The following is a 288,358-nucleotide window of genomic DNA, read 5'->3' on the forward strand; positions in this document are numbered from 1 at the left end:
TCCCTTCATCCACGAGGTTTCATCAGCCTCGCACAACAACAACAGCCACAGCTAGAGACGGCCAACCAGCACGCTGTATCCAAGGGCAGGTTGCGATGGCAACTGGGAGCACGTGCTACGCTGGGGTGTCTGTTGCCGTCTCGTCACCGCATCCACTGCCTGAGGAGCAGCCAGCCAGTTCGCCGGCCCGCACGCCTGTTATTTCTTCCCCCCTCCCTCTCCTTCCTCCGTGTTCATGCACAGACACACATGTAGGGGGAGGAGTCCTAACTGAACCCCCCCTCCTCCTCCAACACTAATCCATGTGTGATGTTTTTCTCCTGCTTTGACTCCACCCTCGTCTCTTTCTTCTTTCCCTCCACTTCTCCCTTCCACTGTTGGAGGGAGGGAGATGGTGGGGTGGGGGGGGGGGGGGGGGGGGGGGGGGGGGGCTATCAAAACAACAACAAACAAACCGCATGGTGGTTGTTGTTTTTTAGGGGGGGGGTAAAGATGATCCTCCATGTGCATCCTTTCAGTGAGCTCCTGGCAGTCGGAGTCCAGCTGACAGTCCGGATGTGAGCTGGGAACGCCCAGCAATTCAAACGAGTAAATAAAAAAATAAATAAAAATAAACACTTTTTTTTCTTCTTAGATAAACAAATCTAAAAAAAAAACAACAACAAAAAAACTAAAGCTGCGTTTCAGAGTTAGTCAGCATCTCAGCGAATGGCTCCCTGAGTGGCCTCAGCTCATTTATCCGTCTTTTATATATATATATAGACGTCTTGTTGCTGGATGCATTGCAAAGTCGGACGCAATTATTGCACCGGCTTCACCTTATTCACCCTCTTGACGTCTCAACCAATCACTGCCACCCAAACCAAGATAGAAACACACACACACACGCGCATCAGTCAGTGCATTCACACGCGCTCCTGCAAGCACACGGGGACAAAGGATGAATAATGCAGAGGTGCTGTCTGAGTGAAAGTCGCCTCCCCTCTTTCCCTCGTTTTCACCTTCCCTAAGCAATAAGGAAGCAATGTTGCCATGGAGGCAATGAAGCCTCGGCGCGCTGGCAACCAATTGCAACCCTTCCTGTGTGAAATAGCTGACCAATGGCTAAGTCAGACTGATGCTGCTGCTGCCAGAGACGCCGGCATCCTATTGGCTCTCCGCTGCTCTTTGATTGAATTTCTGATCTTGTTTTTTTGGGGGGGGAAATATCTCAAGGAGTGCCACCTGTGTGTTGCCAAGTTGGAAAACACGCTGGAGTTATAAAAATGATCGCAGGGTGTGAGGAAAATTGTATTTTATTAGCAAAAGAGATCAAAATATAATAATTGTTTTTTTGGGTTTTTCTTTTTTTGGTTCTCTAGGTTAAAGTAAATTAAGGGGTATTTATTCAGGTTTGTTAACATCACTTATTGTATCAGCATGAGTCATTTTTATCCTCTATGTTGTCAGCTTTCCGTTTCGGTTTACCTTTGACAAAGTGCTGCGCCTCACCAGGTTCTGGCTGATTTATGACCAGTTCCTGGTTTAACTGTTGATGTGCCACAGCTCTGTGTAAGCACCCCCGCCCCTGCTGGACCCTACAACAGCACTGTGCTCGCAAGGGCTCCAGTAACAACCTGCTTTTATAAGAATATTGTCAACAGTCATGAAACAGTCTGAAAATTAAGCTTTACTGTACCTTTTTCTTTTTAATATCTATAGAATTTGGTTTAAGTATTTGGGAGGATACATTATGACAAAAATCAATTGACGGAGAGGGCAAAATATAAGGAAGTAAGAAAAGTTTGGGAAAATATTTCTTTTTTCCCCCAGATTTGACACTTTATAAACCATCCATCCTTTTCACTTCATCCATCTACTCATTTGTCCATCTTTCCCTCAGTTCATCTCTCCATTACGCCATTTGTCCACCAACCTGTCTGCCTCTCCTTACTTTTTTGAATCGTTTTTTTCTATTTTTATCCACCCCTCCTTCCAGTTTAGCCCAAAAAGTATTCTTACCCCAAGCAGTTTTAGATTTTAAAAATAAGTTTTTCATTCAACCAATGACTTTCTGATTCAAGTTTCTAAACATGGCTGGAATCTCACAAGCTTTTTCTAAAAATTGTTTTGTCTACATATAAAAAAAAAATGGTATATGGAAGATTATTTATGCCATCAGTAATCAGAGTAAAAGTCTTTATTGGTTTTCTAGAGATCAAGCGCTTCTTATAGTTGCTGTGTTGCTTTCTGCACGTTTCCTCTGGTCTTTTTGACATTTTATCTTTGCTGATGAGGCTCAAGTCAACCAGCTTGGAAGGGCTCATTGCCATCACCCTAATCTTTTGCTCCCTCCACAGATTGTCTTATCAGATTCAAGTCAAAACTCTAGCTTGGCCACTTGTAACACATTAAAAAAATGGTCAAATTAAGATTATTTTAAATTAAAAATTGTGTGGTATTTTAATAATTTTGACCTTGTCTGTGTTAAATAAAAATGGCCAAAAAGGACAGAGAACCCCGGAAATAATAGGGATTTTTGCCAAACAAAATAGGAAACCTGAACAATTTTTTATTTGAAATAGATACTAATAATAAAAAAAGCATAAATAAAATGTAGGTGGAAAATCAAATCTTTGGTGAAGCTTGACTTGATTGATCCCCACCCTGTTTCCCTAACACGGCTGCTTGTCCAACATGTGTTTGCAGCTAAAGTGATTAAGGCAATCTGGTGTTATTCCTCTCACAGACTAGTTAACAGCTCAGCTAGGTTCTTTACGCGGGGCTCGGATTTCCCACCCAAAATTAATCAGCGGAATCAGAGCGACTTTATCTTTAACCTTTGAGAAACCTAACCTACTGAATGGCTGTGTGCCAACAGAGCCGGGGACGCGTAAAGTCTGCGCGTCAGCCTTCTTGTTCCATTAGTCGCCCTCATCGGTGAGTTCGTCAGAATAACCCAAATCCCCTCTCTGAGTGGCCAAAGCCTCCCGCTTCATTAGAAAACATCTGCTCGTTGACGTCCTCCCACGCCTTTGTGCGCAGCCGCGTCTGCCAGGTAACCCCTTGGTGCGCTCGCCCTCTCCGGTTCGGCCGGAACCTGCGCGCAGGGGAGGCAGCAGAGGGGCATGTGAAGAGCTGATGCTGTGGTCAGAGTTGCGTTGGGTTCATCTAATGTGTTTCTCAGACACAAAGGCTCGCCCCGTTGCCACCGACACCCCGGTGCGCGCGTGGGTGTGTGGCAGAGGGGAGGGGAAGGGGGGGCAGGAAACGGGATTAGTGTCATCAGGATCTAAGCCTGAACAGATTGAGGGGAATAAAGTCCCCCGAAAGGACAGTAAGTGGTCAGTTTACACACACACACACACACACACACACACACACACACACACACACACACACACACACACACACACACACACACACACGTTAAAAAGGGAACACCGTTGTTGGCCACAGTCCATTACACGGCTGTGTTACGGAGCTTTGTGAAGGGCGACATCCTCCTCCTTCTGTCCTGATCTGGCAGAAGCTGCCCCACGTCATCGTGCTTAAAGTGCGTGTGACTAAAGTAAAAATGCTAAATTTTCACCTGATGGGGAAATCTAAAGGTATTTTGTAACGCATCCTTCACATGTCATTACCTAGATTGCTCATTCTCCTTGGTTTGCTGCTGGGATATATAGTCTCTATAGACGTGACATGTTTTTGGCAGATCATGTAAAATAATCTTGGCGTAAAGTAAAATTAACTTGCCCTTATCCCATCAGTGTGGATTAAGGATTTTTTTTTTTTGAGTTTGCGCTTGGATTTAACCACTCATTGTAGAAGGTCTGTAGAGTTTTCTTCATGTTAATGTTTTCACTTAAGAAAACATGAACGCGTCCCTAAAATGATGCCACTTAGTCTTTGTGCATTTACCCAACACCCGTTTATGTCACTTATGGCAAAGTTTCTGAAAGTAGGAAAAAGTCTTCTACCTAATTTGTGGTATCACTGTCTATTGTGTGTGTGTGGATTGCTTCAGGTCTGGTTGTGTTAAATCTGACAAAGCTCCCAGTCCCAAAGCCCTTAGGAGAAAGAAACACTTTAATACATGTGCTCACCAGTTCAAATGTGCTTTAATTAGGTTGTATTGATAACTTCTCCAGACGCTGTCTACTAAATTATGCAATCTTGCAGAGCCGCTTTAGCTGTACGAAAACAGAGGAAGACCAGTAATACTAAAATATATGCAAATAAAAATTTGCATATAAACATCACAGGTGCGTTGATGTCGCAGCCCTAAACCCGTTGAACAGCATAGCTGAGAATCTGAAAGGCTCCGCTCAATCAGCTAGAGAACTGTTGATAGATTTCACATCTGCCTTTCCCCCTATAAAAATCTGTCGGCTGTTTTGTTCTATGCGCACAAGAAATGTTCTCTCTGACCGACCTTTAAAAGGTAGCTACTGATTTATTATGCGTTGAATGCTGGAGCACCCCAGGGTGCCTCTGTTCTTCTCTCTTTATATGAATCGATGATTACTTTAAATAATCTACAGTCATATTCAATAAATTAGAATGTGCATTTCTGAGAGACTTGCCTGTCAGATTAGTAAGTAAGTAAGTAAGTATGTAAACTTTGCTTATATAGAACCTTTTACAGTGTAAAAGTGCCTTTTGAAACAACAACCTCTAAGCCAGTATTAAACATACTTCTGATTAAACACTTCAGTTCTGCATGAAACTGTATCCTTTTTTATTGGTTTGATGCAATATTATAATTTTAAATGCTGTGTTTTTATCTGCTGGAGGTGGGAAAAATTTATAATTAACAGAAATAAAGGCTTTAAAATATCATCAGTCTGTGTTAATCTATATAATATTTTCCTTAGTGAATTGAGTTACTCAAATAAATGAACTTTTCAATAATATTCCAATTTATTGAATTTGACAAAGTATGCAAAGGATACACTTTTTTAGCAATATTGCACTAAAGGACTACATAAGAAGAGCACTAATATTAGGTACTACATAGGAATTATGTGCAACGCTTTAAAAATGTTAAAACGAAACAAACAAATCATATTTATAGTCACAAATCACAAATTGTAATAATCAAAGGAGATATGGCTAAAGGAGGAAATAATTTCAAATCTCTAGGCACATAAATAGACAGTAAACTTGCTGTTTTGGAAAAATTACGTAACCTTAAGAAGTGCTTTGAACACCTCTACTGTGCTACACAGGCTTAGCAAGTAATGCGATACATTCTTGCATGCTATGGTCAGGTGAAAAGCAATTTATCTTTTAACATTATAATGCAGTATGGTGATCAAAACATCCAAAGGCAAAATAAATGATGATTGTGAATAAATAAGTCATGGTGGTGACATGGTTGTGGTTGTCCCCTAAACTCTGATTTCCTGCCAATACAAATGGCCTGCTAAATTGTATAACATAAGCAAATTGAACACTTAGAGTAGACAAAATTAATCTTTATTAAAACATTACATGACCTCTCATAATAGTGATGTTTTTATGACATTTCATGCTATTGTTCTTTGCTTTGCATATGTAAACCCGCATGCCTCCCACTACATTAGTCCACAAACTAAATGTTTTTAAAAATCACAAAGGTTAACCATCATTATTACTATTTAAAATAAGCCATGGTTATGTTACGTAAGGAACCATCCTCATTGTTTGCTACGTCAAAACTAATCGTGAAACATTTGCCTTTCGAAACGATAGCAGGTATTTCAAATGCTATTTTTTCTAAAGTCACATCTGTTGCGCTCTCTGATTTCCGAGTTGGCTAGTTTCAGATCTCATTACCTAGATAATATGACATACGTAGCTGCCATGTTGCCCAAAATTTCCACTTTTGATTATTTGACCAGCCATGGTTGATGTGTCCGTGCAGAAGCGCGAACCTGCTGCACAAGGGAATGCTTTCGTGCAACAAAGAAGACGGACCCGACGGAGTCAACCAGGACTGGTCATGCATGGTGTCTATTTAACATTATATTCCATTCAAAGTTTTGTATTTTTAATAAAGCTCTGTATTTGTGTTTTTTTTTCCAGTAATCCCGAAACTGGACAGGTTTAACATCAAAGCCAAAGCGGCATAACATTAAAGGCGGATCATTTGAATAATAAGAATAAGAATTCCTGTATTGCCCCGCAGTGGGAAAATTCTGGGAATTTGCTGTTCTATCTTTGAAGGTCTGGTCCAGTGTCATCATTTCCAGGTGGCCTATTAAATATGCCTATTCTGAAAAAACTGACTCCTCTTACTGTAAGGCGTTCGTAGTGTTAATCAAGGGAACAGCCCGGGGGAAGAAATCCATTGCTCAACAATGATGAGATGACGAGAACATCCCACACACTCCCCCCCCCCAATGCGTCTACTACGCATCACTCCTGGTTCCCAAGAACCACCCTGGTTTGGAACCTGAGATCGGTCCTCACATGTAGGCGCTGTTATGGGGAAGGCCGAGCAGAGACTCCAGGTCATGTGGCATCTCAAGAAGTACCACCTCCAGTTATTTAATCTGTCCTATGTTCAGCCGTCGCTGTGTGGCCTGGCTCACCGACAAAATAAGCAGGTCCAGACTGCAGCAGTCAGGACTGCAGAGAGAACCAATCAGGGCTGACCTTCCATCCATCCAGGAGTTGTACGCGCTGAAAACAAACGCTTTGGATCTACTTAATTCAGTAGTAGACGTTGGTTTGCGCGCAAATCTTTTGCTTTTCAACCGTCTATAATGTGTTAATCCAGATGGTTTGGTCACTTCACTTCAGCACGACTCAATCACTTCCCTCCAGAACTATTTGATCAATTAAAATTGAGGGTGATTGGAAACCTCACTAGTTTTGATCCTGCAACCTGTAGATTACTGAGGGTGCCTCCTTTGCCAGTGAACTGTCTGGTCTGACTCTAGGCCCCTGTGTTGTGTGAAATTCCTTCCTCTTGAAATATTCAGCACCTCTGACTTCTTTAGTTTTACATGTTGTGATGTTAGGTGTAGTGGCTTGGGGACGGGTGAGGAGATAATGCACAACCCACGAGAACCAACAGGGCACAGATTAATTCAGGAAATGAGTTTCTCTCATCGCATTAATTTATTATGTAATACCTACACAATATGATACATTCTCTAAGTACCTAAAACAATAATGCTGAATCAGCATGATATGCTTAGATAGTACCAATCGTCATCGTATCTACACAATATTATTAAGACATGAAACAACAGTGTTAAAGTAACTAAAGATGCTTAAGTAGAACCAACAGATGCCCGATTTCTTTCTTTTTTTCCAGTGTAGGATCAGAAAAGGTACAGCTAACATCTCTGCTGGTTTCATGCATTCTGGACACAAACCGTTACGCCCTTTACCTTCGGTTAGGCTCTTGGTGGTTCTAACCGCACCGGTGGTCCAGCCAAACCACTTCCTGTCTATATGCAGACTCGTCATTGTCCTGGATCAGACCAGGTGGTGTCATCTGACACCAGGAGCAAACTTCAGGAGTTTCCCTGACGGGTCGGCTGAGATGCGTTCATCTGTGCATCAAGAGTAAAGAGAAGTACACCCTGAGGGGGTCCTGGTTCTGATGCCTTTCTCCGAGAGAAGATGTTTCCCAGCATCACCTGCAGCTGCCCTTCAGTCAATAAGCTGGTGATTCACTGACCAGTGGAGGCTGGCGCTGTGAGCTGGGTGAGCTGCGGGTAGAGGAGGTCTGGTATTGAACGCTGAGCATGAAGTCCACAAACAGGATCCTGGCATTCCTCCGTGGGTGGTCCAGGTGGTGCAGGGTGAAGTGACGGCATACACTGCCACTCTTTTTGCCAGGTAAGCAAACTGCTGGGGGTCCAGCGGGGGGCATGGGATCTCCTTCAGATGTTTCAACACCTGTTGCTTAAGGAACTTCATGACCACAGATGTCAGGACCACGGGACTTTAGTCATTCATCCCCGTGATGGTTTCTTTTCTTGGGGACCAGGATCACGGTGGAGCAGATGAGGCAGGACACCTCCCACAGCTCCAGAGGCTTGTTTTAGATCTGTGTAAAAGTGGGTGCAGCACAGACTTTCAGGCAGAAAGGGGGGAATACCATTATATCACTTTCCTGGGCTTCTTATGATGAAAGAACCTATTCACATCTTCCTAAGGCGATACGACTCCTAAATAGATGATTAAATAAGAATGCTATGGACATCTGAGACGTAAAGGGATACTTGATCATTTTGAGGGTTCCAGTCTTTTACAGAAGAACTCAATTTTCAGTCCTATTCTGAGTGAACTAATTTACAATTTAGTTTTTCTTTTTTATTATTTACCTTGTTTTGTTGTGGTTCAGTCCACTTGTTATAATTTGACATAAATTATATTCAATATGTTTCTCTATATGATCTTTGGGAAACTAAAATAAAAAAAAAAGTATTTCCATTTAATAACATAAATATTGTCTCCTCTCTACCGCACATTCACTGCAGGAGAACCTGTGACCCTGCATGGACAAGCAGGAGTGGAAAATAGATCAAAGGATGGATGTATGAATAATAATAATTAAAAAAAATCTACTTTTATTTCTTTTTGAGTGCACTTTAAAACTTCCTAGGTCAAGGATTCATCTTCAGATTAGAAAAAAAAATTATTAGCAATTCATGACAGTTATTTGATTTTTGATTGCCAATGAAACTGGTCGAGGACATTAAGGTAAATTGCTGCACCACTAATCGTTACAAGCACTACCCGTTAAGTTTGAGATCACCCTTCAGGGAGGCATTTCAGATTTGTCACCAGTGTTTTCAAGGGGATAAATTACACTCTGGATCATTCTTAACACCAGAACATTTTCTTCAGCTATGTTCTCTGTAAAGATTGTATACTTAAATAATAAAGATATCTTTAATGTAATAGATTTTGTTGGTATCAAGAGACCTGGGGTATTGCCATCAAAAATAAAATGAAGCCTCGCAGCTCTTTTCTCCGTGACAGGGAGAATGCGTTCGGACACACGTTGATTATCGCAGCCAACAACAAAACATTCGTCTTTTTCCAGCAGCCATTGTACAGAGCATACGGCGGTGAAATCAACGGACCAGACGGGCTTCTCTTCTAAAAACGAAGTGGGAGGAGCTCCGCTTTGGTTGCTAGGTGACGGGTTGGGCTAGGCTGGGGTTGCTAGGTGAGGGGCAGTGCCCGGCCCTCCGATTGTGACGTAATAATCGGGAGGCTTTTGAAATGGCTCATTTTCCAGACACCAGCAAAACATTTCCTCATTGCCAAAAAAAAAACAGCTAGGTGTTTATTTTAGAACTTGGACTGTTTCTAGAAGCAGCAGAGACCCAAATGGAAGTACAAAAAAAAAAAAAATGCTAAAAGCAAATTTTGCATAATAGCCCCACTTTAATTGGCCAACGCAGGAGTAATGGAGTTCATCCTGTAACTGGCGGGTTGCCAGTTTGATCCCCTGCTCTGACCATCTCAGTCTTTGCGTCTTTGGGCAAAATACTTCACCTGCATTGCTTACTGGCAGTGGTCAGAAGGCCCGGTGGCACCGATGGCTGCCTCTCTTCTGTCAGTCTGCCCCAGGGCAACTGTGTCTACAATGTAACTCTTCAGCATTTGAATGCGTGCATGACTGACTGAAAGTGGAGTAAAGGTTTTTGTGTCGTCAGACTTCATAAATCGCTGTACAAGTACAGATCATTCACCGTTTAAATATTTCAGAGAAATGTCACTTAGCATTACTAAACATTTTCTCTTTGCTAAATGTCAGAATAATTAGAGGGAGGATCTTTTATTGGGTTATTTCCTTTCAGAAGCTTTCAGAAGAGACTAGGATAGCTATGCCTTTAAACAATGACGATGAGGTCACATTCTCGCATGGCAGCATTTTAGGGCACACCTAAAAACACACTGCATCCATGTGCTGCATGACGGCGATCTAAAAACTTCACACGATATATCAGGACCTCCACAAGGTGAGCACATTGTTCGTTGTGCACAGTGAAAGGAAACCTGGACCATCATGAAGTGAAAAGTCCCTCAGAGAAGAAGAAAAAAAAAACATGAACAGTGAGATTATGGTTTGTGAATGCACTCAGTGACAAAGATCCTAATTTTTTGAGATGTGTTGTGTAATTGGGTCGGATAAAACAAGAATGACAATGTCTTGCTAAACTGATCATGAATCATGAGGAAAGAGCAAAAAACACATTGCATCAAAAAAAGAGAGGCCTGCCTACTGACACGTTCGTTATAAAATAGTAGCACACAGTTTAAAAGACAGTTAAAAGAAATACTAAAGATGATACAGGTGCTGATCATATAATTAGAATCAGTAATTCCATTCAAAAACTTAAACTTATATTCATTCATTACACACAAACTGATACATTTGAAGTGCTTATTTCTTTTGATTTTGATGAGCATAACTGACAACTATAATGAAAATCCCAAATTCAGTATCTGAGAAAATTAGAATATTGTGAATAGGTCCAATATTGAAGACACCTGGTGCCACACTCTAATCAGCTAATTAACTCAAAACAAAAGACTGCTGACTTCACAGTTGTCCAACAGACGACCATTGACACCTTGCACAAGAAGGAAAAGACCCAAAAGGTCATTGCTAAAGAGGCTGGCAGTTCAGAGCTCTGTGTCCAAACACAATAATAGAGACGTTAAGGGAAGGAAAAGATGCGGTAGAACAAAAGTGTGCAAGCAATAGGGATGACCATTCAAAAAATGTGGTGGAGATTCACAAATAGTGGGCAGCAGCTGGAGTCAGGGTTCATGAACCACCACAGACGCATAAAAGACATGGTTTCAGCTGTCGCATTCCTTGTGTCGAGCCACTCTTGAACCAGAGACAACGTCAGAAGCATCTTGCCTGAGCTAAAGACAAAAAGGACTGGACTGCTGCTGAGTGATCCAAAGTTATGTTCTCTGATGAAAGTAAAATTTGTGTATACAGAAAACCCCTATTATTAGCTTAGCTGTAACTTTGTAAATCTCGTATTATATAATACCGTGTATTTTTCAGTGATGGTATCAAGGCGTTGGTTGTTTGTACCTGTAACACTTTACTGGTTTGTTTTGCTGTTCTTTTTATATCTCTCTTTGCAGGTGTAGAAGCAGACTCCAGGGATATTATGTTGCTCTCTTCTTTTCTGCTCCTCTATTTTTTTAAACCTTTTCTCCCTTTTAGCACTGCATCTCATCTTTTTCTCTTCTTTTTTTTCTCTTCCACTTTTCTGTTTTTGTGTCCATTGAACATGAAATAGTCCCAGAATAAAATCTAATCAAGCTTTATGCATATACATATCAAGCGGAGCACTATGGCGAAAGCAGCGAGGCTCCTCATGTGAAAGTAAAATCTGTTGGGCTCTCTTTGGCATCAAGACAACAATTTTTAATTGGACTTGGCACCTACACACAGTGCCAAAGCTACCAGCTACGGTGTCCCAGTTTTTAATTGACCAGCAATCTCGCCTGACCTTAAGCTTATAGAAAATCTATGGAGTATTGTGAAGAGGAAGGTGCGCTACGTCAGACCAAACAATGCAGAAGAACTGAAGGCAACAATCAGAGCAACACCTGAGCAGTGCTACAGACTGATGGACTCCATGCCACGCTGCATTGCTGCAGTAATCCAGGGAAAAGGAGCCCCAGCTAAGTATTGAGTGCTGTACATGCTCAGGCTTTCATGTTCATACTATTTAGTTGATTTCTGGAAATATTTTTTTGTTGTATTGCTCTTTAAGTAATATCCTATTTCTCTGAGATACTGAATTTGGGGTTTTCATCAGTTTTCAGTTATAATCATCAAAATAAAAAATAAATAATCACTTGAAATATATCAGTCTGAGTGTAATTTAATTTAAGGGTTTCACTTTTTATATGGAGTTACTGAAAAAATTACTTTTTCATGATATTATAATTATATGACAAGCACCTGTATACCTCTAAATTTAAAGGAAATCAAACAATATAAAAAGAGCCTCTTGTTCTTTTATTTAGTGAACTTAAATTTTCCAGTAATCCTAGCTGACTCAAAGCAGGTAACGTTCGGTCTAATTTAGTGCCAGATTATTGAAGGGGGAATCGATCATGTGTCTTTTAATATTGTGTATGCACATTAAATACCTGGTTTGAACTGCCGTTATTGGATTGTTTTTTTTTTATTTGAAAGAAAAAAGGATAAGGATAACAAAGCTTTGGTGTCCTTACAGCTTTTCATCGTCATTTTATAATCCAGAGGTAAAAAAAAAATAACAATCTAAATATGATCTTCATGAGATGCTTCCTCACAGGTGTGACTAGAACAGCACAGGACTTCAGGTTTACTGTCCTGTTACCTGTTGTCAACCAGCCGTTTTCATGCCCGCAGGCTGTTTGTGACACCAGACCTCTAGGGGGATTTTGACCAACAGTCCGCCTGCCTTTGATAAACAAAGGGCTCTGGCTTTAATGTTTTTTTTTTTGTTTTTTTTTTTTTTTAGGGCCACTCTTGCCCCTCCGCTTTTATCAGCTTAGCCTCGCAGATTTAATCAGACATCCTTGTTTGTGTCGTCCTGTGAATGTGTTTGTCTCAGAGTGCCAGAGACCCCCCCCCCCCACACGCCCTCCCCCCTCCGACCTCCTCTTTGTCTCGACATGGCAGTGTCACCCAGAGATGTTTATTATGAGGACGGGGGGGAGGAGGGAGGGAGGGGTCACCACAGCTGAGTAGATTAGTGTGTGTCGCTGAAGAGGGAGCGGGGGCCGTGGTATGTGAGGGTATCATTTGTAAGGGTCCTTCAGCTGTTGCTCTGGTGTTTTTTTTTTTTTTACTCATTATAGACGTATCCTGTGGGAAATGTGCATGACATGTCAGACAAATGGCACAATGTGTTTGTAAAGAAATATGGCCCCTTCCATAGCAGAGAAGCCATGCGTCATTAACCCCACCAGAAGGAGAATAACTCATGAATCTACGTTGCCTTGCGATTTTCTTTTTTTTTTTTTGATGCGATAAACACAAACTTTATGGCCCTGCATACAAAATACTATGTGTGGAAGAAAAATAAACATCAATGTACACCATCCCCTTTGTGACGGATGGTGGTGGCGGCGTCATGCTATTGGCTCGCTAGTCTTTAACGTTAACTTCAACTAAAACTCATAGAAATAAGTGGCTGTAATGTGACATAATTTGAAAAAAGGTAGCGTGTCAGTTGTTGTCTAATTGTCAAGACCGTTGGACGTTGTGGCGTAGTCATGCATTCTTTTCCTTTTTGAATTTAAAAGCATGTAATTTTTTATAATTGCAGGCCAGGCAGACAGGGTGTACAGCCACGGCGCCAGACAGGTAGCTGGTGGAAATCAACAGACCAGACACAGAGGTTCCAGTATAGATATTTAAAATACTTTATACAGCATAGAAATCTCTTGACACTCAAACCAATCCATTTAAAAAAATCTTACAAAAGACCCCCCAGCGTATCTGTAACAATCTCAGTTTCAAAAAGAAGAAGAAGAAGAAGAAAAAAAAAAAGAAAAGGAAAAAACAGTTACAAAGCCATAATTTCAAATGCTTTGACGTTACAATTCGATTCATGCAATTTTTCATCTGGACAAAAAAAAAAAAAAAGGAGATATTCTACAGTATTTCATAGTGAGGCAAAAAAGACCCTTGTGCCAGTGGAAGCCTTTTCCTTTTTGTAAAAAAATGCCATCTCCATAAACATTTAAAAAAAAAAAATAAATCCTGCTATACAGAGCAAGTCACGTGAAGGGAGCAGGGGCGTTTAAAGACTGCTATGTACAAGAACAACGTTCACATTACGCTCAAAGAGCTCTTGGCAAATACTCATCATTGCAGTAAAAACACTTAAGACTATTGCACGAACTACAGCATTAAGACAAAAGGAGGTGAATCACTTCTTTTGTGTAGATGTTAGGTGACACTAGTAGCACTTGTTCCCACTTTCAACCCCCCAGCGTTTTTCGGTGAGGTGGTTGAGTTTCATAAGGCTTCTGATGCTCCGTTTTACGTCACTGACTACAAACTGGCGCGTTTAGCTGTGGAATGATCCTTAAGTGTGAGTTTCCCTGTTGGTGAGCTAACACTTGTGTATAAAAAAGTGAGAAATGTCGTTTTTTTTTTATCATTGACGGGTGATGAGAGTTCATAAAAAAGTGAGCTTATGATTCTACTGTTGGTCCCTATGTTGTTATATTGTGTTAAATCTAAAGTCAGCACACTCGGACACACCCCACACAGACCTGTCACTACAGAATGCAGAAATGCACGGTTAATGCTGTGAGGTAAAAGATAGTCAGCACACTTATTTCCTACAGGTTTTGGTTTTTAGTAATAGTGCAGTGAGTTTAAAATTTTTTTTTTTTCCTCCCCCAGCCAGCATTCAGGCTACAGTGCGGGCTGACTGGAAGTCAGTGGCTATAGTACAGAGTTTCTACAGAGACAACAACATTTACACATGTACGGTGAGGGTTAGGGTTGAAAGTCGGGGTCCTGTTAGCTGGTGCGAATCAGTCTGCGGCTTGTTCTCAAACCAGACGAAAGCGTCATTACAAAAGAAGGTACCTCAAACCGGGTCTATATTACAGAGTTTTGTATGTATGTGTGTGTGTGTGTGTGTGTGTGTGTGTTTGGACGCATCAGTCGTCAAGGTCCGTATCACAAGACATCCCAAGTCCACTTCGTATCTAGGGCACAGCGGGGTTTAGTCATTGCTCAAGGATCCATTTCAAATCTCATCTTGTCAGTGTTGTCACATTTTTTTTTATTACATAACACAAATACTAAAAGGAGGTAAAATGTTAAATTCTCGCCCCTTCATCCATCGCTGTTTCACATTTTGATTAGGCATGGGCCGGATGCCGGATTCAGTTTCTGCACAGGCTTTAAACTTTTTGTCAAATTTTTTCCACGGTTCAAAGTCCCTTTAATCAGATACCGGAGAAAGTACCAGAGTTACTGGAGATTTCTCTCCCCCCACCACCCCTCCCCAACCTGTTGCTGAACCCTGCTGGTCAGTTGGGTAGAAGAAGGCAAATATACAATTCCTTGCTTATAAAAAAACGTACAAAATTCTGCAGTTTTGAAGAATTTGCTCTTGCATAAAAACAGAGTTATATGGAAAACATATTAAAATGGTTTTTAAATGCAAGGCAGCAATAGCTGATTTTTGAGGTGGTGAGAATCCTTTCACTTTCCTCTCCTAATTTGGTTTCTTGGTAGATTGACTTTTTCCAACCTCAGACTTGAACATTGTAACGCCTAATTTAAATTGCGTCCTTCATTAAGGCAGGCACTGCAAATATGACAGATTGACAGCAGTTTGGGTTTTGTTATGCAACTGTTTTAAAATGTTTTGTCAAGGTGGTGGTTGGTAAGAAAACATGCTATTTACTCAGGTTGGTAAAAAGTTTGAGAACCGCTGGTCTCTATCAAAATGACGGATTTATCAAATAGGCTTACTTTTGTGAGAGCGGTAATAATTGATGCTTTTATTTCACAAACAAAAGCAATAATATTATGTTTTTAACTTTTTTGTGTTAACACCTTTAAAATGCAGCATCTCCACTGAAGGGTTATGAGAATCCCATGCCGGCCCATGTCTAGTTTTCATACCGGAGTATGACAAGAAAAGTGGCTTATTTGGAATAAAGGGGGAGGTTCACAGTTCAAAAGGCCGCTCTGAAAGACCTCTCCAGCTTTTACAAACTGTTGAGAGGAGTCCATAAGTTCCTTTCATTTTCGTCTGAGTCCCTCAGCAGAGGGTCTTCAGCGCGCCCGAAGCACACATGAGAGTTTTCATCGGGTACGGAGGCGGGGACACGACTTCCTCGATGAATTGTTCCGGTCGGAACGTAAAAGGCTGCAGCGGCGCTTTCTTCTTCGGACACTTCCCCACGGAGGGGAGCTTGCTGCGATGCGTCGGGCTCTCGGGGTCGCTGCTCGCGCTGTTGGATGGAGGGCTGAACGCTGAGTTGGGGTTGATTAGACTAAAGGCGGATTTCAGGGGCATGAACGCGGAGCCTCCCGGCGGGCTTCCGACGCTGCTAGAGGGGCTTCCGCTTGTGTCGGAGGAACCGCACCCGTCCGATGACAAATTCTTCTTGGGCTGCGGGTTGGAAATCAGGACCGGGGGACTGGGGATGGTGGCCTTTTTTAAGTAAGAGGAGTCAGGCTGGAAGGCGGAGACGTGGCGCGGCGGCGACAGAGTGCCGTTGGTCAGCTTGTACCAGGGAGTGGAAGGCGTGTCTTCAATCTGCTCGGCTTTGGAGAGCGAGCCGAAGGAGTGCATGCCGATCGGCGACGGCGCCGGCGGAGCGGGGATGTTATGTTCTGGACTCGTGTTGACCGGCGGGAGGGTGGCCAAGCGCCTCCGCTGCTGTGGAGTGTTGGGGAAGAGGGGGTGAATCTCGAGGTACTCCATGGACGAGGAAGCGACCGTGCCGGGAGGTGCCAGAGGCGACTTACGGTGTCCTACCGCTAAGGCTCTTAGTAAACCTGAAGAGAGAAAAGGGTGTAACGTTAGTTTCCCAACGCGGCAACCTTCCACTTTTTGTTCCCCCCCCCTGATGATGCCGCAGAGACACATGAACAATAAACATTGTACACCTGGAGCAAGTCATAATTTGAGATTTATGGCCTGCGTGTCTAGGTAGCGCATGTCATGTCAATTATCTCACGGCCTGTGCTGAGCTAGTGTAAAGAACTGGCTGGGGATGAGGGTTTGCCCCTCAGTCACTACCAGCCCAGCCTGACTTGCTGGATCAAGAACAGCCTATGGGCTTACTCGGTGTTCCTTACAGAAAAGTAAAGACAGAAAGGAGCATATAAACTTTAGTGTTCACCCAGGTGCTATTGTGCTGCGAGCTCCCCTTCACGTGTCACACGCTGTTCCGAATTTGATTTCAGTGCAGCTTCGAGGAAAGTTACATACCTCAGTGCTCAGTCACTCATTCATTTTATGTCAGACACCAGAAGAGTGATTTACATGGAAACAAAGTGCCTGTGCATTTGCATAAAAAAAATGGCTGTAAGGTTTTCCCAGGGTGTTACTTTTCAGGTAGATGGATGGATGGATGGATGGATGGGTGGGTGGATGGAGGAAGGGATGGAGGGAGGGTTGCATGGATGGGGTTGTGGGAAACAAGCTGTTGCACATGAAGATGCATGCTCAGTCAACCTACCCTATGTGGAAAATAGAAAGAAATGATGCAATAAATATTTTTTACCCCCTAAATGTACATATACGGTATAAATATATACATTTATGCATGAAACAGTGCAAATCCTCACCTGTTTTGTGTTTCTTCTCCTTGTTCTGCCCCTTGCTCACAGCCAGGTAGACGGGCGTCTGTTTCGGGGGGATGGTGAGTTTGTCCACGTGCTTCCGCCACTGCGTTTGGAAGTACTCAGCTTGTTTCTTCTCTTCTTTCTTTTTCTCCTGCAGCTGCTTCTCCTGCAAAGACGCAAAGACGGTGCAAAAGACTCTCAAAACAGGCCGTGCAGGTTTGTCAATCACGACGAAATTCTTCCAAGAAACCACAGAGGGCAGCGCAGTTTAGAGCGCTTCCTCTGCATGACAGGTGTTAGCCGTGATATACGCTTTGCACTCACCCTGAACTCCTTAGAGAGTCTCTTCATTTTCTTGTTGAGGAGAAAGTAGACGGCGAGAGTGTGGCAGGCACGGTTGGTGAGGACGGCGCTCAGAACCTCGCTGTGCTTGTACCCCATCTTCTCCGTCATATGGAGCAAAACCGCCTGGTTTATCTCTTCGATGTGGATTCTTCGGACAAAGAGAGAACAGATTAGTAATCCTGTAACACTCCGCGTGTGAAGCGTACACAAAATTACTATAAAAAAAATCGGATATGTAAGTATTTTGAATGTACAAAGCATTGCAAATGCGTAAAAAAAACATTTACTCTCTGCATTTTGTTTCGTAACAGCCACAAACTAGAGATAATTTTATTGTGATTTTATGTGATTGACCAACAGAAAGTAGCACAAAATCTGCAAAATTTGTTGAGAAATGACTCAATCACTCAATCTATCATCCCAAAACGGAACGAGTGGCGCACTACTGCAAATCTATATATCTCCGCCTAAGCTTTTCTTCAGGACGACAGGGAAGCTGGTCTGAACTGGTAGACGGCTGGTGTGAAATTCAGGGCAATTCTGCTAAAGAAAAGCCTGTAAGAGATTGCGGGCGATCATGGCGCAGGTTCACCATTCAGTAGAACAAAAGCCCTAAACGTGCAGCCACAGCTACAAGGAATGACTGATGTGGAAGCATCTTCCATGTGTGAGAATGCCTATAGATCTGAACTGAATGGAGAAGTTTTAGCAAGACTTTGAAAATTGGTGCAACCCCCACTGTCCGATCTGACTGAACTTCGACTATTTCGCAAAGAAGAATAGCCAGAAATGTCAGTGTCTAGATGTGCAAAGCTGGTAGAAACTTGCCTCTATAATTGCATTGAAAGGTACAGTAGTTCCACAAACTACTAAATCTAAAACCCATCAAAATATTTTTTTTTCTTCCTACGCACATATTGCATTCGTCTGTGTCGGTCCATTACAACAAATCTCAATGAAAACACACAAAGGTGGGGTTGTTACGTAACGGAAGGTGGCGAGGCTTGCAAGGGCCCGCGCGTGTGCACGGGGAGTACCTGTTGCGGTAAGGGGCCCCTGTGTTCCTGTTGGCCAGCTGCAGCCAGGAGTCAGTCATCACTTGGTGTATATTTGGACGCCTGTGAGGGTCTGGCTCAAGGAGCTTCTTCAGCAGACAGATGGCAGCTGCGAGAAGAAAGAAGAGTAAATCACACCGTGCTGTCAGCGGCCCTCTGCCCTTATCTGTGAAGATAAGTGATAAGATTCCTGAAAGTTGAAACATGTCGCTACATGTCTAACCATCAATTTGTCTTGACATGACACTCAAAGCCAGAACTTGCTATACCAGTTCCACTCTTTGCTTATCTTCAAATACCACAAACCTCAGCTTCTCATTTACTTATATCTCATCCACAACCTCCACTGTGTTGCGTGGCTCAGCTTTAATCATCGCTGTATTAATAAGACCTCTCTGGAAGTAGGTTAAGCCAGTCCTTCCTTAGAAAAGTTAGCAGGTATTACTGCCGTGACATGCAGAGCGGTGAGCGTCACCGCATCCAGTGACGAGGTTCCGTCACCGGTTCCTCCATTATTATCCACCGCCCTCATTAAACTTTGTTTAAACCGTGTGTAATGAAACCACATCAACAAGTTGACATGCCTGCAACTTAACTGGAAATATTTTTCTGGCCACAATGCTGGGCGTGTGCAACCCCGGCTGGCTAATTATACTTATGAGAGCCGTTTTTTTTTTGTTTTTGTTTTTCTAAGGAAATCATGGCGTGGCAGCGAAAACAAGTTCTAAGGAATCCAATTGAACGAAAATAAAGGTTTATCTGACCACCACGTGCCTAAACTTGGCTCTTATCGTGCCTCAAACCGTCAACAAACAACAGTTTATGCAATCGGCGCACGCAGCACTTCAGTTGGATTCCTTACCGGTGGAAAGGGTAGGAGGTAGAGGGTTCATCTCTTTGTCCACCATCTTCTGATGCAGGGCTCGTAGGCTGAAGGGCTCCACGGTGAAAGGCAGTGACCCGGTCAGCATCGCGTACATATTGACACCACTGGGAGGCCAAAGGTGCACGTTCAGACGTTGCGGTCAACTTAAAACGGGCGATTTTGTGTTCTCGCATGAAATGAAAGTGAACTCACATGGACCAGACATCCACCTTCGGCCCGTATTTCTTCCTGGACAGCAGCTCGGGAGCGGCGTAGGCAGGACTGCCGCACTGGGTGCTGAAGGGGTCGGAGTATCCCAGTATGCCGGCGCAGTTACTGAGGCCGAAATCTAATAAGGGAGGGGTGGATGGAGAGAGTGTGGTGAGTGTCGTTCCTAGGCTTTGGCTGTTTATGCACCTCAGCTTTGCACAAACAGACAGAGGCAGCAGCTTAACGTCACAGCGAGAGCTTGTAAGCCTTTTACCGGGATGTTTAACTCGCCTTAACCCTTTACCTCATTAAGGGTCTGACTGCATACGGGGAGAATATTTACAGTGACGTCGCTAATAAATAGTCGCATAGTATTGATCAACTGTTCGTATCCTCTACAGACTTTGTTTTCTGATGACAAAAAAAACACATTTGAAAGTACATTACCTATGAGCTTTATGTTGTCCTGCTCATCCAGTAGGAGGTTTTCTATCTTCAGATCTCTGTGAGACGAAAAGGGAGAGAAGAGATGTTACTGTTGGCACAGTCAATGTTTGGGTAAGATCATAGTCTTGGTTGTTGTGCAAGTCTCAACTCTCTTGAGTAACTGACAACTTCTGTCTGAATTTAGACATTTTTTTTTAAGATGAAATAGCAATATCGTACGGTATATATATGTTAGAAATGAATGATAATATCCACTGTTTGGAGTATTGCCTGGTGCATGAATAAGCCAGCACTTTTAGTTTATTTAGATATCCTTGAATGAGAACCCCACAGTACTGTCTGACTTGACGCAGCGGGCTGTTTAATTGTCCTTTGCCATACCTGTGCACCACGCCGGCCCTGTGCAGGTGCTCGACGGCCAGCACCAGCTGGCGGATGTACTTCTGAGTCTCCCTCTCGTCCAGGTGCTTCTTCTCGTAAATGTGGTTCATGAGGTTCCCTCCGGGACACAGCTCCATCACCAGGTAGTAGCTGTTCTCTGTCTCCAGGATGTCCAGCAGCTGCGCGATGTTCGGGTGGCGAATCATCTCCTGGATGAGGCCCTCCCGCCGCAGGTTCTTTGTGACGTACGAGTCCTTCTTGGCCTTGCGCTTGTCGATTACCTTCACCGCCACCTGGAGAAAAAGCAGGGAGGAGGCCGGGGTAAGAGGATGAGAAAAGATATTCTTCTTGAAACCTTGGCAGCCGAGGGTTCGACTCTTAAACCCCGCGCCATATGTCGCGGAGAGTTGGGGAAAAGCACACTCCTGCATTAGCGTGTCTTTTAAGGTTGGATTTCGAGCAGAGTAACAGGTGACGAGGCTACTCGAACTTTACTGCGGCGTACATAACTCGGCAGTGACCTCTCCCAAACAGCTGCTCTGAGGGTGTGGAGTAACGCAGGGCCCTAAAGATGGAAGGGAATGTGAGCATGAGAGAGGTAGCTGAATAATAAAGAAGTAAAGGGGCCAGACAGAAGCTCTAAGAATGAGCATTCATAGAAAAGATCTACACAAATGCAAATGCAAAACAAAAAACAGTATTAAATGAAGCTAAATTTAAAGTTAAGTTGCACATCAGAAGAGAAAGACTGTCAAAAAGGGAAACATACAGTGAATTAGTTAGTAGATAAGGCACATAAAAATAAAATGTTCAAGTTGAATGTACCAGAAGGGAAAGGGTGTGTAAATAGTCCTTAGCATCTGGTCAAATTTAAGTGTTTTGATTTAAATTTAAAGTAAAAAAAAAAAAAAAAATGGCAGTTAGTTGGCAAAACCCTGTAAAATAATATGCCGTTACGTGACTGTACCCGGCAAAACACTCCCCGAGAGGTGAAAAAGTGTGCAAATAGTCATTAGTCATTCCTTTGGAGTCTAACGGAAGGTGATTTCATTGTGACAAACACTAAAAGGGACTAAAAGGCGTAACGCTCTGCCTTTCATTTCTCCTCTCAGAACGTTCTGTCGGACCATTACTGGAGAGACATCCTTGAAGATGTCCTCATAAATGGCATGTCCTCTGTTCAATGGCAGGCCCCTTGATGATAATCGCATTCAATAAAAATATTTCATCCTCTGCTTTACGCGTCTCCTTGCGTCCTGTCTAGACTGAGTTCAAGAACGTGGCTATATCGTACGTTACAAATCATCTCAAGGAGAGTCCGCAGACGTGGACCGGCATTGGCAAGCGGGACAAATCACCATATCCATTAGTGATGCGGTGCAACAGTGTCCTCTCCTTCCTTTCTGCCCTTTGGCTCGTTTTTTTTACAACCATCCTTCAGCTCATTTTTACGCTCTGATAATTGATTCCCCTCTAAAGGACCCTTTTTTTTTTTTTTTTACAGCCGCTAATCAAACCTCGTTGCACATGCCATGTGCCGGCACTTGCCGGTCATTGATTTGCGCTTTTGGGTGCGGGGAACGTATGGAGTGGGGTGGGGCGGTGTATTTACAGTAGTGCACACGAGGAGGGTGGGGTAGGGGTGTAGAGGGGGAAGGGAGCATGCTGCCAGGGGGCTTCTGGGGGATTCAGTTGTTTATCAGTCACCCCTCAGACAGAAGGGAGGGGGTCTTGCAGGGGGGTGTAGAAAGAAAAGTGGGTTACAGTGATCAAAAACACACCCATGTGACCTCTCCAACCCCCCTGACCCCGTCGTTTAGCCCTCTTCACTTTCACATTCTCGTGCCTACACCTACACCGTCTTTCAAGAGATGCTAGAAAAAGGCAACGTGTGAAACCTGATGAATTTCCTTTTGCCCCCCGGGAATACCATCTCTGCTTTAATAAACCCACTGCCCTGTCCTCCCTCCCTTCCTCCCTCAAAGCTCCTGTTGTAGGCCTTTATTCAAAACGAAGAGCTGTGCTTGGTTGCGAGATTACCACTGTTTGCATCATCCTAAACAAAGAGAGCGGGGCAAAAAGCGGGGAGAGGAGAGACGCCTCCTTCTCTCTCCAGAGCGACAGAGCGAGCGCTGGCGGGCAAACGAGGAGGGGTCAAGATAATCTAATTATATGTATTTTTCAACGAGCTAATATCATGTTGTATAATCCTGCAAACAGGTTTTACAAGTTGGTACAAGCAGAGAAAAGGAGGCGCTTGTCTTTCTAATATGCAAATTCTCCCCCTCCCCCCCCCCGGACATTTCAACCAAAAAAAAAAAAAAAGACGAAGAAGAAAAAAAGAAAAATCGGACGAGATAGAGACAAAGGCAACAACCGGCCAATGGTTGCCCATATCAAAGCCCTGCGCTTGCAGAATCCCAATGAGCCCCAGAGCCCATTTATCAACGAGCCGATTGCATATGCAAGTAGTGGCTCTGGCTCCTCATAGGCCAGGTGATTTTCTCCACCGTCCCTATCACAGCCATGCGCGCCTGCAGAAGGTGAGATCACCAACAGCAGCAGCAGCAGCAGCAGCAGACAAAGCAGTGCACAGGTTGTCATCCAACAATGCCTCGGGAAAGCAGATGCATTTCCATTCCCCTCTCTCCCTCTCTCTCTGTTTCTCTCTTTCACACACAAGCACGTTGGGTAAATATTGCCAGCGCTGTGCATGCACTGCACCTCGACAGCTGGCGGTGCGACATGAGCTCATTAACAAAGGGAGCTCACTGCAAACAGAACTAGACACTTTCTCTGAGGTAGAGCTGATTAGCTGAGGGGACCAGTGGTGGTGGCACTGGGCTGACCCTCATACGTTTCCCCCCCTCTAACCAAAACACTTGTCTCACGCACAAATATTAGCTACGTTTAAACACAGCTAAACTGCCATCCTCTGCCTCTATACAACAGCAAATGAAAAAAAAAGCCCTTCATTTTTTATTTTTTTTTATGACTTCCAATTTTCCAAATCCCCCCACGCCCCATCTTCATCACCCCTTTTGGGAACTTCATAGAGACGCCCATGGAGCTGCCAACTCAAAGGTAAAACTGGTAATGCTAATTAAAAATGAATCCATAAAAAGAAAACGTGAAAAAGTTTGACATTTATCATGGCTGGTATGCGGCGTAAAGGACTGCACTGACAAAGAGCCAAGGAAACCTGAAAGCTGAAGAAAGACAAATGTTCTTCAAAAGATTTATACTAACTGCCATATATATATATATATATATATATATATATATATATATATATATATATATATATATATATATATATATATATATACTGCAAAAAGGGAACTAAAAATGTCTTGAAATTAGTATATTTTCTTTGATTTGAGGAGCTAAATAAGACTATTTGCCAATGGAATGAGTATTGTTACCCCTAAAATAAGATAATTAGATATCCTGCACTTGAAATAAGATGATGGAGATGAATTGTTCCTATTTTAAGTGCAAAAATCTTATTCCATTGGCAAATAGTCTTATTTACCTGCTCAAGAAAATTTCACTTAAATCTAGTTCACTTTTTGCAGTATATATATATATATATATATATATATATATATATATATATATATATATATATATATATATATATATATATATATAAAACACAAAAAATTGCGTGCAATGTCGTGTTATTAAGTTTCCAGGAGTTCAGACAGCGCAGATTTCATCCAGCTGCATGCCTCACCTTTTCTCCCGTCAGAGTGTGGAGACCCTCTCTAACTTTGGCGAAAGACCCTTCTCCCAGCTTCCTCCCGATCAGGTAGGTCCCGACGCGCTTGGTGTGGTAAAAGTTCTTGAGCACGTCCGGAGCCGGGCTGCCCAGGGTGGCCGAGATGGTGCTCTCGTCGTCGGCGCTGTCCGAGGTCTCCCCGTCGTGCGTCCTGTTGTCTGTCCCCATGTTGTGGTCCGACACGGGCATCTCTGTCGCCTTGTCTGAGGAGGTGGGGAGGGCAAAAAGGAAAACTTCGCGCCTCGTCTCTCACCCACCTTTAAAAGCAGGTATTAAACGCTTAACGTCCCGCAAATTAGGCTCGCTGGACCTTGCGCCACCTGTTCATCCAAAAGCATCCAACCGGAGCGCTCAGCAGTTTCCGAGGCAGCTGTATCCGCTTAGATTATTTATGACATAAGGAGAATTAAATGAAAAGGCAACGTCTGTAATGGGAATCTGACGCAACGTGTCTTGTGTCCAGTCCGCTACATGAGAGTCGCGTTCAAATCGGGGGATCAGAGGCAGGCTGTGCGCGCGTCTCCTCTCTCTCCAGCGTCTCCTGAATGGTCTGCGCGTCATGCAGCAGGCAGCGTGTTTTTCAGTTTGAAGCGACTTTCCCGGTCCTGTGGGTGGGCGTTCCTCCAACCACCCCAGTGTGAGGGTGAGAGAAGATACACCGTGATGGGAGAGGGGGTACTTTCTCGTCCAATCAGCGCAGAGAGGGTGGAGCACGTGTGAGAACAAGAGGAGGACAACAACAAGTCTACCGGTACCACCGCCCCGCCGCTCCGCTGTGTGCGCTCACATTGTACATTGTGCGGGAACAAAGAATGCGTTTGTAGCGGCGATAAGTGACTCATTTGGACGTATAGGGTTTGGGAAATTCATTCTGACAGGCAGTTGGGGAGCCACACACACACAGACGCGCGGCTTTTTGATGGAGAAAATATCGTTTTTGTTTTTCAAATTGATCATAATAAATCTTATACCCCTTTAATACCAGTCTTATGACCTTTTATATACCCCCAATCTTATACAAGCATTAGTCAAGCTTGAGTGTTTTCTATGAAGCGGCAGACACACAGAGTAATTTCACCTTGTTTCTCATGAGGTTCACTGGCCTGATTAACAGTTTTTATCACCCGTAAGAGGACACGGACAGGGAGGGGCACCTCATCTTCTGCTTCAGCCAAAAATGTTTCCCGTGTCTTTATTTATTTATTTTTGATTCTACAGCATGGCGTGCATTTTTTGTTATTTAAATGACGCTTTCCTTTTTTTTTTTTTACTTTCATTTCATTTTAGTTTATTTTATGAGACTCATTGGCGTAGTTGAGCTTATTTTTTGGATCTCTAAAGAGAATGGTTTGAGCCACATGTTTTTACAAGACTGCTGGACCATGCTTTCCAGATATTGGACCACAGACGTAGTAAAAAAATGAAAAAAAGAAAGAAAGACATAAAGCATACAAGTAGGACATCTGTTGGAGACTTTTTGCACTACAATCAAACGCAGTGCAGGTTCATTCTTGCTGAAATTCAATCAATATCCATTTTGTAATTGTCTTGACACAGGAGCCTTAAGCACCGTATTGATTGAACCTGCGTTAGCCTTTAAAACAAAGCATTTGCTCTTTTCACAGGGTGAAATGTGTGCAAACTCCTGCACATGGCTTTTGTGCCCTGTTTAGCATTATAACTTACTCAAAAGATGAAGTAAACTAAATATTTTTTTTGTGAAGAAACATTAAAAACAGAGGCATCCATTTGGTAATTGAGAGTTAGGTGAAATTTACAGAATAAATGTAAATGCTTTCAGTGAAATACGTACATTGCCTCACACAATATTCCAATAAACTAAACTTGTAATGTAGAAAAGCTGAAGGAGTATGGTGACATAGGCCAGGCACGCTATGTTCTGTAATTTAACATTAATTTACTCCAATCAATTCCCTAACATTTTTACAACTGGTGTGTATTAATCAGTTTAATCCTTTCTATTAATTCTCAAATGTCAAGATACCACATTTTAAACACATATATTCATATTAGAATTATTTCCAGGAATAGCTAGTTTTGCTCTCACTAGAACCTGCTGATAGCAAATGAGAGATGCAAATAGAGGCCAACTGCTTTTCTGTAATCTGTTACATTTGATTTTAGACTGCATGAGAAACATACCAGTGATTTTTAAAAGTACCTTATGGAATGTTATCATGATATTAATGTTGTGTCTTTTCTGCTCCCATTACCAGACCCCAGGCTCTGTTAGATATCTGACCCAATCTAACTACAGTGAAAAATATTATATATATATATATATATATATATATATATATATATATATATATATATATATATATATATATATATATATATATATATATATCCATTGGACAGTGTTGTTTCTCTTTTAAGGCACCCGAACTCTGGAACTTGCTCCCCACTGACCTAAAATTAAAAACGGACATTAGCATTTTCTGGTCTAAATCAATAGCTTAAGTCTTGGCAGACCTGAGCACAAGGGAAAACAGTAATCACTCAAATTCTGTGCATATACAGCACCTTGCAAAATTCTTTATATATCTTGGGCTTTATTTATTTTACATTTTGGATCTTGAAACTGCAAACCTCGTATTCTACTGGGGTGGTATGGGATAAAACAAGACTTCGAGTCTTGTTTTATTTATTTATTTGAAACAAGAGTTTCATAGAAATAAAAATCCGAGAGGTGTATGTTATACAAATCACATCCAACCCCTTTACTCAGAGACGTCTAAAATAAAAACCAGTGTAATCTACCAGATATAATGTATATAAATACCAACACCAGTAAATACCAAAGAAGTGCATGGGTCTGAAGTGGAAGAAAAAGTCTCTCGGTGGTGTCTTTCTTTGCTCTACCCTGAAATAAAAACTAAGCTTAAATAACATTCAAGCTTGGGGACTGTTTTAAAAAAAAAAAGTTATAATTCTGTTTTTTCCCCGGGCACCGCAGTGTACAGGAGCACACTGCCACCTAGCGGACAACCCCTAGAACAACAGCATCGAATCCCATGATGCTTTGCCGTGCCCGCCGACCCAGCGCGAGGCTAACTGGCGTTAGCTACCGGGGAGCGGACATGTTGTACCGTCCTTTCCAGGAATAAACCCAGTTTCGATCGGGATTTCCGGGGTGAAGGGAGAAGCCAGGTGCATCTGGCAACCATGGAGGCCGTGAACGCCTTTAACCAGGAGGTAAGCTGCACGCTGGGGCCCGCCGAGAGTCCCGAAGTCACCGCGGCTGCTGGATGTGTCCACAGTGCTGCTGTGATGCTGGGGGTAGCTAGCCGAGGAGGTCGGGCCAGAGAGGGCCTGCTAGCCGTTGGACTTTTCACGCTGTTGCCGTAACTGGGTCGCTGTTAACGTCGCGCGTCGTCGACTGAAGCATTATTACATTGAATTGTTGGATTCCCCCGTCTGCTGGTGTTAGAAGCGACGCAGTAATGGCAGAAAACACAGTAAACATTGGTACCAGGATCCCCCTCCCGTGATGCTAACCTGTGGGAGTGAGTTGCTCCCAAACACTGCTGCCCGGACCAGAACCACTCGCGTAACACACTGAGCAGCCAACACCGCGACACAAAGGGTCTTGGTGGGTTTAAAGGCGTTTATTTTTAGTCGATTCGGAATGATAAATCCACGAGGCGTTTCTTAAAGGAGCAGACATGGCAGGCTTACTTTGAGGCCTTGCTCGTCATGTTGGAAGCCCATTCAGAGCACGCAGTGTGTCTGCCCGTGAGCCCCCCACGTTAACACGGCGATCGGTGCAGGAGTTCTCGTAGTAAACTGGTTATTGAGAGCCGAGGCGTCCACCAAGCTGTTTTTATGCTGCTTACAGCTCTTAGGGCGGCAGGCCTTCTCACATGAAGCAAGGCTGCTGCTGCAGAAACGCCAGAGCACGCCATGGTTACACGATGCAAACCCAACTTTCTGTTATGCGATGCTGAAAGTGTGGGTTTCACTTTTCACGCATCTCCTTCAAACATGAGTGAGTCTTAATGCTTCCAGACGATGTGTGAAAGTGGTTGCAACACACGGGGTGGGCAGTGTTTTATTGTTGTTGTTGTTGTTGTTTTTTTTTTTACAGTAAAATCATGATTTTTATTTATTTATTTTACAGTTACACATTGTTAGTTACCAAGAGATTCTCATGTAGTGAATTTATCCACTGTGAGATCAATTAAGTTCTATCTAATCTAAGCATATCACCCCCACCGTGGGGGAAAATACCACAATTTTACGACCAGACAGGCATAAAGTATAGTAGTCTCCCCGTTTTCTGCAGTCAGGTTCAGGGTTGCACTCCTCATTGGGTTTTTAACCTCTCTCAGGGTGAACCAGCTTAGCAGAAAGGGTGAGACGGGATAACTTTTACTCTGCGGTTTGTTTTGCGGGCTATGATTAGGCTTCAAGGTATGTCGGAAGTCTTTCAGAGTGGCGTTTTTTTTTTTAAAAAAAACTCAAAATGTTAATTTCTGTAATCCTACTGGTTTAAAGTTCTTTTAGTGGGATGCTACGGAATTTTTTTTTTTTTTTTGCGTAATCTTGTTTTTTTTCTAGCTGCGTGGAACACAGAGTAATGCCGCCCCACCCCTCCCCCACCTGTTGCTACACACTGCTAGGTTAGAAGAAAGCGGCTACATATGTCACCAAAAAAAACCCCAAAAGACTAATTTGGTTGTTCGGGATAAACCTGGATTGTCATGGTGTGGAAACAACAGGGCTTGAAATTGGGTGACGTAACAACCGCAATGCAATGTGGGATACCCGGGGATCGGGAGAACCGTCTACTGTTTGTATACCAAGCCGTCATCCACAACGCCGTCTTTATATTCTTTTCTTTTGCTTTTTAAAAAGTTTGTCACATTCATTGACGCAACGGCTTCTGGAAAAAGAACGGTGGATTGAGATTTATCATTTACCAACATGGAGTCAAAGCCAAGGCACTGTGAGGTGATGCTGTGTTGTTCACGTACCTCTGAAATGACGAGTTTTCTCTCTAAGGTGAACATTTCGGAGATCCTGGATCCACACAAAGCTGCCTTGTCCATGTGCCCTTTACAAAGACTTAACGTTTCTGAATACATCACCAGTATAAAAACTATCTCCATATTTATGAGATGGAAAGTAAGCACAGCTTCAGTAACAGAAGCTCAGAGAAAGGCGGTCCATTGCCTTCCTCTTTAGTATGGCCCATTTTTCACTTTGCATCTCTATCTCACAGCACAGCATCGGACTCGGGAATTTAAACAAAAGCCGTTGCCCCAGAAAATGGCCACTACGTCCCACAATGCATTGCAAAATCACGTGCCCTTTTGAGCCCCATAGGAAGACCATTCATTGCTCTCATTAAGCTGTTTTACATTTTTGAAGAAAACATCAAGATGCTGTGAAACGCTGGTAGTTAAATGTTTTCATGTCCTTGGCTAGCTTTGTTTTCACGATGTCTGCGCCAATCTTAACCTCTCAACAGATGAGCTATGTTAAGACCCCAGTAGCTCAGAAAAGTGGCTCATATTATTATTTTTTTGTAATGAAAGAGATAAAAGGTGTTTTTTAAACCTCAGCATTCACTTGGGTTACCCTGCTTTGTGTTGTTCTGATTTGAAACACTAGGTGTCATTATTGCTTATTGCTCCTTTAATACATTGCTTTTATATTACGTCTTACATTGAAGTTATAGTTATTGAAATAAATCAAAGAAAAGGAGAGTTGCACTATAACTTTGTTGTATCCTGTACAATGACCATAAAGGCTATTCTATTCTAAAATGTGTCTATAACTCCCTTAGTCTTAACTCCAGCTGAAAAGACAGCTAACAGTTAGCGTGATGCTAACTTGCATTGGAGAGCCCATAGGGATGCTAGCGCTATTAACATCTGATTTTTCTCCCAGATTCTTCTGACCTAAAACGACCTAAATGCCTCCCAGAAGTATCTTACGCAAATCAACACTTCATAAAAAACACAACACTCACTGACAAAAACAACAACAAAACAATTTTTTGTGTGTTTTCTTTCTGCGTGCATGTACTCGACATGCTATCAGGGTTTAGATCTTCCAACGGCGGCTCGTCGTTTTAGTCGGGTGAGCCGGCTGCAGGGAGGGTGTTGGTTGTTGGGCGTCTTTGTTACTGCAGCTGGAAGAAGAGTTGGGCAAATCTTAATGGTTCAGTTTGTGTCGATTTTTAGCCCAAAGAAGTATCATAGTATGATTCATTATTGTGTTGTGGCCCAGCTTTGACATCTCCAAAAATGCACAAGGGCCACAGATGCACTTTGGACGAGTAATTTACGCAGGCAAAAATAAATCCATTTCCCAGGTAAAGTCATTTATTTTGTGGTTTATTTCTCTTTTGCAAGCAAGCAAACAGACATTGACAAACATTTTCCTCCCTGCTTCTCTTGCTCTGGTTAAAAAAAAAAACATACGCCCACCCAGATGCATGCTGGTCCTACCACTGACAGCCTATTTACTTAATCCACCCAAATAGGGTGTTTTCAGCTGACGTCACGCTCACGTGACTACTCAGCGCGTCCGCCATATTGGGTGGCAGTCGTTTCGCACCGTTGACCTGCGTTGTATGACGCCTTAGGCAGTATTGGAAGTGAACAATGGGGAAAACGTGTTTAATTGTTGGTTGCACGGCCCGTGGAGGTGGAGATCAACGCTCTTTCTATCGCCTACCAGCCGTAATCGTGAATCTGTGTGAAAAAAAAAAACAGCTGTCTGAACAACGCCGTCACCTATGGCTGACACGGATATCCAGGTCCGATTTGGACTGTGTTAAGCTGGAATACGCCAGAGTCTGCGGTGCTCACTTTGTCACAGGTAATTAACTGTTAAGTATTTAAAACATGTAAGAAGAATATATTAATAATAGGGCTTGGGCGTTATGACGTATTACTTTCCGCGGCTGTCGTGTTGACTGCCTCCGCCGCCTCTACTGCCTATTACTACCGCATACTGTACTCCCTCTCTCAGCCGTGTTTTAATTTGATTAATTTCACCTTAACTTGATTTCAACCATGGTAAACCGTTGCTGTGTTGTGGGCTGTAACAGCGCAACACATGATCGCCATGGGAAAAACATAGAAACAGATTAATTTTCCACCGCTTTCCTGCCTGGAGGCGCAACCACGGAGAACAACTGTTAGCGATAACAAAGAGTCGTCGGCTCGCTTGGATCGCGGCTGTAAGTCGACCGAACATAACTTTCCACAGTATCCCGATGTCAATGAGAGTATGTTCTAAACGTTTGAAACACATAGCAGCAAGTTAAAAGTACATTACATGCGCGAGTGGTTGTTAGCGCTAACGGTTAGCATGTGCTAACCCGGCTGAGCGCAGCTTACCTTTGAACGAGTTATAGAGATAAAGAGATCGTCGGCTCGCTTGGATCGCGGCTGTAAGACCGAACACAACTTTCCACAGTATCCCGATGTCAATGAGAGTGTGTTCTAAACGTTTGAAACACATAGCAGCAAGTTAAAAGTACATTACATGCGTGAGTGGTTGTTAGCGCTAACGGTTAGCAGCTACTAAACTAGTATGGGCCAGAGCCCGTCTGAGCACAGCTTACCTTTGAACGAGTTACTGTGTTCCCACTGTTTGCTGGCTTTATGATCTGCAGCTCCTACCGGCGCCAATACGGTAAATACAACTTAATTTTGCACTGGTCATTGTTCTGCTTAAATAATTAAAGCCGCGAGCGGCGTCGATCGGCCCAGAGCCCGTCCGCCCTGCGGCGGGCAGCCACCGCAGAAGCATGCGACACATTTGCGTCGGATTGTTTACATTTTTACCATCTTATTAAAACTCACCCGTCCACGTTTGATGGCGATTTCCTTGATGTACATAACCAGATGTGAACTGGTTGTGAGCCTCTAGACCCTTGTAAGCTCTCATTTCCTCAAGAGTGTGCAGAGGGTTTTCACCGAACACCAGGTAATGCACTATGTCGCCGTGCTCTACATTTGGCCAATCATCTGGATTACGGCTAAACAAGGCACCGTGGAGGGCATAGGGGTCCATATGGTCGATCACGGAACATTTCCTCAGATATACGTCCTTATCTGGTCGCTCTAGCGTGCTGGCGTACTTATCCATTCGCGATACGATAATACGTGTAAGACAACTAGAGATAAGGAAGTGAACCACCCAATATGGCGGACCGGAAGTTGGCCAGTGACGTCAGTGAAAACCCCCTATTGCTCATAACTAACCAGAAGCAAAGAAAACTAAATAGCCAATACATAATCTCAAAACAGATATCAAACAATAAAGTAAAATAAATAACCTTAACTAGATTATACACAAAAAATAATTGGCTCCTACAGAATGTTTTCACAATCCTACAAATAAGAGATTTTCGGAGACAGATTTCTCTTGTAGGAATGTAAATTACATTTAGTTCCGCCACGTGTGCCTGTAAACCTTTTTACCCGTAAACATCTTGTTAGTTTGATATGACAACATGAAGGTTTGGAAAGCAGATGGAATTAAAATTGTTTATCTTTGCACCAGTTATCGTTGCTCTTTCTCCTGTTTTATGATTTGCTGTCGTCTTTGTCACTTTGTGCAGTTGTTCTCCTTGATGGACTCCAAGCCTCCTATATCTCGAGCTAAGATGATCTCCATCACCAAATCAGCCATAAAAGCTATGAAAGTAAGTTTTTTTCATGCATTGTGGTTTTTGTTATACTTGTTCCCTGTTTAAAGAATTAGGTTAGCATTTTATTTTAGCCTGGTTTAAGCTGAAAACACTCACCCGATCCTCTCTTTCTCTCTCAGCTCTACAAACACGTGGTCCAGATTGTGGAAAAGTTTATCAAAAAGGTAATGCAGACTTTGTTTAAACTATTTAGAGTATTTTTTTTTCCCTCAACGGTCATCCGTTAAGTGTTTTTCTCCATTGATTTCCCCCCCAGTGTAAGCCGGAGTATAAAGTGGCGGGCTTGTATGTGGTGGATTCCATTGTAAGGCAGTCCAGGCACCAGTTCGGACCGGACAAAGACGTGTTTGGGCCGAGGTTCACCAAAAATATCATAGGAACTTTCGAGAACCTTTGTCTCTGCCCCGTGGAGGACCGGGTATGAATGGAAAAATAGTTGAAATAGTGAAAGGCCGGGAACTTGCGGAACGGTCTCTGATTTCTTTTTGTGTTTGCTTGTAGAGCAAGATCGTGCGGGTGTTGAACCTGTGGCAGAAGAACGGCGTGTTTAAGATCGAGGTTATCCAGCCGCTCTTGGACATGGCTGCTGGCTCCGGCAGCGGTGCGGCTTCCATCACACACACAGAAGAGTCAGGTAATGTGTAAATCATCTTAAAATGAGACATTTATACACGTGGCGGATCAATATGTTGGTCAGCTTGATCTGAGTGAGCACGATCGCCTTTTAAAAACATATTTTTCTGTGGAACCCGCCTCGTCGTTCAGGATCCTCACCATCTCCAACCAAAGAGCCCGTCAGCGCAGTCACAGACATCTCCGCCCCGACACCCGCCCCTCCGCTGCAAAACGCCGACGCCTTAGCTGCCGTAGCGCAGCTCTTCCAGTCCTCGCAGGGCCAGCAGGTGTGTTTGCCTCGTTCGTTTGCTTTCGATGTCGCCGCTGTTTAAATATGTTTCTTAAAATCCACTTTGTATTTCTCAGCTTCAGCAGATGCTTCAGAACTTTCAGCAGCAGGTGGCGAAGCCCGAAAGCAACGCCGCCGAGCCTCCTCCGCCGACTGCTCACCCGCCGGTCCAAAGTGTGCCTAGTGGCCTGGCTGCAGTGGCTCTTCAGCCTCCTCTCCCCTCGCCACAGCCTCCTCCTCCAGCCCACCCTGGCCAGCAGGACCAGTCTGCCCAGCAAAAGGCAGCTTTTGACAGGGTGACCGCTTTTTCTTTTTTTTTTTTCATTTGTCGCTTTGAGTTTGTTAACCTGTAACTTCTTGTCAAGTATTTATACTCCTTGAGTGTTTTTAGTTTCTGTTAGCACTACAAACCTAAATCTAAGTCATTTCTGTTACAGACAGACACAAAGTAGTGGAGAATACATGGTTTTTCTTCCTCTTAAGTCTTTAGTACTGTTCCAGAGTCGTATATAGGGTGAATTCACCCTACGTTCTGCTCAGTAGTGCTTTCTGTGGTCTCAGTGTGTGTTCGCTTTTCAATCAACAAGATTTCTTCCAGAGTTGTTGTCCATTGATCCTTCTCTGGGGTTATTTCTCTTCCCCATTTCTTGGTGATGACTTCCTGCCGAGCAAATTTCAGCCACTTCATATCCTAATATTTTCTGCAGCTTCTTGCATCCAATTTCCCAAGATAGTTATTTCTTGACATTTCACATTAAAAGTTCCTCATCCTCACCAACATTTCTGTCGGCAGCGTCACCCAACCGCTCACTTTTCTTTCTCAGTGTATTAAAACAGCGACTAAAACTCCCTGTAAATTGGTGAGTTGGTGGATTAGTGATCCACATTTGGTGTCGCTGTTCAACTGACATATTTCTGTTAAGTTCTTCCTTGTGTTTCATCGTAGCATATTTAGCTGAATGCTTGTTGTTGATATTCAATCACTGACAAAATTCACTGGTTGCCCACATGTGGCTTTTTAAAACGTTTAAAAAATTCAAATCAGAAAAGTGCAATTTTTTTATTTTTTTATTTTTTTATTTTTTCAGGGTCATTTTTTTATGATGACCCTGAATAAAACCCAGAGCAATAAAATGCCTTGGAACTAATTAGTACGTGTCCCTGTGTGTAATTTAATCTCAGTGCGAATACGGGCGACCTGTGAAGACCTCTGATTTTTGCCAGGGCACATGATAAGTAAACAAAGGGCAACAAAACAAGACATCTATTATTCGCATTCTATTATCATCTCTGCTCCGTTTATAGAAGAGTGACGTGAAGAAAATCATTATTTCTAGCTAGCCATAAAAAGTCCCATCACCACTCTGAAACCAGGTGGTGGCAGCGTCATGCTGTGGGGTGTCTTGGGCAGGAACAAATTCATGCCACACTTTTCAGATTTCCCTTTTGGCAACTGTGTTTCCCCTTTCTTGCACATGAGAATAATTTCCTGCTTTATCTTTGTCTGTCAAAGGAAATCCCAAAACCTTTTGTGTGACAAAAAAGTTGAGAGAAAGAAGTTTTCTGACAACCTTTAGAGACTTGTTAGGAAAAGGTCTTGGTGACAGCCAAAAAAAAAAAAAAAATGCAAATATAAATGTACAACTTTATCATCTGTCTTTTAGAAACTGCTGGACCGTTTTGACTACGACGATGAACCAGAAGTCGTAGAAGAAAATAAAAAGGATGAAGCGACCTCACAGCCCCCCTTGTGAGTCCCCAGTCTCATTATGGGTAGTATCGCCTCAACCCGGTGTGGGAGGAATAATGATGCATTTGTCTTCTCACAGTATGCAACAGCCTCCAGCCTTCCCTCAGCACATGGAGCACTTTAATACACAGATGATGAACATCTCACAAGACCTCACGCAACAGGTAGGATGTTTGAAGCTGTGTATCATTGAAAACATCGAACGGTCGTTGCAGTTTCATTAATAATTTGAAGGGTGATTGTCAGTAAATTGAGATGGAAAACTTTTCTATTCTTTGTCGGACACGTTTGATTCACTTAAGAACCTTTGGTGCTGTTTAAATCCCCATCTGACGCGTGGGGATTTAAAGAATTATTTAAGTTGTCAGGAATATTTTTTACATTTAATATACATATATGTGATGTAGTGGTTAAATGTCATCTAAATATGTTTGTGTCAGTGTTGCTAAATGAATGCTCTGAAATTATAATCAATTTGCCAATTGTTCAACAAAAGAAAGGCCCTAATAATGTGTTTTAGGTGTGGTTTATGTCTCTGTTCTCCTGTGTTCAGATGGGTAACGCCACTAAATATGGGAATCTGGCACATGCCTTTAAAAAGATGAAAACAAATTGTAAATAAAAATCCTCGGGGTGGTCCATGGCATGGGCTTAAAAAAAGTTTCAATAAAATAAATTGAATAAATAATATATATATATTAGGGCTGGGCAACGATTAAAATATTTAATCGCGATTAATCGCACTGATTAATCGCGATTAATCGCGATTAATCGCATTGTATTTACAAACTCCAAGAATGAATTCAAAAGTAGTGTAAAGAGCACTTTTATTTTAATGTTCTGCTGCCATATGAACAAAAGTGTTGTAACATTTGTAGCACTTATCAGTAACACATATTTAGTGTAAAGCTCAACTTAAACATGTAAAACAAAAAATAGCAATATAATAAATTAAAGCTTATTGCCACTGACAGGGAATTCTCTTTATGGGGAAAAAATCTACCAAAAACAGGCAATTTCTGAGGTAACAGCAGGGAGCAGCATTACCATTTTATGTTCAATACCAAAGTTTAACTTGGCAGTGGTTCCAACTAACTTGTTTGTGTCATATTCCATGCTGGAAGAACTTTAAACTGAAATGCTTGCTAACTCGATATGCTTGCGTTACTTGCGTTTATTTGACGTTGACACGCGGTTTTTTGTTGTTGCTTTCTCGCGTGTATATAGTGAATGGCAGGGAAAAACAGGCAAAAACACATGGATACTTTGAAACGAGAAGCGACTTCACCGACGGCGTCGATGCAGACCCCCCCCCCCCCCCCCCCCCGCACCGCACCGCACCGCACAAAACTTGTTCCGGCCGCCAACTCACCGCCTCGCCTCGCCTAAGCTCGCTCGCGGTACCTGCGGGAAACACCGCCTTCCGCATGTCAGCTGTGTTTTTTCCGGCCAGCACCTTTCTTCCTCTTTGAATCTGAGGCTGGGCTGACAGCGAGGTTATTGGCGCATTATCGCCACCTACTGTTCTGATTCAAACCCCTACACCGCAGCAACAGACCTTCACAAAATAAAAGCATGTGACCAACATGCGTTAACGCGCGTTAAAGAAAATATCGCCGTTAATAGTCTAATGAGTTAACGCGAAATTAACGCGTTAACTTGCCCAGCCCTAATATATATATATATATATATATATATATATATATATATATATATATATATATATATATATATATAAAAATAGAAATAAAAAAAGTGCAAATGCATCACTCTGATGTGCAGCTACAAGGGTCAGTACTGCGTATTAATGACAGATTTCTTCCTCAGGTTCCTGTGCCTCCTAACGGCCAGCTGCATGCCGCTCTGGTTCTGCCAGGACAAAGCTTCCCCGTAGCCATGCCGACGATGGGTCACTCTCTTCCAGGGCAGCCCCTCCCCGGTCCAGCCGGGCATCCAGGCTTCCCAGGGGTGTACCCTCCTCAAAATGCTGCCAAGCCACAACAGGTAGACCTAATGTCACTGTGGAGTATTAAAAAAATAAACGGTCCTCAGGGAAGAGGAAGTGGTTAAAATAAAAAACGTAAAGCCGAGAAGCTCTCCAGCCATCAGAGGTCATTAACTGTAGTAGGAGCAGAGTTAATGTCTTTCTGTTGTTTAAGAACAGCTGTTGTTCAACGCTTCTTCCCTGATTTAAATAAAATGATTAGGGCTTTTATTTAAGTAAAGTGCTTTACTTATTGTGAACTATGGATATGTTCTTTGAGAATAAATGTACTTTTACATAACTTTATATACCTTCAGTGTTTTTAAACCTCATTACTTAAAATAACAAACTTTAAGTCTCCACTCCAAAAAGCAGACCCACCCGATGGTGTTGGTCTAAGTCCGGCCTGGTAGTGCTTTGGTACGGTGCATTCACTGACTGGGAAAAAAAACAGCTTTTGAGCATCAGGCTGATCCTGGTCAATCCAGATTAAAAAACACATTTCCAGTCAACATCTGATTTTTTTTATTTTTTTTATTTTTTATTTTTTTATTTTTTTTTGGTACCCCTGGCTTAGAAAATGTTCTGCAACCTATTTCTTTATGGAACATATTAATTGGGTAAAAAAAATGAAAGCTAATGCCTTGGCTTTTCATATAAATAAACAAATGTTTAATTGTGAATATAACTCTTATTTGGTTATATTTGCAATGTGTCTGTGTCTGATTGATCCGTGTTTTCACCAGGACTCCACAGTAGAGATTGACCATACATCAATGAGAGACGGCCGGCATGGTCGACGGTCCCATTCAGGCTCCAGGTAAAAAACGAATGCCAAGTTATTCTTGTTAAAAAGTCTTTTTGTTTTTTTGATAATCTGCTTAAAAGTTTTCTTCCTGGCAATAAAGGGTCCTTTGTTTCCCTCTCTGCAGATCTCCAAAGAGGAGAAGGTCTCGGTCCGGTTCTCGCTCACGGCGGTCCAGGCACAGGCGATCTCGCTCCCGCTCCAGAGACCGCCGTCACCGCTCACCACACTCTCGCTCACAGGAGCGCCGGGAGAGGGAGAAAGAAAGAGAGCGGCGGCAGAAAGGCCTTCCACCAGCCAAGAGCGAGACTCTGAGCAGTGAGTCGGCGTTTAGATGCAGGGAGGGGGGGGGTTATTTATCTGCACCGGGTGTCTGCATTTTATAATGAAAATATTAGATTTTTCTGCTCAGTTAAATTGTCTGACTTTGGAAATATTTCCAAACTCCCACCCTGTTCATATATGTTTCCTCTCTTCTTCTTCAGTTTGTAGTACAACACTGTGGGTGGGTCAGCTGGACAAGAGAACCCAGCAGCAGGATGTCGCCTCGTTGCTTGAGGAGTTTGGACAGATCGAATCTATTAATGTAAGCGGGTTCATTTGGATCAACTATATCTCAGCTTGAGACAACAACTGTTGTTTTGTCCTTGCAGTGTTTTAACTTATTGCCTATTTCAATGTTTTAAGTTAATGTCTAGACACTCAAAGGTCCTGCTTTGTGTTTTTTGAAGATCATAGAAGATTTTTTTAATTCATTTAATCAATTAAAAATAATTCTTACATTTAGGGGGGGAAGAAAACTACCGTGTTTTCAGACCATAGGGCACATCGGATTATAAAGTGCACTAAATATTGTGTGTAATATCACTCTGACTCATTTTAACATTGTACCGCATAAAATCGGTCAGTAAGCACAACTTTAATCATAAATATGGCGCACCACCATTTTAGAGAAAATTTAAGGATTTTAAGTGCGCCTTATGGTCAAAAAAAAAAAGGTACGTATCACAAATAAACACAGGTCATTATACTCTAAAATATATGAGTTAAAATTACTCAGTTGGTATTATCAGCAAGTCTATGCTAAACTTTGTAAATAAAATAGTAATTTTACAAATGTAGCGTTTCCTCGTGTGTTTGTTGACTTGTTTGGAGGCATTTTTTGTTTTTTTTAACCAGTGGAGGACATTATGTTATGTTTCATTTACAATCTCATTACATTACAATCTGAATTTCAGCGGATGCCATGTCTCAGTGGCAAAAGACTTCTTGAATTCATGATTGATTGGCTATAATTAAGGTGCTATGTATTCAAACCCAGTTCAACAGTAATATTTGGCCGATTGGATGAACTTCAACTGTCTTTCTGCCCTCACCTGAGATTTTAGTCAGTTAGATGCCAGTGGGGTCCTATTATGCATTAATATTGCACTGCCATGTTTTCATACGATTGCAGAGCCCCAATTTAAACATAAAAAAGTGCTCTATAAATAAAAAAAATTGTTGTCGAATGAATATATTATTGTTATGTGGCGTTTGTATTGTCAGGCAGCAAATCTTGAGGATAATCAAAATTCAATCAAATTCAAAGAGAGGAGGTCAGGGATGGCTATGTAAATCTGTGATGGGACAAGACAGATGATCCAATAAAAGAAACTGCATATGAATTACATCTCTGATGCATCTTGATTATTATTAGTTGGAGAAAATGTCTGCTGCCCCCCCCCCCCCTTTTTTAAGTTCTGAGTTCACCTTTATGCCTTTATGTTTGAGAAACGTTTCATTGTTGGTGTTTAACAAGATCTGCTCAGTCAGTTGGTTTGTCAGACGGGTAGTGCTCTGGTTTAAATGGATATTACACACATAATTGTTTCTTTTTCTATAATTTTTTTTTTCAGATGATTCCTCCACGTGGCTGTGCATACATTGTCATGATCCACAGGCAAGATGCGTTCAGAGCACTGCAGAAGCTCAGCAGAGGACCGTATAAAGTTAACCAGAAAGCAATTAAGGTGGGTCTTTTTTTTTTTTTAAGATATCTCTGTCTGGACATGTTAATAAAGATGAGTTCCAGTAAGAAATCAGAATTTAAACCAAATTATTTCTCACCAGATTGCTTGGGCTTTGAACAAAGGTATAAAGCCTGATTTCAAACAGTACTGGGATGTGGAGCTGGGCGTCACCTACATACCTTGGTCTAAAGTCCGAGAGGACCAGTTAGTGGAGCTGAAAGAGGGAGGAATGCTGGACATGGATACCTTATCACCAGGTAAACTATTGTTTGAAAGGCATTAATGTAGGAGAACCAACATCTAAACACATAGTTTATGAATGAAGTGACACTAAACTCTCCTACAAACATTAAGAAATTTAACAGGGTTTCTCTTATTTGATCTAATGTGACCGATGGGTAGACACACAAACTTGTCTTTCACAAACGTCTGTATACCTATTTTAATAGAGTAAATTAACAGCTAAGCATTTGTTAGATGTGGTTTGCTTTATTATTTAGTGATTTTTCTGTCACTGAATGACTGACTTTACAGACTGGAGTAGTTTGAGGAAGCCCGTGGACCAACCCGAGGAACCCACACACAACGGGCGTTCTGAGCAGCAGCAGCAGCCCGAGGAGACGCAGGTGTTGCCGATGGCCGCCGCCGCCGCTCCTCCTGTACAGGTAAACACAACAAGATATTTGAAGCTTTTAGTTTTTATTTTAGAGATGCTTTATGTTGATTGTAGTCAACGTCAGGGCAAGTAAGTGAGCAATACATCACAGTAAATTACTATTATATATATATATATATATATATATATATATATATATATATATATATATATATATATATATATATATATATATATATATATATATATATATTTATTAGGGCTGGGCAACGATTAAAATTTTTAATCGTGATTAATCGCATAATTTGCCCGATTAATCATGATTAATCGCATTGTATGCGCAAACTCCAAGAATGAATTCAAAAGTAGTAAAGAGCACTTTTATTTTAATGTTCTGCTGCCATATGGACAAAAGTGTTGTAACATTTGTAGCACTTATTTTATACTGGATATTTTCAACCCATCTATTGAATTTAGTGCACTAGTTGATCTTTTCTTCATCAGAGAACAGCAGCACTGCAGCCAAAATATGGCCTTTTTTGACCTGCTGTATATTAGCCAGTCCCTAAGCTTGATGTATCATGATACTGTTGACCTTTTGGGTTTTGTGGTTTTTATTTTATTATTACAATTAAATAATAATAATAATAACAATAATGTTATGTTCAGTGTTTTTTCGCTAATCCACCTCTTATATATTTCAATCCTTGTGTAATTTTGTCTGTGTTGTGTGCACCTGCCTGTTGCTTTAATCCTATAAATGTCCCCGTCGTGGGATAAAAAAAGGATTAGCTAATGTTATCTTATCTTAAATAACACTTTTTAATATATGTACTGGGTTCTTTCAAGGTCTTAATTACATTTTCTGTATGGGCTCCAGTAACATATGATAGATAATATCTACTTTGAAAGTTAACATGAACTGCTGCTGAAGATGACCACTGATCTACCTGGATGTTCCCTGGAGGACTGAAACGCCTCAGTCAGAGACGTCTGTGGGTCTGTCGGGGCAATGAGAGAAGTTTCGTCTCCTCTCTCCGTTTCTGTGGCTCGACGTTTCATGTTTTTTCACGTGCTTAGATAAATTTGTTGTGTTTCCACTGAAATGAACCGGCTTTTTACAAAACATACAGCTTGATTTCATTTACGGAATTAAAATAAAGCCAAACGTGCTACTTCCCCTGTTCATGTTTTTTCGCTGCTGCGGTCTCTCTTAGCTGTTTGTGTGTTAAGTTTGTGTGAGAGCTGAGTGGGCGGGCCAGGCTGAGCCTGCGTGCTGATTGGCTGACGCCGCTGAGCCATGTACGAGAGGGTAGAGGGAGCACCAGAGTGCTGCCGTGACAGCGCGCTGCAGTCAGCGCGCGTGCTGACTGACACTGACTGAAAGCATGTGAGCAACATGCGTTAATGCGCGATAAAATAAATATCGCCGTTAATAGTCTAATGAATTAACGCGAAATTAACGCGTTAACTTGCCCAGCCCTAATATATATATATATATATATATATATATATATATATATATATATATATATATATATATATATATATATATATATATATATATCGCCTTTTTGAGATTACTTAACTTTCACGTGACACGGTCCAACTTCATTTTTTATTTGCTCAGGTCCCTCCATTGCAGCAGCCAATGATTGGCATGGGTCCTCTCCAGCCTCCCATCTTTCCAGGTCACATGGGGATGCCGCCGCCCGGCTTCGCTCCAGGCATGCCCCCTCCTCCCTTCATCAGACCCGGCTTCAACCCGCTACAAATGCCCCCAGGTAGTGACTCGCCACAGCCGACATCTGACCTTAACCCAGTTGCTCTCTTTAAACCAGTGCTTCTCAAATAGTGGGGCGCGCCCCCTAAGGAGGCCGTGAAGGTATTGTAGGTATTTGTCCAGAAAATACAGGCCATCTAAATCATTCTAAATGTGACAACAGCACCCCCTGCTGTCTGGTCTGGACCTGAGGTCAGTAGCAAGATGAATACTATTAATAAACTCCTAAAAAAGTACAAAGGTTAATGTAACTGCCTTTATTAATAATGACTTGATATTATTTTGCCATATGAGTTTCACAGCTAGTTAAAAGTTGACTGCAGGTACGAGTCGGGCTAAAAGCCATTTATATTGTTACTCAATAGTTAAACAGTGGCAATGTTGAAACATTCTAGTTGTTGGAAACCATTGTTATGTTTTAAGTGAACCCATATGTTATACATTTTAAAAGGGATTCTGGGTGTTTTTCATAACGACAGCTTTAATGCATTACAACAATAGGTATCAAATGCTTTGATTTTCTATATTTGTTGTATTTATGTTATGTAGTTCCCCTTTTTTATAATTAAGTAATAATCAAAGTATCTCACAAAACCATGTGTGGGTGTCTAAGATATTTGGACATATATTTATGTTTGGTATAAATTTTAACTATACGGAGAAATTTTAATAAAAGGGAAAAATAGAACTGCAGATTGCACATTTTTGTTTAGAGTGAAAAATATTTCCGGAAATGTAGGTAAGAAACGCTAACGTCCCTTTTTCAATAACTGCCCCCCCAAAGAACTCCAAGCCGCAAGATCATCCACTATCCTTCTAATATATTTTAATAAGTTAGTAATGTTTCTACCTGCTATAAAGTCACTTTTTTTTTTTTTTTAGAGATGACTAAAAACAAGTTTAAACGTCAATGCATAGGCATTTTTAATATAAGGAACTGAATATTTAGGGTGTACTAAATTTTTGATGGTCGTTCATACACTCAAACACAGTTTGCCTTCAGAAAGCATGTGAATGACGAGCTGAGCAGCCTCCCTGGAGGTTTCTATGCCAAATGCAAAGTAATTTTATAGATTGTTTTTTTATCATCTGAATCAATTCAATTCAGTCATATAATCTATTTATAAAACTGACAATGAAGAATTTCAATAATTTTCACTTCTGTATCCCCAGGTTTTCCTCCCTCGGGACCTATGCCCCTTGGTCCCCCGCACCCTGCCCCAGGGGGAGTTGATGAACCTCCTCAAGACCCAGCAGGTGTCGGCGCCAAGAAAAATGATGAGGTCCTTGAGAATCCACACCTATTTAATAACCAAATGGGGCACATGGGTCAGTTTTACCCTCTTTTCATTAGTAAAATAAACAACTGTTTGAGCCACAACTACAAAGAAACTATAACTCTGACAATCTTAACTGTTTTTCCCAACAGGACCTCAAGGAGGTTTTCCGGGTGGGCCTCTAACTAATTCTACAGGCGGCCCCCCAGTTGGTCTTCTTGTAGGACATCCAGGTGGTCCTCTAGTTGGGCATCCAGGTGGCCCCCCAGTCGGGCATCCCGGTGGTCCCCCGGTTGGACATCCCGGTGGTCCTCCGATCGGGCATCCAGGTGGCCCCCAGGTCGGACATCCAGGTGGCCCCCAGGTCGGGCATCCAGGTGGCCCCCAGGTCGGACATCCCGGTGGCCCCCCTGTCGGGCATCCAGGTGGCCCCCAGGTCGGGCATCCAGGTGGCCCCCAGGTCGGACATCCAGGTGGCCCCCAGGTCGGACATCCCGGTGGCCCCCAGGTCGGACATCCCGGTGGCCCCCCTGTCGGACCTCCAAGAGGTCCTCCATCTGGACCTCCAGGTCCTGGTGGACACCCTGGAAACATCCAGCCCCCTTCTGGTGGTCTGCTAGGGTCCCGGCCTGGGATGCCCCTCCATCGCCCCCAGGGTCCACCACCATCTCAAATGCAGCGTTTCCCTCCACCCCATGGGCCAAGACCACCTCACCCCAACATGCCCCCTGGCCCCCCACAGATGATGCCCAGGGGGCCACACCCTCAGATGATGCGCCACGAGCAGCCGCAACCTAAAGGAGGATTTGGGATGGCGCCTCCACATAATATGAGAGGCCCCTTCCCTCGAGCGCACGGCCCACCCCCTCAAGGTCCAGATTCGTTTGTAAGATCAGGTGGTCCTAGGAGCTTCGAAGGGCAGGAGGAGATGGATGATAGGCCCCTCAGGGGAGACAGGCCTGGATTCAGGGATCGAGAACAGGAAAGGGACCGAGACTGGGATCGAGACAGAGATAGAGAGAGAGGCTTTGGCGGAGGAAGGCGTTTTGGCGATGGAGGTAGAGGTGGCGGTAGTGAAAAAATGGATGGGAGGGACAGGCTCGGGGGTTGGCAGGAGGATATGGGGAATCCCCGTGGGGGGGGATGGGAGAGAGACAGAGACCGCGATCGGGACAGAGATAGGCGGGACTGGAGGGAGAGGCGAGGCAGCCTTGATAGAGACAGAGAACGAGGGCGCGCCGACGATGGGGAGAGGGATCGGGGGAGAGTGGAGGGAGGAGAAAGAAGCAGGGGAGAAGGAGGGAGCCGGGACAAAGCCAGACCGGCCGAAGTCAAAGTAGACAAACCGAGGCGGACGGAGCGACGGGAGAGGACATCACGGTGGGACAAGGATGATCGACTGGCCGAGCTGGAAAACATGGACAAGTTCCGGAGCTCTAACAGCACAGAGCCATCCGGTGTCACTCCTCCCGTTACTGTGGAAACCAGGAAAGAGCAAAAGGAGGAACCCACTAAAAAGAAGGAGGAGTCGGAACATTTACCTGCAGAGACGACTCCGGCTGCTGAGACACCACAGCCCTCGAAGTCTAAAGAGCCGGCTCAGAGTGAGCCCACGGAAACAAAAGGAGAAGGAGAAGCCGCGGCATCGTAGACCTTCAGCCTGTGGCCGCTGCGAAGGGGAGAAACTCCGAAAAAAAACGTTTTGTCCACTGTAATAGTCTCAGTTCTAACTAGTTGACTGTTCATCAGATGATCATTAACAGTTCCTGGGCAGTAGTATCTGTTGAAAAATCACATTACAGCTATTCTGGCCTGTCATTTTGGTTTTTATTTTAAACAAAAGGTGAGATGTCTACCTTTTTTTTTTTTTTTTTTTTTTTTGGTCATAGTTTGTATGCAGACATTGGGGCAAATCATTTTCGTGTCCCACATTTATTCATACCTTCATGTCGTCACCTACAAGAAGGGGAGGACCTTTTGAACAACGTAAATTAGATCTGTTATATGGTCCCCTTTAAAACCTGCTACTCTGAAAACCGCCTAAATTGACTTTATTGTAATGGAGGCATCAATGTCTTCCATTTATCGCTCCTTATATTACATCGTTTATGTTTTTACCTCCAAAAGACAGGATCAAATGAACCTTAAAAAATAATTTGCTTAATGGATCTTTTTAAAAGGAAAAAAAAGTGTTTTGATTTCATTTCTTTTACTTTTAAGGCATGTTACCTTGCTGAAAACGTGATTATTCAGAGAAATACACGTTTAATATGGAGTTGCCTTTGACATATTCAGGGAGAATATAGTTTAATATCACATACATTTATCCGTGATTCAACCATGAAAAACAAAGGTTCCATTTGCAAACTAGAACCATGCGCCAAAAGCTGTTCAAAAAAATAAACTAAAAAAATGTATTTGCCTAAAATGATTTGGATACGTTTCAAATACTTTGGGGGTCAAATATTTTAAAAGTTAAGAGCGAGTTACAGTTTCACAGGACATGTTTAATTCCACTCGCCCTCTTAATTCGCTCTAAACGTTTGGTTCAGATCTGCTAAAAAGAGACTTAGGATATGTGGGGAATTTAAAACAAAAAATGTTTTCTACTCTATATTAAAAGACTCACGAAAATGAATTTTCAAATTACTTGCCCTTCATCCTGCCTGTCGGACTGACTTTATTATTATAATGTTCTGTGAATTATGCTTTAAGTGGTGGTTTTCCCATTTGTCCCCTTTCAGCACAATTCTCCGTCATGCTAAAAACCATTTTAGTCACATGAAAAATAAAAAAAACCCTGAACCTAGTAATGTTTTTTTTTTTTTTTTTTTTTTAAATGAAAAATCTTATTACAATTTTTTTTTTGAAGCCCAAAATCAGCAATCGGACAATTTTACACCGAATCGTGTAAAGCAGAAATTATGAAAAATGAAGGCCGCTGCCTAGGACACTGCTGTAAATATGCTTTTATCACTGATGACTTTTAAGGTTTAATGGTAATAGTTGTTAATAATCTGTTATTGGCGTATGTGAAACACATTGACACACAAAAAGAACCGCAGAAATCTGTTTGCTTTAACGTTTTTAGCTCCTATTGGTTTGAACATTGACAGCCGTTTCTATGACTTCAGTGTGAACGACGTGGACAAGAAATCGTCAACATTGTAGCCATAGGAGCTTGTTTTTAATAAACTATTTTTGTACCAAATGTTTTTTTTTTGCTTCTTTTACCCCGTGCCTAACTCTTGATTATATATTTGTTTTTGTTCACCTTTGTCAGGTGAACGCTGAAGTGTAAAAAAAAAAAAAAAAAAAAAAAAAAATCTGTAACCTGCCTGTGTAAGTTTTTGGAACCAAGTGAACAGCTGCTTACATGGTTAAACAGAACCACATGATCCTTCTATTAAAGTGAGGTCACATTAAAAAAAAAAAGACTAATTGGATGTTCAGCTCCACTGGTTTTCTTTCTGATGCTCACAAAAAATTTGGATCACATTTATGCTATTTGTTACACTAATTTAAAATGTTCTCTGGGTTATTTACAATACTGGAGTTGCAAATTTGTCTTTGCATAGTGTAAATATGAGCATCGGAAGGTGTAGCTCGGGATGACACACAATCTATGCCGTACGAAATTACTCATAGCCCTTCAAAATTTCCCTGTATTGTATGGTTCATTGTAATAGATGAATATGCGTTACTCTCGAATGTGACCCTGGCTATAGGAGGGTGAACGTCTGCCTCAGTCTCAAGCTATTTTTACCTTCCAGGTTTTCTTTTTTTATTTTTTTTTTTTATACCTGTTTTACATTTTGGCTGGATCAAGTCCATCAGCAGTTCCTATCCCTGGTCCTCTAGGTCCACTGATCTGCAAGTTTTGGGTGTCTCTCTCTAGCACGCTGTACTTCAATCAAGAACCACTTATCTTGGTGATATATGTATCTGGGACATACTCTGGCTTAGGGTACACACAATAAATGACAAGCAATAAAACAATGATAACAGGTAATAACACAGCAAACAATGTGTACAGGTTTTTTTTTGTTTTAAAGGAGTGGGTCATTAACAGGCTTCAGCAAAGCCAATGTTTAAAATAATTTGTTCAGGGCCTCTAAAAATATACAGGAAAGTGGGTCCTGATTATTCTAGCTATCACTAAATATGGCCAAAATATATATTTAGTAAGACTATAGATATGCACTCATGGTCAAATCTGCATGCCAGTGTTATACTAAAATGAGCAGTTATTCTTTCTACTGATATTTTTTAACGAGCCACGATTGACCTGCCACCCCTGACCGCCACTGTAGATTTCGACCAATCAAAACATCCCTTCTTTGATCGCACCTCTTTCCTATTGGTCACCTGCTGTATAAGACCGCCCATTACGTTCGGTGACGCAGCGCATATTCGTTCGGCTGCACCTTGAGCTCGACGGCGTCAGCTTGCTAGCTTGGTGAGGCACGAGTCGACAGTTGCAAAGATGGTGCTCAAAGCCGTGTGTGTGCTGAAAGGAGCCGGAGATACCACCGGGACAGTCTATTTCGAGCAGGAGGTAAGATGTGCTACGGTGCACAATAAAGGTGTCAGCCTCAAGGGAACAAAAAATATTTTAATGTGCGACTTCGTCGGGTGCTTTTAGCTTGGGGAAAGCTAAGCGAGCTAGCTTTCATTCACGGGGGAAGTTTTAAGTTTATTTTTATGAAGCCGGGCCCAGTCCGTTGTCAACCACCACGCTTACTTTAAATCGTAAATCAAAGACACTCGGGCATTATTTTAAAATTTGCATGTGTTACCGACGCTTGTTTCCCCGATGCAAATTAGCTTCCGAGTGAGCGTTGCAAAACAAAAGGTGCGAGTGCACATGTTAGGCGCTAGTTTACACTTTTGAGTCAGGGCTTCGCTTTATTGTCCAGGTAATATGGCCGAAATCAAAGGCGTCCGCTTCAAACCGCAACCCTTTGAACGTTTGCGGGCCCCTGGCCACGGTAATCATTAACGCCGTGGACGCCTGTTGCGTAAGTTCGACATTTTCAGACTCCCCCCACAGCCTGTCTGCGGGAGGTTCCTTCACCACTCCCCAGTTTGAAAGTCGTCTCACTACCATGCGTGGATCTGTACAGGGCCACATTAAAAGGCTGCTGTTTTCCCTTAACCAGAGTGCTGTAAGAGTAATGCAAACCGTTTATAGACTTTTACTTTTTTTTTTTTTTTTTTTTTTTGCTGACTCATTCCCCCCACTTCGCTCACAGGTCAGGTGGCCACGCGTGGCTGATCCGTTAAAAGTGCAAGTTAACCGTGTAATGACGTTTGCACCATATAGTTTTGACTGTGCAATCTACGTTGGTGAACTTGATGCGTTCATGTACAGCCGTGTGTATGTTGAGTAATTTTATTTAGAAATATGATCCAGATTTGAGTCATACTGGGGTAGCCTTGGTATTTATTTTTTTTAAATGTTTTGATTTTTGTTTGACTTTTTTTTTATTTTTTATTTTATTTTTTTACCCTTCTGTACAGTGACCTTGAGTGTCCAGAAAGTGGCCTTTTAAATAAAATGTATTTATTATCCTGTCATCCAGGACATGAAGATCTAATGTGCTTCAGCAGAAGTCCAGTAAGGACTGGTTTAAGATGGTTTGCACTTGCACCTGTTTTTAAATTAAAAATTGTTGGTAAATTTATTTGACGTTGAAGTGCAGGCCAGTAGATGACAGAAAATTGCCCTAAAAGCGCGTCCTGAATGTCCCCCTGTCAGACACATGTATGCCTGGGTGGTTTAAATCCTCCACAAGGGATTACTGCCAAATTAAAGGAAACATCCACTACTGCCTAATGTTTGTTCTGTAGGAAGTATTTCTGTTAAATCATGACTCAGTGCAGTTAGTTTGGAAAAACTCCCCCAGCAGTTGGTATAATGAACTAAATTTGACTGCAGTATCTTATTTTTTTTTTTAAAGCAATATAAAATATGCAATTGTCTCTGTGTGTCTGCGAATACAAACTGGAGCTGTTTGAGGTTAATTCGGCATTTTTGTCCCCATTTATGCTGGCTAATCCCAGAACGACTCGGCCCCTGTGAAGGTGACTGGAGAAATCAGTGGTCTCACACCTGGTGAGCATGGCTTTCACGTTCATGCTTTTGGAGACAACACGAATGGTGAGTGCCTATTTTATTTTTGGTCAGTTCTGCTCAAATGTTCAGATTTGCTTGCTGTAGGGTATTAAAAGCGAGCCGTGACCGTCTCATTTCCAGGCTGCATAAGTGCAGGGCCACACTACAATCCCTTTGGCAAGAACCACGGCGGCCCAACTGATGAAGAAAGGCAAGTTGATCAGAGGATGAGCTCCATAAAAATGTTTAGTGAAGGCTAAAAACCTAAAACTATTAAAGTTTTATATATAATGAACATGACAAACTGTTAAAGTTTTAATAAAATGGTAAAATCTTCCTGACAAGGACGGGTTTAAACATTCAACTTATCTCTTTGGCCCAGATACATTTAGTCTATTAAAAAAAAAAAGTGGTGCATGTGTGTACAAAGATGTGTAAGGTTCATTTAACTCTTGATCTATCAAAGGTCAGTTCATGACTGGTAAACACTAAAGCCCTACTTTGTCGATGAACGGGTGCAGCTTGTTGCTCATGGTGTAATTAAATCCTGGCTTTAAATGACCATGTCAGGTCAAAGCTAGGTTGTAGGTGTAGACTGTACACACAGACCTGGTGCGTTATGCCATGCATATCTGAATCAGGTTTTTTCTGTGGCTATGTAATGTTACTAAAATGTTAACATTTCTATTGTCTTTCTGTGTAGAAAATACCATACATTTCTGACTTGAAGTGGGATTGTGTCCTCCCTGTCAGAGCTTGGCAATTTAAGTTGTTCCCACATTTTGTAGGTGGTAAACTCATGACGTTTGCTATCAAACACCTGAATTGGACATTCTTTTAGTTCAATAAAACAGTCAAGAGTAAGAGCTAGTTTTATTATTTTAGGTGCAATCTAATTTGCTTTCCTCCTCCCATTAAGGCATGTTGGAGACTTGGGGAACGTGACTGCAGAAAACAATGTAGCAAAGATCAACATCTCTGACAGTCTTCTCAAGCTCTCAGGACCCAACTCTATTATTGGCAGAACTATGGTGGTAAGACATCTTCAGCTTTTATTTTTTATTTATTTTTTTACATAAACACTGACTTTTCCTTAAGTGACAGATTCTTGAACTTTGTATCGTTAGATCCACGAGAAGGTTGACGATCTTGGAAAAGGAGGAAACGAAGAGAGCTTGAAGACGGGTAACGCTGGTGCACGCCTGGCCTGTGGCGTCATTGGCATCACTCAGTAAATCTAGTCCAAGATGGCGCACTAAAGTCCCCCCCCCCCCACCCCAAGGCACTTAATGAGACCAACATAGCTACTTGATGTATCCTTGTTCCTTTCAGTACTCTGTGGGCCTTTTGACTAGTTTGCTAGTTTAGCCAATATCTGCCCTATCTGTTCTAAATCAAAGTTGTTTGACTGGAGCTTGTCTGTCAAGTGTCTTTTGGTCCAGAAGAATTGGTAACGCACAAATCATTTCTAAATGTATACTATTGCAGAGTAAAATATTTCTTCAGAGCCATGTCTGCTATCGTCTTTTCTGTGTTTTTGTAGAGGTCATGATCTATAGAAGTGATGCTTCTTTTTCACACACATGAAATCCAGTCTGTGACTATAGCATGTTTTCTGCCTGCTGTTATACATGATGGCAGCCCTGCTGTTAACAATGAAACTATAACTATATTTAAGGTAGAGGTGTAACACAATGAGCTAAGAACAGGCTTCACTTGTGACTTCAGACTAACTTAAAAAAAAAGAGTAAATAAACTAAAGAGCCTCGTTATGGTTAAGTTTACGCTTTACAATAAAACATTCAGGGCGCTATTTTCTTCATGGAAGCCCAATGAGTGCATTGGCAAAAAACTTAGTCTTATAAATGGTAAATTAGAATGGATCACCCTATCAATGGTTCCTGTTGCAGGGCATTTCTTGATGGGTAAAGTTTAATTTTTAACAAACTTTTATAATACTTAGATACTGGATTATATCCCTCCCCCGAAATATAGCTAAACACTCTTAACTGCATACACTACAACATCCTACCTGCTCTGCCACGCCACAGGGGGATGGCATGATGAGAGGATCTCTCAAATACAATCTGGTCTTTTTCTGAGGCCTTGCTACTAACATTTTAAGATGGCTTGCTTATTTCAGCTCTGATTAATTTCCAAAGTTTACAGTGAGAACTAGCTACAATGAACGGCCAACATCGAAGTTCACTGGATACATGAACACAAATGTGCAGCCGGCAAAAGGAACAAGCCGGGGTGGATTTAAGTATGGTATTCTCACTTAAACCAAACTAGGTCTAAATTCAGTAAAACTTGTAGCAAGCTTGATATGCAGAATATATATATTATATATTCCCATATGCAGTGTGTATGTGTGTGTGTGTATGTATATATATATATATATATATATATATATATATATATATATATATATATATATATATATATATATATATATATATATATTAATATTATTCATTCTGCATGGGGGAAAAAACATGGCATTGGTGATATTTAAGCCACATTTTCAACACTGTCGCTTCCTCTTTTATAACGTCCCTGCCACTCTTGGTTCCTGATTGTCACTAAAATCAGCATAGAGCTGGGAAAGTCAATGCTCGGGACTAAATGTGTTATGGACAGCATTGTTGTGATGTGTGGCCTGAGATATGACTTGCCAAATATTACATCTGGTTTCTTGTGATTTGTATTGCAATGACAAAATCCATTATGACACACTTACAAGCTAATTAGCAGGGGTTGTCTAGCCGGTGGTTGACTGTTCAACAGTGTTGCCAGTCATGGCTTGTCAGCTGTTGGGTTTAACTTAGTTTAAATGATTAATGGGTGGAGCGCCTTTTTATTTTCTCTGGATCTAGAGTAGTTCAAATAAAATTTGGCTTTCTAAGACAGGAAAAAAATCCACTCAGCCAGCTGAGCGGCAGTGCTGTTACTCTCTAAGAACCATTTTGGTTGGTGGTGGTGGAGGAGAAAATCTTATTTTACAAACTCTGACATCTTATTTAAACTAGCCAATTATAAATGGGCTAGTTTAAAAGTAGACAAACACCAGTGACCAGCTCAGGTCTAATTGATCAAACGAAATGGGCTTATTGTGAATGTTTTGTACATCTATAAACATCTGTCTTCTAAATGGCAGACCAAAACCCTCACAACATTCAAAAGCAACGCTTTACATGGTTCATTCAAGACCAAAATTAAGATCCACGCTTCCAAAAGCTGGACGTCTTTGACATGTCTGGTTGTAACGTAATGTCCTCTGAGCTTAAACGGCCAAGTATTGCTTATTAAGCGAACTGGATATTTTTGGCTTCATAAAGTTGCCACACATAGACATTGAAAAGTAACTTAATGTGATTAACCATCTCTAGATGACATTGTTTCATGAAGTTACTGTTTCAGAAAAAAGACAAAAACCTCAGTTCTATTTTGATATAGTTTAAGGCCTAAAGACCTTTAAAGTGAGGGACTTCCAGAGGGATTCTGACAAAATCTAGAGCGACTGTCACCTGCATTAAGCTTGTTTTTCCACTAGATGGCGGTGCTGACACTACACACTACAGCAAAAATCTTTCGTCTTGGGTGCGACGTGTGTGTTTGTGTATGTATATATATGCACACTACTTGTGTCGCACTGAAAATAAAAATACTATACTAAAAATCACTGCCACACCCATAACACATTTGATTTAATTTAAAATAGTCATGCTTAATATTCTGACACCATGGCAGCAAGAGGTATCAGGGGCAAACAAACTTTACACCCATCACTTCTTTCAGATAGCTGAACCGTCTGCTCTGACATTTGAGTTAGCACAGCAATGGTGTCTGCCTGTGGCTTCATATGGTTCGAAAAAGAAGGAACCTGTAATTGCAGGTTCGTCTGCTTTGGAGCAGATTACAGCTGAGTTGCTGTAGTTTTGGTATATGTTCAACCCTGGAACAGCAATATAGTTAACTGGGTTTTAGATTTAAGGACAAATACCCTAGATTTAAACCCAAATATTAAGATCAATAATCTTATTTGTAAAATGAAAACAGGTTTTTGCAAATCAGCGGATCTCTGATGGTGGCCTAATGGAAGGAACAAGTTTGTCATGGATTAAAGGGTTCCTCTCTGTGTGCTGGGTACCCCTGCAGTGATGGCGTTCCCTTGGTCAGGAACTCAGAATCAGGTCAAAACTGTGAGGGGGAAACAAGTGCATTTGTGTTGAAGGATGCAGCCAGCGAAGAAAAAAAAAAAGATGGACTGACTGCAAAAGCAGGTAAAAATAGCCCTGGAGTGACGGCAATGAATAATGGAGACTTCAAGCGCGGCTGGCAGTGAGGCAGAGAGAGCACGACAGGAGTCGACCCGAGCCTAACATAAAGCGTTGGGTTATAATGGAAATGTGCTGACGAGAATAAAACAAGAGGAACTGGTGGGAGAGTTTCCTCAACTGACTTGGATCTTCTAGATTTTCTAGGATGCCTTTATTGAAGATGTCAATTTTATCTTTGGTATTTTACATGAACATCTAGGAAAAAAGAAACCAATGTTGCTGTCCTTTTAATAGCTTTAATGTGAAGAAAGCTGAAGAAGCTGAGTTCGTGGAGGCCTTGGAGCACAAGTATCACCGAACGAAACAAAAAAATTAATGTGGCGAGGTTTGGTTCCTTCCTTCTGGGTTTTCAACCTGCCGTTTCATTTAAACATCCAACTGAGATGAACTGTAAGAACCGCGTTCCATGCTAAAAATAAGGTCCGCATTAATTAGACGTCATAGGCTGGAAGCGAAGGCGTTAAATCTCACAGAAACATGACTCAGAGTTTAGTATTCTTCCTCCTACACAGCTACAGCGTGTTATGTCAGCAGATGAAGGCGCCTCCCATCGGCATGCGTGTCTTTGTTTTCGTGCGCGGTGATGGTGAGATGTCGCAGGTTTTTATTTATTTTTTTGTATGCGTAGGGCTGCAGCACCAGGCCTCCATCGCTGGGAAGAACCAGCGCGGTCACATTTCTGGAGGCGACATCTAATTCTTCACACTCGATTCTCGAAGCGTTCTGGCCGGGATTCTGTTTTTCACGGGCCAGCCATGTCCGGAAATGAATACGGGCATCCACGGTGCACCGCAAAAGTAGTCATCCCAGACTATCAGAACCTTTCCACATATTGTTTTAGAACACAGAAGTTCAATGTCATTCTCAGGTTTTCACTTTCAAAACACAGCATTCCAATAAAATGCATCTCACTTTGTACTTAGTGTGGAAATGTTAAAGAGCTGAGGAGGCCTTATTGCTCCTGCGGTGGTGTTGGAGGCTTCTCCTCTTTGGCTTCTGCTTTCTCCTCTAAAGGTGAAAGCTCACCTTCCTGTTCACTGTCCACATCTACCCTTGTGGGAACACTGCAGAGAGCAGGATCTGTAGGTCAGGGGTGAGATGCCATAAATGGTACCCAGACTATGAGACATGGTTGGTTGGTAGACTGACTAATTAGAAGGCCCCCTTTGACCTCACCTTTGACCTCCTGAGCTGTGTCACATGAGATCTTTAAAGCGGAGCGCCCTGTACACCGAGCGCTCTCACATTTGACAGATAATGATGTTTTTTTTCTCGTATTCATTCGTGCTCTTTAGCTATTTAGTGGCCATGCAGTGAGAATAAGAACCAATAAGGTCCATTTTGGATATTAGACTGGTAAACAAGCTTGACTGCATGCTAGTGAGCCGGTTTAGCTTTCTGATTCAGGTGCATTGGGGCGAGGGACACGTCAAAAAAGATGCAGGACACTGGCCCTCGAGGGTTTTGAGTTTGAGACTGCTGGTTTGAATAAAAACCAATAAGGTCTGTTTTGGATATTACAGGACTGTCTCAGAAAATTAGAATATTGTGATATTTTCTGTAATGCAATTAAAAAACATGAAATGTCATACATTCTGGATTCATTACAAATCAACTGAAATATCGCAAGCCTTTTATTGTTTTAATATCGCTGATTATGCCGTACAGCTGAAGAAAACTCAAAAATCCTATCTCAAAATATTAGAATATTTCCTCAGACCAAGTAAAAAAAAAAATATAACAGCAAAACAAAATCAAACATTTGAAAATGTCCATTAATGCACTCAGTAGTTGGTTGGGAATCCTTTTGCACAGATTACTGCATCAATGCGGCGTGGCATGGAGGCAATCAGCCTGTGGCATTGCTGAGGTGTTATGGATGCCCAGGATGCTTCAATAGCGGCCTTTAGCTCATTTGCATTGTTGGCTCTGGTGTCTTTCAGCTTCTTCTTCACAATACCCCACAAATTCTCGATGGGGTTCAGGTCAGGGGAATTGGCAGGCCAATCAAGGACAGTAATGCCATGGTCAGCACACCAGTTACTGTGAGAATCTTATGTCGTCTCTTAACCACTACCATACTTGTGATTTAGTTTACTGAACCAAGCTGAGTGTTTTTCAAGGCTCAGGAAACCCTGCAGTGTTTCGAGTTAATTAGACGATTCAAGTGATTAGTTGAATAGCCTACTAGTATACTTTTTCACGATATTCTAATATTTTGAGATAGGATCTTTGGGTTTCTTCAGCTGTAAGCCATAATCAGCGATATTAAAACAATAAAAGGCTTGCGATATTTCAGTTGATTTGTAATGAATCCAGAATGTATGACATTTCATGTTTTTTAATTGCATTACAGAAAATAAAGAACTTTATCACAATATTCTAAGTTTCTGAGACAGTCCTGTATGTTGAGTAATATAAGTGAAAAGAAAACAGCATCACGTAGCCAAAGGAACCATAGTTGGGGCCCGGTGGTGGCAGCATCATGCTGGGGGGGGGGGCTTTTATTCCGTAGGGACAGGGAAGCTGGATGGAGCTAAACACAAGGCAGCTCTGGAGGAGCTGCATTTTTATAAGTTAAAAACATCTATAACTTTCATCCAGTTCACAAATTTGTGCGACCTGGTGGGGTTGAAGTAAAGTTTCTGATAGAACTGATTGTGTTTAGTTGGTTAAAAGCAATACAAAATGTGAAAACTTTCAAGGGGCGTAAATATTTTTTTTTTCCGAGCTCTGCAAGACCACACAGTCCACGCTGCATGAAGGCTGAACTAAAAAAGGTTTTCCAGGCTTAACTGACGCGCTTGCATTTCTTCTCTCATCCTCTGCCAGACTTTGAAAACTGGTTACCCGCCGTGACGACAACTCCAACCTTTACACTAGATGTTGGCCATAATTCTTTCAGTGAATGAAACAGGAGATTTCCTCAGTGTGTGGTCCAAAAGAGGGTTGGGGTTTTCGAACGCTGTGTCTGCATGACACTGGACCTCCGATGGTTCTGTGCCAAAGTGCTAGACGTTCTGAGCTTTGTCCCGTGAAGCCGCTGCGGTACAACCAAAAGGAAATCACATGTTCACGTTATTCGTAGAAACATCTTTTTAGACAACTATGGGTTTGTTTCCAAGGCATCGTTGTTTTAAATGATTTAAATCCTGCGTTGCTGGCAAGAATCTGAGATAATTCCTACAACTTCAACAGACCTGACAAAGAGGAAAGAACATTATGGAGAACTTGGTTTGTTTATCTCCTCTTATTAGGTTTCAGCCTGTATAAAGTGGTAATTCAGTTTACTTTTATCAAGTCAGATGACGTTATCAATCACTCACACCTAATGTTTAGAGCTTTTTTTTTTGTAGAGCCAAGTGCAGCACAAAATGCTTCCAGAGATTAAAAACAGAAGGATGCATAAAAAACCACCAGGGACACATGCTACAAATGAGCCAAGCAAGTGAAAAGGCAGAGAAAACTTCTACAAAACATATTAATAATAAGGCAACGAAGAGAAGAGATACATTATCAATCTTATTGGATGAAGAACGGAGGAAAGGCAATCATACATGTTAGCGAGGAACTAGAACAGGTTAAGTTCTTTTACGGTCCTTGTTGCTATAACTACATAGAGTGTAAAATAAGAGGCTACGATCATAACTAACAATGTCTCATGTTTATGAACTGTTTGAAAAGGTGTATTTTTGAATTCCTAATTCCTATGTATTAACACAATTTACTAATCTGACCATGTTTAAATAAATGTATAGTAATAATAATCTATTATTACTATTAAACTATTTGCATTTGTGTCCTGATTGAACACACATTCAGTTGCTGTGGCCCTAGAACCATGTGTGCCTTTTTAAATTGTAACTTCTAAAGAGTATCAAGTGGCCGTTATATAGTTGGAAACGCGAACCGGAAATTGCAACTTTTATACTGGAAATTCAGATTATGGTTAAAGATCTTATTATAAAATCTGTGCATCCATGATATTAATGTTTCCATAACACCCTAACATCTGCAAAAAATAAATAAATAAAAAAGGAACAAGAAGAGGAACAAGGAAAGGAACAAGAGGGGGCTTCTGCTTCTTTAATCCCACCCCTTTCTTCCAAAATTGATAATAAACAGTCTGAACACACACATCAAATGTACATGTAAATATACAAGTACACACTTTCACACACATTCACATTTACATATAAGCTATACATAGAGGTTCCTGTTTTTAACTTCTGAAAAACAATGTTTTTTGTAAACCGTGTAAAACATTTCAGTGCTGTTCAAAATGCATCTGCCTCCCCTATTTACAACCTACATCTGTATTGAACAAAGTTTTTTAGTATAATGAGGGAGCTGTTTTTTTTGTAAACACACACACGCACGCACGCACGCACGCACGCACGCACGCACGCACGCACACACACACACACACACACACACACACACACACACACACACACACACACATAAATATGTGTCTGTATATATATATATAATACCACTTGAAAATGTGACTATTCTATGAATATTGTTGATATTAAAATTAAGAAAGCAAGATTTGTGTGCTCAGTAGGACAGGTGTTATGAATCATCCCCACACCTATTTTTTATACGGTTATAGATGACAAATCATCTTTATACGTATTGTTCTTCTGTGCAGTTGTTTCACTATGGCAACATCACTGAAGCGTAGAATCGAGTTCAGAACAAACACTACATATAGCTCTTTGCAATAGTGAAACATTTTATGCAATTTGTCTCATTAAACTGAAAAAATACTTAATCCACCTAAGTGTGTGCTTCATGCAGAGACTGTCATATAGAAAGCAAAAGGTACAGTGGAAAAAGTGACACTATTTATTCTGAGGTGGTATTCATTGGAAAACAGCTGAGTAATTTTTTTTTTAATCTATGCATGTAAGGAATGGATCTGGGCCGGCTGACTTTGGTGTTTATATGTGACTCACTCTCTGAGCACGTACTACCTGATAATGATTCCAAGTGGGTAGTGATAAGACGTTACGTTTCTATTTGATGAACACGGTTTGCTCAAAAAAGAAAGAAAAACAAAACAGCAGTATGCGCCTTCATATGCCAATCTGTTTTCAGGAATATTGAAAGAAAAACATTTCAAATAAATACAAAATGAAATGTTTTGATGATTTAAAAGGCCTATACCATGTGAAAAACAACCTTTTTTGAGCTCTTAGCTATATTATGACGCTATTTCTTCATCAAAATCAAGACCAAAGTGGTGTTTTGCTTGATTCTTGCATGTCATGTAATCCTTGTGAATTACATGACATGCATCCCTGTCCTGGAACACGAGTGGCCATGATCGGGTATATCAGTCATTACCCTGCCTGGAAGTACCTACCTTGACCGCGCCACACCTCCACAGTAAACAACACGCCCAGCGCGGTGATGTGAGGCACACCGTAATCCTTTCTGCTCAAAGTTGAGATGAAGTGGCTCTTTTAGCACCTAATCTACACAGCGACAGCAACTGCTCTTAATGATACCATGCTGCTCTGGGGCGTCCCTTTCATGGGGAGAGGTGACATAATAGAGGCTAATATTTCCTACCAAATGAATACTCTGTAGTGCCAAAGGCAATATTTCATCTTATATATTTCTATAGCTGGCTTTGAACAGCTTTACAAAGCATGATGTAGAACCTTTTAATATATTATTTGCGGCATGAAAAACACAAAATGCATGAATTTCTAAACAATAGGTGCGGGGGACTTTGCAATAATCTTTGGAATACAGTGAAAAGGAAAATCTTTGATAAACTGGAGGTGTTTGGAGAGGAGTGTTGAAAAAGTTGAGATGAGAGTCTGCTCCTCCAAGTCTGAGGATGTGATTCTCGACTGAAAAAAAGTGATATAGTCCCTCTGGGCAGGGGGTCAGTGTGAACTTCAAGCAGAGGAGATTAAGAATCTAGATGATTTGCTTACGAATCCACAATCGGATGGGATGGGAGATGGGCAGACGGATTGAGGCTTTGTAAGGACCACTGGAAATTTGTACTTGTTATGTAGCTATTTGTTTATTTATTCATTCATATTTTCATGCATACAGTCTCCAGGTTCTGTGAATTGTTTTCAACAAATGTAAAAAGGACTTAAAGAACCATGAAACATAACAAAAAAAAAAAAAAAACAGTGTTTATCAAGTGGAACAAAAGTAGCTTACTGCTAAATTCAGCTCAGAATGACTCTTGTTTTGCGTTTAAATTCTCACCGGCTTCAAACGCAGCGTTTGGTCCAGGCAGACTGATCAGCAGCTACGCTTTGACTGTTTTTCTTCTACAAACACGCTGCGGTTTGTGTTGGTGTGTGTTCACTTTAAAAACTTTCATACGCGTGTGTTAAATGTGCTGCACAGGTGTGAAGTGTTCTGCAGTTCACGGCCAAATAAGAGCACGCAGCGCTTTTTGTCGAACCGAGTCGGATGATTTAACAGATGAAAGAAGAGAAGAAACAGTGAGCGAAGAGGAAGGAATCTCTCCTCAAACATCCTTTTAAAGAGAAGAAAAACTTTACAGTTCAGATTCCCCCAAAGGGCCTTTCTTCCAGCTCTTTTATCTCACTGACAAATAATGGATGGACTCAGGACTCTGACGGCCATGCTCTATGAGAAGATAATGGCAATTACTTTCCTAACATGAACATATTTAGCATATATTTAGTCTTTGAAATGTCTAACCTCAGATCATGTGCTGTACTCCATATTTTGTTGTATTATTATTGTAATTGACAAAGATTTTTCTAAAGAAAACTAAGTTTCATGGGTAGAGTCTGCATTTGCTTATCCTCTCCACGAATATTTTGAATTCTAACACTTGAAGAAACTAAAAATAACGTTTTTCATAATCTCCTACTACAGTAACAAACCTATTTATTGGTCTGTGGACTGTGATGGTAATGTGAAAAAGTAGCTTTTTGTTGTTTTTTGTATGTTAACCAGTTCTGTGTTAATTTGGCCATGTGTTTTTAAATATTATTTGTTAAAATAATCAACCATTTTCAGTTTTTTTTTCTCATTCAGTTATCTTCTGGCCTACATTATATACTTTGTCCACCACAAGTAATGGCTACTCAGAGACATTCATTTCCTCTGCTATGAGGCTGAATAACATGTACAATCTTGACCTTGATGTAAAACAAAGATAACCAAGGTTGTAAATCACAAATTAAGATTAGCCAGTTCAATGGCTGACAACAACGACTAGGCTAAAAGATCTGAGCAAGTAGGATACCATAAATAAATTCAAGAACAGACATCTATTAGCCTAGAAAAGTTCACAAATCCATTTCTCAGTGAACCACGCTGACAGTCGTTTTCCAGAAATGAAGAAGACATGGAACAGTGGCAAACCTTCCCGGGAGAGGTCGGCCAATCAAATTACACCAAGAGCTCAATAAAGACTAATTAAGGAGTTCACAAAAGAACATCTAAAGCAATGCAGGCATCCCTTTCCTCAGTTCAAGTCAGTGTTTGACTAAAGCTCATTTTTTTGGAGATTAGGTTCTTAGTTCATTCTTGGGTTCTTTGTACATTTAGTATTTATTCTGTTAGACTTCTTTCCTGTGTTTTTCTCCATTCCTACATTTCTCCCCTCAGCTCCTTTGTCTTTACTAATATCAGCTGGTCCTCATCTCCACCTGAATGCTCTTATCATTCTCTACTCACCCCTCTGTATTTAAGCTCTCTGGTTTCCATTTTTTTCTTAATTTTTATGGCTCTAGTGGCCCTTAAGGATAGTAGGCTGACGGGGTTGGAGGAAGACAGACAGCAAAGGTCCACGGGCTGGAGTTGAACCCAAAACCGTGAATGTGTGTGAATGTGTGGACTGGAAAGCTACAAATTAATTTTCTGTTGGGACGAATTGTCTGCATCTGACTATAAGTTAGAAAACGTTTTTTCTTGGCATGTCTCCTGAGGTTGTTATTGAAACTTGATGACCCCTCCTTTAATAACCCCTGACTCTGCACTGTGACAAGATAAGTAAGGTTCCTCTTTCGAAATATTAACGTGCAACAGCTCTTTAAGGCACTGCCAAAAATATAAACACATGGGTGAGAAAGGTAATTTTCTTTTAGGGTGTTGGCCTGACCGAGAAAGAGCGGGTCAACCTTACTTCCTCTTTTACAGAAGAACGTTTCTAGCAATTGTATAGTCTCATGAGGAAGCTCTGAAACAAAAATATCTACACGTTTGGAGAAGTTATTCTCCAGCTGTTGCTCAATTACTCTGCTCATTTCTCCCCTTTTATAAACTGTTTCAGTTAAATATGTTCCCAGACCGATGCTCCCATCACCAGGTTTGATTTTATAGTCAGTTTTCCTCCCTCAAAGCTCATTCTTGAGAGTGGTAGTCAACAGTGCATCTCAATGATTTCAATTCGCTTCTTCCTTCAGGTGCCAATTTTACACTTAATGTGTGTATTATGTCCATAAATTCTTTCTATTCTGACACTCAAACATAGACATGGAGTTATACTCAAATGTTTATCCAACTGTAAGGCACCGTGGATCGTGCTGCCACCAGCATGTTTCATTAGCAGGAATTGAAAAGCCTTTCATAGTTTATGGGAAGAGGGATGGAGATAAATACAGGACAATAGTGGAAGAAAACCTGCTAGGGGATGCAAAAGACTTGAGACCGAGGCAGAAGTTGACCCTCCAGAAGGGACACAGGAACACACTGCAAGTGTCACTATGAAAATGGCAGATCAAAACATATTAATGTTAAGCTGGGCTTGTCAGTCCAACCATATATCCAAAATTCTGTAGCAAGATCTGATTATTGATATTCACAAACACCCCTATACAATGCTGCTGGCCTTGACTTATTTAGCCATAAATGAATACTGCCATCAATTCCTGTCTCTATATGGGAAAAGCTGGCAGAGACAGACTCCAGAAGACTGCAGCAAAATGTGGTTCTAAACAATACTGACTCAGGGCAACATTAATGATGAAATGAGTGCTTTTGGAAAGCACCGTATGCACAAAAAAGCTCGGCAAAGACAATTTCACCCAACGTGTCATAAAAATCCTAGAATTTGGAATACTATTTCATTAAATTTTGACCAATGATAGCTTTAGAACTTATTTTTACTGTCTAAAACCATCCCCCTTAAAGGGATGTCCTAAGAGGGCTAGGTGAGGCAAACACGAGCTGGCTTTGGGTCACAGATGACACAAGAAAATCAAATCTAGGAGAATCCAGGAAAAATATTTCTTAATATTGTTTGAAAGGAAATTTTAAAAAGACTATTTCAAAAAATTAATTTTCCCCCCAGACAAACTCTAAAATACCTTTAAATTGATGCGTGGCTATCAATCTATTCTAATTTGCATAAAGCAAACTTATGGGGTGTGATGCCAAAATGGGTTCTCGACCTGGCCACCACATGTTCCAAAATCTGACCCTGATAGCATGTATCTGTTAAGGATTATGTTATTGAAAATTTAACTCCTGGCCAGACTGACATTTTTAATTTATTATAAGTTGGCAATCCATTTCCAGCTCCTCCCTTTGTTGTAATGAGCACTTTATACTCAGTTTGTTGTTTTTTGTGTCTTTACAAGTAGAGCATTGAGCTCCTTGACCATTTTGAGCACAAAGCTCCTAAAGGTCATTTTTAAAGTGATAGAAATACTCCTAGTATACTTATTTAATTATAAGTATTTGCAGGAAGAAGCAAGGCAAAGGTAAAGGTTAAGCCTAAATGTGCATGTATTGCAGTATACGGTATTGAATCTAGTCTCTCTCCTTTTTGTGCACCGTTAGGAGGATCAATATCTGTCCATTTAAAGTGACTACTACGTCTTCTTCTTTTGGTTCAGCATTTTGGTCAAACAATGCACTGGACAAGAGCAGAGGACGTCACCATAACGGTGTCACAAATACACTGCTTCATTTTGCTTATCTTGGTATATGACTCGTGACAACCTGTTGGGTATGTTTTACATATATAGCCTTTTTAAAAAAAAAAAAAAAAAAGTGAAATCCCCTAAATAAGTTTAATCAGATAACTTAATTAGCTTTTTAAATAGTTCTTACAAATGCCTTTTTACCCCAACCGTGTCACTTTTGACCCATCTATATTCATGAAAAAAAGTTGCTACATTTTTGACATACTCTAAAAAATTGCTCCAAAAAAGGTTAAAAATAAAACAGGACTTTTATTCTGAAGCCGAAGACGTTTCGCTTCCCATCCACCTTCAGAATAGAAGTCCAGTTGTTTTATTTTTAATCTTTTTTTGATTGATCATGACCTGGATGACTGAGAATATTCACCAACGATCTATGAAATTACAAAATTAATAGAAAATAGGTGTCTTTTTGGCTGTGATAAGTAGATGACCACAAATGAAATTAATATGAATTTAATAGGACGCAAAAAAAGGTGAGAAAACCAGGTAAGGTTAAAAACACCTGATAAATAATAATTTAAATTAACTTGAGTTTAGGATGTCTCATCAATATTAAATATATTAAATCTCAACGGCCTATAGAATACCCTAATTCATTAAAACGTGGCATCTGAAAATGTTTCTATTTTAAATCACTGCATCCAAGAGAAGACAATAAACCAGGGCGCTTGTGTTATTCTCTCTTCTAAAAATAAATGCATGTTTTTTTTTTTTTTTCCAACAGCAAACCAACAAAATTGAATAGAATTTCACGTCTTCCTTTCCTCCATGTCAAATAGCCGGATGATTTATGGGTGGCTTGGATTGCATTCATTAGCTTGGCAGCAAATTTCACTCTGTCTATATCCCGTCCTTCTCCACCTCGTGTTGTCTGCCTCCTTCTGGCTGCTTGTCGTACCTTTAATTGTCAAACCCTTGCCAGCCGGCACAGCGGAGAGCCACCAAAGTACTGACGTGTCAGCAGAGTCCCACCGGGTCCCAGTGTAAAAAAAGCAAAATGGAGATTTTCTTTAAATTCCTAGCAGGGTCACAGCGGTGCATGGCTTCGTTGACGTTGTCCTCACCTGACAGCAGGAGAACATCATCTACATCCGCAGTCTGAGGCTGTTTTACTTTTTTACATTTTTGAGTCCATTTCTTTTTGAACATACTTTCATTAAGATCCCTGAGCGTGTAGGATATTACTGTCTTCCATCAAAAACCAAATTTAAGTCTCTCTGAGTGTGTTTGTGTGTGTGTATGTATGATAGAGTCTGTGTGTGTCTCTCAGTGGGTGGTAACAGTTAAACTCTTCCATTTGGTGGGATTACTTCTCCACTCATTCCTGTGGGAGCCGCCGTCAGCCCGTCATCTTTAAGCAGAACGCCATGCCTTCTGATGCTTTAATCCCTTCTCCCCTCTCCTCCCCTCCTTTTCCCATACGCAACCTCTTAACCTCCTCTCCCCATTTTCTCCTCCCACCCCTCCCCTCCCTCTCTTCTCTCTGTGGCTGTCAACTTTCAGCTGAAGTGGCTGAAACCAGCGCTTGCAGAGGTGGATGTGTGACAAGCTTAAATGTTGCAGTTCGAAGTCAAGACGCTGCTGCTCTTGGGGCTTTTGGAAGAAACTATCGGCTCCCTACGCAGGGCCTTGGAGACATATCCACTCCTCTTGAACTTTTTTTTTTTTTTTTTTCCCCAGTGTCCTGTCTAGCAATGTGGCAATAAGAATTGATATCTTAATACCAAATAGAGCTCGACAGATTTTGCTTTCACAAGTGGAGCAAACAGCTTTCGCCATAATGCTCCGCTTGATTTGTGCATGTAAATAGCTTTATTGTGATTCTTGCAGGGAGAATTTCAAATTATGTGGACACTACAATGGGAAAGTAGGAGAGTAAAGGAAGAACAACAAGAGAGAAAAAAAAGAAAAAGTAGAGGTGAAAGAAAGAAGAGATAAAAGGAAGAGAATGATAAAACTTCCTCTGTCTGCTCCATCACCTGGAAAGAGATGCAAAAAGAACAGCACAACCAACAGACATAAAGCAACAGATACAATCGAATAACACCTAGATGCCATTGCTAAATGTATTATTATTTAAGCTGACATGTGTAATGTGATACCTTAAAAAAGAAAGTAAAAGAAAATAAATAAATAAATTATAGGCTTTTTTTTTTTTTTTTTTTTTTTTTTTTTTTTTTTTTTTTTACATTTTGTCACATTACAACCACAAACCTCAGTGTATTTTATTTGGATTTATGCGATAGATCAGCTCATAGGAGTGTACATTCGTGAAACGGAAGGGAAATGGTACACGTCCAGAGAGCATTTGTGTTGAGCTGCTTTACTCTGATACCTCTACATCAAACCCAGCGCAAACTAATTTTGTAAATCGAGTCCACCTGTGTGTAATTTATTGTCAGTAGAAATCCAGCAGTTCTGTAAAGGCCTCAGAGGTTCGTCAGAGAACATTAAACAGAATCACGAAGACTACAGAAACACAGCAGACAGGTCAGGAATAAAGCTGTAGCAAAGTTTAGAACAAACTATTATTAGGTATTAGTCTTACACTTGAGGAATCAAGTAAAGAAGCCCCATTTAGAGTTCACCATACTTTCTTCAGCACGGACTGGGAAGCCGGTTATGGTTTATGGGAAGAGGGATGGAGATAAAAGCAGGACCAGAGTGGAACGTAAACGACTGGAGACTGGGGCAGAAGTTCACCTTTCAACAACGTCTCTGAAACGCAGCGCAAGAGCTATTATGAAAATGGTAAATCAAAGAATATGAACGTGTTAGAATGGCCTAGTCAAAGTCCATTCATGAGTACAAGAATCTGTTGCAAGATCTGATTACTGATCTTCACAGACGTTCCTCCGTTCAATCCTGTTGACCTTGAGCTATTTTGCAGAAGAATCGCCCGAAATCTCCGTCTCTCGATGGGAAAAGCTGGTAGAGACAGACTCCAGAGAACCTGTAGCTGTAACTGCAGCAAAGGTGTGGTTCTAAAAATACTGACTCAGGGTAACATAAATAACAAAATTAAGACTTTTAGAAGCACCAAAAGCACAAAAAAGCTCAATGTCACCCGGCGTGTCGTAAAAACCCTATAATTGGGAGTATGGTTTTGTTGGGCTGTGACCGATGAAAGCTTTAACACTTGGTGTTAACGTCTAAAGCCGTCAGCGTTAAAGGGTTGTCCTAACGGGTCTAGATGAAGCAGATCTGAGATGGCTGTGCGTCGCAGATGAAACGAGAAAATCTAATCCGGCAGACAAGTCAAAGATCCAGTTCTGTCACTGCTGCTTGACCTATAAAAAAAATTACATGAAGATTTTTCAAACTAGCAGTGGAATTTGTCTGTCTGTATGTTTTGTGTTAAATGGGTTCTTGGTAGCCACACTCGTTCACTGGAGGGTTGGGAATATAATGCTGTTAAACACACTCACAACTGCAGGGTTCTCTGTAGGAAGAATACCCCTCTGACAGAGAGAAGTCCAGTATTCGGTGTGACATTCTCATCTTTTCCAAGCTGTTCTGATGCTTGTACCTGCAAATCTACAGCATTAATGCACAAAACTGAGTGTTTAAAGAGAATGTCCTACTATTGATTGGTCTGCCGCATGTGCTTGCATCGAAGCATCTAAGCCCACAGCAACCTTCTGTCCTCCTGTTGTGGACTTCTGTGCATTTTGTCATGTGACCCTGGAGATTCCCACAGTGTTCAGCAGGAACGGTTTGAGTGCATGCAGGTTTTCTAAAGATGAAAAATGGTGACGTTTTACCCTTATGCATGTTTGCTCTGGAGAATTACAGGAATTTCAGTAGTACAAAAGTAACAAAAACAAAAGCAAATGTAGCATTCAGTTCTGTTTCTGTTGTCTTCAGTATGCGTTAGCTGGGATGAGGGGTTCCATTTGCATCTATGATCCTCTGATAAGCAGTCAAATCGATTGATGTCTGTGACTGTGGCCTCATAGAAACACGGCTTGATGAGTAGAATAAAGTGTGTGTGTGTGTGTGTGTGGCTCTGTGAGCAGTGAAATAGGTCATCTAGCCGGGGCTCATGAGTTCGTGACAGGGTCTGGAGGTTACATGGCGTGTGCAGCTGTCTGCTCGCTGCGACATCCTTGTCCGTCTCCCTCTCTTCCTCTTCCCTGCGCCGTTCCCCTTTCACACAGCCGTACGCGTTTTATTTCTGTGGCTGCCTTCCCCATTGTTCTCTGTCTTTAAAAAAAACAGGGATTCAGAGGGTAAGAGAGCCGAGGTGGGCCCGCACGAAAACAAAGGAGACACACGTGTGCGTGTTCCCACCCCTCCCCTGACGTTCGAGCATCCCAGATTATCACCACTGAACGCGACACCCTAATTACTGCTGCATCCCTCTTTACACTGAGCGGGATTATGAGTGACGAGAGGTCCGCCGGGGCGTTTACCCCACTGAGCTGGATGGCACCAACATGCATGTGGCTTTTTTACATCCCTCTAGGAATTACCGTGTAATACTTGTTATTTTAATGGGTCTTCAGGGAACGATTTGTAGGATTGATGCTGGAGCATGTGACGCATTAATTGTAATTTCGTTGGGTTGTCTAACTGGCTAATCGTGTTGTCAATATGCGACAGATTAATCAATACTGATTGGTGTAACTGTGTAAACTGGTTGCTCCTAAAGCAGTTCATTAGCTCAATAAGGAAAAAAAGCAAAAAGGGAACAAAAACTAAGTAACGTTTTCTTGAAATTAGTGTATGTGTCATAGATTTGAGCAGGTAAATAGTAAGCGAATCTGCCAATGGAATAAGATTTTTGCACTTAAATTATGGAACAACTCATCTCTATTGTTTTATTTCAAGTGCAGTTTACCTAATGATCTTATTTTATGGGTCAAAATATTAATTTCATTGGCAGATCATCTTATTTACCTGCTCAAATCAAGGTCAAATACACTCATTTTAAGACATTATTTACTTGTTTTTACTTCCGTTTCTCCAATGTTAGTCGGGCAATTTCAAAAAAATAAAAAAAAGGTGAATGTAAAATTGTACAGTGCAGCTTAGGTAATTATTTAAAGATTGAATACATTCAATTAACAAAAATATATACAGTGTTTGGACATAACTGATGGTTATAAAAGTATAAAGGTGCAGAAATGTCTCCAAAATCCCAGCCTCCCTTCATGTTCTTTTGCTAACCTCAGATTATGTCAAATACGTGGAAAGCACAGGTGGCGGAGATTTTTTGATAGTTTTATAATCTAATGCCAACTCTGAAGACAGCGTCATGTTGAGTGAATGCTTTGCTTCAGCAGGGACAGGTGCACTTTTCAAAATAGATTCCATCTTGAGGAAAGACGTGTCGATGGAAAACTGAAGCATCATACAAAGATGTCACCTGGGAAGTTGAAGGAGTGGTCCTCACAACCCATCCATGGTGTTATCTCTGTTATTTTCAGGCATGCGTCCCAAAAAGTCTCTTAGCATAAAGAAGAAGTTTGTAAGAAAGCAGAAAATTTGATTAAAACGATTTAGCTTAAAAATATTTTCTGAATGGCACAGAAGACAGAAATGTAAATGGCAACTCCAGAGTTGTTTTCATCATATTTCAAACAAAATGTTCAATTTTGTCTGAAATAATAAGAACCATTTATAATAGTGGATGGTAGAAAGATATGTGTTGGGGATCAAACACATTGTTTTCGGAGATCATCAGTGAGTCCATCCAGAAGTTGCCCACATTAACAATCAATCAGCAACTATTCATGTCAATATTTGCAAAACATTTATTTTTTTGCCTGTGCCACAATTTAACTACTACTTAACTACTATTTAACTACTACAGTCCCCAGGGGACTTTTTTTTTATTGTTAATTGACCTGCAAGAGCAAAACACCTGTCCCATCTGTAGTCGGGTTTTGTGTGTTGATCCTACAGAAAACCCGCCATGATATATGGCTCAGCTCTAGTCTTCTAATTACTAGGAATCCATCTAACCAATGTCTTTACCCACTCAATTCTTGCTGAGTTGTAGAGGGGCCGGTACCCATTTAAGGCAGTCAAATGCTGAGATTTAAGCATCGCTCAATCACATGGCAACCTGCTGTGCACGGACACACAACACAGAGCAATTTAGCGTGACCAATTAACCTAACATACCTTTTTTGTACAAGAGGAGTACCGTATTATATGGACTATATGGTGCACTGAAAGCTCTTAAATTTTCTCAGAAATTGATGGTGCGCCTTATCAACACAATAGGATTAACATTTTATAAGCTGCAATGCGCTCAAAAATATGTTGGCAAGCAACGAAGCCGCTCCGCTCAATGGACATTCGGAGAATTACGGTACACTGTGTCACTGCCTGATCGGACACCTGAGCTGTCTACAAGACTGCCTGACTGTAATGTTGAAACTAGAAGTGCATTCATGTAAGGTAGCCCGCACCGAGTGCTCGCTAGCAACAATAAGCCTAGCAAGTTAATTCAATATAAAAGTTAAGTTTAATATGGCTTTATGTTAGAAACAGGGCAGTGTAGTCCAACTACTCTGTCCTCCCGACAGAGACACATAGCTCTCCCTCTCAGGAGAGAGCTGTGTACGCGGAGGGTAGCGGAGTGATATTACACACTTGAGAAGAATATTTAATGCACTTTATAATCCGGTGTGCCTTGTGGTCCAAAAAGTACGGTATACTTGAGTACCCGTACAGAACCCATTCAACCACCGGGAGAACATGCAGAATTCAAATGGAAAGGCCACAGCTGGGATTTGAACCCTGGAATTTCTTGCAATATAACCCATGGTAAATATTGCTAACTAACTAGTATGTGGTAGCAGGTTGCTTATCCAGTTTAGCTAGAGGAGAACTCTGCAGAGGGCCCTATTAGAAGTCCCGTTATGTTGAGCCTATGGACTAATCTTCATAAAAGCCACCTGAGTGTCCAAACGTTTAAGATGATGGCTGTGAGCCCGGGCCCAGTCAGCACCCCATCTAGCCTGGGCAAAATCCGCCCGGGGTACATATATGTCATATTTCTAGAACGCTTCCTTACCCACATGCAGAATCGAACTCAGAACTCTGAGCTTTACAAGTTAACGAGTCTATTTTTACAAAGAAGCAAACGACAATTTGCACAACTGGGAGTTAAACGTCTTCAACAGTGTCTGGAGGAAGAGAGGCACAGTTAGAAAATGACGATAGTTGGACTAGGATGAATTCAGACTGTTAATGACTTACTGAATTATCGTTGAAGGATGATTCGGGGGGATAAACCAGCATCCAGAGGGAAGTCTGAGAACGGAGAGAGAGTGAGTTTGAGTCCCACGGCCCGTCTCAGTGTAAGGGGAGCAGATGAAAACGTTTGCATGAGGTGGTTGGAGAGCAGCCTGGTAAACGCTGAGGATGCTGGAGCTCCAGTGGAAAACCGCGGAAAGGTTTCCACAGAGAGAGATCAGTCACAGAGGGGCTTGTTAGAAGTGGCTCGGTTTGTCGATGAAGCCAACAGGAGGCTGATGCTCAGCCTTCAACCTGGAAGACTGAGCATCAGGTGGAGTCAGGTCGTCCGGCAGCGCCATAAATCACCAGCAGTCAGGTGATAGAATGGCAGAAAGGTGTGTGACCTGCAGATGATAACAGAGATCCTCTGTAGGAAAGATCTCCCACACACCAATATCATAACAACATGCTCTTGTTAGGTTTCTGGCTTCGATCTTAGATCTACAAGTTTTTTCTGGATAAAGCTTACATCATATCGGTATGTGTGCCTAATAAATGAGCATTAAGGGCATAGTAAAACTCTGTTTATACAGTTTTATACCATTGTACGTCTGCTTTTGCTTGCACAGAGAAAAAAAAAAACATTTTAGCACATTAATTACGCATCATACCAGACTTTGAGACTTTTGTCATGTCTGATGAATGGCCTAGTTTCTTGTTTTTTTTTATTTATTTTTTTTATAATGGAGGGCCTGTTGTCTGCTCAGTCTCCACTTGCCAGACCTGTCTCCTGCATGTGTTGCAGCTGTGAATAAGAACAGATGCATGGTTCTCAATGTCTTTTCATTTTATTTGTTTCTTTTTTTTTATCTGTCTTTCTGGGCTCAGAACAGAACGCGTGCAGACGCTACTGCGACATGTGCATGCATAGGGACTTTGACTTCTAATGGAACGTATAAGAGTGCTAGACAGGTATTAGCTGATATGACTGTGAACAGGGGATAGTGCAACCGCTTGCTAATGTTACTAAGAGAAAGGTAGCAGGCCAGAGGAAATGTATTATTGTAGCCTGGCAGCCCATGCATTATTCATCGGCTCGACTCGCATGGCTGCTGGTAATGATTTGATCAAATCTGGCATGATGGCTGTTGTTTCCATAGAGGAAGACGGGGATCCTCAGTGTCTGTATCCTTTTTTTTTTTTTTTTCCTGAAATACAATATGTTCTCTGCGTTCGATATAATATGTCAAAGCATCCGAGGTGGCAGAAAGCACCTCGTCTATCTGATGCCATCCCCACCCACATGCAGACATGGCGTGATAAAGAGTGATAAGGTTTGAAAGGTGGAGTCTATTGTGCTTAAAAGGTCAGCACAGGTGTGCGGGAACGGCGAATGGAGGAGCAAAAAAAAAAAAAAAAAAAAAGCCAGACTTGAACAGAAAATCCAGCTGGTGGGTGGGCTTCGATTTTCGTTTGCTGCACGCAGCTCAGACTGCTGACCGCATCTGTGAAGAAACACGTCGCAGAAGCAGCGCTGCCATATAACAGAAAAAAAAAAAAAAAGGGAAACGGGCAAACAAAAAAGGAGTCCCCGCATCCTGATGTTTCTTTGGCCTTCATTGCAGTTACATAACATCCTCTTGCTGCAGCTGTGGTTGCTGCCGCCTCTGAATCTGTTAATTCAATCATGCCGTTACATCTGCCATTAAAATATAAGCTAATGCCTCCCCATATAATTGCATCACAGGCCAATGAGGCCTTGTTTGGGTAGAGGAGTGGGAACAGGCTGATCTCAATCATCCTGGCTGACTCTCTTTCCAAGACCCTGCAAACATAAGCGGATATAGACAGTGAATGGATGGATGAAACATTTAAAAGGTAAAGAGGCAGAAATGCTGCAACAAGGAACCTGGATCAGGTGCTAGTGGCTTGGTCCAGACTTGATTTTCTTCCTGAACATAAACCCTGGGTGAAAAATAAAGACCTAAAATAAAAACATACAGGATTTATTAGGGGCTATTGTCCCTATTGCTGCTAAAGTAACACATGCATTTATTTATTTATTGTTGTGTGTGTGTGTGTGTGTGTGTGTGTGTGTGTGTGTGTGTGTGTGTGTGTGTGTGTGTGTGTGTGTGTGTTTACAGCCTCCGTTTACAAGCAGATTTGCCTGTTCCATATATTCATGATAATATTTTATCAGCTATCGGTCTATTTCAGCTGAACAGGTTCAGTAGTAAACAGTGAGTCAGTGTTAGCGAAACCGAGGGCCTTTTTTACATTTTACATAACTAACCCGGAATATGATAACATCTCGCTTTTGATGAAACAAGAAGATTCTGTATTTTTTTTTTATCAATGTTAATGTTGAAAATAAACTTTGCCAAATACAGCAAGCCGTTTCAAAAGAAAACGTCACCCATGTCTTGTTGTCGTTGCAGATAATAAGTGAACAAAGAAGAAAATCCAACTGAGGAAATAGAAAAAAAAATAATTTAATTAGGCAAACAGGTGAGACCTTTTTTATTTTGATACACAATGATTTACAGATACCCCTTTTATAAATAAACACTTGAATACTCGGTTTCATTAGTGACATTGTATGTTTATTTATTACTGAAGAGTTCAAATGAACAAGTTTTTGCACAAATATATATTTTTAATGTCTACTGGTCCATCCATCCATCACTCACTCACTCACTCACTCACTCACTCACTCACTCACTCACTCACTCACTCACTCACTCACTCACTCACTCACTCCATCCCTCTGTCCATCCGTCCGTCCGTCCGTCCGTCCGTCCGTCCGTCCATCCATCCATCCATCCATCCATCCATCCATCCATCCATCCATCCATCCATCCATCCATCCGACCGTCGGTCCGTCCCTCCCTCCGTCCATCCGTCTGTCTGTCCGTCCATCCATCCATCCATCCATCCATGCATCACTCACTCACTCACTCACTCACTCACTCACTCACTCACTCACTCACTCCGTCCATCCATCCATCCATCACTCCATCCATCCGACCGTCCGTCCGTCCGTCCTTCCCTCCATCCATGCATCACTCACTCACTCACTCACTCACTCACTCACTCACTCACTGACTCACTCACTCACTCACTCACTCCATCCCTCTGTCCGTCCGTCCGTCCGTCCATCCATCCATCACTCACTCACTCACTCCATCCCTCTGTCCGTCTGTCCGTCCGTCCATCCATCCATCACTCACTCACTCACTCCATCCCTCTGTCCATCCGTCCGTCCGTCCGTCCGTCCGTCCGTCCGTCCGTACGTCCGTACGTCCATCGTCCATCCATCCATCCATCACTCCATCCGACCGTCCGTCCGTCCATCCATCCATCCATCACTCCATCCGACCGTCCGTCCGTCCGTCCGTCCGTCAGTCCGTCCGTCCGTCCGTCCGTCCATCCGTCCGTCCATCCATCCATCCATCCATCACTCCGTCCGTCCGTCCGTCCATCCATCCATCCATCCATCCATCCATCCATCCATCCATCCATCCATCCAGCCATCTCTCCATCCATCCATCCATCCATCCATCCATCCATCCATCCATCCATCCATCCATCCATCCATCCATCCATCCATCCAGCCCACCAATGCTCAGGGATAACATGCATCTGTGCAGAAAGACCCCAGGCTTGCTCCACTTCTGCCAACTTTAGGCTCGGTAATTTCAACTTCTGTGTAAAAAAAGACGGATTGCACAGTCACACAAAGACCATCAACACACCATGCAGTCCTGAAGGATGTTTCTTTTGTATGACACAAGACGACAAACATAAAATAAAAGCTCCGTAGTTCTACGTTTGCTGCTGATGTTGCTTCTTATGAAAAGATTCCCACTTTCTTGGATGACAGAAAAACAATCTAGGACAGAGAATGGGAGAAGCTTGACTGCGCGGAGAAGGGGGTCTGACGAGCTGACAGTTCTAAGACGACAGGCAGAAAGGTAGCATGTGTGCAAGCAGATATGCCGTTCACACAATCTTTGCACAAAAGAACTGAGAGGGAGGGGGGTTTGGTGGGGGGGGGTGGTTACCTGCTGCCTTTTTTTGTCAGAGCAAGGTGCTGAAATGTCATTATGTGCCAGAAGGTGAAAAGGTACATTTCTGTCTGTACACCGGGGTACATGTGCTGTATAATAGCGACTCTGTACACATGACTGTCCCCCCCCCCCCCTCCCTCCCTCCCCCGTGGAGGCTGTGTCAGGTTGCCTTTGCTGGATGGATCTGTTACACTCTCTGCCCTTTTTCCTGACATGTTTGCCTCCATAAATGTTAAAACACCAAAACATTTTCAGCATCAGCAGAGCGCAGCGGACATTTGAATCAGAGATCATCAGCCTCTTATGTAAGATGCCATTTTTCTAAAAGCCAAAGAGTTTGGTGCAGGAAATAAAGATGAAGGAATACCCAGAAGAAAAGCTTATTTTGGTATTTATGATTTTTTATTTATTTTTTTGTTATTCATTCATTATTATTTTTTTACCTGCACCTTTTTTTCCCCTCTTTCCCACCTTAATTTGCACAAGGCAAGGTTACCGGTTTACAAGTTTTAAGTTTGGTTTCATCATACCATGACAGTTTTAAAGAATACAATCATGCAGCCCTGCTCCTTAGCCCCGGCGTGTTGAACATAGCAAGCATTCGTTGGAAATTCCTTCTCCTCCTCCAGTGTTGCTGTCAGCCTCTTGCCTGCCTTCCTGCTCAGGTTCAGCTTTATCATTTCATCAGCTTTGGAGAAATGTCCAGTCTTTGCAATGTCCCTGTTTTTCCACATTTTCTCCAATATTGGTGAGCCCCTTTCACTGTGCCATGGTTTACCCAATTTCTTTTTGCATTGAAATCCTTCTGATCCTTTTGTAACCTCTGCAAAATCTGGCTTAAGCTAAAGGAAGCGAATTAGCAAAATGTCGTCGTTACCCTCCAAGGATATCAGCTGAACTCTATCTCAGTTTTTTTTTTTGGTTCACTATAAAAGACAGTGGGTGTGTGAACCCAACAGGACTGGATGCTGAAATGAATCAATGCTGAAACAGATGCTGAAACAATGCATTAAGTAAAGGATGTGCATATTTGTGTAACCAGGTCATTTTCCCCTCTAGCAGATGTGTTTGCATTCACTTGAAATCCACAGGGTCAGTGTCACACTGTAAAGGGAAAATAATTCTGAATTGTTGATCCAATCTGTATTTTTTTTTTTACACTGAAACCTGAGATGTTAATCGGGCTGTGTAAAGTTTTAACATCCCCTTTATTAAGGTTTTTTTTTTAAGTCTGATGTGCAACTGTATTTTTCCACCCTGACTCAGTCCTTTGTAGAACCCCTTTTCAAAGGGGTTTCTCTACCAGCCATTGGCTAAATATTTGTCCCTATTTATTCTTGCCTTTTATCCACAGGGCTGTGTGCAGGTAGATTTGGTGAATCTTCCTCTTCCTCCTCTTCTGGATGTGACCGGCAGGCGCAACCTCCTCAGCTGCAGCTCATCAAGAGGAGTTTTAAACAGGAGGCAGGTCCCTTAGATCATTTTGTTCATGAGTAGTAATAAGGCCCAAGTGTCTTTGTGTTTCCCTTTTCGTTGAAGTTCTGCTTCTAACCTCCCTTGTCTTTGAGAAACTGGATTAAACTCCAGTTACTGGATTCGACTCCAGGAACCCGCTTCCTGACTCCTGGAGTCTGCTTGGAGATCACAAACCCGGATCCTGGTAACGGCTCTCAGCCCTTACCACTCCCTCCACTCCTCTCCCCTGACTGTCCAGCCTCTGTCACTTCTTCTCTAGCCAGCACCGGACCATTTAACACCAAACAGTCAACCTGAACTCTATGAATAGACATGCCTTCTCCTGGAACTCCCGTTTTTTTTTTCTTCTGTCATCTCCGTCCCAATAAGCTCAGATCTGTATTTTTCGCTCAATTTTCATCTCCTGCTGAACGTAACATTTACAATAATCATTATTTGGAACATCTGCCGTTGCTTCTACAACTGGTGCAAGCACCAGAGTAAAAACAAAAACATGACACGCTCAAGTTAATTCAAAGTGGGTGGACATACATTTTCAAGACTTGTTAAAGAAAAGATAAAGATAATTGCCGTACTATGTTTGCACAAACAACACTGAAACTAAAGTGTCCATCAGTGTGTGGAGTAAAACTGTGGAATGCTTTGAATGATGAATATAAGTGCTGTACAAATGTTTATTAATTTAAAAAAGTTGTTTAAGAGCAAAATTTGATGTGAATGAATACAATTAGAAAACAAATTATGGTAATTTTTGAAATATGAGACAGCTGTGTTACTATTATAGACCTGTACAAGACATTTGGTAAATGGATGTGGAGAAGGGGTTAGAAATGAAGTGTTTTTGTTGCATATTATCTTTATTATTTTTATTTTATAATTTTTTTCTTGCTCTTTTTTCCAAAAAGAGTAGATAACACAAGATTTATCTTCTTTCTGCTCCTTTTTGTGCATTTAAAAACAACGCAAATGCATGAACAAATAAATAAATAAATAAGACTGAATTTTTTTTTAGCTCCATCTCCACAATTTGGTGCTACCACCACTATTTCATTGTAGTAACAGAGGGGTTATGGTTTTTAGTTCCTCACTTCACATAACATTTTACATTTAGGCCAGAAAGGTCAATTATGGTCTAAGCTGACCTTTGATAAAGTTCCAATTTGCACGAATAATAGTTGTCTTTTGCAAATCCCCGTATATATGCTCCATGCATATAACCTGACTCTGGCCAGATGGATTTCATTCTGCTGAGCTCCACACGCTTCCACACATCCTTCTGAAATCGCTGTCATTGGGAAGGATTTCAGTACCACATAAAATGGACGAGCCAATCAGGATTGCTGGATTTTCGCAGATGTGACCTATCAGAAAAGCAACTGTTTTGATTCAGACAACAATGGCGGATCGCCGCGAGGAAGAAAGTGGTAACACTGATGCTGCTGTTTCATCAGTGCTGTCCAATCTAGCGAATAGTAATTCTTCAACTTTGAAGGCGTTTGTTAGTGGAAACGATGTTTTTGCCCTTCTCCCGACCAGGTTTGCCAGGAGCTTGTAGCGGGTCAGTAAAGATGACGGACAAATGGTTTATCCAATCATATGCAAGGATTTTTCATAAGGCCCCTCCTTCTGAAATGCATCTCCAATGGAGCAATCCCAGATGAATGTATGGAGCCACGTGGAGCTCAGCGGAACTGCATCCGACTGCCGGGAGTCAGGTTACCATACAGATACAATGAGAAATTATTAAAAAGACTTTAAAGGAGCAATGAGCGACATTTCACCACTAGGTGGGCTGTTGAGCACCGTCTGTAGACCCTAACAAGATGTCTGACAAGCCCCACCTCTCTGTACCTCCACTCCAGCTGCAACCCGGCTCCCCCTTTCCCCTCCCCTTCTCCACCGTCGCCTCGTATTCACATTTTCAAAGGATAAATACACAGCAAAATCCTTTCAGAGGAACATGTCTAGTGAAGAAGTAGGCAACTCATAACTTTCTAATGCTGTTAGCAAGAGAACGGTTTGATATGCTTCCCCCCATTTTGTTCCTACGCTAGACTACTATGACGGTGGTACTTTATGGGCAGGGAGGGGCTAAGCCCTGAGTGAGCAGCTATTTACATGAACATACATGCATAGTTCTTCACATCACTATTTTTTATGTCTTTCTAACTGCAATAACAAAATGTTGCTTATTGCTCTTTTATACAGTAGTAATAGTGTGACAAAAACCTTTAGCAGTTTTGAAAATCACAACGTATTTTGATATTAGAAGTATAACAGTAGATTGGGAGAGGCAGGCCACAATTGATGGAAATAGGGCATAGTATAAAATATATATTAAAAAAAGTTATAAAAAATTAAACTATGGCAAATTCAACCATGTTTAAATCTCCACCAAAAGGGGAAAAAAAACTGATATGGTTTTCAAAGTAATATTTGAAAATCATCCTACAGAGTGGCTAATGCTAGATGCAGAGCTTTATAAATAAAGGAACTAACACGAGTAAAAGCAGCAGCAGGATGTACGCAACAGCAGATTGATTTTTTCAGACCAAAAACCCTTTTCTGGTTGATTACTAATCATCTGTTATCGTTTCACAACTGAAAGCACCTCTCTATTTCTGGTCATTTTTCCAAGTTACATAAGAACACAGTTTCCACCCACTTCCCAATCACACTCTGCTGGTTAGATCATCTCTCTCCCGAAAAGAAGAAATACCCAGACTTGACTTACTATATCAGGCAGAGTGGCTTGCCTTAAAAAAAAAAAAGAAAAAAAAAAAAAGGGGGGCCTTTTTTCATGCCAGTGCTTGTCCATTGTATCTTTTTTTGTCTTTGTTTGGTGTGCAGAGCTTGAGGGCCGGGGAGGCAGTAATTAAACAGAGGACTGGGACATCCAAAGGCTTAGAGGCGCAAACCCAGCACACACGCTGACAGCCAAATTGCCAAGCCAGGGGAGGTGAGCAATAGAGGGAGCTAGGAAAGGAGGAAGAAGAGGAGGATCATGTGTGAGAGAAGAGGGGAAAGCAGAGAAAAGAGGGCGGACCTAGACTCAGGCAGAGCACACACACACACACCCTCCTGCTCAGCCCACAGTCTGGTCTAGGCATGCAAGTGGCAGCATGTGGGAGAATGCGCTCCAGTGTGTGTAGAGGGAAAGACTACGCCGCCGGAGCCTCGGAGATGTCTCTCTGATGCAGGGATTTCCCTCTTTTCTCCTGAACGGGACCCGGGCAGACTTGGGCTCCAGCAAGCACGGGGAATTAAAGTTGGGCACTCAGAGGAAACCCAGGCGGCTCATGTGAAGGTAAGGAGGGACTTTCCTGGCTTTGGGGATGTGTTGGGAGCTTTGAGAACACAGAGAGACAGAGTGGTGATGGGGGGGTTAAGGTCACTTGTTTCATGCTGCTTCTGTACAGAAAATGAATAAGATGTTGATATCTGAGAAAAAAAAGGAACAAGGCAAAGCTTTGAGAGAAATAAATCCACATGTGATTTTTTTTAAAGAATAGAAATAAGCACTATCACTTGTAGATGACAGTGTGCTCGTTTTAGTCATCTACTGTTCTGAAGATTTCCTCTCACATATGTGGTCAGATTGCGATCTCGCATGGGACATTGTGTGTGTGTTTTTCTGTGTGTTGAGGAAAGGACTTTATCAATCATTAATGCTCTCACCTGAGACCTTGCCTGCTTAGTCGGTGATAACAAAATACCTTAACAGCCTCGCTGCACCTGGCAATCCCGGCTGCAAAGCTCAAAGGGCAAACGCGGTGCTGTGCCTCCTCTCGTCTGACTGTTTTCTTCTTTTTTACAAGGACTGCAGATGGGAAATTACATCTGATAAAGAGCAATTACTCCCAACCACAGATCAGAAAGAACTGCGTGGCACTTCAAAATGATTATGGTCTGTTAAATGGTTGCTAAAGAACTTGTATTACTTAAACTGTCAAAAAAAGGCATGTATTTTTGCGCTTGTTTCGCAGGCAGTCAGGTTCAGAACTCAAAATCACAAGAGATATAATTCAATGGTGGCTCTAGGCCTAATAAATACATGAGTTCACCCCTGTTGTGTTTGTAAGAACGTAAGATCAGAATAGGGAAACTGCTCTGAATAAGACCTGAACTCTTCAACGTCTTGATGGGAACATTTAAAACTCCAGAAAAATGTGTGGTCCACAGCAAACAGCGAACAAAACTGAGTAAAATGCAGCTAAACGAAGGGAAAACCCACCGAGCATCTCTTCACAAGAGAAGCAACTTTTTTATGTCAAATATTCTTTGGTCTTTTGAGATTTCTTTTTAACGTTGCTGCAACTGCAACACTTCAGGAATATGCCTGGGATTAAAGGAGGAAAACTTTCCTTTCATTTTGGGACCTAGCCGATCAGAGCTGGAATGTAAACTATTTATTCCCAGTCGTATATTTTGCGGTGCCTGGTTCAAAATAGCCGTGGCATGCTTATCCGGCAAATATTTAGGATCCAAGGATACCTTAGTGTCACCCCAGACACGTACATACATCGAATCTCCTGAAACTTTTTTTTTTTTTTTCACTTTCATTTGGACAGGTAATCTCATTGGGTCTGGGGGTCTCATTCAGAAGAAAGACCTTGCAGCATGGACATAGGGAATTTTATAAACACAAATACTACTACATAGAGGTCACAGCGCCTTCATGTTGAGTGCTTCTCTTTCTTCTGCGTTATCTCCTTTTCCTGCAACTCACCGCTTCAGTTGCTGCCACACGGAATATCAGCAAGGCGTTGGGAGCAAGTGATCTGTGACAGGATTTATGCTGGCAGATAAAAACCAGTCGGTGTGTGTGTGTGTGTGTGTGTGTGTGTGTGTGTGTGTGCCTCTCTGAGTGTGTATGTCTGAGGGTATTTTTACTCCACTGACAAAGACTTTGCAAAAGCCAGAGGCAGCGAAAAAAGAGGGGGAAGCCTGTCTTATCTCTCCCGCCGATACGCATCTATTTGTTTGTATGTGTGCCTGAGCGTCCGTTTGCTTGGTGTCTGTTGAGGGTAAATACTTGTGTGTGTGTGTGGGTGTGTGTGTGGGTGTGCATGGGAATCCATAAAACCATGTGCTGTGCGTACAGTAAGGTATTACAGTGTGGTCTGTGTGTGAGAGTGAATGGGACTTTGTCAAGTCAGCCCTGTGGGTGTTTTGCCGTTGCTGTTGTGTAGACCGATCTCGTTTTACGTGACCTCTCCCGAGGAGCATTAGTCTTGTGTTTAACTTCTTTTTAGTTTCCAACTTAAATTCATTTAAGGATACTGTTTAAGATTTTTTTTTAAATGGGGTTATGTTAAAAGGTTATAAATAGCCAATACCGTACCTCCGATATCTAACTTTCTTGCCATTTTCATGTAATGTAAATCAAGATCAGTTAGAACCAAAGGCTGAAGCTAACGGTGTGTGCTAGACGGGCCGGGAAAATATTGTTTGTGTCAAATGGTACCTGCCAACGGTACGTTTCTTTCCAGCTTTAACAACAAATGGCGGTTTTCTATCCTACTCAAGAATTTAAATGAAAGTTGACTTGCCATGAGGTCAGTTAGAGTTACTCATCCATCATGGATCACAATTTGCAATATTGCAAAACTGTCAACTGTACACAAATAGGGCCCCGAGACAAAGTTTTCAGAAAATAATATACAATTCAATTAAAAGCAATTGGACCTTTTGAAATCAAAATACTGAACTTCAAAGACAAGTGAACGGATACGTGGGCACAAAATGGTTTGTTTCTAAGTAGAAAATGGAAGTAGGATGGGACCAAATGGCAGTGAGTTGGTATGTAATCAGGGTGCGAAGTGGTGTTGGGACAAGTCATTGATGTTTTTTTTTGCAACTTTTTACCAAAAAAAAAAAAATACAACCTCCACTGTCTCTGATTGGCTCCAAACTCTTAAAATCTTTTCTAATCACCAGCACCATTCGGGACAGCTCAGAATTAAAGGACAAACCCACAATTAAATTACATGGAGGATGATTCTGTGTTTTAGCAGCCCCTCCACTAGATTTGCTATGTCAAAGTGATATAAATGAGTGCTATTCTATTGTTTTTAACGCAGCTTTATTTTGTTCAGAAAGCTACTCTGACTGGAAAACTATACGTGTTGTGGTTTTTTTCACCGGTTTCGTACAGGGAAGACCAACGGTGCCACTGATACATCTACAATAAAAACAGTTTCTTTTTAACAAGCTTCAAAAATTTTGGTTGCGGGCGATTTCTCTGTGGATCTATAGAATTTACTTAATCTTCTTTTGTTTTAACGTGGTTCTTTAACTAGAAGTGTTGGGGTTATTGATGGCATATCACGACATCTGCTACCTATGTTTTCCATATATATATATATATATAATGATTGCCTTCTTTGTGAATGGCGGCATTGTAAAGGTTAAAAAAACTCATTTTTGCACTGCCTGACATTTTTAAGATGGTAGAAGGTCGGCTTCAGTTTAGATTCTCCGCCAGCCTCATAGTCCGTTTATTCTGGATTTATAATAGATGAAACAGCGAAGACTTTCCCGCTTATAGCCTTTAAACATATGTTTACATCCAATTGTTAAAGCATATCCATTAAGGTCTTTTGGGAGGACACAGAAAGTACCTAAAGACATTGTTTTTTTGTTGTTTTTTTTCAAATCCAGCACTCTCCCTAACCATAACCCAAAACCCCAAAAGGTTGGAAGGGGCTCCGCTCACTGGAGGAACATATTTTTGTACTTAAATAGCAGGTGTCGTCCCCCACGTTCTCATTACAGCAAACACAAGTAAACAGATGCACACAGCCACAAAAAAAAAAAAAGGGTGCAGTTTGCCTCTTCATCCTTTGTAGTTTTTCTTACAGATGTATAAAGTAACCTAGCTCTACTTATGCTCTTGTTTACGCAGAGATCTCCGGCATGGATTAGACAACACGCTACAAAGTCTTTATCACAGCCGACAACAACCTACAAGTCGTTCCCCCTCGTTATCCACCGTAACGCCCAAATTACTCCTCTCACCTTGTGGTAAAGCAGACATAACTAAAAGCATAGCTAATATACGAGACGTGTTCTTATGCAGATGTGACGGGCATGATAAAAAAGAGGTTGACGCAATTACCATGAAAGAGATGTTCTCCTCTCCCTCCTCTCCCTCCTTCCTCTGCCCCTTTCATTTTCCAAAAGTTGCCTCACTAATGCCTTATCCCTCTTCCTCACTGGCACACTGATTTCTGCTGTTGAGCAAATATGGGGCTTATGGAGTCCCCCGTGCAATAGTGCTCTTTAAATGTTTGCGTTTGGCAATGTGGCTGTCTGTTGGGTGTGTGTGTGTGTCTGTGTGTGTGTGTGTGTGTGTGTGTGTGTGTGTGCTCCTTCCTTTTGCCCCCCCCCCCCCCCCCCAGTTCTCTAAGTGTTGTCACTGGGAGTCCAGTAGACAAATATTGGTGAAGTCTGTTTTGGGGAAAACCATGAGAGACCTGACAGCTGAGGGTGGAGGGACACAGAAAACGTTTTTCTTTCTCCGCTCCGGTTTCACGAAGTGCGTCTGGGGGGTGCGGGTTCTGTCATAGCAGTGTGCTAAAACGGAGGGAATCCCTCTGCAGCGTGAACTACGTTCAAAGCAGGTAATCGTTCTCAATCTATATCCAAAGATTGAGAACGATTTGTGATTGCCATGCACTCCCCGGCTTTAAGTAGTTTACATCAATCATCGTGCGTGCGTGGGTTTCCCGTAGCAAAAATTCCATACTTTGGCAACCTCAAATGCAATTAAAATATCAATGCTGAAACTTCCTGGATAGTCGTGTCTCGTTACTTCTGGCAAGAAGTAACAAGTCAAGACAGTTTATCACAAGTTATAAAATGACGCTGCAAAGAAATGGTTTCCATTTTTTATGGTTTAGAGAGACATGTTACCACTTTTGTGGAATCTGAGCTATCTGCTCTATTTCAAAATCTATAACTCCTTAAAGTGTCAAATATCTGAGATTAAAATCAGATTTATAAACGATGTATTTAGTTTTTCATTTGACATTACAAAAGAAATTCAACAGGTTTATAGGTTTGTCTGGAACTTTAGTCCCAGTTTGAGTACCACAGGTCGAGTTTCAGCAAGTATTGAAAGTTGTCCAGACATCAAAGAGGTAGTGCAAGGCCTCTTTTTTGATTAATATAATGATTGTGAATTCATTCAGTAAGTCAGAATCACAACTAACGATGAGAAAAAATGTTAGAATCAAAGTCTGATGTTCCAACTAAATGGTAAAACATGTCATTTTGATATGAATCCAGATCAAAAACCACTGCCTGTATTACACAGGTATTACTAGACCAGTGTTCTATCACATTTGGAAAAACATAACACTCCATCCTCAATTTTCCCTCTTCCGCATCTATCTAGATCTGAAAAAAAAATGGTAAAAAACTAATTCCAGACTTTTCAAGGCTGCATGGAACTTGTGTGTCACCAATGTATCACAAATCAAAATTGTTTCACTTAGCAGGAAACTTATGCAACTCACATGCATGTCTTTTTAGGTGTGGGCTTTTGTGCGTTCGGAAAACTGTGCAAGACGTAACTTGTTTAAATTAACTGGTGAGAAAATTGTCGCACCGATGTCCCGGCTTTCATGTGCCGTGTTTGTAATGTCACTCATCTGGTTGGACAGGAACGCTCCGGGTTGGGACCTGGAGACGTCAGGCGGAGAGCGTTGTGACTTATCATCCGCCTGATGAGGGAGAAAAAGGGGCTTCAGCCGGGCCACAAGTTAGAGAAGCAAGAGGGGGGGTGCCTGTAATTTGGGAAAGGGTCCATTTGAGGGGGAGGGGTGTCTCGAAGCTGACATGAGCTGGCATCTGTCCTCGTTCATTTCCTTCCTTTTGTCTGTTCTGTGCCTCTGCTGTGATGAATTGGGAGTTTTCTCCTTCCTTCCTTCCTTTGCTCCCACCCTCATTCTCTCTCTTCTGCTCTGTTTTTTTCTTTTCATCCGCCTGTGTCCATCGCTCCATCATATTTGCTATCATCCCCCTTTTGGCATGGCAGCTTTACCATCCCTGTCATGTCTGCCTATTATCTCTGATCAGTGTTGCATCCAAGCCCACACATCAGCCCTGGCTGCCAGTTGATGACGGTGAAATGCTTGATACAGAAGGATATATATTAGCCTTTTAAAGGATGGAAAGAGGAAACACGTGTAAAAGATTTGCAATGGTATTTTTTTTTTAACTAACTGAGTAAAATGCAGTGTTTACTAGAGATGAGGAATGGGCAGTGCTGTATCATTTCTTGTTTGTGGGAGAAAAATGTGCATATTGTGATCAGAATTGGGATTTATTGGGATTTTTCAAAATCCCCACAACTGATAGCATGGTTGAGATTGTTACCTTTCCTGTTTAAAATATGTTTTTCCTATACTAGCTTTTGAGTTAGTCAAGAAATATCAATATATTGGAAAATCTACAGCGTTTGTTAATTAGTTAATTAATCCAATGCAACGTTTGTCCTGAAGTAGCCTATTGGATCAACAAGTAAGTTTTACTTTTAGAAACAGTATTTGCTTTCATTTATTTATTTATTCATTCATTTATTACTGTTGCTTTTATTGGTACTGCAAAACATACCACAAAATAATGTTTTATAATTAGAACTTTATGTTTTGTGTAGAGTTTATTTCTGTTTCGTGGCTTCCTCAATTTCCCGGCCTATTATTCATCCCTCCAGCTGTTTGGTAATCTGTTGATTACTCACCTGATTTCCATGAAGTTCATTGTTCCCCAGGTGTATTGAAGTTCCTGGTTTCGGTTTGCTCCCCGCTGGATACTCTGCGTTGCTCACCATTGGCCCTCGTCGCTCTGTTCACAGTTGATTTCTGTTGTTCCTGCGTTCCCTGTTCTTGTAATTTCCTCTGCCTCATCGTTAAACTATGCTCCTCGCCGTGGCGTTGTCTCTTCGTGCTTGCTGCACTTTCCGCATCAACATCACATCATGACACTAAAGACGGAACAGTGATTTTCCAATTAATTTTAATATAACTTGGGCTATGTTGGGGGTGTTGTTCACATTGTTGCTGGGTGTCAAGGAAGTCCTTGGCTGCATGTTCTCTTTGTGGATGCATGCATTCTCTCTGGGTTCTCCAGCTTCCTCCCACTGTCCAAAAACATGAGCGGTAATTCACCAGTCTAAATTGCCCTTAGGGAAGAGTGTGTTCAAACATGTTTGTTTTCCTTTTGTGTCTCTGTGTTGCTGGTTCTCCCACTTGAAACCTCAACTTTTAGAGACTTGTCAAATATAGATCTACCTGTAACCCTGGAAGCTTCAAATTCAAACAAAAAGTCATTATGATACCGTCTTATTCGCCTTTCAAGACGGGGGTATTTGTAAAACCTGACATTTACAGAGTGAAAGTTTGAGAACCACAACCCTAACGTTTGTACACTGTTACCTTGATACAGACATTTCCAAAATTGTTGCCAACATTTCTAAAGCCGGAAGGTTGAAATGCCCAAAGAATGAGGTAGAAGAACTTTGGATTCAGCCTTCCTGGTTTTTGCCAAAGTTAGCTCCGGGTCAATTTGTTTGACCAGTTCAATGTAACATTTCCAAGATGGGTACAGATGGATTTTCTGTGGCAAAGGGTTCGTTTTCATACTCAAGTCGTAATCACTGTCCATTGAAGTCTATGGCTCTGTGTTTTAACAGCCTGAATATATGGATGATATGCTTCTGTAGTAAATACAATTTAGTTGTAAACAGCTTCTTACTTCTATTCTGCTTTGTCCAAATTTTTTTAAACACCTCACTCACAGTGAAAACACTGACTTTTTTGTTCTTTTTCCCACAAGTAAACCAAGTTCTGCGCTAAATAGTGTAACTGCTGGTATGACTAGGAAGGATGTAGGGGTGCATTCACACCAGACCTGTTTAATCCACTTGAATTTGTTTGCTCAGAATGTTCTGTTCGTTCGGAAAGGTGTAAATCCGCAATCAAACTCTGATGCGGCGCGAAAAAGCGAACTCAGGTCCGTCTCAAAACCTCAGTCTTAACTTGGCTGAAGTGAACCCTGGGCCAGCCGAGACTTTGGTTCTCGGCCCAAGCGGCTGGGGAGAAGGAAGTCTGGGCCTTCCTACTAATGCTGCTACCCCCGTGACCCGACCCCGTATAAGTGGAAGATGGATGGATGGATAGATGGATGGATAGGTGATGACCAGCCTCTTTCCTTCAGTGGTTCTTTGTGCAGTGCCATCACAGGTGAGAAGTTAAACAGGTTGGTCAAAAGGTTTGGTTTGTTAGACAAAGTACAGTATCAAAGCGTACCACACCAGCTGAAAATAGTAACAATGTTGCAATTTTCGTCCCATATTTAACTGAGTTGACTGGACTATCAAGTGTACCATTAAGAACAGATAAGACTTTTGAGTTTCTGACCATGAGCTCAAGCTAAAACGGATCAAAATTCCATTCAAGAGCACAATAGTGATGAGCTGAAACTACAGAGGTGTGGTGCTCAGGGTCACAGCAGACAACTGACTTCTTTGCCCATCTCATGGTATTTTCTAAAACAAATTTTTTACTCATTTTGTGTCAACTCAAACCGTTTTGCCTGAGATACAAGGTGTTTTATAAAACTGACATGGTTGGAATAAATGACTAGCGAGTCTCTAAGTTGCTTGTGTCATTGCTGCAAGATTAATGACTCAAATCTTGGCAGTGGACATCTTAGATTGTGAACTGGCACTGATGAGTCCTTAGCTCATCCGGCAACATATCCGCCGCATTCTCCAAACCAGGAACCATATAATAACATAAACTGAGTGATAGTTGGGTTTGATAGAAGAAAGGAAATATGCCTCGAAAAGAACGGTGTGACCGGAAGGGGAAGCTGGTGTAAAGGACCACAGAGCAAGAGAGTGGAAATGTGTCTATGTGTGAGGTGTTGAGAAAGCTTTAAAGAGAGGAATTAGAGCAGGAAGGCAAAGGGTGTCCTCTGAAGATTGTGCTTATGCTTTGTTTGCGCTGGGGAGAAATTGCACTCGTTGGATTTCCCTTTGCTCTATCTACCTGCGAATCCTTCACACTCCCGACTTTTGGAGTCTTTTCCATCAACCTCTGTGTAATTAAGACAGAGGAGATAGGCAGCTTAGCCTCTGTCTGTCCTTTTCTGCGTTCTACTTACAGAAAGTATGCAGACTTGGCTGGCAATTCAGCGCTCATCACATAGTCACACTTCGCACTCCGGCTTATTGACCTGGAAGTGATGCAGCGGGGCATTACAAGGCAGTCTCAAAAGGCTGCATGTGTGTATGTAAGTGTGTGCAAATATGCCTGTGAATAGGCATGTGCGGATGAAGGCTCACGGGCAAAGCTGCGGGCGTTCTTTTGTTCTCTGGATTTTGTTTCTTTGGGGATAAAAGATACCCCACGTTGAGTGCTGTTTGTGACTTCTGCTAGGCTGCGTGGCTTTGTTATTGTCCTGCAGCGCGGACGCGATCAATGTGAATGTGTTTACACGTGCAGGTTTGCAGTTACGCAGCCTTTGTCTTCCCGGCCTCCTCTCACGTGTCAAATAGTCGTGTGGAGCTTACATACAGGTCACTAATGCCCTGAGAGGGTAGGCTCCATTCACTGCAGCCACTCGGGGTCCAAATAATAACCCCCCCAGCTTGAGTCCACTCGAGAGATCAACTCCCAGGAAATGGACCCATTGACCTAGATCCAACCACTCCTACTAAAGAGACACAACATAAATGACATATATTGACATCCTTGTCTGGAATCTCAATGGGCAGCAATATGAGGACCCTTTTATATTCTCCCAGTGATGCTTTAAATGGGTGTATGTGTCCCTTATAGAACCTCCTGATTTTGTTGGTGCACTATATTTCATGTTCATGTTTTATATGCTGGCAGATTATGTACAGTTTATGTTTTTGGTTTTGTTTTGGCTTCATTTAAATAAAAAATGTGCTCCTTTAATTCGTGCTCCACATAGCCATACAAAACTTTAATCATTCCTGGTCTTTCTGTACTACTTTGCAACAGAACTCTGCTTAAGACTGGCCGACAAATAGTCCAGAGACCGGGTAATAATTAAGATTTAAACACCATTAGGCAGTTATTGTGCCTCACTTGAAAAGCTAAGACCTTGTTGAGTGATAGAGATTCTGCATTAGTGTTTAGTTCTGCAACCCTGTTTAAAATGGTTTCTTTATGATGCTTATCAATGATTCATAAAGTGTTAACAGCTTAATTAACAACAGCGTTCTTAACCATTTACAAGGTCTGTATAAAGGTAATCATACTGCCCAGCAGTGCCAGATTCACAAACAGTTTGCCTTGTTTTGATAAGCGCAAAGCAATTTTGAGATTATGTGCTTTATTGGTCTTTGCGCAGAATATTGTGACGTAATCACTGGGGCGGATAATTGTTTTGTTTTTTTATACTTGAAAACCATCGGTATCCCAGTCTTGGGCGTAGGTCCTCTCTCTTTCTCTGAATTTGTGACACCTTAATGCATGAGAACCTTTCTTTGTTTTTACACTTGTGATGCAAAGATGAAGAAAGAGGAAGAAAGGCGGGTCTGTTCTGTGAAACCATCATGTGGAAAGTGATGCAAATTTGTCCCTGACTGAGACCTGTTTTGTTTGCCACTTTTAACGTTGGCCCAGCTGTTTCCTCTGCTTGTAGTTTCAGCGCTTTTCGTGAGGAAAGCCTAGAACGTCCTGTATCGTCGACTCATCCATTTGTCAGCCTTAAAGCACAGAGAAACAGCTGATGTTTGTCTGTCACATTCTCGCTGAACATGTCTTTCCCCCATTGCTCTCTGCGGGACATTGTCTTGTCTCTCTATATGGGGGGGGGGGGGGTTACTCTGTTTGCTCTTTCTGTTGTTGACTCAGCTGCATGGATGCATGGAGAAAACTTCCCCTCTCCTTATCCCTCTGTTCCCCTCCCCCACTTCCCCTCTGGACCTGCTCTGTGCCCATTCTCGGCTATTGACACGTTTCGCAACCTCACTATCACCTTTTGTCAGGTTCCCTCACCGATGCCTTATTTTGCCGCTGTAACTCTTAATCTTTCATTTTCTCGCCCCCTCCACAAAGCCTCTTGACGACTGGGGGATTTTCACGCCTCAGCGGTAATCCTAATTAAGAAAGTGGCGGTTTATGTATTATTAACTTCCGCCGCACAGCTTTTAAGAGTGCATTCAAAATAAGAATACACTAATACTAGCATATTTCGGTATTATAGTGTTCATGATGATCTTTGATCCACCGTGTTTGGAAAGCCAGACAAAGTTGCTTTTCTTGAAAATACCCATTTGTGTCAGTTGTATGTCCATACCGAATGGACATTGTGTCTGTTTATTAGCTGCATCTGTTTAATTATACTCGTATAATTCAATTCAATTCAATTCAATTTTATTTATATAGCGCCAAATCATGAAACATGTCATCTCAAGGCACTTTACAAAATCAAGTTCAATCAGATTATACAGATTGGGTCAGATTATACAGATTGGTCAAAAATGTCCTATATAAGGAAACCAGTTGATTGCATCAAAGTCCCTACAAGCAACATTCACTCCTGGGGAAGCGTAGAGCTACAGGGAGAGTCGTCTGCATTGTCCATGGCTTTGCTGCAATCCCTCATAATGAGCATGCATGAAGCGACAGTGGGAAGAAAAAACTCCCCATTAACGGGAAGGAAAACCTCCAGCAGAACCAGGCTCAGTATGAACGGTCATCTGCCTCAACCGACTGGGGTTACAGAAGACAGAACAGAGACACAACAAGAGAGACAAAAAAAGCACAGAAGCACACATTGATCCAGGAATCTGTTCTACATTAGATGGTAATAGCGGGTGAGCCGTCTTCTCTGGATGATGTCACAGTTAACAGAACGGTGTATAAAGGTGTCATCAGTTTGGCGTCTTCTATTGTCCCGTGTCTCAGTACTATATGTTTGGGTCTCTGTACACTGTGATCACTGGTTGACAAGGCCGAATCCAATATTCCCATTATCTTTTGCCGCTCCTTAGGGTGAAGTTACCACTATCAGTCCATGAGTGAAAATTTCAGAACACAAACATACAACACAGGCATTACAGGCCTGGTAAGTGCTCCCCTGATAGCCTCGCAGTCGCTCCGTCACCGACAGCAAATGAAGCCTGTTCACATCTGCCCTACTTTGAACTGACATAGCGTCTACCTCTATCAGCCCCTAAGGACCTTTCAGCCCCACTCCACGTTTTTTTTTTTTTTACCTCTCACGTTTCCTTCCACCTCAGCACTCATCATTCATCCATCTACCTGTGGCCCATCACTCGACTCCACCATCAACCCACTGAATTAACAGCCTCTCGTCCCCATTTTAGCACCATCCTTTATTGTTGAGTTGACTCTGTTGCTTCTGTCATCCCATCCCCCCGGTTTCAACCTCTCGCCTCTGTCTACCTTTGGCTCAAACCCTCGCATCCCTCATACTCATCCACTCAGCTGCCCTCTTATTTCACTCCCCCATCAGTTCACACAAACCCACACCAAAGTATTACCTGCCGTTTTGGCTGCATCTATTCTGCATCTGTGTGTGTCTTTGTTGGAGTTCAGGTTGAAGTAAAAATGGAATTATCTCGTGGTTAAATTACATGGATATGGCAAAACAACATAACCGGCTTACTGTTAAGAAAAGGGCTACTTTTTATCCCCAAAGCACTTTTGAAAAGTCATAGCATGGATCATTAACTTTGTGGTGTTGGATCTTCAAACTCCATCGATACCTGTTTGGTGGGATCAAATGGCGACGTTTGTGTAGTTGTTTTAAAACCTAAAAATAAGCTGCATTATATTGGTCAACAGAACAAGTAGCACCACTGTTTTGTTCATTCAAGTGATTCATTAATAATGCATTTGCTCTTTTAATGTCAACTGTTTTTAGATTTTTGTTGAAATTTTTTTTTTTTTTTTAATTATCCGGTGAGAAATAATCTCAGTTAAGCTGTACCCGGTGTTTAATTCTGACACTATGATGACCGGAAGCAAACATAATATGATTTTGAACAAAAAACATCTTTTGTTCAACATGTAAAAATGCTTAACAGGATCACATTGTTTTAATTCAGTACAGCTTCTGTTCCGAATGTCACTGAAATATTACCACATTAGGCTTTTTTAATCAAACTACGGCTGGAATGGCGTTATTTCAAATGTGTACGCTATTTGTTTTGGTTTTGATCAATTCATCCTCATGAAGGCAGATATCTCAGGCACATTTATTCACTGACTTTTTTCCTCTAAAATTAGACTCAAACACATCATGCACAAATGACCATGGTGTTAGAGTCAGCAGTGGCGGCCCAACTTAAAGCAAAGTTTGCAACAGCTTATGGTTTGCCTCTGAGGCCTCAGAAAAAAAATGAATTCAGAGATACTGCCAAAGGTATTAGTTGTATACATGAAGGAAAAGCTTCATAGTTTGAACCACTGGACCAGGAACACATCTAAATGTTGCAGGACTGACATCTAAGACCCGTGCTTTAACTGGTTTCAAATCCATCAGCAAATAACAGCTTTTCTTGATTAAAAAAAAAAAAAAAATCAATAAACGAGAATATGTAAGGCGGGTTAGTGGGTGATGGGCTTAACTAATGGTGGGCCCCAAAATACATAGTGTAGGCCCTTAAACAACCTTAGGCCAACTTTGAATGTTACTTTAGAAGTCAGTGTCAGCTAACAACACTGAATAGCCAACAGGCTGTTTCTTAGAGACCTAAACAAAAATATAGTATAAACTATGACATAGTTGTGGCAGTGAAGCAAGCATGACTTTTGCAGATATGATGGTGTATTTTGAGTGCTTCTGCTCTTTGCAAAGTAACCTTGCAAGTTGATCAAAGAATAGGATATTTCTAAAAGGGATCTTGAAGTTGTATTTTGCTCTAAGCGTTGCAGGATACAACTAACTCTTTGCACCTCGGAATCATGGTGAAGATTATCAGCAAAACAATGCAAGGGTAGTTTAATAATGGTAGTATTTAAATAAATTTGGCTCACATTACTGCATAGTTGATCAGCATGCTTGCTCCTCAGCCAAAAGCATGTGGCACTGCGCACAGGCTCCTTGACGAGTGTTTTAAGGGACTTTTATAATGATGGATGAAGCTTCTCTTGTTCTGCCATTATTCACAAGTCAATGACAGAGCAACAACAGCTAAGAGCAAAATGATCGAGCGACTCTTTGTTCTTGAACTGGGTCTCGGATCTCGTGGGATCCGAACCCCCCCCCCCTGAAATAGTTTGAAGCAGAACTGCGGTGATTTCTGAAACAGGGACTTTTTTTTTAAAGCTGTGGAATACCTCGAGACAGAAACTCGGATCGTCTATGCATTGTTTCACAAAGTTGCAGAGTGATCCATTGTACTCGCAGGATTTGATTTTATTTCTAAACATCCAGCTGCTCCTCTTCGTTCCACAAGCAACGTCTTTCCAAGGCAGCGCTTATGCTGGTGCCGCCTAAATGAAAAGCACACCAACGGCCTCATCCCAACCCTCGTAGATTATTAAACAACTTTCCTTTTCTTGCCGCTCCCATGCCTGCAACGGCAAATCACTTCATGAATATTCAGTTGATTGATGCCGATGGTTCATGAGGCGATTGTCTGCGCAATCACTGCTTCATTAGGAAACGGTCGTTGATTGAGGAGTGGAAGGCGCGGAAGAAGATTTATTAATATTTAAGAACAGCAAATGGTATTTTTTTTTCATCCACCATTCAGCCTGCTGATGGATTCCCAGCGGTGTATTACCACAAAGTAGAACTGCATAAAATGTAGTCGATGCTGACATTCCCCGATCGTGACCTTGACCTCCATGTGTGAAAGATCCTGGTGTTAAAATGTACATATTCGGCACTAAGTTCACGGGGGGTGTTCGCTGCGGCAGCGACCGAGTTAAGCATTAAAAGCTGCGTTCATTCATCGACTCTCTCGAGCGTCGCACTCACTGAAAGGGCTTGTGCAAGGAGCAGCCTTCTTCAAAATATGGTAATCCCAGACTGCGGCAAGCGGCAGGGAAACTCAGCTAGTCTGAGTTAAGAAGCGTACGACGTAAGCTGCTAGGAGAGGCGAAAGAGAGTGTTTAATGAGGTTACTGACACTTGAGGAGCCAACTGGAGTAAAAATGAGTGGCAGTTCAATTCAAATGGTCCTGAGCTGCCACACTGACCCAGAATCTAAAATGTGTTTTGTGTTTTTCACTTTGTAGACGATATGCTGCGCTACCAGTTTTCACTTCTGGCTGTTGCCTTTATTCCTCTAACTCTCTCTTTTTGGCAATACGTGTGTTTTTTGCTTAACAAAACTCTTCTTTAACCAAATCTCTGTTTGGTGAAGGCAAATAAAAGGGCCCAGAGATATAAGACGATCCTTTAATCTCCATCCAATTAACATTGTCGTTTTTTTAATGCTTTGGCTCAAAATCAGAGAGCTCTTTAAGGAAGTGAAGGATCATTCGTCTTTTAGCAGTTTAAACAAATTAATGTTTGATTTTAAGAAGCTGCCGAGACTTGTGCTTGAAGGCACATTGTATAGATGTCTCTGTGTGTGCGCGTGCATTGTGGCTGAGAGTGGGGGGTAGTGACGCGTGCCTTGTCAGATCCCGAAAGGATGAATAAGAAGCTAATCTCCTTCTTCCAGGGAATTCTGTGTCTCCGACGGTTTTCTCTCAGAGGATATGTGGGAGTGAGGTGGAGTATCGCCTCCCGTGTCTACTACGGGATGTTTTCAGAGCCTATCTGATTCCTGCCCGTGCATTAGATAAATGCACTTCCTCTTCTCAAACCTGAACAATGCGCCCACACACCTACATAGGTGTATGCAAAAAAAAAAAAAAAAAAAAAAAAGGCGAGCGCTCGTGGTTTAGTTTCAGATTCTTTTTATTTATCCTTTATTTATTTGGAGCGTCTCTATATTTACACGCCATTCGCGGTATTCTTTATTTGAAACTTGCATGATTCCAGGCGTGTGTGTACAGGTGTGTTTTGGGAAAGAAAAACAAAAAACAAAACATAGAGAAAGTAGATGCTGTGATAAACAAAACTTTTTGCAATATTTCTGAATCTGTCCAATACCCAACTTAGCTGAGTTTACTCCATCTAGAAAAAGTTCTTTAAAAAAGAAATCTGAAGGCAATGCGAGGAAGGAAAAAGGTGAGGACAAAAAGGCTCAAGAAAATAATGACTGCAGTGACTGCGGTGTTAGCGGTGAAGCTTGATGAGGGATGTTCATGGTATTTAAGGTGCAAGGAAATATCCCGGATGCCAAGCATTTATCTTGTCCGGTTACTGCTATGCCTGGACTGATGATGTTTTGGTCGGTCATTATGGGTAAAGCCTGTAGACGCTCCGCTGCAGGTTATTAGTGCGTTCTGAAAGCCATTTACAACCTGGCCAGTACAATACAGGGGACAGCCTTCCCTGTAATCAAACAGAGAGATGGGCAGAGTTATGCAGTCATAAGAGAGATGCAAAAAATAAATACAGAAAGAAATCCTAAAAAAAAAGCAAAAAACCAAAAACAGTTACGTTTCCTGTAACAGGCTCTTTACAGAGGCGCTGACCTGTTATTAGGAGAAAATAAGGTTTAAATTGTTTAGAGACTGAACCGGTGACCCTGACTTCTCCCGCTGCTTTCTTTACAGCACATTGTTGGACTTTGCTGTTTTGTTATGGACTTAGGCAACAACTTAACACTTAAGTTAACCAAACACCAGTTAAACTTCGCAGTAGTTTCCAAGTCAATGTTATCATTGCACACAATGTTATACCTCTTTGCTGCTCTGCCTTTTACAGAATAGCACCGGGAGTCTAACAAGCTAATGTTAATTAGTCGGGCAGGTAGCCAGGCAGCAGTTGGCAGCTTAGCAGACGTGCCAACTTTAGCTTGCCAAGTGTCATTTTAAAACGCCGTTACCTTAGTAATAGTGAGATGTGACGCTTCTCTAGTTTCCACAGCATGAATCTCAAGGTCTGTTGCAACTAAAAACATTTCCAAACGGCAATGTTTATCTTTCTGTTAAGTTTGGGCCGGTTCTCTGGCATCACTGGCAGAATTTTAACAACTGGGAGCAGTGTAAAGGCACATTTGAACGTCTTTGGCTTTTTAAAACCTTGGTACGATGTTTTGGTCGGTCATTATGTGTGTGTTAGACAACCTGTCTGTAAAAAGGAGCGCTACCGCAGGTCATTCATCCCTGCTGCTATCAGATTATACAATGCTGCACTGTAACTGTAACCATAACTGTAATAACTATTAACGACAATAATCTATTTAATTCACTGTGCGATAACCCGTGCTGTAATCCGGAAAGAAGTGACTTCTGCTGCTATCAATAACTGTAACCACAACTGTAATAACTTTGGGCAATAACTAATGTGCAATAATCTATTTAATGCACGGTGCTACAACCTGTTTAATGATCCTGAAAGAGGTGATTTCTGCTGCTATCATCAAGTGAATATATGCCAATATATATATATATATATATATATATATATATATATATATATATATATATATATATATATATATATATATATATATATATATGTGTGTGTTTGTGTGTGTGTGTGTGTGTGTGTGTGTGACCGTGAAAGTACACATGACATCATCTGCCTACTCTGATTTCTTTTGTATTTTTCTTCTTTTTTTTCTCATTTTCTTTTTGATCCACTGTATATAGGAAGGTACACTGTATATAACTGATGCACCTTTTCCTACTTTTGGCACCTTCTCCTGACTATTGACTGACTATTGAGCTGATGCGACAAGTGAATTTCTCCAATGTGAGATCAATAAAGACTATCTTATCTTACAACTTGATAGTGTCTAATTGGAACTAATAAGCTAGCAGCCAACAAAACTATTTTAGATAGCTCATCTTTATTACGACAGCTACATATTTCTTTGCAAAGCTGAGAGTCACGGCGAACTGCTTGTCATTTATGTGGCTGTGTCTTTGGTAAAGGCCCTAAAGAAAACTACTTGTAATGGAATTTGTTGGAGTTATTAAATGGGGATGTGACTGCATTGCAACTGCATACCTGAGCTACATATTTCTTTGCAAAGCTGAGAGTCACGGCGAACTGCTTGTCATTTATGTGGCTGTGTCTTTGGTAAAGGCCCTAAAGAAAACTACTTGTAATGGAATTTGTTGGAGTTATTAAATGGGGATGTGACTGCATTGCAACTGCATACCTGAGCTTTGGCCTCGCTGGTTCCCCAGGAAAAAAACACACAAACAGAACATGTGTGCATGGCCTGTAGTGCTGGTGCTAGCCGACATTTAAAAATGTCATGATCTCTGGACCCCTAAACCGATACCTGGGATTGGGTTGGGACATGGCTAATTTGCATTGATTTTAAGCCAAAGCCATGGTCCTTTATTGTTGTGATACTTTAGAAACAGGCACGCAGAATATGTTGTTGTTGTGTTGTGTAACGATAGAAAAAAAAAAAAAAGAAAAACAGACAGTAGCCACGTCATAGTGCCGTCTGCGCTGAGAGAGGCACATAAAAAAAAATGGAGTAAAACGTGCTTTTTTTCCCCCCCTCCACGTCATTCACGAAGAGTTGTACAGTAGCACATCCAAGACATGTGCAGCTTGAGTCTGAAGAGCAAAGATGTGTGTCATGTCAGGGTGGAGTAGAGAGAGACAGGTGGAGAGATGAAAAGACTGTCGGGGGGGGGGGAGTTTAGGGTGTGTCTGCTTGGTGGCTGTTCTGACAAGCTTTTGGTATTTTTCCAAAGAGCGCGAGTGCATGTGAGATGGATAACCTGCTCAGATTTCTCCCTGGATTCTCCAGGTGTGTGTGTGTGTGTGTGTTGCTTTGCATCCCAGTACAGGCAGCTGCAAAACAATCTGCTTGCCTGGGTGTCTGTGCTCAGGTGCGTGATAGATGGGAGAGTGTTGATGATTCTTTAATGAAACCATCATGTTGTGGCAATAAGAGCCCGACAGCTCCGGCGCAGCAGGGCCTTTTTTTTTTTTTTTTTTTTTTTTTTTTGACACCTCCTGCCTCAGTGCGACGCTCTGCTTCATCTTTGTTGTTCGCTCTCTTTTCAACGCTCGGTTACAGGATCACATTTGCGGAGAAAAGTCAAACATGAACTTAGGAAAAACGGAACGAAGCATGTAGCCGTGTGTTTAAAAAAGTGTTCTCCCAACTCTTCTTTGTCTCCTCAACCGTGTGTCACTTTGTATCGCCCGTTCCTGAGTGAGCACGTCTGCACGGTAATGATGCTGTGGCTGCTGCTGCTGCACGAACCATTGTGCTGATGCGCTGCCTCGATGTGTTAATATACTGCGAGAAACGAGAGGCTGAGAGAAAGGGAGCGAATAATTATCTTTCCCCCTTTTGTCTCGGCTCCTTCAATTAAGCCCGAAGAGAGGCAGACAGAGCACATGTCTACTTATCCACTTAAACCTCAACAACAATAGGACCCCCCCACACACACAGACACAGTCTTGTTATCTCACCATCTTCTCTTGCACCACTTTGTCTACTCACCTCCTCTCCACAATGAAATTCTATTTTCAGTGCTGTACCCCAATATTTTCTCCCTCCCTCATCATCCTCCCTCCTACTGCGATTCGCCTACAGCCTTGTTTCACCTCTACGCTCCATGAGGGTTTAGCAGAAAGATTCCCTCCTCTCCTTGATACACCCCCCCCCCCCCCCCCCCCCCACACACCCACCCTTCACTTCCCGTGCCTTGCTTCAGGGCATAAGGAGAGGAAGAACGAAGAGACTAAACATTTTAGTTTGCACATAGCCAGAGAAAAGAAAACACTTTGATTTCCCCTGTGTGAGGCTAGACAAGGTTTGCTTTTTGTTTCTTTGGCCTGTGTAGGATTTGTTTATTTTCTTAAAAAAAACCCATCCCTTCACTAGACTGAAACCCAAATTTCCCCTTACTAGACTGAGACCCAAATTTATCTATATAGATTTACAATAATGACAAAAAAAAACATTTTCTCCTTCATTAGCTCTAAAACTTAAATCATCCCTCGCCACAAAGTTATTTGTTCATTGCTGGGCTCGCCGCTTTGCACTGTCTATCTTTGCATAAATCATTAGCGTCATGTAATTCGGTTATTTTCAGAAGGTGGGTGGACAGCATGTGGGTCGACTTCATCAGAGCAGATGAAACAGAAGAGAGATGAGAAACAAAGGGCAAAGTGAGAGGAAGAGGAGGCGAAATCTCAGGGTCGAAGTTGAGCTTGTACAAGTACTCCTCTCAGGCTGAGCGAAATGCGCCACAGCGGCTGAGATGGATCAGATAAACGGATGTACAACGCCTTGCCAACTCATCGTCCCCCATTTTGTCATCTCACAACCTCAATGTATTTGATTGAGATTGTAGTTGATCGACACCTGTTAGTGCGAAGTGGAAAGAAAATGTTAGAATAGATTTTCGATTTTATGTTACAAAAACCATCTGGAAGGTGTTTGGGTCAGCAGTCTTTTGTGATATGTCCCTACCAGCTTTCTGCATCTGAAGACTGACATTTCTGCCCATTCCTTTAGGTAAAATAGCCAAAGTTCAACCAGTTCTGATGAACAGCACATGCAAACAACATCTTCACATGTTCTAACTTGGATACGGACTTTGATGCGGCCACATACATTTCTAAACCATTCTAATTTACCTTTGCTTGCATCCTTTGGATTTTTGTTCCGTTGGAAGTAGAACCTCAAGTATTTTGTATCCTCTAACTGGTTTCCTCATGGACTGACCTGTATTTAGCCCCATCCCATCAACTCTGACCAGCTTCCATGTTCCATGCTAAAGAAAAGAGTTGCCAAACTAGGAGTGGAGTAGTCAGGGCGATGTGTTCTGCCACTTATAATGTTTTGCTTGTGGACATAAAATCTACAATTTGGTCTATTCAGGAAAAAATAAATAAAAATAATAATATCTTCCTCATGTATCGCTGTGTACTTTACGTGGCTTGTGGCAAACTTCAAATGTGACTTCTTAGGGCAAGAATGTCCAAAGTCAGTCCTCCAGCTCCGTTGTCCTGTATCTGTTAGATGTGTTCCTGCTGCAACGCAGCTGATTCAGGTGGTTTAGTTAGCTCCTTAGCATAGTGCTGAGTTCTCCAGGAGGATGCCAACTACACATGCATTGGATTTAGTTGTGCCGAAACAGCGAAACATCTAAAACATGTCGGTCACCGTCCTTGACGACTGGCTTTGGACACCACTGTCTTAGACCTTTGTTTTAACAGTCGATTTCTTTTGCAACTCCTTAAAAAAGGCTGCATTTGGGAATTACACAATACTTCTGTCCACAAATTGTTCCACCAGAGCCGTGGATCTCAGCAGCTCCTCCAAAGTTACAACGGACCCCTTGGCCGCTAACACTCTCCTCGTCTCTCGTAAAGTCTGAAAAATTACAGAGTAATGAGCAGAGACTTTAACAGTTAGGAGATACGGAGCATCTTTTCATTTCCCAGTTCTTTCATAAAGTTACTTTCTGATCATCTCTATTGCATCACGCCTTAATTAAAACGCAGATCTACAAAGACTGTTGTTTTTTCTTCAGCAAATTGAACTTTGAATGCCAATTATAAAGTCATACAAATGTAGATTAGAAGAGTAAATTACACTGATGACATCTGATGGCAGGTGGTTGCATTAGATCTTTTTAGGGGTATCCCATTAAAGCGGCAGAATACAAATTCATGTCACACTTGTCATTTTGAAAACATGCACTTAGTTATGCCTAAAGCTTATGAAGACCTCACAATATGAAATACAAAGCACAATCTAATATGTGTTAACACACTATAGCTGCATACATTAGTGGTAAAGTGTGCAGCAGAAATGTCAGACATCATGTGAATGTTGTTGACGTTGTAAAAGATAATTGGTATGTTTTCCAGTGACATGCTCAATGACGACATTCACATTTCTTGTTGTGATGTCTGCTTGTCATTTCCTCAGCAAAAAAAAAAACGAAACAAAACAAAAAAGCAAATCTTATTTAATGTATTTCTGTCACACATAAATGAACAGTGTTGACTGATTAAAAAAACTATAATCCAATAACCTTTGCAATACGGCGCAGTCCATATTTTGCAATGGCAACATGTTACTTGTACCGTCACTGTAGACCTAAAGAGAAAAACTAATGCTTGGTTTTTATTTATTTATCTATAAACATGGAATATCTGCCTGAAGTGACTCATCATCATGTAAAGCTACCATACAGGATCTCAGCTGAGGGCCATCTGCCTTCAAACGGATGGAGATTTATTCATATCTCTGGAACAGAAGATGTTGCTCCATTATCGTTTCTAACTTATTTCCCTTGAGATCAGATAATTTTCTTGCCACCCTGGAGGGAAGCAGGTTATCCACAGAAGGTTCTGAACACCAACACCGTCCGGCTGAGGGATACTATTGTTCAGCTATTTCTCGTTCTTTAGGAGAACTAAATATATTTGTGTTCTTTCTGCTGACCGGCAATATGTCCAGATCAACCTAAACATTGCTGTGCTTGCCCTTACATAACCTCCAATCATCAATGCATGGAGCGGTATGGAAAGTTGAACGCAGAAGCTAAAGGCTGGTATCAGGAGGGGGGAAAAAAGGCATTTGTAGGGATCTATCAGTTTTTTTTAGTGTGTACGGGTGCTCACATTTCTTTGTCTGTAGGGAGACAAAGGGATGTTTTCCCAAAATGGTCATGCCTGTGCATGCCTGTTTGATTTGGGGTGGCCAAAAGTGTGAGGGTAGATCTCAAAGAAATTTGAGCTGTACAGATAAGTCTTTGTTGGTTGCCTTCAAGGTTACGCGTCTTATTTAGACGTTTCCTTTGATTTCACAACTTGCATTTCAGATTTATTTTATTTGCTTCAACATACAGCGGTGTAAAGAAATGTCTGGCCTTTTGCAAATTGCTTCTACTTTTGTCTTTTCGCAACATTTTTCTGACCATTAAAGACATTTTATTGTCAGAGATAAAATACCAACTGCGGTTCTCAAATGACGATTTGATTGCGACGCCCTTGGTGGCAACAACTGCCATCAAGCAGATGTGATCACGGAAAAGGAATCTATTACATCACTATGGAGAAATGTGGGCCACTCCTCTTCGCAGAATGCTTTCAATTCAGCCAACAGACTATATATGGACAAATATATATATATATATATATGCCTGGACTTTGACTAGACCACTACGAAACCAAAAATTTTTATTTTTTTGAGCTAATTAGAGGTGGACTTGCTAGAGTGCTTTCAGTCACTGCCGTACTGTATAACCCCAGTGCAGTTGAGCTTAAAATCATGAACTGATCTTCGGATGTTCTGGTGAGGAGTTTATGGTTCCATGAATTACATGATGTCGTCCAGGTCCTGAAGCAGGAAAGCAACCCAAGACCATTACACTACCAATACCAAGTTGGCTCTTTCATGCTTTATTGTTATTTTTTTAACGCTATTTTGGTTTACGCCTGATGTAACGGGGTGCAGGACATCTAAAAATTACCAATTTCGTCTCATATGTCAGAATATTTTCCCAGTGGCCGACAAACCTTTTCACAACACTGTATTTTGAAGATCCTTCTGTATTGGTTTTAGATGTCTGTTATGTTTAACATATTTTCTCCTCTGTGTCCGGTTGGCATCATTGAGTCACTCTGAAGTTGAAACGCGTCTTTGTCTGTTCTTGTTTCTTTCAGGACAAAGTGTTCCCATAATTGGAGCCTGTGTGAACCATGTTATTGGTGGGACGTCAAATCCCAGTGATGAGGGGAAGAAGGTGATCCTGCTCCTGTAACACTTGTCAATACAGGTATCTGTGAACTTGTCATTTAGAAACTTGCACAAGACATTTTCCAGTTCAAAAAAAGGAAAAGGGTCTTGTCAAAAATTTTTTTGCCTCTCTTCACAGCTGAGAGACTGATGGCGTGGGTTTAACAATGTGTGATTCACAGAGTACAAAGTGATCTGACGGCAGCTGACACGGCAACTCCTTGTGCCTGATAAGCATTAAACATTTGGCTTATAGGGGCACTGACATACTCCTATGATCAACAAAATACACCTAAAGACATGCTTGATTTGTAAAAAAAAAGAAAAGAAAAAAAGAAAATGGAAATAGGCCTAATGTAGAAACCATTGCAGAGTTATGCAGAAAATGTGGCCAAAAAGTAAAAATATTTCTTAAAATATTTTTATTTTCAACATTAATATAAAAAAGACAATAAGGATCTTACATACAATGACAATAGAAATACATTTTAGCTTCAAAAAATGTGCCGGCATGACTTTTCCAGCCATTACGCTCTGTTCATCTCTATCAGTGTTTGATTCTTGTGTGCAGTTTTTACTGTGCGTGCTGTAGTAACCAAATTAACTGTTAGGATCAGATAACTTATGGCCAGAAAAAGCTGCATCGGACTTTCCAGCTCATCCAGGATGAACCTGATCTCTCATCATATTTGAATGGCAGTTAAAGCATGCAAAGCCTGCAAACATCCTCACAGGCTTTACGTTTCTACAGTTATTCAGCAGGTCATCAAATTTTTACTAGTTCTTGGATTCAGGTGCTTACAGATTCAATTCTATACAGAAAACCCTATTAGTATCTTTAGCTCTCACTTAATACATTTCATATTAAATCATACTGCATATTATTCAGCGATGGTATCAAGGCATTGGTTGTTTGTACCTGTAATACTTTATCGATTGGGTTTGTTGTTCTTTTTATATCTCTCTTTGCAGGTGTAGAAGCAGACACAGAGGATGTTATATTGCTCTCTCCCTTTCCTCTTCCCTTTTTCTTTCACCATTTCTTCCTCTCAGCATTTTGTCTCATCTGTTTCTCTTCTTTTTTTCCTCTTTTACCTTTCCGTTTCTGTGTCCATTGAACATGAAGTAGTCCCAGCATAAAATTTACTAAAGCTTTTGGCATATATAAATAAAGCCGAGCACTATGGCGAAAGCAGCGAGGCTCCACTTGTGAAAGTAAAATCTGTTGAAAAACAGTCCAACACAGTGCTATAAATGTTTGCCAGATGTAAAGAGGCACATGCGCAAAATTATTCCCAGCGTCAGTGGCCATGAAATAATCGTTTTATACATATGTTTTTGAAAACCAGATTAAAAAAGGACCAGAAATCTTCTGGCTGACTAGTAAAGAGCTGAACTGGCCTCCTCCTACTCTTTCCTACAAAACTGCTACAGGGGTACACAACCATTAAAAGGGTTACACACTGCAAAAAGGGAACTCAAAGTTAGTAAAATGTTCTTGAAATGTGTGCATTTTTATTTATTATTATTATTATTATTATTATTATTATTATTATTATTTACCTTGATTTCAGCAGGTAAATAAGACTATTTGCCAATGGAATACGATTTTTGCACCTAAAATAAGGACAACTCATCTCCATCATCTTATTTCAAGTGCAGTATATCTAATGATCTTATTTTATGGGTAAAGATACTCATTCCGTTTGGCAAATGGTCTCATTTAGCTGCTCAAATCAAGGAAAAATATACTAATTTCAAGAAAATTCTACTTACCTTTAGTTCCCTTTTTGCAGTGTATATGCGTCTGTTTCTTTTCTAAGCTTTAGTCAGCCTACATCAGGAGGAAAGTCCTGACACTGACTTTTTTTCTTCTTTCACCCTAGATAAATCATGGGGAACGTGGAAAGTCAAAACGGAGACAGCGGTGTGTATGGTAATGGAGCGGTGCACCTTTCCCGCAAACACACATCCCGCTCACTCCGCCTCACCAACAAGAAGCCGGTCACTCGCCGGCCGAGGCACTCTCCGACCATGAAACATGAGCACAGAAACTCGGAGGCCTCCACTCGCTCCTCCAGCACACCGAGCATCCCGCAGTCCTTAGCGGAGAGCGGACTGGAACTTTTCAGCGGCCCAGACGAGGCTGGAGAGTTCGGCATTAACGCTCACTGGACACAACACGTCTCCATGACAATGATGCCAGACTCCTATCAGCAAGAGGACGAGCCCTTGGCCACGCCCACTCCTGAGACATCAGAGGCGGACACTATTGCTCAAGACGGAGGAGAGGATTCAATAGGGGAGGAGGATGTCCCTGGGGAAGAGCGATACCTTCAGAGAATGACCGAAGGACCCAGAGATGGAGGAACCTTTAAAAAAAAGCGTTCAAAGTCAGCAGACATGTGGAGAGAAGACAGCCTGGAGTTCTTCATGTCTGACGTGAGCCAGGAAAATCTGACCAGCACTGAGGATATAATCGACGGAGGAGAGGAAGAGGAGGAGGAGGAGCAGTTCAGGTGTCTCAGAGGGAGTACAGGTAAGGACAAAAAAAAAAAACATATAGGCACACAAGGCTGCTTTGCACATGTAAGTTGTCACTTCTGCAGTCCAGCGTTCAAAAATCATTTGATTCACAATGACAGGGGGAAGGAGGTGAGAAAATCACAGGGACTGACTGAGTGGGAAAAATGATCGGAGAGATCGTGCTGATTGGAGGGCCGTCGCTATCCATCACTTGCAGCGGTTCAGTTAATCACAGGCTTGTTAGTTTAACTGGAGCTCTGCAGGAGCTCCAGCAGTGCAGCGTGACATCAGGCAGAGGCTGTTAACTTAACTGATGAAGGTTTAAAGGGCTCCCATAACTGGTCAGATGGCTCAGCGTAACGTCTAGGCTTTCTGCATTCACACACACACACACACACACACACACACACACACACACACACACACACACACACACACACACACACACACACACACACACACACACACACACACACACACACACACACCGGGGATCTTGTGAATGCATCATTCGCAAGATCCAGGCCCGCAATGAGGAAGTCAAATACTTATTCACGTTTTGTGCAAAAGCAACAAAATCATTCTCTGTGGTTTTTGAGACTTTATGTCATCAACCAACAAAAAACAAAAAGCATAATTATGAGGAGGAGGGAAAATGACACATGATTTTCAGATGAAAAGTAAAAACAATTTTCACGGTGAAGCATGCACTCGAAGGCGCCGAATTGAATCTGTTACCACAAAGTAAAATCAAGAGCCATTGACAAGAGCGAAGTCATCAAATTAGTAAATAGGATACACTTTTGTGTAATTCAAAGATAGTTTAAAGGTTTTAAAATGTACCTTTTTTTTAAAAGTTTAGAGGTTTGATGGAGAACCTTAGTGAACAAACTACAGCATACAGGTCAGGGATGCACAGAGGTCATATTTTCGTTTTCTGCAGAGTTAGGGAACTTGGTTACAGTTGATGGCAAGATGGAGCTAAATACAAGGTAGTCCACAAGAAAACGTATTAATTAGTGGCTGCACGAACTGCACGACTATGGCAAAAGTTCACTTTTGAGTAGGACAAACACTGTTAACATTCAGCAAGGAAAATTGCAGGGAAAAAGGGTTCTTTAAAATATTAACTCAGGGCGGCGAAATACAAGTGTGTGCCACATTTTTAAGATTTTCATCTGGAAATAAAAAGAATTGTGAACTGTATCCCTCCGAGATGTGGGCTCAAGACAGGCGTCTTAGAATAGAGCCAGACTCCAGATACAAATTTACTGACTTCAGACTTGAATTGAGAATATCATAAAAATATTGAACTGCAGTTGGACTTTCACACCATTGACTCGCGACCTCACTTCGACTCGAACTCTTCGACTTGAAAAGACTTGATCTCTTATACCAAAGTGAGAGTGTGTTACAACGAAACTGCAACTGGCGCGAATTGATGGAACCATGCCAGACGCTCTATCCAGCCAGCTGCCTCCTCTGCCTCCTCTGTCCATTTACCAACATTTCTTCCTACTGTTTCTGCAAAAAGCCCTTTTTTTTCCCCTGCATCCTACACTGAGAGCGAAGAAGCCCACAGGGGTTGGAGAGGTGCTCTCTCTCTCTCACTGCAATCAAAGAGGCGTGCGTAATGTTGGAAAAAAACAAAAAAACAACAAAAACAAAACACTGGGCAGCATAACCCAAACGATGGGTAGGCTACTATGCAGCATACCAAGTCAAATGGTATGCTGCATAGTAGCATACCTAGTAGCACAGGTATGCTGCATTTGACACCAAGTCAAATTCCTTGTAAGTGCAAACCTATTTGGCAATAAACTTGATTCTGATTCTGACCTGTTTTGACTTATGTTAAAGCTCTTTCAGCAAGATTTTAAATCCAGACAAAATCAAGTTTCTCACAGTGACCCATAATCGTGATATCGACATCTGTACGGGTTCCCAAGGCTGCCATAAATGTTTGGGAAACCTGTTGGGTGATGGACCCTGTGCTAAATGCTCTAAGATAGAGAGCAGCCATGTCTTCCATAAATGTACATTGGAAGTGTTTATCTTTTAAAAAAATAAAGAACACAAACACTCAAGAAACAAAGCGTAGCAAAAAGATATATGTTTTAATATCTCCGCCACAGAAAAGCTGATCCTTTTCTTTAATATTATGGTTTCATTGTTATATCCCAAAATGAAATGCTTGCAATGCTGCAGTGCTACATTATTATGCAAGAAATGGATTTGGTTTCTTTCTTTTTGTTTTTGTGTTTTTTTCCCATATACCCCATATATTTGTAAGATACAAATTGACAATTTAAAAGGGGGGAAAAACAAAACAATAATCAGATGTCCTCTATAATTTGCAGTGTTGCTTGTACGGTAAGAAACATAGATTTCCAGAAATGCTTTGGTAAAGTATCCCTACATCTTATACAAGAGAGAAAATTCAATATACTTGTACTTGCTTGCACATAGGCTACTACAAGTTGGTAAGAAAATTGAAAAATGTCGATATAATTCCCTTACACTTAACTACAGCTGAAAAGACAGACAACTAAAAGTTAGCATGATGCTAATTTACGTTAAAAGTCCCTGAGGGATGTTAGCCTGTTTTTTTTTCTCAGATTCCTCCAGCTACAGCTCATCTGCACAAAATTGACAGAGCGCCAATAACAGCTCCATTCTGAAAGGAGCTTAAAAAAAAAAGGTGAAACTGGAGAGGTGAAATCTCATTATCTGAAAAGGGTGTGCAAAAAATATAATCAACATGTTTTGTATAGCACATAGACGTGTTCAAAATGTTTAAAAGGAAGCATAATAGGTCACCTTTATACTCAACTTATCCACTTACACACATATACCCACACTGCCCAGGAATAAACACCTGTTTATATCATAGGCTCCACTGAAAGAGCTTCGTCTCTGGACCATCTGTGCGGCAAGGAGAGTCCAGGCCTTCGGGGTCAGAGGAATCGCTACATTAAAAACCACAGAGAGGCCAACTGCAACGGAGAAGGCGAGGATGGGTTAATGTCTCCAAATGAGGAGGACGGCGGCAGCTATGGAGCATTCACCCTCCCCTGTCGACGATCTCATTGTCTTTCTGAGGGGTTGTCAGACCTGGGGATCCCTTCTGCACCCTGTCCTGCCTTCCAGGGACGTCGTGCACATACTACTCAGGTTTGATCCCATTTTTTAACGTTTTTTTTCCAGTCCCCTTCGCTTTCTCTTTTTAGAAATTACTTCAGAAGGACTTTGTGTATCAGTGTTTCCGTCGGAAGTTCAGAGGGTCAGGACCCCGGTCAGTTAAATACTTACCCTACCGGAGACAGCCAGACATTTCCTGCAGTTTTCTGTAATAATTCTGCATGTGTGTGTGTGTGTGTGTGTGTGTTTTGTGTCTGTCTGAATGGATGTTCCAATGCTTTTAGACTTTTTATTCCACATATCCAACCATCCAACACTGACATTTTTAGCGCTTTTTTTTTACAAGATTTCTTTCTTGTCTGACTGCAGCTAAACAAATCAAAGATTCTGAGATGTCATAATATGGGCCTTTGAGTTAAAAATAAGCCAACAGAGAGGGCAGCGCTGAGAATGAACCAGGCGCTCTGTTCAGCTGATTCTCATAACCCACATGCACCCTTGGAGAGCAGATAACCTTAAGTGCTTCTTATAAATTCTCTAACTAGGTGGAGGGGGGTTGTTGGATATAAATAGACCAGAAACATGGCAGAAGAAATAGAAACAGACACACAGGTCTGAGAGATAGAAGAGCCTTGTTTTTAAATGAGAAAAATCTATGGAGATTTCATTTTCAAAATGCAATCTATAGAATTTAAGTCTCAAAAGTCTTTTTATGTGTAGAAGACCTCCAGAGTTCGATGTAATGAAAGGTCTTGCAGTGTTTACAGTATGCACAGAAATGTAACGTCTAAATGTTTGTGCAGGGTTTCAGCCTGTCAGAATGATTTGATACAACATAAATCATATATATATACATTATCAAATTAGTCATTTAGGTCACCAAGAGTGCAATTTCATTCAGTGATTTCGTATTTTGATGGTTTAAATGTACGTTCATCAATAATGGGTTCGCCCTGTGCTTCTGTCGGGCAGGACATCTCGGGCGCTTTGGGGGAAGGAAGCGAGTACGGCGACAGCGGCATCGATGGCGTTGCCACAGAGACGGACGCAGACGGCGAGCTGATCTCCCGGCGGTGCAAAGCCATGTCGGCCTCCTTCTCGCTCTACTCGGCCGCAGAGAGCAGCGTCTTTAATGGGAGTGACAGCGGGAGCAGCAGCGCGGGCGGAGCAGAAGGAAGAGGGGCCGAGGGGAGCAGAGGAGGAGTGTACGAGAATTTCCGGAAGGAGTTCGACAGTCAAGTCTGGGTTAGTTGGTCGTGTGTCTTCCGGTGCTTAACGTGTCTTTTAAATTGTATACGTAAACTCTTTTTTATTCTAATCTCTTTCACTTTCAATTTTCCATCAGACTAATCACGGCAGAGATTGCCCCGAGGAGGCTGGCTCTGCTGTAAGTGACGGGCAGAGCAGCGGCACGCTCAGCAGCGCCTATCCGTCGGACACTGTGATTGGCTGCGCTCAAGGCACAGTCAGGAAAGCTGGGGCTTTAGCTGTGAAGAACTTCCTGGTTCACAAGAAAAATAAGAAGGTGGAGCTTGCAACAAAGCGCAAGTGGAAACAGTACTGGGTGTCTCTGAAAGGTACCGGTCATGTAGCAACCCTTTTAATGCTTGTGTGACAATTTTTGCTTTGTTAAATAAAACTAGAAACGTTCAATTTCTGAAGAAATTGAAGAAGGCCACCCGCCTGGTGGTGCGTATAACCGTCAAAGGCAAAGTTCCTTGCTTGTAGGCTTTTATTGCTTGGGGATTTTAAATCAAATCTTCTGAGTGAAAAGGACTTGTCTTCATCAAAATCAGCCGACAGGAGAAGGTCTGCATCGAAGCAGCATGGAAAATTGGTGTTATTAAAACATGATTAAATACTTCAATGTAGCATGAAAAAATGACATATGTGAATAAAAATGTTAAAGGCATTACAAACTACTAAAGGAAGTACAAACTCTGTGAAGCAGAAGTTGGTGAGACCTTCCTAGAGCTACTTCCGGTTAGCAACATGCTAACCGTTAGCTGCTAGCATGGTTGTGTCGGCTGCGACATGACACCCAAATACCAATTGTGGACACATTGTTGTTACGCTGTGTGCAAAAAGGTGTCACCTAATCCTCCACATCAACCCTAGTAAATCGAAGCGCTTCTACCACTCTAAACAATTGCTTATGGTACTTCCCAAAACAATACTGTGCCGTTTCTTTAGAGGAAAAAGTGACAACATTTACCTTTGCACACAGTTGCGACCTTGCCTGCAAGCTAAATTCTCGCGGTATTTGTGCTCTCACAAACACACAAGAATCGATCTTGTCCTGCTCCCGCCTCAAGCATTCGACAACTGACCCAGCACGGGTCGGGCCATTCACGTTGCAGTATTCTGATTTAAGGCGGGACATACAGCTGTCATGAAGGGCAAGAGCCGATGAGCCCAGAGCCGAACCAAAATAAACACGACAGCGCAAGAGGAAGCACGCGTAGCTGCTGCTGTCAAAACTTTTTTTGTCAGAATCCACGATTGTCACTATCCAAAAAAAGCATAACTTGTTTAGGTTTCTCATGGCGCCTGCTGCTTTTCATTCGATACCGTGACTGGCTAAAACCAACCTGTGGTAGGCGGGCACTGGGTGTCACTTGGTCCAATCAGCTCGTGAAGTTCTGCTGAATGTCCCTCCTTTCCCCCAACGGATTCGATAGGAGCAGACCCAGATTAATAATGTGCAGAACTAAACAGAGAGGTTACAGTTGAGAAGAGTAGAACCTACCGAATCCAAAAGCAGTGGTCATAAATAAGCAATAATTTTGACTGGGTATACCATATGTCATATTATACTGCACAGGACAGAGTTTGACCCTACCGTATCGCATTTCACCATATCATCATGTTTTATTGTCTCACATCAAATTGTAAGAGTGACTCTGCATGAGCAATACATCAACATATTCATAGTTTTTCACTTTACCATGGGCTGTGTTTTAAAGAGCCTCTACAGGTGACAAAGATGGTTGGATTGTTTTGAAAGCTTCGTGTTTTTTCTAAGTATAATCACCATTGCATGCTTTGCTCAGTGATGCAAAAGTAGTTAACCTTATCCCAAAAACAGCTCTGAACAAACTCCCACAGGGCCTATTGTTGCAGTTGTAACACGCACGCAAGTGAGTTCTGCTCTTAAAAGCCCTCCTCCTGTCTTTCTACTTATGGTGAAAAACATTGTTTCATGAAGAAAACCCTGCAGCCATAATGTCACACTCAGAAAAGCATCCTAACATGACCCTGATTCGTTTAATCCTCCGCACTCTCTCTCCTGTTAGAACGTAATCACATCAGACCCAACTCAGCCGCTGCCCTTGTTTGTCGCCCTTACTGTTTTCTCACTCGCAGTGCTCTCTGTGGCTGCGCATTAGCGCTGCTCAGCCTCATCGCAATTTAATTTTATGGCAGGGATCTGTGTCTAATCCAATCTGCTCCCTTTAAAATTCATAAGATACAGAATCTGCGGCTGCATTCCTGCCTGCGCTCTCTGTTTATATCAATTCTCTAAAATAAGCAAAATGTGGCTTATCTCCCTGACCTTGAGTTAAAAGTTCATGCCAATACGTAAACAGCACTTGGGTTAAATGGGATGAATTTTGTTTGTGGGCTTATCACAGTGTTTCCGCTTCCTTTCCTCTTCTTCTTGTTCTTCAAGGCTGCACCCTCTTCCTGTATGAGTCTGATGGCCGCTCTGTAATTGACCAGAACAGCGTTGCTAAACATGCCTTGTGGGTGGAGAACAGCATCGTGCAGGCCGTGCCTGAGCACCCCAAGAAAGACTACGTCTTCTGCCTCAGCAACTCGATGGGGGACGCGTTTCTATTCCAGGTGAGAAAATCCCTGAAATGAGATCAAAATAACTTTCAAGTGTCTCCTGGGGGGAATGATCAATTTACAGTAATTGTCCTGAGAGAACATAACAAATTTAACAACCAGGAGCAGCGCAAAGATAGACATAAGATGTTAGCTTTCCTCCCGGGGAATTGTGTGTGCCTGTGTGTGTCTGGCAGATAAATACGTGACCTTTAGCTATGTATGGGAGAAACGGCAGTCCTGTGTCCGTGTGTTTGTTTTATGTCTGACATGTTGAAAGGCCACACTGTCACTGTGACAGTGATTCACAGCAGAGGCTATTGCATACATAGAAACGCATCAATTTATATTCATGAAATTTCACCATAATTTCTCCATTTCCCCCACCATAAGCGATTGGGAGATAATTTAAATGAGGATAAATTGAATGGATAGCCTTATCTGTTAGACCTACATTGTGACGTGAACATTAATTATTCATATACAGTAGCTGTCAGTTGCAGTTGTTAAAGTATATAGATGATTTGTAAAACCTTTTCCTTTGGTTGTGTTTGGACTTTTTTATTATTTATTTTTTTCATCATTTTTTCAACTTTTATTTAACCGGGTAACAGACCCATTGAGAGAGAGAGAGAGAGAGAGAGAGAGAGAGAGAGAGAGAGAGAGAGAGAGAGGCCTCTTTCTCAAGGGTGGCCTGGTATTGTAGTTTATGATCAAGAAATATATTGACAAAAAGCTGCAAAGCAACAACAAAAAAAGAAATGATTAAAAAAGTAAGCGGAAAAATGCTGAGAATGCATTTAAAAGTTGCCAAAAAGTGTTGAAGTTTTGTTTGGAATGCCAAACCCGGCCAGCATTGGATAATCCAAAGGCCACTAAGGAGGAAAATAGTTATAGTAAATTCTTTGGCTCGAGTTTTGCTTCATAATGTGAAAAGGTTTTTCAGTAATATAACCGGTGAGGAGGAAGAAAGTCGTTTGGATTTCTGAGGGTTTTGATTGCTTGAGACAAAAAAAATTATATAAAAAAAAATTACAATTTTGGCAACCTTATGATGCTCCAGTTTAGAGCAGTATTATTTCTCTGGTGGCACTGTGGTATTGTGATGCTGCCTTGCAGCAAAAAGACAAATGTTATCTTTGTGTATGAGCGTCTTCTCTCTGAACATTTTCAATGGAAAGTAGCAGAAACATGACTGGTTGCTCTATAATTAACTTTATGTATAAGTGTGTGCATGGTTGGTTGTTCCATGTCTTTATGTTGCCTTATGATGGACTGGGGACATGTCCGAGTAAAGTTCTCCTTGTGTTTCATCATTATAGTAACTGTGTCACAAGTTTATTCATATTAAGGAGATGTGCAGTGATCTTGCAACCTTTCTCTAGATAGTCTGTGTTTGTAGTAATTATTATCTTGTCATTGTGAATAAAGATGCAGTAGGACTGTTGAGGGTGAGTAGGTGAGTCGTAGCTGATTAAACACAATTTGCAGACATCAGCTGATGTTTTGTACCACTATAAAATGCAGCATTTTATGATCAGACCAGCTTTATGTTCTAAAACATCCCCAGAGTCACCGTGGTTGGCTGGCTGCTTCATCCGCTTGACATATTTTTTTTTTTAGCCATGACAGAAATTGTGTTGTGTTCTCTTCATTAAACTTTGCTTGTTCCTTCCCGTAAATCCAAGATTACAATAGTTAATAAATAATTCAGGTGCAAAACGTGCTCACAGCAGAGAAAGTGTTTTTCTGGGTGTTTTTTCTTCTGTGGAGCTCATACAAATTTCACACAAATGAGCTTGTTATATCCTTTATTTATTTTTTCCAGCTTTATTGTGATTATAAGTTATTGTTTTTCAAGAAAACAGTCCGTTTTCCTTTTCAAGGGAAAGGGACTATTACATTTATAGTGCCTGTAACGATGTAATGTCATCATCCATATATGGTATTGTTTTCATGTTTTGGGGATAGTGTCTAAATAGGCTACTTTTTTTATTTAAGAAAGGTGCATTTTAAAATTACTTACAAACTTGAACAAACATGGTAGACCTGATTAGAGTTTTTTTTACTCCATGCTTGCAAGATCTTTATGTTTCCCTGCCCTAACAACTAGCCTTACATCCATCTCTCACCAGACATCAGGCCAAACGGAGCTGGAGAACTGGATCACGGCGATTCACTCGGCGTGCGCCACGGCTCTCGCCCGGCATCACCACAGGGAGGACACCGTCAGGCTGCTCCGAACGGAGATCCGCAAACTGGAGCAGAAGATTGACATGGACGAGAAAATGAAGAAGATGGGCGACATGCAGCTTTCCACTGTCACCGACGCGAAGAAGAGGAAGACCATACTGGAGCAGGTAAGGAACAGGGAGCTGAGAAGATAATCTGCGGCTGCAAGACAACAGATAAACAGGATGCAGAGAGCAACAACAGACAATTAACTGAATGTCAAAAAAAAAAGAAATGTCCTCCGTCTTTGTTTATACAGCAAAACTACCTCGACTTAACGTCCGTGTGACAACCGCTATAAACCAGGCTTGTGATTTCACGAGTGAGGAATCTTATTTCATGTGTGAAGGCCCCTCTTAAGAGTTTTGAAGGTGCACATCTTTTTAGCTTTAAAGTATATCACTCAGTCTGACACTAAATCATCTCATCTGTAAAGCGTCAGAAATTTCTTCAGAAGCATAATCTAACCACAGAATATCCCGACTGTCCTCATTCATTAACACATGCATAATTCAAAATCTCCAGCGCATGCTGAAACACATGCGTAGCATAAATTAATCCTTCGATGTTTAATGGCTGTCTGCATGAGTCCGAACTGGAATTACAAGGGAAATCTTTAAATGTTTTTTTTTACTTTCAGTCAAACCGATTTTTCTTTTACTCTCATGCACGTCTGAAGATGCTGCTAAAGGGCACAATGCAATGTTTAAAAGTGAAACTGTATGTAAAAAAAATACTATTTCAGTGGTTTAAATGGCTAAAAGCATTTCTGCACACCTTATCTGGACAAGATTTCACTTTAAATGAGCGGCTTAAATGGCTTAAAGAATGAATTTTGATATAAAAAGCAGCTTTTAATAGACGTTATGTGTCAATACTCAGGCAGGGTTTTCAGTTGCACCAAATTTGAATGTAATTGAACTTGTTTCATGAAAATAGTAATGTGGCTGGGTGACATTTGTGTAAAATCTAAGGTCTCATGGATTGTGTTTGTGTAGAAAGCCGAGCAAACAGATGATTGCCAAAACTAATGCAAATGAAGCCTAGTTTGTGTTGTGTTCATGTTCCACCTCCCACGGCCCACCCTGTGATGCTCTGCACATGAAACGCAGCAGGTCGGCAACTAGTGGGGGCTGTGTTGGTGAGTAATAACTAGCTGCAGGGGCTTCAGCCCTCCCACATTTCTCCCTTCCCACAATGACCAAGCGACTGTGTAACACCAGGGCGAGCCTCGAGGCACGTTCAAAGGCGCTCTTTAATTAGTTAGTGGTCAAATCAGGACCGGTTTAGTATAATAACAAGGAGGTTGGCTTATGATGCATTGTTCCCTGCATGCGAGATCATATTCGATGTTTTTAACTCAACGTTTTTCCCACTTAGATTTTCCTGTGGGAGCAGAACTTGGAGCGGTTCCACATAGACCTCTTCCGCTGTCGCTGCTACCTGGCCAGTCTGCAGGGCGGCGAACCTCCAAATCCCAAACGCCTCCTGGGCTTTGCTACACGTCCCACCAAAATGGCCATGGGCCGCCTTGGCATCTTCTCTGTGTCTTCCTTCCACGCACTGGTAGGGCTAAAGATGATCGCGCACATTCACGCAGACACATACACACCTGTATCACGCATTTCCCTCCACCTCCACCCATTCACAAGTATTTTCCCCGCCTATCTGTTCAGTAATTTTCTTCTTAGAGCAGACCAGAGCTCATTAACATTTTGCGCGTGCCTCTACATGTTCGAGTAGGTATTTCGTTGGAGGCTCCGAAATGTCGACCCTCGATAACAGCTCAGCTTGAAGAGGGTGGGTTTGTGTTTGTGTGGCTGTGAATGTCTTGTCACATACGCTTACCAGAAACAAGAATCTCTGCTTCCCTCTCCAAGCTAACACACTGGATCTAACCAGAGGTTAAAAGACGCAAAACTGAATAAGCAATCGCACTTTTTTAAAAATAAGAACAAGTAAAAAAATAAATAAAGCTGCTCGCAGCTTTTTCCTAGACTTTGCAGCAAAATTATTTGTGGGGTTCTAATTATCCAGTTATGAAAATAATTTTCATTGTGGAAATGTATTTTAATGTCACTTGATACGTTTCACGTTTTGGCACCATGGAAACACAAACTTTAATGTGTTGTGGGGTTTCAAGCTAGAGACAAACACATTGTGGTACATTATTAAATGTGGAAGACAAAATATGCATGGTTTTAAATATATTTTACTAATACCCATCTGACAAGTGTGCTGTGCATTTGTAAGAGCAAATACTTTGTAGAATCACATTTTGCTGCAAATTCATCTGAAGTGCTCTTGGGGTTCAACTATCTTTGCACAGAGACTGATATTTCATATTTTGCCGCAGATTTTCAGTTAGCTTTAGGTCCTGACTTTGACTAGACCATTTGAACACATGACTATGTTTTGATATAAGCCATCCATTGTTGCTCTGGCTGTAAATACAGGGTCATTGACTTGCTGGAAAATAAACATTCAGCCTAGTTTGCATTGCATGCCTCTACTAAAGAAAAGCATTGCCACAGTATGATGGTGCCACCGCTCTGTTACATGTTTAGGGTGATGTGAAATGTTTTTCCTTCTAGCATTTTGCATTTGGCCCAGAAAGTTATTTTTTTGGTCTCATCTGACCAGCATTTCTTCCCTCGCATGTTTGCTGTTTCCCCTATATTGTACAGTAAAGGGGGGTTCAATGGAAACCCATGCCGCATTCTTCAGATTTTTATTTGTAAAGAAATTTTGGAAATCATGTAACCTTTTTGTTCCATTTTGCAATTTTGTAAACTTTCCTTTAAAAAACACAATAGAAATAAATCAAGTAAAGTTTATGGATGTTACCTAAAAAAAGTATGAACGTGTACTTTTACAAGTACTGCAACCTTTTCACGTGGAGAACAAGCCCTTGTCTTGTTGTCTTGTGTCTTGTGTAACCGCACTGACATCACACGTCAGAACATTCACATCAAAACCTTTGACATGTCAAAAAGTTTGGCAGGAAAACTAAACCAAGTATTATTCGAGTTCATCCGTCGTCGTGCTCGCTGTTGAACGACTTCGACTTGTGACACAAAGCAAGGCTGTTACCTCTGTACCTCTGTTTGGTATTTGAAGTGTTTCAAAAATGTACAGAATGATGCGCCATCATTGAAGGAAAGGCAGAGATCCATCAACAGTATCAACAAAACCGAAAGGGAATGGAGATAACATTTATCTTCCTGTCTTAATACTAGATGTTAACACTGTTAGTTTACTCGACAGGATCGTTTTTGAAGCTGAGATTATGCGGTTATTATTATTTTTAAGATGATCTTGAAACAGCATCCACGTCATGAGCATCCAAGACAAGAGTTGGTTAGTACTCCTAACCAGCTCTAAAACTGTTCATGTAATAGATCTTATGTAATATAGAAAAGGTAAACCCAAACAGTATCCTTTCTTTTTTATATTATAGTGTGTGCACAATGTTTAATTGACACATAGATGGGAACAAGATGTACTATGGGTAGTAAGTATTCAGCCACATGTTTCAGCTGACGAGGCGCATTTGTTGGTTGAAAGGTTTTTCAGAAGTTCATATGCTGTGTGAGAGAGTTAATGATGTTTTTTTTCTGAGGTGCTTTCATTCTCCACTGGTACGTCGCAGTGGTGTGTGTTCTCATCTCCTTTTTTTTTTTTACTATTTACAGTTTTATTGTCTTGTCCAAGCTGGTATTCAGGTATTATTGGAAAGTTTGCTGATGACTCTGTCATTGTATTGTTGGTTAACGATGACAGCCCTGATAATGGCCCTGTTATTAATAAAGATTTCAGGGTGTTGTAAGGGTGTGTCGCAAAGTGGTAGGCGTCCCCTTTAATAATGATCTCAGCTTTTTAAGTTGAGTGTTTTTAAGTCAGGTCCAGCTATTTCCAGACGAGCCCAGTCACCCTCAGGTTATAAGTACTTTAACTAAATTGGTCCAGACTAAAAAAAAAAAATTCCTTGACTTTAGCAGCGGTTAATGTTGTGAACAAACGGTGTTGAAAATGGTGCCACGACTGACTGGAGGTTTGAGAAGACAGAGTGTAGGCAAAAAAAAGCACATAATCTCTCTGGTGTTTATTGTTTTTTTGTTGATGTTTGTTTTATTGTTCGTTGCCTCTTTGCAATTTCACACAAATTTGCGATTTAGTTGTTCCATAGACTACATTTTATACTACGTATAAAATGGAGCCATTTGCTGACCATGTTACACTTTTTACCCAGGGTTATTGTAACTTTATAATTTACACATCGTCTCCTGCCAGGCATCAAAACGATTAACTTTTGTCTTTTTTTTTTTTTTTTTTTTGTCTTTTGTGGACATCGGCACCCCAGATGATGGAAATGGGGTGCAATATAAAGCCTTGCGAAAAGAAAATACACCTTAAAGCAGCGCCGTGTACGTTTTGACCTAAGAATTAGCTTAATTTGAAATATATGAAATTATTTTGCAGGTGAATATGCAGCACTTGACGTGTATCAATGCTCTTTTGTCATTCTCAAAAACTCACCTATGTAACTTGAGAGGGTCGGGTCCATCGGTGAATGACAAATATTATTTGTCATATTTGTCAAATTTCCCAGCTGAAACAAATATTCAGCTGGGAAATATCTTTTGCATTTTTGTCATTGTTGTCACATCCCTTCATATCAGTTGCAAGGCATACTCTGAGTTAGTTCCTCAGCAGGGTGATGTGCTATGTCACACTTGAAATGCGTCCTTTAATAGAAAGATAAAAAGGTGCTGACACAGCCTTCAGATTCCTCAGAACTTAATTTGGTTAAACATCTTTAGAATGTGGTGCCAGAATGAATTCAAACTAGGAAGGCCAAGCAAGCAGCCAGTATCCAAATGCCTCATACAACACTAGACGTATAGTTGGCACGTGCAGAAACTACATCGGTGAACAGCTTAACAGTTCTGATGGGGTCTTGTATGATGCAGACATGTTTCATCTGGCTGCTGCTCTGCTGAAGTGGCTTGATGGGAAGAGCTATGCTAAAACATCCATTTTGTCCGCATGCACACGAGCGTGCACGCGCACAGTACTGTATTTGTACTCTGTTATTTTTTGTGATTGGTGGATCAATATAAACTCTGTTAGTGAGAATCTATCCCTGAGGCACTTTCCCACAAACAGGCTTAACACTCTCTGCCCCTTTGCTCTACTGCCCACACTCTCACTTCCTTTGTTTGTGTCCACTCTCCTCTGGCTTTTTTCTCTCTTTTTAAGTCAAAATCATGTCTATTTTTCCTACCCCATCATGTCAGTATGTCTCTCATTTTAGACATTGAGTGGTTACTGTAGTGAAAAATCAGAATCAGAGACACTTTAACAATCCCAGAGGGAAATTACTTAAAAATTTGCTCTCTTTAAACTACTACCATGGAAATAATCATTCTCGGTCAAAGCATAACATAGAAATCCAGTAAACTTTATGCCCTAAAAAAAAACAACTAACTTCTTTTCTTTATTTCGTCTTTTTATGTTCATTCTGGGAAACTGTCCTTCATGCAGCTTACATAAGAAGCATCTCACAGACAGTTAGATCCATTAGGTTTAAGCAGCGTGTGTCTCATGAGCGGTAAGGAGACAGCCCGCTGGCACCGCTTACAGTACGCATGCTGGACATGCATAGATACAGTCATGCTCTGGTATAAAGGCAGAGTCTGAGCTGCTCAGTGTTCAGGACTTGAGTGTGAATTAACCCAGAAATGCCAAGAGCTTTTTGTCTCTGCTCTTGTGGTGTAGGTCACTGAACAGGATGAGAGAATGAAGGCATGCTGTTTTATATATATATATATATATATATATATATACACTGCATGTCTGATGTGGCGACTGCGTTACAAAAAAAAAAAAAAAGATGCGGAAAATGAGTGCTGAATAAAACGGTGAGCTGACAAATAAAGACCGCAGTCATTTCAAAGGATGACAGTAAAATTGATCACATTAAATCCATCATGGACAGACGGACTGGTAACTGGAGCAGCGGATAGAGTTTCTCTTCTACTCTAAATGTCATTATGCGAGGTAAAAACACTTTGGTTGTTGGAAAACCCCAAATGTATTGGATCCCAAAAATGATGTCCTTGACTTATAATACAGTTTTGCAAGCCATGGAACCCAAATTAAGTCATTTGATAAGGGACTAGGCAAAACATGGCTTGATGTGGGATTGACTGATGTAAAATCCCAGACAGCAAACTAACAAAGAAGTCTCAACTTTTGATACAGGGGATCCAGTTGGGACATTCCTGATTATTAGTGTGAATTAATGACAACAAAACTCATCTTTTGCACAACTCACAAACTTGTTTTTTTTTCCCCTTTATGTAAAAAAGGTGTTTTTTTTATGCTGGTATCGATGGGAAGAATCTTTGACATTGAACTGCAAGTTAAGTCTCAAATATCTATTCTTGCTTCATGGCTTTTTCAGGTGTCTGCCCGAAGTGAGGGCAGCATCAGGAAGCGAAACCCAGCGATTCAGCGCACCTTCAGTAAACGGCGCAGCCGCTTCTCCTCCCTCTGGGGTCTGGACACCGCCTCCAGAAGAAAGACCAAAGGACATCCTTCAGTTCAGCAGGTTTTGACAGACTTCACTCAATTCACCCTCTGACTCAAGAATGGTTTAAAATATATTTCTAGCTCATTATCTTTGGCAATAGTTGTAAGAATGAATGCAGTTCTCAGTGTTTTAAGTTGAATGTTATTCTCTTCAGATAAATTCATAAAAACTGCACAATAGTTGATGTATTTGGGTACATTAGAATTCTGCCTTTTCTCTTATAGGTGTTTAATAATGGGTCGGAGCCTGTAAGAAAACCCTTGGAGCGCATGTTTGAAGACTCTGCCAGCGAGAAATCTGTAAGAACCGACTATACCAATTAATATTACCATTATAAAGATATACCGGTACTTTTGAATTGTGACCTAAGCACTTATTAATACAATTAAAATGAATACTGCTTGAAAAAAAATGTGAATACTTTTGCAGGTGATCAAATATTCTTATTCTGTAATCAGTAAATATTAAGCTGCAGAATTAGTTTCATTCGAATTCAAAACATAGAGGGCTTTTAATTATGTGTACAGTATTCTGACATTTAAGCTGAATGACTCCTCCAGCACTGGCTGCATTTAAAGCTACCTAGCTTCGAATTAAAGAGCTTAACTATTCAGTGTCATCTAAAGTAGGTCACGACTTGTCTCAGTTTCTTTGTAGTTCTTTGTCATGCTGTAACTAAAGTGAGATGAAAAGGGCCAGATCAGGGAATGTTTACATCTATACAGTAATAATCTTTGCGAGGCTAAACACAAAGAAGCGTGTCTCATTTTGCTTTGGGCTAATTACTTTGTCATTGTTTGCGTCTCTTGTAAACCATGAGAAAGATCACCGGGGCATCTGATGAATCTTTGTGCTCGTATAATAGGAAAGGGGGCTTCTTGAGACCCCGAGGCCAGCGGCATAGCTGGATTTTCCACCTCCTTTGGTTTCAGTAGCTGCTCTAACTCTTTATTCGATGGTTTATCTGGGGGAGGGCTCAGAATCCCTGCTCCCTCTTGCACCAGTGAGCATTTCTTTGAGGTCATTCACAAGCTCTTGCTTTAACATTTATAGACATCCGCTTCTCCCCCTCGATGTGGAGTAAGTGGAGAAATTTGCAGGCTTATGAAAGTTTAAAATCAGCAGTCTCTCCTCCCACACCATCAGATCAAACTGGAGCTTACAGATAATTCCAAAACGTATTCATGATTCTTAAGCTTTTCACAAATGTTGTCATGTCAAAACTACAAATTTTAATTCTTTTCTTGGACAAATGACAATTTAAATATACATGGGTATACATCGGCAGAAGGAGGCATTTATTTGTACAACAACCCCTTTTCCTCTGATACCCCTGAAAACGATCAGAAGACAGTGATTCAATCTTTAATCTTTTTAAAGGCATTGCTAATAATCTACCATCGGAAATCCTGTTTAACATTTTAGTCAGAATAAACCAAAATGAAAATTTTTTGGTCTATGTGCAAAACAGAACCTTTGTTGGAAATGTAAAACTGACCCCCTTAGTCTCTAGGAAACTGTTAAATTGTTTTTGTGGCATCATTCTGTGTTCTTTTCAAATAAAAGGATGCATGATTTTCAGATTTTTCTACATATATTAAAACCTGAAAAAAATGTGGTGTGCACATACATTTAGCTCCTTTTACTTTCTAGGACAAACCGGAAAACCTGGAAGAAGGTGCTCTGGGTAGCTAAGACCAGAAATAAACTTTTTGATCCAGATAGAAAATGCTATATGTGACAACAATCAATGCATCACACAGAACACATCATCCCCACAGTAAAACATGGTAGTGGCAACATTATACTGTGGTAATGCTTTTCTTCACCAGGGAAAGGGAAGATCGGAGTTGACAGGAAGAAGGATGGAGCTAAATACAGGGCAATCCTAAAAGAAAATCTGTCAGGATGGAAATGTCTGCAGACTCAGACAACAAGATAACAGTCATAGCTTCAATGAAATTGTTTCGATTAAAGGACTTTTGTGTGCCCAAACAAAGTTCAGACCTAAATTCTGTTGAGAATCTGTGGGAAGACTTAAAATTGCAGTTTCTATAGAAGTTCAAAATGTAACTCACCCTAAAGTCAACTTTTTTTGCAAGATAAACTTTACAAACCGGGCCTAAGGGTGTTACTTTAATGTTACTGTGCATTTTTTTTTTAAAATTACATTTTAAAGTGATACCAAAGCCTCCCTCAACCCCTGGAGACGAGGGGTGTGAAATATCCTTCCTCCCAACTGTGGGGATGAGTGTATTCATCCTCACATTTAGCCCCGCCCCCCAGGTCCTTTTGGCACTCTCCACTTTGGTGGCATTTTCTAAAAAAAAATTCTGGGGTCGGGGTTATGCTTTTACATCGGGGTGAGTTACACTTTAATCAAATAGCAGGAAGTCAGAGTTCTACAAAGTATTGTGCCTTGAAGGATGGGCAAAAAGCATAAATAAAAAATAGTTTGTTACATGCAAATTTCACATTTAGGTGTTACTTTGTGTTGGTAAATCACACAAACTTCCAGTCAAATCAGTTATTGGGTTGGACACAAGACAATATGTGCCAAAAAAAAAAAAGAAGAAAGAAGTTCAAAGAGAGTGAATTCTTTTGCAGGAGGCTGTAGCCGTCCGCCGTCTGCAGCTTTTTCTCCTGCTTCATAACACGGTTTACCACACTAACCTTTGCTGTGCACTGACCATTTATTGTAAAACTAATTTCCGTTAGCTTTACAGTTTCATCAGACGTCAAAACACCAAAGACCCACACCAGTCTTGACAGATAGCCGTCTCTTCCTGCAGTTGCTCCAGGCAATTTTCCCGCAAATCAGAATCACATAAACCATCCACTGGAGACATCGCTGTCTGCTGATCCCACCGGCAGAAACCCGATCGGATATTTGCGGATCATTACCTCAAATTATGCAGACATTAGCCACCAGAGTGCCGGGCGGTTTCCCACCATCTGTTCTCACCTGTGCTGTTCCGCGCTGACCACAGTTTACATTTTAAACAAAGAAATCAACATAGCGCTCATCAGGATGCGGATGGTTATTTATCGCAGATGAGTGAGAGCGGTGATTCCACGTGAATGTAGAAGAAAAAGGCCCAATTACGCAGAGGTTGTGCAAGGACAGGCATTGCCGGCTCCATATTTCATGAGAGGCGATAAAAGGCAGCTGAGAGTGTGGGAGAGGAAAAGACAGGCCTCTGCCTGAACCCCACATACAGAAGAAAAACTGGGGCAATAAACCACTCTCGCTGTGAGGGCCCCCTGTGGCAGGAGGAGAGATCAATTTCCTTCCACCCACGCCCCACCTCAGCTAGCAGGGGGGTGGTGGTGGTGGAAGGAATAGGATGACCGTAAAGAAGGCATAAGAGTTAGCGCGCCTCGACTTTTACTGACGCACAGCAAGAAACCTCAGATTACCAGCAAAGATTTTTCACTTCTGACAGGCTGGCCCCTACTACGACACTGTATTTATTCTGGGGAGTCCGATTGTTAACATAAGAGGAAAAGAGAGAGCAGAAGACTTTTAATATGCCTCCTGAAAACCCTTCATCCCCCCCCCCCCCCCCCAGCAGAGGAATCTTAGATAGGCCAGGAGGGAAGCCAGATGGTGCCGAGCAGCCTGGGAGTTCAGGGAAGTTGGGGGGGGAGGTACTGGTTATGGGCCCCCCAGCCTGTTGTCTGTCTGGGAAAAAAAGAAAAAAGAAAAAAAAAAAGGTCTCTTTTTTTGTCTATATGTATTTTATTTGCGCACGTTTGTGTATAGTTCAGTCTTTCAACACAAAAACATGCACACACAGACACAGACGAACTGCAATTAAGTTCCGCACAGACCACAGGGTCTGATTCCGTTAACTGTCGGGGGATTTATTTATTTTTTATTTTTTGGCAAGAAGCGCGCTGATGGAGAGTTGCACAGATCGGGGGGGGAAAGGGCACCAGAAGGAGAGGCGCTGATCGATGGCGGGGAATTAAAGAACGAAAGGAAAAATGTGGATGCGGTCACTCGATAGGAGGAGATAGGTTACAAGCGATATGTGAGGTCAAGCAGAGGAGATAGAGAGAGGTGGACATGGTGGCCAGATTGTTCATCTGGATCAAACTTATGGACCTGTTAGGGTTACAGAATGCAGAGCCTGTCCTGAAAATGTAAATTCCCATGCACAGAGAGGACAGAAACGAGCCTATACTGCAAAAACGGATCTAAAAATAAGTAAAATGTTCTTAAAGTTAATGTATTTATCCTTGATATGAGCAGGTAAATAAGATTATCTGCCAATGGAATGAGTATTTTGACCCCTAAAATAAGATAATTATACATCCTGCACTTGAAATAAGATGATTGAGATGAATTGTTACTATTTTAAGTGCAAAAATCCTATTCCATTGGCAAATCATTTTATTTACCTGCTCAAATCAAGGACAAATACACTAATTTTAAGAACATTTTACTTATTTCTAGTTCTGTTTTCTGTTTTCAAAAAGACAGATGAGAATAAATCAAACATGAAAAACGTTGCCAACATGTTCACCCTGTCATTTAGCAAAATCCCTTTTAGTTTTGTCTGCTAATTAAAACCATTGTGTTTATTTTCATATACTACACATTTTACCATGACATAGCTTTAGTCTTACATGCTGCAGGTTTTGTGTGGCACAATAGCTGATTACATAGATAAACAGCATCTGTACGTTGCACTTTCAGAAAAAGACGGAAGACTCCATGAAATCTGTTCCCAAGCAAAGCGTGGACAGCGACATTTGGGTGCCCGATTCCCTGAAGCCGTCCTGGGTGTGTCTGCCGAACGATCAGCCGGTCCTGGCCATCGTGCAGCCCGGGGAGACGACGCTGGATGTCCTGAGAAGCGTCTGCACGGTAGGCCACCCGTTGGAAGTATTGGAAACATTCAAGTGGAGCTGCTTGAGTTCCTTTTTTTTTGAAATATCACATATTTTACAGTAAACATTGCATGAGGGCAACTACAGATGAAAGCCAATGAACAGCAGTTTGGCTTGATAGGTTATGCTTACCGTTTTTCATCCTGGTGCATATTGTAACTACGGTTCGCGTTTACCAAGGATCTGAAATGTTACAGTTTCACAAATGCTAAAATGGAAGTCATACCCATGTTGTGGCTTAACCTTCCTTTTAATTAGATCTCATGGTACATTTTAGAGGGACCAGAGTCCTCTCTGGCTGTATGTGGCAGAGCTGCCCCTCCCTCACCTGTTGCTGCCTGCTACAAGTCAGCCGGGCGAAAGGAGGATTGCTGCCTTTTCTCCTCAATCACAAGAACGACAAATTTGACTGAATATGTTTTACTGGAGAAGAACAATTGTTCTTTTTTTTCTAGATTGTGTTTTATATTTTTGCTGTAACTTCTTGTGTTTTTGTGCAATTTGCTGCCTGCTGGAGGCACACAGCTGCTGCAAAAAGACCCGGTGACAGTCAAGCTGCTAGCGTGACAGATTTTATGGTTTATAGTATTGCTCTATTTTACTTAAAGGTCAGCTGGACAATGTAAAGTCCCATTGCAAATTACAGAAAAGGGGGAAAATATTTGCATTTGGATGCAGGTTGAGAACTACTGCAATGGTCAAACACGTGTCAATGAATTGGATGTTTCCATCTTATAGATCAAAACTAACAGGCAGGTATACATTTTTTTGTGCAGAAACAGACAGAAACCACAGTTCCTATTCTTTTTGCATTTATACACATATAGAGTATATACTAATTACATTTATTCCTGTTGATGCGCTTGCAGAAGATGCCATAAGTTACAATATTGTGTCCTATTTTAAGACAAACTGTTTTTTACTGACAAATGTCCAAAAACACCTCTGTCTTTTATTAGAGGCTACTCAGGACAAAAGAGTAACGAACTATCAGGAGAACTTTGGGAGCAATTTTACTAATTTCTTTCTGGTCTTGTTCCTTTCAGAGCCATCAGATTGAGCCTTCTGGTCACTACCTGCGTTTGAAGGTGGCGGTCGACAACCAGCTGCTTTATTATGTTCCCAAATCTGAAGAAGACATCTCCGATTTGGTGAGATAATACATATGCAAGATTGTTTTAAAGGGCCTTCTATTCATTTTTCCCAGAGTCCATAAGAAAACAAAAAAGAGAGAAATAAGTTATACTAATGTAATGTGTCATGAATAAAATCATGTTTTATTCATGTTTTTCGAAAATAAAACAAGAGAAATGCTCAGATTAAAATAGTTAAAAACAAACAAGCAAATAAAACAGCCCAAATAAAATAAAAAAAATTGCTAAAAACCCAAAAGATTATGTTTTTATTTTACTAGAATTATTCCGACACTTTAAGTAAAAGCTCAAAGCCAGTTTAAAGATTGAACAAGAATAAAACAGTCTGGTTTAAAATCTGCTAAAATGCTATATTTAAAGAAAGAAAAACAAACAGACAAACAGGAAAAAACAAAAACTACTCTGAGCCTCTTCCACATGTGAGGAGCATAATAAATGGAAGCCTCTGTCTGTTTTAGTTCTGTCTTGGTTATGTTTTTCCTAAACAACGGTTCGGATTTACTGAAAACAACTAACCAATTGTAAGTATCAGTCGCAGCTGTCAGTGGATTTAGATATTTTTCTTCCATCTGAACCTCACCTTCATTTCATTATAAATTAATATTGGCTATTTTCTTCCTGCTGACACGAAGGCAAACCTGTGCATATTTTATAATTCAACTGCTGACTCGATGTGCAATGCACGAAATATTCCCAGGATGCAATGGAGACATTTTTGTAACACTTTATGAATGATACAATAAAGAAAGAAAGAAAAAAGTATTAGATGCAAACTTTAGGAACTATGCTGCCGACCCATCCAGGGTGTACCCTGCCTATCGCCCAATGACAGCTGGAGATAGCGGCACCCACTCCCCCCACCCCCACCCCACCCCTACCCTGCATGGATAAGCAGTCACAGACGATGGACGGATGAATGAAAGCCGTTTGTATTTGTGTGTGTCTCCGTTTGGAGTTTTCATGTTATTCATATACACAATCCCACCTGCTGGAAAAGGCCTCACCTCATTATTCAGCCAGAGCAATCCCCCCCCCCCCAATTTAATTTCTTTATGCCAATTCTTTCCAGGTGACATGCTGAACCCTCTCTCAAAACACAGTCTCTATATATAACTGTTTTTTCCCCCTCAAGAGCCTTTTTATCTTCCTGCTTTGATCAGTGACTCGTTTCGCCCTCTTTCATCCTCCGTCTGTGATATTACATTGTTACTCCTCCTCGGTGAAGGCTATTACACACACAGCACAGCTGTCTGTCCCTGGTGTTGCTTCATACACACAGCCGTGTCTGTGGCGGGAGGTCAAAACCCCCCCGTTCCTACACCCACTCGCTTAGTCTTAACCCCGACTGTCACCCACACAACCCTCCCGTGCACTTGTTCGGCAGAATAATGCATGGAGCGGTTCATTCTTTATTAACGCTAATAGCCTGTCCTTATCCATCCTGCAGCAACACCACTTTTCCATTTTCACCAATCGCATATGCATTTGTGTGTATTTGTGTGTCGGCAGATCTACAAAGAGATTGAGATTTGCCCCAGAGCTACCAAGGTGATCAGCTTTGACAAAGCAGAGTCCAGCACCATCGGATACGGTACGGAGTTGGACACACTGCAAATCTGCGTCGAATTGATTCCCTGATGGGTTTCATTGAGTCTTGCTCTGATAATTACTGAAAGGAGGTGACTTAGAGAAAACGCCTTCAGTCACGAGTGTGTCTAACTGGTTCACATTAAGTGCCGGCCAGTGATCATTTATAAATATATGCTGATGGATGATGAACACACTCTTAAAAGCTCATCTCCACAGGTTTCGTCGTGGCCGCTACGGATGAGGACGAGGTGCTGCGGCTTCACATCACTGAAGTGAAACCAGGAGGACTGGCTTCAGCTAAAGGTAAACACATGTTTGTTTGTTGCTTCAATATGAAATGTCTTAAAATGTAATGTCTGACATTCAGAAATTGGACACCAAAGCAAGAAACCATGAAGCAAATCATTTATTTCGAACTCATCTTACATAACATCAGATCAAAGATTTCTTATCAGCCTCTTAGCCTGTTAGCCTCCCAATAAAAGGCTTTGATGTGTGCCTGGGACTATTGTCCTTTTGAAACTCTGTATTTTCACGTTTTAACCCTCTAGCTTTTGATTTTAGCTGGAATTAGAGATCTTGGAGCTCCTGAAGAGTCTTTCTTACTTATGCCACCAACATTGTAAAAATGCAGGAGCACCACTGGCAGCGTCGCAAAACAGGACTTTAACATGATGCTTCCACCACTGTGTCTGACATCTGGTTAACTCTTCTGTTGGTTAATAGCTTCACCTTGACTCCACCAGACACAGTTCTTTCTCTGTTTTATATACTAAACTACAGTTGCATGGTAGAGTGTATTAAACTGCTTGCATGCAGTCTGATAGATGCAAGCAGGTCAGTAGAGCAGGCCTGTGAAATACTGAAACTGAGATTTCCAATCTTGAAAACGAAACAAAACGCTGCTGCAGGAAGACTTCAACCTTTATGGCCACAACTCACATAGATCTTGGTGATCAAGATCAGACAGCGCAAGGGGACAAGTGTGTATACTGTGATGAAGAAAAAGAGAGTAAAGTGGATTGTATTACTCAAGTTTCCTAAAACCATGCGGTACTATGTTAAAAAAAACAATTCTAACAATTTATTAATTTGCTGATCTCTGCAAAATATCAATATGTTTACTATTGCAATCAAAAATATTACTTGTATGCAATATTTTGCAGGCAGATTTTAAGTGTAGTATCTACTTGAGGGATCAAAATGCTAAGACTCACAAAGAAAGGTGGAGTATGTGAGTTTTTACAACCCCATCAATTATTCTATAATACTTTCCTTGACAAATAGATCTAATTCCTCTGCAGGATCCTTTAGGCGAAAAAAGGGTAAATCACCATAAAAGAAATGAAAAGATGAAGCAGACGCGATCAAGAGTCACAGAAAGCTTCAGTGAGTGTGTCAACATGTTTCAGCAGTGATGAAATGGAACATTAATAAAAGAAGAGCATCTTTGCGCTCATCAGAAAGTCTGAAAAGACATGATTCATGCGACCTACATTTGGTAGTGGTCTGATTTATAGCTTTTTTTTTTCCTTAAGGCAGGATGTGCCTAAACCTTCATCCACTAGATAAAACGATTGAAGGCTCTTTTTTCTTTGTCTGCTTTGGGAAGATCAAGCCCCCCCCACACACACACACACACACCCACTCACTGGTCCCTATCTTTTACAGCAGGCCGAGAGACCTAATGGGTTTGAGAAACATGCAGCCGTTTCGTGGACGCAGCACTAATGTATAGAAAATAACATGCTCCACTAGCACGGCCCCGAGGTCGAACCAAGGTTACTCAAGTGTGAGATTGTGGCCTCCAGTGTATTAGCAATCAAAAAAAAAAAGCTGCAATCTTAGCAGGCTGCGTGCAGCCAGAGGACACAGCTGTACTGACTACAAGGTTGTCAATCAGGGAGCTTAATGGGTATTTGTGCAATGTTACACTGCAAGAAAACCCCATTTTTCCCCCTCTCTTTCAATGTAATCCTTTTCCCTTCTTAAGTCATAAGCATTGTAAAAGTATTTATGTCTCTTGAACTATTTTTGCATTTTGGTCTCATTACGCCACAAACTTTTATCTTTTTTTTGGATTTCGATAAAAAAAAAAATAGTCCCCAACTGTACAGTGAAAGTAAACGTATTAATTGTTTTCAGTTTGATAAAAACGAAACTTTAAACAGTGTGGCATGCACAAGTTCCCATCCCTATTTTACCTGATGCCCCCTAAATAAAATTAGACCTAATTAGTCAATCTGTGTGTAATTTTAATCTCAGCATAAATTTTGCTGTTCTAGGAAGGTCTCAGAGGTTTGTTAGGGAACATTAGAGAAGAAATATTATCACAAAGGCCAAGAACACAGCAGACAGGTAAGAGATAAAGTTGTGGAGAGGTTTAAAGCAGGGTTAGGTTATAAAACTATATTCCCAACTTTGAGGATTTGACTGCGAAATGGTCCACCCATCAAAAAAAAAGGCTGTTTGAGTGCTGATTCCCAATTAACAGCGCTGGGCACAGGTGGTCAGAGGGGGGGCGGGGCGTCAGACAGAAGATGTGTTCCAGTGAAGTCAATGGACTCCTCTTCCTCACATACAGCCACGCAGACAATGTATATGATAACATAAGAGGACAGGAAGAGGCAGGCATTGCACATTCCCTTCCAAAATCCATCCAGTCTTGTTAGATCAGTATTTGCCGCAAGCAAGAAAGGAAGCAAGCAAGCAAGCGAGTGAGGGAGGGAGGATACATTTTTAATGTACTGGAGCACATTAGAGTCCCAACATGTCTGATTCGTCTCAGAGCTGCTGTTGGGAAGCATGGTACAAACATTTGGTTTTGTGGAGCTCATTTGTACATATTAACACACAAACACAACCCCTCAGGTGGTCATGATGTTGTGACTAAGCCTACCAATTACTGTTTTTCTTTTTTTTTTTTTCACCAAAAACACGTAAATCAAATCTTTTCTAATGCATTTAGAACTTTCAATGTATAACTTTAAATGGTTTGTATCTTTTCTTTTTAACGATCCATTAGGTTTGAAAGCAGGAGATGAGATTCAGTTCGTCAATGGTAAACCTGCCTCTGCCCTCCAGCACGATGATTTGAGGGCAGCGTTTGGGAACCGCATGCTCACCCTGGATGTCAGCACCGTGCCCCAGCTGGACCCCAAGGTGCTGTGCCCCTGCCCGCCTCATCGCTCCGACGGAGAACAAGACCAGACCACAGATATATTTTCCGAGAATCAAGGCAAGACTTCATCTTCTCGTTTCAGTTTTGCTATTGCAGAAAGAATGCGACTGTGCACGGCATCGAACCCCCCCCTTAACTTTGTTGTAGACAGAAAGAAAAGTGCATCACTGTCTGCAGGGTCTGCTAATTATTCACGGATGCTGTCTGATACCTGACCTGCAGGCAGCCGGCAGCCTTCCCCTGACCCGCTCCTTTTTATTTCTGCAAGGGCGCCATTTGTATTCATCGGAAATGGGGGGGCGCTTGTAATGCACAAGCTGACAAGCTGGCATTGTTTATACAGGGGCTCAGAGCTGTATGAATATTAATATGAATCCTACAGCAGTGTGGAGCTGTCAGCATGGAGGATGTGCCATATGTTTAGGGTCAGATGGAGAGTAAAACACTTCTGAAGCCAGATGGAGGTCAGTGGTGATGCTGTGCTTGAAGAGGAGGGCGAACATGAAGTCCTCAACATGAAGGAGACTTTAAATGAGAGATTTGTCCTGAGCATGGACTGAATAACTAATCCGACAATAAAGCTGCTGCATCATTGGGCCCACTTAGGGAGGCTTTTATAAGAAGTTCAATTTAAAACCAACACAAAGGGATTTACAACTAGAGATAAAATTATATATATATTAAATTATATATATTTTATCATGTTAGACTTACAAATATCCTTGCATTTTTATTAGCATTTTAAATAAGAGAACAACAAAAAGTGTTGCACAAATACAGTATGAAGTGGAAGGTAAATGATGCATGAAATCAGGGAATTTTGATGTGTTTTGCCACACTTTCTTCTTTTTTTCCTGTTGCTTCTAAATAAAATTGTGTGCAATCAAATGCCTTCAGAAATCAATTAATTTGTAAATAGAGTCCACCAATGTCCATATAAATGTTGTCACAACTGCAACCACATCAATATGTGGTTGTTTTTTTATGCTCGATGTAACTTAACAGGCTTAGCAAGGGGAACATTAATCAGGGGAAGAGCTAAGCAGCCCATGGTGAGTCTGGAGCAGTTTCAGAGATCTGCTGCTGATATGGAATAATCTCTTGACAGGACAAATATAAGAGGTGCTTCTCACAAATTAGTTTTTTTTTTTATGAAAGGCTGTCAGGAAGATAGTTTTTGTTAAAAGAAGGCTACAGAAAGTCCCATATAGGAGGAACTGGAAACCTTCTTGGAGTTTACTGAAAGATGGGTTGAGATAAGCAGAGCAAAAGTTCAAATGCACACAGTGCTTTTCAGATTTGTATTTTGATTTTCTTTTCCTTGCCCTTAACAAATATTCACTTCATGTTGGTTGGAAAAAGAAGGATGTTAATTTGCTTTATCATATGTTGCCTTGGAAAAAAAGAAAAGAACAAATCAATAAGTTAGATCGGAAGTGTTTGTGAATTTCAGAAAAGTTTGCATCTCAGAAACCAAACAAACATCCTATGCGTTTTAGCATTGTGCTCAAACAGGTCTTTGTTGTCTTTGCAGAGAACATCCTGGATGAGGTGTCGGGTTTGACTGTGGAGAGCCTCGATGAGAGTTTGGAAGAGGGACCCCTATTAACCCTGCCGAGCCCCGGAGATCACCACGAAGATAGGACGTTAATGGCAGCAGGACAGAAGGTAGGAAATGGCATTCTGGGACATTAAGGGCAGACAAATGCAAGCATAACAACATGGAGATTAAATAATGCAAAGGGCTGTCTTTTGACGCCCTGTCAGATGTGCTGTTAAAGTCGCAGATTAACTTTTTTTTATCCCGTTTCAGGCGTTGTATTTTTATCTTCATATCAGAGGACCTAAAGTACCTTTTGTACTGCACGTACTAAAGTTCAGAAAATGTCTGCAGTCAATTATTGGCTTTATTGTGGTGTAAGATATTGGTAACATTGATTTAAAAAGCTGAGAGAAGTAGCACAGCGCTACTGCATACATTTTATTGGTTACCATTTTAAAGAAACAACCCCCCCCTCCCCAAAAAAAAGCTGTTTTTAACATATTTTATTAGCAATCAACGATTAGCATCAAAGTACACTCTGTTTATTTTCTAGATTGTAAATTCCTGACTTGTGTTGGTCTTCGAGCAGGCAGCCCACATTTCCAAATCCTGCATACTTTATTTCAGGTAGAGGTGGCGAGGTCAAAGAAATGGAATGTTCTGTTAATGTTAGTAAATAGTTGTTGTTCTTTGACAACCTCTGGCTTCATGCTCAAACTTTGAGCAATATGCCAAATCTCAAAGAACACATCAATTGATATATTTGAAACATCTGTTTACAATCAATGTATGAGCATACTATGTGTTTAAATGATTTAGGTGTGACTTTCTTGATGCAGCCCATACTTATGAGTATAATCAGGGAAAATATAACCTGCAGCAAAAAAAAAAAAGAAAAAACTGGCCTGGGGAGTTTGTGTCTGATAATTTGGGATTTCTGTTTCTTTACCATTGGTCAGCGTGAAACGCCTAAAGAAACGAAGAGAAGACGAAAACAAGCTCAGCGTGTGAAAGAAGGAACCAACAAATACACATAAACTTAACTCATCCTACGTTACAGATCCTATGGCAGTGATCATTTACTGGCTGCCTGTGGGCCACGTTCTCCCTGCAGTTTTTTAAAAGGCAAATCAGTCGCCAGCTTTTGCTGAGGTTAGTTGTAGCTTAGCTTATGTCGCAGTGATTTCGCCTATTGGAGGACATAACCCATCCTGTCATTTGATCAGGCCGAAATGCGACGATGCGCGTGCTCCATTTGTCACCTAATGGGGGAACCGGTGCACCAGGAAGGCATGGTTTGCACACCATTTCCCCCGCTGCACCATCTAATAGCGCTTTTAGGGTGCCAAGAGGAAAACATTGTCGGGGAATGTGCAGAACATGATCGCTTGTATGTGTATTGGGCTACAAAAGATGTCGCGTTTTTAAGATTTACCTTTCGCTTGTTTACATTTCCAACGGTAAATTACGTAATAAACTGAGGCTCTAACAGTTCTTCTCTGACCAGCAAAGTTTTCACCAGATCTAAACGAGCCATATCCCTGCCGCTGACTGCTAAGAAATGAGACAAAAAATTTTAATTAAATAAATAAAATGAATTGCTCAACTAAGAAATGGGCTCTATTCATCTATCTTAAATTTCTCATCTTAGTTCTTTACAATAATCTTATTTCATTATGTCATTTACTAATTGACCTGACTTGTTTTTATAATATGTTTGATTGCCTCGAGTAATTACCACATCTTCTAACACATGAAGATAGACTGGAACAATATTTAACAGGAAAAAAACGTGACAACTATAAAAGGTTTTTGGGGAGAGGAAACTGTAATGAATAAAACCGGCCATAATCACCAGAAATACAGTTAGTGGAAAGAATGCACTAAGACAAACCCTGACCAGATGTCACTGTTAACCCAGACTCTCATCTCCATTTAGTATTTCTTAATCTGATCCTAGTTAATGGCGTCACAGCATTTCATGTTTGGGGTTGCTTGCGTAAGTGCTACAATAATATTTCATGATGTGCTTGTGTGAACCTGTCAGTCAGCGTACAAGCAGATGGTCATCCGGTGGAACACCGGTGGGTGTTTGTTACGTGGACCGAGACAGGTGAGCGAAGGAGTGAGACGGCAGCGTCGCTTTCTAATTAACGGTGCGTCTGGTCCGATTAACGTCTGCGATGTGATGTCTGGAAGAGGCCGCGTGCCAGCCAGTCTCCCATGGATACGGTTGTCACTTCCTTTACCGCGGCCAAGCCTGATATCCTAAAACCATCTGAAACATTTTTTTTTCTTTTTGTATCTGCGTTTGATTGAATATTGATAGACGGTTGTGTGTCAGTGAGCTTTGGTCGGGCGAGGTCAGCGCCGGCCTCGTTCCACTTTTGGTCCTGTTGGACAGAAGTGGCTCTGTGGCTCCGATGCGCCATTTTAGATTGAAAGCAAATTAGAGACGAAATGCTGACATTTGGGACAGCAGACTGGGTTATGTTTCATTTAGGGCACTTGATGTGAGGAAAAGTTGTTAAACTTGAAACGCGGTCTGCAGTAGAGTACATTTTCGTATAAAAAATGTACACCTTCGCACCTTTATAGTTTTCACACTTGCCATTTATGATGCAGCGTTGGCTTTTGCCAAGTTTCTTGATATTAAATGACTTAATCCACATAAAGTAATTTTGTTTTTTTAAATTGCACATTAGTCATATACTTTTTCCTTTTTTCATTTACGGATCCAAGCAGTTTCTGAGAGTCGAAGATGTTTTCTTCAGCTTTTAGGGTTTGACAGATTACATGATGACTCGTTTAAGAACTAGTTTCTGAGACTTGAAATTCCCGTTACAGTTTCCATCCGATCTGACCGAGCATTCGCTGTTGTGCAAACACGAATCATAAGAAGTCAGTTTCTAGGTGTGTAACAGCTGGGAAAGACATGCCCCCGATAGACTTGCAGCTTTGTTTGCAGAGACAGGTGGGTCTACGAAACCCTGACTCAACAGGGCTGAAAACCAAAGCTCGGCTCACATTTCAGGCTTTCGCTGGCCAAGAAAATAATCCCCAAATCATGATGCTGCCAGCTGATTACCGCCACATAAGACATTATGCATAAAGGGCAAACAAGTCCATTTTGGTTTTTATTTGACCAAAAACCTCATTTATTTTCATATGCTTGGTGTATCCCCCTAAAATTATAAAACAATTTACAAACCACATAACCCTTTTTCTGTTTAGCTTTATGCTTTGATTTACTGTCTGTCTATCCGGAACAAAATCTCAATAAGATCCGCTAAATGTTACGGATATAATGGGACAAAATGTGAGAGGTCTTGCCAGGCATTGTGCTCTTCATGGAGCTGGAGATCAGAAGGAGGAGATCAAGGTAGCTGCAGTAAAAGCCTGTTGCACTGTCGGTAACGGCAAATGATTTTTTTTTTTTTTTAAATATTAGGTTCTTCTAAGACCTTTGCAGGGTTTTTTTTGTCTGAAATAGCACATCCCACAAAGAGAAAAAAAAAAAAGACTTTGATGTTTAGAGAAGAAAAACAGTTCCTGTCCAATCAGTGTGCCAGAAGACGTATTACGGTCCTATTACAAAGCCCTGGCAGTCTGTGATCTCCATCTCACCTTCCCGTCTCTCACCTCCTGCCTCAGTCTCACATATGCCGTCTGATTCGCGTCCTCGTTTCCATCTGTTGCCTTTTTTTAACCCCTCGTCTTTGTCTTTCATTTCCTCTGCACGTAGCTATTTGATTTACTGTCATATTTCGTTGCCTTCGTTTAAAAAACAATGTGACCGTGTCCCGTCTCAGACGTGACGGCACCGTGTTTTTCTCCTCCTCCCTCCAAACAGCCTGTCCCCCGTATTTGTTGTCCTTTGTTTTCAATTCCCTTTCTTTACTCTGTGTCCTTCCAGTTTTCTCCTCGGATCTCCGACGGATCTCCGTCGGATCTCCCCCCCCCCCACTAACCCCCTGCTGTTCGTTATCACAGACAACGCGAGGCAGCTCCTGGCGTTCAGACAGAACTTGGTCACTTTAAGCCGTCCAGCCGGCTGTGAGCCTTGACCTCACCCTCAGCACCTGGGTGCTTTTGTTAGCAAGGATGAGCCGAATTTGCAGCACAAATATCCCGCAGATAACCAGACCTAAAGGCTTTCATCAATTTATTTGTATTGTCCTTTCCTCTCCCCTCATGGTGATTACGCTTTTGTTTCGTTGTCTCTTTGGAAGAGCGGGGAAGTGCTGAGGATGCCGTCTTACCTCATCTCACCCAGTGCCTGCGGTCACATAATGGCAGACGACTGAAGGAAAGAAAAAAAAAAAAAAAAAAAGGAAAAGTGGGACAATTTTAATTATCCCCACACTCTAATTACTTCACTCTCCGGTGTTTCACATCATTTAGTGGAGATAAATGAGTGTCTGCTTAGCCGGAGGAGATGGAAATTTTCATTATTTTAGACAAAGCACACAACCACCTCCCCTGTACGAGAAACCGACTACAGGAAAAAAAAAGAGTAGATTTCTCGAGTATTGCCACGATAATAAAGATGCCTGTGATTGTTTGGGTTTCCCTGTGCAGTAGTTAGCCTCACTACTCCGTGTCGGTTATACTTACAATTGTACAATTGTAAAAAGATGCCCATGAAATGGAACATGTGATATTCAGTGTTCAGGGGCCAGTTTTCGTCAAACTTAGTTCTGTTTTCTGTCAACATTTGACTTTCTGGGTAAAAATTCAGTGCAGTTCGCTGCTTTTAAGTAACCTGACTCTAGCCAGATGTATTTCGCTCCGCCTAGCTCCACTGACATCCATCTGGGACCGATCCATAGGAATTGCCTTTTTTGAGGGCTGGGCCTTATCAAAAATCCTTGCATATGATTGGATAAGCCACTTGTCTGTCATCTTTATCGACGTGCTATTTCAACCACTCACACCGAAGCTAACCCGTGACGCTGTGAGAGCGACGCAGGAAAAAACAAAACTTTTTTTTTATGTGTTTGCGGCTCTAGTGGCACGCGTTTTATTGACAGTGAGCTGACAGGAAGAGGGGGGAAGACAGGCGGCAAAGCGCCGCGGGTCGGAGTCGATCCTGGGCCGACCGCGTCGAGGACTAAAATCCTCCTAATATGGTTCGCGCTAACCGCTGCGGGGCGCGCCCCGGAAAACAAAACTTGTCAAATCCGGTCGGGAGAAGGGAGAAAACATGGTTTCCACCAACAAAAGCCTTCAGAGCCGATCTCTGATGTTCTTTTAATGAAACAATATTAGGTAGATTGGACAACACGGAAGAAATGGCAGCATCAATGTTAACGCTTGCTTCCTCGATGAGAGCCGCCGTTGTTGTCTGTCTCACATCACGTCGCTTCTCCACTACGTCACATCTATGAAACTCCAGCCCTGCGTCCTGATTGGCTAGACAATAAAATTGGTTGGAGAAATCACTCTCTATGGGAGATGTCCCAGATGGATGTGAGTGAAGCTAGGCGGAGCGACATCAATCTGGCTAGAGTCAGGTTAGCTTTTAAGTGCATAGCGCACAAATAAATCTGAATAAGGTTAAATTTCATTTAAAAAACATAGTTCAGTAACTTTGTTTTAAAAAAAAAAAGCTTAAGCTCTAATATAGATTCCTTGCATCTTTCAACCTTTTCCATCGTCCTAATTTTGATGATCGTGGCTTGCAGTTTATGAAAATCCAAATATCTGAGTTTTAGAGATTTGGATTTGTTATAGATACAAACACCTTATGCCACATTGGGAGAGAAGCAATGAAATGGGCTCATTTTTGCAGCCCCGGGAGTGGGACACCTGGCAGTCAATAAGTCAACCATGAACTCATCTGTACCCTGCGGTAAAAAGTCAGACCGTCTTTCTTGACAGCTGAAACTTGGGTCTGTTTTTTTTCCTTCCCCGTGACTGTTAAACCTTTCTGTATCAGTGTTATGCAATTGTTTGATTTGCGAAACAAAGGCTCCAAGCCATGATTGTCAATTATTAGGAATAAATGCTTGAAATAAATATATCACGATGGGTCTGATGAGTCTTTGAGTTCAAGCGGGTATAGGCATGTATGGAGTGATGAATATCATCATTGCATCAAGCTGAAACGTTGCTGTACTTCCATTTTTTGCCCAGCGGATGGTGCAGTGAGATCATTTATCAAGCCAGCAAGAGAACGTTTACAGTATAAACAAACAGCAAGCATGCACGGTTTTCCCATCAACTTCTAACAATTTACGAATTTGAACTTTGCATGCTACCAAAGATAAATTACATAAAATTAGGATAAAATCTATAAATAATTTCTGCACATTTCCTACGTTTATGTGAGATTGAGAATAGCTTGGTTTCACTTCTCCCGCATGACTTGGGTTGCAGGAGGAAGTGTGGACGCTGCAAAAAAAAAAAAAAAAAAAACCAGCCTTGAAACCCACATGTTTATACATCTGTGAGGACTTGTGTTATGGCACTCCTGTCCTTCAAGATTAAATGATTAAATTCTCCCTCTGCTTCCTCTCCTTGAATGGATTTATGGATTTGCATGTTTTTTTTCTGATTGCACACGAAGTGTAATTTAAGACTCATCCCGCTTTGCTTTCTCCCTCCCATCGTGTGTTTTCCCTGACAATGACAAGTACATGCTTGTTCGCTCGGTGGCATGAAAAGACAAATAGTGAAAACAAAATCTGCTCTCGGACGTACATTGAGTTCTTCATGTCAAAAGGTGATAAACAGGTGTGTGTGTGTAACTGAGAGTGAGACCTCTAAGCAGCTCACGGAAAGCGGACGTGTGAGTGTGATGACAGTCAGAATGTATATCCAGCTGATCCTTCTGGTGAAGATTTACAGTTTCAGCTGATGGGTGTGGGAACAGGTTTCTGTTTACTTGCTCCACCCGTTGTGCTGCACATCTCTTCCTCTCTGGTCTGAGTGTGGCGAGAGTCAGGGATGCAGTAACGGTGTCTCTTGGATTGGCCTCTGCTCGTGTTGGATTCGCCGTATAAAAAGGTATTTTTGTTACCCTTTAACTTTCTGCTCGGCTTTCGTGTTCAGAGATTTGTTTCTGTCTGAGGCGTGACTCTTAAAATGATCTTCTTTGGGGAAAAGGAAGATAATTTAAGTGCATTACGTTTTGATGCTCTTGAGTAACCCTTGCAGCTGACAAACCACAACGGCATTCTTTAGACTTCAAAAGGACATTTTGATTTAGACACACTAAATATGTAAAAACATTGTTTAACGCCAGGCTACAATCTCTCCATTTTACTCGCATTTTATTAATTTTGTTCAAATCTCCTTTGCCTGTTCTGCTAAACAATTGGATTTAAGTCAGGGTCTTTTTTGTTGGAAGTTATGTGTATGGAAAAGCAAGTTGTATCTGAAAGCGTTCAGGATTTTTAAAGTGAGATCGTGTGAAGTTGGTATCATTAATAGCTGCCTCACCTGTAGGGAAGGGCAAGGTTACGTCACAGTGAGTTTACAGAAAAGTGAAGAAATCCTCAGAGGGGTGGAATGCTAACAGCTAGTCAGACGGACCCACATGTTAGTCTTTATCAAAACCCAACTCAAACTAAAAATGTTTTTTAGCAGTGGTACATAAAGCCACTTGAGCAAAAGACCATTAAGCGTTCAGCAAGAAAATCTTCCCTATTACTATGCCAGAGGTATTGCAATTACATTAATCAACTGCAATAATGGTCCCTTGTCTTTGTTGTGGAATCCCCATTTTCTGAGCTGCCTGTCAGAACTGCAACAAGAGCGCCCCCTGAAGGGGTAAATCCTCTGGGAAGAGATGCAGGTCACAGTGCAGCCCCGAGTTCAGTATCCAGCGTAGCTGCTGCGCATAAAAGATGAACAAATAAACTGTTAGTAATTTGAGGGCTGGTATCTCATTAAACTGGTGACACACACGGTGCTGTAAATGTACATTTATACATTCCTTTACCATTGAACTGCAGGTAATGCATGGGCACAATGGTTATTGGCTTGCATCGACGATAGCTAGCATCCAAAATATTTGCCAATTCCACTCGTTTACATAACCTGACCCTAGCCAGATGAATTTCGCTCCGCCTAGCTTCACTCACATCCATCTGGGACATCGCCCATAGAGAGTGATTTCTTCAACCAATTTTATTGTCCAGCCAATCAGGACGCAGGGCTGGAGTTTCATAGATGTGACTTAGTGGAGAAGCGATCGTGAGACTGTTTTGATAGCAATGGCGGCTCGCATTGAGGAAGCAAGCGTTAACATTGATGCTGCTATTTCTTCCATGTTGTCCAATCTACCTAATATTGTTTCATTAAAAGAACATCAGAGAACGGCTCTGAAGGCTTTAGTTGGTGGAAACAATGTTTTCGCCCTTCTCCCGACCGCATTTGGCAAGTTTTGTATTCCGGGGCGCACCCGCGGCGGAGCGGTTAGTGCGAACCATGTTAGGAGGCCTTTAGTCCTCGACGCCGTCGGCCCGGGATCGACTCCGACCCGCGGCGCTTTGCCGCCTGTCTTCCCCCCTCTTCCTGTCAGCTCACTGTCAATAAAACGCGTGCCACTAGAGCCGCAACCACATAAAAAAAAAAAAAAGTTTTTTTTTTTTCCTGCGTCGCTCTCACAGCGTCACGGGTTTGTTTCAGTGTGAGTGGTTGAAATAGCACGTCGATAAAGATGACAGACAAGTGGCTTATCCAATCATATGCAAGGATTTTTGATAAGGCCCAGCCTTCTGAAACGCCATTCCTATGGATCTGTTCCAGATGAATGAATGGAGCTAGGCGGAGCGAAATTCATCTGGCTAGGGTCAGGTTACGTTTACAGGCGTGAAAGAAGAAACAGCTTCAAGTTGGAAGACATTTCCAGATCCCAGCTCTGACTGCCACGTTGAATCAAATGCACCATAAGTCCATCAAGAGTCGAGCAAACCTTTTTCATAAAGTCTCGTAGAAGTTTAGGAAATTACCGAGGTTGGTTCATTATTTGCTGGGGCAGATTGAGAGAGTGGGGATTTGGACAGTTTAGTATACTTTGTCCGAACAGCATAGCAGTGGTGCAACCTCATAGCTTTATCCAACAATAATGGCTGCTTTATGGGTAAAGCAAACCTTTTTTAACTCCAAAGGGAAGTGAAATCTTTTTGTATCTCCCACTAAACAAGTTTCTTTGAAGTGTTACCATAGATGGTGATGGTTGTGGGAGGAAGGATCTCCTGTAGCGGTCAGCATTACAGCGGAACATTAAGTTATCCGTAATATGTAAAGACAGTGTGGTGGACCTGTAATTTACCCTACATTGTTCCACAATCTTAAGCAACTGGCAATCTGGATATGGCTTCATGTTAGGTTTGTTTTTTAACAGAAACAAAGACAGAAAAATCATGCCATTGCTAGCTCAAAACCCTGCAGGGGTTAGTGATAAAGCTAATAAATCATGTTACAAATTTTCCAAAATGTGCATGGCTGATTTCTAACGATACAAAACATCAGAAGCACAAGAAAATGGCTCTTTTCTACACATTTGTTTACGTGTTATACCTGTGTTCCAGGTATCTCGGACAGCCCATTAGTTGCAAGTCAGAAGTCCAAATTTCAGGATTTTTTGCAACTTGGGATTCTAAAAACCCGACTTTCTAGTAAAAATAGAAAATAATTCTGACTTTTCAGTCCAAGGAAAATGCACCAATATCCCAGATACACTGCAACAAAAACATTGAAAACAACAAAAAAAAAATTACTGTCTGCCAATATAGAGTTGTATCCCATGTTTTTGAACACAGTCAATTTAAATGGTTTTAAAGAGGCAAAGTAAACTCAACCGTGAGCTGAACGGGAGTGTCTATCTGACTAGCTGAGGATTTCACAATGACAGTACATCAGTCTCACACAAGTGAAGGAACTACTAAAAATACCTCCAAAGAACCTCCCTTTAAAAAAAATCGAAAATATCCCTTGAAAGCTCCTTTATAGCCCAAAATGTCCATTGTTGGCACAAGGCATATTGTTCCTGAACTGGTTTGGTCTTCTTTAGCTTACAGTATGTGATCGTTCTTACTGTGGCAGACTTTACCACCAAGACTTTGAGTTTGACAGCAAATTCCCCAACATTTGACAAATCTATCACCGCTTTGCAGTTCCCTGACATTTCTCTCTCCGAGCTGTGATGCAAAAGGCTGTTGTCTGTCTTTTCCTGTTGGCATGTTTGACTCTAAGTCACTTCTCACCTCCTGAGCTCTCCTCCCACTACCCTCCTCCCAGCTACTCTTCAAGAGGATGTGATGCCTGCCCTTTGTTTCTTTTTAACATTGCAATCAGCACCGCTGCTTCTACTGTTCTGAGTCACCTGGACAGACGGGGAAGGGGAAGCGGCGTGGACAGATGGGACTGGAGAGGAAGCGCGGAAACAGAGAGATGACAGTTGAGCCTGCGGAGTCGGTCGGGATTTAGACAGTGATTGGATGGACGCTGTAGGATAAGATGACATGAGAGCTCTGTTGTTCATCGCAGTCTGTGTAATGACCTATTTGTCCAGCTGCACTGGCAATTCCTCATCGGATTGTTGAAAACCAGGCCTTTTTTTAAATGAATGCCATCAGCTGGTTTTTGTATTTATTAGTTTTGTAAGAAAGAAATACATCCGCTGTAGTGGAACGTTTTTATTTTGGTTTGTTTACTTATTTTGATGAGCTTTCTGGGACTAATCAGCGCAGGGGATTGAATTTTACGCGGGCTCGAAATTACGACGCAGGGATGAAGGGAACACCTGAAATCTTTCTGACCTGACAGGATGTCGGCTTTTAGGAGGAGCAGGAAACCTAAACCCCCGACGGAAACCATCTATGACATGTTGCAGCTGGTGAGCTTCGCAGTGCATCAAAGTTTGTGCGTGTTTGGTGGCTTGTGACGAGTCGTCGAGACCTCATAGGTCAGCGATTATGTAAGTGTGCTGTACTTATGCTGGTAAGCCTGCGCTCAGGGGTCTGTTCCCTTTGGAACCTGCCCAGGTCCATCTGACACAAATCTTTTCTGGCTGAAAGCGATGGCACCTTGTTTATGAGTGACACGGCTGTCGTGTTTGTCAGTAGAAGAGAAAATGACATAATCGCAGCATAGTTGAGTGTTTTTCTCTTTGAATACATAATATCATCAAATCCAAATTAAAAATCTAAAACCTAAATACACTAAAATAATCTGTTTTATAATACATTAAAACATTGATTACCTCACCATTTGTTATCCTCTCTATAGTTACGAGTCTTAATGTTTGTTCATTTAAATATTACTAGTTATGAGAATTTCAGTTTAAATGAACCTCAATAAGGGAACGTATATCTTTATATCAACATAAATGTTAAAGTGGTGCTTAAAAGGAAGTAGGAATGACTTGGTTACTACAAAACGTTACTTTGAACGTGACTGTATTCGTTATTTTTTTTGTGGTAGTTATTTTGCAGGTGTTTACTTCATGCTAACTGCATTAGCTCGCTTTAGTGGACTAAAAAGCTTCATCTACGCTCCGTGTGGGGATTCACGGCATCATGTGTGAAAAGCACCGTGTGGCAGAACTGCTTTGAATAACACAATGAAAAATCGAGTTGTCACTGTTGGAGGCTTACAGGAGACAAGCCGCGTAATTGGCAAAGACGGAACCTGTCTAAGCTGTCTGCAGATCCATCAGCCTGTCAGAAAACAAACAAGCAGGGTGCACAAGTTACATAAATATATATAAAAAAACATAAAAGTGCGTAATGTAACATAGATGAGGGAATTTTTTTATGTATTCATCTGCAGATATATTTCTACAAACAATACTAATGGCTGAATTTAGAGGCGTTAATCGTATTAATCTAAGTAGGGTCGTCAATTGTATTAACTCTGTTTATAAGCCTTTTGCAAATCCAGTTTTTGACATTTTCTAGCAACACTTTGGTTTTGCTAGTAAAACTTTTGTTTTAACTCTTCTAGGTCTGTGTGTTTTTTTTTATTTATTTAAGCTTTGCATGATTTTGCTTCTTGTCTTTTCAGATTTGCATCAGCTGCATGGGTTACAATTAAATAATTATACATTTTTTCGTTTTCTTCAAGTTTTTCATATAAACTAAACCCTTTTTAACTAGAGTAATTTTATAGTAGTAGGAATAAAGCTGTCAGATTGCTGATGTTATTTATTTTGCACATTCTTTTGATGAAATCCATAGTTTATTTTATGTTGGTTTCCACTAGGTGAAGATATTTTTAATATGCTGTAAATCTAATAATTTGCATATACTGGATTAAAACAACAGCAACAACAAAATCTATCTTTTAATTACTTTTTTAATGACTTTGCCTCCCAAAAAAATCAAATCCATCTGAATCAAGTTTAAATGCTCGCAGGCTTTGTGATGGAACATAGTTTTTGTTTTAGTGCAACAATATATAGCACTTAGAATATATAATTTAAGGGGTTCTAAATTAAAAAAACTACTATTGTAAAGTTTTTGTTATATATATATATATATATATATATATATATATATATATATATATATATATATATATATATATATATATATATATATATATATATATATATATACATACAATAGTGTAACTATTGTATAAAATAACTATTGTATATATTGAGAGCACTGATATAAATAATGGCATTCATAAGAATATTTGGGGGAAGGGGGGGTGTCAATACATAATATTTTTAAGGCAACCTTTAAAAGAACATGTCTAAAGTCTAAGGAACACTAATGACGCACATAATGAAGAGAGCCCTGCAGGTTAAACTGTTAAACCTGAATGAGTTGTATTGTGCACTGAAATTGTTTTTGTGAACTACTTACAGTGAATCCATCCGGTGACATGTAAATAAAAGTTAGTGTGAGTTTATTCGCAGAACTTTATTGTTCTTGTCTGGGTTTAGAGGTTGTTTCAAAAGATGCAAATTACTATCTTTGTTTCTGCAAAAAGCGCCTTTAACCAATACAGTCAGATAAACAAATGCTCATGTTAATCAAAAAAATGGCGTGGCCCTTTCAGTCGCTGGAAGCGGTTCTTATGCGGTTAGAGTTGGGAGACGCATTGTTCTACGCCTTCATGTTTACTTGAACAGCCTCAAGCAAACATCTGTGGGCAGAACATTTTTCTGAAGCATCTGACTTTCCAGTTTATTATGTTGCAAAACAGCACCTTTACTGAATAAAGGAATGCCTGGTTTTGTGCATTAATTACTAATGTAGTTAACTAGTATTTGCCATAAATTCAGAGCAAAGTTTTTATTTTTTTATTTTAATAGTGCGGATAAAGTGACTAAAATCTGGCAAGTCTGCTCATGTATGGAATTTTCCTAGGCCTGTAAGTGTATGTCTCTTGGCAGGTTTTCCCTTCTGTATTGTGTGTTTCACTGCAGTTTCTTGCTAAAGTGTTCATATCCCTTGATTTTTGCAAATTCTTTCATGATACAACCAGAAACGTCAATGTAGTTTAGTGGGGTTTTATGTGATGGACCAACACAAAGTAGTACATAGTTCAGATATGGATTGACAAGGATACAAGGTTTTCTAACCTTTTCTGTATAAATAAAAATTTAAAGTGTGGTGTGCATTTGTCTTCAGTCCCCTTTACCTTGATGCCCCTAACCAAGTGTCCTTAATTTTGTTATTCTGTAATATAAACTAACTATAAAACTGGATGTTCTGTGAAGGCCTCAGAGATTATTTAGAGAACACAAGTGAACAATCAGCATCATGAAGACCATAAACATAGCAAACAGGTCAGGGATGAGGTAAGAAGAAGTCTAAAGAAGGGTTAGGTTATAAAATCCCATCTCAAATTTGAACATGCAGGGAACAGCTTGAAACCTACCTGAGACATGGGGGTGCATAAACACTGACAGTTGGGAGGGGGAGAGAAACATTCAAAGAAAGAACAAAACAATCTAGTGCAAACTCTGGAGGAGCCACGGAGATCAGCAGCTCACTTTGGAGCGTCTTGCCCTCCACAAATCTGTCTTATTTTTTGTTTTGTCTTTTCATCATATATTTTTTTGGGTGCTGTTGGTGGAAGCTATTTTTAAAAGAAACTCACGAAAGGTTCGTTTGCTGTCTGGTTCAAGCCATGTTGGAGTAAACGTGGTTGAAAACAGTCACTGAACATCATTCTGAACCCACCATCCTGTTGTTGAAGTAATAGTGGTGGTACAAGCATGATGGTTAGACTATTCCTTAGCATGATCAAGGAAGCTGGTTGGAGTCAAATGGCAGATAAGGGGCATTCAACATGGCTACAGTATAAAGGTTTAGATTTAAGCATAATTGGGTTAGAAAGGCCCAGTCTTCCTGGAAAAGACTTGAAACATATAAATTAAGGTGGCTTTAGTGGACAGCCACGAAATTGTTAAATATATAATTTCCATGTGCAAGGACACTACATTTGTACTGTACTGTAGGACATGTACAGTAACCACTGACCCTTTTGTCGAAGGCATGTCAATTTGTTTCGTTTCCTCATTTCTCTCTGCAGAGCACGGAGCAGGTCACTGCTTTCTGCCGCGGTCCTCATGACATGAATCCCCCGGAGTGCCCAATGTCATCCTCCTCTTCCTCGTCTTCGTCGTCCCTGTCACCAAGCCCAGTGTCGGCTTTGGCGCCGGCTGCGGGCAACGCCGCCCAGAGACATCTTTCACACGCAGACAAACTGCGCAAGGTCATCAGTGAATTAGTGGAGACGGAGCAGACGTACGTCAAGGTGAGTCCCGTTTTTGTTTTTTTGTTTTTTTTCCTTGTTCGGTTGAGACATCTTCAGTTATTTGTCAAGAGTACCGACACACTGTGTGTTAACGTTAACTGTCGGCTGACTCACTCCTGATGTCCACATACTTGGCAATAACTCAACAAAAACTGCTTTCCATCGTACACCTACATATTGAATTCCTTTTCCTCTTTGAACATCTGTTTACAGACCAATCCTGTTTTTGTTTCTCATCTTTTTCAGGACCTGCGCTATCTCATCGAGTGTTACTTGAAACCTTTACAAAAGGAGCGTTTACTAACTCAGGATGAGGTACTTTCAAGCTGCTTAACATGTATCACGAATAATAAAATGAGAAATCATTTATTGTCCCGCAATGGGGAAATTTCAGCCTGACAGTGGCAAAGACACAGAGTTACACACACTTTAAGGTAGTGAAAAAAAAGGACAAGCTAATCTAATCTAAAGTTAGTTCTAAAGCAACAGAGCATGAGCTTCATCAGAAAAGCAATAAATAAAGGTAAAAAAATAAATGGCACAGTAAATATTCCACAAGTATTGATAATGGGGCATACTCGGGTAAAAACGATGAAATATTCAAGTCAACAGTGGGAAAAAAAATAAAGAAAACCAGCCTATTTGCAGAACAATTTGAAATGCATGATAGTATTGCAGCATTTTGAATTAGCTAAGGAGTGCGCAAGTGTACCTTAGCATCTGAGAGATTGCAAACGATTCATGATCAGATCAGAACCTGTGTAGCCATTAGCAGGTTGTAAACAGTTATTGAGTCTGTTATGAACAGCTGAGATTATAAAGCCTAACAGCAACTGGGATGAAGCACCTGTGGAAGCGCTCCTCAGAGCTTCAGGGATACAACAGTCTGTCACTGAAAGAGCTCTAATAATAGTCAGAACATATGTTCCAAAATCCCATAGATATGAACTCTCAGATCCTTTTTTGTAAACAAATGGGGAAAGGGTATAATGCTTTGTTTTCTATACCTAAATAGTTAATGTTTTTGTGTAGCAGAAGCAAGTACGCCTATAGACTTAGTAAATCATGTAAAACGACAAGTCGAGCCTGGTATTCACACATTAGAACTAGTAGTGTGTTGGAAGTGAGGAAATAGACGCTTTAGTGTTGTACGTTGGTGAAAAGGTTTTCATATAAAGATTACATGGGTACACTGCAAAAAGGGAACTAAAATTAAATAATTTTTTCTTGATTTGAGCAGGTAAATTAGATTATTTGCCAATGGAATAAGATTTTTGCACTTAAAGTAGGAACAATTCATCTCCATCATTTTTCAAGTGCAGAATATCTAATTCTTATTTTAGGGGTAGAACAACTAATCCCACTGGCAAATAGTCTTATTTACCTGCTCAAATCAATGAAAAATAGACTAATTTCTAGAAAATTTTACTTACTTTTAGTTCCCTTTTTGCAGTGTAAACTATTAAAGGTTTTGACAGGTCTATGTGAGAGTATTGAACTTAATTTCTTTTAAATCGTGTGAAAGGATCTGATAAGGGTCATGTGACAGATTTGTTGTTCTTTTCATGCCATGTTTTCTGGCATGGAGAGAGCTACGAACCTGAGCTGACACCGTTTAAGCTTCACTGTGTAAAGACGATTTGATACTATAACGGTAGGACTGAATGTTCTCATTCTTCGTCCGTAGCTGGACATTTTATTCGGTAATCTGGAAGAGATGGTGGAGTTCCAGCTGGAGTTCCTGCGAACGCTTGAAGATGGAATCAGACTGGTGCCAGATCTGGACAGACTGGAGAGGGTGGACCAGTTTAAGGTGAAAGTTTCTAAACCCCAACAATAGCATTTGGGCATTTCTTTCCCCCCACTGGAATATCATCTTTTTGTTGCTGGTTTTTTTATTGTGTTATGCTTGAATATTTTAAAATGAAAGATGATATTGCCTTATTGAAATTATTCCATCTGAAGCACAAATTCTTAATTCTTTGAACTGAAGAAAATTCACTTAGGGAAAAAATTACCAAGGGCTTAAACACACATCCAAGGCATGCCAAAAAAACAACACAAAAACTAACTTTTGCAGAGCTTCACATAAATTAGATCGTTTAGCAATGCAAACAAACATTTAGACAACCACAATCGTGCATGTTTATCAGGCCTCATGACCTGGCGAAGTTCGTCTTGTTTGTGCAGAAGATTGCCTGAAATTTGGTCTTGGAACAGCTATTCCGATGGAAAATGTACATTTTCTCTTTTCAACCAATTAGAAGCTGACTTTTGATGTAACTAAATTTATGAGCTGATTACGTTGGGAATATATATGACCATAATTAAGTACAGCATCTTTGAGAGGGAGTTTTTGCAGATTCAGAGAATGAACAATGACTTTGGGTACAACAGTGGTTGTTTTTTATTATAAAGGAAATGGTAGAACTGCTGTTGGGAATTTTAGAAAAAAAAAATCCACTTTAATTTCTTAGTTAAGGGTTTATTCAGGCTACATCATAGACTCCAGTTGTCAAGCAAAAGTAAGCAGGGGAACAAAGGGTCCCTTGAAATTAAAGGTCAAATTAGAAGGTCTTGGTGGATACTGGGACAGCCGATATCTGTTTTATAACTACCTAAGTTAAAACAAATATGAATCGTATTTAGTAATGTTTTATGTGTCGTCTTTTCTCTCCAGAAGGTGCTGTTCTCTCTGGGTGGTTCATTCCTGTATTATGCTGATCGCTTCAAGATCTACAGCGCTTTTTGTGCCAGCCACACAAAGGTCCCAAAGGTCCTGGCTAAAGGTGAAAATGCAGACATTCTTGCGTTGTGACGAGTGCATAATTAACCCAAAGGCTGCAGTTGTGAATCCTGTTTGCAGTCACCGATGTATTACTATAGTTGCACCTCTTTTTTTTGCAACACAATGTATTTACAGCATCTTGTTCCACATTTTTCAGCCAAAACCGATCCAGAGTTCAAAGCGTTCCTGGCGGAGAGGAACCCCAGACAGCAACATTCATCCACTCTGGAGTCTTACCTAATCAAACCCATCCAGAGAGTGGTGAAATACCCGCTCCTGCTCAGGGAGCTCTACTCTCTCACCGACCCGGACAGTGAAGAACACTACCACCTGGATGGTAAAACATTGCTTCCCCTTCCCCCCTCCAAACATCTATTAACACTGTGAAATGGTTTAACATCATCTATGCCGCTCACTGTTTGGAACACTAATTGATTAAGACACATCCAATGAACTGTTGTCTCATCCAGTTGCAATGAAGGCCATGAACAAAGTGGCGAGCCACATCAATGACATGCAGAAGCTTCACGAGGAGTACGGAGCTGTTTTTGATCAGCTCATCAATGAGCAAACGGCGGATAACAAAGAGGTAACTCTCATTCTCTTCTAGGTACCGAACTGAAATTTTAGGAAGTTAACTATGAAAATTGAAACAGTAATTGAATCATTCTTTATTTCATTTTATTTTTAATAAAGGTACTTGATCTCTCAATGGGCGACCTTCTGCTGCATTCACCAGTGATGTGGATGAATCCTTCGTCCTCTTTTGGCAAGAGCAAAAAGGACCCAGAATTAGCGGCTTTTGGTAATACTGTTATTCTAAGTACATATTATGTACCATTCATTCCATGCCACAGAGTAAAAGAAACAACCTAACCTACTTGTTGCATAGGACAGAGTAAGGAATATACTCACAAAGTCTCTGCTTTATTTATCTCACCCTTTTTCATGCCCCAAATCACTGACATGCAATTCTCACCAAGTCCTAAAGAGCCCAGATGCAATAACAATATGAAAAGTTCACTCATTCTCACATGTTTTTCTTGTAATAAATGTTCAATATATAAAGTTGTTGAAGTGTTTTTTAATCTGAAGTTTTTTTTTGTTGCTGATACGGCTATAGGACTTGGTAGTTTTTTATCCTAAAACTATCATTTAGCATCCTATATCAGGCTCTCGCTCTCTTGCGTAATAAAATGTGCTTCATTCCTGTTTTACAGTGTTCAAAACGGCAGTGGTGTTTGTCTACAAAAACTGCTCCAAGCACAGGAAAAAAATTGTAAGTGCTCTCAAGTTTTCTGTTTATTGCTTTTTTTTATATATGTAAAAAATTAAGACATGGGTTTAAAAGATGCAGACATTAGATTTAGATTGGTCCCATTTTTACAATCAGTTCCTTGGCATTGTTTTTAAAGGTAGAGTCTGCGATTCTTCTGGAAGTTTCCTTAAGTCCCTTTTTGAATAATGCATCCTCAGGGGGAATGCGTGAGAAAAATCTACCTAAATCCACTTAGTTCTTCTTTCTTTCTATTGAGGCCTTCCTCTTCTACTCATAAACTTGTATGCGGTTTGCTTCTTGCGACTGTCACCCATGTTCAAAGTATACGGTGCGAGCAGTAGAGGTACAATGAACGGCTACAACATTGAAGCTAACCGCTGCGCTAACTGGATACATAAACAAATGCCCAGCCGGCAAGCAAAACTAACAAGGAACAAGCACAGACACTGATGTTACATGAGCACGTCAAAATAATTGGCATGTGGGACAACCAATAGATAACTTGAAGAACAGAAGTGGGTTGAGAGCAGGACCAAAACTCTGACCAATCCCTGCCATTCAGACCGTACGGCAGAGATTGGTCAGAGTTTTTACAGGCCTGCAGCTTTCAAAGAGATCCAATTTTAAACCCCCTTTTTCTAAATACATAATGTATTGACTACTCTCAGGATGGAAGGATCATTTCACCCAGTTTTTCAAAAAGTGTTTCTGAACAGGATTAGCAACTAGCAACTTTTTAGCAATTAGCTTAACTTATAAGTAACTTATTCCATTTCTCATCAGATAGCATTAGAGGGCTGCAAGGCGGTGCGGGGATAAGAGGTTAAATAAATCAGTTTTTAAACAAAGAGACAGCTCAAGCACTGATGTATTAAAAAAAAACGTATACTATTTTTAATTAGAAGATGGAAAACTTTGTTAATGTGTCTGCAAATATACTGTAAATGTGCAGAAATGCCTCTAGTTTACATATGATCAACCAACGAATTTTGAATGGAAAGATTCCTAAAAAAAAATTCTGTGAGTTGTTGTAAGTTACAAGGTAAAGATAACCGTAAATAGGGAAACTAGATTTGCTTGACTCTTATAAAGCATTCACTCTATAGTGAAAGGTTCACCCTTTCAACTTCTTTCATTATTTCATTTCATTTATTTATTTTTTTCAAGATGGCGCTGCGCAGACAGCTGCCTGTGAAGTCGGCTGCATCAATAAAGCCTATCTTATTTTTTGCATCCAACCAATACAGCAGTTTTATGTGCTTATTTAACCGCCTGATAATCAAAACGTTCAGTACTTCCAAGACATGCTGGTTAAAACTTCTGCTATTTAAACCTTTTATACTTGTTAAAATATTTAACTCAAATCCCACAGAAATTAATAAGGCATCCTTCTAAACCATAGAAATACCTAGTCTAATTACTCTCAGCTAGAAATGCCATCCAAACTTCAAATGGGCCAGGGGTGTTGGGTTATTATCAGGTGTGTCCACTGGTATATAGTTAAAAATATAATTCAAGGTACCCATCTCCACAGGGATGTTTTAGTATAAACATCAGATGTTATGACATTTTAGCTTTTATGCATTTTTCTCTTCAAGTTCCCTTTAGCAGGTCTGGAAAACTACTCGGAACTCAAAACTGTGTGGGCAGCAGACAAAAACAAACACATTACCAGCTCAAATACTGCTTGAATTTGCATTTCCCTAAAGAACAGAGAGTAATGAATATCTTGTCTAGTCAGTTTTAGACTCCACCCTTTTTTTATAGGAACTCTTTCAAAGTTACTGTGAAAATCCAAAACAGAAAAAAAAAGGAAATACGTTTGTTTAGGAGATCCATGTTACTGCAATCTTTATCCACATCAATCCAAGTGCTGTTTATTTATTAAAAATGCAATGTGACAAACGTGGTTGTCAAGCAAAACCTGTTTTGTCATATAGCTGTTTGAATGTATTGTTGGTTAACTTCAAAACAATCTGTGCTAAGGCAGAATGCGAAAATAATGAAAACTGGAGACTATAAAAGCCAGATCTGTGGTGCTTAGGATGGCTGGTCAGGCTTACTGTAGGTGCTCTGTGCATACAGCCTTATGGGTGGTTGCTAAATGTCATGCAGAATTGTGCTCTTATGCTCTCTGCTGTTGTGTTGATGTACTGCAACCATGTTTCATGTATCTAATTGTTTTGTTTCTTCCAGGGAGGATCTCATCGGATGTCTGTCAGTGAGGACAGGGATAATTGTCGCTTCCGCTACATGATTGCAACCGACTCCCTGCAAGTCCGGCCTACTGCAAGTAGGTCGACAACTGATTGTCAGTGAAAGCATAATTATTATTATTTTTTTAAAAGATGATCTTAAAGTTTCTCCTTGAGTACTAATAACTGACTATTAACAATAAATGGTTTTCCTTAAAAAGGGCAGCCGGCAAGCTTGACAGACTTGAATAAACCAATGTAAAAAATAGGTTTCTTTAATGTTCCAAAAAAAAAAAAAAAATATAAGGAAATAATTTTTTTGTTAGTTGAATACTTCTCAAACCCCCAGTCTGTCTTTGCAGGAGGCTGTTCACACTGAGCCTGGTTCTGCTGAAGGTTTCTTCCTGTTAAAAGGGAGTTTTCCTCCCCACTGTCACTACATGCATGCGCTGAATGAAGGATTGCTGCAAGGTCAATGACATGCAAGCGGTTGCAGTCCGCTGTTGCCACGTGCTCATCCAAAAGGAGAACATTTGCGAGGAAAATGCCTTTTCGGGTTGAGCAGCAGAGTTGAGTATGTGTGCGGGGCCCATGAAAAAACCTTTCCAATGTTTGTTGGTTATCCAACAATTAAACAGGGCCTCGGTAGTGTGTGAAAGAACCGTACGCAGCCACAAAAGCCTGTCACTTCCTGCTGATGCTGGTCACGAGGCAGCACATTCCTCAACCAGCATTTGACGAGTCAGGTGATGGTTAAGTTTCTGTCTGGCATGAACAGAATGCCTAAGCATATCCAACACATATTCAGTGGGGTTGGGGTCAGAACTGCCGACAGGCCATGTTATGCTCTGCGCTCCCAACTGCAGAGGTAGTCCCTGATCTACCGTGCTCTGTTACGAACAGCGTTATCGTCTTAGGAAAGAGTTCAGCTCTAGACTGGAAATTTCAGATCACCACCAGCTACAGAATCAGCTCTTGATAGAGAATTCCTCAAATGTAGGAATATTCTTGTTTTTTGATGGAGATGTTGCCACACACCATCACCCTACATCAACCAAAAGCTGATGGGCATCATTACAGAACATTTCTGATGGGTGAAACCCACGTACTCAACTCTGCTGATCAAACCAAAAATTTATTTTCCTTACAAATGTAGAAACATTTAAGGGGAAAATAAATAGGTTTTCCACTTTTTATTTATTTTTTTTGCCACGTAGCATTGCTACAACAAATAAATCATTGACTAAATGCTAATTCCCTTACATTTGTGACAACTTGGGGTTGGAAAAGTACTGAATTTTCTTTTTTCTTATTTAGAAATTACTAAAGAAAAGTCCAGTTATTTTGCGGTCCATTTTGGTGTGTTTGTAATGAAACTGCACAGTGGGGAAGGTTTTGCTGATGTTTGGGTTTCTGAATGTACAACAAGTTGCATTTTCAGCTGAACTTCAACACTTCTGCTTTTTGACTGAAACCATCTTTTAACACATTTACCCCAGAACAAAGTCAGGTCCGTTCCGTCCAAATGTCTCGTCTTTTTTAAAAGCATTTGATTTGCTGGAGCTTAGGTGTACAACTGTACCAACTATGAAAACATTCAAAGCTTCTAAGATCATTGTTGTGATGTTATGGTGATGATATGTATATATTTTTTTACATGGCATAGTCTTTCCATACTTTAAAGCACTGGAACAAGTTATATGATCACATTTTGTCAGTAGGGGGAGTGACTAATACATACAGGTCCACTCTGCATTTAACTGCATCTGAAGTAAAGTCATTTTTCCCCGTTTCTTTTCCTTGCAATCAAATGAGTAATACTTAATCTGTAAACCTGTATATCGTCTCTTTCAGGCTCTGAACCCACAGAAGTGTGTGAATTAGTCCACACGAGGTCTGAATCTGAAGGAAGACCACAAACGACCTTTCAACTGCGTTTCAGGTATTTGCAAAAATAAAATAAAAAAATTTAAACTTGGAAAAATGCATTTAATCATCCAGGAGGTGAGTAAAAATAATTTCACGTTTTGTGTATTTTTTTTGTATGATTTCCAGTTCTCCGGATAATAAAAAGGACTTCTTAAAGGCAGTCCAGTCAATTCTTAGGGAGAAGCAACGGCGGCAGCTTCTGAAGACAAAGTCTCTGCCGCTCAACCAAAAGTACGTCCCATTCGGTGGCAAACGGCTCAGTGCCCTCAAAGGTGCACGGCCCGGCATGAACAGAGCAGGTAAGTTTACGGAGCGCTCTTATTACATCAAACGATGCTTTGCAGGCTTCATCGTGCATTTTATTTTCTCGTTGTATCCGCATGCAGCATCCGCTCCATCGCGAACACTGTCTCGCAGAGGCCTGATGAAGAACCGCATCACCATCGACGCCGACCTGGTTTTCAATGGCAACAACAACAGCGGCGACGACGACGCCAACTTCTCTCACCGCTCGTCTTATTCGTCCTCAAACTCACCGCCCTCTCAGCACGAACCTCCTCCCTCTCACAAACCTCAGGCAGAGGACACGGACCGTTGGGTGGAAGAGCAGTTCAACTTGGGGCGCTACGAAGACCAATGCGAAGGCATCGACGACAGACCGGTGAAGGAGACCGACATCCTGAGCGATGACGACGAGTACTGCGAGTCTGTCCGATCTCCGTCCGCTGAGCCGGACTCCCTGGAGGCAGGGGTGGAAGGACTGACCTTGCACAGCGAAGAGGTCGACTTGAATAGAAAGGCGGAGTCTAAAACGGAGATCGTACAGAGTGCGAAAGTGGAGCGAACGAAGCAGAGGGAGGATTCATACTCCTTCGCATCCTGCAGCCTCTCCGTCTCCCCTTGTTCAAAGCTCGCTCCTTTGAAGCAGCAGTGTGCTGTCGAGGGGGCCACAGGCAAGGACCGCGACACGATCTGGGTGCGGCGGGACAACTTTAACAAAGGGTGCAACAGTGATGTCTTTTGATGGGGAAACTGCAGGAGACTGAATGAAGAAATGAGAAAAACTGAGGAGTCTTCCACTTAATACGGTATCGTGCGAAGGTGTTTGTGTCCCTCGAAGTTTTTCACGTTTGCGCCATTCAACCTACTTCATGGTATTTTATTGGGATTTCATGTGATGGATGAAAACAAAATGGGATATGATATTATTCATTGTCTTCATGATTTTACCAATTGAAATTCAATTGAAATTCTGAAAAGTGCAGAGGGAATTTCTGTTCTTCTTTGTGGACTTAATTGAAGCTGGCTGTATGAGTAGGATCACTGTCCCTGCTGGATGCCGCGGGTCTTTTGCAGCCTCAGGTTGTTTTCTTCCAGTATTACCTTGAGTTTACGTCCATCCATCTTCTTATCAACTCTGACCAGCTTCCCCGTCCCTGCTAAAGAAGAAACATTCCCACAGCATGATCCTGCCACCACCATGTTTTACTGTGGAGATTGGTATTCTGGGAGTTTAGTGTTTAGTTTTTTACAACGCATGATTTTTTTGTTGCATGTGGGCAGAAAAGGTAATCTTTTGGTCTCACCGGACCAGAGAACCTTCTTCAACATGTTTTTTTTTTTTTTTTTTCCTACATGGCATGTGGCAAACCTTAAAAGGGACCTCATGGCATCCCGATTTCTACTGAAAATAACAGTGCACCGTGATTTGTAGGGTGCACTGTTGACAGACACTCCTACCTGAGCTATGGATCTCTGGCAAGGAGAAGCAACCACGAGGTCCATGGAAACTTTGGAAGAGCTGCAGTCTGTCAGGTTAAGATGACAGCCTTCTCTTTGCAGGGGTTGCTGGTTCATACTTTTTATTTTTTTTGATTATGAATGAATTTTTCCTTCCACTTCATAATCAAACTCTACTTCATGTCGTTCCTATCACAGGGAATCCCAATCAAATGCATTGGAGTGTGTGGTTGTAGTATGAGGCTGTAAAACGGTGAAAATGCTTGAGAGGTATGAAAACCTTTGCAAGGTGTTGTAAATCAGATTTGCTTGAAAAATGTGAGGGGAATATCAGGTACAGGCGTTAAGAGAGAGTGTATAATCCTCTTTGATACGAAACCAGTGTATTGAACCCCACCCATTTTGACAATCCTAATGTCCTTAAACATGCGCCGCTTCATCTTACACCCCTCAGATCCTCATTCAGAAGTGCTTTCTGTAAAAGTGCGACAGAGAGCACCTCACCGTACCTAGGCATTTCACAAACAAGTGGCATTTATCTGAAGATGAAAGCTTTGTATATGCATGCATGCAAAACAAGACGGTGTATGTGTCTTCATACACTGCAAGAGCACATCGTACGTTGACACAGGCAGCTACTGTCTCATTATACACACACACAGACACACACACACACATATGCTGCATGGAAGAGACATCCTCACAAACCTATGACTTTCGGACCAAAAAATGTCTATTTTTCACAGGAATGTGGGTGTTTATATATTTTTCTGACTCAAAAAGCTGCAATTGTATTTGACCACCTAAGGGCTGTGTGTTACTGAGCTTCTCTTCAGGGGATTTTGGCTAAATGGCTGCTGTATAAAAGATCGTGAGGTCCGACTAGCTTTATTGTGCTTTTTAAAATGGTGTTAACTTAATATCAGATGCACATCGATGTATAGTTGGAAGTAATAATAGTGCTGTTCGCCCGTTGTACAAAAAAACAAACAAAGAAAAAAACAAAGATGTTTTGGAGCTCACCTTGTCTTCAAACATATCCTTTTTAATAGCAATGAACAGCAGATTTTTCATATTTATTTAATATTGCCTATTTGAGAAAAAAATACTGTACCTTTTTAATGTTTACAACACATTTATCTGCCCAGTGTTACAAGCTACTTTGTATTTGGTGGCAGGAACGGACTTGATAGAGCCATCATCTATGCCCTTCACACCTTTTGTTTTATTGATGAAATTAAATATCCCTCTATTTTGGTAGTTCATGTATTTTTAGCTCATTAGCAGGCCTTACACTGGATTCTAGAATCCCTTTAAGCTTGATGTCCCTACAATACAGCCTAAGCCCTCCAGTCCTGTTTAACTGAATATTATTAGTCCTGGGCTGCAACCAAGTTCTCCTATATCAGAGGCAGACAACATCTTACCACTAACTTATGAACGTCCTTTCACTGCCTGCGTCCACTTCACAATGCTGTGATGCTGCTCCAATCCACCAGGCGGCGCCGTTTCACTGTCATCACAGCAATACGCTTCTTGTGAATCTTATGTACAGTACACAGAACTGTGAAGGCGGAGGCGTAGCTACTCGAGGTCATAGGAATAGGGACGTGGATGTGGATTTAAGTATTTATGTTCTTAATCTCCCTCCGGAGCTGACGTGTCGGATAACAGCTCACTGGTTCATGACATTCAGGAAGAACTTCTGACTGTGAGGTACAATCACCAGGCCTTGGAGGCAAACCGTGTGAAAAGCCCTTTGACTCCCACCTTTGTACTTTTGAAACTGTTTGTACTTAAAACTGTGGAGCATTATCATTTTTATGTGAAAATAAATTTTCTCAGTATTCTTGTGTTTTTTTACACTTTATTTCTTTTTGTTCTTTATGATGTTGATTAAATGCTTTTTTATTTTTTTTGGGCCCTGCAAAAATACACAAATGTATAACTGCATCCCCTGCTACCTTTTGCATCTACATTCCAATAAGCCGAGACATTTCTTTTTCTGACTGGAGCCGATCTCTGCGCAGAAGGAGGGCAGTAAACCGAATAGTAACTTTCTCTCTAAAATTACTGAGAAACTTAAAGAAAAGTATTTACTCACTTTACAGATGCAAACCCATTAAATCAATTTGATTAGAATAAATTTTATTGAAAAGTTCATTTACTTCAGTGGCTCAGATAACTTAGTGAATCACATTGTGTAGATTAATTACACAGGCTGATGTTTTAAAGCATTTATTTGTGTTAATTAGGATGATATTCTGCCAATGGCTCGTGAAAAGACCTCATTTCGGAGTAGGACATTACATAAGAAACACATTTTAAACTGTTTAAAAAAATGTAGGCTTAGTGAAAAGTATGTTTAATATGTCCTTGAAGGTTGTTTTGAAAAGGTACTTTTACTCAGAGAGGAAAACTCAAAGTGCTGAACAAGAATAGATCATAAGAAAAGAAAAAAAAAAAAACACACACACACATTGCAGTGGCAAATTAAGGGCAGGCAAAAAAAAAAAGTCAGACTACAAACGAGTGATGTTTCATTTAGTTTAATGCTTTTAGGCTCATATTTAGTTCTTAACATAAAATCAAACGATTTTGGGCCCATGTTTTGAAATAGTTGTTTAAACAGTTCAGACAAACCTCATCAGGACGCATATTCTAATATACTGAAAATGACTGTAGTTTGTTTTTGTTCTGCTCTTTATTGGTTCAAGATAAAATCAAAGGATAAGGCAACTCATCAAAGTTCTTTAAAATATGACTGTTTGCATTCTTTCTTGTTCTTTATTTGTGTTTTTATTCCCAAAATCAAATCACACCTTCAAAAGTGTTTCTCACATATCAACTTAATTACTGTGCCTCCAGTGATGTCACAAACCCAAGTCAGAAAGAATTGAATTCAAAGTTATTTTCTCTTGAGTGGCCTTAATTTCAGGTTTATGTAAATTTTGAGATTCTGCAGCAGCCGTACATACTCTATTATCCAGCTTTATTTTTATCATCAATTTACATTTGATAGTCAATCAAAAATCACCAGCGGACAGTATTTTTAATAAGCAAAGACTTTTGTCACCATGCTTACTAAGATGAATTCAAATGATCAGATGCTAGTTTTTCTCTGTCAACTCTGAAAATATTACAGTTTCTGCTGTAAGACAAGGTAATTTAATTTAAACAGACAATATACTTTACTGTCTGTTGAATTTACATAAAATATAATCTAAGTAAAGATGAATTACTCTTAAAATACACAAATTATATAAATAAAAAAGGAAGGTAACAAGTAAACTAACTCTAATAAATGCATCCATCTATCTGTTGTCTCTACATCATTGTACTTCCATGGCTGTGAATGGCGGGTGTCTAGCTCCAGCCTCTATTGGGCAAGACACTTCTCATATAAAATAACATGGGTTGTTTTTATTGTAGCCCATGTTTGAATATATGTCACATACTCCTGGTCGTGTCCTCAAATAATACTAAGATTAGATGAAGTGCATCTCTCCAAAATGATTAGTGCTCCCACCAAGTGTGTAGCTACCCTTTACAAAACTTTCAAGAGATGCCCCTGCACATCTGCATATGTCTGCATATGCAAATAAGAAACATGAACATTACACACAGCAACCTTTCTCAACAGAGAGCAGGAGGAATAATGGATTTCTCTGAGCAGTTTTTTCCCCCCATGTTGGCAAGACTTCTGCCAGATAGCAGCTGAAACAATGAGCAATGAGGGTGTGAAGAATTATTAGAGATGCGATTAGCTTTCCTGGACATGAATCAATCATGTAATTTCTGGAATAAGACCTAGTTTGAGCCAATACCTGTGTATTTGTTTTGATATCCAGCCGAGGGGTTTCTGTCTTTAGCTGAAAACCTTCAGAGGCCGTTCCACTCTGTATTCATATCCTTCATGTTAGCTCTCTTCCTGGTGAGGCGTAGCAAAGACTGTGCTAAACAAAATGTCAAACCTGACTTGATGAGGGTTTTAGTGGAGGAGAGCACCGGCTCTGGGAGTGTTTGGCTTTTTTCAAATGTCACAATATTGAAAAAAACTAAACACTCAAGGTTTTCAGTTCAAAGGTAGTTAAATGTCCTACCAACACAAACCAATACCTAAAGAAAATTGATTTTCACGAAGTTTTAATGAGTGGTTTCAGCATTTCTAATAAATAAGACAGCCTTATATTAGAGATGGGCATCATGTTCCCATAGATGATTAAAAAAAGTGGGGGAAAACTTGATGTCTGTGGAGAGAGAGAGAAAGATAATCTGACATTTGCCCTGTAACCTGAAGATTATTCGCCTCTCATCAGCACCGGTGCAAAGAGAACCGCTGCCAATCCATCTGCTGTTTAATCCAAAGGGACTGCAGCCAAACTCCACTCACAGGGATAAACAGCATCAGGCAACCCGGACCTTCAGAGTAAAAGCTGATTATCACAAGTCTGGGGAGTTCCCTTTATTTAGAGAAAATGTAAAAATGCATTTGTTCCATCTAGTTTGCGAAATGAATAAGAGGGATTTTTAACCTAGTCAGGGTATAGCTCAGTAAAAGATTATGAAATCGGAATTTTCCCGCTGCTTCGTTGTGTTTTATTTTGATGGTTCATACCGGATTTTAAATTTACTCGCGCTTCACACGTCCACTCCAGCGCTCCTGTGATGCTGGCAATCTCTTGGATGCGCACAGTCCGGTGCGTTTTGTTTTGCCGCAACTTGCTTTTTTTTTTTCCCCATTTCGAAAAATGAAACTTATTTAATTTTTTTCTTATATTTGTAGTAAAAAAAGTGTCTCAATGTAATTTTGTTAGATCTTATTTGAGCCATGGATGGAGTGACGCGAAGAGGATCGGTTTGGGAATAAAACTTGGGTTGTGTGCCGCTGTGACCCGTCCGTGGTGTGCTCGCTTGGATAAAAGCCTTTTTGGTTTGTCATGGTCTCCAAACTACCGGCGAGTTTGCTTGGAAAACCATGGAGCACCGAAAGAGACTCTTCTGCTACATCTTCATCGCGGCGGAGCTCTGCTTGGGCGCAGCGCAAGTCCTCCGAATCGGTAAGCGCAACAGCTGTTTTGCGCACAGGACAGAAACAGAAACAAGGTTGCAACTGTCTCAGAGTTTTTCTGTTTACTACCAGGATGTGTTCGTGTTGTTGTTTTTTGGCGTCTTTTTCCATCTGGGAACTTGTCCCTCACATTCACTTTCAGACCGTTCATCGGTTTGTGGCTGATATCACATATAGGTCAGGGATGTAAATTAAAACAGGTGACCTGCAAAAATATGACCTGCATGAACCAATGAGGGGACACAAAAGAAGCCTATTTGTATCTTTTTTTTCTCCAGTTAACAAGTGATTCCAATCCCTTTAGTTGAAGTTTTACACATTGTCCTCAAATTCATTTTTTTTTTGTTATGGGTGTTATGGATGACCGCCTTTCAGTTGTCCCTCAAGCGCCTTTTTTTTTTTTTTTTTTTTTTTACGTTTGCCTTTAAACCCCCCACCACCTCTCATGGTGCATTAAAACAGACAGTTTGCCATGGGTGGTGATGAAATTGTGAAACAGGTCCCGGAACTATGAGCCAATCTGAAGCGCTCAATTCAGTGAAGTGAAGGGCTTCTTCAACGTTTTGTAGGGAATATTGATTCCCTCATTCAGTCTCTAATATACAGTGCTTACATTGCTCAAACATTGAATTACTTTACATTGCACAGAGGTTCTTTAAAAACAAACACATTGAGATTCATTAAATACAAGAGAGGAGCTGAGGGGGGATTAGTGGGGAAACTGAAAGAGAGGCTCTCACACTGGGCACCATCAAAGTAGGAACCACCACTTCTTTCAACTTTATTCTTCACCTTTTTTTTTGTAATTTTCCAACAATGCCCTAAAAAGGTCTGTTTAAGCATGTATTCCATCCACAGTAGTATATTGTTAGTTTACAATATGCCAGCAATTACCATCCTCAATTCAGTTGTCATTAAACCTACAAGATGGATGTAAGGAGAGTCAAACCTCTTCATGTAGATCAAATTAGACAAGAGGAGGGTGCGGTCTCAGTGCTTTGCTCCTTATGCAAGGCTGTCACTCTTAACGGCTTTGAGTCAGATCAGAGATCAACTAGAAGGTGTGACTCTACGTCAGTAAATGATCTGAGAGTAGGTGTCACTAGACTTATTCTTAACTTGAAAAATCAACTCTTACATTGAAATAATTGATCAGTAGACCTAATTGAAACTAGTAAATTTCAAAAACGTGTAAAAGTATAACAATGAGACATTACAAAATGTTTAGAAAATCTTTATAATCTCAATGTTAGTGTTGTAGATAGATTTTTCCTAGCTGTTTATTTTTTCGTCTCTCCATGCATTGTTTTCTCCTATAGAATTCAATTTAGGAATAGATGTAAAAATTCTTTATGTTTTAAGCATTTCATAGTTTTTACATTTTTGATTCTTTGGAGGTAACACCTGTAAATGGTAAAAAATAAGTAATAATAATCTGAATTTTCTTTGACCAGTACAGAGAATAGAGCACACTGTAATTCACACATACACACATTTGGAGCAAACTGCTACCAAACTAAGGTGGTTATTCCACTTTCTCAAACAAGCCAACTTGTTTGGTTGAAAAAAAAAAAAAGACAAACTGTCGTAGTTTGGAAACTAAAGGAGCACCACCTAACACCTATTAAGGTAACACTGTTTTAAAACCACAATCTGATCATGCTGTACATTGCTTTGTTTTCTTTTGTTTTTATATTGTTGTCATCATACCAAGATACCATAATAGCTAGTTTTGGATACATTCATCTTTTGGATACAGTTCTTTCTGCCATTGGATAGAGGGTTTTTGATCAAAAGTTTCAACTGGAAGAATAAATTGGTGTAACATAAAGTTTTACAGAAATTATGCTGTTTATTTTAAATTGGAGTTACCTGATTCTAAAGTCTGGGGAAAGGCCAGATGAGTCTATTTTGGTCTGATCATGTCATAAAACTGTGAAATTAAGGCATATAGCAAAGCATATGTGTTTTACTATGAACACATTTGTTTTGTAATAAAATGTCTTTAGTCAACAATTATGTTGCACATAATTGTAAATACAACATTTCTGTGGTTAACTAAATTGCCACACTGGGTGTGTCAAAAATGATTTTTCTCTGAATAGTTTAAAGCCTGTCCTTTTAATAAATCACTATAAATATGAAAGTTATGAGTGCATCTGGAAGAGAAGAAGCAGATATAATCCATACGATTTTGCTATGTTAGCTGTCTTTTTGGCATGAAGAGCATTTATTCACTTGAGCCAAAGTCCAGCTGCGCATGCAGAAGATTTATGATGTGGGCTTTAGCTCTGGGTCTCATATTAATATTCAGGGCTGTTCAGGAGCAATCCGTTCAGCTTCAGCTGTTCAGCTCGGATCCTTTGAACAACACAAGTCTAGGAGTTTCCAACTCCAAAGATTTGCATAACGACATGGTTGGTGTATGTGTTTGCATATGTGAGGATTTACAGAACTGCAGAGTTTGACACATTGTCAATTTGCTTAAGATAAGAAAGAGATGGGACTTGCATTTATAGAAAGAAAAACAACCTGCTATTTTTTTTCTTCTTTTTTCATGAGCAACTTAGGTGAGCTATTAGATAAACAACTATTGCAGATTGCAACTTTGAACGCTTTTGTGTAGGATATATACAGTGTTTTACTTCAGTGCTGGCTCCTACAATAATTAGATCATTAATAATGTTGGTAGGATTCCAGGATTTCTAAAAAAGAGTGCCGAAGTGTGCAAAGGAATAACACATTTATTTGTATTTAATGATGGGACATCGCTAGTGATTTGCAGTAAACGTTCAGAACACACATCCAATTGAAGCCACTTTCATGTCTTTTTGAATAAATGGTAATAAACCACTCAGAAGTTGGCATCATCCACTTTTCTCTTGGCTGTTTGCTGTTGCGATGACTCGAATAACTGAGAATTAGCACAGGCATACTTTGCATGTTATTGTTATACTGGATTTTCGATGGCCAGACCTGCCTCTGGCCACTGAAGAATCACAGGTGAAGTCTGCAAAATGCATGTTTTCAAAGATGAAGCGGGAACGAGAGGATGTCTGGCACCGACTACGTATAGAACTTTTCAACAATGGTGCACAGTGTCAGTGTAGCGATCACAACGTTGGCATTGCTTCAAATCTAAATTATATATCCCATCCTTGTTACTCTTCTCATCGGAAATTATTTCTGAGTGTTGTTTACATCTTTGAATCCTGGTTCTGGCTGGTCCCACAAACTATGCGTCATCACTAAATCACTTGAGAAGCCAATTTACAAGTCAGTTGATTTAGGACTGTGACTACCTCGCTTTGAAAATTAGGGGCATAAAATATTTTATTTTTGTTTGCTCATTTTGAACTCATAGCCTGTTTTAGAACTTGCAAGATGTTTTTTTAAATGAGATTTTTACTTTCAGTATGGAAATGTGGCATATGGGAAACCATTTTTCACCATGTGTCAAGCCTTTTTATTCTTATTCCAGTTGCAACAGGAGAATAACATCTGGAATTATGAAGGGCCGTTAGCATGCAACATTTGCTTTTTTTAAATTATTACTTTTAGCTATGTTATAAGGCTATTTCTTCATCAAAAATAATGCCCATGGTGGAATTTAGCTTGATTCATGCATGTCTGAGTAATCCTTGTAAATTCTGTTCTCTGAGCAGTAGCCCCTCCCCTGTCCTGGTAAACGAGTGGCCATCATTATCCGCCACCTCCAGGCAGAACCTAGCTTAACCGTGCCGCCCTGGCCCAGTAAACAATACGCCCAGGAGCGGTGATGTTCATCTCATTTCTCCTCAAGCATGAGATGAAGAGGCTCTTTTAGCACCTAATCTGCACAGCGACAGCAACTGCTCTTTTTTGATACCATGCTGCAGTGGCTCTAGGGCCCACATGGGGAGAGGCGGTGCCACGGTGAAGGCAAGCGACGCCACTTCATGACAAATGAATACTCCAAACTGCCAAAGGCAAAATTTCATCATGTGCATGCCTATTGTTTAGTTTCCTAAAAAAGGATTATATAGAACCTTTTAATGTGTTCCTTAATATGTCAAAACTTTACAGCGCTGACCAAAATTGCATGTTATATTCTTATCTCTCCAGAAAATGCAAGACAAGCTTATTTTTACAGAACTTTTCATACACAGAGTAGTTTAAAATGTTTTACAGGAAGAACAAAAGGACAGACATAAAAATAACATCTGACACACAAAAAACACAATTTATTTTGAATTTTGGACCAAAAGCATTTGATATGTTAGTAATGAGCATTCACTCAATACCTAATTCAAGTGTAAGACTAGAGTCTTTGAAAATAGTAAACAATATTTCCTTATCCCATTGGTCACAGTAATTTTCACTTATTTCTTTGTGTTTCTGTCTTTCATTCTTCCTCGAGTGAATGTTTAGTTTCTTTGAGCACCAAAATAAAAAATCTTTTTCATATTTTTTCTTATGTATATACCCCTTCTTTGCTGCTATTTAACCTTTTGAATCTGCAAGTAGATTTCACTTTTTCAGAGATTCATTCATGTTAATTGTTGAGTAGCCAGATATCACGCAATATGCAAATGTAAAGTCTGGAACCAATCCGTTAATTTTTTGATTTCCATGCACAGGCACAGGCACAGGCATAGTAGCCTCGGGAGATAAGTGGATAAACGTACAATCAGTGATGAGGTTACAAATCAATGGATGAGAAAATAGGACGTCTGACATGAAAATGTAATTTTTGCATCTGCACTAAGAAGCTGATTGGTGTGTAGCCACACATTGTGTTGCAGGAGAAGTTACTTTTCTTACTTGACTGTCTGGTTTCTCAAGTAATTTGAATGGAATACGGACCATCCATCCATATGGCAAAAATATCATACAACAATTTCTGTTTAATGTTTTTTTTTACACAGCAAATTTACAACCTAGACGTTTTCCCTGTGTCATACCACCCTGAAATAAAAACACATAAAGAGCATTTGTGACAAAAAGTACATTTTAAACCTTTTGTTCAGCTTTTCCAACTCGTGCAATTAAAACTGACCTTTAATAAGATGCTTACTGTGGTGTGAATTAGGCTCTATAGAAAATGAGCCAATAGCCCTATTCAATAAGTTACCCACTTATGTCAGTTTTTTATGTGGCACATTCACAGTGGATAACCAAAGCCGGAGATTTGATGAAATTTACCCACATCTCTGCTGCGTATTGTGAGTGGCTGTGTAACAGAAGCAGTGCCAGCTCCACTTATGAGCGACTTTGGGCTTGCTTTTTTTTTCTGAAGTTGCTTGTAAATTTCGTGAGTCGTGGGTTTAGGGCTTGTTTTTGATTGTGCAGTCAGTTTTTTGGGCTCGTCATTTTTTTCCAACAGAACCCTTCTCCTGTAAATCACTGTGCAACCTTGCGCCATCTGTACCCAAGCCGGTTGAAATATCTGTCCGCCTACAAAATTAACAAGAAACGTGCACGCACATTGGTGTTACGTTAGCGCTTCAGAATCATTGGACATAGGGGACAGGACCAATTTTCTGATCAATCCCTGCCCTTAGGTGTGAATAGCAGTGTTTGAGAGATTTTTTTTTACAGGTAGAGACCACATTTTTTAACTTCCTATCTTCTGAATACAAAATGTATTGACTTCTTTCAGGATAGAAGGTAACAAAAAGTGTTTCTAAACAGGAGGATTTCCCAGCCCTGCTGCCCGATGACGTCCTTGACCCCAATTTTATTATACATCTTACAGTAGACCCTTTCATTTATGACATTCTCACAACACACATATATGTAGGGCATTAATTGGGTGTGTGGGGGGGGGGACTGATTGTGTAGGCCTCACTCCTGGTGGCTTCCTCTTCTCTCATTCACATTTAGAAATTGAGAGTGCTGGGTAGGGTGCATGGGGGGGGGGGGGGGGTGCGCTGGCACCTGCTACCTTCCAGAAGGGGTATGGGGTGGACTGTGCCCTTTTTTGGCCCTCTCTGTTTTAAATGTACTTAAGAACAATATGCAACAACATGACATTTGAGCAGGCGGCGGCTTGCTCGGGGTCTTTTTCACAGCCCTGTTCTCCGATTGCTACCCGGAATCCGGGGCCTGGAGGAGGAGCGAGCCACCTGGTCAGGGTCTTGGCTAGGGGTGGACGTTAGGTCCCGAAGATCGGCTGGGGCTGGGGCAGGTGCTTTTGCTCTCCCTTGGAATATGGTTGGGGGGGGGGGGGGTGGCTTAGGTATGGAAGGCAGGGAGGGAGGTAGAACCTCAAGGTTTTTGGGGTGGCTTCTGATTGGTTGGCCTGTTCGGTTCATATTGGGGTTCACCTCCCAGCTCCAGGGGCTGGATACCCCTCTGTGATGCCGGTGCCTGAGAATATAGGATGTGTGCGGGGAGTGTGAGTGTGTGAACTGCGTCCCCTTTTTTTGTCTGTGTGGTAGGAACGTTTGCATGGGCACTATGGAGGAATATGTGACTGTGTACGTGGTTTTCTGTTTGGTTGGGTTTGAACTGCCCCCTCTCCTGGGACATCTAAGGTCTCCACTAAGCGTGGAGCCCAACACCCCCCCACCCTCCCTGCTCTCCTCCGCTGGTTGGTGCCTTGGCCCGCTGGTGCGTTGGTGGTCCTCGGTGTCCAGGGATGGGTGCTCGGGTGAACGGGCATTGGCTTGTTCCTGGCGACTGCTCCACAGGGCATGGGCCCCTGTTGCTCTGCCTGAGGCCCTGCGGGGGGGGGGGGGGGCACTTGGACTTTGGGTCCTTGGGGCTCATGGCTGGATCCGCTCCACCATAGCCCACGGGCGAGTTCCAGCGGCTCCCTGGAGCTTCGGCGTTGTGGCTATTGGGGTTGTCTCTTGGGGCCCTTCTCTGCTTTTCCCTCAGATGGGGGAGACAGCTTTCCCTTTGTTGCCCCTCCTGGCATCTTTGCATGGGGGGAGGGGTCCCTGGGGTTTTGGTTCCCCTGGCATCTTCCTCGGGTTAGGGTTCATAGGATGTTAAGCTGCTCTTTCCCTTTTCTCTCCTCTTTCTCTTTCACTTTTTCTCCCTTTTAGCATTTTGTCTAATCTGTGTCTCTGCTTTTTTTCCTCTTTTACTTTCCCATTTCAGTGTCCATTGAATATGAAATAGTCTCAACATGAAATCTAACAAAGCTTCTTGCATATCTAAATCAAGTGGAGCACTATGGTGAAAGCAGTGATGCTCCACTTGTGAAAGTAAAATCTGTTGGGCTCTTTATGGCATTAAGACAACAATTGTTATTGCTGCATAGTCAGACCGGACACACACACAAAAAAGTTACATACACCTGTCCAAAGTTATCAAACAGTTCCCTTCTTATTCCTTTTTGTGTGTCACCAAAGATATAACGTCTTTTGAAAAACACTCATCTAGAATTTAGCCATTTTTCTGCCGCCTTTGTGCATCTTGACTGTGTGTGAATTTTATGCAAATAGATTCTCCCTGTAAATCACAGACAAGTGTTAAAAGCTATTTTTTGAGTCCTCTGGGTCCTCGGAAACTTTTAACATCCATTTGCAATGTATTTTATGCCAGATGGTTGTGTGCTCTTGTGGCAAATTATTTCTCATTATTTTGGAGCTCAATGAAAGCTTTTAGTGCTCTGAGGTACATTAATTCAATTGTTGGGCCAAAAAAGTCCTCCCTTTTAGATGTAACTCCAGCAGTCATAGTAGAGTCAAGGCTGTTCCACAAGAACGGGATGACAAATGAACTCATGTCATACCTAATTATTTGTCATTAAATACTGAAGTAGAAGATGGATGGGGCGAGGTTATTCGTGCTTACAAACAGAGCCAAACATCTTTATATTTATGTTGAGCAGATTGATCGGCTCGCTTTTTTGGTTGATGTGCTTTTTATTAACTGGAGGCAGATAAAACACCCATCCATCTTTTGCACTGTTCGTGTTTCTTCAAGCTATCATTTTAATTACTTTATGACTGCCTGTTGAATGGTGACACTACAGTTCATATGAATTTAAAGCTTATTCAGGTTAAAAAAACAACAGGTTTCAAGGCAAGGCAAGTTTTTTTGTAAAGCACATTTCAGTAACAAGACAACTGAAGGTGCTGTGCATGAACAGAACATAAGAAAAGAAAACATACAGAGGAAAGCATGTTGCCGTGGAATAGTAGCAGTAGGTCAAGTAAAGTTGGACTGCAAACTTAATCTAATGAAATTTCAGTAAACGCCCACAGCTTAAATTGAACATTAACATTTAAAGGCAACTATAAAGAAATTGTTTTTTAACGTTGATTTACAGGATCTCAGGGTTTTAGCACTTTTACAGTCTTCTGGGAGAAATGCTGCTTCTCCATGTTTGGTTCTGGTTCTGGGTATTAAGAGTAGACTTAAGCCAGGGGAACTGAGTGGTCTGGAGGGTTGATACACAGTAAGCTTGTGATGTATTTGGGTGCTAAGCCATGCAGTAATTTATATAGTATTTTAAGTATTTTAAAATCTATTCTCTGAGATACAGGGAGCCAGTGTAAGGACTTTGTACCCAAGGAGATGTGCTCTACATTCTTAGTCTTAGTGTGTACATGGGCGGCAGCGGTCTGGATCAGCTTCAGCTGTCTGATCGACTTTTTTTTGGCATACTATTGACGTATGACCTTAAACAGGGCATTCATGCTCAAAACATTGAGTGAATTAAAAGCATCATGAAAAGAAGAGTGAGCCAAACGTTCTCCACGACACTATAAAAGATTCACCACCACTTATTGTAAAAACCTTACAAATGATTTGAAAAAGTGGTTACGGGACGAGCACTTTAACACAGCACTGCGTGGCACTTACTTGGTCTGCTTTTCCCACTGCTCCTATATCTTTGCTTTTATGTGTGAGACATATAAGTAGTTTGGCATGTTGTAAAGTCTTCAAAACGAAAACCCTTTGTAGTCAAAATAATTAAGAGCTCTGTTTTCAAAGTGTGTCTTCAGGGAAGGACATTGTCATGGTCCCCCTTGATTTTTGCTGTAGGAGGCACTTTTCTTCAGCGTGCAGCTAGGGTCAGGGACCGAGCTCCCGACACGTTCACTGGTGGGTATAAAACTGTCCAAGTTTATGGAATAGTTGTCAGATGGTGCAGTCGTCACCTTTTCTTCAGTGCTACTCAACAGAAGGTGGTGAAAGAGAGGAAACATTCAAAGGCCGAGAAAGACTTAATCAAACAGAACAAAATGTGGGAAATTACATTCAGCAAAGCACTTCAACCGTATTCTCAGGAACCTGTTTTAAAATATGTAAAATACTGACAGTTACTGATGTGCTCTGACTCATCTTAAAAAGCCTGTGTTGAAACGTAACAACGAACTGTTAAAACCTTTTCCTTTCTTCCCTTTAACACGATAGGTGCAATTATGCTACCATCATTTCATCTGGCCTCTTTTGCACCAGGATGACAGGATGATAAGGAGTTTGTAGGCAATCTTACGTCTCTGATTTAACAGGGTTGTTTCTTCAAAGAGTCCTGACAGCTGGGCCGTACAGCTGTAGGTGCATGTAGCCTTGGGACTCCTCACTGTAAAAGTCAGAGACGTATGGCTTACAGTTGCACCTTAAACCTTCTCCTGCTTTGAAAAGTTGGAGCTGCTACTTCTCTGCAACAGGAGAAACTCAAAGCATTGAATAAGAAAAAAAAAATGTTGAGCTGAGTGTATATTTTGTCCAAAAGCATTGGTTTTACACCATTAACAATATACATATATCAGTAAGTGTTAATTTGGCTATTTTAAAGCCAATTTTAAAGCCATATAAAGCTGTATTTGCAGTTGGTCAGAAGCCATGTAGTTGACACAGAAAACATCTGGGTGTTGTGGTCAGATAAGACCAGAACTGAATGTTTTGACCTAGATGACAAATGCCACGGGTGGCAGAATATAAACTCTGCACATCCCCCTCAACACATCAATCCCATTGTGAAACATGGCGTTGGCAGCATCATGCTGTGGGGATACTTTTCTTCAGTAGCTGCAGGAAGCTGGTCAGAATTTATGGGACGATGGACAACAGCCCCAAACATCCTTCATTCCATTTTCTTCTGCTTATGTGAAATTAGCAGATCTAAAATCTGTGTTACAGTAGTACCAGGTCCAGCCAGGAAAACCAGATCTGCCTCTTCTCAGCAACACTCTCTAACTCATTCTGGGGAATCTCAAAGGATTCTCGGGCCAGAAGGTATATAGTCGCTGCAGAAAGCTCTGGGTCTGCCTCAGGATCTCCTTCAAGTGGGTGTGTTTGGAAAACATCCAAAGTGAGCTCTCTGGAGGTGTCCTGATCAGATGACAGAACCAACTCAGCTGGTAGCAGTCGGTAGGGCCGCATTAAAAGTAGGGCCTTTTGATGCGGCTCTACTCAGGCTCCCCTTGGATGATTTCCTCCTCTTGAGACAGAGACTGACAGCTAACCGGGGGAGAACTAGTCCACCTTTTAATCTAACTTGGAGTGGTTTATATCAAAGCATACAGATGTGTTAGAATGACCCAAAGTCCTTATTCTAATTAAAAATCTAAAGTACAACATGAAAGTTACTGTTCACGATGCTCTCCATCTAATTTGTCTGAGCGTAAGCCTTCACCTTGGTGAATGATGCTCATTGTAAAGCGGTGGTTTGCCATGTCAACGAGAGTCACAGCTTCAGTTGAGTCAGCTTGCTTCTGCTGAGATTGTTTTAGAAAAATTACATTTAAAACCTACCAGTGTGCATTGAATGTGTGCCCTGTCGTGAATTTTTGCACGGCTGATTCTAATTCGGTCTGTGTTTCCCATCCCCTCCGTGTCCAGGTGGCATTTTCGAGACCAGGGAAAGTGAGTTAGTGAGCATGGACGAGCTGGCCTTCAAGTTTGCTGTAAATAACATAAACCGCAATAAGACCTTGATGCCCAACGCCACTCTGACCTACGACATTCAGAGGATCAACGTCTTTGATGGCTTTGAGGCTTCCAGAAGAGGTAAGAAATTATCTTTCTGTGACTTGGAATCACCTTTTCATTATTTAGGCTACATCTATAATCCCTGTGTGACTGAAGCATGAGAGCATGTCGGCAGCATAGACCGCTGCCTGTTGTCAGAGGAGAATACTGTTCTTAAGACCCACTGTGGATTTTAATTGTTAATTTAATTTTGTAGCGCAATGAGTGGTTCACATTTAACTTTCCATATCTTGTGACCGGGGAAGACCAGTAAGAAGATTTTAACATTATAGGACCAATAAAGACATAATTTTAATACAGAAATATTATATTATGGCCATGTTCTAGCCTGCATGGCCTGTCACGATTAAGACTTCTGAATTGACATTTGTCTCTCATTGAGTCCCTCTACAAGAAGGGTAAACCATCACAGATCATTATCAAAGAATCTGGCTGTTCAAAGATAAACGTATCCACACATAATAATCAGTTGAGAAAAAAATTGTAAAAAACTATATATCGAAACAAGCCATGTTGACACAATATAGCATTTTGGAAGTGATCTTAAAATAATTTTGGAAAAATACACTGCTTTCACTTCCTAGGATTAACACTTTGTTATTGTGAATTTTCAAAAGACCACCCCCTCCAGAGAAAATGCTAAACCTAGCTAACATGACTTGTGGGAAGACAAACAGCAGCCCAACAGGACACAATAGTTTCTGTTCCATTTATGTCTGTTGTGCACATGGCAAAACCTCTTTTTTCAACAGCAACTTTTACCTTGGAATAACATTTATGTGTTGGTCTTCTCTTTTACCAGCGTGTGACCAGCTTGCTCTCGGGGTAGTTGCTGTCTTTGGACCCTCTCACAGTTCCTCAGTCAGTGCGGTGCAGTCCATCTGCAATGCTTTGGAAGTTCCTCATATACAGACTCGCTGGAAGCACCCATCAGTGGACAACAAGGACACGTTTTTTATCAACCTGTATCCTGAGTACACAGCCATCGCCAGGGCCATCCTGGATGTGGTCACATTTTTTAAATGGAGGAAACTGACTGTGGTCTATGAGGACAGTACAGGTAGGGCCTACTGACTGTATTATCAAACCACAATTGTTCCTACTAAAAGCTTTAAAATTTTAACATACTCAAGTCCAGCAATTGGAAGCCCTTTACCCATGTAAATATGGTTTTGTGTCAAGTTGTAGTGGTCTTCTCTTAAAGCTAGGGGCGGCAATTTTTCCAGAAGTTCCCCCAAGTCCATTTTTTAATAACTGCACATGTGCAAGACCGTCTCACCTTGTTCTTCCACTCCTCGGGGGATCAGGTGATCTTCTCAGCCCCCTGAGGAGTGGAAGAGAGAGATCAGGTGAAATTTTTTTTACCAAATCCACTCTGTTCTTATTCCTTTTGGTTGAGACCTTCCTCTTCTCTTCATAAACTTGTACATGGTTTGTTTCTTGCGACTGTCAGCTGCTGTGCCATTAAGCACAGTTTTTAAGTTATTTAATGTTTAATAAATAACTCTCAGTCTGTTAGGTATTGTCCGGTGAATATCAGCCCAATCAGCTGATATTAGGACAATAGTTGAAAGGGTTGATTCGACCACTGGCATTCTTTTAACAGCAAACTCTGCACACATATATAATAAAAGAGTGACAACTTCTCTTCAAGTTCAATAATTTATTAACAGAAATAAAATAATATCAAGAGAGCACCACTATATAATGCTGTTTATCTCAATTAACACTATATTTCAATCAACAAATCTCTACTAGGCTAGAGAAACGTAACTAAACTACTAAGCAAAATTAAGATAAAAAGAAGCTAAGGAACTATGTACACACAAAAGAAACAAAAGAAAAAAATAAAATAGTTGAAAACCATCATCAGGTTGGTTCAGTGAATCCTGGTTCACTGCAGATCCAAGTTAAAGAACCAAAGTTCATCTTAAAGAATGTGGAATGAGATCAAATCAGCTTGACTAATTTAGAAAAAAACATTTGGTATGTATTTCAACCCATTCACAATGCAAATCTGAGTTAAACAAAACATTATTTGAGAAAATAACATTTTAAAGAATTATGTGCTCAGTAAAATCAGTACCTTTAGGATACTTAATTGTATTAATCTGCAAAAGACTGGCAATATGTCCAGGGTGTACCCCGCCTATTTCCCATTGACAAATGGAGTTGGCACCAGCATCCCTCGTGACCCCACAATGGATAGACGTGTTAGAAAATGGATGGATAGATAGATTTTATTAATGCAATGATTTCTCTGGGATGCTAGGGGGCGCTGTAGCGATAGGACATTAGATTGAGGAGTAATCCTAAGGTTACACAGAACACCATTAAATCGACATTATTCTTCCCTATTAATGATGTTCTAACGCTCATACTGTAGCACTATTGAACGATGGAGGAGTGAAACAAGACAAACATTCTGTGTAAAATGACCTGTGGTTACATTTAGTCGGCGGTAGCCGTAAGCTATTAAGAGGGGCTAATGCTATGCTAGGAGAGCAATTTAAGAAGACTTTTAAGCCCTATTTGGTCGCAATGAGTGGACCAGACAACACAAACATTAATATCCCACTGGTGTATAAAACCCTTCTGGAAATAAAGTTTGTTATAACCGTAAAAACACACTCAAACCACATCAGGACTAATTTTGTCAGAAAAAAAAATAACACAACAAAAAGAAAAGGTGTTGGTTAAGGAAGCGTAACAACGCGACCAGGGGCTCGCTTGCAGTACTATGATATGGAGGTGAGTTGTTTTGTTTTTTTCTCGCGGGGAATCCCTCACCTCGCTTTCTGATTGGCTACACGTCACATTCAACAAGCTGCGCGCTCATTTGTCCTCGGGGGATAATCGGCACCTCTCAGAAGGGGAAGATCGTGCTGAAAATGAGACTACAATTCCTGCCGTGTGAACCAGCCACAGAGTATAGATCAACCTAACATTCCTCTTTCACACACAGCCATGAAACATTTTTAAATTGAACTTAACCCCCCTTTAATTTTTTTCTGCAGCCGGGTCTGGCCAAAGCAATCAGCACTAGATCGGGTTGAGCGGCTTTTAGCTAATCAAGACTGAATCGAGACTCACTTCTGCCTAATACCCTTGTGTGTGACGTGATCAAATGAGCGTAATTTGATTGGCTAAAAGCCACTGGACTCCATCTAGTGCTGATTGCTTTGGCTCGAGTCACCAGAAGGTCAACACATTTGCAGGGGAATTTTTGCCGGTGAAATATTTGCTGGCAAATTCACGTTTCTTTTTTCCAGAAACTATCAGGAATCTCACCATAGCATTACGTACTGGTCAAACTGTTTAATACCTACTTGTTTGTTGGTTGCACTTTGCACTTTATGTTCACCCATGTTAAATAGAGAATCTTGCTTGATAACTTCTTTAGGATTACCTGATGAGTTCTCAGTGGAGCAACTAAAGTCAAGTGCAAACATTCATTTAGAAAGTTTTTGTTTTCCGGTTTCTGAAAAGAAAAATCTGATGTGGTCATCAGACTTTCACATGTCCAGTGGGCACTATTTCATTGCTGTGTGTGAATTATACAGTTACAATGAACAAAAGAAGCCAGAGACAAAGGCTTTGGACTGTCAAGAGTCTCAATCCAAGTAAAAAATAACAATTATTATTGATCTCATTTACTCAAATACGTGTTTTATTTCAGGTCTGATGCGGATGCAGGAGTTGATCAAGGCTCCAGCAAAATTAAACTTGAAAATCAGGATACGGCAGCTCACCCCTGGTAACCAAGACGCTCGGCCGCTGCTGAAGGAGCTGAAAAAAGACAGAGAATTTTTTATCCTCTTTGACTGTTCCTATCGCACAGCTTCAGAACTTCTAAAACAGGTTTGTAATGTATTATTATTACATTTTTTTTTTTTACTTCATTTCCATTTTTTATTTCGGTTTTACAACACATTGATGGCTCCTTTGAGGACATTACATTTAATTAGCTTTTTTAATAGCAGCATATTCTGATAAAACAATAAATCATCTGAAAGCTGTTTAATGTATTTGCTATGCCTTTCATTTTATTTTGAACGATATCAATAAAGGATAAAAGAACGGAATATTTATGTGCAAATCAGGATTATTAAACACTACTCGTAGCATTTCAAAAGGATAAATTTATTCTAAATCCCACAGACCTTTAACTCATCGAGCTGAAACTATTTTCCTCTATGCTTAAGATGTTTCCTGTCTTCACTGACTAGGGCACCCGTGATGAGTGCAGATGAGACAGAAACATTTGTTTTCTCCTTTCATGTCATATGCCTTTGAGAGCTGAAAACTTTTTAAATCAAGTTGTGTTTGCTATAAGCTTACAGAGGGTGAAAATCAAAGTTTTTATTGTAGTTTATTTAACTATTTACTGTTCAATTCATGTTTTTGTTTACGCACAATGAAATAATAATGTCTTTTATTCTCAGCTGTCATCCATGGGAATGATGACCGAATACTACCATTTTTTCTTCACTACGTTGGTGAGATGGTTTAAAGAATCGTTTTGGTTTCGACTGAGAAGTTCTGCTCCCTGATTAGCGATTCAAAGCTACGATATGTCAACGTGTCCCAATTTAAATCACCCAGATTCTCCTCTTTCCGTCTCATTTCAATTTGCCCCCTGCTCCGGCAGGATTTGTTCGCTCTGGACCTGGAGCCCTACCGTTACAGCGGGGTCAACATGACTGGTTTCAGACTGCTTAACTTTGATGACCCATGGGTGGCTTCGACCATTGACAAATGGGCCACGGACAGAGTGCAGGGTCCCAAACAGGAGAGCGGTCTGATGGAGGGAGTCATGACAGTAAGTTTTGGCTCAAAGCTGGTTATGCCAGATGCAATGGCATTTAAACACAATGTGCCTTGATAAGAAACTCACAAAAAAAAAAATCTCATTGAAGGGTGATAAATCAAGCAGAAAGTGTTTTAATCTAAATGCTGATGTTTTTTTCCCGTCTTCCTCCCTGATGCCGATTCAAGAATATGAAGGGTTAACTCTAATTAATAGTTTCAGAGTATGGGTAAATGTACTGAACGCTTCACACATCCTCAGGATCATAAAATTGTTACTTTAAATTCCACAATATCACTAAGTATAACCCATTTGGGTTGCAGGAGTGCTGAGACTGTTGCCTAGCTAATAAATCGACTTCACTTAGTGGAACAAAACAATCTGTCTCCTGATTGGCCACCTGTCATGCTATTGTGTATCTGCTTTGCATTTTAAAGGGGTCACATCATGCAAAATCTACTTTTTAGCACTTAAATCAATTGTGTTGTGCACCAGGAGTCTCTTGGAGTGCACAAAAGTTGACTGTAGTCTCTCTAGGTGCCGTGCAGATATCATAATATTGTTTTTGGGTCATATTTTTCAATCCTATAAGTGTCTCTGTTTTCTATTATTTTTTTTCAATTATTATGTCACAGTGGTTGTTGCAGACCTGCTAAAAAAGGACATCTAGCATCCCAGTTTTGCTAGTATACCATTTTTATTTCTTGTAGCGATTTTCTGTTCCAAGCTGAAGGACGCAGAAGCTACAAGTGCATAAATCACTTTAAACTATTTGTTCTTTAAACCATCTCCCAGCATCTCACAAAAATGGCCAAATGGGATGGAGTGGAATCTCTTCGACCTGGACGGGGACACAGGGTTGTGAAGTGCCTCCTTTATATTTAAAGAGACCACACCAAGATGAGTTGCTCTCAGACACACCTCAAAACAAGGGTAAAAAGGGGGGAATGTGGGGTTAAATTAAATTCAGACCAAAACATTGCAGTCCACTTTATGTGTACCACAACTGAATGATTTAAATGTGAAAAGGAAGAACTGAAAAGCATGTTATGTCCCCTTTAATGGTGTACGGCGATGCTCCAGCATGGCTATCCTGCACATTTTACACATCTATTTGCCACAGATCTTTTGGAGACACCACATATACCACAAATACAGTCATATGAAAAACCTAGGATATGCCATTATATAATCTTTTCCGTATTAAGAAATTTTCACATGGGTGAACAGCTGTATTCAGATTGAATAAATAATTGTAGGCATATATGGACATTCAGAACTGTAAGTAGTCTTCCAGTGAGCAGAATCACGTACACAGAAACCTGGGAAGTAGTAGGACAACTCCATACATGGTCATGAACACATCTGATTGGATGAAAGAAGTCAATAATGTCCAAATAAAACAATGAGGAAAAAAAAAAAAACACAGTCCTGTGACTCACGTTTTATGCAGTGCCAGCTAGTTCTCATTTGCAAGACGTTATGTTTTATAAGCGTTGTTATTCTTTCATTTACCACCAATAGTCATTTGAAATGCTTCTTGTTAATAATAACAAGTGTATAGAAAGATTATTTTGCATGTTCTCTATAGACAGATGCAGCCTTGATGTTTGATGCAGTGTACATGGTTGCAGTCGCATCGCAGCGGGCCACTCAGATGACCGTCAGTTCGCTGCAGTGTCACCGCCACAAACCCTGGCGCTTTGGACCTCGCTTTATGAACCTGTTCAAGGAGGTGAGAGTCCGTGTGGAACAGCCAAGCCGCTTTTAGCTTCACTGGCATGCATTTTACAAGATGTGCTGAGTGTGTTTTAAAAAGGTCTGCATGAGCATGAGATCTTTTTTATTTATTTATTTATCCTGCCCCAGCTTTTGAGTAACATTTCAAAGAAATTTAATATCAGGTGAAATTAAATATTTTGTCGGTCCCCTCCTTGTGAAAGCCGTCAATATGAAAATGCATGCCATTTATGTGGTGAGAGGTGGAAAACCTGTGGCCCATTGCCCGGTTGTCTGACTGAATGCCCTACAGACAGAAATGAGGCCTTTGATGCTCAAGTAGTTTGATCTCTTTAAGTCTTAAATCCAGTTGAGGGACCGTTGCCTGCAGTGGAGGGGGGGGGGATATTATCACTCCATCCCTTTACTTGGATTTTCCTCTCAAGGCTGCTCTTTTCTACCGGTCGGAATTTTCTTCTTTAGCTTTTATTTTTATTTACCATTACTCTGTTTTTTTTTTTTCATTCTTCTTTCCTATTCATTCATTTAATAATAGGATGTCTGATTGCAAGAACAGCTAACATAATCTCACACGGCACTCAATTAACAAACAATCTGAACAAAGATTGGGGTATAAAGAAATACAGCTTTCATTCCTGCATTTGCATCCTTGGCTCGACGGTTAGTGTTATTTCTCTTTTGATTGGTTATGATACTGAACAATGTGTTTTTAGCTGAAGTTAATTGCATTTTATTTTACCTCTGCAGACAGTCTTTTGTCATTCAAAGCGGATAATATCCTCAGAGAGCCCATGAAATATGAATAGTATCCTGGGGTTTAAACGGTAACAATTGCAGAGAGATATTTTCTTGAATGCGCTTTTTTTGTATGCCTTTCTATCGAAACTTTGAGTTAAAGTTAATAATGTCTGAAAAGAAAATGATCTGGGGACGGAGTGAAACTGCTGCACTTGGATTTATCCTTGTATTGAAATTTAAATGTGGATTTGATTGTACTCGGATTGGCTCGTAATGTCAGTGTAATTGTGCGGTTGTGTAAATACCTGTTACTCTTAACATTTAGGAGAATAAAAGGCAATGCTGTCACAGATGAATGGCCATGCAAAAGTCAGATGTGAGACACTTATGGAATACAATAAATGGGTGATTTTAAAATCAAACTGATTCCATATGTATTAATTCAGTTATATTTTGTCAATTTATAACTTCCAACCTATACTACCTATACTTGGAATTTTATGTGATGTGCCAACGTAAAATAGCGCTATGTAAAATGGGAGGAAAGGGATAATTGGTTTAAAAAAACATCTGGAAAACTGAAATCTGAAAATGTGGCATATTAAGCTCCCCCTTGACTCAGTACATTGTAGAGGCACCATTTGGTGCACTTCTGTTTAATGTTCCCCAAGCAGTCAGACGTAGAGCATCTGTGAATATTAATTTTCAGCAATTTGCTGTTTCCTAATGGGATTTAGGTAAGTATTGTGTTTGGCTCGCCCTATTTGACACATGGAAATGCTTTCATCTAAAACCCTTGAATTGTTGCTTCCAACGTACGATTGTTGGCCTGCTGAAAGGTCTTTTGCATTCTGCAGCAGTTCTTTTTCTAGGACTGACCTGTTCAGCTCCATCACTCTTCCTATCAATGCTGACTAGCTTCCTTCACAATCTATCCTTTTCCCTCCACACTTAAGCATTACTCTGTGTAGGTCTATCGTGTAAAATCGGAATAAAACACTTGTTTTTGCAAAGTGACAAAATGTGAACTAGTTTAAGTGTTTTGTATTCGTGTAAGACAATTGTCACCATATTGATTTATTTTGAACATTATGATAACATTCTAGATGTTTGGAATACTAGTAAAAATGCTGTTTAGGAAAGCGTACCCATGATTATCAAAACATCCACATTGCTGATCTGGATGTTTTGTTATATTTTCCCTCCTTCTGGAGCACTGTAGCTTTAGTTTGTGCAGTTACTGGTCCAAGGTTTTAAAACCAAGAGCAATCGTTATTTGGATTTCTAAGCAAAGAAGGAACAAGTAACTGAGACACACTAAACATTTGAAAATCTAGCTCCGCCTTTGGCCGGAGCTAAAAAGATCTACAGAACATGCTACAAATATCTCCTGTGATCAGTGATCTAAAATAAAGAAAAAGATTATAAATACCTCAATCTGGAGCACATAAAAAAGACAAGACCTAGATTTTAACGAAATTTAAGAGGCATTTTTGAACTAATTTCATATGATATAAATTAGCGATTGCTAAATGTTAATCCACAAACCAGTGTTTTGCTTTCATGAATTTGACATTTGCAGGGATTCCAGCCTATTGCAAAATCAAACATCATCTTTGTTCTTGTCTTTAAACCATCTTTAACTAATTAATATAATTCAGCACCAAATTGTGTTAGCCCTGCTGCTTATACTATGTGTAAGAACGTCATTGCCTGAAGGATTTGTAAGGATTTCTATCTACTGCAAAATCAAACATTATCTTTGTTCCTGTCTTTTAACCATCTTTAACTAATCAATGTCTTATACAAAGTATGTGTAAGAACTTCATTGCCTCAAAAAAAGTTTGTTTTGCAGGCTTCCTACATACCACATTGAACATGGGTCATTTTGTCTAGACCTGCTTCTATTTTGTACCCATGGACATAACCATTGCATGTTAGACTCATTAACATCTGAGAGATCAGATTGTGTCCAAACAGCACCGAAAACAAATGTGAACTTTCTCTAAACATTCTAAGGAAGGTCATTCTAAAGCCATGCAGAGAGACAGCGGGACTTTTACCTGTAATAGTTTGACTAAAGCCTTTGTCCTGAGACAAGCTGAAAGACTATTCACTGACATAATGTGACTGCTGTCAAGCAGCAGAGTTCACAAGATCTCAGGTTTAAAAATAAAAACAAATAGTGACCAGGGTTGTCAGCACTGCTCTCAGCTAGTCTCATTAAATTAAGCAGCTATTGGAAATAGTCTTTTTAAGTTAGACATTTTAATAAGCTTCTTGTTCCATATGGTCGATGCAAAAAGACTTCCTCTACCACTCTCGAGTTAGGATTTTATCGATCGATGAACGTCAATATGCCATGTAAGGGAGGGATTTTTCTCTTTACTCTGCAGTTTATGTTTGATCGTATTTGGAGGTTTATTGTACGGACTGCAGTCACTGTGTTGTGCAAAACATATATATTCTCTCTGTCACTTTTGCCTTTTACTTTTGCAGTCAATGTGTGTGACCGAATAAAAGTATGTGGAGGAGTTGGCAGCTGTTTTAGAGAGTTTATAGATTAGATGTTTTAGTGCTGTAGCAATAAAACTGAGCTCTGTGAAGTCCTGCATTATGTATTTCCCTTTAGTTCTCTCACATTGTGCCTATATTAAGCAAATAAGCTTTGTGAATAGTTTGTGGTTTAAATAACTGCAAAAACTCAACTTAATTTATGCTGTATAATTTCTGAATGACATAGTTACAAACATTGGAGAAACATTAAAGGGGGCATATACCACAAAATCAATCAACAACATTTTGATGTTTACCTGGAATCTCTACAAGTGCAGAAATTTTGAAATTATTCTGTCCAGGTGCTGCGTAGATGTCTTTATTTTCTGTTTGGGTCATTTTTTTCATTCATTCTCTATTCTCTACTGCTTTTTTTTAACAATTACGTCACAGTATTTGCTGCAGAGCTGCTAAGCAAAGGTGCCGACTTCCGGTGATGACCAATTTCGCAAATTTGCCCTTTTTAAGTTTCTTGCTGCGATTTTCTAGTCCAAGCTCAATGATGCCAAAGCTACATTTGGATAAGTCAAAATGTTCGGTTGTTTTGGTGTATTAACCCACACAAGTCATTACACTGTCCCCAAGCGTGCCACATAAATGGGTCAACAGGAGTGGCGTAGAACACTCTGCGACCTGGAGGGGGGATGGATATGAAGTGCTTTCTTTGCATTTAAAGAGACAGCACCAAAAGTTGCTCTCAGATGCACACCAGAACAGGAGCAGAAGAGGGGCTGTGGGGAAAAATAACGAGACATTTAGACCAAAGCATTGCAGTTCTACTTTATAAAGATCACAACTGAATGATTTAAATGTGAAGAACAAGGTATTAAAAAGCATGATATGTCGCCTCTAATAAACCTTGTGATGTCCTTGTTTTTGGTCGCCTGGCCAAGATGTGGCCACACATTTATTCACATGTAAAGCAATGATCCGATCATTCAGCAAATCACAGATCATTCTGAATCAGCCGGGACGCTTTTTAATGCCAGGTGTGAATGGGGCCTCAGGTTCTGTCGCTCGGTAGACACTTTTTTTTTTAGAGATATTGTGGCAGTAAATAATGATGTAATGCTTAAATCTCGCATCTAATACAATTTATTTGTATATACTTTTCAGAACATTTTGTTTTTTATCCCATTGTTAGTGGTTTTGATGACCATTTGGTCCACTTGACTAATATGAAATACGATCCCTGATCAAACCAAAGCAAATTCTAATTTCATATGTGACTTCGTAACACCTAATTTGGGACCATGGATTAAAAGAGTGTGGCTCAGTTGCACTAAAGTTTATTTAAGTGCCCTGTCAATGTCAAGAAAAATTTAACAAAATAAAAAAATCGGAACATTTGAAAGAAATCATAATAAGCATCAATTTACATTCACGTTAACACTGCTTCATTAGAATATCTGCATACTATACACAGTCCTTTATTTATTTTTTGTTTTTCTGATATGAGGCAGCTTACATCGCACTCAAGACGTCTGTAAGCACAGACTCTGTATTCCCTCTCCTTCTGGGCGAGAATTAACGTATTTTGTCAACTCTCCACACATTCAGAGAACTTAGGTGCTGTTAAATCTTTAACAATGCTCTCCTGTGGCTCTTTCTTTCTCTTTCTGTGTGTCTCTTTTTCCAGGCACAGTGGGATGGACTGACAGGTCACATTGTTCTTAATAAGACAGATGGCCTAAGGAGAGACTTTGATTTGGACGTTATCAGCCTCCAAGAAGACGGCACTGCCAGAGTGAGTACAGCATCATGTACAACAGGCTATTACACCAACATCGTGCTCTGTCTATATTGAGTCTGTGTTTGAAATACACATTTTTGACACTATAAATTTGCCTATTAACGTTGTGCCAACTGACTGTTTCTTTCCATGCTCTCTGTGGTCCATGTTGCCTTTTTTGAAATTTTCTAAAGGGTATTGTGGAGGGCACAAGTCGCCTTACAAAACGGTGGATCAAGGTTTGTTCTGTGCCCTGTTTGGTTGAAGCCTTTGTTGTTTTTCCCCCCCCCCCCCCCAACCTCCCTGTATTTTTCACTCTATATGCCACTCACCTCCTCTGTTACCTGCCTTGTCAACTCTGTTACCCTTCAATGGTTTCGGTGTACACCTATGCCATATTTGGCTTTTCAGCCTTTTTACTCTTTGGGTACAGGCTCTGATTGATATGAGAAGCATCAAAACTATTTTCCCCGGTAGCTTTAGAAGAAAGTTTCATATAGTAGACAGAGCAATAACTTGAAAAAGAAAGAAGTCGTCTGTTACTTTCTGCTTCTCTAGTGTTATTCAGAGTCCACCACTCCTGCCTGTGATTAATAAGAGGATAATTGGCCACTTTTGCTGAGATTTGTACTTGGAAACTATGTTCTTTACCATTAGATTGCCATCACGCATTCATGCAGGCCAGAAGGACTTTACGGCAGCCAAGAAATACTCAGTTTCCAGAGACAGACAGTGATCCAGACACCAGTGGGGGAGTTGAGGTTTAAAAATGGCTCAGAGAGAAACAGATTAAAGGTTAGGAAAACAAATCCAAATGTGTCTGTTGTTCCTCTGCAGAACTTTAAAATGTACACTGATATCCACAAGTATTGTAAAATGTAATTTGTGCCAGTTCCATGTCTGGTACTAAATATATATATATATATATATATATATATATATATATATATATAAATATATATAAATATTCAAAGTGTCTATACACTGAACGGTAATGTAACATTTCATCCGTCTTTTACGTCACTGTCCTGGCTCTCACTACACGTCTACACAGACTTCTCAACAGCAGGAGCAGTCACGGCTCCACAAAAGGCTGTTGCTAATAGCTGTGCTGTTTTCTGTACCTTTCTCCATCTTATTATGGTGTGGTCTGAATTTTTGTTGGCTCCCATGCTCAACAACTTCATACTAATACAGAGACGCTGGTATCTACCATTTTTTCTTTTTGTTTGTTTTTTTTAACTAAACTTCTTTCAACAATTTTAGTAACAATTACATCCTCTATTAATTCTGTAGACAGTGCACTGCTGTGTGAAGTCTTCTTCTGTTATTTGTGCATGCGGGGCGCTTTGGGTCTTAAACAGTTAAGACAGAAGTCTGATGGTGGTCGCATTTAATTAGTAGTATGAACGACCACACACACACACACACACACACACACACACACACACACACACACATGCACATGCAAAACAACAAATAATAGATTTCAGCAAGAAATCTGAATTAGGCATCAAGTCCTGCAGTGTGAACATAACCTTAGAGACCTACAGGAATGAGACGCATTTTGAAGTAACCAGTTCTCCACGAGATTAGTTTATTAAGCTTTGAACACACATTCACTTGGTGTGCCATTAATTGCAGAGGTTGCTGTTACAACCTATGCCTGCCATTAAAACTATGTAATTCCTTTATTTGACTTGAACATATGCTTAGTTTTAAAGTCTAGTTTCTTCTGTATTCCAGTTTTAGTTTAGTTTCTTTTAATTTTTCTGTAAATGTCAAATCATTATTGTAAGACTGCTTTCATACCTAAACTTCTATTGTGATTGTTTTTGTCCCTCCGGCAATAATGAAGTGTACTAACATGTTATACCAACAGATTGTTATTGTTACTCTCTTTCTTTCTTTAGTATAAATGCAAATTAACAGATTCTGGAGGCTGTAGCTAATTAAGTCGTTATGTACAAATAAGCTGATGGTTATTTGCAAAAGACGTACAGGTAGAAAGGGGGTGTGACACAAGTAATCACCATGAGAAACACTTTTTGAGAACAGAACATCCAAGGCATTTTGCCTCCTAACTCCATTTCCTTTGCAAATAATGATAGGCTTCTACATAAATGACCACCCAAACTAAAAGTGACAACGACTTAAAGGGTAATAAAATTGAGTTTGCATAACCCACTGTGATGCTTTTGAGAGCTTCTTTCGTTTTGGCCCTTCTCAAAGCAGCACTGAACCTCACCCTGTGGGACCAACAAATCTGGATTTATACGAAATGAGTGTTTAGCAGGACAGCTCTTTAAAAATCCAGAAAATTCCCTTTAAGTTTAATTTGACCTTAAGTACTCCTTTATCGTTTTTTGTTTGTTTTTTATTTATTTCTTTTTTTACATTTGAGCCAAAGAACAGATGTTAAACCAGTTCATCCTCTTAAACAGCTTGTTTGCAAACTTGCCCAACTCCATCTGTCTCAGTCATCAGACAGGCAGCTATGTGGACAGTCAGCAGCTGTCAAGTTTCAAACACCATGATTTATGTTGCAATTTGATTTTACGCTGCACTTTTAGCTTTTAATACTCATCCTTAGGCGCCTCATTACTATATGAAATGCCCATCTCATAAAACACTTGACTTCATGGTCATAATAACTGAAATATCGTTTCACTGCAGTTGGGTTGGTTCTTGGGTGTTACTGTGTTAAATGCACTTTGAAGAGGATGAGAATAAACAAAGTAAGAAATAAAGTAATTTCCTTCAAAGTTGTTGACTCCTCTGGAAATGTATTTTTTCCCCCTTTTTTTCTCGCCTTCAGCTTTCTTGGCTCGACTTAGCACGCTCCTAATCTTTGGTAATGGTTTTCCAGTGTGATTTGGTTCTGAGTAAGGATGAGCTTTGGGGTTCTTAGCATTTTTCTTAAAGCAGATGAGAAAGAGAGAGTCAGTTTTTAGTCAGTGTTTATGGGAGGCACTCTGGTACACATGATAAATTTGCAATCCTATATACAGCAAACCCATGACTAAGGGCTATGGGGAAATACAGAAAATCGAATGACTGACATGAACTATATTCCTTCTTTTTGAGTTGGTTGGATTTCTGATATTCTGGACGTATGATCCTAAGGAGGATTTTTATATATATATATATATATATATATATATATATATATATATATATATATATATATATATATGCCACACTTAAACATTTACAATGCCTTTCAAAAGTATTCATACTGCTTGAACTTGTCACATTCCTATCGCAAACTTCAAAGTATTTTATGAGATAGACCAACAAAAAGTAGTGCATAAAGATAGACGGAGAAGGAGACATGATTTAAAATATTTTTACAAAGAAATATCTAGAAAGTGTGGCATGCATTTAAATTCAGCTTTCCTGAATTTGGAGGTGTAATGTACACCTCCAGTTTTTTGCCAGCTTCTAAGAACTAGGGGATGCAGAAGAGGAGAAAGAAAGAATTTAGGCACAATCCGAATACCCTTATAAAGTAAGGACTCTTTAGCCAAAGTAGAAGTGCGTCATCGGTCGCCATGATAAGTGCCGTCCGAATAGTGCAGTCAGTAAGGAAGGATGTAGGAAATGTAGCCTGTATGCTCCCTCTCGTGGCTAGTTTTGCCTAGGAATCCCGCAACGTCCCTTACCGGCGCTAAGGGCCCTTAAGGTATCCCACAATTCTTTGCGTGAGATGCCGTATCAGCACAGCCCCCTCACGGAAATCAACAGAAATGTCCAAAGAGAAGACAGTGCGCACTTTGTAGTTCATTTTCGGAAGGCTGTAGGACTAGATTTGACTCGCATCATCCATGTGTGTTTCCGTCATGTAATGATGTCGGAGTTAAAGTCTGTCCGAATGCAGCGCAGCAGTCCGAAGCTCCTTTCCTCCCCACGATAAAGTTCTGCTGTTAAGGTCAAGGAACAAGAGCGAGAGGCTATTATTAAGGGTGTTTGGATTGATCCAGAGTCTAAAAGGAACATTAGGAACAGAGGGGGAAAGGGAGGAAATCAGGATTAAGAATAAAGAAAAAAATTGATAAAAAAAAAACAACAAAAAAAACAGACCTAAACTTTTCTTTTTTTTGCCCCCTCTTTGGGTTCTTGTGAGTACTAAACTTGGCTGAGTGGAACTGCGTCCATGTTGGCACACCGCAGTTTAAGCAGAAAACATTTATTTTATGACATTTTAATTGGTGAAGTACTTTGTTTAAAAGGGGTACTAGTGATGGTGAAGTTGTTGTTTTCCTAATTGGATCTGGTTTGATAACCTCTGCCTTGCACCCCACGTGCCTCCCCAAATTAAGACACCCATCTGTTCTCCTCTGCTGCAATATCCTGTGATTCAATTAATTTACAAACTCTCACTTAAAATGCTGTGGTAGAAATATAAAGTGCTTTTTAAAAAAATGTCTAATGAATGAATGAATGAAGACATTTCATTTTTTGGAACAAATATCCCTGTACAAACCTTTCTTTGTTGTCTGTGTCCTGTCTGGCAATGTAGCAATAAGAATTGTTTGCCCAACAGATTTTACTTTCACAAGTGGAGCCTTACTGCGTTCACCATAGTGCTCCACTTGATTTATATATGCAAGCAGCTTCATTAGATTTTATGCTGGGACTATTTTATGTTCAATGGACATTGAAATGGGAAGGTAAAAGAGGAAATAAAAGAAGAGAAACAGATGAGACAAAATGCTAAAAGGGAGAAAAGGTGAAAGAGAAAGAGGAGAAGAAAGGGAGAGAGCAATATAACATTCTCTGAGATTGCTTCTTGACCTGCAGAGAGATATATAAAAATAACAGTAAAACCAACCAATAAAGTATTACAGGTACAAACAATAAATGCCTTGAGACAATTACAGAAGAATATGCAGTATGATTTAATATGAAATGTATAAAGTGACAGCTGAAGATAATAATAGGGGTTTTCTGTATAGAAGTGAATCTGTAAGCACCTGAATCCATGCACCTGTAGGTGTTTGGGAGAGTGCACTTGTGTATCTAGGGTTTATTCATAAGAAAAATGCTCAATAGTGGTTGTGAAGAGCAATAACCCCCCCCCCCCCCCCCACCCCCCAGAGCACCGAGGAAGACACCAGGGAAACCAAAAACCCAGATGCCTGAAGGGACCCCCCAAGCAAAGGTGCCCAAGAGGGGCCAACACAGGGAAAGCTGCCTCCCCCATCTGAGGGAAAAGGAGAGACGGGCCCCAGGAAACCCCCAACAGCCACAACGGCGAAGCCCCCGGGAGCTGCGGGGACGAGCCCATGGGCTCTGCCGGCAGCCAGTGCAAACCTTTTCACAAAGAAGTTTTAAATCAGTGCACTCTCTTTGGAGCTCAGTTTAACATAGTAAGAGACACTGATGCGCTCACCGCTCATCATCTTCTTCACACTGACTTACAGACCAGACCATTGTTTCAAAATAAAAACCTTGTTTTGTTTCAAGAGTTTCACGCCAGAAAAGCCTGCCACTGCCAGCTCTATTAACAGTGACACGTAATAAGTTAATGCGCTTACCGTTATTGCATCACTCTCATGGGCTCCCCTGACCCTTGCTCGGCCCTTAAACACTGAGGAGATTTGAGGGGTTCAAAATCCGTCGGACAGATGCCTGTTTTAATCTGATAACTGTTGGGATTAAACTGCCTGGTCTGGCCGGCCTCATTCACACTCGCTGGGAACGTGTGGAGAACAGACTCTGTGTTGCCATTTATTCCCTCCAAACCCCTCTGACTCTGCCGCCCTTTTTTCATTCATGCTGTCCCCTCTGGTGTCAGTCCAATTTCCCCATTGTTATGTTCACACTGAGCTTTAGTATAGTTTTTTTTTTATATCTATGATTGCAATATTCTGTTTTATAATAATTATCCATTAAATGTAAAATTTTAAATGGTTAAATCAACAAAATTATTTCTATTTTAATATTTTACAAGTAGCAAACATATCATTTGACTGCAGAGCTTGCATACAACAGTATGCTGCTTGTTTTTGGTAATTCACTATTAATTAAAAGGAATCAAGTTTGTAATACAGGATCTATTTCAGGTACAAATAATGTGTAAAAAATACAAGATTTAGCTCCAGTCAGTTTTCATACATTTATCTTTGACATGAATGAGCTTATTATATTTACTGATGGCCTTTATCCAGTTTGAAATTAATTTGCGACACACAAACAAGGAGTGGATGGACAAGTTTATGGCACTTATTGGTTTTCTCTGATCCAATGGGTCAATATTATGTAAGCCGGCTCAAAGTTGTGCATACACTCTCACTAATAAGCTAAGAATTTGTGGTCGGTTCAACTTCAAGATACTTCAGGAAGTTTTTGCATGACTTCAACTATGAACCTTCAAAAACTAACCTAAATTATCCTTAATGTGTGTCGAAGGTGCTTATCTAGTTGGAAGAACCAATTGTGTTCATGTTTCAGCCAAATGAACCAAACCTTCCGATGAAACAAAATTGATTTGAACGTTTCCAGACAACACAAGATCCATCAACACTCCATCTCCACTGCCAATTCCCAAAGTAAAGTAAATTATAAAAGTTACATGTTGACACAGAACGAGAAGGTGCCGAGCAATAAGAATGACAGTCCTCCAAAACGCACACCGTAAAAGCTCGACTGAAATTTCCCACAATGACAAGAACAATATCTTCTTTTGAAACGTTATGTGGTCAAAAGAGAGGAGGTTTGAGATGTTTTGTCTGCTATGACAAGAGGAATTGTTGGATAAGTCGAGGAAAAGCTTTAAAACCTCATTAGTCTGTGCCAGCTGTTACGCGTGGTTGTGGCAGGCGGGCCGCCTCATGCTGTGGGTCTTGTTTCTCTGCCTGCGGTACTGAGGCGTTACACACAGAAACCGAAATAATGAAAATGGAGGAATACCTCTAAAGTTTTCAACTTCACTTAAAATCAAAATCTAGATGGTTGAAACTTCATTTAACTCTGGGTTTTCCAACAGGACAAAATTTTCAAAAGGCACATGAATGGACAAAGCAGGGTCACAATACATTTTTCAAATGGCTACAATGTCAGCCGTATCGACTCTGCTTAAGTGCAGCATTTTCTCCTAAAAGCAAACACAAACGCTTTGCAATTTCTGATAAGAGGGGCCAAATAACTAGAATCGTACAAAAAGCTTGTCAAATGCTACACTGATCATGTGCTTAAGGTGCAACTTTCTAAGGCACCTTTATCTGAATAACAGTGAGAGAGTAGGCATACAAGCCTTTGTGCCTGTATGAATAATTACAACCATGTTTGGATTAAAGATTTAGGGGCTTGGAACTACTTCTCAGTTTTAATATTCTCTGTACGTGTGTGCTATAAAGGTTTTTGCACTTTGGCGAGAATCATCAGAGCTCAGCCGAGTAAAGGTAAATGTGTTAAGATTGATTTGGTGAGAAAGTTGAAAAAAGAGGCAGGGGTATCGGATCTTTCAATCTTCGCTTTTCTTTTTCATTTCTCACTTCACCGAGTTAGAAAATATGATTAATATACAGTGTATTGAAGCAGCTTCCAGCTTCCTCTTTAGCTTTGAAAAAAAAAAAAGCCAACAAATAAAATATTTGTACTTTTCGCCAATGAATGAGAAAATCAACCAGATTATTCCCTTTTGAAGATGCAGGTGTTAGTGATCACAAAATATAGTTATTCATGTTTTCTATGGTTTATTAGAAAAGTCTATACCAAAATTCTGACAGTTTTTTGTTGCTGAGTGGAGCAGGTGTGACATGTAACATGTTTTGATTTTGAATAAAGCAGCAGATGTTATTTCTTTGAGTCTAAAATCCTGTTTGTGGTTCCAGGTGGCTGTGTGGAACTCGTACAGGGGGATGAAACTGATGGAGAAGCCCAACCGGGACAAGAATACCAATGTTACGGACTCTCTGGCCAACAGGACTCTGATTGTCACGACCATACAGGTGAGGAGATGGGTAAATAACAGGGAGAAGGAGAACGGGTCGGCACATAAGGGATGAGAGGGCTCAATAGAGAGAAAAGTCACATTTAAAAAGACGGAAAAGAAAGTGATTCAGTTGCATCAACCCTCATCGAAGTATCATAAGACTAAAACTCCAGTTGCGATTTCATTTCACTACTGCCAGAATAAAACCATTTAGGTTGTAATGTTTGGTTGTTGTTTTTTTTCCCCGATTAAAAAGCCTTGTATTTTTTTTTATTAAGGAAAATCCTTATGTGATGGTAAAAAAGTCCGAAAAGGAGCTGGTTGGAAACGACCGTTATGAGGGATACTGCATGGACCTTTTGAAGGAGCTCTCCAACATCTTGGGTTTTACGTATGAAGTCCGGCTGGTGGGTGACGGGAAATATGGAGCCCAGAACGATAAGGGAGAATGGAATGGGATGGTCCGGGAGCTAATTGACCATGTGAGTGAAAATTAAAGAGTGTGTTGTGCTCGTCCATCATTGAGCTAATCTGCGTTACTTCTTTTGATTCTCTTCTTTAAAATAAATCTGTAAAAATGTGCATTGTCTACAACAGGTGGCAGACCTTGCTGTGGCTCCATTAACCATCACCTACGTCCGAGAAAAGGTGATCGACTTTTCCAAGCCCTTCATGACTTTAGGAATCAGCATCTTGTACCGCAAACCCAACGGCACCAATCCGGGCGTGTTTTCCTTCCTCAACCCTCTGTCCCCGGATATCTGGATGTACGTGCTGTTAGCCTGCACTGGAGTCAGCTGTGTGCTCTTTGTGATTGCAAGGTAAACCAGGAGACTGATGCATTTGGCAAAAAATGTTATCACAAGCCTGGCCTGGTAGATTAATGCATGCAGTGTTAAAGAGGAAGCTCTGCGTGTTAGAATCTCAGCAATGTCAAATTTGTCCTCATGGCTGCAAGGTTGTCATCTGGGTAGACAGGCTTACTGTGATCTTAATGAAAGTCACAAGCCAAACGTCTTGATCTGTTAACAAAATTAGTCTCTCTGTATTTCAAGTCATGCTTCACAACACCTACTAAAGCTTACTCCTCTAAACCCAAAACCTGTTTTAGGTTCAATATTGAATGAAAATAGATTGTATCTATGGGTCTGTGCTCATAGTGAGAATAATTTGTGCATAGGAATAATATGAGTGGACTGCTTTTGTAATTAAACCAGAGCAAAATTTGTGATGCATTCTTTTTGTATCTAATGATGGGCCATTTTCCCTTCCCTCTGTTACTTCCGTTTTTTTTTTTTTTTTCCAGGTTTACTCCATATGAGTGGTACAACCCACATGCATGCAACCCATCCTCAACTCTAGTACAGAATAACTTCACTTTGCTCAACAGTTTTTGGTTTGGCATTGGAGCACTAATGCGACAAGGTACAAGTCTTACTTTTTAGGTTATTTGCAATCAGAGAATCTGCATGGAATAGGGGCAGTGAAGAAATATTCAGTATGTAATTGGGATGTTTTAAGCATTTTTGAGAATTGTGTTAGATATTGTGGATATCTTATGCAGGTGTCGGCCAAATTAGTCTGAGATGCTACACTGGATGACTTGTAAATCTACTGATAATATCAGTACAAAAACAACAATTGTAAGCAGGTGACATTGGTAGCTTGTCAGTGAGTCAAAAATGTAAGAATTTAAATTTTCTTATTATTTGCATATATTTGCATCTTGTTTTGGGTTTACACAACAAATATGGAGTCTTGATAAACATTTGGACACTTTCTGAAAAACTGTGTTTCCTAACATATTTGGACAAATGGATATTTAATTTTAACCTTTACCATAATACATTTAAATAATGTGTCTAAAAACTATTGGTATGCAGAAAATACAGTTCAGTATTTTCTGTAAAATGTAATAAAAATATTATAGCTGGTAAAGGGTAAATATGGAAAATGCTTCAGCAACATACTTTTTTTTTTTACATAAAATGGCTAAATGTTACATTTCACACCAGCTGCACATCATTACTCAGCATTTCAAAGCAAGTTCGAACTGTTTACTCCTCATACATTTAGTTTGGTGAGCTACTGACTTTTAAAATGAGAGTGAACACCATGATGAAGTGGAAAGAGCTGTCTGAAGCTTTTAGAGAGAGGATTGTAACAGTTTAGAAGTCTGGTAGGGGATTTGAAAAGGTCTCTAGAGAGTATGAAATCAGCTGTTATACTGGCCAGAAGTCATTATACGAGAAAGTGACTTGTTAAACAACAGGCAAATGGCTTAGGTCTGGCTGTCCAAGCACTAAAATAAGTCTCCAAAAGCCTTAATATAGCATTATAGGACATACCTCTTGATACTGTTGACATACAAGTGCATGTCTGTACAAACAGAAAGAGACTAAATAAGTGTAACATTGTGGAGAGGTGTGTAAGGGAGTAACTGTTGATCTCTCAGGAAAAAAAAAATGCAAGGTTTGACGGAAATAATATAGAAAAAAAACTAGGTGTTTGGAATAATGTTCTATGAACAGATTAGCCAAAAACTAAATAATATGGACACAAGAACGGAAGACATAAAACCGTCTGTGAAGAATGGAGCCGAAAGTGTGATGGTTTGCTGCACCTTGAATGCAACCATGTATCAGAGAGTGCTGTGAGACCAGTTGTAAAATAAAAAATAAAAAAAGCTGAAGCAGAACTGGGCCTTGCAACCTGAAACTAACCAAAAACATACCAGCATATCCACTAAGGACTGGCTGACAGCTGAGAAACAGAAAATCCTGGGATGAGTCGAAGCACAGAAGTTGATCTCATGGAGTGGGTGTGGGGTGAATTTAACAGGCTGTACGTGCAAGAAACCCCTGAAACTTCTCAGCTGTAATTGAGGAATGGGACTAACTTTTTCTCAGCTTAAAGTCAGAGACTGGTAGATGGCTGCAAAAGGTGCCATAGTGAAGTTATTACAGCTAAAGAAGGTAAACACTAGCTATTAGGAGGTAGGTGCAATAAACTTCTGTATTTTCCAAGAGATTAATATGAATAAGATTAGTAAAATAAATGAGATTAGCAATCCGTATATGAAAATTTATGAGGTGTCCTATATTTCAAAATGGCTGTTTGCTAATTTTATACGTTTTGTGAAATTAAAATGAAATATAATTAATGATGAATGCAAGTTTATGTAAATGATAATATTTAAATGTCTTTAAATGTATATACGATTTTTTTTTTAACAAAACCGAAATAACAGATAAAATATTTAAAGTATAGCTCTGAAGTATGCTTGTATTTTGTAACATGCTTGATTTAATTTAAGTGCAAAAATTGTAACTGTTAGATTGACTTTGGTAAACAAAACACATCATGAAGAGAAGGGGAAAGAAACTGGGATTACACATAGAGGTGCATAGCAGAAATTAATTATCATCTAACGCTATGGTATGAATGCAAAATGGTTAAACTTCAGTAAACTTCCATTCAAAAAAGGAAAACTTCAAATCTTTATGTTATGTATGTATTGCACTCTTGTTAATTTCCCTTCCAGTTAGGTTTTTTAGCACACTATGTAGACCTTTACCTCTTAAGGTTGTGTATAACCTTTTCTTGCTAATTCCCCAGGCTCTGAGGTGATGCCTAAGGCTTTGTCCACACGTATAGTCGGGGGTATTTGGTGGTTCTTCACTTTAATCATCATCTCCTCGTACACGGCCAACTTGGCAGCCTTCCTGACTGTGGAAAGAATGGACGCGCCGATTGACTCTGCAGACGACCTTGCCAAACAGACAAGGATTGAATATGGGGCAGTGAGGGATGGATCCACTATGACATTCTTTAAGGCAAGTGTTATGTTTTTTTCTTTTGATTGTTATTTTTATAAATGATAAATGCTTTCCTTATAGAATTATGATTTTTCTTTAACACATTAGCGGTCCAAAAATCTAATTTAACCCTTCTAAAACTGTGCACATTCAAGTACTAATATGGCGTTCATTAACATTGCTCCATCCCTTGAGTTGGATGCCTGGAAAAATATCGCTCAGGGCCTCGTGAAGATTGATATTCTGGCTCCTTGGAAGGAAAAGATAAAGAACAGAGACTCAAGTCGTTTGTGTAGTACAGTCAAGGTGTCTTCAGGCAGGGCTGTCACTTCCTCGCGTCACAAAATTCACCTCTCCTCACATGCTGTGGCTCAGCGGGGTTGATTCATGCTGAGCTTTATCCTCCCAGATTGCAGCCAGTGATTATGGCGGTCTGAATGGGAAGAAGCTGGCGGGATGGATGGCTTCAACAAATCGAATCAGCTGGGGGAGATTTACAACACCGCTGTCCCATTTTCTCTTGCGGCACAAAGAGAGACATACATACACAATGAGGCGTACCCTTTGTCATTTTACAAAAACGCATGTTTGCGGTTGTGTTTCAAATCTAGTTAATCATGCGTGGCATATGTGCCGCATGCGCAGCCGCACTAATTCACCAGGTTTTCCCTTCACATCTGCAACATTTCTTACTAGCTCACTTTCTGTTTTTGCTCATTTCAGAAATCAAAAATCTCCACCTATGAAAAGATGTGGGCCTTCATGAGCAGCAGGAAAACAGCCTTAGTGAAGAATAACAAGGAGGGAATCACCCGTGTTCTGACAACTGATTACGCCATGCTGATGGAATCCACGAGCATCGAGTACATCAGCCAAAGAAACTGCAACCTCACTCAGATCGGAGGGCTCATAGACTCCAAGGGCTACGGAGTGGGAACACCTATTGGTAGGAGGAGTTAAAACAACATTTATTATTGAATAATAAAGCAATGGGGAAGTGTAAACAATCCTGCGAAGATCTAACATGCAGGAATTTCTGAACAATTGCAAATTCCAAGACAATAACTGGATTATTCGAACATGTCTCCACTTTGTAATGGTCTGGACAACCATGATTCTGCTGACGCTGCTGCACAAATGATGCAAAATGAAAAAGTTTACTCCCTTCTTGTTTGAGCTAGAGCGGACTTGCAAGTCACAGCCGATCATACAGCCACTAGGCTTAAACAACGTAACTCCACAGACAAACACGGATCTTGGTCAGCTGGACAAAACAGCACAATCATAACGACAGTCACGGTTGTGGAGGTATAGACTGTTGATATCTGCTAGCATAGCATTATATTCCACTGATATGAACCGTTTCATTTTGAGTTGTTTTATATTGCTAACATCAGCTAAAACAGAGTCCGAGGACTTATAGACACGTTTAATTCTTGTAAACAACGACAGCTGCTCATGCAGCGTGGCACCGCTGCATGAGCAAGTGGCTCACTTATTATTGGCCCGAGATTCATACATAATTGGTGGAAAAACCTAGCCTGTCTACAAGAGAGAAGCTACGAGCAGTATTTCATAGCCAGCACCATATGACTTCGTGGCAATGGAAGAGGTGATAAGTTTAAAAACTTAGCCAAGGCTAATAATCCCTACCTTTCCATCTTTGCATCAGGTTCCAGGCAATGTTCAGTGTACACAAACTTAAAAAGGCACGAAATCAGGAATTTGCCAGTCCAGCGACAATTCTGCTGTCAATAAAGCACAGGCGTTTGTTCATTAGCCACAAGCCAATGCTATGCATCCAGATTTAACTGCATGAAACTGCATGTTTTTACATTACAAACAAAAGCCTCAGCTTCTCGTGAAATCAAAGAGTCGACAGAAAACCTTACCTGATATCAAATTAGCGCCATAGACACGTGCATTTCTGATAATGTCTTTGGTCCAATCTATTGGCTTGATAGCCTGAAGCCAAAGCCACGTTCGGCTCAGATTATCGATTCATATAACCGTAAACGCATCAAGCTGACATTTTAATGCCAGTGGTAATAATTGTTTGATTTAATCCTGCTTCCTCCTATGTTGGACAAACAATGAGTATCCACTATCCATAAGCTAGTCATCCGTTGTACTAATGTGCACGCAACTTCCTGACAGTTGCCAGATATTGCAAGACAAACAAGTGAATAGATCTATGACAACAAGCCCAAAAGAAGCTCAACCAGTGACTAACGACTTTACTTTCAGAAACAAGGCAAAAAAAAAATGCAAATTGCAAGTCACAGAATTTAAAAGCGACTTTATAAAAAAACAAAAAACCCAAAGTCACTTATAATACGCGAACAGTGCTTCCTGCCGATGTAGGCTGTAAATAGGTCTATTTAATTTCTATCAGCTCCACGGTGATATGATGTCTTTCTAGAACAGATAAGAAATATATTATTAATAATAACTTCCCAGAACTACAAATCAAAGAAAATCTGAATTAACCTTCAAGGAACAATCCACTATGATGCAAGCCTATTATCAACCAAAAACTGGTGAAACATCATTGTGATTGTCTATAGGGAAGCAAATTTTACATGGCTGTGGGCCAAGAGGGCGTTGACCAAGAAAGGAGCCCTTGCTTTAAAACGGACACCTTAAGCTTGATTGAAATTTTAAGATGCACATGTTGAAACAAAATGCCTTCTGGACCTGGGTCTTATGCTCAGACAAGTTTGAGATTGAGTTGTAAGGCCACAGTGACGAAAAATATGTTGGGAGTAGTTAAGGGGAGGCATTCAAACTTTGGAATGCTCAATTAATATGGTGGAGCATTATGCTGTGGGGCCATTTTATTGCCATTGGTACTGGTGCATTGTGCAAAAGCCATGGAATAACAAAGAGGAAGGACAACCTCCAAAATGTTTAGCTTTGCCTCAAATCAGCAAAATGAATTAGACTTTGGACACAACTGGCTTTCCCACAGTACCGTAATTCTAAGCACATGTAAACTGGTTTTAAAATGAATAAAAGCAGGGTAAAATGAAAACTTCTTGACTGATACAGTCAAAGCCCTGATATCAACTCTCTCTGAATTTTTGTAGACTATGATCAAAGTCCAGTTTGTGCCATGAAACCATGAAGCAATTTGTACCAACTTGGTCAATAAGAGTGGTTAATGGTGAATCAGCAGCTGTAGATAATTCATAGAAGAAGGCAATGTGATTACAAAATAGTTAGGAGCTAAATTATAAAAGGACAAGGAAATACCAAAAGCCAAAGCCGAGAGTTCCCTCTCTTCAAAGTTTCATTTCTTGGTGATCATTAGGAGGAATAAAGAATAAGACAGGCTTTGCATAGTTTTACAAACCTTCAAACTCAGCTTTCATTCATGTCAGCATGCCTACTTGATGAGGCATTTAATTGCTGTGTTGTTTGCTGCTCTCATGCTGCTCTCCCTGCTGGAAAAGTACAAGAGTTCTGAAAATAATGAGCGCCACAGGATGAAATAAAACCTGCAGCTTCCTCAACTCCGACAGAAGAAAGCTGGAGCCTAAATTTAGTTTTGGATCCAAAGTTGGACTTGATTGTTTTTGCATAGGACTTCTATGCAAATCGAGTGTAGTTTTACGTTGATCAAGTCCTTAAAATTGCTAAACATTAGCACAGTGTTTAAAAAAAGTATTCAAAAGAAGTGAAATTATGAATACCTCCATTAATGGGATACTGGGATGTTTCAAAAGAATAGAAAGAAATGTAAACAAAATGTAAATTCATTAATAATTAGTCTCTGAATATTGCGTCTTCTTTGACAGGTTCTCCCTACAGGGACAAAATCACAATTGCCATCCTTCAGCTGCAGGAGGAAGGGAAGCTACACATGATGAAGGAGAAGTGGTGGAGGGGCAACGGTTGTCCAGAGGAGGACAACAAGGAGGCCAATGCTTTGGGCGTGGAGAACATTGGTGGGATCTTCATTGTTCTGGCTGCCGGTCTGGTGCTTTCTGTTTTTGTGGCAATTGGAGAGTTCATCTACAAGGCCAGAAGGAATGCTGACATAGAGGAGGTGAGTGAGGAAAGCTCGAGCTGTACATTAAAATATTGTAGCATTTACAGTTGAAAGGTTGATTTTTTTTACTTTAGACAATTTAAACTGCAGGAAATAAGAAATTATCTTCTTTTATCATTTATTTTTTGGCCTGTTAAAGTGCTTGTAAAAATGCATTTGTTCACAATATGAATTATTTGTGCTTTTTGTGACATTTCAAAAGGATAAAGACTGAGTAACAAACTAAAATATAAAAATGTCAGAACAAAACCAATCACTTCTTTTCATTTGCACTTGAAAACGGATATTTAGCCAGGGAATTTAGATTTCACACATTTATTTCTATTAGCTAAATGCCTGAATAATCAAAGAGAATTTTTCCTTTTTAGAGTTTTTTTTTTATTATTTTTCTTCAAACTCAGAGGTTAATATTTGGCAGAACTGCCTTTGAAACCGCATGATTTGCAACAATGTTTGGGTGTCCTTCCACAATCCTCCAACAACAGTCTGGATGGTTGACTGCCTTGTTCTTAGACACTTTGTCAGCTCTGCACATTTATTTTATATCAGACCGAGATCTGGATGTTGTGATAGCGACGCCAAAGCATTGACCTTGTTGTCCTTGAGCCGTTTTGTATCTAATTTGGTGATATGCGTAGGGTCATTATCTATTTGGAAGACTCATTTGTGTCCAAGCTTCAACTTCATGATTCATGTCTTGACGGGCGGCTTCCCTCTTTCCACATAATGTTCTTTTCTCTGAATGCCATCTACTTTTTTGAAGCTATCTTTTATTTAAGCCTTTAAATTAACTTTTGGTCATTCAACCCATATCACAATTTCATCAGTTTTTCTTATTTTTCATGTTTGGGTTATCTATGTGTATTTCATCCTTTTTTATTATCATTTTACTTCAGTCTAAATGTGTCCAATTTCTTTCAAGTTTATTTACCTTCTTTGTGTTTTCTCCACCCTTTTCTTTTTTTTTTTTTTTTTTTTTTGCATCAGGCCTTTTGTTTCTTTTACGGGATGCAATCCCGTCAGTTCCAGCGCCGTGGTTCCACTTCCTCCTCTGGCAGCTCCTTATCAAATGATCTGGAGAGCGGCAGGCTACTGGGGGACGACACAGATTAGCCGTCTCAGCTCATAGGCAACTCATACCCGCTGTAGACAATAGGTTCGTAAAACAGATGTCCTCGTCTTGGTCCCTCGTCGTGATATCCCAGTATACCCATGGCCCCACATCTGACCACAGCTTTCGCTGTCCATGATTCCTTTTACCCTTTTTGCCCTCAGCAAACTAATATAAGTGATCCTTTTTTGTTTTGTTTGACGAGAAGCCTTTTTGGGAACTTTGTTCTTTAATATGTCTCCACAAATACAGTGCTGTCCTTAATTCATTCCTCTCCCCGTGCTCCAACCACAAACTTCAAATCTATTTTATGGTTCAGGCTTTTGCAGTTCCTTTAACCGGTTTTCTTCAAGACTTGCGCTGCATGTGGCTCCATCCACCTTCACGTCAACTCTGACCAGCCTTATGAAGGAAAGCCTCCCCTCATCATAATGCTGTACCCACCATGTGTTATAACAAAGATGGTGTGTTCAGGGCCATGTGCATTATTAGTATCATATTTGTCAGAATGTTACATTTTGACCTGATAAAAGGGACTTTCTCCCACATGTTAGCAGGAGCTCCTACACAGCTTGTGTTGGTGGGTACACAAGAAGTCATTACAAAATGTGTTTCATGGCTTTCTAGTTGCCACCTTTTCATACAGGCCAGATTTATGTCTTGCACAAGCAATAATCCTCATCTCAACAGATTCTTCCACCCAAGCTATAGACCTCTACAGCTTATCCAGAGTTACAATGGCCCTGTCATGAGTCAGAAACAGGGGACCCTGAATTCAGCCAGACAAGCAAGGTTGAAATAAAAAGGTGATTTATTAACAGAGCAAAAAAAACAAAAGAGGGCACCAAGCCAAAAAGCAAGGAGGCAGTGTCTAAAAAGCTTAAACAGTCCACAGCCAACAACCTAAAATAAACTGGTCAAGAGTCAGGCTGGTCTATTAACAAAAAGAGCAGAACAGGTCAAATAATCCAGGTAAAAACTAACAGAATCAGGTTGGGTACAGGCAGACAGGATCAGACTTACCCCAGGCAGGAAAAAAACACAAACAATGATCGAGAAGAGTGCAAGGAACAAAGGCAGGCATAAGTAGGGAAGTGAGCAGGTGAATGGAATCAAACTAATTAGACTAGGAGGAGCTGATCAGGGAAGGGAACTACTGACGTTTGAAAACAGGTTAAACTAAAAAACAGTTCACGAACCAATCTAGAACACACAATAAATGACCAGGCCCAACCTAAGATGGAACCAAGACTGAAACAGGACACAAGCTAAAATAGAAAATAACCCAAAAACAGAAACTAAACTAAGGCAGGAACTCAAACTATGACAGGCCCTCTTCCTGCTTGTCTGATTAATGCGTTCCTTGCTCAGTCTTTCAGTTTAAAGTTTGCAGTTGTGTCTATTTTCAGAAGATGCCCCGAGCCTTGCTTTATGAGATGTTCTTATCATGCAAAACTCAAGTCAAGTCTAACAGCCTTATTTCTTAAAATCTATTTATAAAGGTTGACCTGCAGGGGAAAAAACACAATAGCAAGTATAAAAGAAAACAAAACACAAGTAGAGCAACTCATAAGCTACAATAAACAAGGTAAAACATATTTCACAGGTCATTTGTTCAGATAATGGATTTTAGCCAATGAATAAGGAAAACTGCACAACAAATGCAGCGAACGTTGCCAGTCCATGAACCTGAGAGCGTTGAATCAGAGGCTCACACAAGAAAATGAAAACTTTATGTGGAGAAAATATCAGGTTGAAGAATATTTAGTTCTATGATACAATTTAATGTTTCTTACTGGTCTCACAACCAGTGACTGTTTCAATGTGTTCATGATGTTTTTATGTTTTCATGATGTAAAGCACTTTGAACCGCCTTGCTGCTCAAATGCGCTATACAAATAAAATTGACTTGACTTGAAACACGAATGACAGAAAGCAAATAAATGACTGAAGAAGAATGAGGGTCCAGTGGCTGAACTGTTGTCCCTGATGGACCTCTTCGTGTTTAATATATTCATTAATGAATTTGAAAAAAATACAATAAAAAAATCTGAAAATAAGAGGAAAAATATAGATTTTTACCCACCCAAACGAAACAACACACCTGTTCACTGTCAAACAAATAAAAAATAATAACTCCACACTGGTACAAAAGAAAATCGGTCATGAATCAGTCAGCCAAAGTTTGTATGAACAGAACAGAGAGTCACTGCACCTGTGTAGACAGTTGGTCAAAAAATGTAAAAAAAAAAAAAAAGCTTCCAAACTTTAGAACATTTATTTTCAGAGCCCCTCAAAACAAATCTTCTCAAATCTAAGATGAATTAATGTACTGATTGGGTGTTATTTTTACTCCAAATATGAAAGATAATGCCTTACATACACCTCCCTAAAATTGTTGCATTTTGGGACAATACCAAAACAAATGAATCAACAACAAATGAGTGGTCTCAGCAGATTTGCACCTGTCACAGGTTGGATTAATTTGAGGGCACATCTTTGCCAATTTTGATTTACTGAGATGCACTCTGTCTCTGATGGACCTCATGAATAGTAAAACATGTTGTGCTGAATGTACAGGGGAGGAAAACTTCAAAAGTTTATGGGAGAAATATACAGTTCTGCCAAAAGACTCCAAAACAAATTAGGTTTCTTTCTAAGACTGGAAGAAAACATGGTTCAAATACTCTTTTTGTTCAGAGAATGACACACAGTACGTTTTCTCTACTGAAACTGCAAGTCACTGGTATTCATGGGAAATCCCCATGGACGGCATGTTTGTTTGAGAAGACTTTGGCAAAGCCTAGGGGATGAAAGAGGAAAGTCTTCTCTCATCCTTGAATTTAAAGATAAACAGATAGTAAAATAAACACTTTGTGCAATAGATGATGATGTGTATCACACCAGCCAGAGAAGTATGAAATGTAAAGAAAAAAAAATACACAATTGAAGATTAATGTGTTTTTAATGGGATTTAATAGTCTCCATCTCCAAATAAGCCTGAGGCGTTCCATCTCAGATGGCCATCTCTTTGATCGTTTGAAATAATTACCAGATCATTAACTGGCTAATTGATTTTGGTTTGCTAATTTGAGATGTAGCACAGCGGAAGTACATTTTGTGATGAGAAAACAGAAATCGTAAATTAATACATTTTAATGTAGAAAGATGAAAGTCACATTTGATCATGTCTTTTTTCTGTATTTTTTAGCAACACGCCTGCACTGGGCTCCAGTTTTAGTTTTGTTTCTAATTAATCCAGTTGCATTACACATAATGTTACATGTTACACAGTAATTATTATAATTATTATTATTAGGGATTTGTAATTAAAAAAAATCTAATATAGTAAAATATTGTCTTTTTCTCTGCAGTGTCTGTCTTTTAGCGCTGTGATGGAGGAGCTGGGTATATCCCTGCAGTGTTACAAAGGTGTCCGGAGTAGGCCCCGACCGCAAAGCGCAGCAAGGTCTCCTTGCGTCTTCTGTCAGCCAAAACGTGCTGCGAAGAGGGAAGGAGGAAGACGAGACTCCAGCTCATGAGCCTTTGATCCAAAACTTGACGCAATCTGCATCAGAGACTGAGAACTTACTTTATAACATCTCAGCGTTTTTGAGCCACAAATAAACTAAAAAAAAGCTGTTTATATTCCTCTTTAATCTTGTTTCTTTAGTGTTTTCTTTAGTGTTTGAAGCACTATACTGTAGCTGTAGTTTACAGTATCGTAGCACTGTAAAAACATCAAAAGTGTCAAAGCGATTGGTGACTATAACAATTGCATCACTCTTATAAGTTTATACAGTTGGTATAAATGTAAAGCAGCTTTACTGGTTTTTAAATTAAACACAGTTTTCTGTTGGGTTTTTTTGTATCTTTTTTTCAACGTTGGAATATGACTGGCTTTGTTGATAGCTGTGTTTGCGCGCTAGTCTTTGTTTATCTGCCAGCACCCTAAGAAGTGCTTTACTGAGCCAAGTGAAGCCCCGGAAAGGAGACTACGACCTTTAAGGAAAGACGGAAACACGCCTGCTGTTTTAGCTCCGGTTCCAACCCACATCACAGACCTTCATCTAGAATCTTCCATACAGTCACAAACTGGAGCCCCACAATAATGTAAGATGCTGAGAGGGGAAGGGTCGAAAGAGAGGGTTTGTTTTAAATGCAATAAATCTATGGCAGTTTAAAACTAAACACAAATCTCCTGTTCACCTGAGAGTACAGTAGCAGATTTTTGTTTCTTCATTTCTCAAATTTGAAAGCCTGAGGGGACGTCTTTTCTCCCTGCTGTCACAGCAGGTTCCAGTAAATGTCTGACTTCTGAAGTGTTCAAAAAGTGAATAACCTCAGGTACAGTGAGTTATAGTTCAACCTTGCTGTACATGTCACACAGTATATCTTTCTTTTCAGTTTTTTTCTTTTTTATATATATATATATAAATGGATAATTCCTAGTCCAGTCAATTTTGCTGGTGTTTGTAACCAAAAACATGTGTTTAATGCCACATTTGGGAAACAGAATCACAGAGATGACCTCTGGACATTTTGCAGGCTATTAAATTTTAACAGACTCAACATATCTGCATACTTCTCATTGATTACACAAAGAGGATGATCTACTTTGTGTTGCGATGATCTAAAGCTTGCAATCAAAAGAAATAATCTGTTATTGTTGGTTGCATTAAATGAAAGACTTGTAAATTAAAACAGTACTTTATTGCTGCTCTGTTGTAGGAGGAAACAAACAAGTGACCTATGGGGACAATTAATATTATTAGCATTTATATGGTTAGCTTTAGAGAAACCCTAGTATATTCCCTAGAGAATGTAGATCCCTATTTCTTAAGATGTCAGAAAAGCTGCTTACTTTTCAAAATTCAGAATTCACCATAACCAAGGTTGAAGGCTCAAGAAGATAAGGGGAATGTTTGCTGTACTTCACTTAGCCTTCCTGTTTTCTGCTTTAAATCTAGTTCTCTCTTACTCGCTCGAAGCCTGAGTGTACTGCAGACACATTTCAACCATCTTGAGATGTTATAAAATACAACATCCTTTTAAACACTTCTTAAATCTCTCAGAACAACAGTGACCTCAAGTTTCCAGGTTTTAAAACACTCTTTACAGGTTTTAGTAATTGTACGGTCTCACCAGAAACCACAAAAGAAAAACAAAGTGGTTTTTAACTGGAAAGTTATTGTTGGTTACATTTTCTTTTTTATGTGTAAAATGATAAAAAATGAAATTGGTCTGTTTCTCATATTCTTAGACAGACACCCATTCCTGTGATGTTCGTACGCATTAACTATAGGAGGCTCTATTTCCCTTAAACATCTGAAGAGCTTAATAAAGTGTGTAATTTCTGTTAAGTTAGAACAAACCAAATAAAGATGAAAAAGAACATACAAATAAATGTTAAAAAATGTTGATGAGTTTAAATAAGGATACTTGGGACCTTTTTCTTTGTATTTATAATACAATCAAACTAAATTCCAATTTGTCTTCATTAATTTTGGACCACAAAAAAGCAAAAAAATAAGAAAAATTGCCCGTATTTCAGTTCAACATCTTTTAGTTTTAGATAAAAACCAATAACCCTTTTTGTGGTTTCATTTGCTTTGTTTGTTGTGTTTTTTTTTTATAGCACAGGTTTATGAATACAAAATGTAATTACCACACCATGCATAAAAGAAATACCTAATGAAGGGACTTTTCAAACAGAAAAGAGTGATTTTGTAAATACTCTTTTTACTTTGGCATCTTTGTAGGTGAAGTGCATATTCTGTGCACCTCCTGAGGGACCGAGCTTTACTTAATCTCTTCATGTAATGAGTTTTTTCTTCTTCTTTTTTCCCTATTTTTTTTTTTTTTTTTTGCATTCAGATTAATTCAGGGATTGGGCTCTGTCCAGTGTAATAGCATTTGGTCTCCGCTAATCTCCTAACCCCATAATTCTTAATCAAAACCAAAGGCAGTTTTTATTCTCCTTTTTCCATGGTCTAATCCATCATGATCAAGGCCAGGGATTACAACTCTGACCGTGACATTCTGCTCTACTATGGGCACCTCCTGTCCATCTTCATAATGGGGATGTTTCCTGACTGACACCATCGATTTGTTTATTTGTCTGTTTTTTTTTTATTTTTATTTTTTTTTACATGCTTTAATAGCTCATTCATGGCAGTAAAAAAAAAAAAAAAAAAAAAAAAAAAAACTTTTTTCACTCATCTTGAAACAAAAGAGAATAATTTACTTGTTCTGCTGTTCAAAGATGAAGAAGCTCCAAAGGGACGGTGGCATTTACCTGTTTGTAGTCTTGTTCTGAAGATCAACAATTATTTATGCTGAAGTCTTGCAAGAATGACGATGAGATTGACAGGGGAAATAAAAAAGTAATTTAAAGATGGTACACAGAAAAATAAAACCCTGCCAGGGGACGATCACATTACATAAAATCAATAGCCTTTTTGTAGAAAATCAGATGCCTTATTAATGTCCACTGTAGAGCAAACGCTTGTTTCCATTATGGATCTTTCCGAGCTGTCAGGCTCGGTTTGGACATCAGCATGTGACTCTTTCAACTGTACAAACAACAACGTGGGAATTAAATTCCAACTATGACTGCAGCATAAGAAATGGCCGATGTCTGAGTGTGTCCCATCTATCACAATGAAATGAAGACTCCCTGCAGGCTGATAAGGCAGGTCGGTGTCAACAGCCTGTCAATGAAGACAAACGAGGAGGAGAAGGAAGAGGAGGAGGAGGAGGAGGACTTTCAAAAGTGTAGTGCATCTTTTATCTCCATCTGCTCCTCTGTCTGTCTTCTCCCCTTTCTTATTGTGTGAATTCCTGGCTATAAATAATTCAGGGCCAATGCTTCCATCTGCTGGTGTTTATGTGAACTTACTTTGTGGGTTGAAAAACAAAAAAACTACCCTGGACTATGTCTCAAAGAGTTAACATCAGTTTAGGCATAGTGCTAATGTCTTTTGCATCTCCTGTGGTTGTTTTGGCACGTCTTGACTTGTTTAGAAGTCACCAAGTGAATAAACAGTCCGGCAGTGTGTAATTTATTCTCAATAACAATATGGCCATGTATGCCTCTGAGGTTTATTTGAGATCATTCATGAACAAACGGCATATTTAAGACCAAGGAACACCCCAGAGAGATCAGGGGAGAAGTTCCAGGTTAGGTCACATAAATGTTTTGCAAACTCTGGACAGCTCACAGAGCATTGTTTCTGTGAGAAACTAGCATCAGTCATTTTCACAGTGAAACGTGCTGGTGGCAGCTTCATGCTGTGGGCATGGGGGACAGGGAAGCTGGTCATTGTTGATGGAAAGATGGACGAAGCAAAATATGGAGCAATCCGGGAAGAAACTTTGTTGGAAATTGCAGAAAACAGGGTTTCGTCCTGCAGCATTACTCTGGGAAACTCGTGTCAGAACTTGTAAACTGATGTTCTGAGACAGCGTCCACTCAATCTCACTCTTCTTGAGTTATTTTGCAACAAGCAGAAAAAAATGTAATTTCTATCTCTGGAGCTGTGGAAATTGATTCCAAAAAGGATATATTCAGTGGGGCCGAATACAAATGTGTACCATTTTTTTCAGGCTTCTATTTGTAAAATAATTAAGTAAAGAAAAAGTAAACCGAGTATCATTTAAAAATCATGTAATAGTGAACTTTGATGGTTAATGCACTGAACTTATATAGCACTTTTCCAGTCATGCTGACCACACAAAGCACTGTACACTATAGCCACATTCACCCAATGGCTCTCACTAACATGCACATATTTACACACAGCTCAGTAGGCAACTTGGGGTTAAGTGCCTTGCCCAGGGGCACATTGACATTTGGCAAAGGGAAGCCGGAATCAAACCAACAACCTTCCGATTGCCAGACAACTACTCAACCCATCAAGTCACAGTCGCCCATGAGCCTGGCTCTGCTGGAGGTTTTTTCCTTCCTGTTAAAAGGGAGTTTTTCTCTCCACTGTCGCTTCATGCTTGCTCAGTATGAGGGATTGCTGCAAAGCCATAAACAATGCAGACGACTGTCCACTGTGGCTCTACGCTCTTTCAGGAGGAGTGAATGCTGCTTGTTAAGACTTGATGCAATCTACTGGGTTTCCTTAGAGAGGAAACTTTTTGACCAATCTGTCTGGATGATTTGATTCAATTTGACTTTGTTAAGTGCCTTGAGATTACGTGTTGTGAACTGGTGCTCTATAAATAAAATTGAATTGAATTAATTAGAAATAACTTCTTTCTGTTGTAATTTGTTGTAAATGATAGTAAGCTCACTGGTTCTTCCATGCAAAAATACAGCGGGTGGCTAAATCTGTCACAAAATACTGTTTGACTTTTAATGCAGCAGGAGTCAGCTGTGGGTCTTGCAACAAATGGGTCTATATTTCCCCTCTATAGATTTTCAATCTTCATTTGCACCCGGTTTCATTCCTATATTCTTCATTTTACAATACTGGATACACGATAGGTTGCAGGTATTTACCACCATCTATCAAAACCGTTTTAGCAGGTTTTTCCGTTGCAACTCGTTGTGCATAAGCAGCAGAGGAGTCAGTTCAGAGAAAGGTCTTTAATGCTGATCTACTGCATTTTTTTAGTGGCTGAATGTCCCAGAGTTGTTTTCGGAAAATGTGTTGGTAAGAGTTTTTTTTTTTTTTTTGCGCTCATGTGCTGAATGAGCAACTTTCTTTATGTAACTGTGTTCCCAAGGATTTCTGCTTTTCTATAAGGATTGCAGTGATGACTTTGAAAACATCTTAATTTTCCAAGAAGCTTTAGAAATGCAACCCCGTGGCTTTTTCTTGGCCATTACAAAATCCCTCATTTCCTTTAAGTCCCTTTTTCCTGAATAGCAGAGATCTGTGGAAATGATCCCTTTGCCCTCGTTTCTGTGGAGTGAACTCTCGTGAAGCTCAAGTATTATTTTATAGGCTGCATAATTCATAAAAAAGTGTCAGTGAATCCCAAACTCCCCGAGGCTGCCGTGGCATTTACATCTGTATGATTCGAAGGCGGGACCGGGTTTTTCTCTTCACCCTTTGCTCCCCGCCTCACATGCCCAGAACTGCTGTGGTATGATCCCTCCATTTGGGAACAAATGTGAACAATCTCTTTCCGATTGTGGATGCAAGCCTTACGTGACTAGAAGGAAACATTGATAGGTTGTCTCTATCAAGAACTGTCATGTTGTGCTGACTCTGCTGATATACACTCAGATCCAAAAACAAGTTGCAACACACAACCAGAACATGTCACAGAGGTCAGAGTTTAAAACAAATTCCATTTGTAACTATCATCCATGGCTGGACCATAGATATCGCTGATAACTGAAATGTAATCCCTGATATTGAGTCTACTAATGTGACAGGGTGAAACAAATGTACATGGTCTTGGGATGTATTTGAGTGGCTTTTACGATATTTATTAATTGACACCGTTACAACAAGGGACACGTTTTGCAGGATCAATTGACTGATGAAAAAAATCATTGTTGAAGCAGCTTTTTAAAAAAATAAATAATTGAATGGGTAATGTGCAAGTAAGGCACCTAGTTGACTCTTTGGAATGAAGAATAGCATAGAAATCCCCTTCTGCATGTCCACATATTCAAGAATCAAGAAGTTTTATTGTCACCGTGTGTTACTGTGGTGAAATTTTCTCAGCACATCGGTTTAGGACACACACGATAAACAATAAGCCCTGGGTGCAGGTAAAAACATAGCGAACAATATGTTCAGGGTTTTGTTTTGCTTTTGTTTTTGCCAGATCATAACCACAAATGTCATCAAATTTTATTGGGACTATAGTTCACCTACCGGTGAAACTGAAGAAAAGGTATGTTTTCTATTATTTTACAAAAAGCTAATCTCAGAGAGTTTGGCACACCTCTGTATTGAGCCTCCTAGGCTTTCACAGCTGCTTTTATCTGGAGACGAACTTACACACAGGTGTATTCTATACGCCTTTTAGCTAGGCTCTATGCTGTATTTGGATTGTATCTTGGTGCCTCAGAGTAAAAGGGGGCTGCATACAAATGCATGACACAGATTTTAGATTTTCACTGAAAGCCATGCATCCTTTTCCTTTCCCTATGACATAATTTACCCCTTTTTGTGGTGTATCAAGTAAAGTTTTGATTAGAACGTTGGAATTAGAAGCTGTAACTCGACGAAACATAGGGATGTTCAATGGGTTTAAATACATTTGCCAAGCACTGTGATTGTGCGTATATGTACACTATGTTAATCCAGGGTTAGACTCAGGTTATTTTACATAACCGTCCGTGGGGCCTCTGTTTTCTCCCACAAGAATAAACATGAGATGCTCACTCTGAACAACTGCCTCATTGCATGGCTATTGCAAAGCGAGGGGACCATCCCAGCGGGATGACTGTGTCACTCAAAACAGAGCTGGAGCTGTGGGCATTTTTGCTGGCTAAAGTCATGTCATCTGAGACATTTAATTGGGCCCGAGCTGCCACAAGGGGACATTGAACAGCATTCCCGCTCTGCCCGCCTGCGAACTGAGTTTACTCCACTCCGCGTGGCTGAGGTCTGCAGATAACACATGCACGCCCAGACAAACTTAAGCAGCGGGTGACATCAACAGCTGAGGCGAGCAAAGTGGACATCGTCAGCTGAACTTCTACGCGACTCCAAATAATGAAATGTTTTTAGTTAAAATTACGGGTCAAATTGAAGAGACACCGGTTGGGCCATTTTTGCTGATCTGGATTTGCGCGTGAGTGGCAACAGCTGATATTAGGAGAGACGTCAAGGGAAGACCCAAATCCTTCCCCGTTGAGGACCTGCTTGACTGCTTGGATTTGGACTTTGGAGCAGGCTTCACAATTTCCTGGCTCAGTTTGGATCGGCTTCAGGTAACAATGCTCTTTTGGATCTGATTGCCGCTTCTACCCCTCACGAAAAAGACATTTCACACCATTATCTATTCTAGTATTGGTATGTAAAACAATATTTGGACAGCTACAAATTCCACTATATTTGTCATTCATTCATTCAACAGGCATTCATTGTACTTAGGAGACTTTTGAGAGACAACATTGTTGTAGAAGGTCGTTGGGGAAGAGTGGAGTGAGTTGAGCAGGGTTAAAGGAGGCAAATGCCCAGATATAAAAAGCCTGCACCTCCACTCAAAGGGGTCATGCAGCCCTCATCACCAGTCTGTCAAAGCTCTGTAATTATTTAATCCATCTGCAGCTCCGAAGGCATGATGAAACCAGTAGCTGTGTGTGCTGTGTGCACTCGGTGTATCTATAAGAGGCCACAGAGCAGTTTCATCACATGCCTTATCAAAAAGTCACTTGACTTTCATTGCAATTCAACACACCACCTGCTGAGTACACTATTTATTCAGTTCAGTATTTTTTTTATGTTGCTGGTTGAAGTCGTGAGAATGCATATTGTTTAAAAATAGGTAACAGCGCTGAATTGGAATTTAAACCATGCATACATTTTTCTGTGTATTAAAAAATAACCACCTTAGAAATATTTTTAAATCAGGAAATATGATGGTCTAAAATAATGCAACAATATAAGAGAGGGCAAATACAGGTAAGTAGAACAAAATAATATAAAAAAACTATAATAAATAGTGGAATACGAAAGGGAGACATTGTTACATTATTTTTTACATAACAAAACAAAAAAAAAAAGAGGAACAATTATGGATATGCACAAATCAAACAGTTTTTGGTCTAATCAGACCTGATAGGTCGCTGACTGGTGGGAAACACAAAAATATTTTTTTGATATCAGGTTGCTGGTGGAGCAACAACATTTTCAGTGTCCATGCTGTTATTAAATGAAAATTTTTTTTTTTTTTTAAGAGTTAGCTGTTGTCTGGAGCAGTGTAGTGTTTCACACTGAAGTTGGTGGAAGCACATAGTCGTACAAAGCAAATAAACTGTTTTACTTTGAAAATGTCAAAAGAAGGTGACTGCTTATTTAGGCTGTGTGTGCATGCGTTCGTGCGTGTGTACGTGTGTGTGTGTGTGTGTGTATGTGTGAGGGAGGGAGAGAGTGAGAGAGAGAGAGAGAGAGAGAGAGAGAGAGAGAGAGAGAGAGAGAACAAGACTGTTAGCAGCTAATAGGAAGGTTGAAATAAATAAAGCATCGTTTTGAGCTCACAACCTCTATCTATTATGGATAATGGAAGTGGAAGTGTTTAAAGCTTTTATAAATATCAGATTTGAGGTAAAAATCTAAACTCAAGAACACACTCAGACGCTGCTGTATAAGCATTGATCGCTGCACTATCTGTGTTAACTGCTATTATAAGATGTTAAAGCAACGTTAAAATGTCAACTCTGAATTTTACACCTTCCATGACGTTCTATGGATTATGCTAACAACTCTTTCTTTCTCCTGCATGAAGGGATAAATGATCACCTCAACCAGAAGAGTCTCTCCAGATAAATCTGAAGTTAGAATAGCCTTCAGCCTTGATGACACATCAGGTAAACACACACATGCACATACTGTACATACTGTGCACACACACACACACACACACACACACACACACAGACAAACACCTTAACTCACAATTCCTTGTCTGCACCTGTGCTCCATGATCTTAGAATGATTAGAAAAAAGTTATTTTGAGGTTTTCAGCTGCACTGATTACTCAGCGGATCATTTAACAGCAGCTCAAGCAGCTACTTTTGGCTCGCTTCCACTATGCGCCGAACATGTGTATGACATTCACCCAACCAAAACAGACCACACAGATTGTGGCTTTAGTAACCCCCCCCCCCCCCCCTCCCACCCAACCAACCCCACTCTTAAACACACTCACTTTAACTGTGGACCATTCTTCCACACTGTAACTGAGACAGGTGTTCTTACTATTTCTGTAGGACCGCAGCATGTTATGAACAAGCACAGACTTACTGTATGTGCAGCACCGCACCGGCAAAATGCAAATATATATAGCTACTCGAACTGTTGTTTTATAACGCGTCTAAAAACAGTCAAAAGCAGTTATCCCGCTTGAGCTTCTGGTTTGTTGGGATTTAATGTGGTTGATTAAAAACGCACAATTGAAATAGAGGGAGTAGGGCCAGATTAACACGTCGCTGTTCCCTGGGCGACAATATTCAAGGGCCCCATCATCACGGCCCCAAGATCGCCATAATTTGGCAAAATACTGAATAGATTACCGTAATAAACAGTAAATATGCTCAATACTTCAAATTCTGTCATCAAGTGTATTTTGATCTACAAATGTATCAAAGAACTACAAATGCACTACATGCCCTGTTGTCAAGGACACTCGCTCACATATGATGCTATGAACACAAAACACATCAACATCAGTATAATCTGGTAAAACTGACCCACTGCACTGAGAGGAAATGTCTTCCGTTTTCATCAAAAATAAATAAGTAACCACTTTCAAACCACAGAAGCTGACTCAACAAAACAGTCAGCAACTTTAAGGGGAGTGAAGAAATTACCTATTTTCTGTAATACTTTAAATTTTCGGCATTGATGATGTCCTTCTCTTATTTTATTTCCGCCTCATGCTCCTACTTAGCTTCTCTGTGTCTGGATTTTTTTGAGCTGTGTCGTGGCTCTTGACGTTACACAACATGCTCAGTGTACATTGATTGTCACCTTTAACCCACCTTATGTGGACGGACTGACCAATGAGGAGAGGGTCTCTCTAGTCACGTTCACAGTTACAGGCAGCGTCTCTCTGTGCAGCACAAGGGCGCCCACAGACAGTTTAACATGAAGCTGGAGATAACCAGATATTTTGCCTTATTGCCCTGGGCCCTTTAGAGACCGTGGGCCCCTGGGCAATTTCCCAGTTGCCCATATGGTTAATCCGGCCCAGAGGAGAAGGGTACATGCTTCCCGATGTTTTTTTAAAAAGTCTGGGTTTTGATTCAACTATTTTTAACACATGAACATGATCCATACAGTTTATTGTAGCTCTGGCTGTTTGTTGATTTCTGCTGTCTTGCTGGAAGGTGAAGTTTTTCCTGAGTCTTCTGCAGCCTGCAATGCTTTCTCTGTTTTTCTTATTTCTAACAACTCTTACTAGCTTCCCTGTCAGGGCTAAAGAGAAGTATTCTCACAGCATTATGCCACCACAGCCATGCTTCACCTTGTGGATGGTTTGTTTAGGTTGACAAACCAGCATTATTTCCAGTTTTCTGCCACATACTGGGTTTTGCATGTCGGCCAAACAGGTTGGGTGTTGGCCTGATCTGACCCAACCACCTTCTTGGTTTTTTTTTTTTGTTTTTTTAAGACTTACCACAGCATCTTACTGTGTGTCTGTCTTTAAATGATGGCTTTCTTCTTGCCCCTCTCCCATAAAAGCCAGGTTTGTAGAGTGCATGACAAATCGTTGTCTGCAAATCCTCAAGGGGCCTCTTGGCTGCTTCTCTTAATGACGCTATCTCATCCTGGCTGTTTAGGCAGTTGGCCACATCTTGGTAGGTTTGACTTTGTGCCACGATGTGGCATGGTGACTTGATCAGCACTCTGGGAGATGCTAGAAGCTTGGCTGTACTGTAGCCTAACCCTGCTTTAAACTTCTTCACATCTTAATCTTTGATTTATTCTATGTGATGCAGTTTTTTTTACTCATGTTCTCTAAATAAACTTCTGAAAGCTTAATTGAACATCAAACACATTTGAACCCTCTACCAGTTGAGTGACTTCTAAAGGCAACCGGTTGCACTGCGATTTATTTAGGGGTACCAAGGCAAAGGGATAGATTGTTATCAAAGGGAGAGATTGTTATCAGGCCCGTATTAAGACAATGTGGTGGTATACCTCAAAGCCCCCCCCACACACACGTGCTGTCCTCCGGTCAAAAACATCAGACATAATCAAGGGGATTTCTGTAATGTAATTTACAATTTACTAACTTACATAACTACATGTAGGCATATGAGCAGTGAGCAATATTCAAATATCTCATTTTAAAATGTTGAAATAAAAAAATCTTGGTTTATTTATCATTTATTTTTATTGTGACATCAGTGTTCACAAAACGAATAATGCATGGTCTTTCAACAATTTCAAGTAAATAATATAACAATTTATATATATATATATATATATATATATATATATATATATATATATATATATATATATATATTTATATATTTTTTAAAGCATGTGTCATGTGTTGTCCCCCCATGGTTGGTGCCCCTGGGCACTGGCCCACTGGCCCTTATGGATAATCCGGCCCTGATTGTTATTTGTAAAACAAATGTGTAAAAGCATGCATGATTTCTCTGCCAATTTGAAATTATGTTCTACTTTCATATTGGTCTATCACATACACTGCCGAGACATCCAGATTTTGTGGATGTAATGCATATGGAAAAGCTCAGGGATATGAATGATTTGAATGTTTGAATGCATGATTTTGCAAATCTATGTATAGTCAGTTTTCTTAATCACTCTCCAGCTACCACCTAGTCACATATATGAAACCTAAAGAGCATACCTCCGGGGCTAGGTGCTGTCTGTCAGGGTGTTTTACTGCCGTGGGGTCAGGCACTGGGATGGCAGCTGCGGCTTTGCAATGGCAGAGTCAGGTTTCTCCTATAATACTAACAGTGTCTTGCTGCCTGATTCACCGCTCAGCTTTTAGAACACAGGCCTATATTTATAAGCAGTTAACACTTCCAGCTCAACTCCACCCATCCTTGATCCTCGCCTTGTCTTTCTTTCTCTTAGGCCGCAATGTGAAGAGCTATACTGGGAACAGCAAACTCAAATCTGTGTCTGAGAGGTCATCTACCAAACTAGTTGACTGAATGTAGCACTCTAAAGGCAATTGTGTGTACACTATCAGAGCTGGCAAAGCACAATCTTACCCATGAATCAAATCTGGATATTTTGGATCCTCTGAGATCATGTCATTGTCCCTTTGAACTCATGTTTCACAGCGGGGGGAGATGAGCTGTGCTTGATCCGAGGATCATCGTTTAGACCCTCCATGACTTCATGCTTGACATAGTTCTAACCCAACACTCTGTCAATCCTGAGCATGAGAACCATATTTATTCCCCTTCATAATTTGCCCATGGCTGAAGGCTTGCCCACTAATAGTCCTGCTTTTAGAAGGTTGCATCACCCCAGGATTCTCCACATGTTCCACGACTCTTGGAAAGGGGACACATCACTACTGAAGCAGAGGAGGGTGCAGACAACCTGTCTGTTTCTGTCTGGCTGCCCGTCCTTTGGAATCCCTGTTTGACTTTACATCTGGTCTGCATGATCTTCCTGTCCGTCGCAGACAAGTACAACAATTGTCCCCTTATATTCTTAACCTGCATGTCTTTCAGCCTGGCAGCTCATTACTGCTGCTCAGTCCGGGGACATGGCTCATTTAGAAGGGCAGCATTGTGTTACTATGTTGTTGTGTTATACAAGAGGTCTTATAGTGTTACGTTTTCACAAAAAAAACACCAAGACCAAGTGGAATAGTTCTGTGGCACGTGCAGCAAATGATAGGTTTTATAGAATTATTTTGAATTTAAAAAACAATGCTTTAAAATGATTAAAAACATAGAGTAGATGGTGTCTGAATATTTCAAATGTGAACAAGAATTGAGCTTTAACTTGTGAAAATGGCAATATTTTAAAACTTATAATCCTGATTCAAACCCTACCTCAATAATGGGTTGGTCCTTCAAGTGTGGGTACTGCAATACCCATCCCACTGTATCAAGTAAAATTCATGATCAAATTTCAGCAAAAGCTGATCACCATTAAACAATAAAGTGCATAAAGGTTCACTTTAAAAAATATATATATGAAAGACTCAATCCAAATTTCCATTTATCAGTAAAATTACCTAAAAAGCTATTTCAACAGTTAAATAGCTTCCTTACAATGACAAACTGGTTTGATGTTTTCAGTCTGGTTTCCGTACTCACCACAGTATTGAGACCGCCCTCGTCAACGTGTTCAATTACATCCACATAAATACAGACTGTGGAAGAACCACAGTGCTAGTTCTGTTGGACCTCAGTGCAGCATTTGACACTGTTGACCATGATATATTATTAAACTGACGGGAGAGCTGAGTGGGACTCTCTGGTACAGCACTCAATTAGTTCAAATCCTACCTAAATAACAGGGACTTCTTTGTGTTAATAGGTAACTTCTCAACAGAGCAGAGAAAAGTTGCATGTGGGGTACCTTAAGGTTTAGCCCTGGGACCCCTTCTATTTAATATCTATATGCTCCCACTTGCTGAGGTTGTAACAGAAACAGGATTAGTTATCACAACTATGCCGATGATATACAGCCCTACATAACAATGTTGGCAAGTAACTCTGAACCCACCCATGCACTGAACGGATGCTTAGAACAAATCAATGCATGGATGTGCCAAAACGTTCTCCAGCTGAGCAGAACCAAACCTGAAGTTATCTTTGGACCAAAAGAGGAACGGACAAGGGTCAGTATGCAGCTTCTGTTATTACAACTACAAACTCTTGATCAAGCCTGAAATCTGGGTGTGGTGATGGACTCTGTAACTGTCTTTATGTGCCCTTGAAGGTTTAGTACTAAGTCAGCCTTCTACCACCTGAAGAACATTTCCAGGATTAATGACTGATGTCCCAACAAGATCTACAGAAACTCATCCATGTGTTTAACTATAGTCGCATTGATTACTGCAATGGTGTCTTCACAGGTCTGCCCCAAAAAAAAAAAATCAATCAGACAACTGGAGCTGATCCAGAAAGCTTCTGCTTGTGTTCTCACTAAAACCAGGAAGATAGAGCACATCACCCCAGTTCTAAAGTCCTTACACCGGCTCCCTGTAGCTCAGACAATAGACTTTAAAATATACTGAATGGCTTAGCACCAAAATACATTAAAGACCCGTTATACTGTATGTATCAAACCTCCAGACCGCTCAGATCGTCTGGTTCTGGTCTACTCTGCATACCCAGAACCAGAACCAAACATGGAGAAGCAGCATTCAGCTTCTATGCTCTACGAAGCTGGAAGAGATATCCAAAAAACTGCAAAACAGCCAAAACACTGAGTTCCTCTAAAATCATGACTGAAAACCCATCTGTTTAGAATTGCTTTTGACCCATATTAACAGGATCATTGACCAACATATTCGATGTGTATTGATGTTTTCGCTTGATACAATTAAAGTTTGTTACTGATCACACAACCAGTGACTGTTTCGATGTGTTTGATGGTTTTATGTTTCCATGATGCAAAGCTCTTTGAAACGCCCTGCTGCTGAAATGTGCTATTCAAATAAACTTGACTTGACTGACTGCTTCAATAAAATAGTTATTTTTATTGAATATGGAAAAAACTCAGGAATTATGTGCACTACTGTTTTTATGTATTTTGAAGGCAATTTTTTTTTAAAGAAATAGATTACAAAAGTTCAGAACACTTGACATAATAAGTTGCATATACATCATCATGGATCATAAAATTTGGTTGAAAAGGGTGTGAAACAATTTTGTTTTATTGTTCTTGTTATTTTTCTGTAGCAATATAGATGCTAAGATATCTGACTTTTCTCGCACAGACCATACATGCTCTTCACAGCTTTCACTTTTTAAAATGATACTGTTATTGCTAAATAGAGCTAATATAATATTTGATTCCACATATTCATATTCTGTTTTTTTTAATAATATCAGAATATTATTTTATTTTTTTTTTAGAGCGTGTTGATTTTGAAGGCTTGTTTGCACATGACAAAATAGTGCAAATTAAAATAATGCAGTTTTTCTGATAGTTTTGAATGCAAAAAGTTGTTACGATGAATGCTGTCTTCTTTTTAGGACTGCCTGTCAGTAGACCTTGAGTAATCTGCTTCCTGCCAGAAAAATATCTCATTTAGTTTTGTGTTTGAATTTCTCTTACTCAGAAATGTAAACAATGGGATTTAAAAAAAACAACAGTAGAGTTTACTTTTTCAATAATATGAAGAAGAGACTTACCCTTTACGTTGATATTGATAATTGTGATAAGAACTAAACTTGATTCACTAATGAGAATCATAAGAGCTATTAATACATGAATAGCATCAAACCTAGGTTATTATTATCATATTTGTGTTGTTCCCCTCTAGCTTTTATGTGCACATTTTCTTCATGTGTTTGGAGCGCATTTATTTTAAAGCCAGAGAGGCTGGGTCCTGTTGTCAGGGCGCTGCAGGCAAAACAAAATAAATAAATAAATAAATTAAGAAATAATGCATAGTTATGTATCCTGAAGGTCTCTGTCAGTTTATGGAAACAGAAAGCTTTCTCAGTCCTAAAACCGTTCAGTTCAAATAAATGTATGTTAAAGGTTCAAGTATAATGACTTTAAATACCACTAGAGGGAGCTATTGCATGTCCTGTCACTAAAAATATGGTTCAAAAAAGCCTTCACGCTGTACCATGAGCCCTTTGGGTTTATAAATCAACATATAATGATTAGGTTTGTGTAATTAATGGTTGTTGGGAATCACAGTGTTTGTTACATATAATTTTTAACAGACTTTTATACTCTATGTCCTTAGATGTAAAAGATGTGGATGATCTTTCACAGACTTTCCCTGACCTTGAACAACGTTTACAGGTATGTAGTTATGTGCTGTCCATCAAAATAAATAAATGGATAAATAAATAAATAAATGGCATTTATTTACTGTGTTTTAGTATGTGGTACTTTTAGTCATAAAAAGGTAGCTTACTTCTTGTCATATTATTTTGTCTTTATGAAATTTCCCAACTTAATGCTAAATTCTGTCTTTAACAGCAATATCTCTGTAAGTTACAACCTGACAAATAATGTACATCAGGAAATTAAACCTTAGGAATAAAAAAGAACAAGGTAGTTAGTGTATCATACATAAAAGTGTGTCTTAATACTTACATTAAGTTTAGGTTGATATTTGGATCCTGAAATACAAAGCAGCAGGGCTTTACTTATAAATAGCAAATTCTATTTTAGCTTTTGAAAGGCTGTTAGTGCTCATGTTGATGTACGGCAGTGTACTGAGTGTACATCTCACTCCACAACTTTCTATGAACTAATTTTTGTTCTGATTCTGTATATAAAGATGTTCCTGTTCAGGGACAAAACAACTAAATTTACTTACTTCTAAAGGAAAATGTGATTGATTTGTTTTGCTATTCTGTGATATCTAACTTATATGGAAGAATTGTGTCAAATAAATACTACAGTAATCCTCAACTGCAATATGGGGGAAAAAAACTATTTAATAAAACAAACAAAAAAATGTCCATTGCAGTTTTGGTCAATATGAAAACAAATTCATCTCCTTCACATTTCTTCATTTGTCTTGTCAATGTACTGCAGCCTGTGCCACCTTGTATGTCCCTAAGAGAGAGCGTCCAGGTGTACAAGGAGCACTGCAGGATGGCCAGAGAGTTCCACCACGTAAAACAGGAGATCTCTGTCCTTGAGGAACGCAAGTAAGGCTTGATGTAAAAAGAAAAATGTTCTATAAATGAAGTAATTTCAATGTTCGTTTAAATATGAGGAAAACTAATCACATGGGATACAGTTGTGGAAATAATTAGGTTAAACAGACATTGTCTGGTTGAGTTTATGTGTAGCTTCTTTACCACTGCCAGCACCTCGGGTCCATAGGTTATTAAGTGGTCCTCAACTGGAAACTCTGCTGTCTGATTCATAGTTTCTCAATTGGAAGGGTGCAGTGAGAAAACCTGCACTGCTTCACTATTCCTAGACAAGGAACACCATAAAGACTCGTCTCGCAATAAGATAAGACATGATGAGTCACGTTGCTGCGTATACACTCACACTTCTTCCTGTTGCTGGGAGCTGCCCACACACACAGAAATGCATTTAAAGTACATAAAGTAGAGCAAACAGGCAACACAAATACAGTGACACAATGCCAAAACACTGTTGATGATGTTCTCAGATAAACATTGTGTTGTGTTGTGTATATAGGGGATAATAACATAACACCACCACTGTGGATTATTGATAAATGACGAGTATTGGGATTATCTTTATAATTAGGGTATGCTAAGATGACCAACAAATGTAATCGTGTAAACAATTACTACTTTGAGAGCTTTTTAAAGACATGTGTTGTAAAAAGTTTATATGAAAGTTTTAAAAGTCCCATGTGTCTGAACAGGCTTTTGAAAAATGCCTTCTTCCTCTTTTTAGCCGCCCTCAGCGACAAAAATAAACATTCACTCGCATACACCCCCATGCATGTGCACATGATTTTCTACTTGCTTCCACATTCAGAAAAACACAAATAGTTCAACATTTTAGTCACACTGTTTTGATAGAAGTTCAAAATCTGTGGTTGAAAGAACAGCGTTTGTTTTGGAGCTGAAAGCAAGAGTGTGACCTGTCAAACATAAGCCCGATCACCACAGAAGCAACATTTATGAACAATCAATTAATTTTTACTGTTGTGGCTGAAGACAGTATTGAAGAGATATGTGTTTTGGGCACATACAGTCATGTATAATAAACTAAAATATTATAATATATTATATTAAATAAAATATTTATTTCAGTTGTCCAATTCTCTAAATAAAAACCTTTGTATGGCTTAAATACACATTGACTGCAGCTTTCAAGCCTTTTTTCTATTAATTATGATTTGTTTTCTGCGTACAGCTCATGGGAGCAGGACATTTAAAGATAGAATAACATATAAAATCCAAGTTTTTAGATTTTAAATACATTTTGTTGTGTACTTGGAGTCTCTAGGAGTGCAGAAAATTTGAGTGTAGCCTGTCCGGGAGCTGTGTAGATATCTTTATCTTCTTTTTCAGTCACATTTTTCAAGCCTTTCAGTTTTGTCTGTTTTCTGTTGCGTCTTTTGAACTATTACGTCACAATATTTGCTGCACAACTGCTAAACAAGGTCGTTAACCAACTTCACGAATCCGCCATTTTTATTTCTCTGGACAATGTTGTAGTCCAAGCTGAAGGATGCCGAAGCTACAAGTGGATACGTTAAAATGTTTAGTTGTTCATTACGCCATCACCCAGAATACTCCAAAGTTTGGTGAACAGGGAGGAAATGCCCCCTTTAGATTTAAAGAGACGGCACCAAAATGAGTTGCTCTCAGATGCACCTCAGAGCAGGGATGAAAGAGGGGTAAATTAAAGGCCAATTCAGACCAAAGCATTGCAGTTCCGCTTTATGTAGATCGCAACTGGATGATTTTAACGTCAAAAAAAGAACTGAAAAGCATGATATGTCCCGTTTAAACCTCTAGACCTAGAAAAAACTGAACGGGCTTAATGGAAAGTATGTTTGCTATCTACTTAATGGGTGTTATTGTGAAAAGGTTATTTTAATCTGACAAACAAGTCTTATCAGGATACATATTCTATTTTATTGAATGTCACTGTATACTTTAGATCAACATTTGATATGATATTTTTTAGATTTATTATCTTAACGGTGATTTAGGTACTTACCAAAAACCTGTTCAGTTTTTCTCATTGTATTTGCATTTTCAATAAATAAAGAATAAACATTTTCTATAGTTGCTGTGCATTTTGACTGGTCAAGAAATGATTCACTGTCCAGGGTGTACCCCGCCTCTCGCCCAGTGAACGCTGGAGATAAGCACCAGCAACCCCTGCGACCCCATGAGGGATTAAGCAGGTTAGAAAATGGATGGATGGATGGAAGAAATTATTCAGCACTTACCAATCTAATGCCACGCTAATATCTCTATGATACCATTGGGCATTTGCCTTGTATCTCAATGTTAGGAAGATCCTCTGTAGGAAGAAAATCTCATAGCATTCATAATGTCAATTATTAATAGACCACTTGGGGGGAGGGGAGGGGGGGGTTTCATAGCATATTCAACTTTAATACCCAGATGATCAGTTTATCAAGGATTGAACAAAAGAGGAGTCACAAAAATTAAAGCAGAACACTGAATTTTACACACTTCATTCCAAAACACTCTCTGTACAAAACAGGGTCACATGAAAAGTGATCGACATACAGTGATTTAAAGGCAAAACACAATTTTTTAACCTGACACCAGCTGAACGTTAACTACCAGACATAGGACCTCTTCACATGGACCATGGAACACGTGGATGCTGCCTTTTGAAGTCCCAAGACCATTTATGGTCTAGACTCTAGACAAATTTGCAAATGTATATGTACAGTATATATTCCTGTTATGAAGATTTGTCAGGAACAGTCTTTATCAGAATAGTCTCAGTTTTGCAAAAGAGCTGTGTCTCAAACATGATCAAATTAGACAGAATTTTTAAATTAATTTTTTTAAATCACGTATGGTCTCAAAAAGCTAAAATTTTAAACACTGAGCAATTTATTAAACCGAGTCCATCAAAGGCAAGATGGCTGTCTGGCACATGAAAAATGGAAACAGACATTAAATTACATATTTAGTTAAATCTGCTCCATGTATGGACCAAAACAGCATTTTTAAAACGTTCCACTCTTGGACCCTGAAAGTTAACAGTGTCACATCAATGCAAACATAATATTTGTTCATTGATTCCTTAGTACATTTTATAACTTTAACAAATTGAGGCTGAAGCATGCACTATTCAATATTTGTTTATATATTTAGATTTCTGGAGATTTTCTGCCACTTATAGGTGATACATGGTAGAGTCCCTAGGAACTATTAACATACTGGCTAAATGTACGGTAGCTTCTTTCTAAATATTCAATCATGTTAGGCAGTGTGTCCTATACATGAAGGAAATTAAAATACATAAAACAACAAGCAAAAAGATGAGGGTTAGAGTATCTTAGCTGTCCCTAGGACTGCTAACTTTCTCTGCTCCTTCTTTCTGATTATGCTGTCACAGAGAGTTGCTACATACAGTATATCTCTATTGCCCTCTTGTCTGCCTTGTTAATCATCACATTAAGTGGTTGGTTAGTGCCACAGGACTTTTCTCTGATCCTTGGCAGTGTCTCCCACTTTGACAGTAAGACTTCCAGATAATTATGGCATTCACTGTATGCTTTCCCTGCCAGCATCTTGAACTCAGCTGTTGTCTAGGCACATCCTGCCATCTGGGGCTCTCTGGTGTGGTATACTGTGACTTCTATTGCTCTTGTGCTAAGCTTCTGTCCCTGTGCCCTGATTAGTAGTGTCTCAATGCTGATGTTCAGTTCAGAGTTCACTAGTCATGTCATTTCTCAATACGATAGTCACTTCCTTAGTCTGCAAGTGGACGAGGCTTGATATCAATAGCATGAAAGAGGATTATGCTCCTTAATCATTCTGGCTTCCCATTGAGGTAACATTTCCATAAAGTTTCCATTACCCCAAAACCCATGCGTATAACTTCCTCTATTGGCTTTGGTTATAAAATAACATTTCAGTCCAACATTCTCTGCCTTAGATTGCATGCTTTTCAAAATGCAGTATGGGCCTTGTTAAGGTTAATGCACCGAGTTAAGTGTTCGAAGAGAAGTATAACATATAACAGAAGTAAACAGACATTGACGACCTAAATCGTTTCAGTTAACAGCAGCACTGTGTACATTTTGACTCATCTATTAGCTTAATTTGAGATATATTTAATGATTTTTCAGGTCAGTATACAGCATTTGGTGGGTATCGATGCTCCGTATGGGCTGCCCTTCTCAAAAACTCGTCTGTGTAACTTGAGAAGATCAGATTTGTCGCTGAATGGGTCATGTGACCTAGAGGTTGTGTGATCTTAAGTGTCGCTTTACAGGAGTCTGAGCTCACCTAAACACAAAAGCTAACCATTCATGCTTCTACTTTTCTCATTCTCGAGTCAAAGTTTGTCATGACCGAGGGAAGCAAACGCAGGAAAATTATGTCTGAAAAGCCCAAAAAGAGAAGGCGAGACAGGGTTTCACTCCAGAGCAAAAGACAAGAGTGGATCTTGCAAAAGAACTTGCTGGTTGGTGTTTGATGAAAGATCATCAGGATGCAACATCCATTCTTTTTTTGCATCGTTTTCTCTTTTTGCGTGTTGGAAACAGAATATGTCCGAGTCTGTATTTTTCAGTCTTGTAGGTGCTAAATGCTAAGCTACCAGGCTACAGGTTGTTAAGAAACAAAACAGATATGACACTTACCACTTAGACATATTTTTGGTTCTCTGATATAGGATTTAATCTTGAGGGGGGATGTAGCTTTCTCTTCACAAGTAAACAAGTAACTCAAGACTTCTCAATCTGCTGGTCCAAAGTGGTCTGCTATCAGATTCCAAAACACGTAGGGAGACTGTTTAATTTTGCGACAGTGCAGTGTTGCTAGTGGCCTCACAGGCGCTGAGCCTGGAAGTTATAGGTCTAGCGACCCTAGTGGCTAAAAGTTACACAGTGCTGCTTTAAAAACAGCAACATGCCAGAGCTCCATTTGTGTGTCCTAGAGGCAAATAGATAATCACCTTTTCTGGGATGTATATCCAAACAAGATTATTTTATGCTTGAAAGTTGACCTCTAAGAGTTTAACGTCACTATGAAAACTGCTGTGACAGCAACCAGAGAAAGTATTTGTTTACACCTGCAACAATGAAAACTATCAAGTTGAAGAAATAGGCATTTAGGATTTTGGACTCTTTCTCTTTGGAGTCTTGAAACAAAAGAAGGACTTCTCTTCAAGTATCTTGGTGTTGTTTTAGTGATGGTAGGATTGAGATGGATATATGGACTAGGGCCTTGTCTGCAGCAATGTAGGCCACTCTGGTTTCTTGTGTTGAAATAAAAGAAACTGAGAAAGGTGGAGATCTCAATTTACTTGTTTGTCCATGTACTAACTCTCACTTGAATGGAAATAAATTACTTAAATAACCTTATTTCTATAGAGGAATGGCTCTGTGTAAAAAAGCTGTTGTTATACAATGAAACGAGTCAGATAATTTAAGCATTTAATCATGAAGCCTTCTGGACACTTCCCTTTTGAGGTTTTCTAGATGGATCCCAGCTTCATGGACTATGAACTATGGACTATGTATGAATGAGTGTTGCTGGGGGAGGGATATTGAGGTTTCTCTCCCTTATTCCAATCCATGACTGGGTTTCAGATAAGGAGAAGACAATGGATGGATGGAGAGACCTAACAAGTGCAGAAAGCAAGTATAACTGTAAAGTAATTGGGTGCCTTTTTTCTCAATAACAAATCTACCAGCAGTGTCTAAGAAGAAATGGTGATGGGAAGGGCAACAAATAACTGACTAGAGCGTTCCAAGTCAAAGTGTGTTCAAGGATAGTTGACGACCTTTCATTACAAATGAAATGTTCCATTGCGACACATCATGAAAAGAAAACTCTACAAAGGTTTGTCTTTCTCATTTCTTCAGGCGTAAGCTGCTGGCAGAGCTTGTGGAGGACGAGAAAGTTGCTGTAGAGATCGTCCGTCTCGAAGAGGAGTTTCAGCGTCTAACAGAGGAGAACCGCACCTTGGTGACCCTCCACAGTGAGCGCAGGCAACAGCTAGAGAGGCTTTGCCTCGCCAATCAAACAAGCCAAGACCCCTCGTGACCTCTGACTTCCCAGAACCTGAGTCCACCAGACTTTCAGCTGCCACCAGACCAGTGTCCGGACAGTTTTCATGCACAGTCTTTGAATTGTCTAGTTACACAGACAGGACCTCTTTCTCTGGATGATTTGAGTCATTTGTTTGAGCTGCAGATGTATGCTTGTCATCACTGAGAAGTTGAGAAGGGTGATTCTAGTCAGCACCGACAGATTTTTGGGGCGCTGCTTTGTTTTTGTCAATTTGCTGAACCATGCTGGTCATTTTTGCAACACGTGAACAGTGCATTAACAAAGTGTTCACGGCATGTTTTTTTTTTTTTTTTTTTTACATTTTATCACACTACAACAACAACGTTTAGTGTATTTTGCTCATACTTCATGTGCTAGACCAACACAAAGTATTACATAGTTGTAAGATTAAAATACATTTTTTTTTAATTTTTTATTTACAAACTAAAAAATCTGTATTTTCTCTTTGCAGTAAATCCACTTCCCTTTGATAGCCCTAAATATAGTACCATGTATCAAATTGGCTTCCGCTGTCACCTAATTAAAGAATAGGAGTCAATCTGTGTAATGTGTATTTGTGTTCAGCACCTCACTTTTAGCATTTACAATCATATGTTCCTGCAATCAATACTGTAAACCCTTTGCGTATGTATCGTATATTTTTAAAAGCGATCAGTGGACATCAGTTTCGCGTCTTGCAATTGAATTATAAATTAGATTTATGTCTGGGCTTTGCCTAGGACATTCTAAAACATGACTGTGCTTTTATCAAAACCATTACATTTTAACGTTGTCTGTAGGTTTAGGGTGCTGGTAGGTGGTGTCACTCCCAGTCTAAGTCTTTTGCAGCCTCTAACGCATTATTATGTTTCCAGAATTGCTCTTGTTTTATCTTCATTCACTTCCCCACCAGAAAAAATATTACTACAGTAAGATACTGCTCTACCCGGTGTATTTTTTGCCACACAGCATTATATATACAGGCCAAAAAAGTTCAATTTTGCTTACATCTTACACAAGTTTGTTACCTCCTCTACAAGTTTTGTGAGAAACTTTAAATAATACATCTTATGGCTTTCTACAAACAAATGACCTAGTACTGCTTTTAGACATTTCTGCAGCTTTATCCCTGATCCATCTGGTCTAGTCCTTGGTCTTCGCACTGTTTATTCATTTATGTTCTTTAATTAACCTCACATGCCTTCACAGGGGAGCTATGAGATTGCGTTTACTGATTAGGTGACTTTGTAGGTCATTGGATGCATTGAAATATTTTAGGTATCACAATAAAAAGTATTAAGCATAAAAGGTCACACTTTTTTGATTTTTATTTCTAAAAAAAAATTGTTTCACAAACATCAGCTACTTTGAGTTGGTCCATCGCATAAAGTCCAAGTAAAACACTTTGATATTTGTTATTGTAACTTGACTAAATGTGCAAAACCTTTAAAGGTTATGCCTACTTTTGCAAAGTAAATACTGAACATTCATAAATTGCAGTTTCAGTGATGCGACCTGGTGTTTCAAACCAGTCCCAGGTCTTGTGGAAACTCAGCTGCTCTATCTAAGGGAGCTGAAAGTGATGGAATATGTTCCAAATGGTGGCACAGAGATCAGTGTTTAAAACTCTGTCAGATATGGAAAAAAACAAAACCCTTTGGAAAGATGAGCAAATATAAATAATCGTCTACAGTGTTTTTGTTTGATTTGCTGTCAAAGATGTATGCTTTCATTAACATTTTGATCATTTTGATCAGTGGTGTAAATGCCGTTATTCTGTAGATAGGGACGTGTACAACAGGAATTGTTGTTTTTTGCCCTCCTCTGAAAATGAAAAAAGCATTTTATTGTAACAGCAGCATCACTTCCTTAGTTTCATTTCTCTGAGCCAACACTGTTGTGTTGTGTACTCGTTGTCAACCTTACAGGGAAAAAGGAAGAAGATTTTTTTCCCCCCTTATGACGAATGAGTTTTTTCTGGAATTATGCAACACTCACCTGATTGGCTAGTTCAACTTTGCTTTGCTTCCTTCTTCTTTCATATCATGTGACACTGGCAACTTCATTTGGTAATGATGATCATAACTTGTGCTGCTGGGGCTACTTTTAGAGCTGACTTTCTTTTTCAAAACATTGATGGTCAGAAGACATCAACTTTAAATAAAAGTGGACATGTGTTGCAACCTTTCGTAAAATTGTGCTTCTTCTCCAAACACACACACACACACACACACACACACACACACACACACACACACACACACACACACACACACACACACACACACACACACACACGCGCGCGCGTGCAAAACTTGTTGCCTAAAGAAGCAACTGTCGTTGCGGAAATGACACTCTACAGATGAAAACTAACCTTTAGTTTAAATAAACATCACAGCGCATTATTAGCACCCATACAGATTTCTTCCCTTTTCGCTTTTTTTGTCACACAGAAATCCTGCAAATCATCAAGCAAGTGTTGATATAAGACAGAGATAGTCCAGATCAATTTCACCTGCAGTTTTAAGCTTGGCCCCATGTGAAAAAAGTGACACCCCCCCCCACACACACACACACACACACACACACATCTCCCTACCGCATCCTTGTTAAATCATGAATGAACTGCAACCTCTTAACGACTATTTTAGAAGACTGCTTCATTTCACTAACCACACCCAGGTCTGACTGCTAAAAGAAACCTGTCTTCCTCCTTTGTGTTTTTCTGTATAACACAAAGGAGGAAGCAATCCACACTGGCACTATCTACAGAGGTTCATTGACAAATTAATATCATCTATCGGTCTGGAAAGTCATGTCCAAAGTTTTGGAACTCAAGTGGACTGCAGTCGGTGGCGTTATCCACAAATGAACAAAAACATGGGAACAGAGCTGAACCTTACCAGGACAGGAGGATCTACCAAAAGTACACCTAGAGCACATTAAACACTCATCCTGGAGGTTAAAAAGTAACACAGAACAACGTCTAAAGCACCGAAGGACAACATTTCAGAAAAAGAATATTGCAATGAACAAAGTGTTGTCGGTGTGATGATCCAGGCTGTCATGGTTTAAGTTTTGTCTGGCTTCTTTGTTATTTTGTAGTTCACTCAGCTCTCCCTCGCTCAGCTTTAGTCACACCTCTGGACACTAATTAGTCTTCATTCCCGTCACCTGTCAGGCTGCAATTACCCCTGATCTGTTGCTACCTGTGTTCACCTCTGTATAAGATTCACCTCATTCTGTTCTCGTCGCCGGTCCATAGCGTTCACTCCCGCTCCGTCTCTGCCAGAATCCTTGTCAGCTCAGTTTTTTGTTACAGTCAGCCTGAAGACTTACTTCAACTTTGTTTTTGTTACAGTCAGCCAATAGACTTTCCGTCAGCTTTGTTTTTGTTCCAGTCTCTGCTTAGATCCAGTTCAGCTCTGTTCCCACTCCTGTTCTCATCTCCTGGTGAGCTGTTCCGGTCTCAAGTCCACGGCTCAGACGTTCTGGTCTCAAGTCCTCGGCTCTGATGTTCTGGTCTCAAGTCCTCGGCTCTGATATTCTGGTCTCAAGTCCTCGGCTCTGATGTTCTGGTTTCCAAGTCCTCAGCTCAGATGCTCCGTCCTGGTCGCTAGTCTTTGGCTCCAGAGTTCCTCCCGGTCAGTCTCTCCACACGCCTCCTGCCGGCCAGCTTCTGCACCCTACACCTCCGTCTGTTGAAAGACTCTGGGTTCATCATCATCCATCTTCCACACCCTGTTGAATAAACTCATTCCTAAGAACTAGCTCTGTGTGTGTGCATGCTGTGTCTGGGTTCATCCTAGAAAAATATCATGACACAGGCTGGTTGGCTACTTTTGCCGTGAAACTGTGAAGGAGCATCTCCGAGCATGGGTTCTGGACCTTCAGTTCATCAACAATGGCAACAAAATTAAGAGTTTGGAGAGACCTAGTCAACTTCTGGATTGAGATACTACACACACACACACACACACACACACACACACACACACACACACACACACACACACACACAAAATGTCCAATCAATTGAATTTAGATTTTTTTGCAAATACTGGGCCAACATTCCTCAACAGCAGTGTAAAATTGTCATTGAAGGCTAGTTCTCTAGCTGGCTGTTGTTGCTTAACCTGACCCTTGCCAGATGTATGTAGCTCTGCCTAGCTTCACTCACATCCATCTGGGACCTCTCCCATAGAAAGTGATTTCTCCAACCAATTTTATTGTCTAGCCAATCAGGACGCAGGGCTGGAGTTTCATAAATGTGACGTAGTGGAGAAGCGACCGTGACGTGAGACTGACAGCAATGGCGGCTCGCTATGAGGAAGCAAGCGTTAACATTGATGCTGCTATTTCTTCCGTGTTGTCCAATCTACCTAATATTGTTTAATTAAAAGAACATCAGAGAACGGCTCTGAAGACTTTTGTTGGTGGAAACGATGTTTTCGCCCTTCTCCCGACCGGATTTGGCAAGTTTTGTTTTCCGCGCCTCGTCCGACGCGACATCCGTCTGGCAAGGGTCAGGTTAGTTGTTGCTGCCAAGGGTGGTAAAACCAGCTATTAAACTGGTGAAATGACTTCTTCATATTGTTTCGATACCCCGCCTCTCGCTCAGTGAACGCTGGAGATAGGCACCAGCAACCCCCGCGACCCCATGAGCGATTAAGTGGGTCAGGAAATGGATGGATGGATATTGTTTTGATGTTTTTTTTTCCTTTGATTAATTTAATCATCATTTCAAACCTGCCTTTTGTATTTGACCAGGTCATCTTTTTTTTTTCCTAGTTTGATTCTCTAAACATTCAACTGTAGCAAACAAGTCAACACAGAAGAACTCTACAGGGACAAATATGTTTTCACATCCTTATATCCCCTGGAGCAAGTCAATGTGTGTGTTGTAGATTGTTTTTTTGTTGTTGTTTTTGTTTGTTTTGCATATCTCCGCTTGATATTAAACACAAACTTGTATTCCCTACCTTCATCTTAGACTCCTTTATTTAAAAGTCTTTTGGTTTACCAGACAGATCCAAAGGGGTAAAATATGCTTGCTCATCCTTTATCAGAAGGAGCGCATGAGTCAGCTCTGCTTTGTTACACCCATGGTGGTTGCAACACATACACACACACACACACACACACACACACGCACACACACATACACCTCCCTCCCTCCTCCCTCCCTCCCTCTCACATACGCACTCACAGGCCATATGACTGAGTCAAGCTCAGTTTTTAGTTTGTAGCTGAGTTGAGATAAGGCGTTCTGGGAAACAGTCTAGTTGGACAGCATTCCACTTACCAAAATCCATGTCTGTGAGGCAGCTGGAACTTTCGTTAACACCTTAGAGAGTTGAACAAAGGCAGCTTTCTAAGGTAGGCACGTTTTGCTTTTTGACTTTCTGTTTAATCATCATATGTATATATATTTGGAATCTGTTTTTAGTTGTGTGGAAGTGGTTTGAACCTATGTGTGCCTGTGTGTTTTGTGTACACACAGATGTCTGTGATGGCTGGGCCTACCCCGCGGTCGTCTGTGTTTACATTCGAATCCACAGTGCATTCCTCCCAGGTGCTGCACTACCTGAACGAGCAGCGCTGCCGGGACATGTTGTGTGATGTGACGGTGCTGGTGGAGGGTCGGAGTTTCAGAGCCCACCGCTCTGTGCTCGCTTCCTGTAGCGAGTACTTCTTGCAAAAGATCTCTTCCCTCACGCAGCAGGCGGCAGTGATTACTCTGCCAGAGGAGGTGAGAAGTCGGCAAGGTCGAGATGCCATATTACAGAGAGAGAGAGAGAAAAAAAAAGAAGTTCTAAAACGCTGTTGCTTCAGAAACCACACATTTTTTTAAAAAAATGAAGTGAGAAATGTAACTATAGTCCTTGTTTCCTCAAGTGCCAATTCTGTGGAATTCGTTTTGCCGATGACTCATGAAGAGGGAACTTGTAAAGCAGTAAATAAAACTTACTCTTATCAAAACTTGGCTTAACGTGCAGTAGTAGTGCAATTTGGCTACTCAAAATCTATAATTGTATTCAATGATATTTTGAACATTATCACAGTTTTGTTTCTGTTGATCCTGAGGATCTAACTGAAAGAAATATTCAAACACTAAATGTAACAATGCGAATCAGACAGTTTTGTTGTTGTTGTGGCAATGCAAACATTATCAATCTGAGTTCATAATCACAGGATGTCCAAATCTTCTCATGGAAATAGTTTTTTTAAAGTAGCAATTACAATAATCAATTATCCCTTGTGCAGATATCCACCGTTTATTTTACTGCGAATTCACAGTTTCTTAATAAAACAAACAAAACATGGTTGATAAAAGGTTTTCAAGAACGTATGATGTACGATACAAGGTGCATATATAAAATGTATCTCCGTGACTTTGCATTTTTATTCATTCTTATATAAATAGATTAGTATGTTTGAATGTTGTTTTTATTGACCATAGTTCCTCATTAGTCCGGCTCAGAGACCGAAGCTAACAGCCAGTCCAAGAGGAGCCAAGGTCAAAGCAGAATTGACCATCTTAAAACAACTTCAATCTCAAAAACTTCTTCGTAACAGGCTCATGCAAAAGCTCCTTTTTGAATCTTTAACCTGTTGTCACATTTACATTGGGTCACTCACTACATATAGTTGATGGTTACTTGCTGAGAAAACAGAGGAAAAAATAGGAAAACTGTTCAAAATCTTTAAATTTTGACATGCTATCTTTTATTGTATCTCTGGAAAAAGGGTGTGTGTGTTTTGATGTAAACACTAAAAGTTAATCCTTGTTTTACTCATTAAAGTAAATATATCAACATATCAAATGTGTTTTCTAACTGTGGACAGTGTTAGGATACACCCTCATCCCCGTTAATTGAAATAACTTCAGTGAGATGCTTGTTGTGGATATTTACCAGTCTTTGACATCAGCTTGAGGAAAGGTTGATCTATTCTTAACTTTCAGCTGTTAGATGTTTGACAGATTTTTTTTAGATATTTTACCTAGTTAAATTAACCCCCAAACATCTCAAAGAGACCAAGATCTCAAGAGACTTTTCTTTTTTCTTAATTGTCAGCTAATCGTTGGTGGATTTACTGGTATGTTTTTGGGTCATTGTCATGATGCTGGGTCCAGTTCTGCTGCAGAGTTTTTATACAGATGGTTACACACTTCTCCTACATATCCTCTGATACGCTTCATGGTGGATCTTATTGAGCCGTCCTGGTCTTGCTGCCGCAAACCTCCAAACTTTTACACTTTCAGCTCAATGTTGTTGTTTGTAGATCTGGAATACTTTATTTGGTTTATGTAAAGCCTTCCTCGCTCTGGTGACCAGATAATACAGTTTTAGGCTCATCTTGCCATACATTGTTGTCCCAGAAGTTTTGTTTTTTGTCTTTGTCTTAGAAAGTAAAGGATTCCTACTAGCACACCTCCAATGGAAGTTAAGCTTGTGCAGTCTCCTGATTTTACAGGCATGCACTTTCACAGTAATGTTAAATCTTTTGTGGGACGTATAATGACTTGACGGTTTTTGGCTATTTCTTTTAGAGTTTTGCTGTCTTCCTTAAAGATGAATTTGCTTGTTCGACCAGAAGTTGTTATTTTGGCAGTTCTTTTAAAGTAAACTCCACTTGTAGACTATTGTCCTTGCAGTACATTTCAGAAACCTCTTTAAATACCTAACCAAACTCATGACATCCATACAATCCATCTTTATTGTAAAGGCTTCACGCAGCCCTTTCAATCTAATCAGGGTGTTTGCTCTTACTTAAACCATCAGGATGGCACAAAAGCTAAATGTTTATTACTTAAACAGGACAAACCCAATACAAAAATGCTAACTAATGACATGTAATGTTAGCCATTTTAACTGAGAATAAATTCAAAACGGATATTCTTCCGTTTTTATTGTTTGTCTAAATAACTTGAATTTCTGAGTACTGATAAAATTAATAGTAAATTTCCATATAACAAACCTGTAAGAAAAAATACACATCACTTTGGCCTCTGGCTCTTTCAAGCTAAGGTTTAGCCTTAGATCTCACAAAATGAAAAGGCCCAACAAGTATTAACTTAAATATTAACTTATTTTATGCAGAACCTCACAGAAAAATCCAGAGCTGTTATTAAGTAATAATTTACTCCTTTAACTCTGAAATAGTTAAAGCAAGCAACAACAAATCTGTCTGCCTTTTTTCACATGATGTAGCTGTATTAAAATGACTAATAAAACCTAGAATACAAAAGTAATAACGATTAAAGACACATGTAGATTACATTTATCACAGCTACAGTCTTTTAGAGATACCGTATCTGAAATAATGTTGCTTATGTGTCTTATCTATGATCTTTAACAGGTGACAGTGGCTGGCTTTGAACCATTGCTGAAGTTTGCCTACACATCCAAACTCAACTTCGGAAAAGAGGATGTTTTAGAAATACGTAACTCGGCCTCGATCCTTGGTTTCAGGGACCTAGACGAGGCTTGTTTTGATTTCCTCCTGCCGAAGTTCTTCTTGAGCCGCAACGGCTCGGCTCCCATTGTGAGAAAGACCTGTTGTAGGAAGGAATGTAAGAGGCGACTGTCAAAGGGAAGTTTTGCCACAGACTCTGACGATGTGTTGTTGGATGACAAAGAAGCAAAACCAGTTGCTGAGTCATCACCCGAGCAGGACGTGACTTGGGACTGTAACAAGTCGCTGAGCAACCTAATGGGAAGTCAGAATAGTGCAGACAGTTCGGGATCTGCTGCCGACGAGATAAACGACCCAGTCATACAATGTCCAAAGTATCGCAAGTTCCAGTTGGCTTGCGAGAAAGAAATGTTCGCCAATGAGAAATCTCCCTTTAATTCAGCAACAACAGGGATTAGAGATGGCTGTGTTTTCTCCTGCTTGCCGTGCCCCAACAGGACACTCTCTAAAAGAGAAACTGTGGTTAATTTCACTGGAAATCCAACCTCCAACCCAAGCATAGAAAGTAAAATTGCAGCTGAAGAGCTGAGGGAAACTGAAAAATACAATGCGAAAACAGCGCACCGTGGAAATAAATGCGTAGCTGATACTTCCGAGGAAGGCACATTTGTACAAGAGGCAAAACAGGGTTGCAAAGTAGTGGAGAAAAACATCAATACGTATGACGAAAAGATGGAGTACACATCTGGAATCATCTCTTCAGAGATACCAAGAGTCAAGACTCTACCCCCAAATCCAGCTACAATTCTCTGCGAGAGATCATCCCTGTCGTTTTGCCCCTTGAGATGCTTAGATGTGGATTCTATAGTCTCTCAGTCAACGGGCCGTGACACGTGTGTTAAAACATCAGGAGACCCTGATGCAACGATGCCATGCTCCTCTCATCAAAATGCAATGTCAGCAAATGAGCAGAAAAATCCAGATGATGCCAGTTGGCAGGGAAGAAACGGTGTGCAGACATCAAACACGGAAAGAGCTCCCAACCTCGGAGAAAGCTCCAGAGAGAGAAGCACACTGAATAAGGAAAGGGCAGATCACCTTGGCGAGCGACTGGGGTTCAGTAAAGACCCCTACCAGCAAAGTTTCCTGGGCTGTGAAGCAGGGTGTTCCACTGACGCATGTGGTAGATGGGTGCAGAGCTCGTCTTTAGAGTGGTTGAATGCTCAGAACAATCTGGGTTCCGGCAAAACGGGGTGCCCATTCAATCTGGATTTTGACCAAATGAACTGCAGAATGTCCGAGTGTGAGGGGACACCTCAGTCGTGCGTGTCCTCCGTAAACTCAGGAGAGGATGGAGATTCGGAGACGGAGACAGAGGGAGACAGCGAGTTCTCCATGAGTGAGATGTCCCTGCAGGTGAGCGGCAGCGCGTTTCGCTGACGAGCTTTCATTTTTCTCATCGGGTTTTATTTCGTAGCAATACGATACAATGCAAAGCAGTGTAGGCCTATGAAGTGAAATCAAGTTTTTTTTTCTTTCCAGCAACACTGTAGCATGATGCTGTCTGCACCATGTTGTCACTGTAAGCATTTTGCATGTCACCATTGATGAAAGAGCCCATGTGTGTCCCCGCCATTACAATGATGCACTACTATCTGCCTCGCTACCTCCTTATTTCAAAACACATACGGATTTTATTTTCCAAAAGCCCCACAGTCTTCTCCCCTGTACAGCATGTCGTCATGTTTCTTTTAGATAAGAGATGTCAGGTTCACTTTATCGCAGACAAATACGCATCTGCATTCATGCTATAGTGCCGAGTTACTTATTCACCCAGTCGAGCAGATGTGTGTTAGTGTGTGTTTGAGCAGGCTGTCTGGTTCAGAGTCCAACCCAGTCAAAATTCACAGCTCAGCCAGTTCAGTCAGCCCCGAACCAGAGGTCATACCATACCGTTCAGAGGTTTCTCATATTGCTGAGAGGATTGGGTGAGAAGTGCAGATAAGGAGGGACAGACAAAGCTAAGTTCCATCCAGTGGTAAGGCGTTAAGTTTCCTCATCCCAGATAAAGTTTCACAAGATTTATACTGCTGAATCAATCTGGTGAGCGTGCGTTTTCCGGTGCATGCTTACAGCAGCAGGTTTCTGGGGTTAATATTTACCAGCCGAGGGAAAATACAGCTATGCAAACTTCAATTCCCATTCTTCTAACAATAACTAATTTACATGGAGTTTTACACACGGGCATTAGATGTTGGGATCCAAAAACGTGAATGTCTTTGAAGATACTCCTTTATCCATGCATTACATTTTCTTAATGTCTCACTAAATAATCTTTTTTTTTTTCTACTGGGGTTTCCTTAGGTGCAGCTGCCATTCGCTGTGGAAAGGATTGTAAATCTCAACCGGAATGACTTCCAGCATCTGCTGAAGCAACATGTTCTCACCCAAGAACAACTGGACTTTGTCCACGATATCAGACGGCGCAGCAAAAACCGCCTTGCGGCTCAGCGTTGCCGCAAAAGAAAGCTGGACTGCATATATAATCTGCAGTGTGAAATCAACAAGCTGGTGAGACACGTCTTCTTTTTTCATTAGCTAATTCCTTTTTTTTTTTTTTTTTAAATCAGCTGCTTGTCAACCGGGCTGTGCTTTCTGCAAATGTTTGTTACAGAAGACGGAGAGGGAGAAACTGATCATGGAGAGGAACCAGCTGAACCAAAGGAAAATGGAAACGTGTCACACTGTCAGCACCCTGTGTCGGAAGGTCTACAGCGAAGCAAACCTTCAGCCAGAGCAGCTGCAGGTGTTGGCCAGTTGCACCTCCTCAGACTGCCCTATCTCCTCCCTGTTTCCTCAAATAGATGAACTCCTGTCTCATGGACCACATCCCCAGAATGCAGCATCTTAAGATACATTTGACCCAAACAGAGATGCAGGATACAAACTGAAGGCATGATGAAGCAAACTCACAGCGACGCAGGTTCTGGTGACCAATGGTATACTAGGACTTTTCTACGCACTGTGACTGAAGTACGGAAATGCCCGGTGATTCTGTTTTACAAGGACACTCCGGAAATGACGAGATTTGCTCTGATCAGCAGATCCTTTACATTTGTTGTTACTTATTTATCTTGTTCTCTTAATAATCCAAGCATATACTGAAGGGCTCACAGTGAGTTGTTTTACTTACATTTCCAAACTTTAATTTGACGCCATATTTCACTTCATTGCTGCAAACATCAATCAATGTACAGGGTGCCATTCTATCAGGGGTAGGCACAAATTCTTAGGGAACATTTTTTTTCTTGTTTAAATGCATGTGGATTCAAAATGGACTGTGTGCACATCTGCTTTTGTGCATAGAGTAAGCGCTGTAAGAAAATATGACACTGCAGCTGGCTTGTGATGCTGAAGTTGATTTCTGATTCAAGATCTTGATCTGGCACTGAGCTAAAGGGCTATTTCTCAGCCTTTTATAGAATCCAGAGTGTTTTCTATTGCTAATTCAACATCTATAATACTTAGACTGTTCAATTTTGAGCTGGACTCTTTAAAATGCAGTTTGAGATTTATAAAACCTTTATTCTATTTTTTTTGGGGGGGGAGGATGTTTTTTTTTAATACTTTTTTGGTGTCAGGTTGAACCTTAGGTTGAAACAAGCATGTCACCCAATTACACACACACACACACACACACACACACACACAATCCAAACCTGGACATGGTTCTACATTGATTACAGATCATTTGACTGTGATTTGGGTGCCGGTGGCCTTGTAAAATGAGCCTAAAAAACATTGGTCGGTGTGCATGTGTAGCACTTAGCCATGGTTTTTTAAATAATGATTTCATACCTTGCCTCCAAGAAGCAATGCTATATTTTAATCTTTCAAAGTGATTCATATTTCTTTGGACTTTTTTTCTCAGGAATTTTCTATGTAGTTTTCCCGTGCTTAAAAAAAGAAACAAATCACGAAGATGTTTATGATAAATAAGAAAACACCAGCCAATCTTAAAAAAAAATTTTTTGACCAAATGAACAATATATTTAAAATTAGGAGGGGAAATTCTACAAAGACATCATACTTCAGATGATTAATCTGCTTTAGATTAAGATTTGAGCCAATGATGTAATGTTTAAAAATGTATAAAACTGTACTAACTTCAGTATTTTTCATAAGATCTGTGAAAATCATGGAAACTTTTGTTGATTTTTGACAGGCTTTCTTTAACAAAACATCCTAAAGATCTGTTTGCAATATTGATTTGTTATGAATTGCAACAAAACTGGTTCATTTGCCCTTTTTTGGGCTTGAATGGTTCATGGGATCAGAGGAATCATGGATTTTATCTTTTAGTTGTCTGTAAATGATTTTTCTACTACCTATTTATACGATTAACCAATGGGAATGGGAAACACTTACAGTTTTGTGCACACTGTACAAGATATATTGTTGTATAGCGTTGGTAGCCAATGATGTTAAATTGATTGGAAGCTTATGATTTGGTCCTAACTTTTTTAATCCTTACTTTGCTCACAACCAGCTTAAAGTCATCCATCTATTCATCTAGGAAAGACAGATTGGGCTTCCCGACTTTAATGGACATTTGTTTGCAGCCCAGGGTGCCATTTAGAGAAGACCCAAACAACAAAACACTGCACTGAAAGGGTTTAATGTAATGGGTGAAAAACAAAAATCCAGCAGTGTAAAGAATAATTTTCAAAGGTCCTCAAACAGCCTCCAGAACTCTTATTAAACACCACTTTAAAAAGCATTTAAAGAAAGTGTGGCTGCTTAGAAGCAAAACATAAAGAAATGATAGAGGATTTTTGCAAGTTACTCTAAATTTAGGGCTTGACAGTGAGGAAGTTGGTTGCACAGTTGTCTTGCAGCAAGAAAACCTTGGGTTCAACCCGGGAGTTTGCATGTTCTCCCTGCACATGCATGGATTTTCTCTGGGTAGCCAGGCTTTCTCCCATAATCCAAAAGCATGACTGCTGGTTAATTGGTTACTCTAAGGCACTAGGTGTGTACATGCATTGTTGCTTATCTTGTATGTCTCTATGTTGCCCTGTGATGGACTGGTAACCTGTACCCCATCTGACGCCCAATGACTGCTGGACATAGGTAGCCCAGCCCCATCCATAGAAAATGGATAGATGGATAGGCCTACTGTAAAATATCCTAAACGCTGTGAATTGGGATATTACCTCATGTGCTCTTTAGTTCCATAACAGTACCTCAGCATGACTAAAACATTGCCTCTATACTAATGCACTTCAAGACTTATAAAGCGTTGCTACAACACGAGTCTCAGGTAGTTACAGGAAAATGTCTTTCTTCCAGGCAGTGTTTGTAAGGCTTTCTGACACAGACTCCGGCACATCGCTGCATTTTCCACCAGAACCACAAAGCCCTCCAAAAACAGACTTGATGCAGTGTGCTATGTTTACCTTTTGGACAGTTTGACTCTCCTCTTTCTGCCTGTCATTGTGGTCTCCTTGCCTCAGCCGACCACAATGACAAAGCTCTTTTAGTGATCACGGACATCTCAGAGTTGTGAATCGATAAACACCTAACTACACAGATCTCGCTTCTTTCAACTCTAAAAGAAACTTATTTCTGAAGAACATGCACTTTGGCAACGTTTTAATTCATTAGGAGGCTTTAGTAGAGAACCTATGCCCACTTTCCTATTTAGTATGAAGACTAGCTGAGGAAAAACACTGAGATTTGTGACACATCCTGCAGTAGTTGAAAGTATTGCTTGTAAGTGATTATCTTAAACACCTTTATTTAAATCACTGACATAAATCAAGTCAACAAACTATGCTTAATGTACTGGTTAATTAGATTCAACTTAATTTGATACCAAGGTATTTCATTCCCTCTTCTTCATCTGTATCTTTTAGGTTATCTATTGCCATTTGTTGTTCCTATCTACTGATGTATTTAAACTCTCGTCTTCATTTGCTGTTAATCATGTACAGGTTTGCTTTCTTATATTCTTTTTACCTCAGTATGTTCTTCCCCGTGTGTTTTTATATTTTAAACGAATCATGTTTTTAACCAGATGTTGTCTGTGTTGATTTCCTTCATCAGTATGTGCATGTCGTGATTTTTGTTATATGTATATTGATATTTGTGGTGAATGGATGACTTTTTTCTATTGGTTGCAATACTTATGAGCAGACAAACAAAGCACAAACTCTAAACTCGACTCTCACACTACTTCATAATCACTGTGGTGCGGATCGCCCTCTAGGGGCCAAACATCCTTACTCAAGTTTCTCCTATTCATGTCAGCTAAATGACCCTCTCGCTTTTGCATTTTTGTGCTCTTTGTTTTTGTACTTTAACAGGTTTAGGTCAAATATATATACAAAATAACTTGTGATCAAATGTTTCACTATAATTAACCTTGTTTCCTCACTGCAAAACCGCATCTAAAAATAAGTAAAATGTTCTTGAAGTTAGTGTATTTATCCTTGATTTGAGCAGGTAAATAAAATTATCTGCCAATGGAATGAGTATTTTGACCCTTAAAATAAGATAATTACACATCCTGCACTTGAAATAAGATGATGGAGATGATTGTTCACATTTTAAGTGCAAAAATCTTATTCCATTGGCAAATCATCTTGTTTACCTGCTCAAATCAAAGACAAATACACTGATTTTAAGAACATTTTACTTATTTCTAGTTCCGTTTTTGCAGTGCTCCGTGCCTAATGACATTATAGTCAGTATGATGCTGTAGAGCTGAATAATCCTTGGTAACACTGCTTTACATGTGAAATCCATCAGTGTGCACAGTGTTATTGGTGAATGTAGGTTAATGCAGCCATTGATCCTTTCTGACATGTTGAGAGATTCAATCATGAGTTGCTGTTGCTCAAAGATGCAACATAAAGTGAACTACTGGGGGGAGTAGCCACTCTGTGACCCTGAGCCTGACCTTTAGCCCCAGAATGCTCCCTGGGCGCTGCACAGTGGTGGCCCACTGCTCCTCAAGGGATGGGTTAAATACAGAGGACAAGTTTCATTGGAATGTATGTTGCAATGACAATAAAGATGAAACCTAGGAACCACTGCTACAGATTTGACTAAACAACTGATAATGACATTAATCACTAGCCTTCACATGGTGAATGCTCACAGTGGCTCCAGCTGACAGCAGTCAAACCTACTTTCTGATTCATTTTGCTATTATTTGATCGCTTGAGGACACCTATAGACACTGGGCAGTTCACCCCAAGATGGTCAGGGGATTACCGAGTATAGAAGAAAAAAAAAAAAAACAGTACTGTAGTCTTAGTAGACTTAATCAGACTCACACAATCAAAAACATGTCTGAAGGACAACTTATTTATACTTACCTGTTGAGTGGTACCCTAGTGAGCGATCTTTATTGCAAATTTAAGAAAGCAAAAGAGATTCTGTTTATTTCACAGAATTAGGACTTATTTTTCAATCAAAAAGAATGATCATATGTATTACTGCACACACACTCAGCATCTTTTGTTTCTTTTGAACTAACTATAAAGAAACAGACCTAACACTAGTTCTACGTGCACTACCTCTACAGGGTAATAAAGAAAATGCCCTTTCATAATAATATCTAATCTCGTTGAAGGTTTAACTTTAAATCTCTGATAGATGTGTACTCCTCCCTTGGGATGTTAAAGAAAGGGTTTCACTGCCAAGAACTCTCAGTTGATTTGTCGGGAAAAGGTTTGGGAGGGGGGAAAGCAAGCACAGAGGTATTCAGAGTTTCCCAACCACCTAGACACATGAGTTTCTATCCAGGAGCCCTCAACAGCAGCTGAAAATCAAAAGCGGACTTTGGGAAGTGTGTGCCATTTCAGAAAACCCAGAAACGCAAACAAACAAACCTTGTAGATAAAATACTATCCCTTTGCTGGGTATTGTGTTGTATTCAGGCTTTCAAACATCTTCTCACTCTGATAAAAAAAATAAAAAAATACATTGCCTTTCAGAGTTTAACACTTTAATCACTACTTAGTCATGAATTTACAAAAAAACAACAACAACACAATTCTAAATTAACAAAATAGGATTATTCAAATAAATATTTTTATGCATATTAACAGTCTCCCAGATGACACTTCTGTTGGGCTTCACGCTTCAGAGTGATACAATTAGCGATACATGGCAGTTTCTCAATGTCACCTGTGTTTTGGTTAATCCAAGTGGTCCATTAAGGATATTTTAAGGTAGTTTAAGATAAGGAGTTATAGAGAGAAAAAAGTTAAATCTGGCAGGGTCTGTTCACTACAGTGACTTGATGACAAAAGTAACTTAATTGTGTAGTTTGTGTATTTTGAAACCCGATAGATCCCAGTATACAAGCAATATAGAAAATGCAGGTAGATCAAAAACAACATACATTTGTAGATCAGACATCACTTCGTGTCTGACAAGATACCTTATTTTTTTATGGTTTATACCCACATAAAATACCCCTTTAGATCTCTTAACATTTGTTGCAAGACAAACAAGTCTTTTAGTCACTTTTTCCTAATGGTTATTTTCTTTATCACTCTCCCCTGTTTTTCTGCAAAGCTTTTTATCTATTAGCAGATTCATGTGAAAACAAAGTCTGATGTTCACCAAAATACTAGTAAACCTTTTGCTATTCACAGAAATGTTGGTCATTCTCACACGTTCTTATCTGTCTCAGTGAAAGTGAGATAAGCAGCCCAGATTTTGCTGCCCCACTGTATAAACAGTGTGGTAACTGTAAATGCAGTCTTCACATTGATTCAAAAAAGAAGAAAAAAAGTAACATCAGTGAGAGCGGTACTTTCCCCGATGAAACATGTGACTAAGTGGAGGATCTTGTCTCTCTCCTGACTGAACTGTTTCTGTTCATACAAGATGCCCAACATTTTTTTTTTCTGTTTCTTGGTGAACTAAATATTGCTCAAGCTGGAGTCTAACCAGAGCACAAGTAATCCTGGTACTAATCTGTTATAAAAACAAAAAAACAAAACAAAAAAAAAAACGTTTTATAGTGAAGTCACCAAAATCCTGTAATTTCTTCAACTTGACAACAGATGGCTCTACAGGACCAATTACTGGAAGTTAAAGCTAAGTCTTTTAAAAGAGGAAATACAAAACCAGTAAACATGTCAATTCCCACAAGTTTTTGTAGGCAAGATAAACATTATTTTGGCCAACACAAGATAGGGGTTGACCAAATGTGAACAAAGCAATTGTAATCAAACTTTCTTTCCATATTAACAGTTGATAAAACGATATGCCTTAGTTGTGTACAAGCTTGGTTTATCTGGATACCTTCCTTTTACATATTTTTTGTACATTTGAGCCTCTAATCTCCTCTCTCTTTCTGCATTTCTGGGCATTTGCTGTAGGTGGTTCCTGGCAAACCGTGAGAACCACAGATAGCAGGATATACTGGGTGCATAATCCCAAACAAAGACTGGCTAAACCTGAGCCAACTGTTGTTGAATTAACAGCCCAAAATTTTGAGAACTTGTTCCAAGAGCTCATTTAAACTAGAAATTAACATTTTAATTTAATTTGGTTGTATTTCACCATCATTCTCTTGGTGTTTCTTAGTCTGGCTTTAACAAATCATTGCTTTCACTTTTTTAAACAAAAGGTGTATGTGAGAGATTGCACCTGGGTTTCACACTAGCCCAATGTTAACTATGGGTTTGTTTTGGGATTCCTTTTGGTGCAAAGTGGGCAAGTGTTTCCCAGTATAATGCTTATCCAACTGGCCCCGATCTATGTTGCTCATTTTATTCTTATTATTTATCAACCAGCTAGGATCCACATTAGGAGTCCAATTGGGCTTGCTCATGTGCTCGACTAAAGTAGTTTCCAAAATATAATGACATTTTGTGATTTTGTGCACAAGCACTGAACACTGACATACCTGAGCACGATTTGGGCAATTATCTTCCCAATGTCGGAGCTATAGAGAATCCTTTCTACTTTTCAGGCTGTATACTGCCTCCACAGGCCCATTTTACACATGTTGGCAGGGAAGTTTTAACTGGAGCCAAAGGCAGATGACCAAATCTAATCCTTCATGCAGAGAATAATCCAGTCATGTGTCTACCTAATGAGTGACCTGAGAGTCCTGGATCCTTCTGAACAGACGCATACAAACGCACACATTTTCCAGCCTAAACTAATAAAACCTGGTAATTTCCCTCACTGACCCTTAAGGTGAACTGCAGTGCTCTGCTTCAGTAAATAAAAAAATAAAAAAACTGTTTTTCCTAGGTTAACAGATAAGTAGTTTCAAAGGGCTCTAGTGTTTTATTACATAATGTGCCTGAAGAATAGCAAGCACGTTATGTGTGAAACTGGTTCATTTTGCCTTCTCGTTTAACCACACAATGAATAAGTACAAACTCAACAGTGGTATAATCAGCCGTAGATGAGCAAATATGTCCGTTGAACCATGAAACACATTAGGAAATGATTTCTCGCAAAGGAATCCCCTGTGCTTTATTAAAAATCGCAGTACAGTGCTGTGAAAATGTGTTTGCTCCCTCCCTGATTTCTTATGTTTTTGCATGTTTGTCACACTCAAGTGTTTCAGAGCATCAAACAAATTTGAATATTAGTCAAAGACAATACAGGTAAAAACAAAATACAGTTTTTAAATTAAGGCTTTCACCATTAAGGGGGAAAAAATCCAAACCTACATGGACCTGTGTAAAAACATAACTTAGCTGTGGTTTATTACACCCGAGTTCGCCTTCTCTAGCCACGCCCAGGTGGCAGTAACCACACCCCGATTACTGCCACACCTGTTCTCAATCAAGAAATCACTTCCAGAGGACCTGCCTAACAAAGTGAAGTAAAACAAAAGCTCCTCAAAAGCTGGACATCATGTCGAGACCCAAAGAAACACAGGAACAAACGAGACAGGAAATAGTTGAGCTCTATCATTATGGAAAGGGTTACAAAGCCATTTCTAATGATTTGAGACTCCCAAAAGAGCCATGATGACTCATCAAAGAAGTCACACAACAACAGACCCCACAACAACATCCAAAGAACTGCAGGCCTCACTTTTCGCAGTTAAGATTGAAGTTCATGGCTCCTCCATAAGAAAGAGACTGGACAAAAATGGCCTGCATGGTAGAGATGAAAGACGAAAACCACTGCTGAGCCTAAACAACATCAAGGCTTGTCTCAGTTTTTCCAGAATGCATCTTGATGTTCCTCAAGATTTTTGGGAAATTATTCTGTGGACTGATGAGACGAAAGTTGAACTTTTCGGAACGTGTGTCCCATTACATCTGACGTAAAAGTAACATTCAAGAAAAAGAACATCACGCCAACAGTTAAATCTGGTGGTGGTAGTGTGATGGTCTGGGCCTGTTCTGCTACCACAGAACCTGGAAGACTTGCTGTGAAAAAAGGAACCATGAATTCTGCTGTTTACCAAAAAAAAATCCTGAAGTGGGAATGTCTGACCATCAAGATGAAACCAACAATATTTGGGTGCTTTTTCTCCCTAAATAATGAAAACCTTAATTTAAAATGTTTGATGTTCTGAAACACTTCTTTGTGACAAACATGCAAAAATATAAGAAATCGCGAAACACTTTTTCACACCATCGTACGCTGATATCACATTGGCTCACGAGTCACACCTTCATCCTGTGAAACTTCCCTGTGGAAAGGGCATTCCTTAAATCTGGCATGCTCACACACTATTGCTAAATTTTACAAATAAGGATGTTGACACAATTACATGTATCTCACCCTGACAATTTTAGAAAACAACTTTTAATATGTAAACATACACTTAGTGGGAGAATGGTCATTGTTATTAAATCATAATTTAACGTATTGCCCTATTGGTATATGGATCTCTAACAGTCTTCATAAATTGTACATAAAATATAGATATAGGAGCATTTTATAGATTAGGAATACATAATTAAACAAGTGTTATAAATATGATGTGACACAGACTTAACTACTTCTCAAAATGGGCATGATAAGAGAATACAGCATTCAAGCATGATAAGAAATGGCTTCAAGAAAACAGTTACAGTTAGCTCCAAAATTATTCAAACTAGGCCTGCACTTTATATTTCAAAATATCATTGTTAAAATATCACTGTAGACCATGTGCACCACAAACAAGTGATTAGACTGCAATAAATGTTTGTCAAGTACACATTCAGGCTCTCTATGACTGTAATAGAGTTTGTGACGCACGGTAAAGAGGTGCTAAAGTCGCTAAGAAACTAAAGCTATATTGTTTTAATACAAAAATAATAGCCTTCGGCTAGAAGGAGGTTTTTCATTGAAAATATGTTTCTGAGATGGAAATTATGATTTTTTTCCCCCCCAGTATCTGGATAGATGCCTATAGTCTCGGGTCTGTTAGCTATGACTCCAAAGCAGAAAGACAAGAACACATTTTAATTGTTTATTTATCACAAGCCATATCGTTACTACAACATTTCTCAATATTATTGCACACCGGTTGTGTTCGTAATATCACACAGCCTAGAATAAAACTCATGACATATTTAGGTTTAGAATTATTTTCGCTCAACCAAGATGTTTGATTCTGCTGACAAATTTATGGAAACAAACGTCTTGATCAGTGTCAAAAAACATTAGAAGTTATGTAGCCATGTTATATGCTTAATAAAAGACCAACAACCGTTGATTATGATAAAATAAGGTTATATACACCAAGCCTCAATCCAGGTAATGTTTGACGGTCCTTTATGTGGATAAACATAGCCCCAGCACCGGGCTCGATTAGCAGATATAAACAGACGTGGCTCTCGTAACTGTGTGCCTAAATAATAAATCAAATCAAAAAATAAATCTAAATTAAATAATGCCGGACCGAGCCTGACCCTCTGAAATGCCTCGCAGTAAAGCGGCGATCGGAGCATTCTTCATTGTTTCGCCTGGAGATGCTAATAGCCGTTAGCTGCTTCCTTGCTCCAACCTCTGTTGCGTCTGCGCAGTACGTACTTCCGTTAAAATCATAAATAAACACGAAAGGCTTTATTTACTAACAAATTGAGCAAAAACAAAGCATAAGACACCAAAATAACAACTAATATGCCAGCAGGACGTGATAATCTTTCATAAAAACTTTGTATGCAACCAGAGTGAGCTACTGACATAAAAATAAAAAAAAGACAAAAAACATGGCTATGCACCTTTAAATTAGGAATACATAATTATGTTATGTTTAATTATGTATTATAGACTGCCATCTTTTTTACCTAAAAATAAGCCCATAACCTGTTAAAGACTATATGCACACTCAAGTCGCTCAGGCAGTGTTTTTGTGGGACAGTACAATCAACATTTTATTAGAGATATATATATATATATATATATATATATATATATATATATGCTATGTGTACTCATGTGCATTCTGGTCCAGTGTCTGCCTAATCTAAATTCCAATATGGTAACACAATGACAAATAAAGCTTCTTGATTCTTGTCTTGCTTGAATCAACTTCTTGGCGGAAATCTCTCAAAATATTGCAAAGCAATCTAATAGTATCAATTCATTTTTTTTATATTTCAATTTAAAAAATGATAATTTGATAATTGATGACTTAAATTCAGCTTGTCGTAACAAAAACAAAAACACACAAAAAACAGCTAATAGAACAAAAATACTTTGTTTTGTTGCACCGAACATTTTCCATTTAGGAAAATATCAACTTATAATTAAAAATAGTGTCCTAAAAAAAATTACAAAAATGTGACCATCTTCATCTCCTTTTGCTGGAGCGACAAGTTGGTAGCACTTCTGAACCGCATATGGGGACCACACAAAATTATTCAGATGCCCGCAAATGGCCCTAGAGCCACACTTTGGACATCCCTGGTCTAGAGAGATTTTAGGAAGAGGAATGCATAAGGGTCCTTCTTTCTGCAAGTTGTAGGTGAAGACAAACGTAGCTCTTGTGACTTAGGAATTTTATTTTACAATTTTTTTCATATTGACTCGTTCAATAAATATACTCAAAAAATACACTTGGATTTTGCTAAATATCTCAGTGTGCGATCTTGCAACTGCAATAAAAGCTGGATTTATATTAAGGCTTTTTGCACATCTTTACCTGGGATGCCAATAACTCTGGATGATTGAGCTTTTTGTTTTTCTAAATCTTGGTCAGATGTGGCATTTTGCTGATATTTACCTAGAGTTAACACGAGGTTAGAATCCTGTAAACGGTAAGAAGTAAAAGGCAAATCCTGGCTTGGTGCACAAGATACAGCCTACTAGTACTAGCAAGCCTCTGAAATGCTGAAATAACCTTTAAATTCATAAAGGAAGACGTGAACAAAAAAAAAAGTGAAACAACAAAGCCACTGAGTAGGAGAGAGGACATGCAGAGCCTTTATGGGTTCTTTAGTGTGTTTGTGTGCATGGCACAGTGAGAAACAGCTCTACATAGATGGTAGAGCAAACCCCATAAAAAGACTCCTGTTACCATGGATACTGAGGTTTTGGTGGACGAATTGAAGTGTGTTCATCTTACAACATTAAGATCAATAAAACTTCATGCGGTTTGCAAACCTGTCACACAATCGCGCTTTATTCAGCTGCGATGGAAAGGGGAATGATCGTCTCTGAAACGTCCCTCAGACCTTTAACTGTTGCAGCAGCCATAACTCCGGGATGTTTTATCACTTCACGTTGGCATAGTCCAACCAGGCTGTTACTATAAATAAAACCGCGTTCTTATTTAAAATCCAAAATTAAATTATTCTCACAGTCGAGTGGCGGTTATATTTTCCAAGCTCTACATGCAACATAAAAATACTCACACAAGCACTCTGTAAATAACTTAAAATCATAATAAAAATGCGTGTGCTTCACTCAAAGTGGTCCACAGCCCTCCATTTGCCTTGTTAGCATAACATTAAAGAAAGCTCACAGTCTCAAAGGATTTTTCTCTATACCTTTTTAGAGTAAACAGAGGATTAATGAGTTACTTTAACAAAAAAAAAATAGGTTTTGTTTTCTTCAGAAACGTAAAGAAGTTATCATTTCCATTCAAAGTAAACTGCAGTGAGAAGAAAGAAGATAGTCTTGGGAACATGGGGGTTACTTACTCTTGGATATGCTTTCTGTTGTATTATACAAACAGCTTCGACATTGGTGTCACCAGAGATCTCCAGAAACACATTGTGACCACATTTCAAAAGGCACTCTAAAAATAGGAGGGCCTAGCTTTGGTGTCAACGTTAACTTTGATCATCACAACACCAGCAACAGTTTGACTGAGTGGACCAGCGACTTCATACCGTTCCATCCTGAATACTACGTAGGATTTTCCTTTGGAAGATCGTCTGACCCTCGTAGTCTTTATCCTGCCTCTGCCCTCGCATGTCCTTTCATCCTTTCCTCCCTCCTTTCATTATTTGAAGCAGCCGGAGCAGCTCATCTGCCTGCTGGAGTCCATCTGAGGGGAGATGGTGTCTGGCACCACGGACCTCAGGATGTCATTCTCTGTGGCCATGATGTGCTTGACCAGGAAGTTTGCAGCATCGCTGATGTTGAGGTTGTCCTAAAACATAAATATTATACGTTTGAAACGGATTAAGCAATAATGGAGCTCTATTTCTGTCCCGACTAATACTGGGCTAATAAGGAAGTCATATTACAGACACAATAATTGCTGGATGCAATAAACATAAACGTAGGAGGGTAGTTTTAATCAAACTAATATGTTTGCTATGCCCAATAATGAGATGCTCATGGTAATACCTACGGTAAAAATGCATCACTTCTCACAATATCATGGTATCAGAAAGATTTTAAACAAAAATGCAAAACATGACCAAATTACTTTAATTCAAAACCAATCAGCAGACCAGAGCTTTTACCTTGGTAACTGTGGTTTTGAAACAGTTTTACCCACCTAAAAATCATTAGTGACGCTTCTTTAGTTTTCATGTCATGACTTTTTTTTTCCTGCAACAGGAAATATTTTCAAATTGCTGAATTGGACTTTTGTGTAACTATGAGAAACACAGTATCTTTCTATCAGTAAGCTACCTCGATGCTGGAAGCTGGTTCACACTTAATTTGGTATTGATCAGAGTTTATAGATTTTACATTTAGTTCTTTTTTTGAAGTCTGGATTAAGAACATTTCTTAGGCGGCCTTTCTTTTATTTGGATTCTCAATAGTTGCAGTTGCCTAGAGTTACTCCTTCTAGGGTCCATAAATTCAACATGATACAAATACACAAATACAGATAAAAATAACATATGATAAGGGTTATAGATAAAAACCAAAATGAAATATGCTGTTATGAAATAAATGTATTTCTTTTTGTAAAACTTTTTTACATTAGGACATATAGTATATACCAGAGAGATAAAATACATATACACAGGAAAATAAATAAATTTGATTGTGAGGGGTTTTTCTATTTACATTTGAATAATAAAATATACATTGACAACTATTGGCTTCTTCTGCTTAAAATTAATATAAAATAATACACATTAGCGAGACCCTTGAACAACTTTTTGGGGGTGATTAAATTGAGTAAAATGATCTTAATAATCAATTTAAATTTGACAAATTTTGTCTAGTGATTACTATTTAAAACTTACCTAATGTATTGAAATTAAACATTTCTAAGAATTTCAACAAACGAATTCTAATGAAAATGTAAAAAAAAAAAAAGTATCTAAATTGTTCCACCAAGTTATTTCTCAAATGCCACCAATTTGTTTAATCGGTATACATCCCAAAAACACCTGTATGGACTAAATATAGGTTTTAAATGCTGCTGCAAAAAAGGACGTGCACATCTGTTTGTAAAAAGTGTATTTCTTGAGAACAGACTCATTGTGAACTTTGGCCTTTCAGAATGTAGAGCCCTGGTGCCAGAAGAAAGGCGGCACACTCCAACACGTCGGTGTCACCAGAGGATGTGTGAATGAAGCCAACGTTGGTTCCATTTAAAGACCTGCGTAAGTCCTGCAGCGCGTCACATTAAACCGAGGGCATTGCCAAAAGAAAAATTAATGTTTGGCAAGTCAGTATGCTAAACTTCAACAAAAAAAATATTGTTCACATTATTATTAGGATCTATGCACATCTCAAGTAAAACTACAACATGTTTCAGTTCCCTGAGATTTTACTAACCTATAAAACATTAATTCTGTTTCAAATATTTTTGATGTCACTTTACGGTATCACCAGGTGAAGTAAACTTTAAATCCCTGTGTCATCAGTTAAGGTTGTGTAACTTTGTAAAAGCTTAAGGACAAAGCTGAAAATGCGTCTGAATCCCATTATTCGACTTTGACTGAAAAGGCGAGCTCGGTGCGTTAAAGGAGTTTCTGTGCACCTGCCAGTTACATCAACTTCATAAAGGCAGCTTTCATATGGATATGAAATTCCACTTGGCTCTGTATGGAGGTTTGTCGCCGACTGAAGGAACCGACGTGGAATACAAATTGCTCACTGTTGAAGGCTACAGTATGTGGCCTGATGAGACAAAAGTGGAACTTTTTGGAAGGCACGTGTCCCAGTAGATCTAGGAAACGAATATTAGAAACATTTTAGAAAAAGGATCCTCATAACCTGTGCTGTGCATGGTGCTCGTTGGGTTGTGGCCTTCTTCAGCACCTGAATAACTTGTAAATAATGGAACCATGATTCTGCTTTCTACCTGAAAAAACTGAAGGAGAATGTCTAGCCATCAGTTCATGGCTTATTTAAAGTTTGGATTTAAATGTGATTGAGATGCTGTGGAATGACACTAAACAGGTTGTTTGTGCTCAAAAACCATCTAATCTGGTTGAATTAAAAACAGTTCAGCACGAGGCAGTGGGCCACAGCAATGTAAAAGACTTTATGCTAATTATTGCAAATGACTGAAGACTGGTGGCACTTGTTGCTGTAAGGATGTACCAGTTACAAGTTTAAGGGCAATAACCTTTTTTTTTTTGGTTTGTTTGTTTTTGTTTTTTAAAATACGACCAGGCTTTTTGGATACTTATACTCCATATTAAACAAAATCAGTTTTTGAAAAATGTGTTATTTACTCAGACAATGTTTGTTTGAAACATGTAAGCAAAAACATAAGAACTCTGTAAAGAGACAGATTTTTTTTCACAGCACTATTCATTGGTTATTTTCAATTATGCTTCACATGATAAAGAGCACAAAGACATGAATCACTAAATCACTAAAAAGATAACAGAGCCCTCCTTAACTAGCTAGAGTCAGAATATGGCAATTATTAGTCATGCTATTTACATTTTTACTCTAAGACCAAACCTTTTCATAACCTGGACAGTTTACATTTATATAAATAATTATTCAAAAATGTAGTTGCTTGGTAAAAGTTCAAATCAGATTTTAATAAAAGTGCATTTCACTTATTAGAAACAGGTGGTATGAAATTAGAAACTTCAAAAAAACACCACAATTTGTAATGACTATTCAGGAAATCAGCTTTGTCCTATCCTCATCACAGTAAGAGTAGTAAGGGGGAAAAAATCTTAACAAGTGTGTGTGCTTTGCTACATAATCTATCATTTAACTTAATAACATAAATTACTTGGGTACTAAATCTGAAATCAAGTCCTATTTTTACATCACAATCTTCTTCCCTTGCAAGGCTGACTGAATCTTATAAGAATGACAAGATCCTGATGGAGTTTATTTCACTAAGCCTAAAGCTTACCATGCGTTGATAAGACACACACCAATTTATAAACTATAGGCTTATTTCTCTACCTCAACAGTTTTCCAAGATTCTAGAAAAACTATTAAACAGACTGGAAAATTTTATAGATAAGCACAAAAAACTTTCTCAAATTCAATATGGATTTAGGCCACAGAGATCTATAGCACTGGCACTCCTGGAACAAATAGAGGAAATCACCAGCTCCATGGATAAAAATAAGTTTGCAATGGGTCTGATGATCGAAAAAAAAAAAATAATTGCACACACTTGATCACAATACGTTAATCATGAAATTAGAGCATCATGGTATACGAGGGCTGGTTCTGGAGTGGATGAAGAGCTATTCAAGTAGCAGGCAACAATTTGTGAAAATGTGTGATTATCTGTCGTCATGCTTGGACATTGCTTGTGATGGTCTGTTCACTGTTCATTCTCTTCATAAATGACATATGTAAAAGTAATTCAAAAGTATACATTTCTTTGAGTTTGCAGATGACAAAAATAGTCCTAGCTTTTGGATGATATCTCTCCAAAAGGTGAATAAACTAAAAACCTGATTTGACAAAAAACATATTGTCCTTAAATTTGGAGAAAACTAAGTTATAGTAGTGTGGGCTGTGGGATGAAGGTAAAAGGTGTCTGATTGTGCGTAGGTATATTGCACATACACAGTATATTGATTAATTTGCTTACTTCATGGGCTTTGCAGTAGTATGGACTCATAAGTAAAGTAGGAATAAGGAAGATTTTTGGTGTTTAGGACTATAGGAAGAATAAGAGGTATGAATAAATAAGTTTCATTTAATTTCATACCCCTTCTGAGACATAATCAGAATGGAATATAGATAGATAGATAGATAGATAGATAGATAGATAGATAGATAGATAGATAGATAGATAGATAGATAGATAGATAGATAGATAGATAGATAGATAGATAGATAGATAGATAGATAGATAGATAGATAGATAGATAGATAGATAGATAGATAGATAAATTTACACATGTTTGTATTTACATTTAATCAATAAATTATTCATTCATTCATAAGCTACAGTTTTTCCAGATCATTTGATGCCTCATATTCAGCCTTATCAACAAGGGTAGTCTAAAACATAATTAGCTTAAGGTGCTTTGGTAAAGTATTACAGCGTTGCAACATGCATAGTTTATTGGGATTGCATGTGAAAGACCAGCTTGATATAGCATGTAATGCAGGGAAGTGCAAGAAAAAATATGCATTGGTTTTAAAAGCTTTTTAGAAATAAAAATCTCAGTGTGGTTTGCATTGGTATTCAGCTCTTTTAATTGTGATAACACTAAGTTAAATCCAGTGCAACTATTTCTCTTCAATTTCAACTAATTGGTTAACAGGGTCCACCACCTGCCTGTAATTACATTTCATTATAAATACTGATCTCTTTGAAGACCTCAGAGCATCTATCAGAGTGGTCCTATTTGCCATGAAATGAAAGAGAAGAGATGAATGATGAATGGCTTTGTTGCACCTAACATTTACTTTAATTGTATGATAATTTTAACTTATAAAATTATCTTCCGATATTAAAATCAATGTATTAAAAATAAAAAGTCTACATTAACCACCTACCACTGGCCAAATCATCCTTGAACTGCACTTTGGGGATGCACAACATCAGCCCAGGGCCGCACATATACCCCCTGGGCTGCATTTTGAACATCCCAAGTTTAGATCAAAGCATTTACGTTTGTTGGAAAGCCCTAGTCAAAATCCAGACCTAAACTCAGTTGAAAATCTATGGTTAGACTTGATATCTGATGCTTCAACCAGTCTCAATGAGCGTGAGCCATGTTTGCAAAGAAGAACGGGCAAAAATCCAACAAAAAAAGAGCTCATACTTTTGCAAAGCACCATATATTTTGCTTGCAACAAACATTGGTTGGATGGTTCATTGACAATCACCAGGTAATTGCTTCTGAAGCGCAAGACGACTTTTCAGCTGGTTTCCTGTAAAAACACGTGGTTACATGTGGTTTGTGCATGGCTTATTTTGTGAAATCAACCTTCCACCTTTGAAAGTGAAATGATGAATTGGTGTTCAAATGGCAAGGACACAAATATCAAACAAGAAAACCCAAAGTATTGGGAAGTCTCACCTTAGCTGAGGTCTCAAACCACCCAACAAAGCCATGATCCTTGCAGAACTGCTCCATTTTGATGCCGTTGTTACTCAATTCCCTCCCCTGGTCACACTTGTTCGCCAGCAGCACCGTAGCGATGCTCTGTCCATTTGCCAACATCACTTTCGAATCCAGGTCCTCCTTCCACTTGATGACAGCCTCGAAGGTGGTGGGCCGCGTCACGTCGAACACAATGAAGGCGCCCATGGCTTCGCGGTAGTACACCCGCGTCATGTTCCCGAACCGTTCCTGACCTGTGGCGAGAACATACACAGACAGAGGGAGCCTCATTCATCAGGACTGCAGCATTCCAGGGCATCGCTTATGATGAGGCGTTTTCATTGTGTTCTGCATTTCTTTTCCCAGCAGTCTATCTACGGCAGCTGGCGGTAAGACTCTTGTCAGCTGTCCCAGCATTTCCATGAAACAACACATTCCTACCGTCTTACCATCACGTTGCAATTAAAACCGTCAATGCGTCCATTTGTTCCTGCTCTGAAAAAGCAGCAGGTTTCTTGTCTGTAGGTAGCAGTTGACTTTAGTTATCAATATTTTCTAAAAATTAGTGCCATACGTCAAGGTGGTTGACATTCCCTTTAGGATGTACAGCATTAATGCATTTATTGGTACGCAGCTGAGGTGGTAAGCTTGCATCCAGTTTGCTGATAACTGGAGAACTCTTCAGAAACATTAAAGGTGAGTTAGCGTGTTTAGCTTTGCAGACTGGCATTTTTTTTTTTTTTTTTGCTCATTATGAGCAAGAGGACAAACTCTCTCAATGGATGAGCAACTTCCTCCTTTTATCCAAGACAATTGTTTTACTCATAAGGCGGCCTTGTCTGCAGTGGCGTGACAGCAGTCACAGACACACACAGACGTCACGCAAATCACTTGACACACCGTCATTTGTCACCATCTCTCATGACTTGATTTATGGAATACTACAAGAATTAGTATATATGGTGTGGTCCTGTAAACTTAGACTCTCAGGTTGTTGTGCTACTGGTCTTAAGTCTTTTTCTTCCAGCATTGGCCTGTAGCTCCATCTATCCTCCGGTCAACTCTGACCAGTTTCTCTGTCAGAGTTTCTCTGTCAGAAGCAGCAGGCTTTGTGAAAAGCACTCACAAAGCGTGCTGCCTTTGTAGTTAAAGCCACGCTCCTGCATTGAACTTCTCCGTTTCGGTGTCAAGCCGCTGTGTTCGGGGTGGTGTGCAGAGAAATAGTTTTCTGCTAGAAACATTATTTTGCAGTTAGGGCAAAAAGTCCAATTCGACCAAAGAACCTTTCTCCATGTGTCTTATGTACTGTACCTCCTACATGGGTTGAGGCAAACCTTAAATGGGACTCGTCATTCAAAATTATTTTAATTTTTCCAGATTTGAGGAGCACATGACCAACAGTCATCCTGTCAACAGAGTCTCCCGCATGAGCCATGGATCTCTGCAGCTCTTGACTGCTTTTCTGATTAGTGCTCCATTTGCTAGGCCTGTCAGTTCAGGCGAGAAGGTTTGCAGCCCTGCCATCCGCTATTAATGTCCTGACGGTGTATTAAACATCAGTGAGATGTTGAAAGCTTAGAATATTGTTTTATAACCTAACCCTTCGTCTTCTCTAGTCTTCTCCCTGATCTGTCTGATGTGTTCCGTGGCCTGTGCGATGCTGTTTGCCCACTAATCTTCTAGTCTCCAAGTTGTAATGGGCTTTATTTAGGGGTGCCACAGTAAATGAGGCGGAAGAAAACAAAATGACCCAATGCTAATTGTAAGGTTTGTTTGTCACACATTTTTCTAAACCATGTATAAGTTCCCCTTCACTTTACAAATATGCACTATGATATGTTGATCCACCAGGTGAAATACCAATAACAGACATCAAGCCTTGTGATTGCAACATTACAAAGAGGATATTTAAAGAGGTGTGAATCCGTTTCCAATGAACTCTAAATGTGACTTAAATCACTCAAGCCAATGCAAAGTCTGCACTTGTTTTTTTTTTTTACTTTTTTTTTTAGGCTGCAATGACATTCCTGTGACTGGCCTTTAAATCTCCCTCACATGGACCTGATCACATGATGTAGCATCATACCTAAGGAACAATGTGCTGGTCTACTTTACAGACAGCAGCTTCCCTCATGACTGCGCATATTTAAGTTGTCTTTCATAACTTAACAAGGGCGACCACATGCAAGTTCGAAGATAAGGGCTATCTACCCAAACAATCAGCTTCACTCCAGGAAATGAGATGGCGTTTCTAAACATTTTGTCGGTTCCAAAGCTTCCCTTGTTCTTACTCGTTTTATTGTGCGAAAAACAGCCTGCAGTCAGACCATAAAAGGCGTGCCACACACGTCCCCCTTCTCTCAGCTGGGTTTCCTGGCTCCCCCCGCACTGCTCTTATGTTTTCAGGCGCATCTCACAATCAGCCTGCTTAAATGTCCCACCTGCAATGTCCCACAGCTGGAGCCGGACAGTCTCCGAGTCCCAGTTCAAGACCTTCAGGGCGAAGTCCACTCCGATCGTGGCCCTGTAGTTGCTGGAGAAAGTCTGGTGAACGTAGCGCCTGATGATGGAGGTCTTCCCGACGCCGAGGTCTCCGATGACCAGCACCTTGTACAGGTGCTCCTTCCGGAGCGCCTGCATGCCGTTGGCGTGCGGGGTCTGATTTGTCATCCCACCTGTTGGCTCTCACAGGGCGGCAGCTCCGAGGAACCTTTGACTCGGTAAAAGCTTTCGTTTCGAGCAGAACATTCGCCTCGATCTCCTGGGTTTAGGAACCGCCCTCCATGCCGTGAGTGTGTGATTGCGCTCAGGGGCCGTTCCTGGAAACTTGTGACCTGGCCTGGCCACCCTGAGGAGACGCGCTGCGCACACTGGCAGCCGGGGGCGCGGTTTTCATCTGCAATACACACAGCCGCGATCTTTACCTTTTCAATTACGCTGCGTTCCACGGTCACTTCCTATTATCATAACTAGTTTAATATTCGCCTCATATATTCCGAATAATATCATTATCCATTCGTTTGTTGGCTATATCAAACAAATATTATATTATACAAATAAAACCTAAATATACAGGGGACTATAAATAAAAGGATTTCCATTTTAGGAAAATTTTCAATGATTATTTTAACCGGAACCACTTCATATTCTGTTACTGAGGAAGATGCAGTGGCGGTTCTTGCATGAATGGCACCCTGGGTGGGCCCCTCGTGTTGCGGTGCCTTTCACAACCAAACATTGAAACATAAATAAAAAACATTGATTTTATAGTATAAAATGTAACTCATAAATAAGGAAATTACCAACATAGAACGTTGATGCTGATTATCAATGTTGGAAACTACGGCTGAAATGTCTCATGATTGGACCGCAAGCTATTTGTTTGCTATATCAAACAAATATTATATTATACAAATAAAACCTAAATATACAAGGGACTATAAATAAAAGGATTTCCATTTTAGGAATATTTTCAATGATTATTTTAACCGGAACTACTTCATATTCTGTTACTGAGGAAGATGCAGTGGCGGTTCTTGCATGAATGGCACCCTGGGTGGGCCCCCCGTGTTGCGGTGCCTTTCACAACCAAACATTGAAACATAAATAAAAAAATATTGATTTTATAGTATAAAATGTAACTCATAAATAAGGAAATTACCAACATATAATGTTGATGCTGATTATCAAAGTTGGGAACTACGGCTGAAATGTCTCATGATTGGACCACAAGCTGGAGTGAATTATTTCAATCTATAATTATTTTATTGTTTGCAGGAGGAAAAGTGGAGTCACTTGTAAACTTCAAATTTCTTCATCTAGCATCTTAAAAAGCTGTACTTTACCTTTTTTGAAGAGCAGTATAAAACAATGTGGCTATCATGTTTGAATTCATTATAAAATAAATGCATTTTATTTGTATTCAATAAAATATGTCATCTGCAATCTGCACTGTTGTATTAATCTTAATTTTCGGGATTATGACAAACTTCTAATTATTTTATATTCAGCAGGAAAACATATTGCCAGACCTGGAAATGTATTGGTTTCACTATTAAAACAACTTCGATTAAATCCAAGAAAAAATCTTGAGGATCAATTTAACACTCTGTGAAGCACCCCGTTATTTTCCGTGTTCAATAAACACAATAACTTTGGAAGTCAAATAACAATTATCAACAGAAAAACCTTCAGTCACAAAGTCAATTTAGTTCACTGTCAACTCACTATGACTGTAAAATAAGTTGCATCAATGCAGAATGTAAAATGATCATCATGTAAAATGATCATCAACGTAAAAGATTTGTTATTGGGGCTTAGGGGGCATACATATAATCATGGGCAAGCTCTGCATAAACATTTAGTTATATTATGTGACGCAATGAAGGGCGCCCTAGAAACCCCATTTCCTATTATGTTTAATAATTATCGCACAGTCATTTGACACATTTAAGCTCTTTTTTAGAAAGTGTACGTAACTATCAGGGGCTGAAAATATGTTGAATAAACATCGCTAATGTTCTTCTTTTGGGCTAAATGACAAAATAGGCGGCTTAAAGCATGTTAAACATTTTAGAATACAAATTCATAGTTGAACACGATGATCAAAAATAGTTACTATATGAAATAAATGGGTGCTATGGTGGTACATTCAGAGAACTTGCACACAGTTAAGCCTGAATGTAAAAAGAGAAAATCTGCATCTCTTTGATATTCCTTGAACATCAGGTTGTACTAGAAAGTGAAAGTGACAGTGCAGCAGAAGGATTCCTTTAATGCGGTAAAAGTCTGTCACAAATTTATAAAAGCGAAATACAAGCTTTCTTTAGTAAGTTACAAACACAAACACACATTGGAATCTGTAAAATCTAAGCTTTTGCACAAAGCTACATGCAAATATGGTGACATTCTAAGAATATATTCAGATTAAGAATTAGTAAAAAAAAAAAAAATCCGAAAAATAAACACGTGTTCGCCTGTGTAAATATTAACAGACATATAAAGGACTGAAGCCAAACCTTATATAAAGAAATAGATACACATGTGAAGGGTAGCTGCAACATAAATAGTATCAGTTGTTTCTCACAAGCTGAAAAGCTTTGAGTGTGTGAATACAAATCTTCATCTTCAAATGGGTCGGGGGGCATAACAGAGTACTGAGTGAGCTGAACGGATCAGGCAAAAGAAATAACATTTCTTGTGACCCATTTTAAAGAAACAAAATGCAATCCACAGCAGGAGACTGGCACAGCATGGCTGGAAACATCCAACGCGGCGCGCTTCTCCCTGGCAGAAACCGAACCTAAAAACAATCAAGCTCACAACTTGCATCGTGGCTTTGCTGCTGTCTCTAATAATCCTCAAAGTCTAATTTGAATATATTAAAGATTGAGACGTTCTAAGCACAATCTAAAGAGAGTCATCATGCAGAGTGGCAACGTTTTGTGCCAGCGACCTCACTAATCCAGCAGGAAAGAGTTGCAGTCAGAAAGGGTTTTGGTTCAGAGACAAATCCTGAGATGGAAAAATAGTTTTGGTCCACTTACAAATCCTAACTCATTGTACATTCAGCTATGTCATAAAAATTGAAGAAGACATCCAAGTGGACTTAAGCTCTTTGTGGGTTATGTCCCTGATGATTGTGTCCACTGAGACAGTAGCATGTATTCCCTGGAGATGCAAATAGCTCCTTTCCTCTCAGAAGAGGGGAACTTTTTGAAATGAGAAAGAGAATGCATAAAAAAGATGCAATCTTTATGTTTTTTTTTATTATAACTATCAGGTTTCACAAAAGCTTTCTGTCTGCAAGGGTCGCTAATGAATTAGTGAATGAGTAAAAACATACAAATCTAATATTAATGTTATTCTTCTCAGGGAGTTTGTCGATAACAAAAGCAACACATCATATGCAGAGAGTCAACAAGCAAGCTATAAAAACAAAACACCCGTTCAAGTGGTCATAGCTAAAAATATATAACTTATATACAACAAGTTAACACCTGCACTGATTTAGGTTGAGATCCATATGCTATTTTGATTTAATGTCAAGAAAAAAACAAAAATAAAGGCTTGATGAAAGAAATATGTGGTTGAATACCCTCTAAATGGTAGCTATGCTTAGCATCAGTGTTTCCTTTGGAGTTGAAAACATGTTTAGGAAAAGACAAGTCTTTAAATGCCCATGGGTTTCAACACATTAAAATCATCACAAAGTTGATTTAAAAAAAAAAGCAGAGCTCAGTTTCTTTTTAATAATTGTTTTTGGTCATTTAGTATATAAAGTTTTCTGATTGTACAGTTCCTGTCGGAAGTTTAGATGCACTCATCATTGGCATAAATGTAATGTAAATTTTTGGCTTTTAACAGTTAATTTGAACCCTTCTTTTCCCAGAATTGAACAATTACACAACATACATCAGCAACACGGCTGCTGTAAAAACAACCTTTTGGTGCAGAAGATTCTGTTTAATGGGACTTTTCTTTAATCCACATTGTCAACTTGGTATTTGCAGGCTTTGTTGATATATCCATGCCGTTTAAAATTTTAAAATAATACCCTTGGACACTTGTAAAGGAAAATAATTACCATCAGTAAGTTCCTGCTAGAATTTTGACTGGAAATTTGACCACCCCTTTTATTAGAATTGATATAGTTTGTCTAAAATGATTGGTTTCCTCTTATAAATCTGGCTTTTTAATCATGGTCTAGAATTTTTCAATAATCTCGAGGTTGGGGCCATTCAAGAAGTTCATTATTGCCCTTCTTTATCTATTCCATTGTTTCTGATCATTTTCCTGCTGGAGCACCATATTGTGTCCAAGTTAGAACCATCTAACCCATCTGGCCACCTTCAGATGGAAGAAAATTGGTCAGGATGTTCTGGAACGACCGAAGACCCATCGATATTTGAGAACATGGTAAATTAGAAGAGGCTGGAACTCCAGAGTCGCTGGTCACAGTTAGACAGCTCAAAGTCAATATGGATTGAGAGGGTGCCAACCAAGAAAAATGAACCAGTTAAAAATTTTGAAGTTTTTTGGTGCGGATGGACAAAGATTTAGCAGCTTGGCCACCACAGGATGTCTTTATGTACAGCATGGTGGTAGAAGCATCATGCTGATGGTCTGTTCCAATGCCTAAGAGCGTTGATTCCCACAGTCTTCAACTGCACCTCAAATAACTATCTAGATGGTTGAAACTTGGACACAACTGGGTGCTCCAACTGGAAAATGATGCCAAACATCCAAATTAGTTTTGAAATGGATTTATTTAACTACTGTAGCTTCAACCTCAACCCTGTTGAAGTTTTTTTTTGGATCATATATACAGAATACTGACAGAAATGTTTGACTGGCACAAAACGTGTTTGTGGTTTCTCTCCAACTTGCTGAGGGGCATTTTTCCAAACATGAATAGGCATGGCCTTAACGTTGCATCTATTAGGCCCACATTTATAATTTTGGAAGCATGGATTGTAGAAAATCCACAGTAAATAAATTAGAACTTGTGCATCCTAAGTTTGTTTTTAAAACTGTATTGTGTTACTAGTGGGGGGGTCAGTGCTCAATGCAAAGTATTGGTGTTATGTATTATGTTCACCCTGTGTAGATGAGAAAAGAAACATTCTAAATTTAAATTTGGCCATTCATTTCTAGTCAAAAAAAAATTGTCAGCTGCATTTCAACTGTCAAAACTCGCTAACTAATTAAAAGCCTCAAATTTATTTTCTAAACGTCTGACCGGAACTGCATAAAAGAAAATCTATTTTCCTAAAAATCTTTCAATGGTTTTCTTCTGTCCATCCTATCACCCAACTGACAATTGAAGCGTATACAGTCCCATCTGCAAAAAAATCTTACAAAAAAAAACCCCACTGAATATCCATAACATCCACATGGAGAAAGGGTTTGAAAAGTTTGGCCCTGGCTAAATTGTCTCTCGGGAGCGAAAAATACTCCAGATAAAAGACAAAGACGGTCGAGACAACAGGTTTAAAGGGAAGAGGAGCTCTGGTAGTGTCTCAGCAGCAGCTGGTCACATTCGGCTTCAGAAGCCGGGGACAGGGAGGGGGGCGAGCTCTCGTTGGAGCTCAGGGAGAAATCCCTGAAAGGGGAGGGAGGTGTGAGAGCCATTAGCTCCTCTGGATTCTTAGCCCGTCTGCCGCCTGTACAAGTCCCAGCCAGTTGCTCGTAAATCTTGGGGCGATTATCGCAGCAGTTGGAGACGGCAGTCACTTCTGCGTACGTGGTGACGGTAGAGGGCGACTGTCTGTCGAAGTACTGGGACGGAGACGGGGGGCTGTCCGGCGCGACGGGCAGAGGTGTGGTAGACGCCGGGCCGAGGATGGACGCTCCTGGTAGCATCATGGTGTTCAGCTCGCTGATGTTGGCGGTGAAGCGGTTCACAACGCAGCTGATCTGGTCCATGATGGTGGTACCCTGTGTTTGGCCGATTTCACCCACGCTGATGATGCTGATGTCCCCTCCGTCCACAATGGCAGCAAGCTGGCCGTTGTCCCCGCCTCGCCGCCGGACCCCGGAGAAGAGCTCGGGCGCATAGGTTGGTAAAACCTGCACCTCCTCGCCCCCTTCTTCTGAATGGAGACCCCGTGCCTTCGCTGCATGTGGACTGATGGCGGGCAGAGGTGACTGCGATGGCGAGCAGGAAAAAACCTGAGACAACTGCGGCCCATCATACTCCTCTGTCACGCTGTTGTCTCCAGTTGCGTCTCCTTCCTTGGAGAACGGCTTGATGATGGCTGTCTGATTCACCTCCACCGGGTCTTTCTTCTTAACGTGGAACGACATCCTCTTCCACAAGTTGGGTCTGCAGCTCCGCTCGTTCTGTCCCCAAGATTTTCCGTTGGAACTGTAGACATCAGGAAGTAGCATTAGGAAATGTAACGATAACACCCATAGGACATGCCGCAAAGATTTACAGTCGTTTTGCTTTTTTGTTGTTAAACCTCAATGTTTCAAAATGACAAACAATGTTTTATATCAGACAAAGAGCCTGACTTGATCCAAAAACAAGGTTTTAATTGATCATTTCAATAATGCCCAACCTGAGGATGCGTGAAAAGGTAGTCAGCCACCTTGTTAAATCATGAATCAATTGTGATGAGTCACATTTTTTGGAAAGATGAGTTCACTAGCCTTCCATCCACTGAGCTATATAATACACTGGAGTGCTGATTTTGCAGAAAAACTGAAGTCACTGGCCGCCATCTTGCTACTCCCTACTCTCACAGAATCCCACAGGATTTGGTTGCAACAACAAGCAGTTTTCTGGCTGTGTGAAAACATTTCATAGGTAATTTTATAGTCAGTGGATGTACTAACACTATCAACTACTAGGAAATTAGGTGCTGAAATATTTTACGTGTTATTCATATTAAATATATATATGTATATATAAGTATGTATATATGTAGATATAGGTATACATATATGTAAATATATGTTTTTGTATATTGTTATTTATATATTTATAAATGTTATATATATATATATTTAAATAGATAAAATGCAAAATATTTCAGCACATGACTTTTTCAGTACTTGATAGTTTTAGAACATAACATAAAAATATATGGCATTTGACATTTTAAAAGTTTTAAGCCCCCATGAACATGAGAAAATCCTCGTTATTCGATGCTGTAGCCACATATTCCCTAGTTACTGGGGGGAAATAGGGAGTACCAATATGGCGGCCGGTGGCTTCAAAGCGACTCGTTCTAACAGCCGGCGATTAGCACTCCAGTGTATAATATAGCTCAGTGCTTCCATCCCATCTAACTCTACTCACACGCACATAGATGTGTACTGCATGTGGTCGCAAAAGAGCCCAAACATCTAAAGAACAACAGACAACACTTTCCTCAGTTAAGTGTTCATGATTCAACTGTGAGAAAGAGACGGGGCAAAAATGGCCTCCATAGCTGAGTGCCAAAACAAAAATCACTGCTGAACAAAAAAAGAAGAAGAAGAAAAAACGCAGGGACTGATCTCTGTATAAATCTTTGTATAATCCCCAAGAGTTTTAGGGAAATCTTCTTTGGAATGACCAAACAAAAGGAGGAATTTATGGAAAGTTTGTGACCACCTGTTGCATCTGGTGTGAAAATAAAACAACGTATCAGAAATCAGAAAAATCACAATGTCTGCCCATTAGTTTGCGTTGTTATTGGTTAGGGTTGGTTTATGGATATTTTTCTATTAAAAATATAGAAAATCTGCCATGCACAGTGCTTTGCATTTGAAGTTGAAAGATTCAATTTGGGTCTCAGCTGACCAAAGCTCCTTTTCCCACATCTTCTCTTTCCCCAAATGGGACTTTTGCTGTCTGCTTGTCACACTTCCATGGCTGCCAATTTTTTGGGCCTCTTGGTTACAGTGCATCTTATTTAGAGGCGTCAAAGTAAAACAGGTTGAACACATTTTTGACTTTTTTATTTGGAAAGTATATTTAAAAAGGGTTGCATAATGGTGCAGTTGCAGCCATCTTGCCTTGCAGCAAGAAGGTCCCAGGTTCAAGGCTAAGCCTGGGATCTTTCTGCAAGGAGTTTCCATGTTCACCCTGTCAACATGTGGGTTCTCTCCAGGTACTCTCGCTTCCTGCCACAGTCCAACAACTAAATTACCCTTAGATAATGGATGGATACATTTTAAAAACATGAATTTTCTTCACCAGTGAGCTGTGCCATCAGCAGGATAAATACAAAACAGTCCTGCAAGACATTTTATGTAACCACGTCTCCCTACCTGTATCTTAATCACGTTCTGCTTTGAACTTCTGTTCTATCTTTTGCTGCGTGTCATATTAAATCTCCTTCCATGTTCTTTTATCTTCCCTAGAAAGACAAATCATTTAAGGATCCAGGTTTCCTCTGGGAGTACGTAACCCAAATGAGGTAGGCTTTTCTCAGCTTAGGGAGCTGTTTTTCTTAGCTTCAAATGCAGCCTGTTGCACTTCTTCCAGGTCTTCAGTGTAGACAATTTAAAGCTGAACAGGCTTGTGAATATTCATACATAGATTTTATGACAAAAAGCTGCCATATACGTAATAAAAGGCTACTAAAACTGAAAATTTGACATTTAAAAGATCAACTCAATTTTTTTAATTTTTTTTATCAGCAGGTAACTTTTAAGACCTGTCATGTTTTTTTCTTGTTTTTTTTCTTTTGGAGGTCTGCCTCCTCTGCTTAATCTCTTCCCACCTGACTTTCACACATTTGCAGCAAGGAACATTACACCTATGGTTCTCTGAAGACTCAGCTGAAGTGTTTGGACTGGAGGAGAGCTGTTTTTGGATGAATTTTCCATGACAAGTAAATAAGATGTTTGCGCAATGTATGGTGCCCAGTCACGGCGATTTTCATATTTCAAACGTCCAAAGAAATTCTGAAATCCAGACTTCACAAAAAGATTTCGGGAGAGAATCATGCGACCTGCCTGCACTTTGAAAGTATTTCCCAGAAATCTATAAATCCTAAAACAATTAGGGGCACTGGTAACTTTTTCTAAAAAGACAATAAAAAAAAGCTAAACAAATTATGAGTGCAGCAAAACTGGATGACATGAAACACACAAAATCATTTTTGGAAAGTTTCAGAGAGGCTTTTGCTCTTGGAGAGAGAATTTATCACTCAACAAGGGTTAACTTTCTCAAATATTTGCCTGATATCAATGATATACATTTTGAAAAAAAAAAAAGACAGGTATTGAAAGAGCATCTTCACATTTCTATGCATTCCAAAAGCTGATCTGCATAGTTGGGTGGAAACAGGATGATACATCAAGGCCCTAATATTGGATGAGTTTTTATATATATTTTCTTCTAAATGTTCTCAATAATGTTGCCATGATAAATCCCAATGTAACTGGATGTGTAATATCACACATTGCACTTCCGACTCACACGTTTTGGGATATTCCATTAGGGCTGCCCTAAAGTCAATGGCATATCTGGATGTCAGCAATATGGACGGTTACCCAGAGCGGTATTAGAAAGGGTCGCTGCACAAGCACCAGAAAAAAAAAAAGTGCAACCTATCTGTCCGTTGTGCCTTGGACAAGTTTTGCAAACTTTTTATGCATGTGGGATCAATAGGGAGCTAGCGCCTGCTTGTTGCTAAGATAAGGCAGAAGGACAGGCTCTCCCAGGACACCACTAATATAACAAATGCCACTATTTAAAGTAGGTGGAGAAAAAATAATTTATTAAACCTGTCTAGTAGTGGAGAGTAACATCTCTATGTAGTGCATTAGACGCTCGCATTAAATGGCAAAGCTATTCATAGCAAAGGCAGGAAAAAAATAAAGTTTGTAATGGCCAAATTACCACACTTGTTGGTCACGTCCATCTTTTATCTGCAGTACAAACTCAGCATCATAATCTGGTCTAGATCTACCTTATGTTCTCCTGTGCAGATCCACCACGTCGAAACAGGTTGGCCATGCTGCTGGAGGACTTCGCAGCCTTTGCCGCCTTCTTGGCATTGCCCACATGCATGCGCACAACGGTGGAAGTGGTGAAAGCACTGCGCACATTCTTCTCAGGCTTGGCGAGCATGATGTACACCTGACGGTAAAAAACAAAAAAAAAAAAAAAACATGTAAAAGTGTACAAAGATAGATATCAAAATGCAGATCATTCTTGTTTTTAATGCTTGTTTCTTACTTTCGGGACAAACATGCAGCAGAGAGCCACCGTGGCACTGAGACTCACGCTGAAGCACATGGTTATGATCTTGTAATTAGAGCCGAAGTAAATGGGCACAAAGGCCAGCCAGATTATACAGGTGGTGTACATGGTAAAGGCGATGTACTTGGCCTCATTGAAATTAGCTGGCACGTTACGAGTCTGTGGGAGAAAAAGAGAAATGGAAATATAAGGTAGTGCTACCTACACTGCTACCTTGTAAGAATGCAAGTTCACCTTGTGTCGCGTTAAAATCACAAACCTAAATGTATTTAAATTGATCCTTTTCATTTATTTGAAGGAAAAGGGTGTACAGCCCTATAGACTATTTGAATTACCTTCACATAAAAGTCTGAACAGTGTCATACATTAACTATAGTTGAAATTCAGTGCAACCAACTACACTCAGATGTCACCCAATCAGCAAATAGAGTCCAACTGACATAGATATAGCTTTCATGGCGTCTGAGCATTTTTGAGAACATTAAAGCACAAACAGCACCGTGAAGACCAAGGAAAACAGGTAAGGGATAAAATTTGTAAAGTAGTTTAAAACAGCAGGGTTAGGGTATAAAACAACATCTCACGCTTCTGACATCCCACATGGCACTGTTCAGTCCAACGTCTAAAAGTGTAAACTGTGTGTCACAACTGCAAGCCTACCAACACATGGCTGTTGACCTCATCTGACAGGGTTGACAATGAACATTTATCGGAGAAGCCGCCAAAAGACCCTTGGAAACTCTGGATGAGCTACACAGAACTGCGGCTTTGGTGGGGGAAAAAGACTAACAGCACATCACCCAAAACATACCAGGGGCGTTGAAAAGGGAGGAAACGTTAGGACAATTCCAAGTGCCCCTGACTGAATTTATATATAAAGCTCACACATATAAATGTGAGCTTTTGGGATTATTTTTGATTTTTTGTCATGGGGTCCATAATTCTTGGCGGCACCTCCACTGTAAAACATTATGGTGGCAGCATAATGCCCCCGGGATGTTTTTTTTTTTTTTTTTGAGCAAATGGAAAAGATTGAAGGAGCTATGCACAGGGGAATCCAAGATCAAAACCAGCAACATATTTGAGACTGAGATGTAGGTTCGGCTTCCAGGAGGACAGCGTTGCTAAGCATGCAGCCGGAGCAACAGTGAAATGTTTTAGATCATAGCATATTTGTATGTTCGAATGGCCTATTTCAAGTCTAGAAATTTAACTGAGTGTTCACAAACACTATCCAGGCAATCCGAGTGAGTTTGAACTAAGAAAGATGTGCAAAAAATGTTCCTAGGAGATATGTGAAGCCAGAAAAGACTCCAAAAGACACTCTGCAAGACTTGCAGCTGTACTTGCAGTAAAATGGATGCACACCACACGTTTAAAATGTTTCATCTGCAAAAATGAAAATTGAAAGCCATACACCCTTCTCCTTTCATTTCAATTGAAGCTTTGTTTGACGCTTTGTGTTGATCTACGGCATAAAATCCAAATAACATGGATTGAAGTTTGTCATCGTAATGTGACAACAGGGAAAAGTTCTAACAAAGTAAAAACACTTTTGCAAGGGACCATATGGATAAAAACAGTCTTAGGTAATGAGAACTGTGAAATAAGTCAGCTATCTGTTTTGGAGGTTCAGCGAGACACCAACTGATGTCATGAAATACCTTAAAAGCATAAAAGGTGCAGCTGAGTATAAGCAGGCCGTTGTAGCCCAGTGGGGCCACCACTCCCAAAGTGGTCAGATTGCAGATCAAATGTACCTCCCTGATACTGGGGTAATCGTAGATCACCTAAGAGGAAAAAAAAAAAAGCGTCTCTCTAGTCATTAAATAAAGATCCACTAATAACATCCACTAAAATGTTAGCATACATACATACCTCTGGTGGCTCTATGATAAGAAGTGCCACAATAATCCCCAGCTGCAACAGTATGAGTAGGAAGGCGATGACCAATTGTGCGCAGGCGGACATAAAACGCGGTTTCTTGGTGCAGATCTTCTTCTTGCTGCCTGCCAGGATGCGTGCTATACGGTTGGTCTGGATTAAAAATAGATCAAAACGAAAATGGGTGTTTCAGTTACATAGAACAAGGATAACACTTCGTGTAAAAAAAAAAAAAAAATAATAATAATTTTTTTCCTTGACCTGAAATATCAGCCTCAGCCCACGCTGATAAGATTTTTTAATTTTTTGCCTCGCTTATAATTGGCAGTGCTCCAGCCTCTAACGCTCAAAGCTTTGTTTGTTGTTGAAACCAAGCTACACACACATATTAACAAATAAAATGCACAGTGTACGGTTTAATTTCTAAATGCAAACAATCCAGCTTCGAGATAATCTTCTGATGTAGGTCTCTTATGCAACATAACGATATACTGTACTCATATTCAAGCAGCTTGATACAAATTGTAGAACTGCTGTGCTCCTGTGGCATTTCATGGTTTCATCAAAAAAGGTGACATCAGATTAAGCTGTTGAAGCAGAAGCAAAAAGCTGTAGTCCAATGTTTAGCCAACGAATGTAATAGTTTCTCTATAAATCTTGGACTAGAAATACCCCCAAAAAAATCCCTGAACCACCAACCACTACAATAAATGCTTACACTACAATACAAAGAAATATGACTCCAATATTCCTCAGTGTTGTCACAGAAGAAGAAATATGCCATGTTGTAAATATATGTAAAAATAAAAAAGGTCCACCGATGTACTTGGTATTGAGATCCATCTAGTTAAGTCAGTAATAGAAGGAACTGGTTCATTCCAAAATAAAATGAAAACAGTAATTCCATACAAAAATGGGGACAAGCACTATTTTACCAACTACAGACCATTTTCTGTGCTGTCAGAATAGTCCAGGATAAAGAGAAACATTCTTAAAATCTTGCCAGAATTTATGTCTTGTTAAACATAAATAGACTACTGAAAGTCAGTATGGTTTCCATCCAAAGTGATCAAAAACATTAGCCGTCCTAGTAGCAACTAGCAAAAACTTCTATAACTTATATTGGTGTATTTATTGAAATCAAAAAGGCCTTTCACACAATCAGTCAATTTAATAATAAATGAAATTGAAAGATATGGGATGAGGGGAACTGTGTTAATTTGGATTATAAATTATTTGGGTGGCAGATAACAATAAGGACAACTGAGAAATCCATCCATCCATCCATTTCCAAACCGCTTATTCCCTCATGGGGTGGCGGGGGTTGCTGGTGCCTATCTCCAGCGTTCAATGGGCGAGAGGCGGGGTACACCCTGGACAGGTCGCCAGTCTGTCGCAGGGCAGCACAGAGAGACAAACAGGACAAACAACCATTCCAACTGAGAAATGTACGCTTAAAATATTTGGACATTTCTTTTGGTGTCCCCCAGGGGTCAGTGTTGGACCCTAAGTTATTCATAATGCGACATATGCAAGATTTCTGAAACAATTATACTATTTGTATTTGCTGATGACAGAAATAGGTTTTATGAAAAAGACAATGTTAATGAACTGGTAAAGAATGTAAATAAAGAAATGTATAATGAATTGTCATTTGATGTAAACAAACCTTCCTTAAATTTGAACAAAACTGAAATAATACATTTTTGGGAGGTGCTGCTTTAACATGGAACCTGTAATGCAAACAAATGAGGTGAAAATAGAAAGAGTGCCTGACTACACATTGCTTGATGTTATCATTGATTACAAGCTCAGCTGGAAACATTTATCAGATATGTGAATGATAAAGTGTCAAAAACATATCTGTATTGGTCAAATCCAAACCTGTTTTGGTTTAAAAAGCCCCCCACATTTGGTACTCTTCCTTTGTTTTGCCCTAGCTGAGTTAATGTGCAGATGCCTGGGGCAGCACTTACAAAACAACGCTGTATTTTTTAGTATTATTAAGTATTTTGTGAATGGGGGATGTTTAATTACTAGATAATTTATGTACAATATAAATACAAATACAATATAGAGATCTGTATGTATAAACTTGGACATGATATGGTTCTTATTGATATATTTAGAAGGGGTGGGAACAAATAAGTTTTACTTCAACTCACTCCTGTTGAAAATGTGTAATACTTTGCTTTTTGTTGTAAGCCCTCAATATTAATACTCTCATATTTTCAAATAAAATTCATTCATTCAGTGTTTCATAGGTAGTGACCTAAATCAATGATAACTTGCGTCCCTGTTCCCCTGTCTCCAAGTTACTTAATATGGATGAGAGTACCTTGGTAACTAAAGCAGAGTAGCTCATGGCAGGGGACAGACCAATCCCCAGTCGTTGCAGGTAGCAGTAGACAATGTGAGGCTTGGCGATGAGGCTAAAGGTGCACAGGTAGCCCAGACATATTCCGGCGAGAATGATGTAGCAAAGCTCCCGACTGGAGGACTTCACCACAGGAGTGTCCCAGAACCTATACACAAATAAAACATCTATACTGAAAAGATGTTGCTGAATCGGTTGCAAAATGTTACTGCTGGCTGCAATGACACAAGTGTTTACAGGATTTTATGTTTATTTGGGTCAGTTCAGCAATTAGATTAGAACCAAAATTTGGGGTTTGCTTTTTTCATTACGTTACAACATAAACCTAAACTCCAGTTATTCAGGGGCAGACCCAACAGGTTCACATTACAGACAAAAACTTCAATGTATTATAGTGGGATTGTATGTGATAAACCAATATTAAAGCACCTATAACTGTGAAGTGGAATACAAATGATCCGTACTTTTCAAAGTTCTCTCACAAATAAATGTACAACGTGTGGCATGCATTTTATTTACCTCCACTGATTCAAGAATTATGGAAAAAACATTTTACCACAGCTATACCTGCACATTTTTTGGGGTTCATCTCTAGTAGCAAACACTAGAGACTGACAGGGCTTTTCTTTGTGAAGTATAAATAGCTCCAGCTCAGACAGACGTGGATGAAGAGCATTTCTAAATATCAATTTTCAAGTTTTGCAACATATTCTCAATTGGATTTAGGTCTGAGCTTCAACTGGGCTAACGTGCTATTATCTAAATCTTTACATCTGGGTGTCAATATTTACATCTTTAATTCTGGGTGTATAGCATATACTAATACTTCTTCTTTTGCAACTTTAGAAAAGTTATCATATTTTATTTGTATTTAACCTAATCCATCCTCGAATGCATTCTGACCACTTTTCCCTTTGTTTTATTTTGTTTTGTTTTACAAACTACCCCTAAATTGTATGCCTTTTGCTTTAATAAGGCACATTTGCAAGTCCTTTTCTAAAGTTACAGCATTAAAATATATTTACAGACCATTTTTCAACAATAATCATCTTTATCTTGTTTTTGAGGGGGTATGAATAAAAATAATGTACGATAACCTGAAAAATTCCCAAAACTTACATTTTTTTCAAGAATGAATAGAATCGAGCGATAAGGTTTAGTCACATGCAACAAAATATCATCAGTATATAATGAGATTTTATTAATAGTGGTCTTGGTTTGATAACCATGTATTTGAGGATCTAAATGCTACTTTGCTACTTTGTGCAAGAGGCTCAATAGCAAGAGTAAGAGTAAAATTAAAATTTTAACTACAACAGGCTTAAATGGAAGGCAACTGGACTTTTACTGAAGTACGGTTGTAGTTGCCCTGACGTGGATGATTGAGAATTTGCACAAGCATGTTGAAGTTTTGCATATTTGTATAAAAATCTCTTTCACATTAAAGAGTTTGGAGTAAGTGGTCAGTTCAGCCCTCGATAATAACCTGTGAACCTATAAATGTATACAGAATACATACTAAAGAACATTTCATCAAAAAAAAAGATGAATTGGACATGCCTATTCGTTTGTCACTAAGCTGTCCTCATTTTGATCCAGTTATTTAGAATGATTATGCATGTAAAATGTAAGGAATGTATCTATAGTTACTTGATGAAGACTGAAGTAACAAAAAGTGTGGCCAAGAGTCCCAGACAGGCAAAAACTACAGCTGCTATTGGCTCTGGATCCCCCCAACGCACATATTGGACTGGAATTGGTGCACAACCTGAAGAGAAGGATTAGTACACATTTAATAGCATGTAAATTTAATGACAGCCTAATAACGGTACATGCAGTAAGATGTTTACACGCACTGAATGCTTATTTGGAGGTGAAATGACTGGAATGAACTGGAAGTCTAAAATGCGGATGAGCAATAAGCAAAACCATGCATTCTCGTTGGGGTGTGCAGCATTCGTGCCTATTTGTACAGTAGCAAGTCTTAGTCTTCTGTTACAAAAATAAAATGTTTACCAGTGAGGTCATATGTAGGCCAGGAGCCCAGCACACAAGCTCGACAAGTGTACTCATCAAAGACGAATTCATTCTCCTTGCAGGGAGTGCAAGTCCAGCAACAGCTTACCTCTCCTTTACGGATCACCTGGAAGCACATGCACACACGGGCACACAGCAGAATAAAAAGGTGGAAAGGTCTCAAAGCTCCAATGGCACTTTACTGTAGCTAATCTTACACCCTGCTCTTGAAAGACAAGGAAATTAAAATATGCTCACCATGGGGAACAAAGAAGACAAAAGCATTTAGAATGTCAATGAATTATGTGTTGAAAAAAGGTAATTCTCTGCATATGAATAAGGAATGTGAAAGTGGTTGATTATGCAGTGTGGAGCTTGTATGTATATGAGTCATCTTCTACAATGAACCTCATGAACAATTAAAATGTTGTTTAAACCACTTAATCCTTCTAAAGCAGCTATCTACTTTTGTAAAACATTCATTTACATTTGCTCTTAAGGAAAATGTACTGTCAAAAATGTTAGCATATATTTATGTATTCATAGAGTAAAGCTACAGTGTCTTGCAAAAGTATTCCCACCCCTGGTCACATGTTATCATGTGACAAACACAAATTTTAATGTAATTTTTCCGAAATTTATCTAATAGGTATCTAAAAATCTTCCAAAAACAACAAAAAATCTGAAATATTACGTGTGGATTTGTAATCAACCGCCCTAGTCAATACTTTGAAGAACTATCTTTTGCTGCTATCACAGTTGCAAGTGTTTCTACCAGTGTTATGCATCTATAAATTAAAGATGGTGCCCTTTCCTCTTTGCAACATAGCTCAGTCAGATTGGATGGAGAGCATCTGTGTAAATCAGTTCTCAAGTCCTGCTACGGATTCTCAAATTTGATTTACACTTTTTACCGCTCCATTTTACCCCATTGATAAAAGGCTAATAATATATTTATTAGCCCATTGATAATAGCCTGCAATAGGCTTTGATCTAAACCATCCCATTGGTGCCCTGGCTTTATGTTTAGAGTCGCTGTCTAAGAAGGGGAACCTCGTTCATGTCTTTTGAAGCCTCTAATAGTTTTTCTCCCCTGGTTGTCGTGAATTTAGCTCCATCCATCTAGGTGGTCATCAACTCTGTGCAGCTTCCCTGGGCCTGCTGGGGAACAAAAAGCAACCCTAGAGCATTATGCTGCCACCGTGTGGGGATGTTTCAGGGGTATGTTGGGTGTCTGGTTTTCTGTTTCAGCTTATATGGAGGATCTCTTGCGTATAGGCCAAAACATTACATTTTGGAAAATATTAGTCATTGTTTGTTCACTAATATTCTATAACAAACCCCTGAGGCTGTCGCAGAGCCACTGAGCTGATTCTGAAATCAAATTGCACACAAGTTAATTCAATTTACTAATTAAATAACTTTTAAAGGCAGCTTGTTGCACATGATTTTAATTTTGTGGTAGCAGAGTAAGGGGGTGGAACACACTTTAATGCTACACTTTTCTGATTTTAAACCATAAAAAATAAAACAAAGAATTTTTCCTTCACCTCACGTTATGCACTACTTTGCGTTGGTCTATCATGTAAAATCCCAATGAAATACATAGAGATTTGCGTTTAAGGAGGTATAAATACTTTTGCAAGGCCCATTACATTCATGGATGCGAGAAAAGCTCAATATTTTCTCCCCTGGCAAGCATCCTGGAACGCACAACATCAGAAGAGATTATAATAAGGCTTTGTTCTTGGCTCAAAAAAACACGACAGGTGTAGAAACTGAAAAAAAAAAAAAAAAAAACGATGTGTGAAAGACTGTATGAGATTTATTTCCTTTTTTTTAAAAAAAAATCATCATTGATTGTACAACACATAGCTAATGAAGAAAGGAAATGAGTCAACGTTGTTTAGATTTGACAGAAAAATGAATCTGGGCAACAAGTTTTGCCCAGGTTAGAAAACATGCTAATTCAGGACTGCAAAAGATTTAGGAGCTTTTAGATACTAAACTTCATACAGGCTGCCACTGTACGAGCCAGTGTTTCACAAGGTATTAATGTTAGACAACTATGCGATGATGCAGAGGAGGAAAATAGTTCCCCTCGGTACGAACCGGATGGAAGAAGCTAAATAAGGCCAGATGGGAGATGATTAGGGCCTGAACAATAGCACGAGCTGCATCTCTAGAGGGGTATTTCATTATTGTCATGATTAACGCTGTGAACCTGTGGGATCAATTTGAAGCTGGTGTGTGGGTTGTACTTGACAGGTTTCCTCACGATAAGTGCTATCATCTATAGTGGATGTTACACTGAGGTGTAGTTAATACTCCGCTGGGCACTGTTACTCCAAACTCTTTTCACACAACACATAAGTTGAGACATATGCGTCTTTGTATCACTCAGGGCCCATATGTGAAGAAGCAGAGGCGGAATGGGGGACTGGAGAGATACGGTGTCTATTGGAGCTACATTAACTATAAAGTGATGCCAAACGGCAACTTAGCAGGAGGTTCGCTTTATTTTTGTCGAGAGACTTGCATCTACTTTTCAAATTATCCAAATGAAACATTATACAGGAAAATAAATACTGTGTCATAACAGTATCAAACAACTTTAGGAATTAGTGATTGGCCATATCAGATCCAATATCTGCATCAACCCCGAAAAGGATGTCTCTCTTGGATTAGATGAAACTTTAGTGGATTTTACTTCGGATTGTATACACTGGATGATTAAACTATACATATCAATCTCATTCATGAAAAGAAGTTGCTGAAACATATCAGTAGTTGTACTTTCTAGATTGGGGACATTACTTGAATTTCAAACGTTGACAGGAATCTTTTTTTTTTTTTTTACAGAAATCTGTTGTCAGAGGACAGCCTGTTGGTTTCAGAATGAGTGCTCTGCTGCTCAGCATCACTTTTTTTGGGAGACATTTTAGTGCTGAAAAGGAAAGATCTTGCAAAGGTTGTTTTATGTTTTTTGTGCAAACAATAAGAGTGATGCAACTCATATATTGGACAGTAATGTATCAAATTAGGAGGAGAAGCATGGATCTCTAAAAAGGAGCAGCTTCAGTTACAAGAAGACTAAGGGAATTGCAGAAATTGACTATTTAATTTTTTTTCTAACCTCAATCTACAATGAAAAATGGGGTAAATGTCTAAAGCCAGTGGGACATTTCAGGTAGTTTGGGGGGACCCCTTCTATTTCAGGCTGGGGGGGGCAGAGGTCTTAAGGCACGTTCACATTGAATGCAAACAAGGCAAATGTTTCACGATGATCGCCCACCTGTGGTCGATTGTCATTTCGCCTCTGTGTCGCACACAATTCGCGCAGTCAACGCAACAAAATTTAGCCTTGGTCGCTTCACCGCAGCATCAAATAAGAGGAGCATCTATCCGCTTGTTGCTCACCATGGCGGACGCAGAGTTTACAGAGCGATTCGCGGTGATGTAAGTAATGTGGAAAGCCAAAAAATAATGTTGGTGCCAGGACCGCTAGATCCACTAGATACTCCAGAGATGCACACGGTTTTGCGATTACGACCAGTGGTACTTCCATCTGTCCAGGATCCAGTATAAGTACCTGCTGTCCCATGTCAGGGGACAGATCTGTTATGTTTTGCTGAGACGGGGTAGCTGGACCAGAGTGCAGAACAGAGCCAAGAAGCAGCATGATGAAGTGATGATAGTTTAATGAAGAAAATAACACTTACAAAGTCCAAATTAGTACAGAACAGGAAATCCAAAACTGGAGAACACAACGGAGGAACAGGGATGAGTCACAACGGAGGATCTGACAATTAGTGAAGGGAGACAGGTGGCTTTAAATAGATGCAGGACAAAGGGGGAATCAGAAGCACAGGCGAAGACAATGAATCAACAATTAAAGCGACAGGTGCCTGCAAAGAAAGTGAAGGAGGAAAGATGGCAAGACAGACAGGAAGGAAACAGAAATCTAACAGAAGCAGGATACAAGGAACTACAATAAATAGATTGCACACTAAAAATAATGGCTGACAGAACGATCCAAATAAGCAAAGTCCAACACAAAACTAAGGATGGTGAAGGTATCAGCCTCTGGGACATCAACTACAGGCGATCTATCCCCTCTGCAGAGTGCCTGGCCATCTGTCTTTGGTCAGTAAATCAACCAATGCTCAATACATATATAGCCTAATTGTAATGTCTAAATATGTAATATATAAAACGAAAAAAAAAATTGTGCTTAGATAAATGGATGAGGAGGATCCTTAACATGATGCAAATTGACAGAAAAGTTCAGATTGTTGAACTCGAGTGAAATTTAGCTTTGCTCTATTCGCACGTCTACCATACTCTTCACAGTTTCGCTTTGCTCTAATCGCCCAATTCGCACCATTCGCATCGCTTGAAGCATGTCTTTCATATCGGCGACAGTTATTTCGCTCCTGGTCACGCCTTTACATAGGGACAACATGTAAACCACTCGCTCCATTTGCCTTGTTTACGTGCATTACCTACACAACTCCCACGTTGAAGACCTCTGATCTTGAAAATAGAGAATGACAGCTTGCACAGTTAGCAATGCTAACTGTACAAATCACAATAAAAAGTTGTTTATTATTGGACTTTGGTTCACATTAAATACAAATTTTAAATAATAATTTTAAATAATAATAATAATAAATCCTTTTAGCTTTTAATCACACACACATATCGTAATGGTGTAATAGTGTCCCTAATCAATTGGTAATTAGCCATTTAATGAGACAGGCTCATTAAATGGCTAATTACCAAGGGATTTTGCCGGTTTCAAGATAATTTTATTTACATGTCACATAAGCGTGTCAAAAAATGGATGAATGGATTGTAAAGTCAAAGTCAAATTTTAGTTTACACCCTCTGTCTCAGAGGGTATTCTTATAAAATGCATATTGCTATCGATACATTTCTAAATTTAAGTATCTTGAAAATCTTGAAAATAACCACCCTTCACAGGTTAGAAATTAACTCTTCAAACTTAATTGAAATGAACTTGAAATCACACCTTGATCTGAGCCTTTTGGCAGGGCTCAGAGCAGACTGACTGGATAATTTCACTGTTGTTGCTCCATATTTCCTCATCATTCATCTTCAGACCACCCTGATCCCAACTTCCCACATGGATGTAAGCGTACTGATCCACGTCGATCTGCTTGAAGTTCATGATTTCGTACCTGCCGCACACATGAGCTCACGTTTTATACAGTTTATGCATATATTCTCCTTTATTTGGTCTTTATCGGAGTCCTTACCTGCCAGGTGAGTCTCCATTCTGGTCAAAGTGGATGATCTCTCCAGATACACCACTAAAGTTGGTTCTCATAAGGAATTCCAGCAGCTTGCGGCCATCTATGGGCCGCATGTTTTCACACAGACCCTTTGAAGAACGCAAAGAAAATACGGTAAATCTTGTCACCATCAAAAGTAAAGGGATTTGGATGAGCACAATGTTGCGGCTCGTACCTTATATCCTGGACAAAGCGCTTGCTGCATGGCGTGAAGGCCGTAAGCCATAGAGTAAATGGCATTTATGACGAAGCCCATTTTTGTATCTTGTGCGTAGTGATGTCTCAGAGACTCTCTCCCTGTGCCAAACATGATTCCACTGTTACACATCAACCTGTTAAATGTCTGCGAAATTTACTAAAATCTAGCTAGTTTCAGGCGGCAACTTAAATTCACGCAGCCGTTAAAAGATGGCAAGCGTTAAACTAGGAGTAAGGAGGTCTCTGTTGTACTAACAGCTGCAAGTGCGGTTGTACTTTGCGCTCTCCTGCGGATGCCCTCTCAGCCGGCACTGGAAACGGTGCTGCCAGAATTCAGGAAACCACGGGTTCCTCAGGTTGGAATCCGGCGTCAGGTTCAGGTAATAATCATCGAACCAGTTCACGTGTGCTGACTTTAGCTTTATGGTGATCCCACCAGCGGCCTCCTTTTGATAGCCATCAGTTACATCGTACCTGTCCGCCCAGCCGTCACTTTACAGAGGAAAGCAAACGAAAAGCAGGGTGTTAGGGTTCGGTTTTTGATTGGCCACCCACCAACAATTTAAATTGTGACGGGGAAAAAAAAAGTGCACCGCGGCGCAGACTTTCACAGAAACCATTTAGCAGGTAAAACACACAGTACAACAATTCGAACATCTTGTTAGCTTATTTTTCTTTTTACAACCCACTCTGTGGTTTGACTGTTTAGACGTTGCTGTCAGCTCAGCAAAAATTGCAGAAAACCTTTTACTTTCCATTATAAGCGAGGGAGAAAAACAGGAGCTGCACCTGACAGGGAGAGGGAAACAGGAGAGAGCTCATACTATACATTTGTGGGCAGCCATTTTAATGAAGCAATTTGACACTGAAAAAAAAAGAAAACAAAATTAACAAATAATTTAAGTATATTGATTCAGTGGGGGAAAGGTACAATGTTAATATTAAGTTGTTTTTAATCATAATTACTTGTGGCTGTATTTCCCCAAAGGATCTTTTTTGTTTTAAATAAATGTAGCCAAAGCACTTTAGCATCTTACTTTTTCAGTTGATTCGAGTTTCTAGGAACTTCTAATTATTGATCTGTAACTTCCTGGGATGTAATTATAACATCACAGAGAAAGCCCATTTCTTTTAGCTGGCTCACTAGACTGGGCAAGAACCCATATTTATCTTCCCACCACACCAATAATCAGGTTGGGAGGGAGAGCTAAAAAAAAGTCTTCAGACCTCAGTGTCTAAGAACTACAAAAGAAAGAGGCATTTTTGGATTTCAACGTCTCCTTTACGGCCATTAGAAACATTCTCTGAGTTAAATCTATTGGGACTTTAGCTCGAAATGTGTGTGCTGGACAGATGAGACCAGAATTTATAATTTTTTTTGACTGTGTGAAATCCAGGTGGGTTTGGCATGAAAATACACTTCTGGCCCACTTGTAGGTATTAAATATACCAAAATTAAAAGTTGGATGTTTCTAATGTCACTACAAAGATACATTTATTTTAAAGAATTATTACCAGGTGTGCCCATAAATCTGGCTGGCAATGTAACAAATTATGTATAAAAAAAACTATATTTTTAGCTTGAAATTATTTACTTAATAAATGATTTTATTTAGTGCCCATTAATTAAGATTACCACAATCTATGTCAGTGTATACACGCCGGAATTAGCACAATAGGAGAATTTAATCCTTTGTCCTAAGGCAGATATCGATGAGAAGAGCGTTCAAAACTGCAAGAAAGCTATTGTTGCACTTGGTGTGATATACTGTCATAAAAACTCTACAGTTTGCCGTCCGAGACTCTAGCAATTATCTGAAAAATTCAATTGTCATCCCTGATTAAGTCTATATGTCCCTTTAACCTAATGGTGGAATTCTGCAGTTGTTACCTTCATCAATGCATAGTAACATGAGGGAAATAAGGCAATGATTTATTAATGCAGCGTACGTTTGCATTCCGATGAGAAGTTTTAAAGTTTAGAAATGCTAATTAGAATAAAGAATAAGAACCAAACTTAGCTTGATAATAGAAGTGTTTTAACAGTTTGGTGAAAGTCGACAGAATCTAAAGACATTTAAGCCAAGTTTATACCCATTTCGGCTGATTCCAGATTCTCTACAACAATATAAGAAGACACATGGTCACCACTGAAATTATTTATTTCTATCCTTTCTGACATTATCGGCCACTAATTATTTTTTTTCTTAGGAACAGAACAGCAGTGTGAGAAGAGAGTCATATAACAGAGTTTGACTATTTCAAATCTAACGCAAAATGGTCAGTTGAGATTTTACACTTACTTTGGCACCTTCAAATAGCGATCAGCCTGGCTGGCATTGCTAAAACCCCATTCTCTGTCTGTGTGAGAAGAAGACATTGCAGATCTCGACTTGAGCACTATTTCTTAAAGGCTACCAGATACCTTTCCCTCAAACCTTGAGCAAAATCTTCCCCTCAACAAAAAGAGAACCCACATCCTTTGCATCAACTAGCCTTGGGTTTCTACAAGTGTTTTTCTTCCTTTGCCACGTGAAGACTGGGAACCTTCCATAAGAGATGCAAGCTGTGCATATTTTAACCCAGGTGTCTGGCCTTTAATGTGTGGATGTTATTAAGTTTGCTCTTGTTTTTATATCTTCCCAATCACTGCTTTAAACAGCTAAACACTCAAGGACAGAGCGGCTGCTTGCCGCTTCATCTATGCCACCCACAACTGCGTTACATTTTAATTATATGTCTTCATCTGTCAGTGGTCATAATGTCGTGGCTGACTGGTGCAAATGCATCCTTCTAACTAACTTAAGGAAGAAGGGAGAAAAAAAACTGTTAAAGAAGTCATTTTCTAAAAACTTCTTTAACCAAGCTGGAGTTATACAACAGTGTGTGGGTGTTTTATAATGCCTGATTCTGGTGAGGTAGGAGATCATTTCATAACACATCCTTAGAGAAGCGCATACAGAAATGGTGCATGGCATAAAAAAAAGAAGGCAGGAATAGATTTGAAAAGCATAGAGGGCTTTGACTCTGGATAGTTTGAATCACTGTTCAACAAGGGCTCTGAAACCCACACATCGACCTAGCAGGGCAGCATGCTGCATACGGCGTGTTGCTATACCACCTACATGCCTGAAGACACATGTATGTGTGCTGTGCAAGTGTGCGCATAGACACACACACACACAGACATCTTGCTCTGCTTTTTTTGTACATTTTTAGAGCAGCCCTTTTTAACAATCCATCAGCAAGAAGGATGTTTAATCTCCGCTTAAAAAATGAACAGGAGAGAGAGAGAGGGAAAAGAAAAGACTAAACATCAACAACTGTCTGATCTAAATGGAGCAAAAAGCTCTCCCCCGTGACCTAAGCAATCTCGGCAGCTGTGTTTTCTGCTCCAATGGCTGCATTTGTGGGTGGAAAACCAATGAGGTATCACATTGCATTAACGGTAATAGAAATTCAAAGTGGTTAACGGGAGCTCCGGTGAGGGGATACTGCGCATGCAGGAGTCAGAATCCAGGGTGGAGATTTGTCGCTCGAGCCGCACAACTAGAGTGAGACTGGTGCATACTTGCGAGGTAGAGGGAAAATGCTCTATTACGTTCCAATGGTTTTAAATCTGAAAAGTGTGTCTTTCGTTTTATGGTCATCTTCCCGAATCAACTGGCTTACAGGTCAAAGCATTTAATAATGGGGTACATGTCTCTGCCAGTTTAGCCTGTTTTTTTTTTTTTTTTTTTTGCAAACGTTTTCCCCATTCTTCATTGTAAAATAGATAACGCTCAATCAGATCGGATTCTTTGAACAGCAATTTACAAATCGCTCCACAGATTCTCAGTTGGATTTGGTTCTTGACAATGACTAGACCATTGTAAACTACTGTATTTCTGGCTGTATGCATAGGGTTGCTGTCTGAAAGGTGATGCTTTAATCCATTCTT

General features: G+C 40.1%; 9 protein-coding genes and 1 long non-coding RNA gene across 16 annotated transcripts in view; 7 read left to right on the forward strand and 3 right to left on the reverse strand.

Annotated features, from left to right (window-relative positions):
- Positions 1-13,362: 13,362 nt before the first annotated feature.
- hunk (hormonally up-regulated Neu-associated kinase) lies at positions 13,363-24,998 on the reverse strand. The gene is made up of 9 exons (XM_012858702.3): positions 24,333-24,998; positions 20,594-20,886; positions 20,213-20,268; positions 19,769-19,904; positions 19,553-19,680; positions 18,673-18,799; positions 17,615-17,783; positions 17,294-17,456; positions 13,363-16,498 (listed from the first exon to the last, which is right to left on the reverse strand). Exons 1-9 carry the CDS (start codon positions 24,564-24,566, stop codon positions 15,756-15,758), a joined length of 2,049 nt encoding a protein of 682 aa, XP_012714156.1. The 5' UTR covers positions 24,567-24,998; the 3' UTR covers positions 13,363-15,755.
- A 2,399-nt stretch (positions 24,999-27,397) lies between these two features.
- Positions 27,398-47,417, forward strand: scaf4a (SR-related CTD-associated factor 4a). Of its 2 annotated transcripts, XM_036143056.1 has the most exons (20): positions 27,398-27,596; positions 32,986-33,069; positions 33,195-33,239; positions 33,332-33,493; positions 33,577-33,709; positions 33,841-33,977; positions 34,057-34,275; positions 35,644-35,729; positions 35,809-35,893; positions 37,557-37,733; positions 38,460-38,533; positions 38,646-38,836; positions 39,004-39,104; positions 40,417-40,530; positions 40,631-40,787; positions 41,065-41,195; positions 42,777-42,930; positions 44,103-44,258; positions 44,359-44,642; positions 44,691-47,417. In XM_036143056.1, the coding sequence occupies exons 1-20, from the start codon at positions 27,567-27,569 to the stop codon at positions 45,855-45,857; spliced, it is 3,687 nt and encodes a 1,228-aa protein (XP_035998949.1). In that variant the 5' UTR covers positions 27,398-27,566; the 3' UTR covers positions 45,858-47,417. The 2 variants fall into 2 exon arrangements, with proteins under 2 accessions (XP_035998949.1, XP_012714138.2); XM_012858684.3 differs by having other exon boundaries at positions 44,359-47,417.
- A 1,200-nt stretch (positions 47,418-48,617) lies between these two features.
- sod1 (superoxide dismutase 1, soluble) lies at positions 48,618-51,835 on the forward strand. The gene is made up of 5 exons (XM_036143057.1): positions 48,618-48,764; positions 50,273-50,369; positions 50,466-50,535; positions 51,244-51,358; positions 51,452-51,835. Exons 1-5 carry the CDS (start codon positions 48,693-48,695, stop codon positions 51,557-51,559), a joined length of 462 nt encoding a protein of 153 aa, XP_035998950.1. The 5' UTR covers positions 48,618-48,692; the 3' UTR covers positions 51,560-51,835.
- Positions 51,836-80,435: 28,600 nt separating this feature from the next.
- On the forward strand, positions 80,436-161,380 carry tiam1a (TIAM Rac1 associated GEF 1a). 3 transcript variants are annotated; one of them, XM_036143058.1, is made up of 29 exons: positions 80,436-80,661; positions 104,103-104,215; positions 106,062-106,714; positions 109,595-109,875; positions 110,815-111,087; positions 111,188-111,419; positions 113,516-113,688; positions 115,809-116,033; positions 117,286-117,471; positions 122,375-122,521; positions 122,728-122,802; positions 127,209-127,379; positions 128,449-128,553; positions 130,066-130,147; positions 130,363-130,449; positions 133,172-133,384; positions 134,862-134,995; positions 149,376-149,600; positions 149,847-149,915; positions 151,288-151,413; positions 152,281-152,389; positions 152,546-152,725; positions 152,859-152,977; positions 153,085-153,193; positions 153,609-153,667; positions 155,864-155,960; positions 157,717-157,804; positions 157,918-158,090; positions 158,178-161,380. In XM_036143058.1, exons 3-29 carry the CDS (start codon positions 106,069-106,071, stop codon positions 158,813-158,815), a joined length of 5,022 nt encoding a protein of 1,673 aa, XP_035998951.1. In that variant the 5' UTR covers positions 80,436-80,661; positions 104,103-104,215; positions 106,062-106,068; the 3' UTR covers positions 158,816-161,380. The 3 variants fall into 3 exon arrangements, with proteins under 3 accessions (XP_035998951.1, XP_035998952.1, XP_035998953.1); XM_036143059.1 differs by lacking the exons at positions 80,436-80,661; positions 104,103-104,215; positions 106,062-106,714; ... (10 more) ...; positions 130,066-130,147; positions 130,363-130,449 and adding an exon at positions 132,711-132,954; XM_036143060.1 differs by lacking the exons at positions 80,436-80,661; positions 104,103-104,215; positions 106,062-106,714; ... (12 more) ...; positions 133,172-133,384; positions 134,862-134,995 and adding an exon at positions 145,507-145,719.
- A 2,750-nt stretch (positions 161,381-164,130) lies between these two features.
- Positions 164,131-207,903, forward strand: grik1a (glutamate receptor, ionotropic, kainate 1a). 3 transcript variants are annotated; one of them, XM_012858674.3, is made up of 18 exons: positions 164,131-164,231; positions 164,349-164,591; positions 175,391-175,558; positions 176,343-176,600; positions 179,220-179,401; positions 179,986-180,039; positions 180,192-180,362; positions 181,942-182,085; positions 187,024-187,131; positions 187,311-187,355; positions 194,955-195,071; positions 195,334-195,537; positions 195,653-195,876; positions 196,362-196,480; positions 198,674-198,891; positions 199,597-199,819; positions 202,674-202,924; positions 207,413-207,903. In XM_012858674.3, exons 2-18 carry the CDS (start codon positions 164,510-164,512, stop codon positions 207,578-207,580), a joined length of 2,736 nt encoding a protein of 911 aa, XP_012714128.1. In that variant the 5' UTR covers positions 164,131-164,231; positions 164,349-164,509; the 3' UTR covers positions 207,581-207,903. The 3 variants fall into 3 exon arrangements, with proteins under 3 accessions (XP_012714128.1, XP_035998955.1, XP_021169840.1); XM_021314165.2 differs by adding an exon at positions 203,915-204,083 and having other exon boundaries at positions 164,175-164,591; positions 207,413-207,500; XM_036143062.1 differs by lacking the exon at positions 187,311-187,355 and having other exon boundaries at positions 164,174-164,591.
- A 6,540-nt stretch (positions 207,904-214,443) lies between these two features.
- Positions 214,444-232,781, forward strand: map3k7cl (map3k7 C-terminal like). The gene is made up of 5 exons (XM_036143063.1): positions 214,444-214,947; positions 216,465-216,546; positions 223,620-223,678; positions 224,423-224,538; positions 230,412-232,781. The coding sequence occupies exons 2-5, from the start codon at positions 216,471-216,473 to the stop codon at positions 230,590-230,592; spliced, it is 432 nt and encodes a 143-aa protein (XP_035998956.1). The 5' UTR covers positions 214,444-214,947; positions 216,465-216,470; the 3' UTR covers positions 230,593-232,781.
- Positions 232,782-235,820: 3,039 nt separating this feature from the next.
- Positions 235,821-241,466, forward strand: bach1b (BTB and CNC homology 1, basic leucine zipper transcription factor 1 b). The gene is made up of 4 exons (XM_036143064.1): positions 235,821-235,977; positions 236,102-236,350; positions 238,963-240,601; positions 241,384-241,466. Exons 2-3 carry the CDS (start codon positions 236,102-236,104, stop codon positions 240,457-240,459), a joined length of 1,746 nt encoding a protein of 581 aa, XP_035998957.1. The 5' UTR covers positions 235,821-235,977; the 3' UTR covers positions 240,460-240,601; positions 241,384-241,466.
- An 11,559-nt stretch (positions 241,467-253,025) lies between these two features.
- On the reverse strand, positions 253,026-262,846 carry rab38b (RAB38b, member of RAS oncogene family). The gene is made up of 3 exons (XM_036143065.1): positions 262,361-262,846; positions 259,896-260,173; positions 253,026-254,611 (listed from the first exon to the last, which is right to left on the reverse strand). The coding sequence occupies exons 1-3, from the start codon at positions 262,587-262,589 to the stop codon at positions 254,462-254,464; spliced, it is 657 nt and encodes a 218-aa protein (XP_035998958.1). The 5' UTR covers positions 262,590-262,846; the 3' UTR covers positions 253,026-254,461.
- A 1,831-nt stretch (positions 262,847-264,677) lies between these two features.
- Positions 264,678-288,358, reverse strand: part of grm5a (glutamate receptor, metabotropic 5a) — a 35,256-nt gene continuing 11,575 nt past the window's right edge. For both annotated transcript variants that reach the window (XM_036143066.1, XM_012858644.3), the window contains exons 7-18: positions 284,675-284,910; positions 284,396-284,517; positions 284,185-284,309; positions 283,938-284,106; positions 278,903-279,029; positions 278,537-278,654; positions 276,848-277,034; positions 274,504-274,662; positions 274,290-274,415; positions 272,602-272,784; positions 272,333-272,502; positions 264,678-268,788 (exon numbers count right to left, since the gene is read on the reverse strand). In XM_036143066.1, the coding sequence (XP_035998959.1) occupies positions 267,912-268,788; positions 272,333-272,502; positions 272,602-272,784; positions 274,290-274,415; positions 274,504-274,662; positions 276,848-277,034; positions 278,537-278,654; positions 278,903-279,029; positions 283,938-284,106; positions 284,185-284,309; positions 284,396-284,517; positions 284,675-284,910 (2,599 nt within the window). In that variant the 3' untranslated portion in view covers positions 264,678-267,911. The remainder of the gene's footprint in view (positions 268,789-272,332; positions 272,503-272,601; positions 272,785-274,289; positions 274,416-274,503; positions 274,663-276,847; positions 277,035-278,536; positions 278,655-278,902; positions 279,030-283,937; positions 284,107-284,184; positions 284,310-284,395; positions 284,518-284,674; positions 284,911-288,358) is intronic.
- LOC110367720 lies at positions 268,398-272,448 on the forward strand. The gene is made up of 3 exons (XR_002427673.2): positions 268,398-268,479; positions 270,777-270,832; positions 272,352-272,448. It is a non-coding gene; the product is annotated as an uncharacterized LOC110367720 (long non-coding RNA).

This window comes from Fundulus heteroclitus, chromosome 11, assembly GCF_011125445.2.
Source record: "Fundulus heteroclitus isolate FHET01 chromosome 11, MU-UCD_Fhet_4.1, whole genome shotgun sequence".
Lineage (NCBI taxonomy): Eukaryota > Metazoa > Chordata > Actinopteri > Cyprinodontiformes > Fundulidae > Fundulus > Fundulus heteroclitus.

Excerpts from the sequence above, each read along its gene's own strand:
- tiam1a (XM_036143058.1), top strand. The coding sequence starts at position 106,069 with ATGGGGAACGTGGAAAGTCAAAACGGAGACAGCGGTGTGTATGGTAAT. Across the intron at positions 109,876-110,814 it reads GTCGTGCACATACTACTCAG|GACATCTCGGGCGCTTTGGG; the intron begins GTTTGATCCCAT and ends TCTGTCGGGCAG. Across the intron at positions 116,034-117,285 it reads GGAAGACCATACTGGAGCAG|ATTTTCCTGTGGGAGCAGAA; the intron begins GTAAGGAACAGG and ends TTTCCCACTTAG.
- grik1a (XM_012858674.3), top strand. The coding sequence starts at position 164,510 with ATGGAGCACCGAAAGAGACTCTTCTGCTACATCTTCATCGCGGCGGAG. Across the intron at positions 175,559-176,342 it reads CTTTGAGGCTTCCAGAAGAG|CGTGTGACCAGCTTGCTCTC; the intron begins GTAAGAAATTAT and ends CTCTTTTACCAG. Across the intron at positions 199,820-202,673 it reads CGGAGTGGGAACACCTATTG|GTTCTCCCTACAGGGACAAA; the intron begins GTAGGAGGAGTT and ends CTTCTTTGACAG.
- hunk (XM_012858702.3), bottom strand. The coding sequence starts at position 24,566 with ATGCCCGTGTCGGACCACAACATGGGGACAGACAACAGGACGCACGAC. Across the intron at positions 19,905-20,212 it reads GGACAACATAAAGCTCATAG|ATTTCGGCCTCAGTAACTGC; the intron begins GTAATGTACTTT and ends CTCCCTTATTAG. Across the intron at positions 18,800-19,552 it reads ACCTCCTACCCTTTCCACCG|CTGCCATCTGTCTGCTGAAG; the intron begins GTAAGGAATCCA and ends TTCTTCTCGCAG.
- rab38b (XM_036143065.1), bottom strand. The coding sequence starts at position 262,589 with ATGACAAATCAGACCCCGCACGCCAACGGCATGCAGGCGCTCCGGAAG. Across the intron at positions 260,174-262,360 it reads CCAGCTGTGGGACATTGCAG|GTCAGGAACGGTTCGGGAAC; the intron begins GTGGGACATTTA and ends TTCTCGCCACAG. Across the intron at positions 254,612-259,895 it reads GGTTTGAGACCTCAGCTAAG|GACAACCTCAACATCAGCGA; the intron begins GTGAGACTTCCC and ends TTTATGTTTTAG.
- sod1 (XM_036143057.1), top strand. The coding sequence starts at position 48,693 with ATGGTGCTCAAAGCCGTGTGTGTGCTGAAAGGAGCCGGAGATACCACC. Across the intron at positions 48,765-50,272 it reads CAGTCTATTTCGAGCAGGAG|AACGACTCGGCCCCTGTGAA; the intron begins GTAAGATGTGCT and ends GGCTAATCCCAG. Across the intron at positions 50,536-51,243 it reads GGCCCAACTGATGAAGAAAG|GCATGTTGGAGACTTGGGGA; the intron begins GCAAGTTGATCA and ends CCTCCCATTAAG.
- map3k7cl (XM_036143063.1), top strand. The coding sequence starts at position 216,471 with ATGATCACCTCAACCAGAAGAGTCTCTCCAGATAAATCTGAAGTTAGA. Across the intron at positions 216,547-223,619 it reads CAGCCTTGATGACACATCAG|ATGTAAAAGATGTGGATGAT; the intron begins GTAAACACACAC and ends CTATGTCCTTAG. Across the intron at positions 223,679-224,422 it reads ACCTTGAACAACGTTTACAG|CCTGTGCCACCTTGTATGTC; the intron begins GTATGTAGTTAT and ends AATGTACTGCAG.
- scaf4a (XM_012858684.3), top strand. The coding sequence starts at position 27,567 with ATGGAGGCCGTGAACGCCTTTAACCAGGAG. Across the intron at positions 39,105-40,416 it reads GACAGATCGAATCTATTAAT|ATGATTCCTCCACGTGGCTG; the intron begins GTAAGCGGGTTC and ends TTTTTTTTTCAG. Across the intron at positions 40,531-40,630 it reads TTAACCAGAAAGCAATTAAG|ATTGCTTGGGCTTTGAACAA; the intron begins GTGGGTCTTTTT and ends ATTTCTCACCAG.
- bach1b (XM_036143064.1), top strand. The coding sequence starts at position 236,102 with ATGTCTGTGATGGCTGGGCCTACCCCGCGGTCGTCTGTGTTTACATTC. Across the intron at positions 236,351-238,962 it reads TGATTACTCTGCCAGAGGAG|GTGACAGTGGCTGGCTTTGA; the intron begins GTGAGAAGTCGG and ends GATCTTTAACAG.